Source organism: Aethalodelphis obliquidens, unplaced genomic scaffold, assembly GCF_003676395.1.
Source record: "Aethalodelphis obliquidens isolate GAN/ISIS:26980383/991018 unplaced genomic scaffold, ASM367639v1 scaffold47, whole genome shotgun sequence".
Classification (NCBI taxonomy): domain Eukaryota; kingdom Metazoa; phylum Chordata; class Mammalia; order Artiodactyla; family Delphinidae; genus Aethalodelphis; species Aethalodelphis obliquidens.
Window position 1 is genome coordinate 11,280,550 of NW_020837991.1, and position 209,082 is coordinate 11,489,631.

The 209,082-nt window shown below is 44.9% G+C and overlaps 3 protein-coding genes and 1 long non-coding RNA gene across 7 annotated transcripts; 1 reads left to right on the forward strand and 3 right to left on the reverse strand.

The window, feature by feature from the left end:
* Positions 1-8,810: 8,810 nt before the first annotated feature.
* On the reverse strand, positions 8,811-42,690 carry LOC113607320 (uncharacterized). The gene is made up of 3 exons (XR_003427876.1): positions 42,036-42,690; positions 11,604-11,820; positions 8,811-11,255 (listed from the first exon to the last, which is right to left on the reverse strand). It is a non-coding gene; the product is annotated as an uncharacterized LOC113607320 (long non-coding RNA).
* A 108-nt stretch (positions 42,691-42,798) lies between these two features.
* CCDC93 (CCC complex scaffolding subunit CCDC93) lies at positions 42,799-129,424 on the forward strand. Of its 3 annotated transcripts, XM_027082593.1 has the most exons (26): positions 42,867-43,018; positions 47,121-47,234; positions 48,715-48,809; positions 55,935-56,046; positions 60,041-60,139; positions 60,941-60,997; positions 69,686-69,786; positions 77,754-77,790; positions 80,394-80,486; positions 80,774-80,824; positions 81,685-81,771; positions 99,964-100,080; positions 103,999-104,061; positions 107,611-107,684; positions 108,785-108,866; positions 109,671-109,742; positions 110,991-111,044; positions 112,541-112,603; positions 115,852-115,960; positions 117,939-118,021; positions 120,005-120,042; positions 121,612-121,696; positions 123,148-123,239; positions 123,375-123,393; positions 124,441-124,554; positions 129,038-129,424. In XM_027082593.1, exons 1-26 carry the CDS (start codon positions 42,977-42,979, stop codon positions 129,089-129,091), a joined length of 2,007 nt encoding a protein of 668 aa, XP_026938394.1. In that variant the 5' UTR covers positions 42,867-42,976; the 3' UTR covers positions 129,092-129,424. The 3 variants fall into 3 exon arrangements, with proteins under 3 accessions (XP_026938396.1, XP_026938394.1, XP_026938395.1); XM_027082594.1 differs by lacking the exon at positions 123,375-123,393 and having other exon boundaries at positions 123,148-123,244; XM_027082595.1 differs by lacking the exons at positions 123,148-123,239; positions 123,375-123,393 and having other exon boundaries at positions 42,799-43,018.
* A 10,960-nt stretch (positions 129,425-140,384) lies between these two features.
* LOC113607242 (5-hydroxytryptamine receptor 5B-like) lies at positions 140,385-154,384 on the reverse strand. Its single transcript, XM_027082426.1, is given in 3 exon segments — positions 140,385-140,717; positions 153,604-154,065; positions 154,067-154,384. Coding segments are annotated over 3 exon segments (1,113 nt in total).
* An 18,863-nt stretch (positions 154,385-173,247) lies between these two features.
* Positions 173,248-189,767, reverse strand: DDX18 (DEAD-box helicase 18). 2 transcript variants are annotated; one of them, XM_027082596.1, is made up of 14 exons: positions 189,555-189,767; positions 187,623-188,063; positions 184,980-185,120; positions 183,396-183,531; positions 182,938-183,038; positions 182,618-182,817; positions 182,410-182,524; positions 180,125-180,264; positions 179,220-179,381; positions 178,736-178,888; positions 177,995-178,108; positions 176,512-176,568; positions 176,014-176,191; positions 173,248-174,957 (listed from the first exon to the last, which is right to left on the reverse strand). In XM_027082596.1, exons 1-14 carry the CDS (start codon positions 189,637-189,639, stop codon positions 174,815-174,817), a joined length of 2,166 nt encoding a protein of 721 aa, XP_026938397.1. In that variant the 5' UTR covers positions 189,640-189,767; the 3' UTR covers positions 173,248-174,814. The 2 variants fall into 2 exon arrangements, with proteins under 2 accessions (XP_026938397.1, XP_026938398.1); XM_027082597.1 differs by lacking the exon at positions 176,512-176,568.
* Between the last annotated feature and the right edge of the window lie 19,315 nt (positions 189,768-209,082).

The window sequence follows — 209,082 nt, forward strand, 5'->3', positions numbered from 1 at the left end:
AAAAAAAAAAAAAAAAAAAAAAAAAAAAAAAAAAAAAAAAAAAAAAAGCGGTATCTGGGAATCCTGTTAATGCCTTAAATTTTGATCACATCTCTCAGGCTGAGAGTCTGACCAACTGGGGGGAATTGCTAAAAAAGATAAAACAGGCCCCAAATGGAGTCACCTATGCTAAGTCCATCATCACCAAACCAAGATTTAATACCTAACGTACAGTTTCAGGCTCTCCTAGGAACGGAAGCTTAAACCAGTCAAACCCGAATTACCTGGTCCGCACTATGAGATAATCACCTGACTGACCCTGCTGTCCCCTCAAAGAAGGTGCCGTTGCCATAATCAATCTGCTCTTTTCTAGTATAACTTCCTTGTCCTATTCCCTTCTGCCTATAAAAGTCTTTCATTTTGTACAGTTCTTTGGAGCTCCTTTCTATCTGCTAGAAAGGATGCTGCCCAATGCATGGATCATTAAATAAAGCCAATAAGATCTTCCAAATTTACTCAATTTCATATATATATATATATATAAAAAATACAGTTCTCTGATGGCCATCACTCTGGACTTTCTAGTGGTGACTTGGTGGACTGAGTGGCCTGACTGAGACCTATGGTCACAGGCAGGATGGTCCTGCAATAGCCTGTCATTTTAATACTGGAGGTTGCCTACATAATAAGCCTCTGCTGGATTAGAATAGAGGAGACAAGAAGCTCTTTGCATGGTGATGTTATCGACTCTGAAGAGTTCACCAGCCAACATTTGTCAGGGCAAATGAAAATCCTAAGCTGAAAGTGGTGAAAGAAGCTCTTTTCAAAAGCCAGTAAGGAAATCCTCTTCATTATTAGCGACTTTTATACACTCAGATGGAGTAAATCAGCCATTCAAAAATGCTCATTTAGTTCATTCGGTGCCAAGAAGTGGGTCCCAATGGTGTGCGTGTGGTTGACACACACATAACTGCATTCTCATGGCTCCAAGTGGTTGAGTATGCTGGGCTGAGTTACCCATTTGTTAAATCCACCTACAATTTGTTCTCTACCCATGAATACAATTTCCTGAAGAAGAAAAGGAAACATTCTCAGAGTTCTCCAGCTTCACCACTTCCATTCAGTCTGACTCATCTTTGTTCCTGGATAACTGTGAGGACTGGCTTAGGGTTAGATGTAATGTGATCTTTCTCAGGTCTGGCCCTGGTTGGTGGCCCAAGCAGAAAGAGTCTGATTTTTCTATCATGAAATTGCAGCAGCAGATATGTTTGAATCTATAGAAAGTAGCCTTTTTATAATACTAACAATTTTCTGTAGTTTTCATTTTTATGATGTCTACTGGTTGAGAGGTGATAGGACTTTGTAGAATGTACACTCTAGTGGTTTGATAAATATATACATGTTGAAAAAGAGTTTCACAGGAAAGCAAACATGATTTATCAGGGCTTTAGTTGCTCTTATATTTGCCTTAAGCTGAGCAGTATTATAAGTTGTTTGTTTTATTTTTATTTATTTTTCTTTTATTTGGCTTTCTTTCTAGATCCTAATCAAATCCAAATAAAAGCAGCACTTAAGCACCCCTGAATATGGCATAGGGGGAAATGTGTATATCCTTGTCTTTATATTATCTTCTGTTCACATACTAAGGGCGTTGGAAGGCAAAATGTGGTGAGGTGCTATTTTATAGCATGTTTCATGCTTATCAGTAATTTTTTCTCTCTGACCTTCTGCCTCACCCAATTAATTTTGTTGAACTGCTCACATACGTAAGGAGAACATTGCAGGGGGGGAAATAATGTTAGTACTAGTGAATATAATCTTGGAAGAAAAGCTGCGCTATTATTCAAAGACCTAATCTTATCTCTGTTTCATTTTTATATCACTAGTCTACATTTAAAAGTATTAGATATACTGTTCTGCTGTCCCACACCTTCAAACTCCAGTAAATAAATGCTGCTAAGTGCCACCAGGAGTGAAAGAGCTTGTAATGAGAAGTGTGAGGAGATGTGCACTCCATTCATCATTCTGTTCAGTCCAATATTGAGGCTCTTGTTATCAGCAGGATTCGTGGTGGTGTCATCGTGGCTGGCATAAATCTTCTGTCAGTGTGGGTCAGACTGATGCCCTATTAAAAGTCTGCTTTCACCTAATCACAGAATGACCTTTCAATGTCTTTAATTAACCTCTGACCTGAACCATCCCAATGTCTGTTGGTAGGTAAATCCATGGCTTGACATTTGCTTATGACACTACATTTGTCTTGGTTTAATCATCGTACCTTTCATATGATGGCTTGAATGAAATACAGTTGGGATCCCTGCTAATAGATTAATTTTTAAAAGGTTAGAACATAATATTTTCTTCTGAGTTCCCAGTGATATCTTTGCAGACATTTCCCCCTGGGGATTTGGGGGTCTCCCATTAAAGTAAATTCAGGTGAGCCTTCAATTTCACCAACAATGTCATCTTTTCTGCTCAAAGTTATTCCTTTGGAATGGCATGGGGAGCCAGAAGTATTCTAGATCCTATGAATGACCAGAGGACAAATATTTTAAAATACGATCCATCCTTACTTGTTCAAGACAAGAGAATACAGCAGTGGCATGGGATTAAAAGAAAGCAAGAAAGAAGGGAGAGAGAGAAAGAGGGAGGAAGACACATCCCTCTTCCGGGAATGTGCTCTTCTACTCTGGAATGTGTGTGTGCCTCAGGTCCTGAGACTTCTTTGGATAACAAAATTTCATTCCTCCACTAAGAAGAACCCTGTTGGTGACCTCTTACTTGAATTAGTAACTATTACAAATATAAAATATTTATAAAGATACACACTTTTCTTACATACAAATGTAGTTATAAATTGATTGACATGGTTACTAATTCATTTAAATTGAGTAGGTCATTTAAAATGGCACATTGTGATAGGCCTATAAATCATAACATTATCTGAATAAAGAAAAAGTTTTCAGCTACCTAAGATTTATCTAATTTTATACTCAATCAGAAGCCCCATGAAGGGTTTAGACTAGATGATCTCTCAGATCTTTTTCAGTTATAAAAGTCTATGATTCAAAGTCTCAATATGACAAATTCTAGGTTTATTGTGCCTGAATTCAAAAGGTTTTCCTGCCTTTAAAATACAATTTAGAAGTTATATTAAAGACTGTAGAAGCTGGAAAGTTTTCAAATGTCCCACCTGCCTTTGCTCTCTTCCTTGCCTCTTCCTCCTACCTGGGCTTTTGTTGACTCACCTGTAAAGTGAAGATAATAATACCTACCAGTAGAATTGCTTTAAAGATTAGAGAAAATGTGCATATAGCACCCAAAACAGTGTCTGGCATGCAGTGATGTTCAATTCATTGTGAATGCTGGTGGATCTTTTAGTATCTGCAGAATTTGCTGATAGATATTACCTCTTAGGTTGATGCACTAGCCTGACTCCATCTCTTTTCTTCTAAAATTATACAATTTAATGGTTAACAACTTTGGAGTCACTCTTGGGTTCAAATACCTGCTCTATCAGCAATTTTCTGGCTGTATTATCATGAGCAACTTACTTAAGCTTCCACAATTTCTCATCTATAAAATGGGAAATCAGTTGTACCTATTTAATGGATCTACTGAATGAGATAATGCATGAAAGGCACCATGTCTGATTTTGCTCCATATTTTATCCTCATTACCTAGTAGAGTACCTGGCATACAGTAAGCACTCAATAAATGCTAAGATTTAACTATTAGGTATAATCATTCTAGTATTTAATTATATATCAATGTTACATATATATTATCAGTCATCATCATCATCATCAATGAACTTGTTCTATTTCTGTCTTACATCTTTGGTTTCAAAGTGGTGGTTACATATTTTAACAAAAGTTGGTTTTGGTTAGGTCCTAGGCTGAAGTGGGAAAGTGATGTTTACTAATGATAGCATCCATTTTGCTTAATTATTCATTTATTTAAGAAGTATTTACTGAGCAGATGTTATGTGTCAGGCTCTGGGGATACAATGGAAAACTGAAAGACACACAATCCCTGCTGTCTTGGAGCCAAGATTTTATGAGAAAGAGAGACTGATATTAATCAAAGAAGGACACTAATAAGTGAAAAATTATATAACTTTGCCAAAGACCATGAAGGAGATACACACAGCATTATGAGGGGGCTTTAACATAGTCAGAGAAGTAGAGGAATCTGAAAGAGGAATAGCAGAGGATAAAGAAGGCTAATCACATGAGGGTTTAAATGCCATGTTAAGAATTCTTTTTCTTATCCTAAATTTAATGGAAGTAGGGAATAGTGCATGTTGAGTTTTGTGTTTCCAAAAGCTTACTTATCTTGATGACCATATGGAAAGTGAATCAGAAGGAGACCAGGACATAAAGGGAGATGTTAAATGTCTATGATTTACATTGTATAAAATCCCAAAGGGTAGTCTCCATCATGATTCTTTCTTTGTATCTCAGAATAAAGTTAGATTGATGCCTTCTTCATAGACACCAAAAAAGTAGAGGGAGAAAGGACCCTGCCCCCCAAATACGCAAACCTTTCCTTTCAAAGTTAGTAGCAATACCAAGGACCAAGAGATACCATAGGCCTCTGAATTTATTCTTCTCCTTGGCTGATTTGCTGTGACCACAAGAGAATAAGGCTATCTATGTTTACTGCCTTATATTACGGGCAGTCACTTGCCCTCAAATTGGAGGGTTGAGTGTCAAGTCAATGACCTAGGCTCATAAAACCTCACTGGTTATTATACTGATAGGGCTAGGCTACAATGCAATTAGAGTTATGAAACTCACCTGTAACACTAGGTCCAACAAAACCACCTCTAGCTAGAGAGCGCTCATGGCAACAAAAGAGGCAAGGTGGCTAGTTTATTCATATTTCCTCCTGCAAATATTATTCAACTCTTATTATATAGTAGGTACCTCCTAAGTTTTAAATGGTGAACTAAGTCCAGCCTTGAGGGGGACATCTGCTACATCATGTGGTTTAAAGGGAAAGGCTAACACTTATGAACTTACTGGGTACTTGACATTTTATATAGATTATCTGTCATCAATACAACTCTACAAAATAGAAATTGTGATCTCCACTTTGGGAAAGTTAGGTTTGAACCTAGATCCATTTAACATGCAGCCCTTGCCCTTCCATCACACCACACGCTATTCACCAAGGAGACCCCTTTCAGAGATAGCTCCACCAAAAGGGGAAGGTGGCAAGATTCACCCTCTCTCCAGTGCCTTCTTTTTAAAACCACAGCAGAGCTTCTGAATCTCAGCACTATTGACATTTAAGACTGGAGAATTCTTTGTTGCATGGGGCTGTCCTGGGCATTGAGGATGTTTGGCAACATCACTGGCCTCTATCTACTACTTGCCAGTAGTATTCCACTTGTAGTGACCAAAACTGTCTCCAGACATTGCCACACGTTCCTGGGGAGCACAATTGTCCCTGGTAGGGAAGCACTAGTGCAGAATACAAGCAAGAGGTCAAAGGACAGAACACTGAGGTGCACCAATATTTAAAAGGAAAGAAGAGGAAAAGAAATTATTGTGAAAAACCAAGAGAGGAGAGTTTCAAGAAATAAATGGTTGACAAAACTGCAATGAGGTACCACCTCACACCGGTGAGAAAGGCCATCATTAAAGAGTCTACAAATGACAAATGCTAGAGAGGGTGTGGAGAAAAGGGAACCCACCTGCACTGTTGGTGGGAAGGTAAATTGGTGCAGCCACTGTGGAGAACAGTATGGAGGTTCTTTAAAAAACTAAAAATAGAATTACCGTATGATCCAGCAATCCCACTCCTGGGCATATACCCGGACAAAACTATAATTCAAAAAGATACATGCACCCCTATGTTCAAAGCAGCACTATTCACAATAGCTAAAACATGGAAATAACCTAAATGTACATTGACAGATGAATGGCTAAAGAAGATGTGGTACTTATATACAACGAAATACTACTCAGCCACGAAAAAGAATGAAATAATGCCATTTGCAGCAACATGGATGGACCTAGAGATTGCCATACTGAGTGAAGTAAGTCAGAAAGAGAAAGACAAATACCATATGACATCATTTATATGTGGAATCTAAATTATGGCACAAATGAACCTATCTACAAAAGAGAAACAGACTCACAGACGTAGAGAACAGACTTGTGATTGCCAAGGGGGAGGATGGTGGGGGAGGGTGGGATTAGCAGATGCAAACTAGTATATAGGGAATGGATACACAACAAGGTCCTACTGTAGAGCACAGGGAACTATATTCAATATCCTGTGATAAACCATAATGGAAAAGAATATGAAAAAAAGAATGTATGTGTATAAGTGAGTCACTTTGCTGTACAGCAGAAACTGGCACAACATTGTAACTCAACTATACTTTAATAAAAAAAAATTTAATTACATAAAAAGAAGAAAGAAATGGTTGACAATTCCAGAGAACTTACATAAAATATGGATAGAAAGGAAATATTCTTTGAAATTGGTAATAAGGAGGATCTTGGTGACCTCAGGGAGATAAATTTCAGGGAACTAAGTTTCAGGGGACAAGGAGGGGAGGAGGCAGAAGCCTAGCAGTGACATAAGTGGAATGCATGGGACAGAGCTAGTGAGAGCGGCCTCTTCTTTCAGTAAGCTGGAAAATACTGCACAAGTGATGCTGTGCAAACTCTGGGCGTAGAACTGAAGATATTAGAAGTTTCTATTTTCTGTATCTTGAAATACTCTCTCTGGGAGCCCCAAGCCACCCTATGAAAACCCACCACCACACTGTGGTCACAGTCTCAGCTGAACCCAGCCTGCCTCCCATCCCTGCCAAGTGGCAGACCTGCAATGGAAGGCATCTTGGGGCTCTAGACCAGCCCACCCACCAGCTGAACACCCTTAAGTCACCTGTGTCAAAGCTACTTGGAGCAGAAGTGCCCAGCAGAGTCCTGCCTAAATTCCTGAGCCACAAAGTCATGAGATACTATAAAATGGGAAGTTTTAAAATGTTCTTTTACCCAGCAATATATACCTGGACCAGAGTGCAGTGCTAATCCCAGTTGTCTTCTTCCAGTCATGAGATTTAAGGAAAAAGGATGTTAAACTAACTGTCATCCTGTTGCCACTGCTCTGAGAGTAACTTTGAAGGATATTTTGTGTCATTAGCAGGTGATGGGCAAGTACTCAGACTCTAGAGTCCCACATACCCACGTTTACATCTTAGTTTCTCTGCTTCCTAGCTGTGCAAAATTCAGTGAGATATATTTATATAAAGTTATATTTATTTAAACTTGCATAGCGCCTGGCACAATAAATACTTGGTAAAGGTTAGCTCTTATTTAAACAATGAGTTTTTCCATCAGAGGGTAGCAAATCATCACATTTTTTATCAAATGAGCCGGACTTGGACTCACTTCATCCCTCCCAACTAGCAGGACCAGTGAGAACCTTCTTCCCTCACTTTCTGCTTCTTCACAACCACAACCACAAGTCTGTTCTTATTGGTCTTCTGGTGCCTTCCTCTGCTGCTCACTGTTTGACCTACAAACCTTCACACACACACACACACACACACACACACACACACACACACATCACATGAGAAAAACCTCTAAACCACAAGTTCTTCTGCAGGAAATGTGAGTATTAAAGGATTGACTTCTGAATGTCTTTTTAGCAACCACGAAACTTTCAGTTCCAATTTGTGTGACATGTGAATCGCTCCTGTTGGAAATAACTGGAAAGAAAGAGAGAACTAGGTGCTGGGAAAAGCAAAGAAAGAACAAAGGCAAAGGAGGAGTAGAAGTTTTTATAGTGAAACATTAGGAATTCTGAAGGAAATTGAAAAAAAGACACCTATTTATGCCAGAAAGCAAAGGTCTAAGCTGTATATGAACAGGGCCAGGGGTAGAGTGGAGGCTGGAATCCTGGCTATTGAACAGATATTTCAAATACACAAAATTAGTCATGAAGGTCGCCCAAGGCTTTTTCCATCTCAGGGACCCAAACTATGCTGCATTTCTGAAACCATAGGGGACCCAAGATCTTGGAGATTGGAGTTAGTAGTGCTGAGTCGTAACATTAACAAATATTGAACAGGTAGAGGACAAGACACAGAGAGCAAATGCCTCCTAACCAGCATACCAGCATAGTACCTGAAAAAAATGTACAAACATCTCATTGATCTGCTCCATGAGGGAATTCCTACAAAGTCGCTAATAAGCAATGGGTGTTAAGATAAAATTAATTACACAGCACCCATCATAACGAATTTAAATGGGTGAAAGGTCACCAGAAACTTTCATGTGCTCTTTACTGTTTTACCTTCACAAATATAAGAATATGAGGTGAGTGACAACCTCTGGACTTTAACCGCAATTTTCATACTGTTAAATGTTCCTTATCTTCCATGGGCTTTTTGAGAAGAAAACTGAGGATCAGTGCATGTGGAGGGCAGCTGGGGGAAGGGACGATCCTAGGAAGGCATGGACTTAACAGAATGGTAGCCAGTAGCCAGGAAACCCGTCAGGATCCTTGCAGCACCATGGGTGGGAACATGCCGACTTTGTAGAAATAAATTGATTGGATGCCTTTTGAGTCAAAGTACTTAAGATGTGTCTGCCTTGCTGAGAACTATTCCTTGTGACCACAGGGCACACAGCCACAGACCAACCGTTTCATATTTCCAGTGGTTCCTGTGAGCACTAAAATGTCTCCACTCAGCCCCATTTAGACCTCCCTCCCACCAACCAGGGCTTTTCTTGGCAGGGGTCGAGGGTGAGTGGGGAGTAGGAGGGAGAAAAGCCGGATCGCACGTTCATAAAGGGACTGAAATTTATATTTTTGACATTTTCTTCAAATAAAGTTATAGAAACACTATACTTTTGGAAGGATAATATATTAATTTTTAAAATTTAAACAATTAAAATTTACCATGTATGTATACCCCTGTTTTGGCATCTCCTCTTTCGTATTTAAGGATCCTCAGAAATGGGAGCACTCTAGGTTCTTGTTCTTTCCATCTCTGGGAGGCCCTGCCCAACCCGACAATCACCTATAGCTCTTCTGAAACTTTTAAATGGAAGCCTAGATAGATGCTAAGCTGAAGATGGGAGTGATAAGGGAATATGTAATAGGTACAGGCAGATGCAGAGGAAGATACTAAAATCTATTCCACTGAGCCCCAGTAGAAGGAATATCCCTCAAGAGCTGGCACTCAATCTTTCATCTCTAAACCCCTAATTCATGGTATAGTGGCTAGAACAGAGTAGGAGCTGAATGCATGTGTGTCAAACGGGTGAATGAATGAATGAATGAACCACAGAAACCTGCACAGATTATTCTTTATGCAATATATGATACTGTCAAATCCAACTGCCTGCAAGGGAATCATTTGTCTATGGAGTAGGCAAATTTTCAGTCCGAAGCTGACTTCAAGCCATTGCTCAGACCAAGTGTCCAGCTAAAAGAACATAAATGATTTTTCATATCCTACCAAGGAAAGCATACGTGGGAGAAAGAAATCCGCAGCTGGAAAAATCAGAGCATATTCCAAGACCAAAGAGAAATTCCTTTTGGATTGTCAATTATTTGGGATTACCTGGGCCTGGGTCACAGACCATTGGTGTGGATAATCAAGAATTGACTACAGATGTGGATGTTAAGCCTGCCTGGCTCAGACATCCCCCAGTGGCCCGATCACAACTTCCTCCGCTGCCCATCACACAGAGCCCAGGGTAGAAACGGAGGTGTAAATCCACAGCAAGGCTGGAGGCAGGGACCTCCTACTAATACCCCCAAAATTTAGAGTTTCCCCTAGAGCTTCAGGGATAAACTAGGGTTTGTTATAAACTCTGCAGCAAAGGTACACAGGAGTGAGGGCATCATAGAGAAGAGAATCAGAAATTGTCCATTTGCTGCCTTTTCCTAAGTTACTACAACCTCCTAATATATCATGTGTATTAAAAGCAGGGACAACTATGAACGAAGTTGAAGAGCGGGTACTCTGCTCTGGGCACTGCTGCCGCTTGTCGTCTCTGCTTTGTCCCTGACACTTGGCCTCCCCTCGAGTCCACGAGTTGCTCAAGGTCTTTTCCTGACAGCTCCCCCTGTGGGTGATCTACATTCCCAGCCTCTTCTCCTGCCCCATAACCAATTTCCTGCTGCACGCTCTAATTCTGCCAGAGACCTGCCCTCAGCTCTCAAAGGTTAAAGCTAGGATAACTTGATAAATTAATCTGGGCTTTCAGAGTAAAGTGTTAATGGGCACTCCTTCTAACAAGAGTTTTCAGAAGAACTTTCCCTATATGTGTTGACTTATCTAATGGAGTGGCTCAGAAGGAGGGCAGCAGGTGTGGAAGGTTGAGTGGCATCAGCCAGAGAGAGAATATTTTGGGGTCTGTGGACTGGGGCTTTCAAGACTTCTGGTTTTCTATGACTGCATCTGCCTATAGAAGCAGGTGATGAGCAGTCTTTCCTGTACTGATAGGACAAATCTAGGGTGTCACTTGCTACTTTTCTACCCCAGGGAGCACCTGAGGGCATTTTAGAGGCATTCTGCTTCGTTATTCAAGTTTCGTGAGAATATTTAAGCAAACACAAAGGGAAACAACTTGAGAAAATATGCTTAGCATCATAATCAATAAGAGGAAGAGACCCACCATGAACTAAGAATTCTGTAGCCCATTCTAGTGAGGGAGAGCACGGGAAGCACATAAACAGAGAGTCTGCCCCTGGTTGAGCTTTATAAAGGAGTTCTTAGCCTCACCAGAAAGAGTGGGATAATTTATAGGCTAACATTTTCTTTTAATGTGGATAGCATTTTCCTCATTTATAGTTAATTAGGTTAAGCATGCATGGGGAGCGAGGGAGAAAGGCTTTTACTGATGCTCTCAATGAGTAGTAATTTGAATAAAGTAAGGAACCTCTAAAAGATGGAACACTGCCACACATTGGCCGGTCTCTCTTCTAAGTGCTAGAACCAGCCCCCTCTGGGGTTGAACCAGACCAGTTTCAAAGAAATTGTGGTCATTAAAGCATTAAGATAAAAAGATACAGACTGTGCTAAATATTTTAAACTGGTTTTAAGCCATATGTGTGTATGATGTAAGTGACATTGAAACAAATGACTGAAGACCGAACATATCGGATATTTGGTGTCCTGGGAGCCACCATGTTGCGCTTTGGCCCTTGGGTCACACCAACTTGCCAGGACCCAGAGATAAAGTGGAAGTGATGGGCAAAAAGCATCCTATCTTGAGCTTCAGTTTCCTTATCTGCAAAATGGAAATAATAATAGTCCCCCCTTAGCGTTGCCATTATGATTAAAGACAATATATGTATTTTACCTAATGAATAGTGGGCACCAATAAGTTAATATTATTATAAGATCAAAACCATTCCTTTTTGTTGGACTGTTTTCAACATTTTAGGCATTACTTGTCTTCTTCCTCTTAACCAATCCAGACCTTTTCAGCTTACAGAGGCTATTGCATGCAAACGAGATGAAACTCCTTATGCATACAGTTTACCCTAAAGGCTAATCCAGCTGGAAGCGTTCCAAGTACTGTTTCTTTACCAATAATTTTCAACAAACAAAAATATAAGCAACAGAAATTCTTTACCAAGGTTTGCAGGATATCGTCTGTTTCTATCACTCTGCATTTGCTTTAGGCGTTCCTGGCATATCAATAAACCTTCATCCTCTTCGCATAGACAAGGTGAGTGAAGAGAGCCCAAGGACCTTGGTCTGGCCCTGGCTTCATCACCCCTTCCCTGTGCAGCAGTCTTCAGACTCTCTGGACCTCCGATCCACTCTCCATAAAATGCAGACTGTCTTCACTAAGTAAATAAAATAAATGAAATGAATTAAAACTCTCAATTCATGGGTCAAAGAATTGTTTTTCTAGACACACAGTTTTAATGGCTTAACTGGACCACCCTCTCCCCACATGTCTCTGGCTGGCTTCTCACTGGACTCCTTCTCCTTCATCAGCCTCCTGGTGAGAGGAATGGTGAGATTTTGAGTGGCTTTGGAGCCAGGTAGGCTGAAATCTGAATCACAGTGCTTCTGTTTACTGGCCACATGAACATCAGCAAATTGCTTATCAGTCCAGGGCCTCAGTTTGTCCCCCTCTAAAACTGGCTGAAACAGCACAGAGCCCACTCCCGCTGTCAGCAGGAGAATAAAATAAGGATAAAAAGGGCCTAGCACATAGTTGGTACGGAGCAACTTTTAGTTCCTTTCCTTTCAACAATCAAACAGGAAAAGTGGCGGATTTTCAAGACCCCTTCCCCCCATGAACTCTCACACGGGCCCCTGAAAATAGTCAGTGAAAAAATTATTTTCAGTTGTCTCTAAACACACACACACACACACACACCCCGCCCCCTAAACTTTCTCCCATCTTCCCCCCTTTCCCTGGAAATGAAACCTGCATGAAACTGAGGCCCACGCAAGAGGAGACCTTTTAAAAGAGGCAGGTGAGGAGGGGTCATTGCTTTCCAGAATCTCAGCCACCTCAGCCCCTTAGGCCACTGGTCTGATGAGAAAGAAGGCGATTCTTTTTTTCCATTGTTTTAATTTAATTCTAATTGAATGTATGGCTGGAGATGCCTTAAAAGGACTCTTGTTTTACTGGTTAAATGTCCTCAGGGAGTGTACCCCAAGACCTCTCTCTTTGTGATAACTTATTCTGGTCAGCTGAGCTGGGGTCTCTTTATTACATCTCCCGACCACCCCCCTCCAAAGCCCCAGCAGGAGGGGCCCCCGCTGCAGTTGCTGATGACTAGAGAATTACTCAAGTGTGAACTGTTTCACTGTCTGTCACTTTGCTCATTAGGCAAGTGAGAAAATGTATCTATGGCTCTGTCTCACGGTCCTCATTAGCTTGGTGGTTCAGTCTCACTTCCCTTATTTATTTTAAAGACGAAGGCGTAAGAAACAGTCTTCCCTTGGTGTTCCTCAGTATAATTTTAAGAAGCAAAAGCCTGGATAATCTTATTATCTTCCCAATAATTGTGTTGTTCAGATGATAGGGAAAGGGTAATTGCCTCTACTGCATTTCCAGCCAGGGTATCCGGGTGCAACTGTTTTAGTTGTACTAAGGATTGAAGTCCTCAGCATTGAGGTAAGATCATGGTGTTTTTGGAAAGATAATAAACAGATACTCCAACGAGCCTGTACCCTGAAAATGTTGTCTTATTTCTTTCCAATACTCTAGTCCCTGTAGGTTAAATATATATGTATATAAAATTAACATGTACATTATATATATATATATATTATTAACATATACGTATATTATTATTACCACCACCTTTGTGTTAAATGTAATTCTGTTTCCACCTGGAGAATTAGCAAAAGGATCGTTTTTTTTTTTTTTTGGTGGAGGCAGTGATATGGGAGGGATATACAGGGTATATTTAAGATTTGATTTTTATGAACCATTCTGTACAGGCATTCATGGTTGTTTATCCTCCCTAGATTTATTTACTGAGATGGTGAAACAGAGCTGAGATCACCTAATATCGTTCAAGATTTTGACATTCTGGTTGCCTTCCTGATAGAAGTGTGTCAGCCTATTTCTTATGTGCTGCACTTGACTTAGGGTGTTTAGAATCCAGTTTTGTTCAGCCACATAAACGTTGTTCCAAATTCATTAGCATCTGTGTGGAGTCCCAGCCACAGATACCCTGTGGCTGATGATTTAAGTGGGGAACATCCATCCCACAGGGCTAAAAGACAAAAAAAAGAAAAGCTATGTTCTTTTCTTTATCTAAATGTAAAACTTCTCACATGCATGTAGCATGTTAGAGTTGGCATTAGCTGTTAGCATCAGTTCACACATACTTCTGCATGACCAAAAAAAAAAAAAAAAAAAGATGAAGTAGACCGGTAAATATGCAGATTATGTTTCTGTTTATTGCATTTTCAAATCTAGAGTTTAAAGTCTAAGAAGTGTGGAGAAAGAGGCATTCTCTTATTTTTTTTAAAGCTTGATTCTTTTAATAACAATGCCAGCTAAAATGCCTGATTTTCATCTCCCTCAACCATTTTCTTCATTCAGAGAAATGAGAATGCACGTAAACCATTCAAGGGAAATATAATGCATTATTATAATATGACTTGGCCTAAGTAGCTAATCACTTTTTATTAACACTTTTTGGCCCAGGGAGTTGGGATTTCTCCAAGCTGACTGTCAGGTTAGGGATTCTGGGAGTCTATATTAGTAATTAGCATTACAAGATCTTGACTCCTGGGGTGATTCAAATTAATACAAAATAAAAGTGCAAATTTCCAAATAGCTTTGAAAGCCATATCTATTATTAAATTTATGTTATTAAAGCCCTTTCCAGCCAGTATGACAGGGATCCAAAGCAGAGAGTTTCCTTAAATATCTGCACCACTCATCTTGGACTCTTTAAAATTAAATAAAAGAGCATACAATGAAAGATCAAAAGAATTTTCTGTACAATTGAGTTACGCCTTGGCAGTAAAGTTTTCCACCAAACCAAATCCCTACAAAGCGATATGAGTTTCATGGTCACAGTTGCTTTTGGACTTTCCTTGATACGTTTGGCAGCTATCTTGAGAGCATCCAAAGAACCGCTGGCAGCATCAATCACTCATTTCATAAGCAGGCGCTGAGGCGACAGGAGGGCGCTTGGCATATTACCATCTCTGCACTGCGCAACCCCTCCCGGCAGGAGCAAAGAGAAACGAGAAACAGTACAGCATAGAGACATTCTGTAGTCCCCGTCTTCGAATCAGGTCCTGCTAATGTGTAAATAACCCGATTTCTCTAACCATGTCTTTAGCAGACTAAGTGGTTAATTGTTATTGATCAGCTCTGCCCATTGTTCCAATATCAGTCATTATTGAAAATAATCTCAGTATCCTTCATTAAGCATGCATCTGTTTCCATGGGAATGCATTTTTAACACAGAGAGCTACTTGAGCGTTATTGGTTTCACTGGTTGTACGGCACTGAGGGCTGTGGTCGCCCAATCTGTCATAGTTAATCAACTCTCATCTCTTAACACTGGCTGCAGTTATCAATGAGCTAAGGATTAATATTCTGGGCGAAGCAGATGATAAATCATTTGTATATAATTAGTGTACAGCAAGGTTACAGCTGACATGAATTTTTATCTTAATTATGAGAGAAATTTGTTCCATTAATTTAATTTAGTTTGCATGAGTGGCTAGACACCTAACAAAGTTAATCTTACACCTGTCATTACAACATTAAGGAGAGAGCCGAGTGTGTGGAGGCTCCCGTCTCGGGTTCTTCCGCGATGAGGATAATGTTGTTCATCTTGATGTGAAAATAGATGATCGTAGACAGAAGATATAAAGTCGACTCTTTTTAAAGTTGTCCCAGGGGATTTATGGGAGCATATCGAAGCGACTCAACAGCCATTGCTGCACTTTGGATACCACTGTCCCCTTTCAAAATTACCTCTCTCCTGCCTTGTAGATCAGGTGGAAAACACCAGACACAAGAAGAGATGTGTTATGTTTTTAATGCATATGTGTTAACTTCAAACCTTTTGACCAAAGAAAGCTTTGTCCCATGACAAGCTATTACTGCATTTGTATCAAATGCAATGAATGAAGAAATGTCTGCTGTTGAGGTTGTCTATTCTAAGTGCTTAGTGTTTATGTTATAATTGAATAGAATAATTCACATCACTCGATCTACTGTACAAGTGGTAATTATGCAGGCATCACGAAGGCTTCAGAGTACTGAAGGAAACTTAACCCTGTACTACTTATCCAAGTTATTACTAAGTCTGATCAATCATATTTGATTGATAGATTAGGTGGGACTGTTTATGCTGCAGAATGTGATGTTCTTTATTTTCCTAATGATTAGCTACACATTTAAGGTTAAAAAAAAAAAAAAACTGGCTTATTTAACCTGGCTTATTTAAAATGGTTTCCTTATAGACTTACCTCTGTGATAAGTATTTGACCCTGGTTGTCTGATCTGGTGTAGGGAAAATCTTTAAAGGGGTGGGGTGGGAGGAGTCGCAAAGTCACAATACAAAATCCTTGTACACAGTATGACTGAGGAACAATTCCGGTGACGTTGAAACAGAACTAAAAATGGGCTCGTGAGAGAGCCCATTTCTGAAACGGCGTATTTGTAATATAAGTTCTGGCATCCAGAGGAGTGGGCCTTTGTATTTAAGAACCCCCAAATCAGCCTGAAACTGAAACGCTAATTGCACAGTAACTCAGATTAATGTATTGTAATGTTAGTCCACAATTATCACTTGGAGATAGGGTCAAGAAGTATATAGTTGGTTATTCACAAGAAATGACTGATTTAAAAACAAAAAGCTCTAATGGAATTCAATAGTGCTTTTCAGTCATTCTGCTTGGCATCTCTATTACCTGAGATGATTCACAGTCCATTATGGGAGCTTCCATGCTAATAGAATGTCTATCTTCTGTAATACAGACACATCAGAGCACTAACTAGGAATCTGTCACAATGAATTTCATCTAGATTTCACTTCATCTCTTCATGGACTGTAAAATTTGCTCTTGTACAATGCCTAAATTTACTGTGGGTAATTGAGAGAGATCTATAGATGCAGCAGCGCTCGGTAAAAAGCAGTTTTCCAAAGACCTATTGTAAATTGTGCAGCTTTGCCTCAGCTGGGGAAAGATTATGGTGATCTGAATCTTGCCTTTACTAATGAGATGTTTTGGTGAGTTCAAAAGAGAGGTGGGGGGCGGAGATGCTTTAGAGGATTCTGCCACATGGAAAAAGGAAAACAAGGAAGACTCCTGTCTTTCATTCCCAGGAAAGCTTTGCAAACGGGACAAAAAATAAGTTTGGACACAGGCTTCAGTACCTTCCATGGGAAGTATAAATCAGGGCTACAATAGACATAATATTTTCCAAATCTACCCACCTTTACTTGGCAGAAAAAGAATGTCTCATGCATGACCCAGCCTTCCAGGGGCTCACATTTGCCTCCCCTTACAGCTGCAGGTAGAACAAATTCCATCTCTCATTTGCTAAACCTTCCGTTTCACAGGTTGTTAATCCTAACTAAAATATTTGGTATTAAGCTATCTGCATGAATTGTTGATAAAGAATTAAGATAACACTTGAGCTATTAAATATAATGTGTGCTCATAGTTTTTCAATGGATACTTGGGTTACTGCTCGTAAAGTATACACGCTAACCTTTTTTTTTCTTCTTCAAGCCATTTCCCTTTCTTTATTTTACTTATCCCCATCAAAAGCTAAACAGAATCACCGGATGCCCTTAACAATCGTAGGATTTAATATTTGTTAGCCAATTAGAACTGTGATATATTCTATAGCTTTTTTCCTAAGCCAGGAACTGAATAATAGCATCATGCTTCACTGGCAGTGAAGTGAGCTGAGCCTTTACATTAGGAGAAAATCAGAATGGTATGACTGCAGTTCATTACTGAAATAGGTAACTGATGAACTGAAAAGACAAAGGGCATTGTTAAATGAAATGTCATTATTAGAAGTGCTCATGTTTAACAAATGTACTGTAAGTTAATTCAGTAGTGTTTTCTATAAAGTTCTTCCCTGAACGTTCACTGCTCATTTTTACTGTCTCTGCATACCTAACATCTCCTTATACATGTTTTAAAGGAAACGATGTCAACTCCCCATCACAGGGAGTAATTAAACCTAGGTCACGACCATCTTCTGAGCGCAGGTGTTTGTGGCACTGTCACTGAAGACCCCGACCAGAGGCAATTGCATTTCTGTTGCTAGATTTACATGCGATCTGCTAGGATGTAAATAATGCCAAAAAAAAAAAGCGCGCAATCATTTTGGAGAAGACGAGAGATGTTTTCAGCTTAAAGAGAAACAAAAGCAATGAAACCCCTTTGGCATCTGTGCAAAACTGTTTGCTTGGCTCTGGAGGTGATAAAAATAATTTATGAAGCTCTAGATTTTTAGCAAGAGGAAATGACCTCAGCTTTTGGCCATCTGATGCAGTTAGCGAAGCCTCTCTCTACTACTTTTATGGATTTCCTTGAGCTGCATATTCTGTGACCTGTATTTCAGATTTATTGGCAGATACATAAGCCACATTTAGTAATATAAAATGCGGTGAATGCATCAAACAACTCAGCAGGGACCGACTGACAGCCGGCGAGAGGCGGCCTCTTCGAAGAAGTCACTCCGAATCGGATACCTGTTTATGCATCTGTCCAACCAGGCTCTGAATTTTTGTTTGAAATAAAGACATTATTTCCAAACAAAAGAGTCTCCAGCCAAACACATAATATATTGGGTGACAGGAAGAGGGTGTATGGCCAACTTGAAAATCTCAGCAAACCCTCAGGATTCTGAGCGTGAACACTCTCGGCTTCCAGTTGGAGGGGCAGCATGACGTCTCAGCAGGAAGAAGGGGACCCTTGCATATTGTGTTTGGTTCTAAGCAAGACAATGGAGTGGCGTTTTGGTGAGGGAGATGCAGACTGACCAATAATGTCTTTTGGTAAATATCAGTACTTACTGCTCTGATTAAGAGAAGAAAAGGATCTGGGAGGAAATGGGTATCAGATAGGGCTGTACATCCAGCTCTTCCACAAGAGCTGGAAGAATTTTTGTAAAATCTATACTCCCATCTCTGATGCATTAAAAGGCAGGGCCCAAGGTGGCAAAGTGGAAAGAGAACCAGTGTGGCAGTCAGGAGGCCTGATTGCTGGCTGAACTTCCTGGGTATCATCTTGGGTAACTCACACCCTCTCTCTGGAGCTCACAGTGGGACTCCTGGCATCCTTTCTGGCACAACACCCCTTAATTCTGGAAACAGTGGGGTCCAAATGATTGATGTAAGAGAAGTAAGATCACAGGATGCAGGGGACACCTCGACCAGCAGTGAATTACTTGGGAAGATTCAGGCACTGGTATAAACCCAAACAGAAAAATGATGGACATGTGGTTTCATGGGCAACTTTTAATTCACCTTCTTGTGATTGTTACATTTTGCTATTAACTATTCCCTCGTAAAGACAGCCTTGTGGAACTCAGATAACTCTCCCCCAAAACACCTTCCAGGTGAATTCACCCTATGCTGGCCTCTCCATTCTCTGAAAATAGACCACTCTTAGTACCACTTAATACTGTCCATATGAACAAGTAAGCAGAATGATTGAAGGCTCAAGTCCTAGAGTTAGATGGCCCAAGTTTAAGATCTTGACCTTGGGCGAGTCTCCTAACCTCTCTGAGCCCCACTTTCCTCTTTTGTAAAACAGGGATGACAAATAATACTGTTTGTTTAATGAGTTATTGTGGTGATGAAATGAGATCCGATTTGTACAGCACTTAGCACAAAGCATGACAGCGTAAAATTCTCAATCAGTATTAGGTACTATTATTATTAACATTATTATTATTACTCTCTTTCATGCCTTTTCTTAACAAGCGAGCAATTCATTAAAGGCAGAATCACTGCAAACACATATTATTTGTGTTCCCTACAGTGTTGGGTTCCCATTATGTTTTCAGAAAGTAAGTATTGATGGATAAAGTCCTGTTTAAAGGTGGGGAAAGGAGATGAAGCCATACAGCAATAGAATAAAAGTACCTGGGCTCCTGTTGCTTGAACAGCAGTTCTAATGATGGCCGCCATTATTAAACACTCACCTCATGCCAGACGCTTTACATAAGTTATTTCCAATCACTACTCTGCGAGACCTGTATTATTTTCCCTGTTTCAAGTTGAAGTTCAGAGGAGGTAAGACATATTCAGAAGGGATACATCATGGAAGTGAAGGAATGGGCTTCAAGCCCAGGTCAGTCAGCTGCTGATGTCCATCTCTGTCATATAGCCCCTTCCACCACAAAATACTGTCCAATCAGACAGATACTCAACTTCCGAATGTGCCACACAGCTGCTGCATGGTGGGAAGGAATTAGAGATGAGGTCGCCATAGGAGCCCTCAATGCTGAGTCACAGAACAATATGTATGGCAGGCAGTGTGAAATAAGAAAGTTGAGTCAGCCTTCAAAAGTGCACAGTATGGGGCTTCCCTGGTGGTGCAGTGGTTGAGAGTCCACCTGCCGATGCAGGGGATGCGGGTTCGTGTCCCGGTCCGGGAAGATCCCACATGCCGCGGAGCGGCTGGGCCCGTGAGCCATGGCCGCTGAGCCTGCGCGTCCGGAGCCAACGGGAGAGGCCACAACAGTGAGAGGCCCGCGTACCGCAAAAAAAAAAAAAAAAAAAAAAAATTGTGAAAAAAAAAAAAGTGCACAGTATGGAAAAAAAAGTGCAGAGCATAGTCATGTGGGGCTCACACCATAGCAATTATCATCACCAGGGCTCTCTTTGAACCCTAACAATGGTGACTTAAAGTCAAGGTGATAAATAATTAAAACATTGAACATGAATATTAAATAACAATAATATGATAACTCATTACTTGGAAATAACAGTCATGCCTTATACTTACAAAGCTCCTCTAAAATGTTCATTGGCGGGCTTCCCTGGTGGCGCAGTGGTTGAGAGTCCGCCTGCCGATGCAGGGGACACGGGTTCGTGCCCCGGTCTAGGAAGATCCCACATGCCGCGGAGCGGCTGGGCCCGTGAGCCATGGCCGCTGAGCCTGCGCGTCCAGAGCCTGTGCTCCGCAACGGGAGAGGCCACGATAGTGAGAGGCCCGCGTACCGAAAAAAAAAAAATGTTCATTGGCAATAAGTTAAGGGTACTCAGATGAGGGAATTCACACGGGTAAAGTTGGGACATGACCTGAGGAGAAAAAGGAGATTCAGAGAGGCAGGCAAGACCATCCATAAAATCCCAACTGGAAGTGTCAGTGCAGGTTGTGGCTTGGACTGGGGCCAGTGGAGAAACATGTGGTCCATGCAGGACATGTTGAGGACCATATCTGCAGGAAGGACGTGGTATCAGGAATGTCTTTTGTCTGATTAAAAATATCTGGTCTCTCCAAGCAACCATTTCCAGATCTGAATGTTGTCTACCCTTCAGAAATGTTTCATCCTAGACCTGAGTTATCCCCATTGTTTACCCAAATGCCAGGTAGAAATGCTCAGGATGTTAAAACCGAGAGCACAGGAATCCATTTGCCTTGGGTAAACTTTCTTAAGGTGCTTCACGGCAAAGGAGTCCAGAGTTCTGCTCACAAATTTAGTAAGAGTTGAGGCAAGAACCACCTTTAATAATTCAAAGCTAAAATTAGACATTCACCTGAAAATTTCAGGTAACAGAAACAAAAATGGGGGGACTTTGTTTATTTAAGTTATGAGGATAATTGCCTCAATTCTCCAATTCCCCTCACTCGGGTAGGCTTGGCTTGACTGTACCAGTATCCATGGTGACTCATCTAATAAGTAAACTGCATTAGCTCTGCTACTAGCAGAGAGCAAAGGAAAAGGTCTTGAAATCTATCTTTTGTGGCTTCCTTCCAGAACAAGGGATTTCATTATATCCTGAAGACATGAGGCAGTTCAAAGAGATCTGAAATATGGAATGAGACATGGAGAAGGAGAAGTTCGGGCTTATACACTTGCTTTTTAGTTTTGTTTTTACATATGAAGAAACAGAGACTCTAGGGGGAGGCTTTATTCTTCAGGTCCAGGATTTTATTTTTAGTTTGTTCTGTGGTTGGTATCTTTCCAAAGAGTTCACCTACACGAGGAGGCTTTCACGTTTACCCTTATGTACATAATTTCAAATAAGGATGACAGGGGATCCTGTAAAAAAATACACATGCATGATTTTATATTCCATGGCTGGAATGAACCTTGATGGAACAAACGCATAATGGTACCTGCTTATTAAACCCAGACACTGTGGAATGATAATAGAAATCATTCCAAAAGAGGCGCCGCCATGTCTTTCCAACAGCAGAACAATAACTTGCTTTGCCTCCATCTACTTCTGAAAACCATTTTATGATTACAAGCATGTAAGCTATTCTAATTATTACTGTAAATAATTAATCATTTCCTCTACAATCACTTATTAATTAGCTGTCATAACACTGTTGTGAATTAGGAGGAAGACAAGAATTCAATATTCAGTTATTAACACCTAATTAAAATATGCATTGTTTTCCATATGTTGTTTGTAGCTGTGCTTCCTCACACTTGATCACCGAATTTCTCTAACAAGGAACATCCTCCATTTGCTTAGCGACATCGCCACCTGTTGTTGGGAAGTGGAAAATATCCTTTTCTGTTTTTTTCACAGAAACAATAGCTTAATCCTTCCCTCAGCTTTTATTTGGAATTGAAAAAGTTTGATCCACAGTGTTCTCTTCCTGAAATATTTTTCTAGACTTTACTTGCCCCACTACTGACTAAAGTATTCTACTGACTAATTTAAATAGCATCATCTAAGTGGTAAAGTAAGTGAACCCACTAACAAATTACAGTGAAATATTCAGACTACGGCAATGCAGGTAATGGAAAAAAAGAGCGGGAATTAGCTAGTTAACTAATTAGGTTACATAAAGTCATTACTGAGGGACATTTAAGTTGATCACCAAATCACCTACAGATTGACTCTATACTAACTCATCTTAATAATAAGAGCGCACATTCATTGATTGCTGAGTGCCCACCACTGTTCATTCTTGCAACAATCCAATGATGGAGACACTGTTTTTGTGCCCATTTTACAAATAAGGAAACTGAGACACTGGGGAAGTAAAGCAATTTGTTGATGCAGGGTGAGCTACATAACTCGCAGGGTCCAGTGCAAAATGAAAATAGGGGGTTTCTGGTTTCAAAAGCAGGAAAAAAGTGCCATTCAAGGTACTAAAATATAAAGCTTTACCCATTCTTCCCCATCTCTCTCTCTCAACTTATGATTTTTGTATTTGCTATTTAATGCCATTCTAAGCAAAGAAAAATTTAATTTTAAGTTATTAGTATGAACTTTACCATTCATTTTTATATGGTGCGATGCCGGGTTTAAATGCAAATATTTAACTCATATGAAAAAGAACCAAAATTACACAATTCGTTATTTTGCAGTTTATACCTGTAGTATGTATTTTGCTCTTACCAGAACAGTGGAAAGGTGGCACAGAACTAACTCAGCTGTTTTGATTCCACTTGATACGTGCATGTTCTGCCAGCACTCTCTACCTTTGGCTTGCTGATGAGTGAGGAAAGACTGAAGGGAAAAGGAATTATAATCCTTTTTCCTTCTATGACATTATTTGCAGTGTAAGTGTTTGGCTAATACAGAGGAATAATATAAGAAAGGATGCGGTAGGGCTCCCTGTCATTTGTGTTTCTTAGACCATCACTGCCTTCTTTCCACGTTCAAAGCAAGTTCTGGTTCAAAGGGAAAGTCAGTCACAGACAACACACTTACCTTGTCACACTGGGAGTCTCACTGAACTCCCACGTAGGCGGGTCCACCAGAGCTATGTGTTTATGAGGCACTGTGAACTCTGTAAGGGGATGAGCTGGCAGGGAACAGCGGACACCCACACGCTCTCATTTCTCTACCCACAGGCATGCTCCAATGTCTGGTGCAACTTCACTTACAAAACATAAGGTCAAAGATGAAACTATCAAGATTTCCAAGAGAATGACAGCAGGGTGTTAAACCAAGGCTGAGGCTCCCTGCACGTGGCATCCTGCGAGACTGCACAGGTCACACACCCACGAAGCAGTTGCCGAGATGATGGACACGTGAAGAACCCAGGCAATCCAAGTCCAGAGCTCGTGCCCTGAGCCGCCATGTTCTGCTGCCCCTCAGAGCAGAGCACTCAGAGATGGCACTCAGAGGCATCACCAAAAGGTTCTATTTTATGTCCATTATTCGTAGAATAAAAATAAAGATGATGGCAACTAGAAGGCCTTAGAAGTACAACCTCCTCACTCTAAATACAAGGGACCAAAACCCTGAAGATCCAGAATGACAGCCCTGATTCCTGAAGCCAGACCTCCTCATTCAAATCGTCGAAACAAATGCAGTATCCCATTTCCCCTCTCTACTCCTTCCCCAGCCCTCCCTTTCTTCAGGAACCCACTTCTTTCCTAGGCCGCAGCCATCCCATTCAGCCCCTGCACCAGGCCCAGAGAAGGACACATAGGCAGGTCTGGCAAAGCCCCATGATTCACAAGGGCCACGGTCCAGCTGTGGGGAAAGAGACACCCTCTTTCTCTGGGATCTTGAGACAAGTAAACCATGAAATGATGGAGCATCCAGTGGCCAAACTGTCACCATGTAGAGAGGACTGTGGGAGACCGAGGTCAACACAGAGGAAAGCAGAGCTAAGAGACGCAGAGAGAGACAAGTCCCCATGTGTGTACAGCTTTGAGCATCTTGGTTGAGTCTCCAGTTATATGAATGAGCTAATAAATTCCCCTTTTATTCTTAGGCAAGTTTGAATCAGGTTTCTGTCTCTTGCAACAAGGAGTCCTCACCTAAGACAAATGAAGATACAGATTTGAGAATCATCACATACACACGATCATTGAAACATGATGCGAGTGCAGGGAAGGAGGTCCAAAGATGAAGCTCTAAGGAAGCTCATGTAAGGAGAGAGCAAAGGAAAAGAAGCCAGCAAAGGAGACTGGGGGAGCGATAGGGGAGTTTTCAAGAGACTCATTACAGGAGAAAATGTCCACCAGGCAGGAATAAAAACAACAGGTATGCGCAAGGCCAAGTAAGACAATTTAATCAAGATGAAGATTGCAGAGTCTAGGGACCTAGCAATTAGGACAGTGGAGACTCCCACCAGGAGTTCCTTGGATGGTGGGAAACAAGGCCAGGGGGCTGGGGGTTAAAGAGTGAATGGAGGGCTTCCCTGGTGGCGCAGTGGTTGAGAGTCCGCCTGCAGGTGCAGGGGATGTGGGTTCGTGCCCCGGTCCAGGAAGATCCCACATGCCATGGAGCGGCTGGGCCCGTGAGCCATGGCCGCTGAGCCTGCGCGTCCGGAGCCTGTGCTCCGCAACGGGAGAGGCCACAGCAGTGAGAGGCCCGCGTACCGCAAAAAAAAAAAAAAGAAAAGAGTAAATGGAAAAACGTTGTGTCAAAATTGGTAGGTTGGATCCACATATTGATGACCACTTACTTTCTCCTGAGACCACTAAAATGGGAAGAAAAAAAACAGCTTAACCTGCAAAAACAATGAACACAAGAGAGACGACAGTGGATGAAATTTGATGACTACAGATGAGAAATGTGATGACATTTCGGGAAGTGGGAAAACAGACAGAGAGCTAGTATCTGGCTTCATAAAAGAGAGGAAGAGAGACCCTCTCCGAGCCCACTTGGGTTAATGGTGGGGAGTGATTTATCCCCGGGAGTCCTGAAAACCACAGGGCTGAGGCACCCGGCAGCTTGGAGAGCAGGAGTTAGGCTCCAGGCTGATACAGGAAGGTTGTTTGAAGCCTCTACCAGAGCAATTGTCCCTAATTTCTTCTGTCATTTATAGCTGGGTCACTGATTCCCTGATTCCCACAAGAAACCAGAGAATGAATCTCTGGAGACAATGAAACCCTGGAACCCCTAGCAGAGGGAGGTCATGGATGAGGCTCTGTGCCCCAAACGAAGGGATTAGTGTGGCTCACAGCTCAAGCCCCCTCCTATCTCCTGTCTTTTACCGGGACGCCAGTAGTCAGGTGTGTATGCCCCAACCAAGACACTGAAAGAGCTCTCCAGGCACAACGCAGAGTACGAACAGTGGTGGTTTGTACTGGGGCACTTTAGCTAGATAGGAACTACACTTAGCAGAATCCCCTTCCCTGTGTGCTTCTGGGGTAGGGTGACAAGAGGGGTCAGTGTGAAGTCTGGAAAGAAGAAAAGGGAAGCAGCCTCCGTTATGCTCTGAACGAGGCACCACTGCAGCCCCCACATGCTGCCACTGATCTGCTGGCTCACCCTGCTGCAGGGCAGCGCCTGCAACCCCACAGATCTTCAGCTCCACAGATCGCCTCCAGCTTCTCCGAATTCTTGGTCATGCACGTACACAGCTCTTTGGCGAAATGCTCCAGCTTCTTTGGTAGGTTACCTGCATCACTAAGGTTGAGGTGGCCAGAGGCCCCATCGCAGACACCCCACCCCCTTTCCCAGCTTACAGAGGAGGTTAGGGAGATGAAGGAAGACGTCCTCGAGCCAGAGCTGCCTAGAAGAGTCCCAAGTACCCCTCCTGGGCTCAGTTACTGGAGCAGGAAAGTGTGGCCCTGAGGTCAGCGCAATGATGGACCAGAGCCACTAGCAAACTGCACTCACTGCAGTGGGAGATCTGAGAGGTGCGTTCTCAAGGGCGCCACAAAGGTGTCATCAGCCAGTAGGGTAGGGGGGAGACCTGTGGTTTTCCTTCTTCCTACGCTCTGTATTGGTTTCCTAGGGCTGCCATAACAAAGTATGAAAAGTGAGGTGGCTTAAAGTAACAGAAGTTCATTGTCTCACAGCTCTGCAGGCTAGGAGTCCAAATCAAGGTGTCAGCGGGGCCATGCCCCCTTTGGAACCTGTAGGGGAATCTCTCCTTGCCTCTTCCTACTTCCGGTGGTTTGCTGGCCATCTGAGACATTTCCTGGTGGGCAGCTGCATAACTGTATATGGTTGGATTTGAGAATTTGTTTTAACTTTAGCTTCACTTCTTTATGTTTCAGGTTTTAAAGCTTCCATCCATAAAATGAGAGAATTGTGTTAGCTGTTTAAAAGGATTAACAAAACAGCGATAACAACAAAAACACTCCGTTTTTCGACAAAATGTCTGGGTTCCCTCTCTTCGCCAAGCACAGTCCTAAGCCTAAGGACATTCCAGTCACATCACAGGCACACACTCTGCAGCTTCATGAAGTTTACAGTAAAGAGGGGAAGAGGGTCAAAAATATGCAGAATAAATAAACGGTGGGACATACATACAGTGAAATGCTACAAAATGCTAGTAAAATAAAATACTATTACACATGCCCATCTGGGTGCCTCTTACAGCCACAATGGGGAGCATCTGTAAGAAGTTCAAGAATAGGAAAACTAGCCTACGGTGATAACAGCTAAAAAAGAGAATCATTTATGGGAGAGGAGAGCACAGCCTTCTGGGATGTTAGAAATGTTTTGTGCTTAATCTGGGTGGTGGCTCCTTGGATTTAGACATATGTAAAAATTCTTCAAGATTGGCCGGTTCGTTGGGTGTATGTTATACCCCAATACAATGTTAACAAATGTCCCTATATAGAGTTAATCATTTGCAATAAGTGCTACCAAGAAAAACTAGTGTCCTACAAGGGCACCTGATCTGATCTGGGGGGTGGGGTCCAGGATGGCTTTCCCAAGGAAGTCAGAAGTAGAAAAGAGGGGTTCACAGAGGTGAACCTGCGGGAGGTGCTGAGGGGAGAACAGCTTGACCTCTGGAAGATGGGAAAGGGCGCCAGGGAGGCTAGAGCCACAAGAGGGAGTGTGTGAGGCAAGCATGAGCAGACTGGCTTGGGCCAGAGCCGGCAGCTACTTGCAGCCCGTGTTAAGGTGTTGCACTCAGCTCTGGGACCTATCGAGGGGCTTGCAAGGAGAGGCACATCATAGATTACTTAGAAAACAGTGGATGTCCAATTCAGGTACTTTTTCTACTGGCTGAGTTGACAACTGAGGATCTCTTTATAGCAATACTTTATTGTTCAGTTTGCATTTAGGGGGAATCCCCTCATTTCATAGAGACCCCCTCATTTAATATAACTTCTCTTCCACTTTTCCTGCCCATTCTTTACAAGACAACAGTCCCGCTGCGTAAGTCTCTGACATACATACAGGATCGTGCATGCACGCCTCTCCCAGATAGAGCCTTTAGGGTGGATTCCACCTAAATGTACGGATCAAGACCCTCTTGCATCACCAGCCGGCACGGTCCTCAGAGTGCACCATTGCCCAGGCAGGCTTCCATGGGAACACCAGTGTTCCACGAGGCATCAATTGGTATCTGTAGTCAAATACATTTGTGAAATACACAAAGCACACAGTTCTTCTATGGCAAGATTCCTCCAGGTGTGACTTTCTAAGGCGGGGTGGGGTGGGACACAATACACCACATTTCTAAACTTATTTGACCCATGGAGCCCTTTCGTGGGGTGAACAAGTTGACAAGTCAAGGTATTACTCGATGAAACACACTGCGGGAAATGGTGATCTGAAGTCTGACAGCACAGTGCTTTGGCACTCCTTACTAATTAGTGATTGATTCATTACAACAAGCAAGAGCCTCCTTTATCTTAATTCATTTTTAGAATAAATATAAATAAATGACAGAAAACTGAAGTTGCTATTTTATTTTTGTCTTGCATCAAGGTCTAATTCTTTCTTCAACGTTATCTGCTCATCTTCTGCATTTGTTCTTTTTTTTTAGATGTTGGGGGTAGGAGTTTATTAATTAATTAATTTATTTTTGCTGTGTTGGGACTTCGTTTCTGTGCCAGGGCTTTCTCTAGTGTGGCAAGTGGGGGCCACTCTTCATGGCGGTGCGCGGGCCTCTCGCTATCGCGGCCTCTCTTGTTGCGGAGCACAGGCTCCAGATGCGCAGGCTCAGTAGTTGTGGCTCACGGGCCTAGTTGCTCCGTGGCATGTGGGATCCTCCCAGACCAGGGCTTGAACCCGTGTCCCCTACATTAGCAGGCAGATTCTCAACCACTGCGCCACCAGGGAAGCCACTGCATTTGTTCTTTGGATGCTCATTTATCTGCATCGGCTGTAGACTATTCTCTTCCCTGGTAATTTGAAGTACCTAAAAAACTTCCACCAACTCTTTGTATCATTTGAAAGAAAGTTGATTGCTCTTTAACCCTTTTCAGAAATTACCATAAAGCTAACTGGACTCAAATTCCCATCCTATCACTGATGACACATAAGATAATGTTTTTCATATCTCAAGTCCAAAATCATGTTATCTGTTGTAGACAATTTTAGTGGAACAGATTGCAAAAGTATATATATATATATATATATATATATATATATATACACATATATATATATATATATAAATGTTAATTCTGCTATAGCTGACATATTCAGAATTTTTGGTATTCAACCCAAGCTTTGCATTTTCTTTGCAATTTTCAAAATGCAGAGCCTCACATTCTCTTTCAAAGGCTCTGGTATCATCCAGAAGCAATTATGAAGAAAAACGAAATTACCTTTCGTCATTCTATCTTCTCCCGGCCTTGGAAAGGCAGACTGACAATGAGCTGACAATTATATGCAATCCACTTTCAGTTAATTTCACCATAAATTGAGGCTGAGGACTGCTGACAAATAAAATATACTATTCATCTGAAAACATTCTCTTTGGGGCTTCTGATCTCCAATCTAGTTCATTAGTGGTCACGATCAAACTAAGTTGAGAATTGATTTATGCAATAGTTATCCTTCTGCAATAATTAATTAGGAAAATAATACTTTGGTGGAGATTTGAAAAGGAGCAGTTTCTTAGGCTCTGATAAAATAGAAAACTTTTAAAATAATTATGAGGCAGTGTCCCTAAGGGAGGAGATATGCATTGCTCTTGCCCATTTCCACAAGTCACTAGACTTAAATCACAGTCAGAGATAGCTCCTTGAACCTCAATTCAGTTCATCTAACAACTTTTGGTATGTACTATGTGCTAGGCACATACAATGCATACAGCTACGTCTTGGAGTATCACAGAAATGGAGCATCCTCAATGAGTGTCCACGGGCAGGTAGCCATGTATACTATTAACTGTCCTAATAAATGTTGTAATAGACATAAGAGCAAAGTGTTTTGCAGTCATAGAGGCTTCAGGGATTAATTCTGCTTGAATCATTGGGGGATGCTTCATGGGAGACAGGGGCATTGGAACAGGTCCTAGGACAATGGGTACATTTTTAATTGGCTGAGATGAAGCACTGTGGGCTGGAGGGAATGCAAGTTCAGTTCCAGGCAGAGGGAACAGTATAAACAATTGCAAAGAACTAGGATGATTCCAGGTGGGTTCTGAGAAGAGGTGAGAAATCTAGGGTGGCTGTGTGAGGTTAGGAGAGGAGGACATGTTGGAACGAGATTGTGAAGGGAAAACAAACTCCTCAGACTATTTCTAATAAATGGGTTTTTATATCAGGGGGCTGCATTGTTCACATGATAAATCAGATGGCAGTGTCATGGGATGAAAGAGTGCTGGAAGGTATTGTAATTGTTCTGCCGAGAGGCAATAAAAAGTTTTGGGAGATGAAAATACAGATGCAAGGAACAGAATCGGGGAATAATCTAGTTCATCCCTTTAAAAGTCAAGGCACAGTGAGGTCTGAGGTTGGAAGGATATTGTGGGCATTGAAATCATGGAGGTTGTGAGCCAAAGATGGTGAGGAAAATAAACTATGAATTAAATGCTGACGTCTTAAAGGAGGGTGGGCAAATCTTGGAAGGTGATAGAGGAGGATGATATCTCTTCACTGTTTGGCTCATTTATTCATTTAAAAAACCTGTCATTGAAAACCTACTCCACTGGGCATTGGGAATACAGACACCAACAAAACACATTAAGTCACCAGCTTTGATCAAAGAGGAAACTTATTGTCTTCAGGCAGAGGAAGGTTTCAAGGTTAGTTAGAAATTTAACTGAGCATATTTTTTTTTTTTTTTTTTTTTTTTTATGGTACGCGGGCCTCTCACTGTTGTGGCCTCTCCCGTTGCGGAGCACAGGCTCCGGATGCACAGGCTCAGCGGCCATGGCTTACGGGCACAGCCGCTCCGGCATGTGGGATCTTCCCGGACCGGGGCACGAACCCGTGTCCCCTGCATCGGCAGGCGGACTCTCAACCACTGCGCCACCAGGGAGGCCCCAACTGAGCATATTTTTACACCAAACAGGTTCTGCTACAAAGGAAGCAAGGAAGAATGGACGTCACAGGTGACCAGCAAGTACATTTTGCATGTTTATGTTTATTCTATTCCCCTGGTTGATTAAAATCTTACTGGAGTACAGAATTCTAGGTTAAAAATAATTTTTCGTTAGAATTTTGAATGTGTCGCTCCATTTTGTTCTAGCTTCCAGTGCTACTGTTGCAAAATCATGCCATTCTAATTCTCATTTCTCTGTGACCTGGTCTTCTTCTCTGTAAAATCTTGGCATCTTTTCTTCATCACTAGTGTTGTGAAATGTCATTATACTGTGCTTTGGTGTGAATCACTTTTCCATTCGTTATGGCATTTGGAGGGTCTTTCTAATCTGGACACTCTTTTATTATATCTTTGAAAATCGCCTCCCCTACTGTCTTCTATTATGATGTCTGACCTCCTGGACATTTCCTTTGCTCTATCTTACAACTCTTCTATTGATTTTTAATCAGCTATCTTTTTTTAATTTCCAAGGGCTCCCTTTCATATGTGAATTATTATTAATTATAATTAGTAAATATCTATAATTGTAATTGTATAAGTACAGCATACAAGGCTGTGAAGTGAGGTTTCTTTAAAAAAAATTGGGGTTTTGGCTGAGGTTTAAAACCTAGAATGTAATGTACCCCCATATTCCAAAGAAAGATGCTAGACCATTCATATAAGACTCACTATGAGATCGTGAAACAGGTCCTGTGCCCTTAGCCTACCTTCCACCTCTATGCATATATGAAGAGAAAGCAAGAAAGAGGAAAGGAGGGAGGGAGGGAGAGAGACAGAGAGAGAGAGAGAGAGGAAGGAAGGAAGGAAGGAAGGAAGGAGGGAAGGAGGGAGGGAGGGAAAAAGAAAGGCTGGAGATTCTTCAAAGTGAGTCAAGATTTTTTTAAATAATTATACGTGGGAGTGGGAACATTTTAAGCTGATGCTTGTCTCTACCCCTCAGGCCCAGCAAAGGGAAGCTTCTCAACACACACTCAAGACCCTGGGATTCTCTGCCATGGGTAGAGACTAACATCTTGGGCCCCAGCCAGCTTCTGCTGAGCTGCAGACACCTGTAGGTCTGCTCTATGCTGCAACCTGGACAGTCGGGCAAAGTGTGGCAAGAGAGTGCTTTGGGGGTGAACTAGACCTATGTTCTCTGGACTTAGGGTGTCTGATGGGTGGGGGGTGGAGAGATTAGTGCCTTCTAATCACCTGAGGCTACCTGGTATTACCTGTGTAGAACAAAGAAGAGACTAGAGTGGGAATAGTCTATAAACTTTCATAGTTGGATTGGATGGAGATCCACGAGTTCCAGGAACTAAGTGGAAAACCAGGAAGGTGAGAGTGAGCTTGAGAGGACCCCCCACCTAACAGTTATGCACTAGCAGAATGAGCTTTCTTCAGGAGCACATGGAAGGAGAATAGAGGGAACTTCATGAGATGTCAGCAGCATGGTGTTTCCCCCAGTGAAGTGTGGGGAGAAGAGAGCAAGTTCACAAGTCCCACGAGACAGTTAGCAAAAAAATACTACAACAGCATGCTCACCAGAAGGGATCAGCTTGGGGCACCTGTCACACAGAGGCATCAGTGACAGGCATAACAGCCCAATCAAATACAATTTTCCTCTTCTAATTCTGGTTCCCCTTGGGCATGACACTGGGAGGGGCTGAAGCATCAGTTAGTGAATGTGGGAAGAAGTGGGGTGAGAGCAATAAAAGAATAGTCCATGGGGCTCCCCTGGTGGCACAGTGGTTGAGAGTCCGCCTGCCGATGCAGGGGACACGGGTTCGCGCCCCGGTCCGGGAGGATCCCACATGCCGAAGAGCGGCTGGGCCCGTGAGCCATGGCCGCTGAGCCTGCGCGTCCGGAGCCTGTGCTCTGCAGCGGAAGAGGCCACAACAGTGAGAGGCCCGCGTACCGCATAAAAAAAAAAAAAAAAAAAAAAAAAAAAGAATAGTCCATGAACCCCTGCTTCCATTTTGCAGAATTCCAGGTCAGATTCAAGCTAGGAAGGGGGAGAAGGTATGAAGTGGATGAAAGACTGAAGATTAGATTAGACTGGACTTTTTAATACCTGACAAGGAGACGATTTTAGCCTCCCAAAGTGCCCATAAGAGCCTTAGAATCTGCACAAGATCTGATCCAGATGGGGGGGAAAGGAACTCTAACAGAGCAACTTTAAAGAAGATGGGTGGGAGGAAAACCAGGTTTCTTCCTGTTTGCAGCTTATCGAGTATAACCCATTTACTGAACTGGTTATAATAGCTTTTTTTGGTTTCCTCTTCCATTCTTTTTGTCCTTGTGGAATCATACTTTCGCTCTCATACTATCTGGATACCAGGACAGAAAGAAGATGGACACATGTGTCTAGTCTAGTCCCTTTTTTAACCACAAATCAATGCAACTGCATTTTTTTACACCAAGAGCTCTTTTTCCAAGAATGACTAAGTTGACCTACTGATATTTGAAATGAGAAATCAATAGATGATAAGACAGTCCCAAATTCCCATGTAAATATTGGGTGTATTTCACTTACATAAGCTTACTCAAGAGTACAGTTATAACTGTGGTCCATCTGAACTCTTTTCTCTGAAAGGATGATCACTGTCACATCTGCCACCTGGTGGCCATTCTGATGCACATGTTATGCTAATATTGCACACCTGGCCTACATCTTTTCATCCATCCACCCATCCATCCATCATCCATCCACCCACCCATGGTGCACTTGTTCGAGGCAGGCTCTGGGCATTAAGATAAACAGAAAACACACAGCCCTTGTCCTTCCTTGAGGAGCTGACAATCTAACGGGGAGAAAAACATGCACTTTTTAGGGAGATTTGTAAGAGCTAAGGCACTAAGGTTCAAGTCTGTATTTTCAACTTTTTTTTTTCTCATCTGGCTTCTTCCCTGCAATTTAATAAAAGATATTCCAGTCTCTGCTGTCTCTTAAAAAAGCCAAAGAAACAAACTCTCCATCAATCACGTACCCCTGACCATCTTATTTCTTTCCTTCAATTCATAACCAAGCTTCTCCACAGAGGAGTCTACACCCTCTGTCCCCTTTCTTGCCGCTAATTCACTTTAAAGTTTTTCTTTATTTCATCTTTAATATATTTTACTACAAATAGTTAAAATATGCAGAAAATAAGAATAATAAAATTGCCCATGTATTTATTACCTACCTTTATCAAATATTGACATTATATCATATTTGCCTTAGATCTTCTTTCCCCAGGAAATAAAACATTACAGATAGAATAGATGATCTCTGACCCTCCTTCCCACTCCTTTCCCTGCTCCATCTCCCCCGACCCCGAGAGAATCACAGTCATGAGCATAATTCCCAGGCAGGCTTTCACACTTTTACTACATATTTATGTATCCAGAAGCATTGACTAATATTATTTTGAATGTGTGTAAACTTAGCAAATCCTTATGAATGTTGCTTTTCTTAAAAATTCAACTTTATATGTTTCACAATTATCCATCTTCAAACACATAACTCTAGTTCATTTTCACCCCTGGGTATTAAACCAGGGAGATATCCCAAATTTTATATATATATATATATATATATATATATATATATATATATTATATATATCCATCCTTCGTTTGATGAATATTTAGGTCATTGTATTTTTCTATCTCAAAAAATGCTTGCCATGGGCTTCCCTGGTGGCGCAGTGGTTGAGAGTACGCCTGCCAATGCAGGGGGCATGGGTTCGTGTCCCGGTCCTGGAAGATCCCACATGCCGCGGAGCGGCTGGGCCCGTGAGCCTTGGCCGCTGAGCCTGCATGTCTGAAGCCTGTGCTCTGCGACGGGAGGGGCCACAACAGTGAGAGGCCCGCGTACCGCAAAAAAAAAAAAAAGCTTGCCATGAACAATCTCCTGCACACCTCCTTGTCCACATGTGTAGTTCTTGAAAAGAGGATCCTCTGTCCTGCAGCTGGAAAGTGGGGAGGAAACTCCCCAGGCGTTTTCTCTGTTGAGGGTCTTTGCCGGTCCATCACATCCTCTACTCTCAACAAGAAATGTCACTACCCGCAGCACTGGATTCAGCCCTCTATCCACAGAGCCTGAGAACAGAAGTGACTTACCTTCCAAGTTGATCCCACCTTGTGATGAGTCCAATTTTGAGGATCCAGAACTGCAACAAGATGATTTTTTCTCTCTCTACTAATTTAATTCTGATTTCTTTTTCTCTTACTTTTATTGCTATTAAGTAAGGGTTTCAAAAAGAAGCCTGTTAGAATTAAAATTTTTAGGATGATGTTTTCTAATTTTAGATTATTTAAATGTCAATCTTATAAGCTGACGACTTCCATGTCATTGTTTGCAGGTAGAGTAAATAGAGCAGTTTTGTTGTTTTAACAAATCCAATCAAATAATCCAGAAACACTGCAGCAATCATTTGTCTTTGCCAAGAAACGGGAAGGGTCTTAGGAGAACATTTCAGAAATCTACAACATAATTGTAAATCTTACTAGTAAATTATTTCCATTTTATTTGATTTCAAGATAATGAAAGCATAATATGTCTTTATTTAAGACTATTTAAGAAGTCTCTCCTACTGATCCAGGAAAACATCATTTTTTGGTCTCTCTTCTAAAGTAATTTTGGACCTTTTTCATTTAGCTTCACAAAGAAACTTGATGGAACTGTGGTTCCTTGGATAACGTTACATAAATGCACTTTATTTAGAAATACATTTCCTGAGTCAATTGTTTCCTCCCCTACCGTTTCCAGACGGTGTAAGGGCTGGGTTTAGGCTGTTGCTGTTTACTGAGTCCCCATAACATGAACAGTAGTAGGAGTTTTACATGAGCAATCTTGTCACTGGGGGACATTTGAAACCCAAAGTCCATTTCTGTGAACCAAGGGCTGAACTGACTCCAGGGACAAGACGAACGTGTTTATGAAATACTTTTTCTTCAAGCTCTCTGATCGCTGTCCTTGTGCTTAGGTGAAATCCGAACACCTTGGGCGGGGGGGTGGGGCCCTCAAGGCCCTGCGTGGGCGGGGCCCCTCCACCTCCCGCTCTCTGAAGTCCAGTCCCTCAGGCTCACCCAGGTACCCTCTGCTCTGCCCGCGCACATCCCTCAGCCCCAAACGCTTTCCCCTGCGGTGTCTCTTACTCCACCCCAGCTCTTAAATGGATATCCCTGGAGAAAATCTCACTGACTTCCCACTCAAAGCCATTCGTCCTTCTCATCCCACCTTTCAACCTGCCATGAATGGCACGTATTTCACCTGCAGTCACGTATCTTTGATGTGATTACTTTTCGTCGTATTAGTCTGTATTATTTTTGTTGTATTATTTTGATGTATTATTTTTCTGTGCACGTTCATCTCACAGCTCCATTTTGTTCACTTACTGTACCCAGTGTTTTTCCGTCAGAGGTTTGGGGGTGCTTGTGGCATCTGGAGAGACAATTCTCCCTTGTGTGGTGCATTAGTCAGACTACGCTGTGATGATGATGTCAGCAAACAACCGCCAAATCTCAGTGCTCACACTGATACCCCACTCATGGGGCTGGCTGGGCTGGGTCTCAGGTCTTCTCCCTTCTCTGTTTCTCATGGAGGGACCCAGGCAGAGGGAGCCGTGGCTGCCTGGGTGTGTTCTCATAACGGTTGGAATGAACAGAAGGGCTCTTAGCCTCCCCACCCAGAACTGGCACAGTCTCGTATCTTCCCTCATTCCTCCAGCCAAAGCAATTCTTTTTTTTTTTTTTCAATTTTCAAAACATTACTTGATTTTTTTCTTTTTACATCTTTATTGGAGTATAATTGCTTTACAACAGTGTGTTAGTTTCTGCTTTATAACAAAGTGAATCAGTTATACATATACATATGTTCCCATATCTCTTCCCTCTTGCATCTCCCTCCCTCCCACCCTCCCTATCCCACCCATCTAGGTGGTCACAAAGCACCGAGCTGATCTCCCTGTGCTATGAGGCTGCTTCCCACTTGCTATCTATTTTACGTTTGGTAGTGTATACATGTCCATGTCACTCTCTCACTTTGTCCAGCCAAAGCAATTCTTATGACTCAAATTCAATACAGGAAACTTGACATCCACAATGGCTGGGTGCTAAATTGTTGGTAATGACTCTCAGTCACTGTGAAAACTGCACATGCCCCTTGGGTGCTGAATCACAACTTCCAACCCCACTGAGAACCCTTCTCCCTGCCTGGCACACAGTAGGCACTCAATGGATATTTGGTAACAAATTAACTTTGCCAAATTGCCCTCCAAAACCCTTGCAAAACCTTAATGATGAGGGAGTGTTATGGCATTAGTTCAATGTCCTCAAAACATTAATTATGACTTCCGTGCAAAGGTTATAACTCACGTGAGGCTGAGAATATTTTTCATATATACAGTGACAATTCCTTTGAGTAATTCCCTATTCAAGTCTTTGGCTCATTTTTCTATTAAACTTTTCTTCCTCATTTGCAAGAACTCTTGCCACTGGTAATGAATAGTTTTCCAGTTTGCCTTTTAAATGTTTTAATGAGTTTTTGACAGGCAGACATTGCTAATATTTATATAGCCTCATCTCTTACCCTTTTCTTTCCTGGCCTGCTGCAGTGAACGTTTTTTACAGGCAACATGATGTTGCACCAAAAGGACATACTCTGATGTATTTACCCATTCCCTTTTCATGGGCTATTTACATAGTTTCCAGGTTTTCCTCTCGTAAATAACATCATGATGAAGATCTTTGTGCGTAAGTCCTAAGAATGGAAGTATCACGTCCAAGGATATGTTGTAAGTTCTTGATACAGTTTGTCAAATTACTATTGATACCCTACTTTCCAGGTCCCACACCCCAGAACTTGCCACCCCAGGATCGACACTCCAGATCCTCACATCCTAGGCACCCGTACTCCAAGTCCTGCTGATGGACCCTTACTGGCCAGCTTTGTATAGCGGCAAGCAAGGCGAGAGGGGTAAGAGTGGGTCTGGAGGGGCAAAGAGAGGTTGTCCAGAACACCCTAGATGCTCCTTCTGCCTGGAAGGAGATCTTCCCATGGAACCTTCTTAAGATTTGGGTCTCCCTTCAAATGGCACCTGAAAGCCCTATACTACCCCCTTCATCTAAAAGATGTACATGATGACAGATCTAAAAAAGCCTCTGACTCCAAATATTCCCTATCACATTACACTGTTTCTTTTTCGTGAAGAACACATATTTGTATCCAATACTATCTTTTTCTTTTACATCTTTATTGGAGTATAATTGCTTTACAATGGTGTGTTAGTTTCTGCTTTATAACAAAGTGAATCAGTTACACATATACATATGTTCCCATATCTCTTCCCTCTTGCGTCTCCCTCCCTCCCACCCTCCCTATCCCACCCCCCTAGGTGGTCACAAAGCACCGAGCTGATCTCCCTGTGCTATGCGGCTGCTTCCCACTAGCTATCTATTTTACGTTTGGTAGTGTATATATGTCCATGCCACTCTCGCTTTGTCACAGCTTACCCTTCCCCCTCCCCATATCCTCAAGTCCATTCTCTAGTAGGTCTGTGTCTTTATTCCTGTCTTACCCCTAGGTTCTTCACGACATTTTTTTTTCTTAAACTCCAATACTATCTTATTAATTCACATGTTTAATTTCTGTCATCATCTTGTCTGGTTTGCTAACTGCAGTATCTCCAGCACCAGGAACGAGTCCTTGGCACAGAGAGAGTGGTTGTCAAATTGGCCGCTCATCAAAATCACCTGTGAAGCTTTAAAAATCCACCTGCCTCCCCAATCATTTTACCAAGAAAATGTTAGATATCATTTTCTGCAGGAGATACAGAATGTAAGAGATGTTCTCAAGCATTTATTCATTGCTGTGTAGCTGGATCCTCATCAAGTCCTTTGTAAGGCAGTGAATAGAGTGTGGTTGTGAAAATTATGGAAATTGTTGGAATTCTTTAATAAAACTACCACGTTTGGGAAAATGCACTAGAAGAACTCATCCAAGTGTGTGTGTTTCCGTGTGTGTGTGTGCTGGGTTGTGTCCAGAAGCAGAGGAGGGTTAGGTTTGCTTGTATCATCTGTGCCTCTATTTTTTACTATAGAAATGTGACATGCTAAATACAGGGTAGTGTGTTGTAAAACTTTACTGCATGAGAATAGATCAGCATACAACTAAGAATTTTCAGGAAGAACTCATTTAACTTAAAGACTCTTAGTTTGTTTAGGAATCTTAAATTTTGTATGCCACTGTAATTGATAAAGAAACAATAATAATGTAGTCACTGTAGTTACTACTGTGTTGCCCACGTACATATACCTGTATTGCTTTATAGATAAACAATATATTCCAAGGGAAAAAATTCAGTATTCATGCTTCTTTCCAGATCAATTAAACCAGAATCTCTGGGGCTAGAATTCAAGGCACTGGTACCTTTTAAAACCCCCTTGGTGATTCCAAGGTGCAGCCTAGTTTGAGAGCCACTGACGTAAAGGAACTCAGGAGTATTTGTTGGATGGATGGATGGATGATGGAAGGATAAAAGGATACTGTGAACCAGAAATTTGGGGCTCTAGTCCAAGCACTGCCAATAACATGCTATGTGCCCTAAATTGTATCGCTCTACTTTTCTAAACACCCACAGTTGCTGTCTAACTTCCTGCTTCAAGACTTCACAATTCCCCTTCTTGGTTACAGTAAGAGCCCTGGAGTGGAAGAGCTGGGAGAAACATGAGGACAGAATGACTGAGGCTTTGTAAAACTGTCACCCAGGATAAAGGTGATCCTAACAGGAAGCTCTTTACTATAGCAACTTTTTACCTGGAAAAGGAAAGTATCTGTGGAGTTCCCGAGAATCTTGCACTTAGAAGAACATCACACATCTCCGTACTGGATGTGCAGAGGAGGGACAGACTGATCCTTAATCCCCAAATACCCCACTAGGGAGATAAAATGTGTGTATGGGTACCCTGAGCCAGAAGAAGGGGAGAGATGCATTTATCTGAGCCCTCACAAACCTCCTCTTCTGATATTATCTGTTTGAGGTCTTCTCTAAGGCAAACCTTAGAGAAGGTTTGGGCTACTCAAACGTTCTTTCTTTTTTAATTGTTTTTCTTGTGATGAGATGCTCTTTCTTTTTTTTCATGTTTATTTAATTTATTAATTTATTTATTTTTGGCTGTATTGGGTCTTAGTTGTGGCACGTGGGATCTTTGTTGCGATGCACGGGCTCTTTGTTGCAGTGTGCAGGGTTCTCTCTAGTTGTGGTGCATGGGCTCCAGAGCACGTGGGCTCCGTAGTGGCGTGTGGGCTCAGTAGTTTTGGCACAGGGGCTTAGTTGCCCCATGGCATATGGGATCTTACCCCTGACCAGGGATCGAACCTGCGTCCCCTGCATTGGGAGGTGGATTCTTAACCACTGGACCACCAGGGAAGTCCCTACTCAAGCTTTCTTTTTATTTTTTCTTTTTTTATTATTTTTTATTGGGGTATAGTTGCTTTACAATGTTGTGTTAGTTTCTGCTGTACAGAAAAGTGAATCAGCCATACGTATACATATATCCGCTCTTTTTTGGATTTCCTTCCCATTTAGGTTACCACAGAGCACTGAGTAGAGTTCTGTGTGGTATACAGTAGGCTCTCATTAGTTATCTATTTTATACATAGTAGTGTATATATGTCACTTCCAATCTCCCAATTCATCCCACCTCCCCTGGTATCCATACATCTGTTCCTTACCTCTGTGTCTCTATTTCTGCTTCACAAATAAGTTCACCTGTATCATTTTTCTAGATTCCACATATAAGTGATATTATAGTATATTTTTCTCTTTCTGACTTACTTCACTCTGTATGACAGTCTCTAGGTCCATCCACATCTCTGCAAATTGCACAATTTCATTCCTTTTTATGGCTGAGTAATATTCCATTGTATATATGTACCACATCTTCTTTATCCATTCTTCTGTTGATGGACATTAAGGTTGCTTCCATGTCCTGGCTATTGTAAATAGTGCTGCAATGAACACTGGGGTCCTACTCAAGCTTTCTTGATTGTTGCCATGGCTATTTTGCTGGATTTTTTTTAATACAAATTTACTTATTTATTTTATTTTTGGCTGTGTTGGGTCTTCATTGCTGCGCACGGGATTTTTCTAGTTGTGGCGAGCAGGGGCTACTCTTCGTTGCAATGTGTAGGCTTTTCATTGCGGTGGCTTCTCTTGTTGTGGAGCACAGGCTCTAGGTGCATGGACTTTAGTAGTTGTGGGGCGCAGGCTGAGTAGTTGTGGCTTGCAGGCTCTAGAGCGTAGGCTCAGTAGTTGTGGTGCACAGGCTTAGTTGCTCTGAGGCATGTGGGATCTTCCCAGACCAGGGCTCAAACACATGTCCCCTACATTGGCAGGAGGATTCTTAAGCACTGCACCACCAGGGAAGACCCCCTGCTGGATCTTTAAAAAAAAAAAAAAAAAGGCATGCTGCCACCCTGACTCTGCTACTGTCACCCTACACAGACAGGATGGTTTCTTACTGGGAAAGATAGCTGCTCATGTTTATTTAAAACATTGCAAAGTCATTTACAACAGGGAAGTCCAGTGTGGCCTACCTGAGTCCTATTATTCTCCAGGCCCTATTCCCCAAGGTACTTTAAATACAGCTATTTAGGCTTGCTGCTATGTGAGATTGTGCTACCGGTTCCCTAGGCATCAACACCTGTCTGGTCATTCAACAATGGCTACAAATTATCCACCTTTAGTTCCCCTCATCCTATACCATCTCAAGGAAGGACAATTTTAAGATTACAAAGATAACACATCTGGGAAGTTACGAGTGTGGGCACCTTAGACACTGAGTTTCACTGGCTTCACAATGGGTGAGAGCAAAATATCACACAACACAGTCAAGAGAGTTCTCATAGCACCTTAATTTGCATATTCAAATTACTGCTAAATACTGTTAGCAATATTTACCAACTACATTTTAGAAGGAAATGGTCATTCTTAGGATGCTTCCAACAATTTGTATACTCTGGTTCCAGAGTAATCTCTGTTCTGTCAGGATAAACTCGAGGAGGAGTACAAAAGGCACAAAGAATTTCTTCAAGGACACACATTAACTGAGTACCTACTTTTTAAGATGCTGGGGATGCAGAGAGGAAAACACACACAACCTCTTTGATCTCAAGGGGCTCATAGCCTCACACTCCTCGCTCTGCCCCCTCCCCCCGCCCCACCCTACATACTCACAGAGGGAAGGATCTTCCCTACAGAAAAGTTTTCACATGTCACCTCTTTCTTCATCGCTTCAACAAAAAGGGCTGGAGAAGCCCATTATGGAGCGGGTGCGAGGGGCTTGTGGCTAGGGACTCCACTCCTTTACATAGTTGCCATCCTCTGGAACAGACAAGGGGTGCTTCAGGTAAATGATGTAGCTAAAATGACGTCAATACCGGAGTCGCGTTCTCAGAGATGACCTTCTCCTCAGGAAGAACCCGAAACTGGGGATGGTGGGGGTGAGTTCCCGGGGAACACGCTGCACTGGCTCGGACACTGGGGAGGCAGCGACCTGAAGAATCCTTCTTCGGGTACTCGGTTCCCTGGTCCGTATATCAAGAAGTTTGCCCAAGTGCGCGTTAATCATGGGACACCCCGATTCTGAGCCACAACGAGCCGGGTCTGAATCGCCAAGCTCATCAGTGCTCAAGGCTTGACCCGGAAGCAAGCGGGCTTCCGAAGTCCAGCTCGCGGAGAGGACCGAACCCACTTGGGGCATCTGATGCCCGTGAGAAGCAGAGACGGGACCCAGGATGCAAAATTTCCCCAAGATAGAAGAATAATTCCTTTTATAAAGCACCTCGAGGAAAATGCAGAGCCCCGGCGCGAAGCTCCGCAGAACCTGGAACTCGGCAGCCAGCCTGGACTGCAGCTCACGCTCCAGATCGAGTCCGGACCTCTCCCGGACCTGCCCTCGCGCAGGCGCAGTCGCGCAGCGCTCCCGCCCCAACGCGCATGCTCCGCCGGGCTAGGGAGCTCCCGGCCGGCGGCGGCGGCGGCGGCGGCGGCAGCGGCTGCGGCGGGAGGAAGTTACCGCTTTGCACTCCACCCCGGTAGCAGCTTCGGGGCTGGGGACAGCTTCCTCCGGACGCTCCGCGGGCTTTGCTGCCGCTGCACGGCAGTCCGACGAGATCATGGGGTTGCCCAAGGGGCCGGAAGGCCAGGGTCTCCCGGAGGTAAGGAACCCCGCTCCCGCCCTGACACGTCCGGGTTTCCGAAAGAGGGCCAAGCCCACGGGGCCGGCTGCGATTAGGGCGCCCCGCCCCCTCTCTCAGGTGTGTCCGCCGCCGGGAGCACCGGCCCTGTCCGCTGGGGGCCGAGCAAGTGTGGGCGTGGGCGGGGACAAACTTCAGCCGGTGCCGGGTCTCCCGGGACGGAGGGAGCCTTCCCAAACCGATACCTGCGCCGACGCAGAACCAGGCCCCGCGGGGCCTGGGGTCCCACCTCTCCGGCTTCCCCCGGCAGTGCCCCGCGATCCCCGGCGCCGCTCGGCTCGCCTCGAGGACAGGGGGTGCTGCGCCCAGTAGTCACGAGACGCGCGCTGGGACGGTCCGGGCTCGGGTTGTGCAAAGGGCGGTGACCTTGTGGCGCCGGCCGCCAACTCCCCGGGCCCACGGGGTCCTGGCGGCCGGCACCCGCCGCCTTGGTATCGGGAGGGAATGCCGCCCTGCATTTGTCCCCACGCCCCGCCGGGCCGGCGGGAGGAAGTTTGGGAGCCGTGCGGAGTGGCCGGGCGGAAACCGTCGCTGCTTCTCCAGAAGGGAGGTGTTTGTTATTAAGTACTCACTTGGTCCTGAGGGACAGGATGATCAACGGTTTCTGTATTTACATACACATTACCTGGAAGGAGAGGAAAAGTGCATTTCCTTTTGGCTGCAGATATCACTTAGCTAGGTGGTTTGCATAGGTGGTTTGCATCTGTCCTCTATTCCAATTGATTTGCTCAAAAGCTAGTCTAGTTTACTAGATTCCTGAAAGAAATGGAATCCACGCTGCACCTCTGTCCCCTTTCTAGGGTTCGGAAGCAGGCATTTGTCAGAGGGACTGATTCCTTGACATGGTGCGTGGTCCCTTCACACTTAGCTGCCTGTGGCCAATCTTGCTTCTTTTCCCCTCTCCCCGCATCCTTAGTTCTTAAATCCCACTAGTACCACTAATTGAGGGATCACTGTTCTGTGCATAAAAGCTGGAGGTGTACTAATGGAAGGACAGACTTAAGCTGTCAGTGTGTGTGCCCAGAATGCAAATGCATTTTGTTATCTCCAGAAAACCTAGCAAGTTTTCTGACGTTTTCATTGTCCCACTGTACTACCAGTAGAGTCTTTCTAAAATAAAAAACAACTTGCCCCTGTTTGTTCTTTGTTTAACCCTTCACTGTCAGGAAACTGGGTCTAATTTGTCACTTTTCCAAGTTCCTGGCAATTGGGAGGAAAACAGGGTGAATATAAAAATCCAATTATTATCACTTCGTTCAAAGACCAGTACATATGAATATGTCATTAAGCTGTCACTAGTCCGGTTAATTCATTAAATTCAATTTTGTAAGCCCTTTATTGTATGTATGTGAAGGATAGAGATATAGTTAGACGTGGCCCTGCCTTCCAGCTTATGTGAACTCCAGTATCAGACAACTGATAATTTAGTGTGCCTGGTTTAAGAGCTCACAGCATTCATCTTTATCAGAATTTTAGTTTTAACAATGGGGTGTATTACCCAGCCTGGTGACTTTTTATGGCTTAAAGAGAGGATGTTCTTTCATTCCCTGCACATTAGCCAGTGACCCTTTTGCATTTTGTTTTAGTGTTAATCTGTGAATTGAATTTGGAGTCCTTTTAACATTCTCCATTCATTGTCTCGTGCTAAAAGTTACTTCGCAGGGTGCATTGCAAAAGTACACTTCTCCATTCGTGGGATAAGTGGATGGGAAGCATGGGCCAGGCACCTGCCATGGTGTGGGCAGTGGGTGCTCATTAGGTGCAGGCTGAGGCAGGGATGCCCTTCCCCAGATGTCTTGTCCTCTTCTTGGAAGCGTTTTCATGATAAACGATTGAACGAATGAAGGGTTCCTGTTTTACATCCCGGGAGTTTTAAGAAAATACTTATATCATCCATTTTCCTTTTCTATACTATTTTTATGAACCATAACTATTCTTTATTTTCTCTTCTCTTTGTGTCTCTTGACTTGTAGATGGTTCTCAATCATCACAGATCTTTTGCCAAGGAAGAGAATGTGTGAATAATTAATATTTACTTTTGCATGTCTCCTAGGAATTAGTGAATGCTAACCTTCAGAATCTTTGATAGGCCAGACCAGGGTCCTTTGAGAGGGAAGTAAACTGAGCAGTGTTGCAAGGCTGTCTCTTCCATCACCACACACTGCAAGAGATTAAACAGTCACGTGAATAGTTCCATGTCCAGCTGTGTGCTCCTTCTTTTTTTTTTTTTTTTTTTTTTTTTGCGGTACACGGGCCTCTCACTGCTGTGGCCTCTCCCATTGCGGAGCGCAGGCTCCGGATGCGCAGGCTCAGCGGCCATGGCTCACGGGCCCAGCTGCTCCGCGGCATGTGGGATTTTCCCGGACTGGGGCAGGACGAAGTCGTGTCCCCTGCATCGGCAGGCGGACTCTCAACCACCGCGCCACCAGGGAAGCCCTACATGTGTGCCCCTTCTCCTGGCAGTTTGTCCTTTAAAATAAACTTGAATTTCCATTATCAGTGTCACGACTATGAAAACATTTTGTTAATACGGGACTGGCTTAGGCCATGCACTTTATGTAATGTTTGAGCATGTCATTCCATACTTAACAAGAGTGTTCTTGGGGCCTAATGCTGTTCAGAACAGAGGAGTAAACGTGGGTGGATAATATATGGAATATATGGGTCCTCCCCTGAACCAGCTAATAGTCTATTTGGAGAGACTGGTGTGTCCATTAACACCAGACATCTCACTCAGAAGAGGTTGATAATTGTATGAATGACGGACTATAAATAAAATAGAAATGCAGAGGAGTGACCACTTTAGGCTGTAGGGTTGACACTGAATAGGAGCTAGGGGTTGAAGGTGGTGTCTGGGTGGTTAGAGAATATCAGGAGAGCCGTGAAGGAATGAGAGTGAACAGGGCTTGTTTAGCTTGGCCACAGCCGTGTCTGTATTGTTTTGGCAGGAGGTAAAGGATGAAGCTGAAAAGATAGGTTGCAGCCCAAGATCTGAATGCCAAACCAAGACGTATGGAATTTATCTGCTAGACAGTGAATGATGCCTTAATGATGAGGGCTGGGGGCCGAGCTGAAGAGGGATGATGAGAAAGCTGTGATTTCGGAAGGAATGAGCAAGACAAATTAACGGGGAAGGAAGATTGAGAGGCAGTTGCCATAGTCCTGGCATAATGTGCAAAGAAAAGGGAAGGGAGGATCAATGTGAGCTGCGTAGTTAAGGAAGATTTAGCAGGCATTGTTGGGTAAGGGAGTAGTCAGAGTGGGTATGAGGATTTAAACCAGGGTACCTTGGCATTGTTTTCTGTAGAGAGGTAGTAGTTTTTTATTTTCTGCAATAATGGAAGTCAGGAAAGGTACAGTTCAGGAAAGTAAATGGAGGCAAAAGTACTGGAATATTTAGATATATTGAACTTGTAGATAAACAACCTGAGAGCAGAGGTAGGATATTAATTAAAATCATTTAAATAAAATCCTCATTTAAATGTATTAAGTGAATTTTTTATTTTTAAGGCAATCCTGTTATGTGGTAGTAATCTGCCCGTAATATATCTGGGTTGAAAGCCTTCCTTATATTTGCTGTAGAGATCAAAGTGCAGATGGAGACACATGTTTGAATTCTTTGTTCTTGCCCCTCTTGTCAGTAACTTCTAGGACCAAGGTGAGTATAAACTTAAACAAAACAGACTACCTGTTCCGTCTGAAAGGAGTTTATAATCCAGTCGAGAAGCCTGCCATACAAGTCACATGTTAGAGAACAGGGTGGTAATGGGCTGGAATCTTCCTTTCCCTGGATTCCTTCACACCTGATGAACAGTCCATACCACCTGTGCGCGTCTTCTCGCCCCCCCCCCCCACCACCACCACCTAAGACGATGAACAGCAGGTTAGGACCAGGGACCCTGTTCTGTGTGACTCTGGCAGCACTGTGTCCCCACGCTGTGGCATGAATGCCATGATACAGCCAATGTCACCTGCTCCTTGGCAATGAGATTGTGGCATCGGAAATATACCTGGTGTTCCTTTATCCAAGGTAGCTTTTACCAGCCTTTTGCTTTCGTTTTAGGTAGAAACAAGAGAAGATGAAGAACAAAACGTCAAGTTGACTGAGATTCTGGAGCTGTTGGTGGCAGCTGGGTATTTCAGGGCAAGAATTAAAGGCTTGTCACCTTTTGACAAGGTAAGACGAAGTCTTTCTAAGCGTTAGGCTAGTTTTTGTCAGGACGGCATGGTTTACCGTGGAAAGGAGGAAGAGGTTGTGTTTTTACTTTCTCTACGTCCTTGTTGCCATTTCTCCTGGATTCAGATTCATCATGGAAGTGTTCAAATTTCCTATTAAAAGAAAATAATCATGTATCCGTAACTACATCTTGAAGTCCTTTCTGTGCACGAAGCTTTGAGCTATACAGATAAGCAAAATAAATAGTTCCTTCTTTCAAGGAACTTAAAGCTTGGGTGGGGAGATAAAGTTTATGTAAGATAAAATAATTTGAGGTAATAGGGAGCTATCCCAAGTCGGGGCGCTCACAGACAATTGCCAGGTATTCTGTGGGTGGTAAACGCTGGGTTTAGAGGAGGAAGAAATCGCTATGGGATGAAGTCATTTAATTTAGCAGAACCTTGAACAGTTCTTATGCACAAGGCATGGTAGTAGGTGTTGAGGGCACAAGGATAAGAACAAAGGCCTTCTACCCAAAGAGCCTGACTTCTAAAGAGTAGGGGAGAGAGGCCAGTAAAACATCGTGCGTAGACTAAAGGGCACAATTCAGTAAATGCCACAGTGAACTATGCACAGAAATGAAGCATTCAGATCAGTTGGGGCAGGCCAGGAAAGCTTCCTGGTGGAAGAAAGCGTTGAGTCCTCCAGTGGGCCACGGCCCTGGCTGCACATCACAGATTCTTTTGTGATACAGATATCTAGGCCTCAGCCATTGAAATTCTGGTTTGTTAGGTCTGGGCTGGGCACTGTAATCTGTATTTTATTATGCATCTCACATGAGTCTACAGCATAGCCAGGGATAAGATTCACTGTTGTTCTTTTCTAACATCAGGCTGTGTCTAAAAACGTTTTGTTTCAGAATGGATTTGTAGCCTTAGTCTCATCTGCATCTCCAAGAAATCCCCTGACAAAACTAGAGCAAGGTTTCTCATCTCCTTTAGGTAGTAGAAAAAAATGAGATGCATGGAAATTAAGTAATGAGTCACAGAATGTCACCCTTGTTACCCACATATCTGGTCCATAAAATACATAATTCCTCTGCAGTCTGGCACTTGTCTATAATTGGATTAAGACTTCACCCAGCTGAGAGTGAATGTCTGTGCCATCAGTACAAAGAGGATCTATGCATCATAGGTCCGTTTAGTGATAGAAGTCAGCTTCTCAGTCCACCGGCCATGAGTCCAGTGCTCAGTAACTGCATGTGGCTAGCAGCAGTGTACTGAACAGTGCAGATACAGACCGTTCCCGTCTTTGCAGAAAGCTTTACAGTGTTCAGCAGTGCTGTGTAGGTGAATTGTCGTGGATGGAGTCAGGACATGTATTATCTCTCTGAGGGTACCCCATTTTGTATATAAAAACGATTTATATTTTATCTACCTTCCACTTCTTCCCCTCTTCCCAAACTAGGAAGAGAAAATAGGTATCTTTTTGTGTCTTTCAGGTGGTAGGAGGAATGACCTGGTGCATCACCACTTGCAACTTTGATGTGGATGTGGATTTGCTCTTTCAGGAGAACTCTACAATAGGTCAGAAAATGTAAGTTACCCGGCTTTCCATGGAAGAGGCTGAAGGGGGAGAAAAGAGCTAACTCTTGAGCGTGTGCTATGTGCCAGAAGTTGTGTTAGACGGTTTACCTATAGGCTGAAAGAAGCCAAGGTCACACAGCTAACATATGAGAGTCACCTAATGTTACTCTGATGTTATATAGGCTATTTCTGATGCTTTTCCTTGATCACAGTTTCTGTCGACTGCTCACGTATCTCTTGCCAAAGGCAGTGAATGTGGATGGAAGTTGAATAGGTGGGAGAAGGGGACTCTTTCCCTCCCCGTTGCCCCTGGGTAAGGCAGAGCCCCACTTTGCCTGCCATCGAGAAAAGGCAGCCTGGGCTCCTCGCTGGAGGTGTCACGGGAGGGTGCCCTGGCTGGTCGTCCGTAGCTCAGCAGGGGCTTGGTGATTTCATGAGACCATTGGGATCCCCAGTTCTGCTCAGCCCTGCCCTGGGCAGCCATGTGACCTTGGGCAAACCTTAGTTCTCTTTTCTGTAGGAAGGAGGGTTTGTGATCTCAGATCTGTATGATTCTGTGACTTACTTCCTCATTTTTCTGAAGCCTTATCCTCCCCTAAATGGATTAAAGATAGTTTACAAACACGCATGGGGAGCAGTAATACTGGAAAAGTGAAGCAAAGCAAAAGGAAAAAAAAAAGGAAACAAAAGGCAGAGTTGAGGATAAGGGACACACCTGTGAGGGGCCATAAAGGCCCTGTTTTTCCAAAGGTGGGACACAGATTTGACTGCGAAAAAAAGAAAAAAACATGCTAAATTACCCAATATACAGTTTCCATACAGTAGAAGAAAAATAAGTCCCTGTGAATCACCAAAATTCTTAACACTAAGACCAAAAGGCGTCTCTTGGCTCCTTGTTAAGGAGGACATGCTGTTTGACACAGAGATACTGTCATCGGTGCCCGGCCATGAGTAGTGGGCTCTCTGTCCTAACACCTGTGTGGGGCTGTGGCCTCATGTCCAGCGATCCGCAATGAAAAGTCCTCCACTGGGAGGGTACGATGGAGTACAGGCGTGTGGCTCTGCTCCCTGTTGGTCCAGCTCAATCCAGAGGTAGATGGTATTCTTGTTCTTTTGTTTGTTTTTATTTAGGTGTTACATACTTGAAGATTAAAAAAAAAAAATTCAAATACTACCAAAGGGAGCAAAACATACAGCTGATGTCTCTCGTCCTTCCTATTTTACACCCCAGTTTTATTCCCTGGAAACAGTCATCCTTGGCTGTCCAGGTTTTAGATTCTTCAGAGTGGTCACTAATACATCTCCAACAATGTATACAGTCTGTTTCATTCAAGTCTAATGAGAGGAGGCAGTTGGCTCACCTGTACCACTCACTACATCCCCTTTGTCTTCCATCTTCCACTCTTTTAATTGTTTTCTGGTTTTTCTGTGATCACCTGCATAATTTGAATCTACTTAAGCTTCTGTTTCTTGACCCACTAACATAAGGTGGTTTCTCCTAGGTCCTAACTGAGTAAACATTTTAGTATCTCTATCTTTCCTTCTATCCTTCAGCCTCCATGTACCATCATGACATCACTTTTATAATGTTTAGCATATAATATTTATAGTCTCTTCCATAGTAGCAGTTAAATTGTCCGTGCTTTATCTACAGGTAACTTCTAAAAGCAAATCTATAAACAGGATTTACAATAAGAACTGAGAATTGTGATGGGGTCAGAAAGAAGGAACTGTAATCTTTTGGACCATAATCGTGCTGTTTAAAGGAGAATATTCAATGTATCATAGCCAAAAGCGATCTGTTTTCATTTATTCATAGACTCAGTAAATATCAAACTCCTACATTTACTGAACAGTCAGGCATTGTTCTGGATACATTAATGAAAAATGTCCTGCCCTCATGGAGCTTATAGTCTATTGGGGGAGACAGACCAAAAACTAATTTAATCAATAACTAAATTATATATCGAAATAATATGTGCTGTGAAAAAAAATTAAAGCTGGGAAGAGGTATGAGGAGGGGCGTAGGGCAGGAGGCAGCTGTTTTCAGTTAGTGTAGGCCTCGTTGAGAGGGTGATATTAGAGCTAAGACTTGAGGGACGAGGGTTCCAGGCAAAGGGAACTGCCACCGTGAAGGCCCCAAGCAGAAGCTTGCCTGCAGTGGAGGGCGGAGTGGGGAGCAGAGGACGTCAGCGCAGAGAGGTCACGGGGGCAGATCAGGTGCGGTGCCTTGTGGGTCAGAGTAAGGACTTGGGGTTTACTCTGCGTGAGATGGGAAGTCCTTGGAGGGTTTTGAGCAGAGGAGGAACATAATCTGTTCTGTGTTTAAGAAGGAACCCTGGTCCGATTACCGAATTAAGGGGAATCAGGGAGATTCTTTAGTGTATTATAGTAATCCTCCCAGGAGATGATGGTGCGCTGAACGGTGGGCTAGCAGTGGTGGCATTCTGGATCTATTCTGAAGGTAGAACCAACAGGATTTCATGACATTGGATTTGGAGCGTGAGTAAGAGAGGAGCTGAGGGTGATTCGGAAGTATTTGGCCCGAGCAGGTGGAGATGGTCTGTGCAAGTCATTGAGAATCAAGCACACTGCAATTTGCTTCATGTTTATACGGCTTTTTTCCCTTGCATTTCTGATTGCCTTTTTTTTCCTTGATGACAGAGAAGCACGTAGTTTCACCTATAATGAAGACCAGGCAGCTTCTTAATCAGTCTGTCTACTAACATGAATTCACTGTCTTCTTGAGTACGCTCTTGGTTGAAGCCTCGTTCTGTTCCAATTTGAACTGATTGCTTCTTCCACCTGTGGCACCCCTAATGTTCTGGGATATCTTTCCATTGCATTCCTTCTGGGCTACGATTCTCAATCCCTTATCTGTGTTTCTGATATCTAAAGAACACTGAAAATGGGTTTTTCTTCTTTCAAGTGCCGATACAAAACTTATTTGGAAGCAACACATGACCTGAACTGACTTAAGGTTATTCATAGTCTTTATGGATCCCATTTATATGAATATTCATATGTTTTACTGCAGAAATATTCATTTCTTTGATTATAGGGTGCTGCTCTAGATTTCACTGGGTCGTACCTAATACACAGTATATGCCCCTTAGGTATACTAAGGTACAAACATCTAAAGAATTCTGACTTCTGAAACACATCTGCTCCTAAAGGGTTTGGATAAGGGATTGAGGGCGTATTGTGTTCCCTGGTAAGTATTTGATGTGTAGCTTTTAAGTGCACAGCCATGAACTACCACTGAAGGCAAAGCTGTTGACAAGGGTTAACTTGTAAAGACCCAGCAGACTCCTAGCAGTGCATCAGACAGTTGGGTCTTTTCTTATCTGCAGGAGAAATGGCATAGCCATAGGGCCCTGAATTATCCAAAAATCTTTTCTGTTTGGTTTTGGAATATGTTCTGTGTTTGGGGTCCCCCCCACAAAGTTTCTGGTTACTTGCAGATCAGATTAATACCGCCGTGTGTTTGCAGTGCCTCCGCACACCCCAGCTGCTGTGAGGGGGGGGCCAGCAGCACCCCTGAGGAGCACACTTGCCTGTGTACAGGGCACAGTTATCTTCCAGGCTCCGTTGGGACCTTGTCCTCCTTCTTGAGCCTTCTTTCTTGTGGGTTCCATAAGCTTCGACCCTCTATCCCCAGCCTGTCCTAAAACCCCATTACCACAGAGTGCTATGTTCTGAGGTCCATAAATGAGATTTTAGGCTTTTAACTGGGTTCATTTCGACAGCACATATTTACTAGCCACCTGTGTGCAGAGCACTTACACATGCATCTTATTATTTTACCTTCACAGCAACCCTTGAACAGGCAGGACAGGGGGATTACCCCTTGTTTTATGATGGGATCATTGGACCAGTGGGACCTGGTGGCTTGCCAGAAGTTCCATGATAGGTGATGGAACTTGGAGTTTAGACCCTGGTTTAATTCACTCTCTTTCACACTGTTTGCAGTGGAGGAGGAAACAGTGCACTGAACACTCAGAAAGCTAAGGAGTCAAGCCTGTCACCTGTAATGAAACGTGGGCTTGTTAGATGAGGAGTCTTAGATTAGGAAGCCCATCTGGTGACCTCTGAGACTGTCGTGTTCCCTGATTTTCAGCAAGTCAGAGGATCTCCTCTGAGCTCCAGGGAGAAGCCGAATGGGGGCTGGTAGGTTTCCGCAAGAAGACGTCCTGACTCCTGCCCCCTCAGCCGGCCTCTTTCCCTGCGGTCCCCACCCCCACTGCAGACTTGGCAGTCGTTTTTGGGAAGCGGGTTTAAGAGGGTTGTAAACCCTGAGATGACCCTGGGCGTCCTTCCCTCAGGGCCCTTATGAACTGGGAGAGTGGGCCGTCTCTGAGGAGTGGCCAGGGAGAACCTTGTCTGAAGGTAGAGGGTTGGCTGGATGGTGATTTGGAAGCTGCTGACCGGTTGCAGGCAATCAGTAACCCTACACAGACCCACAGATCTGTAGCCACTAGAGGGCGCTCTCCTCCTGCCGAGCCAAGATGTGAATGCCTAGTGAAGACCTGCCCTGAGCAAGGACGCAAAGCCGGAGCTGGGGACCATCTTCATTTGCTAAGCTTGGAGTCTGGGGAGCAGGGCCAATTAGGCATCCACCTCTTCCCCTCACAGGTTGAAAAGAAATTAAGGAACAAGGAATGGGCGTCTTATGGAAATCACATTAAAAAGTAAAGCTTATCAGAGAGAGAGCCTTAGCTATGTTGCCAAATGGGTTTGCCAATCCTTCCTATTAAACTGTCCCATTTGGGCCCCAGGAAGAGTTGGACGACCAGAGGCTTCTCAACTGGGGCAGGACATGTACCTCGTGGCAGAGAAGATGCATGTGTCCTAGGAACAGGCTGCTCAGAAAGGAGGGCCTGCAGGGGCTGCTGGGAGTCAGATGACACTTTCCTTCCCCGTCTCGGACGTTTTGGATAAATTACACACACACCCCTTCTGTTTGCAGTGAAAATGTCCTCCCGTGTACTTCTCTCCTGGGAGGTGGGTAGTCCTTCCTTCCGTGAATGTGTGCAGCAGGGATCAGTGTTCCCTCTCCAAATTTTTTCTCTTAACATATTGGACTTGATATCAGTGGAGCTGGGACTGGGACTGTTTCCACTCGGCAGTTTTAACCTTGGTCCCACCTTGTAAAGCTACTGTAGACATAAACATGGTTTTGTAGCATGTTCTCCAGGGATCATGGGATCATTCTCTGGGAGCTGTTTGGCTTCTGTCCCTAGATTGCTACCTTGGTTCCTACCAAGAGTGAGGGCATGAGACATACTAAAGGGACCATAGGTAAGGTAAGTACTCATCCAGGCCTGAGTTAGATGTCGGTCTTAAGGGTGTCTGTCCCCTGAGAAGGATTATGGAACTGCAAAAAGACAAAAGTATACAAGATTTCTTTGAACAAGAAATACTTTTGATAGATAGACCCCAAACTTACTGCATTTGAAGCATCTAATAAGAACCTGGTGACCTTGTTCAGCAGGGCCTTCATCTATTAGAGAAAAGTCTGACACTTGGAGATGAGGCCACAGTAGCTGCTGTAACTAGCTATGATTTTTTTTTTTTTTTTAGTGTCTTAGATGGGGTGTAACCTAAACTATCCATAGGCTGAGCCAGAGCTCCCATTTCTCCACATGGCCTCACAAGGCCACCGCTTGTGACTTGTTTTTCAGGCTTCCTGGGCTTTGTACCATGGCTTTGGGGGTTAGCGGACCCGTTAAATAACCTCTGTTCTCTCCTTTTGAATGTGATCCGATTAAGGTATAAGAAATAGGAACCAGACAGTTGGAGATCAAATAGCAGCTGGTTAGAGAAGATTTAAATCTGTGGTGAAGTGAACTTGCACACAAGTCCCTCTATCACTCCTGCCATTAAACTGCCCCACCCAGGCCAGGGCTGAGCTGTGCGTCCAGCGGGGCGGGTGCTCAGCTCCTGACTGAGGCAGGCGATGGTCTGGGCCTCAAGGAGCCTGACTCCTGCTCTCTTCCTCCAGCCACTTCAAGAGAAGGCTGAGCAAGGTGTAGGAGACAGATCAAGTGTCCCTCGTGAGAAGTGAAAAGCACCTTCTCTCTGGAAGGAAGAGTGAGGGCGTATGGGTCCTCCAAACCTAAGATTAATTTTAGAGTATCAAAAAAAATTAAAGGCTACTTTTTTTTTTTTTGCAGTACGCAGGTCTCACACTGCTGTGGCCTCTCCCGTCGCGGAGCACAGGCTCCGGACGCGCAGGCTCAGCGGCCATGGCTCATGGGCCCAGCCGCTCCACGGCATGTGGGATCTTCCCGGACCGGGGCACGAACCCGTGTCCCCTGCATCAGCAGGCAGACTCTCCACCACTGCGCCACCAGGGAAGCCCCCAAAGGCTATTTTTTATTTCAAAAATATTTTGTATTGGAGTAGAGAACTTCATTTTTTTGTTTGTTTGTTTGAGCATGAGGCCTCATGTTTTGTCTTAATATTCTTGGCACCTGGCACAGAGTCTGGTAATTATTTGTTGCTTAAATGATATTTAGAACAATTTTTTTAATGTTTAACCTAATGGTTTCCAGACTTGGAAAAAGTAGGGCAGTTAAGTGAAATGTAAAAGAATATGCAACACTAATAACTTTTTATTTTACCATGTAAGGATGTTAAAAACATCGCCATAACTTCAAGAAACAAAATATTTTAATATAAAAAGTAGGACGAGGTCTTCGCTGGTGGCGCAGTGGTTGAGAGTCCGCCTGCCGACGCAGGGGACACGGGTTCGTGCCCCGGTCCGGGAAGATCCCACATGCCGCGGGGCGGCTGGGCCCATGAGCCATGGCCGCTGAGCCTGCGCACCCGGAGCCTGTGCTCCGCAACGCGAGAGGCCACAACAGTGTGAGGCCCGCGTACCGCCAAAAAAAAAAAAAAAAAAAGTAGGACGAGCACGACCTTAGAATTAAGGATGAAGGTAGTTTTGTGTCCTTACACACACACAAGCCTCAGCTGTGCTTATTTTTCTCAATTTGCCATCAGGAGAAAAATGGTCATGGTCTGGTATTGCGAAACCTCAGATCCCTCTGGGTCGCAGCCAGACTTGAGAGATGTCTTAAGAGCCACTTGGTGTGTCCTCACTCTTGGCTTGTTGTTTTTCTCTGAGCAGAGCTCTGTCAGAAAAAATTGTCTCCGTCCTGCCAAGAATGAAATGTCCACACCAGCTGGAGCCCCACCAGATCCAGGGGATGGACTTTATTCACATATTTCCTGTTGTCCAGGTAAGAGCATCTGTGGGGTTTCTTGCCCTCCTGTAACGGGTCTGGCTCTTGGGCCGTCCGGCCTAGATCCTGGATCTGATGGGTGTGGTATGGATTTGGTGGCAGCAGAACACGATGACACTCCTCAGAACGTTGCCAGTACTCAGTCTACCCTAGTTTCACACCGTCACCTGTTCTGGTCTTTGAATGTTTCCATTAGTAGCTTTTCATTGCCCTTCTGGTAAAGATGGAAGCCCATAGCCCCCCCATCGCACCCCATGCGCTGGTCCCCTTTGACCTCTCCAGCCTCAATTTATTCTTTGCTTTTCTTTATTCTTTCTATTCTAGCCCCTCTGACTTTCTTTCAAATTTCCTCATACACACTGTGCTTCCTCCTGTCACGGGGCCTTTCAGGGTGGGAAGGTCTTCCCTTCTCTCCTTACCTTTATCTTCCAGATCTCAGTTCCATCAAGCCTTCTCAAGAAAGCTTCCCCTGACTGCCAGATCTAGAGCAGGTTCCTTTGCTATATCCTCTTATACGGCATATTCCCTACCCTCACAGGAAGCTTCCTCACTGCAGTTTGTGACCGTGTCCATTCAATGTTCGGTTATTTGTACCTCTCTCCCATCAGACTGTAAGCTTCCTGAGGGCAGGTACCATGGCTGTCCTGCTTGCTCTCGTGTCTCCGGCACCTCTTGGAATGTCTGGCACTTTGTAGGCATTCAGTCCTAACAAAGGACTAAATTTCTAACAGGAGACTTATCTCCACCCCGACTTTTTCCCCAAGGCCCTGTGATTAAGTGGCCATGCTGTACAAGTCCCTGTATTCTGTGCAGTTCTCGTGTCTCAGCCCCTCCTCCAGGCACCACAGAAAGAAGAGGAGCAAAGGGACTTAACTTAGTTGCCTGCTGGGTGGACAGTACTTTGCCTCGGATCCTAATAGAGTTCTTTGAAGCATCTATTGTAATGCCTGTCTTACATCTGAGGAAAGGGAGACTCGGAAACGATAATCAGTTTGCTTAAGGGCAGAGAACTAGTGAGCGGAGAGGCAGATTCCTCTCAACTCCTTGTCTTTAAGCCTGTACTTTCCCCTCCACCACCATGCAGCCACCCCGAGGAAAGCCGCACAGCCCCTGCAGGAGGGGTTTTGTGATTCTGTTCAGATTATGTAGCGTAGCAGTGAAGAGCCTGGACTCTGGAGACTTCCCGGGTTCACATCTTGGCTCTGCCACTTTCCAGCTGTGTGATCTTGGGCAGATGACTAAACTTCTTACCTGAGAAGTAGAAATAATAATAGTACCTACCTGGTGGGATGGAAGCTGAGTAAGTTATTATGTGTAAAGCACTTGATTGAAGGGCTGGCACTTTTCAGTGAGTGCTCTGTAAGTGTTATATAGTTGTCTCTGTTGTTGTTAACTGCTATTGGGACTCTTCCCCTGCACTAGACTGCAAATCAAATACGTTGACATTTATAACTGAAATTTGTAAACTTGAGGCTAGGACTTGAACTCAGGATTTGACTTGTTTGTCTGTTAGGGGATGGATGGTACCCAATCATTTTGTGAAAGTAAGAAGTAGGGAGTCTGTGTAGATGCTTACAGAAGCCTCCAACCCCATCATACTGTGAAGTTGTCGCCCTTTCCCCTGAAGCCTGGATCTCTAGTGACTAGACCTTACTCAAAACTCTGCTAGAACTTTGAGGACCCAAACTCTAGTCCATATATGAGAAGGGGATGAAAGGGAAGTGATTGTCTACAGTTGGTTTGGGCATTTTGAGTATCTAATGTTTGTGTTGTGAGCGGAATGTCGGAGGGCTTCCTGTCTGGATGTGAGAGCCTCTCTCAGTGGTTACCCCATATTCTTAATTTCGTGGATCTGTAAAATTTTGAAGTGCACATAGAGGTTGACCTGCGGTTGCAACCTGTATTTTGGCAAGAAGGGACGTTTTTAAAGGCAACAATTACTTTGCTTTCTTTACCATCCTAAAAGAAAGGCCATTTAACTCCCACTCTCAGAATAAAGGACAGTCCTTCAAATGGAATACATGTAGCCTTATGAAAAACTCGCCACATGCCTGTAGTTTTCTGTTTTGCCAGACACCAGTGAAAGAGCAGTCGTGGACCAGCCACTGGGAACCACTGGTTGTCTTGTGTGGGACTAGAGGCCCACCACCCTTGTTCGCGCTGTTTAGCACAGCTGTGGTGACACTCTGAATGCAACCAGGAGGAAAGAAGAGCTAACTTCCGGCTACTGGTAGTTCCAGGTCACGTCTTTTTCTCCCACGTGGGGCACATGAATCCTGTGAGGGTAGGTATTTTTCTCAAATGCTAGGGGCTTATGGCAGAGCTCAGCTGTCCTAGAGGTTCCCTCAGCAGCCCTTCATGCTGGGAACTCCAAAACACAGCGGTCGAGTCTCTAAGGAATCCTTTGAATCCTTTGAATCAATGGGCTTTGCCTTCCTCATCTGAGCATGTTCTCCAGGATCCAGCCAAGTTACAACTCAGTGTCGATCTAATTAACAGAGGTAGATCTGAAAAGGCAACAACAATGAAAGGCCAGAAACTGGATCTCCCGATGCAAAGCAAAGCAGAGAGAAATTGAGTTGAACAGTGACTCAGCCTCCTTAGATGTCCAGGGCCGGTGCTGGGGTACAGGTGAGGGGCTGGAGTAGCCCCGAATGCCCTCTGACTTTCTGCCCCTGCCCTTCTGGATTTTAGTCAGTGCCTGAGGTCATTGTTTGGAGGTGGGGTGGAGTGGAGTGATGGGAACAAATGGAAGATACTAGCAACAAAAGAATACTCCTCATAGAATTATTTGCAGCCACTGCTGTCCCGGGCAGCTGCCTCCTTAAGTGTGTCCTTTACTTGAGCTGGCCGCCCTCCCTGAGCGCGCGTTCCTGCCGTCCCCGCAGGAGCCCTGTGCCATGTGCATGTGTCTGAACCTTGCCACGTGTGGCCCTGCCCCGGGGAAGCACAGCTACTGTCCAGAAACTGCTTCTGAGATGTAGTAGCTCTCTCTGGAGAGAGAATGGCATCCCTCCCTAAAGTTCTTTAGTAATAACGGGAATGAATGAAGAGTCAGGAGGAGAAGCAAAGGCTCTTTTTGCACTTTGCATTCTCACCCGCAGAGCACCTGGGCCTCCCGCAGGCTGTGGGGCGTGGGTGTGTGCACGTGTGTGTTTCAGTTCCCTCGAGTTGTAAGTCAGCGGGCGTGAGGAGCGGCTCCTTGTGCGTATCGACCCGGTCGACCTAGGACACGTGGCGTGAAGCCCAGACGCACCGTGTCCCGATGTGGCCGGCAGCTGTGTGGCTGCTGGCTGTGGATCGGTGGGCGGATCATGTCGTCTCTCCGAGCTTCCGATTCTGTAAAACGCGGCCAGTGCCAGTTACCTTATAGTGTTGGGTGGATTCGAGAGCTCTGCTGTGAGTGCTGAGCTAACCTGAAGCCTAGGGCTTGTACTCAGTACCCCTGGTCTCAAGTCTGAATATCGGGGGGGTTTTTTCCCACCTGTCAAACGAGGGTTACACTAGGCATTCTCACTGGTTCCCTTCCCTCCCTCTGGTCTGTGGTGCAAGCAGCACGGGAAGGAGAGAGCTCCAGTAAGATCTGCCACTGGGCGTGGGGAGGTTTGGGGGACAGCTCTGTTTGTGTCGGGCTCCAGGTGTTTACAGAGCTGTCTAGTACTTGTGTTTCATTTGCTCCCACAGTTGCTCTGTGACGTGAAGGGAACTGATACTCTCACCTCCTCTTTAGCAGAGAGGGAAACTGAGGCCCGGGCACCTGAAGCGAGGCCCGAAGGCTCCTGCGCGGCTGTCAGCTGAGGTCCCCCTGGATCTCAGCATCCAGACACCCAGCGGCTGCTTTTCCTGCGGGCAGTACGTGTTGGTGGTTATTCGCCGCCTGGGCAGTTCACGTTCTGTGATTCGGGCGCAGGACCTGTGCCGTCTCTGAGCTGGCCTTTACCACAGTGTGTTTCATCCCCGTCGGCTCACAGTTCCTCACTTTCTTCCCCAGTGGCTGGTGAAGCGAGCTATAGAAACAAAAGAAGAGATGGGCGACTACATCCGTTCCTACTCCATTTCCCAGTTCCAGAAAACCTACAGTCTCCCTGAGGTCAGTGTTCTTTTCTAGCCCAGTTGTGAACCTGAGTGCACAGTGAGGGACCCCTGGGAAGGCGCAGAGTACGCTCAGGCTCCCCTGCACTCCCACCCACCTGCGTGGCCTCCCTGCCCCCACCTGATCACCCCTGAAACTGGGCCTCCTGGTTCATTAGAATTGCCTGTTTAAATGGGCATGAGTGTCAAGCCCTACAGTTTTGTCCTTGTCTCTCAATTTTCGTACTGGATCTGGACCTTTTGTTAAATTATAAGAGCATTACAAGAGTGTATTTTTGTATAGTCATATAAAGGTTTTTGAGAGCCCACCTGCTTGGGACACACCTATAGTAACAGCTGAATAGTAATCACAACAACAGTACTAGCTGGTCACTGTCAGATACTGTATTCCAGTCCCGGCACATCACATGCCTTCTATTTTTTGATCCTCATGACTGTTCCCTGAGATAGGCGGTATCATCCCCGTTTTGCAGGTGGAAAAGCTAAGGCTTAGCGGTTAGGTAACTTGCTGAGGTTTCAGAGCTCATACGGATTTGAAGTGAAAACGCTTGTCTTCACCACTACACTCTGTGGTCCCCCCTTTTTCTCACCGGCTATAGGGATCTGTTTTGCAGCCATCGGCAGAGGCCCTAGCTTTTTCCCATGCAGGATATATTCCAATTTGTTCAAAAATTGAGACTTCTTCAGGCAAAGTTGTGATGAGAAGTCAGTTTATAAGACAGACTGCTGAGCAGTCCAGTTGAGTTTCAGTCTTTATGCAGGAAGATTTGTTTCATCCCTGTGTCTTCTTGTCTGGCAGGATGATGACTTCGTCAGAAGAAAAGAAAAGGCCATCAAGACAGTTGTTGACCTCTCGGTGAGTTCCCTGCCCGAGTTCTTCAGTAAGGGAAGAACGTAGGGTCGTAGCCTCCAAGTAGCCCTTTGAGGTAAATCACAAAAGCCCCTGCCCCCCGAGGTTTCTATCTGCCGGGTTGCCCAGGAGCTGATCTCAGGTGCACATGTGAGGGAGGCCCTGCCTGCCGTGCGTGCCCGGTACCCGATGCCAGCGTTCAGGGTAGAACGTGCCACAACCACTGCCCTGTTTCCCTTACTTCCAGTTTTCCAGACCCGAAGCCCTTCCTCATTTGTGCCAGCGGCAGCTGTAAACTTCACATAACTCCAAAGAGCAGATGACGAACTAGAGCTGATGCATTGAGGTGACCACCACCATGACGCCTTCAGAGAGGCAGAGTAGCGTCTGAGCTTTGTGTGGGAAACTCTGGGATGGCCTTTGTCCCCAAGCACAGTGTATCTTAACCACAGGGTCTGCACTCATGTGCCCACTTCCCCAGTACAAGGGCCAGAGGAGAGCTTTGGGCCTTTTCAAAACACTTTGGGCCAGAGCCCAGCAGGACCTTGTCAGCCTTCACCCCTCAGCCTTCCTATTTGAGCTGATGGGAATGGAGCCGCAATGCCTGGGTGTAAATTCACTTTCTTTAGAAAATAATGTCTAGAGTTAGTCTGCAATTTTTTTTTTTTTTTTTTTTTTTTTACTTTTAAGAATAAATGTGTGGTCTCCCCAGGTGATTACTGTGAAAAGAATAACAGTAGTTTGATGATGAAAGACGTGAAATGCTCATTTAAAACAAAAAAGCCTTTGTCAGTTTATGGTTGTAATTTGTATCTTTTCCACAGTGCCATTTTGGAAATGGGAGAAATGGAAAACCTTTAACATAGTTATACTCTGAAGCCAGGTGCTGTTTTCAGATTTGGTGGCACTATTAAATGATAATACCAAGAGGACATGATAGAACAGCAAGTAATTTTTTTTCCTGGTTGTGAGGTAGATGTTCAGTTTAGAACATCTTTAAAGTTTTCTTTAAAAAGATTGATAGGTGAGAGGAAGAAAATCAACCTTAATCTAACAACACAGAAGCAGCCACTTTTGATGTTTGGACATATTTCTTCTGTGTTTTTAATGTGTATTTTTATAGTGAATTAGAATTATACGTTGAATGTAATTTTGTAGTTTTTTTTTTCCACTTACCAATATAGAGTCTTGTATGCTGTTAAAGGTTCCTCCTAATCGCATTTTCATGACAAATAATAACCAATTGGTTGGATGTGCTGTTGCTTTCCCTTGTTTTAAATGATGCTTCATTTAAAAGAAGTGAAAAGAAATGCTTTCATTTCTCCCTCTGATACAGGGAACTGGGGAGCCAGTGGCAGGAGAGGAAGGGAAATTCTCTTTTCCCTATAAACTCTGTACTATTTGGATTTTATACTAAGTCTGTGTATTACCTATGCAAAAACAATAACGTAAAAACTATTTAATTGTTTTTAATTAAGAAGCTGTAGGAAGTTTATTTTTCCAAAATTACAACTACAGGCATATATTACTGTATCAAATCTTATAAAATCCAATTCTTTTTTTTTTTTGATATTTTCAGCATGTTGTTTATTTTATTTTATTGGAGTATAGTTGCTTTACAACGTTGTGTTAGTTTCTGCTGTACAGCAGAGTGAATCAGCTATACGTATACATATATCCCCTCTCTTTTGGATTTCCTTCCCATTTAGGTCACTGCAGAGCACTGAGTAGAGTTCCCTGTGCTATACAATAGGTTCTCATTAGTTATCTATTTTATACATAGAATCAATAGTGTAAAAAATATTTAATGTTTAATTGAATATCTTCATGTGCAAATCTCACTTGGAGCCCTGGGTAGAGAGTGAGAAACATTGCATTTTTTGGCTGTATCACCAAGAATAAAAGGCCAGTGTAGCTGTTGATCAAACTGGGCCTGATGTCTCTTTACCTATTCAACATTTCAGGCTTCTAGAGACACGTTATTTCTTCTTCTCATTTGTAATGGAGTTTTTAAAGATAATCGTCTTCTGCTTGGCAATATGACTTAAATTCTTAATGGAATTTAGGGAGCTAATGACAGTGACAAATATATAGGGCCCAAACATTGTTCTAAGCATTTATATATAACTTATCTAGTGCTCACCACAACCCTATGAAGTAATAGTATTTTTTTTTTTTGACAGGTGAGGAAACTAAGGCACAGCTCGGTTATGTAGGTTGCCCTAGGTCACATTGGTGATGATGGAGCCAGGATGCAATAAAATGCTAGATAAAATGCTGTTTGCAGCTCATTAGAAAATAATAAAAAGATAAAGGAAAATGGAAAAAAGAATTGTAGGTCTCTGATAATAGTTCAAATTGCTTAGTTTATTTCCTTTTTTTATGTGCGAACTTACTCCTCCGTTGACTGTCAATACATTTGCAACAGGAATGATAAAAAAATTTTTATGGATGGCCAGAGCTGGCCTTTGGGTTTTGTTTGTTTGTTTTCTACTTTCTCTGTCTACTGAAAATACTCCCCCATCTCTAGATGCTGTCTTCTTAGGCTTCTGAGCTGAGCTCTGTTGCCATTAACTTCCGTCCTTCCCACCCACCACTGCTGCACACGCTTGCTTGCGGCCTTGGAGTGAGGGTCCCAGGAGCTTGTCAGGGACTCCAGGGCTCCATGTCTTCTTCTTGTGAGTCAGTGTGAGACATGAAACAGCTTGCTGGGTTTTGTTTGCTGTCACTCCCTCCAAGGGGAGTCCCTCCCCTCGTAAAGGGAATAAAGTCTTTCCTGGGTGACCAGGGCGGGGCTCTTGGCAAGTCTTAGTTTCTCAAGAATGTTTTCTTCTCCTTCCAGCCTCTCTCCAGTTCTGCCCTTCAGATGTCTCATCACTGTTTCTTACCTACCCCTTACTGACAAATGTAGAATCCCAAATTTAAACTCTGAATGGTAAATTAAGGATTAAAATTCGCTCTTACATACAGTGCCGGGTTTCTAGAGCCAGCCTTTTATAAAATATGCATGTAGCTGCCGGGTACTGACTGAGTGCCTTCTATGTGCTTGACATCTAATGAGGCGTTTTACAAGCATTATCTCATGTACTCATCAACACTCAAGGACTTATGCGTTACATTTCCATTTTATAAATCAGGAAGTTGAAACTCAGAAAGGTTAATAAATTCCGTACACAGTTGCAGAGCCGAGAAGAGGCAGCCAGGTTTTCACTTGACATCTGGCTCCTCAGACACAGCAGGTGTTGGTGCATCTCTAGTTTTCTCACTCTTCACCTGGTCTCTGATTTCCTGCATCTTCCTGACACTGATTTGGCCCTAATGTTTCTGACTGATTTCAGGACCCTGGGGTGTTATTTATCAGGGTCGCAGAGACTCAAATGCATGCAGAGCGGTTGGGTACTCTGCCCTTGTGAGGGCATCTACTCTGCCTTTGCCCGTTTGAAGACCATTTGTCCAGCTGGAGAATGGGTGCCAAGTGGAGACTGTCCTGTTGTCTTTTTCTTCCATCTGTTAACAAGTTATCACTCTGCCTCAACAAGCAGACTTTACTTACTCTTGCTTATGTGTCTTTTTAAAAATAAATATTAAACATTTTAATATTTTTCAAAAAGTTTTAGCTTATAAGAATATAAGCTTGTCTTGTCTTTAGCCATCTTTGTAGGACTGTTCCAGTTTTTTGCATTCATCCTTGGTTATGTAGCTCATCTATTTTTTTGATGCATGATTTTTTGTTTTACAAAAGGTTATTTTTCTTTCAAACTACTACTGTGGTAATAATGAAAAATTAGGCAATGGAGAGAAAGTACAAAGACTAAATCACCCACGATACCACCAGCCAGGGATAACCACTGTTATTCCAAGTAGGAAATATATAGTTATAGATATCAATATAGAAAATTAGAGATTACAAAAAATGACATGATACTATATATTCTGTTTTGTTGTGTGGTTATTTTCCTCAACAGTATAATCAAGGATATATTTCCATGCCAGTAAATATACCTCCATAGCATTTTCAGTGGCTGTACATTATGCATTGTGTGGTCCTAACTTAACTAGCTTAGTTTGTTTTTTGGGGTTTTTTTTTGGTTTTGTTTTGTTTTGTTTTGGCTATTATGTAGGACATCCCCATAGCTAAATTTTTTCTTTTATCTTTAATTATTTACTTGGGTTACATTCCATGAAGTGGAGTTGGTTCAGAGGTTATGCCTCAACCTGTTAGTACCTCTTGCCAAGATTGCCTGGCAGAAAGGCTGTTGTGTGAACTTTTAACTTCTGAGCTCATCACCTTCCAGTGTTCTCTCTTTTTGTCTTGGCCTCATTTTTCTTCATCCTGGGGATTATTCCCAGTACTTCTGCTTCTCCTTTGAAATGTGTTCTTTTCTCGACGTCTCCATATCTCCTTTTTACGGAATAGGCGGCCGCTTTGTAGAAGCCTGCTTGATGGGAGGTGGTATTTTCAAAGGACATAAGAAAATGAAACTATTGCCCAGGACAGGCCTCCCCTTACCCTTCCACTCTCGCATCATAATCGTAATCGCTCATTTGTCTCACCTAATGTGCTGTGGTACAGTCTACTTCCTCCCTTTCTGAACTGTCAGCCTTCCATATTCATGAAGTATCTGACCTGTGCAGTGAGGTCTTTTACTCCCTCTCAACCTTGAGTAAAGAGTAGCCGTGAAATTTTACCCAAAGCCCCCAAAGATACATTTGCTTACTATTTGTTGAGCATTTCTTGGTAATGTTTAGAATTTTGTATGAGAACAGAGGGGACAGAGGGAAAAAAAAAAAAAAGACTTCTTATTGGTCCCCTAAGAGACCAGGTCATTTAAAACTACGACTCCACTGTGTTCTTCCATAGGAAACGCTGTGAGGAGGACCTTTCTTTCCAGGACATGAAATGTAAACATGGCAACATAAGTAAAAAAAAATATATTAGTACATTTTATCAATAATAGCAAATATACGCATGTATGTATATCTTAGCCCTTAATGTGTATCAGATAACGTTAAACAGATTGACTAATCCTTACGACTCTCTCCATATACCTATTTTACAGGTGGAAAACCTCAGAGGTTAAAGTAATTTGCCCCAAATCAGAGAGGTAGTAATGGGGCACGGGTTAAAACCCTGTCTGTCTGACTCCATATATATTCATTCCATAATAGTAATTGAGCACTCACTGTGTGCCAGACCGCATTCTAGGGTATGAGGTGAGAGCAGGAGCATTGCAGCTGTAAGGGATTCAAGGGATTTTGGGACTCGTCAAGGGAAAAGATGTGACGGGGGTTAGCAGTAGCACACACAGGGTCTCTGGGCGATGCTTTGACAGGTTTGCCTGAAGGGTGGGGAGGCTGTCAGTGCGCAGGCCATCCCGAGGCCTAGGCTCCGGGGCCACCATTCAGAAGGGGAGGCAAGGAAACGAGGGAGCCTCGGCCGGGGCAGGTTAGAGAAATCTGAAGGGCAGCTGCAGCCTGGGGTCTTTATAGCCACGGGGCTTATCCTATCTGTGGTTTGCAAATGTCAGGTGCGGTTTTGCAGAGCATGCAACGTGGGCAGGCTGTAAACCGCTAAACTCTGCTTAGTGGGGCCATCTTTTAAACAACTGGGTCTGTGAAAAGTATGAGGTTGGCGCTGGAGGGTTTTGAGCTGTGGGTCTCAGCCTGCTGTGAAGAAGTAAAGCTAGGAGTCGATATACAGAAGCCATCTTGGCTCATGTATACAAAACAGTGACTTCATTCTTATCCACCAAGTTACACTGTTTGGTACAAACTCAAGGGGACCTGAGATGGGACTTGTGCCGGACCTCAAACAACAGAAGACAGGTGCTTCCCCGGGGGCGCAGTGGTTGAGAGTCCGCCTGCCGATGCAGGGGACGCGGGTTCGTGCCCCGGTCCGGGAGGATCCCACATGCCGCAGAGCGGCTGGGCCCGTGAGCCATGGCCGCTGAGCCTGCACGTCTGGAGCCTGTGCTCCGCAACGGGAGAGGCCGCAGCAGTGAGAGGCCCGCGTACCGAAAAAAAAAAAAGAACAGAAGACAGGCCTGCACAGCAGAGCTCACGTAAAAGAGAATAGAGGAAGAACAAAGTTTAGGGGCGTCTGGAGAAAACCCTACCTCCCCAGCTAACTTTCCTACCCATAGACATGATTGCCATCCATCTCTCATCATTCCCTCACTCAGTTCCCAGGACTTCATTTTTGTGGTTGTGGTTGTTGTTTTATTCATGTGAGAATGAAGAAAACAACCTGATTTGTCTCAGTTATAATGACTTTCTTCTGGGGTGTGTCAGGGCCCTGCACTTGCTGATGGGAACATCAGCGGAGCCTCTCTGGGTGGAAGGCAGCGTTTGTTCAGGGGCTGGTGGGCGGAGGTGTGTCCGTTAGAGTAGGGTTTGGGTTTGGGCTGCCAGGTGAGCCCTAGGAGACTGAGATGTGCTTCCTACTGAGTTGGGTGTGGTCCGGTCCCCTGGAGCTCTGGAGGGCAGTGGCTGCTCGTGGCTGTCTTGCCGCCCGCTGGGTATTTCCTGAAGGGGTTGCCCACCGTAACTGAGAGGCGAATTATTTAATCTCTGCTTCTTTAGTAGCAAGGTGGAGGTAATGGCATCTGCCCTGCTTCTACCTCATGGTGTAGTTATAAAATGTAAAAGGTGTGATGTATGTGGCATGCTTTAAAGTATAAGGATAATTACACAAAGGCCAACATTTGTCATTGTTTGGCAGAATAAAAGGTCCTTGTGGCTGTCGGTTTCAGTATGCTATTGTTTTGGAGTCAGTCCTTCTTTAGACTCCAGTTTCCTGTCTGGGGTCGTTGACTCTATGAATGGTAACTAAGGAAAGTAGCAGTTAAGCTCAATCATATAGTGCTGCTGTAATGGTAGAGCTCCGTGGAAATTAAATCGTACACAGTAACTGACATCCTATGAGTCTATTATGTTTTTCATTTCCCCATATTTTGTGTTACTTAGAGCTTCCTATTCCTGTAGGCACCAGCAGCAACCTAGGAATATTTGCGGCAGTGAGTTACAAGAACAACCGTCCAGGGCCATCCCAGCACCTGTTTCATTCCTTTTCCACAAAATTGTTGAGATTATATATGTTACAGAAAGGATGTTTTTCTGTATGTTTGAAACTTTCCTAACAAAAAGTGAGATAATAATAAAATTAACAAGAATTATCAAGAGGGGAACAATTCTAATTAGCATTAAAATACCACTGTCTAGAGAAACCTGATAGTGTGCTTGTCCTGGTGATGTCCAGGTAGAGATTAGGTGTGGTGAACTCCTTTAGTGGAGAAGGAAAGATCCAGGGACAAACTGGAATACCTTGCACAAACAGCTGCCTGTTTGCACCCAGAGTCCTGAGCAAATATTATTAAGGTATTGTTTGATGCCAGTTTGGCAGTCAAGAAGGACATTCATTTGGGGTAGAATGACAAACCAGGTCATCTGTGGGTGAAGACCTACATTAATTGAGCACCTACTACGTGCCGTGTACTTTGTGTTTAGGAAATTATATATATATATATATATATATATATATATATATATATATATATGCAGTTTCAGAATGTGTCCTACACAAAAGAGGTCTGTGTTTCTACATTTATAACTAAATAATACTCTAATAATTTTAAAAAGTCATTGAAAGTTTAAAGTGCATTTTGTGTTTTTATAAGTTTTTTAAGGATAAACCTCAAAACACTTTTGTAAAGAGATATATATCTGTGAAGGGTTTGTATTTACTTTCCTTTTCTGGTAATGGAGATTTCTATGCCATGAGAGAATTTTTTTTTTAAACATTCTAGGTTAACATGTATATCTATGATTGTTGCACAGTTTATGTCTCTGGGTGGTAGAAAGGTCTGGATATGTAGTGACTGGAAAATCTGTATTGTTTTCTGGAAAATTGTATTCAAGAATAAAAAGGATTTGAATAGAGAGATAAATCTTGCTTTTCAAGGCAAGATTCAGTATTATAGAGATGTCAGTTCGTCCCAAGTAATGTATAAATTTGGTGTGATTCTAGTCAAAGCTCAACAGTTTTTCATAATGAACTTGACAAGCTGATGCTAGAATTCATTTGGAAGAGAAAATGTGTAAGCATAGCCAGGAAATTTGAAAAAGAACAGTGGAGACAGGATAAAGACTCATAAAGCAAGAGGAATTGAAGAGGGTAATATTGGTACATGTTCTATATATATGTATATAGTTGTCATTTTAAATCAAGGAAAGGATAGACTATTAAACTGATGATGTTGGGATTCTTAATTTTCCATTCAGAGAAAAACATATATCTATAGATACCTACCTTTCACTATACCCCCCCAAAAAAATTCTGAATAGATTAAAAGGCTAAATATAATCTATAAAAATAACATACAAGAGCTTTTTTTTTTTTTACAGTCCCTGGGTTAGGAAGTAAGTTGATTGATAAGTTTGATTGCATGAAATATTAAATTGGACAAAAAAACCCAAGAAGATTAAACAAAGTTGACAAGCAATAGATTGGGTGGAAATATTTGCTCCAGTGTAAAAATCAAAGGGGCAGACCCCTTGAAGGCAGTCGCCATGTGCCAGCTGTCCTCCTGAAGGGGAGCTGTACACCCACTGCCATGGGAAAGGACTCCCGCCCCTGGCAGGCTGGACCAGCCTCCTCATGCTTAGTAACTCCCGGCCTCCCCATCCACTTTTCAGGATGCTTACAAGCCCCGTCGGAAGTACAGACGCCAGCGGGGAGCAGAGGAGCTGCTGGATGAAGAATCACGGGTCCACACGACGCTTTTGGAATATGGCAGGTAACGAAGGCGGCCCAGTCTGAAGTGTCTATTTGATAAAACCATTGAAAAGAAAAGCTAATTTAAATCGCTTCACTGGGGTGAACTTGGTTGGTTTTCACCTGACTGAGTCTACGGGTTTGAGCCCGTGATTGCCAGCACCGGGGACTTTTCTCCCTGGTGTGGAATTAGCTCAGTTTCTGTGGGTAGCTTCTCTGGTGGTAGTAGAGGCCTGATCTTTGAAGTTCCTCAGCAAGCCCCCATCCCCGGCTCTGCCCTCCTCGGGGAGCTGGGAAGCGTGGGGCGTTCACAGAGGCCCAGGTGGGCTGCCCTTCATGCCCCTGCCGTATGTTAACATCTTCAGGTAAACTAAGAATTGAAGGCAGTTACAGCAGTTTTACTTTGTGTCAGAGTCTAATCGTTTTGGTTCCCTGTGAAGAATTGTCCTGACCAGGAAAATGAAGAATTTAGAAGTAGTTTTGTCACTTCTTAAAAACGTCTCTAAGTTTTAAAAATACAGTTCTTACAGCCTCAGTTTTCAGTTACACACACACATACACACACACACACACACACACACACACACACACACACACACACACACACACACACACACACACGGAAATGCTTCTCCTCGTTGAATCTTTTGCTTGGCTCTGGGTATTAACCTTCCTTTGTGTCCTGAATTTTCTATTTAGGGTCACTGATTCCTTGATGTGAGTATGTCTCCTGTGCTTCCTCCCCCTCTGCTCGGAGTGATTGCTGTGTGCTGCCCTGCTCATAACCCAGCCCGCACTGGGGGGCTGGAAGTAACAGCACTGCCACTAGCATCTCCAAGTGAGCATCTGATGGCTTCTCCCTCTAGGGTACTGGAGACAGCCAGAAGGAAATTAAGGCTTAATTGCCTTACTTATGCCATCTCTCAAATGGAATTGCAGTTGCCGCTTTTTGTTTGTTTGTTCATTTGTTTGTTTTTGAGAGAGTAATGCAGGCTCAGATCCTTTCTTCCTGAGAATGAAAGCTAGTCCGTTTCATTCAAAGGAAGTTGTTAGTTCTGGCCCTGACCTGAGCGTGAGGGCTGCCCCACAGCTCACCAGCTGTTGCTGCGAATTGAGCTGCTTCTGAGTCAGGCACCTCCAGACCAGCGACATAATTTGCAGGGCCCAATCAGTGTAAAATGAAAATGCAGGGCACGTTAGGCCCCTGAGAATCATGAATAATGATTAATCATTAAGGATTTCATGACAGCGGCAACAGCCAAATGCGGGGCCCTTCGGGCGTGAGGTCCCGTGCCACTGGACGAGTTGCACGCCTTGGACACTGTGAGGGGGGCTCTCTAGCCACCCCTCAGCTGCAGGCGGGCACATGAGACTGCGCTGGTCCGGGCGAGCCAGAGCTGGAGAGGCAGCCTCTGGGAGTGTCACATGTTCCGGAGCCAGAGAAGACTTAGGGAAGTGTGGTTTTTGGTAGTTTGTATTGTTCATACCTCCATTTTTTCCAATATCCAGTATGTATCTCAGAACTAGCCTTAGTTCTTATTGGTTGGATCATGCTGACTCCTGATTTCTGAGCCTGGGATGGGTGTTTGATGAAGCCTTTTTTTGTTTGTTTTTTAGGAAATGGGGTTATTTTGCCTTTTTTTTTTTTTTTTTTAAGCTTTTCTGGTAAGGAGAGGGTGAGTTTGTGAAGGTGGAGAATTCTGATGGTTTATTCAGCTCATTCCCCATTTTGAGAATGATGAAGACGGCATTCAGAAAGGTTAAAAAATAACCTGCCCAAGGTCAACTGCTAACTATTAAGAACTAGTAAGAGCCTCAAAGTGGGACTTGAACTCAGGTTTGATGGACTCCAAAAACATGTCATCATCATTATCTACAAATGTTGTTTGAGCCTCTGGTGAGAGTTCGGTTCTTGATTTTAGGAAGACAGGCCCAGCGTTGGTTGTTTGATCTGAGACTGAACAACCAGAGAGTGGTTATTACAGCTGACAGAGCAAATGGGATAAAACTTATAGCCCCAAGAAGTGTCCTTTTATTCCCCTTCCTTGGGCAGGCTGCTCGCCTCCTTTCTGTCTCTCTTACTCCTCCCTTAGGGTTTTAAGTCAATACTCTCCACTGCTTGAGATCTTTCCCATTTGATGAGGATTATATAACAATGTCTTTATGAAGGACTTTGAACAGTTTGTCTCATGTAGAAAAAGGAAATGTCAACTGTTAGGTGCTATCACCACCACCACCACCACCATCATCATCACCATAATCATCATCACCATAATCACAATCATCATCATCACCACCATCATCATTCTCATCACCACCACCACCAACACCATCATCATCACCATCATCATCATCACCACCAACACCATCATCATCACCACCAACACCATCATCACCACCAACACCATCATCACCATCGCTATCATCACCATAATCATCATCACCACCAACACCATCATCATCACCACCAACACCATCATCATCACCACCAACACCATCATCATCATCACCAACACCATCACTATCATCACCACCAACACCATCATCATCACCACCATCATCATTATCATCACCATCATCTACCTCTTCATCACTATCACCATCACCACCATCATCTTCATCACCATCATCCTGAGCAGCAGCAGTTTTCAGTTCTCAGATGCCCTTAAATGTGACCTTTAGATTCAGATGAGGAGCCTCACCTGAGCCCCTCCTTTCAGTTCTCCTCGTCCCTATGTTCTCCTTACCCCCAGCTCTAGCCCTCCCTCCAGCTCCTTTATGAGAAGCCTTACCCTCTTCCCTTTCCTTCCTAATCCGGCAAGGCTGGGCGCCTGCTGCCTCAGGGACTCACTCCACCCCGCCCTGCCTCCCCCTCACTGTTGTGGCACCCCTTAATTGCTCATCCCCACCTAGGAATCCTAATCCCTCATCTGTTGTCAGTGCTTCTGTTTTCCTCTTCATCTCGCCTCTTGACAAGAGGGAAAATATTTTGACTCCTACAATAAGAAGGTCGGAAAACAGTGTTTATTCTTTGGGGTTAGAGGTCAGTCATCAGCCTAAGCCCACAGAGCATCTGGCTTTGAGGCCCGCATCCCAGTTTCTTCTCCCTTTTTTGACTTTCAGTTGCTCAAATAAGGCTAGACTTTGAGCCTGGCCAACTATGCTGAGGACCTTACGGACTGTGTGTCTTGTTAAAAACATGTTGGGTATATATGTTTAAATGTTATGTTGTTGGGAAAACAAGACTCATAGTTTCAATTTTAGACTTAAACACAATTGTATCTTTATAGTATTTCAATTATATTGTGGGTCCAATCAACTTTTAAGAGCTAAACTTAAACAACTAACCACACTATGAAACTGTCACTGTGGGGAAGTGCATTTTAAGTGCATATGACATGTCTCTCCCAACCTGTGTCCCCTCTGAAGGCCCATGACATGCTCATAGAGTATTTAGTAAATGCTCGTTGACTGAACAAAGAACAGAATCCACAGTCCTTAGTATTTAGGGCTTTTTTATGCCCTTGATTTGTTCTGGATTCCAGACAATGTGATATGTCTTACTTTGCCCTAGGGGAGAAAGTTAGTTTGTTTTCTAGAACTGTGATGTGCAGTATGGTAGCCAGTAGCCACGTGTGACTGTTGAGCACTTACAATGTGACTAGTATGGCTCAGGAACAGAATTTTAACAGTTAAGTTAAATTTAAATTTTTTTATTACATGCTTTAGTTATTGGAATATGTTTAAGTATGTCTGGAATAACTTGGGTATGTGAACACTGATTTAAAGTTCTAGAAGATGTACATCCTTGATGATAAAGACCGAGTCCTGGGTCTGGAGTGTGAGGAAGTGACTGGGTGGTGAGAGGGCTGGAGCTCTGTTGGTGTTGACGGTGTAGACGTCAGCCGGGTTGGTGGGTCAGAGCTAACAACGGGAAATCCAGGAGCACACTGAAGCACGTGGCACTGCATATCAGGCTGGTGCTCGAGAGGAAAGGACCCAGCTGACAGGGCAAGAGGAAAGGTAGGTTGTAGGATACAGCATGAAAGGATGCTCTAGGAAGGATGAAAGAGAAGTAAATGTGTTTGTAGTAGAAATAAGTTGAAGCATCTCCTTGCTCTTCGTGAGGATGATAGGCAAAAGGGTATCATGTTCTCCTGGTGAAACTCAAACAGCACGGAAAAGTCTCCCAGAGATGTGGGACCAGTGAGCAAATGAGGCAGGCGTTGATAGGCAGCTGAGGACAGCTCTTTTTTGTCATGGAAGAGTTGCCACTATGTCACATGGAGAAGGAAACCTTTACAAGAGTCAGCAGGACTCTTCATTCAGCAAACGTTAATCAAGTACTTACTATGTGCCAGGCACTGCACTAGACGCCGGGGATACAAAAGTAAATATTCATAGCAAAACTCTTCACAGTCACCAAAAAGTGGAAACAAACTAGATGTCCATCAGCTGCTGAATGGACAAAATGTGGTTTTTTCATACAATGGGATACTGTTGAGTCATGAAAAGGCCTTAAGTACTGATTCATGCTATAATATTGATGAACTTTGAAAGCACGCTAAGTGAAAGAATCCAGGCACAAAAGGCCACACGTTGTATGATTCCATTTATATGAAATGTTCAGAATAGGCAAATCCACAGAGACGGAAAGTAGATTAGTGGTTGCCAGGGGAAGGGGATAGGGGAAAATTGGACTAACTGCTATTTATGTATATTAGGTGTGGAGCTCTTTGGGTGATGGAACTATTCTAGAGTTAGACAGTAGTGGTGGTTGCACAAAATAGTGAATACACTAAAAACCACTGAAGTATATATTTTAAAATGGTGAATTTTATGTTATATGAATTACACCTCAATTTAAAAAATGTAAAGAAAAAAAAAGTGAGTGGGGCTTCCCTGGTGGCTCAGTGGTTGAGAGTCTGCCTGCCGATGCAGGGGACACGGGTTCGTGCCCTGGTCCGGGAAGATCCCACATGCCGCGGAGCGGCTGGGCCCCTGAGCCATGGCCGCTGAGCCTGCGCGTCCAGAGCCTGTGCTCTGCAACGGGAGAGAGGCCACAACAATGAGAAGGCCGTGTACCACCAAAAAAAAAAAAAAAAAAAGTGAATGAAGCAAATTTCCTCCCCTCCAGGGCTCAACAGACAGATTGCACATAACACATAATTATTGGACTCCGTGGGTGTCAACACAGAAGTGCATATCTGTGTGGGCCTAACCTAGTTTTGGGTGGTCAGAAAAGTCTTCCCAGAGCCTCTGTCTTTAAGGAGAAGTAGCTGGGACCTGGGAATTGAAATACTCAGATTTAGCTGTTTACTGCTTTATTTGGAAAATCTGTAAAGTTCCTGGGCCTTAGATAAGGCCCGTCTGCCTGAGGGTATGTCTTCTGCCCTGAAGGTCTCCACAGACTGAAGGCCTGGGAAACAAAAGAATACCCAGGGTGCAAGGACACTTCTAGGAGTGGGAAGCTTCAGAGAGACCCTCTGTTGGTCAGCGCTCCCCGGTTCAGGACACAAAACCTTCCCACTAGTTTCAGCAGAAAGGATTGATTGCAGGGGTGGATGGGAGGAGTTAAGAGATGTGACGTAGGCTGAGCAGGGTCACTTCCCAAGTGTCACATTAGATCTGGGCTGCCTGGGATGCAGCTTCTGCCTCCGTCTTCAGGAAGCTAGTGAACAGCCTGTGGAGTTGGGAAGCTGGTACTGCAGCTACTGACAGAGAAACCACCCACTTTGCCAAAATCAGAAAACCACCGTGACAGCTTCTGGCCCCAGAACCAGATTACTGCTACTGTGATCCTCACCAGTGCAGTGAATCCTTTGTGCTTTTGCTGTCTCCTTCTCTACCTGGTACACATTCAGAACTCCAGCAAATGCATCTCATTGATGGAACCTAAGTAGTATTCAGAGCCCCAGGTGCAAGAGAGTATGGAAAATAGTTGTTTGTTCTCCTGCCTCCACGGTATAGTAAGATGCTAGATGTTGACTAAGCCAGTTCACGGAATCTGCCATAAGGTCCTATACAGGATTTGGGTGGATACCCAACACATAACTTTAGTCTGCTGCATTTTGGGCCTGTAGATCTGTGCCTAGAGGATGGGCACAGTGTAACCGGCAGTGACTTTTGGTCTCTCCAGTTATAAGACAACCTGTTGCAAGGTCGGGTGATACTTTTGGCTTCTTGATTTCTCCATTTTCTTGGAGAAGGATGCAGACAGGCAAACAGGCAGTTGGGCATGATTTCTGTCCAGGAAGTAGGGGGAACACGTACAGGCAGAGGGATGGATCAGCCAGGGCAGAATGTTTGAGCAACTGAAAAGTTTCCAACCCAAACTACCCAGCCTGTAGTTTGTATCTCCTTCCGGCCCTCCCGTACCGTCAGTGATAATTTATAGAAATCCTATGGAAGCTGTTTCAACAGGGCTTGGGATCATGTTTGCCATCCCATATCAGTGGTACAAAGCTCAGAGAAGTGAAGCAATTTCCCCCATGTTACACAGTTTGCTGGTACCAGAGTGAAGACTCTAGCTAAACCCATTGTCCTGACTTTCTACCAGACTCAACTGTAAACTAAGCCTGTGATTTGTCACAGAGTTCTAAGAAATCCTGTGCCCAAGTGTGTGTTTCCCTTCACACTCATCACATGGCAGGCAAAGCACTGGTCCCAGATGGAGATTTTCAGATTGAAAGTGGAACTGACTTTTGGAAATGACTAAAACCATCCAAAGCAAAGTCTGGGAACACTTCAAAGAAGAGGTGGCTTTAGAGCTGAGGTGTGAGGAGTGATTAGGAAAGTAGGAGGAGCCAGGAGAATAACACAGTGTGCAGAGCTCTGCTCAGGGGCCGATGCACAGGAGTGGGGAAGGTGACCTGCTGGCGGTGAGTGAAGCTTAGCGGTTGTTAGGCGGGGCCGTGGAAGGGAGGCCCTAGTGACAGTGCCCACAAGGGCAGGTGATCCCTGCCAGTGACAGATGTGGGCCAGGCCAGCAGGAGGTTGAATAAGGGATGGGGAAGGAAGAGGGGGCGTGGAGGCCCGAGACCAGGTCAGAGGCCAGCACACGATGCAGCAAGCAGGGTGAGGGCAGAGCAGGAGCCCTTAATTTGTTTTTCTTAAATGGTTGCATGTGATTTTATTTCTTTAAAAACTATTTAAAGGTAAGTGAGTTTGGGTGTTTTGCATTACGGTTTTTGTTCTAGGTCGAATGGTTTTTGCATTGCTTTAATAAATAGATATTGGGCTTCCAATGGTGGCGCAGTGGTTGAGAGTCCGCCTGCCGATGCAGGGGACACGGGTTCGTGTCCCGGTCCGGGAAGATCCCACATGCCGCGGAGCGGCTGGGCCCGTGAGCCATGGCCGCTGAGCCTGCGCATCCGGAGCCTGTGCTCCGTGGCGGGAGAGGCCACAACAGTGAGAGGCCCGCGTACCGCAAAAAAATAAATAAATAAAATAAAAAATAGATATTAATTAGAACCTGAAAAGTTAATGTAAACTAAAGTGCATTTGTGAGCATCTTTGAATTTAAACTTGGCGTGAAGTGAGCACACAACATTATTGGCGTCATGCTTGGATTGTGTTTGAGAATAAAAAATGGGCTGGACATGAGATTATGAAAGTAGTCATTTAGAGAGCAGGTTTAGCTTGAGCCAACACATGCACATATCATACAGATATTTTTAAGGCTTTTAGCTTAAACCGTGGATCTGAGATACAGTTCCTGATTCAAAGAGTAATAATCGCCCTTAAAGAGAACGTTGCACTCTGCAGGAAGAGTTCCCATTTATAGTATTTATATGGCAAATAGAACGGCGGCCCTTTATTCAGAAACAGTGGGATATGTTTTTGGCTTAGGCACTTGAAACATGTTCTCCAGTCACCAAATAGCCTAAATTCTTTGTGGTGCTTTTCATATAAAAATCCAACTAAAATGCCTGTGATCAAATTTATTATTTTAATAGTAATTGAACTCCCCTCTTTTGTGGCTTGCAGGAGGTATGGATTTAGCCGCCAGAGCAAAGCAGAGAAGGTAAGAAAAGCTTGGCTAATGGGAGAGAATGTTTGAGAGACGCAAGTGCTACTTCCCTTTGCCTCTGTCCCACGCGGACAGGCTCCCAGCAGGGGTGGGACAGCAGGGCCCTGGTCCTTGGGCAACAACGGGGTTGTACCAGCAGCCTTTGGCCCCTGACTCTCCCTCGTGGCATCCCCAGTCTGTTGCCCGTACAGGCTGCGGAGCTGAGGCAACACCTCCTCATGGGACTGGAAGTGAAGGGCGATTGGAAGTCATGACACCAGGGTCAAACAGACGGCCTCTAATAACTCTAAAACTGTAGAGATGAAGTCCACTCCCAGAGCCCTTAGCACTCCTCATCTGATGAGAGAGGCCCTACACAGGTGTCAGCAGGCTGATGGCGGTGAGAGAGAGCTGGCCCTGTACTAAGACAACCTGGTGTGGAAAAAACGGAAAGTCAAGATGGGGTTTTATAAGTTCCTAAAAGAGTATCAAGGATTTCTCTTCATTCATGTATTTTTTTATATGTATCAGTATTCATTCATGGTTCTTAATTGTCAGCCGCAGGGCAGGCATATAAATCTTATAGTGCCAAACCTTTCCTGTGTTCAGGGCTCTACGTGTATTTTTTTCACTGATTCCTCTGAACAGCTCTGTGAGGAAGATACTTACTTCTGTTTTTCAGGGCAGAAAGCTGAGGTTCAGAGAGGCTCAGTGATTGGTCTAAGATCACACAGCTCCTAGAGTGCCCTAATGAGAATCTGAACCCACATCTGTGTGACATCAAAGCCTGTGCTCTTACCCACTGCCTTCTCAGTAATAACATGCTAACTAAAGTGGCCAGCGGCCTCTTAAAAACGAGAGTCCACAGCTTGAGATCTCGTAACACCTCTTCCCTCATTCCCCTCCTGACCCCCAGATTTTCCTGAATGAGACACCACTCTGCCTGCTGTTCTCCTGCCACCCCTCCTCTGCCCAGATCCCCCATTCCTCAGTCCTTCCAGGAAGCCTTCCCTGACCCCGGCCTCCCTCTGCTCTCTGTGGCCATTGTCTCAGTCCTCGGAGGGCACTGACCGTGACTTGGAGCATATGTTCCGAAGCCAGACTGGCTGGCTTCAAATCCTAGCTCCTCCCCTTCCCTGTGTGACTTTGGTCAGTATACTTTGTTGTGCCTTAGTTCACAGCATCTGTGAAATGGGGGCAGAAATTGTACTACCTCACAACGCTGTTGTGAAGATTAAAATATAAAGGATGTGGAATCATCCAACCCACAGTGCACATCTACTAAGCGTTAACGATCATCATTATTATGATTCTCATTAACAGTCATTTATGCATTCATTGTGACATCTTCTTTTTTGGTTTTCTTATTATTTCTTCCGCATTTGTGTTTTCACTCAACCAAACAGCCGTTTCCTCCAGAGCAAGGTTCTTTTTCTGGATTTGAGTGTCATGGGGCGTCTAGTGTATAAGAATTTGCTGTGTATGTGTAATATGTAATTTTAAGTCTGAAAAGAATGTCTGTGTATATGACTATATTCTGAAATAAGGCAGTTTGGTTATGATTGGAAAAATCGTGAGATGCCCATGAAATATTATTTGCATTGGCCTTGCCTTATCATTCTCATGTGAGACGGCACATTTGAACTGGAAGTCTTATCCCCTGTAGATATATGCAGGCGCTCAGGCCATGCCCCAGGGTCAGTCATAGGCTTGTTATAGAAATTCATCTCAGAACTGGGATGGTCTCAGAAGGGTATCTGAGGGCAGTCCTCTCATTCAACCCTAGAAGACCCCAGTATCCAGAGAAGGTAAGCCTGAGGTTGCCAGCTGGTGAATGGCAAAGATGGAGCTAAAACCAAGAACCCTAGACTTGCAGCCCAGGTTTGGGGAGCAGCCGTTACTCCAGGTGTCCTGAGTGTGGTGCGGTACATTTAGAGCTTGAGCTGGGTCCATAGCCTGGAGCTTGATCACCAGGGCAAGCAGTTTAGAGTCTTATTCTTCAGGCCAGTGGTTTTCCAACTTTGCCGACCACTCTTGGCAATAAGAACTCTGTTTTTCATCATGTTTCAGTACACACACACACACACACACACACCCTGCAGATACAACCCCAAAAACAAAAGTTTCACAAAGCGGTACATAACCCTTTACTACCTGTAGTGCACTTGGATGTATTGTGTTCTGTTATTTTTATTTAATTTATTTAGATGCCAATCATACCTGCTAAATTACTTTCATATCCCACTAATGGGTCTCTGTTGAAAAACAGGCAGTGATCTTAAGGCAGCGATCTGCTCTTAGCAGGAACTAAAGTAGGGGAAGACCCAAGCAAAGTGTAAGGGTAAGTCTGGCAAAGGTGTATGACCTGATGGGAATTGCGTCGGCGAACAGTTCAGAAATGGAGGCGGGCATTGGGTGAGACCCAAGGCTCCAGCTGCTTGGGCTGTGGTTGTAGTGGAAGCCCCGGTCTCTGAACCTCGCTCTCTTTCCCCGAGACTGGGTGACTTGTCCAGATCTGTGTGTTTTCTTTCACAGACTCACTGTCCTTTGCAGTGTTGTCCTTTCTCTACTGAATCTCCCACTGCAGCGCTCAGCTGTTTTCCCACCTTCCCTTCCAGGCCGAGGACAAGAAAATGGCACTTCCCACAGGGCTGTTAGCTGCAGAGAAGGCCGACGCCCGCGAGGAAGAGGAGCTTCAGGCTGCTGAAGAGGTGAGTGGTCCATGTAGCCCCTGAGGTTTCCGCCTGAGTCTTTGGGGGAAATCTCACTTTCATCCGCAGCTCTCCAGGATGGCCAGCTGCCTCTCACCACCAGCTGCTGTTGGCTGGCCTTTCGCGCCCTTTTCAGCTTCCTTTCATCACCTCTCGTGAGGCTCACCGTAAAACGAGACCGGCTGAAATAGCCCTTGGATTCCACTGCGAAGACCTATTGCAACACCCTGCTTAAGTCTCGTGTGGTCAGACCTGCTCACTGCTACCTCTCCCCGTTCTTCTTTTAGCAGCGTATTCAGTCCCTGATGACCAAGATGACTGCCATGGCACGTGAGGAGGTGAGGCAGGCATGGTCATGTGGGTGGGCGTGGTGTGGAGGTGGAGGCCCGGCACCACCCCGGCTCTGCTATGAGGGGCCTCTTCCAAGTGTCCACCTTCAGGGCCCTCTCATTTCAGCACCCTGCTTCCCGTTTTCTTGGGATCTTTCTTTTGGAAACCTTTTATACATGCACGGTGTTGCCGTCCATGGGAACCTCTAGGAGGGAGATTTGAAGGACCCATGTGAAGACAGGATGTCCCAGCTGGGATGGCATCACAGGGCCCCCGCAGGAGAGCTGTGGTTCAGCCCTGCCTCTCCATAACTGCGTGTGGCGTCCCATGCCAAAGGAGCCCTTGTTTCCCTCCTACACCATCTAGGTAGATGATAGGGTACTAAATTTATATTCATTCTTCCCAGAGCTCATGACCTGTGTTAAAAGGTTTAACCAAGTGCTTTGAAAGGAGAATTCCTTTTTAGGGCAGGAAGGGCCTGTGGCAGTCAAGAGGTAGTTCAGGAATTCTGAGATCCCTTTTCCTCTCCCATTTGTACTTTTTTCCTCTGAGTCCTATGCCTGCCAAGTTCCCTTCAGGCTCTTTTTAGTGATCCTCAGCAGTAAAATCCCTGGAATGATTTTCCAGGATACCCAGGGTTGGAGGAGAATCTAACACAGCCTGCTGAGTGACTCAGGAGGAGGGAGGTGACTTAACCTGTGCCCTGAAGCTCGTTTTCTCCCTTCCGTGTTTCCGAACCCATGAGCAAAAGCCAAATTATTTTTTCCCCCTGGGAATATTATCTATTTTACTTTAATAGTGTTCAGGGTTTCCAGTTGTGTGAAAGACAGTGCACGGCCTTGAGAACACACCCTCCCTGTGATTGCAGAGCCGTCTGACCGCTAGCTCCGTGGGCCAGATCGTGGGCCTCTGCTCTGCCGAGATCAAGCAGATTGTGTCTGAGTATGCAGAGAAGGTATGTGGGGACCCAGCTGGAGCCTTTGCCTCAGATAATGCCCCAAGGACTTCTCCTGCTTCCCTAACCCCTCCCAGCAGTGAGGGAGGCAAGTTGTAATTCATCAGCCACGTTTGTCAGAAACAGACACCATGCAGAGTCATCCGTGTTTGCCCATTAGCTGAATTCATTTTCTTCTGCAGTGCCTATTTTTCTATAAATATAAAGAGAAAACCTGTCTCTCCGAGCAATTATTGCATCTGATAAATGGATGGGTTAGGTGCAGCACCCGCATTTTTCCTTCTCTACCAGGCTCCTTATAACTTGGGCTCAGTTTGGTGATGGGGCTGAGGGATGAAACTTTGCCACTTAGCATATAAACCCCATAAGTCAGCCAAGCCCAAGGCAAAATTTTGTGTTCTGCTTTATTAAAAGGGTATAGAACGAACAAAAGCCTGAAAGTCGTATTTCAGCGTTAGATTTTTTTCCATCCTAAGAATAGGCAGCAGGACCTTGAATATTTCAGGGAGACAGTGATTAATCATTTTGCACATAACTGATTCTGGTCTGGCTGAAACGTAGTATCGGTAAAATCAGATTTACAGGACATTGTTTCACGTCCTTCCTTCCCCAGCCCTACTCAGGCTGCCCCACTAAAACGTTGATGTCTGTTGAAGCATCCAGCTTTGCTTTCCCTGTCTCAAAAGCCTTGACGACAAATTAGCTCTGCCCTGACCCTCTGAGCAATATTCTTCTGAAGCAGTTGCACAGATGATGTAGTTGGGGAACAGGTGTCACCTGTAACCTGGTAGCTATAATCTGCTGTGAACACAGCGGGTGGTCACCTCCCACCAAGTGAGGGGCCTTCTGAGGAAGACGGAGTAAAATGGTACAGAGTAGTGGTTACCAGAGGGGAGGAAGGCGGAGGGAGGGCGAAATGGGTAAAGGGAGTCAACAGTACGGTGACGGATGGAAACAACTTTTGTTGGTGAACACACTTTCAGAAGTCGAAATAAAGTGTTGTACACATAAATTCATGTAATGTTATAAACCAGCTTTTTAAAAATGGCATAGAATGTCTGGGGAATGGAGTTCTATTGTTTTCCCCGCCCTCCAAATCAATGCTTCTTAACATGGGTTTTCTAATCCAACTATCATAGAATCCAGAGTATCCTGTATTTTAATTTACCACCTAGAAAAGGTGACAGTTGTCAAAGTGTCATCTGAGATTTGACCGGAAAAAGATTTAGGTCATCCTAAAAGTACCAGTAAAATCAAAAGACTTGAAGACATAGTTGTGGAGAGAGTGGTTAATTCACTGCCCTAAGAAGAAGGTATCTTGGTTTCCAGTCAGCACACACACCTGGATGGCAAGAGGGTGAGTCTGTACCTGCCCTTAGGTCGCCCCATGGCATTGCTGAATCCAGTTTTTACCAAAAGACAAATGGATGGGGCACTCACTGCTGTTCCTACAGGGACTCTGATTTTTATCTTCATACTTGCCCACTGCAAGCAGATAGGAGCTCAGATGATAAGAGGGGAAGCAAGTAGGCAGACCCTCCTTAGTATACCTGTCCTTGCTTGCCAGTCTTGAAGCTTACCTGCCTTCCCCATCAGCTCAGCAATTCCTGCTGGACCTCTATCCCCTGAGCGTTCCCTACCTCACCCTTGTACAGTGATCCGATGGCTGCATTCTGTATTCTTGCTTCTCTGCATCTGTTCTGTTCTTCCAGAAAAGAGTGAGATAGTAGTTTTGGACAGGTCTTTTTCCAAGGACGTATATAATTAAAACTTCTCATGGAGAATTGGAGTTCACCAGTTCATTGCTTGATTGTCTGTGTTATTTGCATTAAATATATAGCATTAAAGACAAGTATTTTTAAAATTAAATTGCCTTTAATCCTGTTCCCGTATCACAGTTATCTCACATTTGCATATTTAATCCAGTGTTTGTCCCCAGATATCCATGGTAACACCTAGTTGCAATCATCATGTGTGTCTAGAAGAGGTAGAACAGTGTAGTTACAAACACAGCATTGGAGTCCTATCTTGGTTCACGCCTGTCTCCTCAACTTCCTAGCTCTGTGACCTTGGGCAGTCTATTTAACTTCTTTGCTCTAGTATCTTCATCTATAAAATGGGAATCACATAACTTTCCTGGCACGGCGTTGTGAAGATTAAATGAAATGTGAACAAAATGCCTAAAACAGTTCCTGGCACGTTCTAGCCATGCACCTACTGGTAGGCTTTATTTGCACTTGTACCATTTGCTTTTTTTTTTTTTTTTTGGTCACATCAAATTCTAAACATTTTCCATGTTTCCAGTCTTCAGAATAGTTTTCACATGGATCTGATAAAGTAATCCATTACATTTCAGCTCATTTTTTATTATGTTTAATCCTTTAACCTGTGTAGAGTTCATTTTTATTTAGTCTAAGTGTACATTCATCCTAGTTTTCCTGCTCCTATCCACTTGATATCATTTATCAAATAATTTCTTTAGACTCATTTGGAGATACTTTGTTATATTTTTGTATTTTAGATCTAATTTAAACTATGTATTTTCTTGCTTTATCGGTTTAAACTTCTATTTTTATTCAAGTTGCATGGTAAAATCATGTTTGCTTTTTTGTTTTTGTTATTTGCTTTATTTGTTTGCTATAGTCTTGTCAATATCCTCCAGCCAAAGACCACTAGGAACCTACCCATAGTTGAACAAGTTGGGTTTATTGCTGGTTGTAGTGAGGGAGACCACACACCAATGGGGAATGATGCAGCATCTCAGTAAGGAGGCATCAGAAAAGACTTACGGGATTCAGACTTGTTTTAGGGGATTTGGGGGAAGCTTCAAGAAAGTAGAGCTTTGCTCTGTGTCGTATGCCTTAAGGAGGGGCAATTCAGTGAATAGTATCTAAAGAAATCTATGAGACAAGGGCAGTGAATCAGGGTTGAAGCTGTATGCCCATGTTAGCTGGTATAGGGGGATGTTTGATCATTTAGGGGATTTGAACAATGTTCAGGTTTTTGTCCGTGTACAAACATGATTACAGAGTGGTCGATGCTTGTGCGTGTCTGATGTTGCTGTTCTCTGGGATACTTTATATTTAACACCAAAGTCTAGTATGAGTGCAGGCCAGCTCCCAGCAACATCAAGGCCTTGCTGAGAGTACCAGATTAGCTCTCAGATGTCAGGGGCTGCTTTTCTCTTTCTCTGAATTTAGTTATGTATTGCTACACAGGAATATTACATAAATGCGGTGGCCTAAAATAACATAGTTTATTATTGCACTTTCTGTGGGGGGTTGGCACAGTGTAGCAGGGTCCTTTGTTTCAGACTCTTACAAGATTACAGTGAAGGTGCTGACCTGCCCTGCGGTCTCATCTGAGGCTTGACTGGAGAAGGATCCACTTCCAAGTTCACATGGTTGTTGGCAGCATTCAGTTCCTTGACACCCGTTGGCTGAGGTCAGCAGTTCTGGCAGTCAGCTGGAGGCTGCCCTCCGTTCCTTGCCAGGTGGGCCTCACCAACATCACTTATTTCATCAAAGCCAGCAAAGGAAGCACCTCCCCACAAGACAGACATTACAGTTTTATGTGACATAATTATGTACATGCAGTTACATGCATCCCACCGCGTTTGCAGAGGCTGTGGGGCTCTGTTAGAGTTGCCCACCACAGCGTATTTGTTTTTCTCTTTAATCTTACTGCCATACATCGGGCTGAAACAGGGCACTGGCAATCCATCTAAAAATCCATGCCCCTGCCTTCCTGGCCTCAGTAACGAAACCCTTGAAAGTAGAGATGGGATTGAGGAATGCTCAGGAGGAAAACTTTTGGTGGCACTTGAAAGAAACCCAAATCAGGCTGAGATCAGGATGGATTTTTTGCTTAGTGAAGAAAAGGGACGCAATGATTTGGGGAGGATGAAAGTGTGAAAGTGATTTTGTGAGTAGGGAATGAATCAAACAGCCTGCCTGGTGCGAGTGGTTGGAAAGTCGACAGGCACTGAGAAATAAAAGTGAAGTAAAAAACATGTGCAGGCTTCTCTTTCATTTGTAAAGTTCACAGGTTCTTACAACAGTGTAACGTGGTACGTAATCCGTGTTTTTCAGAGCAAGTCCCTGAGATACATAACTCAGTTTAATATGGTTCCTGTAAAGCAGGGAAGAGGAATGTGAATAAGCTTCCAGATATATAATTCATGAGTGTCAGCAGGCTCTGGCCAGGGAGCACCATTTCCCTTTGTTTCCAGAGGATGACACTCTTCCCAGAATGTACTTGGTGAGGCACCACTGTGCTTCGTGGTGTTACTGTCCAACATGCTCACTGCATCGTAGCATTCATTTTTGCAGGGAAGAAGAATCTAGTACTGTGATTTGCAGAAAACTAAAAGCTTGACTGTCCCCAAAATACTTCCACTGTACTATCCCAGAAGGAAGGAAAGGAAGGTGAGCCAGGCAAGGCTGGGCCAGGGAAGGTGCAGGGTGCCTAGAAAGGCAGGAAGGGACTCTCCTCAATGCCACATGTTAACCAACTGTACACCATTTTGACTCATCTGCGGCTAAATCATTCTTGGTCAACATCTCCCTGAGACAGGATCTGAAAACATTTTGTACATCTAGAGGCACAGATCTGTCTTGGGGAATCAGAAGAATCTACCCTGAGTGCCTTCTCAGTGCCAGGTGCTTTAAAAAAATTTTTTTTTTATTAAAGTATAGTTGATTTACAACATTACATTACTTTTGGGTGTACGGCATAGTGATTCAGTATTTTATAGACTATACTCTGTTTAAAGTTATTACAAAATAATGGCTGTATTTCCCTGTGCTATACAATGTATCCTTGTTGCTTATTTATCTTATACATAGTATTTTGTATCTCTTAATCCCATACCCCTATCTTGTCCCTCCCCCAACCCCTCTCCCTACTGGTAACCACTAGTTTGTTTTCTATATCTGTGCATTTGTTTTTTTATAGATTCTGTATATAAGTGATAACATACAGTATTTGTCTTTCTGTCTTATTTCACTGAGCATAATACTCTCTAGGTCCATCCACGTTTTTGCAGATGGCAGAATTTCATTTTTTATGGCTGAGTAATATTCCATTGTGTGTGTGGGGTGTGTGTGTGTGTGTGTGTGTGTATATACACCACATCTTCATTCATCTGTTTATGGACACTCGGGTTGCTTCCACATCTTGGCTATTGTATAAATAATGCTGCTGTGAACATTGGGGTGCGTGTATCTTTTTGAATTAGCATTTTCGGGTTTTTTTGATATATACCTATGAGTGGAATTACTGGATTATATGGTAGTTCTATTTTTAGGCTTTTGAGGAACCTCCATGCTGTTTTCCATAGTGGCTGTATCAATTTACATTCCCATCAGTAGTGTACAAGGGTTCCCTTTTCTCCACATCCTAACTGAAATGTGTTATTTGTAGACTTTTTGATGATAGCCATTCTGACAGATGTGTGATAGCTCATTGTGGTTTTGATTTGCATTTCTCTAATAATTAGCGATGTTGAACATCTTTTCGTTTGCCTGTTAGCCATCTGTACGTCTTCTTTGGAAAATGTCTGTTCAGATCTTCTGCCCACTTTTTAATTGGGTTGTTTGTTTTTTTGATATTGAGTTGTATGAGCTGTTTATGTATTTTGAATACTAACCCCTTATCGGTAGTATCATTTGCAAATATTTTCTTCCACTCCAACAGTTGTCTTTTCATTTTGTCAGTGGTTTCCTTTGCTATGCAAAAGCTTTTAAGTGTAATTAGGTCCCATTTGTTTATTTTTGCTTTTATTTATTTTTTTGCCTTAGGAGACAGATCCAAAAAAATATGGCTACAATTTATGTCAAAGAGTGTCCTGCCTATTTTCTCTTCCAGGAGTTTCATGGTTTCAGGTCTTACATTTAGGTCTTTAATTCATTTCGAGTTTGTTTTTGCATATGGTGTTGGGAAATGTTCTAATCTCATTCTTTTACATGTAGCTGTCCAGTTTTCCCAGCATCACTTGTTGAAGAGACTGTCTTTTCTCCATTGTATATTCTTGCCTTCTTTGTCGTAGATCAATTGATCATGGGTGTGTGGATTTATTTCTGGGCTTTCTATTCTGTTGCATTGATCTACGTGTCTGTTTTTGTGCCAGAACCATGCTGTTTTTGATTTCTGTAGCTTTGTAGCATAGTCTGAAGTTAGGGAGCATGATACCTCCAGCTTTGTTCATTTTTCTCGAGTGTTTTGGCAATTTGGAGTCTTTTATGGTTCCATATAAATTTTAGGATTATTTGTTCTAGTTCTGTGGAAAGTGTCATGGGTATTTTGACAGGGATTTCATTAAATCTGTAGATTGCTTTGGGTAGTATGGCCATTTTAATAATATTAATTCTTCCAATCCAAGAGCACAGGATATCTTTCCATATCTTTGAATTATCTTCAGTTTCCTTTATCAGTGTTTTATAATTTTCAAAATATAGTTCTTTCACCTCCTTGGTTAAGTTTATTCCTAGGTATTTTTTTTTGACACAATTTTAAATGAGATTTTGTTTTTAACTTTCTCTTTTTGATAGTTCATTATAGGTATATAGAAATGCAACAGATGTCTGTGTATTAATCTTGTATCCTTCAACCTTACCGAATTCATTTATTACTTCTAATAGTTTTTTTGGTGGAGACTTTAGGATTTTCTTTATATAGTGCCATGTCATCTGCAAATAGTAACGGTTTTACATCTTCCCTTCCAATTGGATGTCTTTCTTTCTTTCTTTCTTTCTTCCTTTCTTCCTTCGTTTCTTGTCTGATTGCTGTGGTTAGGACTTCCAATACTATGTTAAATAGAAGTGGTAAGAGCGGTCATTCTTCTCTTGTTCCTGATTTTAGGGGAAGGGCTTTCAGCTTTTTCCCATTGAGTATGATGTTAGCTGTGGGTTTATCGTAAATGGCCTTTATTATGTTGAGATATATTCCCTTTATACCCACTTTGAGAGTTTTAATCATGAATGGATGTTGAATTTTGTCAAATGCTTTCTCTGCATCTATGATCATGTGATTGTTATCTTTCCTTTTGTTAATGTGGTCTATAACATTGACTGATTTGCAAATATTGGACCACCCTTGAAATCCTGGAATAAATCCCACTTGAGCATGGTGTATGATTCTTTGTATGTGTTGTTGGATTCAGTTTCCTAGTGTTTCACTGAGGATTTTTGCATCTATATTTATCAAAGATATTGGCTTGTAATTTTCTTCTTTTGTAGTGTCTTTGTCTGGTTTTGGTATCCAGGTAATGATGGCCTCATAGAATGAATTTGGGAGTTTTTCAGAATAGTTTGGGAAGAATAGGTATAAGTTCTTTGTATGTTTGGTAGAATTTCCCAGTGAAGCCATCTGGTCCTGGACTTTTCTTTGCAGGGAGTTTTTTTTTTTTTTATTCTGTTTCACATCTAGTAATCTGTCAAATTATCTGTTTATTCTTGACTCAGTTTTGGCAGGCTATATGTTTCTAGAAACTTGTCTGTTTCTTCTGAGTTTTCCAATTTGTTGGCATAGAACTGTTCATAGCATTCTCTTATGATTTTTGTATATCTGTGGCATCATTTGTTATTTCTTCTCTTTCATTTCTTGTTTTGTTTATTTGGGTCCTCTTTCTTTTTTCTTCTTGGTGAACCTGGCTAAGGCTTTATCAATTTTATTTATCTTTTCAAAAAAAAAAAGACAGCTGTTAGGTTCATGAATTTTTTTCCATTGTTCTTTTGGTCTCTATTTCCTCTCTTTACTATTTCCTTCCTTCTGCTGACTTTAGACTTTGTTCTTCTTTCTCTAATTCCTTTAGATGTTAGGTTAGGTTGTTTATTTGAGGTTTTTCTTGTTTCTTCTAGAAGACCTGTATCACTATAAACTTCCCTTTTAGAGCTGCTTTTGCTGCATCCCATAGATTTTTTAAAGTTGTGTTTCCATTTTCATTTGTCTTGAGGTATTTTCTCTTTGATTTTATTATTGGTTTTTTAGTAGCATGTTGTTTAGTCTCCACGTATTTGTGCTTTTCCTATTTTTCTAACTGTAATTGATTTCTAGTTTCATACTGTTATGGTTGGGGAAAAAATGCTTGATATAATTTCTGTCCTCTTAAAGTTGTTGTACTTGAAAAGAACATGTATTCTGCTGTTTTGAAATGGAGTGTCCTATAGATATCTATTAAATCCAACTGGTCGATTGTATCATTTAAGACCACTGTTGCCTTATGGGTGATCTGTCCATTGATGTAAGTGGGGAGCTAAAGTCCCCTACTATTATTGTATTATTGTCAATTTCTTCATTTATGTCTGTTAATGTTTGCTTCATACTTTTAGGTGCTCCTGTACTGGGTGCATGCATATTTGGTAACAAGTAAAATGTCCTCTCCTTGGATTGACCCCTTGATCATTATATAGTGCCCTTCTTTGTCTTTTGTTATAGACTTTGTTTTAAAGTGTATTTTGTCTGATACGAGTATTGTTACACCTACTTTCTTGTCATTTCCATTTGCATAAAATATCTTTTTCCATCCTGTCATTTTCAGTCTGTATATGTCTTTAGCTCTGAAGTGAGTCTCCTGTAAACAGTATATAAATGGGTCATTTTTTTTTTAATCCAGTCATCTACCCTATGTCTTTTGATTGGAACATTTAGTCCATGGATATTTAAATTAATTATTGATAGGTATGTACTTATTTCTGTTTTATTACTTGTTTTCCTGTTGTTTTTATAGTTCTTCTCTGTCCATTTCTTCTTCTTCTTGTTTCTTCCCTTGTGGTTCTTTAGTAGTATGTTTGTGTTTCCTTCTAGTTTTTGTGTATCTATTGCTGGTTTTTGATGTGTGGTTACCATGGGGTTCATGTATCTCGGCTTATAACTGTATCTGTTGATACTTGTGGTAGACTGGTAGTCGTTTAAGTCCAAACACATTCTAAAAGATCTGCATTTTTTACTCCCCTCCCCCATGTTTTGTGGTTTTGATGTCACATTTTACAGCTTCAGGTCTGTCCCTTCACCATTTATTGTAGTCAGAGTTGCTTTTCCAGTTTTTTGTCTTTAATCTTTGTACTAGCTTACTTAAGTGGTTGATCCTCAGCCCTCACTGAGGCCTTTCCTAGTTGGATTTTAACTTTTCTATAGATTCTTACTTCTTGTTATATAGCCTTTTCTTTTCCACTGAGAGAAGACCCTTTAACATTTCATTTAGGGTAGGTTTAGCATTGATGAACTCTCTTAGTTTTTGCTTATCTGAGAAGTTCTTTATTTCTCCTTCAATTCTAAATGATAAACTTGCTGGGTAGAGTATCCTGGGTTGCAGGTTTTTCCCTCTCAGCATTTTGAGTATATCCTGCCACTCCCTCTATCCTGCAAAGTTTCTGCAGAAAAATCAGCTGATAGCCTTGTATAGGACTCTGTTTTTCTCTTGCTGCCTTTAGAATTCTCTCTTTGTTTTTACCTTTTGCCATTTTAATTATGATATGTCTTGGCATGGGTCTGACTGAGTTCATCTTGGTTGGGACCCTCTGTGCTTCCTATACCTTAATATCTGTTTCCTTCTTCAAGTTTGGGAATTTTTCAACCATAATTTCATCAAATATATTTTTGGCTCCCTTCTCCTACTGGGACCCCTACAGTGTGAATGTTGGTAATGCCTGGTGTTATCTCAGAGATCTTTTAAACTGTTCTCATTTTTTCATATTTGTTTTTTTCTTTTTGCTCTTCCAAGTGGGTGACTTCCATAATTCTATCTTCCAGATCACTTATGCGTCCTTCTGTATCACTTAGTCTGCTATTAATTCCTTATAGTGTTTTTCATTTGTTACTGTATTTTTCACTTCTGACTGGTTCTTTTTTATATTTTCTATTTCCTTGTTAAAATTCTCACTGTGTTCATCTATTCTTTCCCCTAATTCAGTTAGCATTTTTATTACTAATGCTTTGAATTCTTTATCTGGTAATTTGTTTACTTCTCTTTCATTATTTATTTTTTCAGGGGTTTCTCTTGCTCTTTCAGTTGAGACCAGTTCCTCTGCCTTCTCATTTTGCTTAACTTTCTCTGCCTCTATGAACTTACGTGAAACAGTAGTTATCTGTTACAGTCCTGAAGGGTGTCCTTATGTGAGAGTGTCCCTGTACAGACTACATTTGCCTCCTGCCTTTGGTGGGAGAGCTGGATTTGACCTCAAAGCAAGTCACATCTTTCCTCAGGGTGTGCTGGCAGCTCTCACCTTGGTAGAAGGTGGGGCAGTAGATGGAGGGGCTAAAGCTGGAGCCAGCTGTGAGCTCAGGCTTCCCCTCTGCTCTGTGGCCATTACTGCCCTATCAGGGGCAGGGGCAGGGGCAGATCCCCAGCTGCTGTAGCAGAAGCCCTGAGGTTTGGCTCCAAGCTGGCTCTGTTCCCTCTAAGTGTATGCTCTCCCCTTTCTCAGCACTGGGCCCCTTTCCCCAGATGGGGGAGCAGTGCTGGAGCGAGATGGGACCCGTGTGGGCTCTCGGCTCATGATGGGGCGTGGGCTGTGGTGACCCAGCCACAGACAGAGGTCAGGGCTGCTTCCCTATGCCGCCTGTGCAAGCACCGCAGTGGCTGCTCCCATCCTGCTCAGACGCAACCTCGGGGCCACGTCTTCTTTGTCCCTCACAGCCAGCCCCTGCCCCCAGCCTCTGCCTTCCCCGCCCTGTTGTGGAGCCATGCCACAGGGCAGATGGGGCCCATGTGGGCTCTCAGTCTCTATCGGGGTGTGGACTGTGGAGTCCAGGTGCCGTCAGAGAGCGGGGCTGCTTCTGATGCACTGGCTGAGCGAGTGCCAGCCGTGGCCGAGCTCTCTCCCCAGTCCACCGTGGAGCTGCGATGTGAAGTAAGCCGGGCTAGGGTGTTCACTTGCCTCAGGCTGGGGCACCTGCCAGGGTGGGAAACGAGGCAGCCACTGGAGCAGGCCTCCGTCCGCCCTCCACCCTGCCCTGAGAGCAAGCCACCGCAGACATGCTTCTCTCGAGCGGAGTCCAGGCTTCCCACAGCCCTCCTGTTTGTCCGTCCCACTGGTGCTCCAGTCGGCTTGAGGGGCTTGTCTTCCTGGTGCTGGACCCCGGGAACGGGGAGCCCAACACGCGGCTTGAACTGCTCACTCCCCAGGGTGGATCTCCGCCCATGTGATCTCCCTTTTCCTCTGATCCCTTCCCAGGGGACCTGACCCGATTGCTTTTCTTCCCTTCCCGCCTGATTCCGTGTGGATCTTTCTTACAGCCTTGGTTGTACAGGAGTCTTTCTGCCATTTTCCGGTTAGTTTTCGGTGAGAACCGTTCCGCCTGTAGGTGTGTTTTGGATGTGTTCATGGGAGGGGTGAGTTCCACTTCTACTCCACCATTTTGATCGATCTCCTTTCCAGGTACTTTTTGTACCACTCTCTCATTTAATTTTCAAAAGAGCATGCTGCCTCCTTGCTTATAACCCTCTGCCTTCCTCCATCCGTATGTTGATACTTGCTTGTGTGCAATTGAAGCTACCTGTTTATGTGTGCGTGGACCACACTTTACTCTTCTCCTCTGTAATCTCAGAGCCTCACCAAGCGCCTGGCAGTGTTGCTGCTTAGTACATAAGCATGTGATATTATATCTGTTTTGTAGATGGGATGGTCATCAGAGGCGTTAAGTAGCTTGTGTACTACCATGTAGCTAATAAGTTCCAGGTTTGCATACAGGACTGTCTGACTTTGAAACCTGTCTCTGTGGCAGGGTGGAGTGTCCTCAGGGGGCAGCAGGGATGGCCTCCTTGGCCATCTTTAGTGTCTGCCTCCCAGGCTTTGCAGTGGCCAAGCCTCTTTAGACTCTCCCACTGTCTGACTGCCCAGTGGGGCTGCGTGGGGTGAAGAAGCCAGGTCACGTTGGGAACTAACCACAGAAATAAGTAAAAAACTGACGCAGCCCAAGCACTCACACACAGTCACGCCTAAGCTACTAAAAACTGTGGGATTTTCTGTTTGGGGTATGTGAGTGGCTTTTCATATCACTGGAAAATGCCACGTTAAAATATTCTCATCCAGCTCTCCAGAGTGGAATATCCTAGCCTTCTGTTGACAGAAGACTGTCAATATCTTGATCTTATTTTAAGGTGAGATACATTTGGGGTCATCAGGGGACTTATTTGTGGAGGAAATTCTTTTTCTCAATAGGTTTTGGAAACTTTCCTGTCCAGCACAGGGACCTTGCCTGCATCAGAAGGTCATGGGGTGCTTAGGAACTAGGAGACCCTGACTTTCGTTAGAGAATCTTTCCTGAGCTGAGCTGGAACCGGTGTGATTTCTAATAAGCTCCGGTATGAATGATTCTAATCTCATCACCTGACCCCACCCGAAAAACTCTTCTTCTAGCAGCATTAGCATGTAGGGGTGGGGAAGAAGGGCAGTACAGGGGAGGAGGTGCCCTCTCGCAGATAGAAAAACCCAGGTTGGGATTCGGGGGGCGGTGGGGTGGCGAGGTCGGGGAGGATTTTTAAGCCCCTTCCTTCTAGGCTCCACTTTTTCACTTAAGGTCACAGGTGTTAGACAGGTCATATTCCAGCTCTGTAAACTTCTGGAGGGCCAAGATTTCATCTTTCATCTCTGTTCCTGTTGCCTGGCACATAATAACGCTCGCCCGTAGTTGCGGGTGCCTCTCCTTCCTAAGGCTTTTCTCTGATGTGTGGGTCAGCTCCGTGTCGTCTCCTTCGTAGCACTGCTCACAAGGCACTATTTCATTTGTCTCTGCCTCCCAGGACTAGAATGTGTGCTGTCAGCCAGGGCTGGGAGCATTGTACGTAACACAGAAACTAACAGCGAAGAGAATGATACCAGCTAACGAGTTGTTGACCTGGTGGGATTGTCTGAAGTCACACAGCATAACCTATACCTTTCAGGGTCTTTATCAATTTGGATAAAGACATAGGAATTAGCTTCGTCAAATTTAAACATCATTTAAAGCTAGAGTAGAAAAGGTGGCTAATAGATTGGAGAATAGAATCCACATTCAAAAATATCTTAGACTGAAATGTTAAGCCCAAACAAATTCATTTTTTAAGGAAGGTACGAGTGAACTATTTTATTTTAGAAAAATCAGTCATACCAGTTCAGGATTTGATGAGGATGCTGTCCGACCTGACATTAGTTCATGGGTAAAAGTGGGAGGTTTTGGATTTTGTTCACACCTCCTAAATCTTAGCTGCATTCTGGGCAGATAGACTGTATTGGTCACCTTGGGACCCAGAACTGTGCATTAGACCCAGCAAGTTTACGTGAATATGGGTCTTTGAAATTCATGGGACTTCGTTAGTGAGAGTCAAGAATATTGAAAAGCACATTTACGTATCTGGTTTTGTTAATGGGAGCAGAGTGTAGATCAGGGAAAGTGAATGATCCCATCCTGTCTGCGGTGCTCAGATTCCATTGGGAATGCTCGAAAGGGGTTATGAGCTACGGTATGTCCAGGGGATAGATAGCCAAGATGGTGAAAGGAGCTGACATCTTATTATGAAAAGGAGAGAAGGCAGAGCTGTGGATGCTTCTTTGTTAGAAAAGTTGGACCGTTACACAAGAGTGATTACACTTTGTCTCTGTGGCTTCCGGGAGGAGCGGGTACGTGTGTGTGAGTTTGCAGGTCCATTTCTGCTGTTCGTTTCTGCCAGCTTTTTCTCATGATGCTTTGACTTCGTGTGTGCTTTTGATTTTTGACTGTCCGTTCATACTGCTTGGAAATTTATCTGTAGAAGTTCTTTGAGACCTAGAGTTGAAGCTCTGTTCTTCCAGAGGGGATTGTCTTTTGCTCTTACACGCGTTTGGGCACACCCCAGCTCGGGCCCATTGTACACATAGTCTTGGCTTGTAGGTTTTTTGGACCATCCAGGTAGTGTGTACATTTAGATTATAGAACTGCACAAGGGCAAATCTGTTGTCACAGAACCTCATGGCAGATTTTTTTTTTCCTCCTACATCTGTGTCAAGGATTATGCAAAGCAGTTGTTGAATTATAAAAATCAAAGCCTGAGATCAACTGGTTTTGGCAAACACTCTCAAGAAAAAAGCCAGCCTCCATGGGTACACCTACCTCTTGGATTCCCACTTTTACTAACTTTTTGGCCTTTTAGGATTTCTTACATTCTTGCTAGTGCATAGGGGTTTTTTTAAGATTAAAAAAATAAATATTTTATATTGTCTGTTTACTTGTTTTCAGTGGGAGGGTTTGTCAAGGTCCAGAAACTGAAGTTCATCTATTCAGTCTGGAGAACTTGTGGCACCCTCATGAGATAAGGGTCTTTTATTATTGACAGCTTAGTAGCCACATTTTAGTGGGGGAATGGGAGAGGGATGACATCGGAAAGATTCCTGTATTAGGAAGGTTGATATGTAGATAACCTTTTGGGTCTATTTCATTATGAAAGTATATAGTTTTAGCTAAAGTAATCATTTTTTTGTTTCTCTTAGGAATTTACTATTTTGAACTGGACTAATATTATCGAGTGACATTTATATCTGGTTCCCCTAAGAATAGAAATTGCACACATCTGTCAATTATTAGAAAACATTGAATCTGCACTAGAAGTCATCTTAATCCACCCTGTGGTTCTGAAAGCACGTTCTTAATCTGAAATTGTTGAACAAAATTAGATTGGCACTTTAGCCCCTGCTCTAATGTAAACACAATGCAATATTTATAGATGGTTGGCATTCTTTGAGAGATGTTGGGCTTTTCAAGTAAAAATCAGTTAATACACCCCAGGAACTTAATTTTTTTCTGTCAAGGATTTTCTGTAAAGCCCGTTCTCCTTTCTCCATCTGTCCAACTTTGTTTCATCCTTTAAGAGCCAACTTGGTGATCTTTAGTTTTCTTCCCACTGTGACTGTCAGTGGACACAATGTCAGATGAGCCGTACTGTTTCACAGACCTGTTTCTGCCTTCATTGGTCTAGTTCTTTTGGCTTTGAGGAGGGTATTTGAAAGAAATGAAAAATTTCAATGACTTAATAAAAAGTGTGTTTGAAATATAGAGCAATCAACTTCCCGTTGACTAGGTTAAGAACTCTCTTCAGTGCAGCTCTGGAATAAATGATTTTTTTCTGTTACAAAAATAACTTCCCGTTAAATAAAGCAGTTTGCGTAGCACCATCTCTGGACTCAGGCACATGGAGGGATTCACAAATTTATATGTACTGTGGGCCTGTTCATGTGCATATTATTCATTTTAATTGCACTGGAGAACTGTCAGATGTGGAAATGGCACTTAATAACCTGACGTGTACATTAATGCTTTGCAGATGCAAGTTTAAGGGACTGCACAGAGCAGTGAGAATTGCCACCTAGCAGCAAGAGAAGGGATTTTGAAAGCCCATGTTTGCTTGGGACATACACTGTCATAACAGAGATGTAATAGTAATTGTGTATGGAGACTTGAGCATCCTTTCGGTGCACTACAAGTATTTTCTCTCTGGTTGGTTGAAGCAGCTGTCTAGTGAGGGTGGAATCAGAAAGCGCTTCCCCTCTCAGTTTCGTGGGTGGGCCCACTGCATTGGCTGGAGTCAGGGTTAATGAGGCTGCCCCAGCCAGTGAGTAGATTCCCAAGAGAGCCAGCCCCTTAAAGTAATGGTTCTCAAAATTTTTAGTTTCAGAACCCTATAAGAACCCTTAAAAATCACTGAGGAGGTCCTAAAAACTTACATATTAATTCATTTACAAATAACAATGATAAATGCATTACATAGTAACATCAGAGCAGTGATACCATCACACGTCATATAACAGGTGGAAAATTTCACTGTACAATCATGAGAGAATGAGTGAAAAAAAATCATATCCTAGTATCATTATGAAAAGGATTTTGATCTCAAAAACCCCCTGAAAGGATCTTAAGGGACCACGTGGCTAAAAATTTAAATTGAGAGAGAGGCAGGGGGAGGGGGGAGGAATAGCCAGCTAGCCTGGAAGTCCTCTTTCCAGGTTGCAAGCTAGCTACTGGTTTTCCTGCAAGAAGGGTTCTTGGAAGTGAAGTCAAAGGTCATAGTCTTAAACAAAGCTGTGCGTGTTGACAGGCACTTACACTGATAAGAGGGTGTGGAAGCTGGGTGCGAAATGCAGTTTTCATTCTTTTGGGACCTTGGCCATAAAAGCAGTTTCTCAGCAGGAGGGCATGCTAAGAGTTGGAGACATCATCCAACTCCTGCCAAAGGTGCAGGACAGCACTGAATGAGTATGTGCCCACCCCTCACCCCCACAGACCGGAGGAAGTCTCCCTGGGAGGTGACCGAGACATGAATCCCCTGGAGCCTGCTTGCCCACAGCTTGACCTGATCCAAAGCCAGAGAGACAGCCAGAGGAGGTCAGGGCACTCAAGATAATCCTGACATCAAACATAGAGACATACCACATGGGGTAGTTCCTATGATTGGGGAATTAATTCCATTTCAGACATCAATGAATCATGAGATGGAGGGTTTATGTAATTCTGCTAGTAAAGCAGAATGCTCTGAGGATATGCCAGTGACATTTTGGAAATCAGTATCAAGGAATCTAAGCTGGATGTTAAAACCCAAATCTGAAATGAACTATAAGAAGAAAGCTACTAAATATATAACAGACAAAAGTGGCCAAATTGATAACATAGTTCAGGATGATGTAGTCAAAGTGGAGGAGATATAATTAGTCAATTATAATTATGTTTCTGACAAGTGATCTGAAAATCAAGAGGGAGTGCTCTTTCCTTTCCCCCCTTTTTTAATGCTCTCAAATAATCTTCGGGAACAGTTCTCCTTCCCTTGACTACAGGTTGTAAATATCTTGATGGCCCAAAGTTAATTGCATTTTAAAAGTTAACTCCGACTTGAAGAAATTCAGATAAGCTGGAATGTGTTAGTCGACACTTTCCGCAGATCCCAGGTTTCAAAGCTAGCTGTTTCGTAATGTCTAGTTCTCCTTTATGGCCTAGCAGCTCACAAGATAGAAAGTGATGTTTCCTGCCATTTTATGCAGCCATATCCTGCTGGTTGACTCCCACCTCCAGAGTCATTAAGCAGCAAAAAACTTATCCTCTATTAATAGTGCCTCTGACTTATTCAGGGAAATCCTTAACCAAGATAAGGGGTGACTGTACCATCCAGTTTCTTCTCCTTCTCGCTTTTCTGTCTCTTTCCACCAGAGGTAAATCTTCCAAAACTTTGAAGCTCGTGATCACTGTTCAAACATGCAGGGGAAATCAGATATTCATACAGTTTCGTTGTGCTTGGGCTTAAAAATCAGAGATTAGCTTGGAACTGGGGTACTTCCAGTAAAGAAGGCAATGTGGTTATAATGGGTGTTCATTGGCTGGTCAGTGAAGCTGTCTATTCTGTGATCACCCAAGAAGTGTTTTAAAGATGCCTATTGGAATAGGGTCAAACTTCTCGTTTCTTGTTCCTGGGACTTCCCTCTCTGGGGTCTTGAGGCAAGGGCTTGTTTTCAGTATCTGCACCAAGCTGCCCCCTTCTTTGCACGGTTTCTTGGTAACGTTGAGACGTTCACCTTATCACCCCAACCAGAGATCTCTGCCTTGCTCACTTACCGTCCTGACAATCTCTACGTCCTGTCCAGCCCTTCTTCTCCATCCCCTCACCATTTACACAATTTCAGGACCTTCCTCCTGGCCTCTCTCAGCAACTCTCACCTCTCTCAAATCTATCCTCCGTGAACACCAGAGGAATAGAAATGAGAAATGGGCCCATGGATGGGGAGAAGAAGGTGAGAGAGAGACTGTTTCTTTTCATTGTAAGTGCTTCCGAATGGTTAAACTTTTTAACCATATATTTATAATACTTTGATGAAAGTGAACCAATTCATCATTCTTAATAACTGCAGAATGGTCTTAATGAAGATACTAAGATGACCATGTTATTCCTCTATTTGAGACCCTTTGATGAGAACCTATTGCTTATGTGATATCAACCTAACCACAGTTATATATCCCTGTGCTTCTGCACATGCTGTTCACTCTGCCAGGAACGTAGACGCTCTTGATCGGGCTTTTGGTCATTGGGTCAAAATCTTCTTCTCTGAATTGGGTTTGCACTGGACCCCGGGGCCCCACTGGCTTGGTTGTGACCGGCTGCCCAGTGGTGTTCTGCCCAGACTGAGCAGGGACAGGGCTGTCTTAATGCACTGGGGCGGGCTAATTAAATCCTTTGGGTCTTCCATCTGTTTCCCACAGCAGTCTGAGCTATCAGCTGAAGAAAGTCCAGAAAAATTAGGAACCTCCCAACTACATCATCATAAAGTCATTTCCTTGAACAAGCAGATTCTGCAGAAGACCAAACAACTGGAAGAGGTTAGTGTTTTCTTTTCATAATTTTATTCAAGTAAAATAAAACCATTCTTCAAGAAGAGAGACACTGGGGAAGGCATTAAGATCTCCATGTCAGAATGGTCAAAGGAGATTCTAGAACAGGGGTCGACACTCGCAGGCCCTAGGGCAGTCCAGCCGCCACCTGTTTCTGTAAATAGTTTTATTGGAATACATGCACACTCATTTGTTTACATATGTTTTGTGGCTGTTTTCAAGCTCCAGTGGCAGAATTGAGACCTACAGAGCCTGAAGTATTTACTGTCTGGCACTTTATAGAGAATATTTGCCAACCTCTGTTCTAGAAGATCACAGGGCAAGAAGAGCATTTATTAATTGACAAAGGTTAGCTGAGCACCGCTGTGCTGGGCGCTGAACTAAACCATGGTGGTGAAAGAAGAACAAGTTACGATCTCTGCTCTCAGGGGTCTGAAGGTAGTGATGAGGGGACATACTCTAGACAAATACATCATTTTTTTCTGTCTTTATAAATTTAAATGCTTCAGCTCATTAAATTTAAATTATAGGGATAATACAAGCTCACTGTAAATAAACAAAATAGTATAGAACTGTATGAAGTTAAAAATGGGAATCCCCTTGTACTCTCAACCAGTCCCATTCCCTAGAGCAACCCGCTGTTTCCTAGGCTTTGCAAGCTCTTACATATGCTCATTCACCTGGGGAGAGGGGGTTGTCTGGTTATAAAAATTGAGTTTGTTTTTCACTTATTTTATCACAGATATCTCTGTCAGTAATAGTAATGTCTAATAAGGACTTTCTTTTAGAGTAATTACAAAGTGCTTTTCAAAATTAACTCATTCAGGGACTTCCCTGGTGGCACAGTGGTTAATGATCCGCCTGCCAATGCAGGGGACACAGGTTGGAGCCCTGGTCCGGGAAGATCCCACATGCCGCGGAGCAACTAAGCCCGTGCGCCACAACTGCTGAGCCTGTGCTCTAGAGCCCTAAGGCCACAACTGCTGAGCCCGCGCACCGCAGCTACTGAAGGCTGCATGCCTAGAGCCCGTGCTCCGCAGCAAGAGAAACCACCGCAATGAGAAGCCCGTGCACAGGAACAAAGAGTAGCCCCCTCTCACCGCAACTAGAGAAAGCCCATGCACAGAAACAAAGGTCCACCGTAGCCAAAAATTAATTAATTAATTAATTAATTAAAAAATTAACTCATTCAGTTCACACAACATCCTTGTGAAGGGGGTACTATTATTACCCTCATTTTACAAATGAAGAACCTGAGACACAGAAGTGAAGCAGTTTTGCCTGTGGTCACACAGCTTATTAGCAGTGGAACCAAGACTGGAACCTATAGATCTACCTCATTCTTTCTGATGAAAGAACGTAGTATATGTACACAGTATATATGTGCTGTAGTTTATTTCACCTGTCCTCTATTTATGAGGTTTCTTCCCCAGGGATTTTTTCCCAGTTGTAAACTTATGCTACCATGCACGTCTTTGTACAGTCATCTTTGTGCAAATATGTAAATATTTCTGTAAAACGGATTTTAAGAAGTGGAATTGCTGGATCAAAAAAATATGCATTTTCAGTTTTTCTAGAAACTGTCAAATTATTCACCAATTGTTTTACTAATTGATACTTCTACCAATAGTATATGAGAAAATCCAAACTCTTTAAATCCAAGAACCTCTCCTACAAGGCCATGAGGGTAGAAAGTGACCAGGATTCTCCTGCGGCCTTGGTGTTGAGAACCACAGAGAGAGCCTTAGCCCAACAGAGAGATGGGAGGAGGAGTAAAAGAAGGAGGAGGAATAAAGAACATGGTCCAGTAGGGGAATATGCTGCCAGAGGCAGAGAGCAGGAAGGCAGCTAGTAGATAGCGGACAAGAAACCTGAGGTTGAAGAAAGAGGAATCCAGAAAGAAGTGTTAACCAGCAGCTGAAGTTTGGGGGGTAAGTCTCGGGGTTAATGATGAAGAAGAAGGTGGAGATGGGAGAATCACGGAGGACTCCAGCAAGACAAAAACTTAGCTAAGCTATTGGGACAGCCCCTGTTAGAGAAAAGCTGGGCAGATCTGTGATTAGTTAAAGAGAAGAGGTGTCTTCCCTGTCAGGATCCAGCGCCCGTGTGTCTTTGTCGGTGACTCCTTCCTTCATGAGCAAGCGGACTCTTTCCTTGGCCTCCCCGGGGCCCATCTCTGGCCCAGCTCTTCTTATACTTTAATCCCCAGTTTACTGGTTCGGCTCCTTGAGGGAAAGGACTGTGCCGTGCTCTTTGCCTTCCACTGCACACCTCATCTGAGCAGAGCCTTGGGTAAATGTCAGATGGGTGGGTGGGTGCAGGGGAGAGAGGGGGGCAGGAAGGTGGGTGAAGCAGGTACGAAAATAGCAGGAACTCTTCCTGGTGCTTCAAGAGTTAAGTCATTAGAATTTCAAGAGAAAAACAAACTTTCTCCAGAAATGCCCTCATCTACTAGTGACACAGACAGGTTAATAACAGTCCTCATTGCACAGCTGGCACACTTTGAAAAGCAAGAAGCCAGAGCCCCCTGCTTCCCTCCTCTCTCTCTCCTGCCCTCTGCTTGAGGTGACTTCCTGAGTGGCCTGGCTGGAAATTCATCAGTTGTGGAGACTGGTAACTAGAAGCACAGTTTAAGAGTAATGATTTTTTTTTTTTTTTTTTTTGCGGTACGCGGGCCTCTCACTGTTGTGGCCTCTCCTGTTGTGCAGCCCAGGCTCCGGACGCGCAGGCTTAGCGGCCATGGCTCACGGGCCCAGCCGCTCCGCGGCATGTGGGATCTTCCCGGACCGGGGCACGAACCCGTGTCCCCTGCATCGGCAGGTGGACTCTCAACCACCGCGCCACCAGGGAAGCCCAAGAGCAATGATTTTTGAAGGTGACATAATTCTTAATAGGTTGCTTACAGGTTCAAAGATGGACTGAGTTGGGAATTCCCTGGTGGTCCAATGGTTAGGACTCCATGCTCTCACTGCTGGGGCCCGGGTTCAATTCCTGGTTCGGGGAACTAAGATCTCCCAAGCCACACGGCACAGCCAATAAATAAATAAATAAATATTTTTTTTTAATGGGCTGAGTTATTTTGAAATAATCGTTGAGATACAAAATACAATTTCTCATTGTTAATTTGTACACCGGTAACAACCAAAGTGTCTGATGAGTCTAACTGTGGTTTTCTACCACATCCCCTTTTCAAAAGTAGAAATGTACAAACGCTTTGAGCTTTGAATGGAATGTTTTCAGATATCTAAGTTCATAGACAGCACGAGATATACCTTTTTTGTAAGGAAAAGGGAAATGACATTTTTGAGATGTAAGTTTACGATTGTATAACTTGGAGCAGTAAAGGTAGTTCGTTTTCTTTCTCCTCATGTTGAAGTCCTGAATCCTTTCTTCTATCTGGCATTGTTTGCCATCCAGTCAAATTCTATGGTAGATTCCTGAGTGTAGCAATGCAGTTTGTATCCTGTGAACGGGATACGTGGACCATGTTCTTTATTCCTTCTCCTCCTTTTACTCCTCCTTCCATCTCTCTGTTCGTTAACTGAAGTGATTGTAGCCATACAAAGAAGTCAGACCTGAATTTGAACCCAGTCCTTATCAGTTATCAGCTACGAAACTTTAGTAAAGTAACTTAACCCCTCTGAGTCTTTATTTCCTCCTATGTTAAATAAGGGTAATGTCTTCGTCCATTGAATGTAGTAAGGATTCACTGTTAGGATTTACGCAGAAAACCTAGTATATCACCTGACATGTAGTTGGTGCTAATTGAGTCAAAAACGTCCATATTTGTTTAGTTTAAATCTTTCTGAGCTTCCATTTTCTCATCTGTGAAATGTGGATACCTCCCAAATCTGTGCCATTGTGAGGCTCAAATGAGAACAGATGTCTTTTATCTTTCGTTTACAGCTGCAGGCAAGTCGTACCAACCTACAAGCCAGATATGAGGAAAAAAAGAAAACACTGACAGAGGTGAGCAGGTTTCCTTCCTCCATGGGTCTTGTTGGTAATCGTTTGACCTGCAGCACTGATGGGATGCCTGCATCATCAGTCCGTGTGGAGGGGTCACCATCCCCTTCTCAGGGCTCAGGTCCATCTGGGGACAAAGGACAATCACATGGTAGCGCATGACTCGAGCCATAAGTTTATCCACACTGCCATGTTCTAAACGATCAGAGTCTGGGTGGGAGAGGTCGCCGTGGGCTGCAAGGGTCCGGGAAGCTTCCTGAGGACAGTGGGCCTGACAGACAGGCAGGGCGGCCACGTTGAAGAACACGGTGGGTCATTCACGGCAAAGGGCCTCTGCTCCAGAACACTGGATTCCATGAGAGAGAGGAGGTTTCTTTTTGTGAGATGACACGACTACAGAGGGTATAATTCGTTGTTCACAATTGCCGGTGATCTCCTAGGCGGAATGGAAGAGGGGCTGTGGGTCTGTTTGACCCTGTGGTCCGTGTCCTGACCCAGATGGCGACCGTGCGGTCCTCCATCAGCATCACAGCATACTTACCTCCCACTGGCGACTGCCTCAGAAGCCAGGCGAGGAAAACAAACATTTGTGGTACTAGCTCTGTCATGCGAGGAATTTAGTTCTTTTTACTTCTGTCCCTCTTTCCACGGAAAGCGAATCCTCACCTAGGTCTGAAGAGCTCTCCCCATTGTGATTTTCGTGCTCGGGCTACAGCTGTACTTTACAAGGGCCTCGCTGCGAGGGCCCCACCTAGTGCTTTCTGGACCATGTGGAAGCGGGACTGGCCTTCAAAGGCATCTCTGAAGCCAAGGCAGTCCCTTTTTTTTTTTTTTTTAATTTCGCATGAAATTTGCCCATTTAAAATTGTCACTTATCCAGCAGTATGCAGCACTTAGTTCACTGCTTTGCTATAAACCTGACAAAGCTTTGTAATTCTGACCTGGACTGGTGGCTTCAGTTATTGTCAGAATGTTTGAAAAGGGCAGACGCAAGATGACAATTAGAGGAATTTTTTAAAAATTCTTTCTAAAGGTGCCTGTGTTGCATTTGGACACATCAGCTTTCTTTACACTGTTCTGTGACTCCATTCCTTCTGGATTAGATGGCAAACTCCTGGGGTGGAATCCCTGCAGCTGTCCTACTTTTCATGCTACACAGTCCCTGGCTTGAAGTTTGCCAAGTCATGGATCCATCTTTCTATAACAATCTGGAAGAGATTAAAGGCAAAACATCTTGATATCAATTTCCCTAAACACTTAACTGTCTTAGGATATAAATCCAGAATGGTTATCAAGTCACTTTTGGTATTAAACACTAAGTCAAATATTTTTTGAACCCTGTACATGTGCTAGAAAGGTGGAAGGTATGAGTTAAGTCAATAGTAGGAGATAGTCTTCCTGTCCTCACGTAATAGTAACAGCTAACATTACAGTGTGCTGGGTGTGCTCTGGGCACATCATTTGTATTAGTCATTGAATCTTCATAACAACCCTGGCAACACACTGTTGATATCCCTGTTCTGCAGCTGGAGAAACTAAAGCAGAGGGGCCGTTCAGATTCCACTGCTAACAGTCCGGCACCACTGACCTCTTAGCGAGCTTGCTGTCCAGGAGGGCAGTCAAACTAATTCCCATCTAGAAAAACGGGAGGCTCTCCAAAACCTAGTGCTGAACAGCTTATAGAGAAGACAGATTTGGTCAGAATCCTGAACACTGTGAACCTGAATCAGTAATGAGCTTTGCCTTTGGGCCTCAGTCTTCTCATCTGTTCAAGGCAAGGACTGGGCAGAATGAGCACTCTGAGCCCTTTCATGCCAGTGTGCCCAGGTTTTACCTTTTCAGCAAAACCTGCCTTGCAGGATAACCTAGTAGCACTGGAAAACAGGGAAGATCTGCCTTCCCAGTAAACTTAGGCAAAGTGAAGCAGAGCACGGAAGGCAGAGGACAGATGGGAGCCCTGACGTGTGGCCGGGGGATGGGGGCTGCCGCAGGCCCCTGCGTTAGCGGAGGCCCCCAGGTTCTAGCCTGTGCGCTTTCAATTTCAGCAATCACAGCTTTGATTTTGTACGTGAGAGGTTAATTCTGTTTTTAATGTGCAGGATCCTCTCCTGCCTCTCTGAGGGCATTGACTGTGTCTGAAGTTTTTCTTGATCTATAAACTATTCCTTCAGATCAGAATTCATTTGTTGAATTGAAACATTTTTTATGGTTATATCTTTCTTCAAACGTTTGATAATTCTTCATGGCGTGCTTACTGTTGATTCTGAAACTTTCTGTGACCAACTGTATGGGTTCTGTGTCCATTTGGTGCAGTGACTATTCTGGAAGGTTGGGTCCCACTATTTGGTGGGATCAGCCGGTGGTACCTGATGTTTGGGGCTGGGGCACTGTCTCTGCTGCCGAGTGTTGCCAGCTCTCTGGGGGCTGCCCTGCCTCTGGGACCCTTGCGCCAGCCCTTGGGTTAAGGGAGCCAGGCTTCACTGCGTAGCCCGCTGGCTCGTCCTGATACAGACCCCAGCCCTGCACCCCAGGCCTTCCTGCGTCCTCTGGGTCCACACGGCAGTCCTCCACAGGCCCTTCCTGTCTGCTGCCATCTTCCTTGTCCCCGAGGTACCCACCTCCTGTGATCCAGCAGAATCGCCTGGACTTGAGGCAAGAGGAGCTTTGCTGCGGCTTGTGTTTGGTCTTCCATTTTCAGCTGGAACTCGTAGAACTTCTTTAACTTGTTTTTTTTTAATGGGTAACCCATTCACATGGTTCAAAATTCAAGAAGTATGAAGGGTGTCCCCCTGTAACCCAAGCAAACAGCTACTCTCTCCAGAGGGTAACCAGTTTCTTGTGAATCTTTTCAGAAAATGTTCATGCATGTACAAATAACATGTAGGTTCTTTTATACCTGTGTACATCCGACATGTACATTCCTTTACACACATTGGAAGCACATTGGAATCATGGTTTTATATGTTGTTTTCTTCAACCAACAATAGATGTTAGAGATCATCATAAAAGAGCTGTTTATTCTTTCTTTTTTTAATAGCAGCTTAGTATTCTATTGTGGGATAGATCTGCACACCTTAAAAATTAAAATCTGAATTTCTTTAAAATTTCTTTTTTAAAATCCCCCAACTGTCTGACTCAGAAAGAGAAAGTGGAATTTTTCAAGATGGGAGATTTAACCCTGCCCCTGTCAAGCAGCCATGATAGTGGTATCCTGAAATTGAAACCCAGGTCTGTCTCTCACAGCCACTGTTGTTACTTACCTCTTCCTACTGAAAGACACCTGCTGTCAGCGTTACTTTTGGCTTTCCACCCATTTGCTGCTGTGATTTAAAGGTATTGCCTTTAAGGTCTCATTTACCAACAGAATGTGTCAAGAAGGGTCTGGTTTTGACCTTTCCATGCTGTCCCTCCACCCCCATCGTCTTCCTCTCGTCCACCTATTTTCTCAACATACAGCCAAATCCAGTGGGCTGTCAGGAAAGGGGTGCAGGTGTGAGCCGGGAAGGAGAGGACATCTCCTGTCCCCACAACGTGCCTCCTTGTCTCCCGCAGCTCAAGAATTATGGTGAGAAACTGGACAAGGAACAGGCCGCCCTTGAGAAGGTAGAAGCCAAAGCTGATCCAAGGTAAGAGGTTTCAGCATGTGCTTGTTTTCTCCGTGAAGCTCTCTGGTGGTTTGAGCACCGGGCTGAGGAGCTGGGGGTCATTGCTGCTGGCCCCATGCCGCTCAGTTACTTCACCGCTGATCTGGGCCGTGCCTGTTGCCCAGGGGGTTCTGAGTTAGCCTCCTCTTCCCCGCCCCCCAGTTCCCCCTGGGGTCAGGAACAGCTCAGTTTGTGTTTTGTTTTTCTGTTTTTAAAAACTAAGTAATACATTCAAGGTTCAAAAGGACGTGAGCCGAAACGTCTCCTCCCGCCCTTGCCCCCCTCCCTTAGCGTCAACCATGGTTACCAGCACACATTTTAGCCCTGTCCTTTGGGAGTGAAGGTACAGTCTTTTTTGACCAAGACACAGCTGCTGGGTTTTTGTGTTTTGTTTTATTTTTCAATCAATTGTATTTAGACCATTTAAATTAAATATAATCACTCACATTTGACCGTTTCAGCACCAAACTGTGTGGGTGGTGAAATCTCCCAAGTGTCACTCACTTGAGTGAAATCATGACGTAATACATGCTTCAGGCACAGATGGAGCAGTTCTGGGTTTGGTGGACATTTTTAGCCAAGAAGTACCTACAGATTACTTGGCTTTATGATTAGAAACCCTCTTTTCATGAAGTGGAGCAAAGTACTATTAGACACTTGACATTTTAAATTTCAAATTAGTGCTTTTAATGACCTTAAAACTCGTTTCCTTTCAGAAGGGAAATGAAAAATAGGAATTAAAATTACGATACTGTCTGTGCTCTGAGTCTGTTAAGTAATCAGTATCATTAAAAATATACAGTAATCTTGAAACTCCTTGTTGTTTCTGCAGCTGACATTTTAATGCTGAATTCTGTAGTGTTTGTTTGGATGTGGCCTGATGGACTCAGCTTATAAATGAATAATAATGTCATTTAAAGGGTAGTCATAACCATTTGTGGGAAGCCCATTAGACACTCTTGGGAGAGACAAGGAAATTAAGAAAGAAATCCCTTTTTATCTGGGGTCTCGGTTTTCCCCGTGATTCATAAAATCATAATAGTTTGTTTCAAGTCAGTCATTTTTTGGTCTTTTCTTTTCAGCATCCTGCAGAACTTGAGAGCCCTCGTAGCCATGAATGAAAATCTGAAAAGTCAGGAACAGGAGTTTAAAGCACATTGTCGAGTAAGTGTGGCTTGGTGTCGGCAGACGTTAAACAAGATTCTTGTAAAACCTCCTGCTCTCCCTCTCTTGCGTTGCCGAGAGTCCTGTCCAGGTGCGGTCGGAAAAACAGGCTCACCAGGCGGGTACGTGGCAGTGTGTGAGAGGAGTAGAGGACTATGGTAGGTGCCCTCTGAGGACCCCGCAAGTGACTTGGGTGTGCCAGACCCCCAGACCGAGAGCACAGTCTAACAAACGATATTTTCTAATTTCCAAATGTACTGAAAAGAAAAGTCTTACAAAGTGCGAAAGGCATAGCATCTTAGGAGACCAGGGCCGCCCTGAAAACCTGGCGTGTCTGTGTGTTGCGTGATCTGCCACGTGAGACCTCGTGGTCCAGTAGCGCCAGAGCCATCCGGAAGCTGGTCTGACTTGCGCAGGGCCGTGTGGCAGGGGAGGAGTGCCTTGGTGAGGCAGGGCTCCGGGCCGCAAGGTCCCAGGAAAGGTGGAGAAGGGTCGGCACCAAGAAGGCGGCTTGGACTGGGCTCTAAGCCACTCATTCATTCTGTGTCCCAGGGGTTACTGCGAGCCTCGCCTGCCCTTTAGGAAGAAAGGCCCCTTCTGACTGAGGTACAGCTGCCTGTATCCTCCTGAGTTAACCTTCCCAGGCTGAAAATCAGGGAGGGGTCTGGGGAGCTACTGCCTAATGGACTTTCTGACTCCACGTGAACTCACGAAAAGTGAAAAAAAGACTCTAGATCAAGGTAAATAATTACCTCCAATTACTAGCCTGTCCAAATCTTACAAATGTTCATGTTACTTTTAAAGGAGGAGATGGCCCGGCTGCAGCAGGAAATTGAAAACCTGAAGGCTGAGAGGGCTCCAGGCAGAGATGAAAAGGTACGGGCTGTGGAGAACTGCTCCAGTCTGCTGGGGCTGTGTGACTTCCACCGTGAAAGGATTTCTAGAGGACTCAACAGCGCAGAGTCTGGTGCCGAAAAAGACCAGACTTCCCTCAGCCTGGTCCTCTGAACACACATTTCTCAAATAGTTTTCTTCGATATTTGTCCCTGTCCTTTGTCTTCCTTCTGTGGGTTAAAGCACCCATAGGTGTGGCCAGCAGCAACTCCAGATAAGAATTAACGGGTCACAAGCCCGGCTGCCCCCTCTGTTAGGGACAGGGTGTTTGCAGGAGCCCCCTGAGCTCTGTTCCCACTCGTCCCATTTGCCTGTAAATTCTGTGCCAGTTTGCTCATTTCACCCTGCACTCCTGCCCGGGGACACAGGAAGGCAGCAGAGAGCAGCACGGGATGTGAGGTCAGAGCTCTGGCAGCCCGGGAGCATCCCGGGCTCAGGAACACGGCCCACTGGCTCTCGGAACAGACGCCTTGACCTTCCAAGGAGCTAGTGTGGACAAGGACAGAAAAATAAGTCTGTTTCTCTCACCAAATTAGATTGTAGGGATCGCTGTGGTTCGTCCCTTCTCACACTCTATTCAAGGCTTATTTGCTGAGGCTCCCTGTGCTTAAGATGTGAGAGCTGGTTGTGGCTTTGGACCTCATCGACTGCACCCTCTCTCTTGGGGAAATGGGGAACTTGGGGCTCAGAGAAGGGAGGGGACTTGTCCAAGCAGCCAGCATGAGTCCAGATGCTTTCCACCGGGGCTGCGGGGAGATGGGCCTCAGAGGTGCCACCTCCCTGTCATGATGGGTTGTGCCACTCCAGCCACAGCCGTGAAGACTGGCACGGGGATAGCAGAGTGTGGCCGTGCAGTGGGTGGTGTCCTGGGACCACCCACCCACATCCAGCCTTTCCAGTTGTTTCTGAGACTTTGAGCTCGGAGGCTCACATGAGCTCCGCAGCCTCTGGGTTTGCACAAATCACAGACTTTCAGGATGGCATTTCTCTTCTTAGCAGTCACACCTTGTTAGAGGGATTGACTCACATTCAAAGACAGAGTTTAGCTTGTTAGTGTGTGGCTGACAGGTATGTAAGAACAATTTAAAATCTGGGGCTCGTGTGCAGGCTGCGCCCTGTTCAGACGTGGTCTGCCCATCCCCCCCCACATCTGGACCCTCAGCTTCTCTGTCCCATCCCTTTCCTCAGAAGCATTGTTTTTCTTTTTTTTTTTCTTTTTCCTTATTGCAGACCCTCTCTGGGGGAGAGCAGCACGGTGCCCTAACCCCTGCCATGACGCACAACGTAAGTACCTGCTCATTCTCAGGACCGCCGCTGTCCTCTGCGGGTGTGGCAGCTTCTCACGGTGTGGCAGCTTCTCACGCGTCTTTTCGTCCTGTCTGCGGCCACCTCCTTGTCTTCAGGCTCTCAGGGCGTGGCTCCATCTCGTGCATCCGCCCCGTGGATGGAGCAGGACCTCACGGGAACGGCCCTGACGGCCGGCACCTGGCACAAGGCATGCTGTCCCCACCCTGGCATCTGAGCCGGGAAGGGGACAGGCCTGCGTGGTCCACACATGCCCGTCACAGCCCAGGCTCCGAGGGGCGAGCAGTGCACAGGGAGAGAGCTCTCTCTTGGGGGACTGCGTTCCAGGGTCAGCAGCCTGTAAAGGGCTGGGTAGTAAATATTGTCACCTTTGTGAGCCAGCTCCACCGTGGTCGTGGTAGTCTATAGATAAGTGAAAGGACATGGCTACATTCCAGTAAAACTTTATTTACAAAACTAGGCATAGAGGCGAAATTGACCCAAGGGCTGTGGGATTTAGCTGCTGGGCCGTAGTTTGCGGACCCCTGTTCTGAGTTAAACAGGTGCTTCTAGGAGAAAGGAATAGAAAAGGAAGAAGAGAAGGAAGAGAGAAACAGGAAAGCCTCTAACATTCTCCTCCTTTAGGGTTTCTCTTCCCTTCGTGCCCTCAGAGGCTCCTAGAGAGTGAGCCTCTGGCCTCCCATGGTGAAGGCTGTTGAGGTTTGCCTGCAGCTGAGCCCCACGGAGGAGCTGGTTGTGTGTGTGTGTGTGTGTGTGTGTGTACACACACAGTGGGGAAGGGGCACCTCTGACACTACTGTAGCTTTCCCCAGTTCAGCAAACCATCCAGCCATGTCTTTTACCCCATTGGGTTCAGCGAGGGGCTAGTTTCTCTCTTTTAATTCAACTCTGTCCAAAGGGCCTTTCTGCAGTGGTGGAAATGTTCTCTGTCTCTGCTGTCCAGTGTGGTAGCCACTAGCTGCATGTGGCTACTGAACACTTGAAACGTGGCTAGGGAAGTTGAGAAACTGAATATTTTTAAGTTTTAGTTAACGTAAATTTAAATAGCCGCTTGTGGCTGGTGGCTATCGTATTGGATAGTGCAGGTCTAAATAGAAACGTAGGAAGCAAGCCACCATCACCTCCAAACACAGAGACACAGAACCGACAGGCTCTTTAAGTCACGGTTGTCTTCTCCTCCTCGTGGATCTTTTTTGGTGCGGGAGGAAAGGGCACATGGACTTGAGGGATACTTCACTTAAGAACCCTGGATGCAGCCTGGGTCCCGGAAGAAGGAAGAGTTGTCATAAAGTGATGTGAAAGAGTGTCAAGGGTCTCCCGGGACTTAGGACCCGACCCTGAACTCGGCCATTTGAAAAAAGGAATTTGGAGCCTCAGGATGAGGGAGATATATAAAAACTGTCCAACTTCAAAAGATTTCATCAAAACATGAAAATTTCCTCTTCCCAGATAATTGTGTTTCTTTCCAATTTCAGGAAGACCTAGACAGACGGTACAATATGGAGAAGGAGAAGCTTTACAAGATCCGTTTACTACAGGTGAGTGAAAACAAGAGCCAGTAAATGCCTCTAACTAGGCTTGCGTGCCTATAGCAGAGGTAGAAAGCCTCAGCATCTAAGAGCTGGAGAGGCTCGGGAAAGCTGCTGTTCGCTCTCCTATCTGGAGTGTAACTCAGCGGATTATGTTGGTTATAACACCTCACATTGGTATGTTGTTTCACCATCGTCTCGTTTGATTTGAGGTGGGTGGAAAGTAGCTATTAGCCTCATCTTCTATGTGAACAAATTGACTCACATCTGTGAAGTACAAGCAGCTGGTAAGTGCCAGAGCGAAGGTTAGAGGTCTAATGTTCTTGTCCAGTACTTTTTTTTTTTTTTTTTTGCGGTACGCGGGCCTCTCACTGTTGTGGCCTCTCCCGTTGCGGAGCACAAGCTCCGGACGCTCAGGCTCAGCGGCCATGACTCACGGGCCCAGCCGCTCCGCAGCATGTGGTATCTTCCCGGACCGGGGCACGAACCCGTGTCCCCTGCATCGGCAGGCGGACTCTCAACCACTGCGCCACCAGGGAAGCCCTTTTTTGTTTTTTTAATTAAGAAAATTTTATTTACAGTAGAAAAGAATACTTAGGAATATATTTAACAAAAGAATTGTAAAACTTGTACTCTGCAAACTACAAAAAATTGTTAAAATGTCCAGAAGAGGCAAATCTGTAGAGACAGAAAGTGCATTAATGCTGCCTAATGGTGGGGGTAAGGGGTCGGGAGACATGGGAGTGACTGCTGATTGGTACGGGTTTCTTTTGGGGTGATGAAAAAGTTCTGCAATTTTAGGTAGTGGTGATGGTCGTACGACTCTGTGAGTATACTAAAAACCATTGAATTGTATACTTTGGGTGAAATGTATGGCCTGTGAATTATATCTCATAGCTGTTTAAAAAAAAGTGGGGGGGGGGGAGGATAAGGTAGATTTAAAAATATGTGTTCTTGTCTAGTACCTTTCCCCTAAAATTAAGTGCCCACTTTAGCTGTCTTAGTTGATAACCTTAGGGGTTTGTGAGAAGGCCATCAAATATGGGGAGTTTTAAAGTTGGCTCTAAATTCACATAGATCAAAATTACGTTATAGAATCTTTTACGTTGCCGGATTCTGGCTCATGCACGTTCAAAAGCCAAGAGTTAACTTGTGTTGCACTTTGGCCCGGGCCTTCTCTCTGTTCTCTGGGAAAGGAAGGCCAGGTTCTGGGGGGGAGCGGCCAAGGGGCCGCAGGGGCCAATGGGACCCTCTTTCTCCTTTCTCTGGCCCGTGCTTATTTTGCTGAGTTGTTGGGCTAAATTCCGGAGTCAAATTTGTCCTGATACAAGGACACTGTACCAATCTTAAAGAGACACAGAATTAAATAAAATCGGGACAGGACATCTGCATACTTGGAAACTTTTTGACTGTGTGCTTACTATGTATTCAGTGTTGCATTAGATCCCAGGAATAGTAAACGGGATGCTCTATCTTCTGGGAGCCGGCTGGCTGTTTGAGAACCAAGATATGTCCATATACATCAAAGTACAAGGGGGCTTATATGCGAATTGCATACTACAGGCTGGAGACCTGGGGGTCAGTCACACATACTGGCTAGAGGGAAGGTGCAGTAGAACCCTAAGCCTGCTGAAGCCTGAGCCAGGGCTGGGTCAGTGAAAATGGACAGAAATAAACTGGCAGGTGAGAGGCTGAGCAGCTTTATCCATGGAACTGGGGATGGGTTAGAGGAAAAGTGGAGTCGAGGATGGTGGGGGAATCTCTGACTTGGGCAATAGTGTGGATCCTTGTGTTATTCATTGAGCAAAAGCCTAAAGGAGAAAGGATAGGGCTGAAGGGGATGGGAGTGTGAATAGAAGTGTTAATGAGACCTGTTTAGGGCTTTTAAAGGTCAGGGTACTCACCCCAGTAGGAATAGTCTGGGCTGGAGATCTGGGGGTCAGCGCTGTATAGGTGGTAACCTAGGATGTGAAAATACAGGCTGAGAAGAGGGAAAGAAGGATTCTACCAATGAGGGTTGAGACCAAGCAGGCAGCCAGAGGCCCAAGGAAGACAGGAGCCCAAGGTCTCGTGGCAGCTGAACAGAGAGCTCAGGGGAGAAAAGGGTCAGTGTTGCCAGAAGTCAGGAAAGCTGGAAGCTGAGAATCTCCATAGGTGCAGAGAGAAGGTCTGTGGTGACCTTGGCGAGAGCGGTGCCAGTGGGTGTTGGGAGCAGCCCGCGGCAGTGGGTTGAAGGGTGACCGAGGGGAGCGGAGGGGTCAGAGGCACTGGGGTACGTTGCTTTCGGGAAGTTGTGCTATTAAAGGGAGGAGAAAGATGAAAGCTGAAAGATGATCAGGGTTTAAGGAAGGGCCTTTCTAAGGATGAGGGACTTGAACATATTTAAATGCCGATGAGAAGAAGCCAGTAGAAAAGGAGAGGTTAAAGATACAGTGAAAAGAGTGAATGATTTTATCTTTAGATTCCTGAGAAAGTATAGGAGCCAGAGCCAGAGCAGCAGGCACTATTTTGGTTTGATCACGACAGTTGATAGTGGATTTTGCGCCTGGAGGGGTTTTTGCGTCCTAATGAATTAGAGGTCCCCGTCTGCCACTGTGATAAAGTGGGCCAGAGAAGGGGAGGACAGAGAGGCACAGCAGAAGGGCAGCGCTGAGACCGTGAACCTGTGGTGGGAGCTGGGTGGCCCTCTTCAGCGCTGCCCCTTGGGGAAGCCGCCCACCTCGGAGCCCGAGGTCTCCCCTGCGCCACGCACAGCCCTGCCTCCCCAGATGCACCTGGAGCAGTTCAGCTAGAAGAGCCCAGTTCGTTTCACAGGAGGGGGAAAGTGCCAGAAAGCTGCTTTAGGAGGAAACTGTAGGAGCTTTTCAAACACGCTAAGGGATTTGGGATGTGCATGGAGGCAGCAGGGCAGCATCCCTTGTCATCTGGGAAGCACTTCTGTTTCCTGGTCCCTGCCTGACGCTGGGAATCAGCTGCTCTGGAGTCCTTGGGGGCCTGGTGGGCTGGCCGGGGGCACCATCCACACATGCCCTCCTGTTCAGAATCCTCCCTCCGATCCATTATTTTGACGCCTTCGCCCTGTGTTGCCGGGGGAGTCAGGGTCTGAGACGCGTACCTCAGGCCGCAGCCGCGTCGGGTGCCTGCCTTCCAGGGTGGGTGTGGGCACAGGGTGGGTGGCGGCAGTGTTTTGCCTCCCCAGAGGACACGTAAGGCCTTTCACCAAACAGTGTTGTCTCCCCCTCCCCTTTTGCATCTAGGCTCGAAGAAACCGAGAAATAGCAATTTTGCATCGCAGGATTGACGAAGTGCCCAGCAGAGCCGAGCTAATACAGTATCAGAAGAGATTTATCGAACTCTACCGCCAGAGTAGGTGCATCGACCACACACAAGCTCCCGAGGCTGACTCTGCGGCGGTGGGGGGTGGGAGGGCAGGAGGCGCGGAGTTCTGTCCCACTTCAGCGTGGTGGCACCGTCCATGAAAGCCACCCCTGGGGAGGCCCCCAGCTCATCGTCAGGCCCACTCACTTCACATAGCCCAGAAGCCCAAGAGAAACACCATGGAGCTCTGACTGCCCTCTCCCTGGACAGATAGCTTAAGCTGATTGAGCTCTTAGAGTGATGCCTCTAGCCCACCCTCATCCCTGTCAGTCATCGCGCTCCACTTTCCAGCGTCACACGGAACCTCGCGACCCCGGCATCTCTAGATCAGCCTTCGCTCATTGTTCTTCTCCTCTGCAGACCTTCTTGCTCGTGTGGTCCTTGCCTTTAACAGCATCACGTTCACCCAGGGATGCAGGACTGGGTCTCCCTCAGCCTAAATCAGTGAGCACATCTCGTCAGGCTCAGAGTGACACTCAGAGCTGTCATTGCCTTTCTCTTCCCAGCACTGCTGCCATATCTGTTCTCCCTGGCATCATAGCTCAGCCCAGTGAGCCTTAGCTGGTCTGCAGCCCCTTCTGAGTCTGTCATCCACCCATCCAGTCATATCACTTCTCTCCAGTGACAAATCCTCAGGCGCTTCCTAGACCCACTGAAGAAAGCCTCTCTCCTTATTCTGCCCAGGACCCTCCCCAGTCTAGGTGGCCTGCCTGAAGGTCCCGATTCCTGCCTGCAGTCCCCACTCTGCCCTCCTCAGTGCACACGCTGCCTCTGACTACATCATGCACTTTGACATCCTAGGCCTTGACTCCTGTTAACCTGTGCCTGGGACCCCTTCTTCACTCTTGCTAGACAAAATCCTTCAAGGCCCAGCTCACATCCTCTGTAAACAGATCCTGGACCATCACCCCTTCCTTAGGCTCCCACTCTTGCTTGTGTCCTGGGTACCTCAAACTCAACACATATAAGACTGAATTTGCCTCCCCCTCCATCTTTCCCCTCGGCCACTGGGATCGCTGTCAAGCCAAGTTAGACCCCTGTCTTCTCTGCTGTAGCCACCTTCTCATCACTGCCCAGAGTCTAACCCCTTGTCTGCACTCCTGCCTGAGGGATCTTTCTCACACAAAATTTGATCATTTTACACTCTTACTTTAAAAGCCTTGATATTTAGTAGCTCCCCCTAACTGGATGGACAGTCTTCAGAATCCTAACTCCTGCCTCGTCTGGGCCACCTGGCCCCCCTGCAGTCCCTGTGCCCCTCACCCCTGTGAGCTGGTCCCAGGCCCAGGAGGCCAGTGCCCTACAGTTCCCACTTGGAAAACTCCAAGTCTTCTTTCAGAATATACCCCAGATTTTCCCTTGAGACGTTGGCGTCTCAACCATCCTTCCTGGTTCAAGCCGGAGCACTGTCCCTGCTCAGAACATGCGTCCAGACGCACGCTTCCTTTCACGTCTTACCCCACCACCCTGACGTTTTATGCGGTCCTCACGTTTGACTCATGATCAGGGGCAGGTGTCAACGCAGTTTCTCAGCAGAAAATAGTTTCTGCCTTAAGTTAAATCTTTCTCCCTAAGCACGGGGTTTACAAAAGCGAGCCGGCTGTGGCTCCTGCCCCTGAGGAGCGTGGGAAGGGAGGGAGCCACACAGACAGGAAGAGCTGGCATGGGGCCGCTTCATCCCTCTGCCTTCCTCCCGGGACCCCTCACCTGGAGGACTTCGGAGAAACCCGCGTCCCGCACGCCGACAGGGAGCTTCCGCTGGCTCCTCGTGTCGGCGGGCCCGTCTCGGCTGCCACGCACATGCCGTCGGCCTGCGGCAGCCCTACACCGGCCTTTGTGCCCCGTGGGGCTTCCGCACAGACGGCACTGGCAGGTCCGAGTCCTGCAGCACCTCCGCGGGGAGAGGGTACCCGGGATTGTTTTGATACGTTTCCTCACTCACCTGCTGGTTGCTTTGCATTTGCAGTCTCAGCAGTGCACAAAGAAACCAAGCAGTTTTTCACTTTGTATAACACCCTGGATGACAAGAAGGTTTATTTGGAAAAAGAGGTAAGAGCCTTTATAGAAAGAAGAAACATAATCAGGTGAGCAGCTACCTGTGCTGTCCGCCCGGGAAGTTTGCACGAACCTGCTGTCGGGATGCCTTCGGCTGAAGTGGGAAGAGCACCTGTCGTGTGCCCAGCGCCGACTACAGGGTCAGAAAGTGCCCACGGTGCAGGGTGGGCAGCAGTTGTATGGCGCCTCGCGAGCGACGACGTCATAAAAAGAAACATCCTGGAAGCTCGAGAGGTGCAAACGGAGGAGGGCCTGCAGCTGCTGAGACTTTAGTGTGAGTTTTAGGGGAAGGAAAGAGCCAGCTAAAGGAAATGGGGAGGGGGGGCTGTCAGGGTTGTCAGGGGGAAAGGGCGGTTTAATCATCCGCGGCAGACAGAGGCGTGAACTAAAAGAACTGTGAGAACGAAAGCGGGAGTGGAAGGGGTGACCAGGGCAGCCCCTCCAGGGCAGATCCGCTGGTGGTCAGGGCCCTCGATGGAAGGCAGACGATTGGGGCAGGTATGCAGCTGTGTTTAGGAAAAAGCAGCGCTGTCTTCCCAGCGGCAGCACGGTGTGGTGGCGGCAGCAGGCACCCTGGACTCACAGGGGTTTGGGTTTTAGTGCGGCTTTATCTTCCTCACCTGTAAAACGGGGAGAACTGCAGTGACGGAGACAGACCGAGGCAGTGCCTGTGAAGTCCCTCGTATGTGGTGATACGTATTAGCTCCTGCCTCCCCCTCCCCTTGAGGGTGACAGAACCTATTTTTATTTTATCATCATCCTGCAACCTGCACTAATTACCAGTCTACTAGGAACAGTATTACAGACGTGTCTTTTACCTGGACGCAAATGGAGGCATCAGTGAGTACTGTCCTTGACCGCCTATTGTCAGTCAAACCAGATCGATGTCTCTCCTCCGAGATGCACTCCTCGAGGAGGGGTTGGGTTCTGTTTTCTCGGTATCCAGGGCCGTACACAGTAATGGGCACAGAACAGGCATCTGATAAACGCGTTTGGGGGATTTACGTCAGCCCTGGGGGTAGCTCTGCTGCACACCCTGGCCTTGGGTTCTTCCTGCCTGGTGAGGGAAGACGGGCAGCCCCTCCTGAGGAAGCCTCGAAGCCCACTGACCTTCCTTCATCAGCAGTGTTTAAAGTTGTTGCATTCTTTTAAGAACGAGGAGTATGCAGGGGGGTGGGGCTATTTAAATTCCAAGCCATACTAATGCGGTTAGAAGTTTGCATTTGGATAAACTGTACATTTTATCTCAGGTCTATTTATACCTGTGATATTTTAGCTTTCAACATGCCTGTGGAGTCATAAGGACAAGAATATCACCTCCCTTTTACAGAATGTGACCCTGAGCCCAAGTATAGTAAATGCTCAGTCCTGAGCTCACAAGCCAAGTCAGTGACAGAACCAGAAAGAGGACCTAGGTTTCTAGACTCCAGACTCACAGGCCTGCCCTGGATGATCGCCAGGACAGGTAGAGAGTCCTAGGTGCGGGCTATGGCGTTTCTAGGGGACAGGGGCCTTGAAGGGCGCACCCCCGTGGAGGCTCTTAGGGCCGCCCGGCAGCTGGCCGCATTGGCAGAGACTTTGTGGGAAGGAGTAGAACGGCCACGGTGTTCTCACCCTCCACGCCCACTGACCCTCTGCTGAGCTGATGGCCCTGAAAATAAAGGGCAGTGTTTGGTGAGATCGAAAGGGCTGTGGTACAGCCCTAAGAGCCCTAATGTTGGCTTAGGCTTCCCAGCTGGGTGTTGGGTTCCGTCATTCCTGTGGTCATGGCTGTGGGAAGGTAGACAGACGCTCTGGGGGAACTCTGGAGGTGAGAACACGTTGCTCTTTCTTTTCATGTTACTTGCATCTGTGCGAACAAGGTGTGTTCATCTCAGAAGCAGCCTCCAGAGACACGTGGCAAGCTTGCGGTGGCTGGGGTCAGCACAGGCGTCTGTCAGCCTTTGCTTTGTGTTTTTGTTCTTCTTTCCTCCCCAGATTAGCCTGCTGAACTCAGTTCATGAGAACTTCTCACAGTAAGTGCTCTCAGCCCTCCTCCCATCGGTGGCTTGTGTGCCCTGCGCTTTTGTTGGCTCGCCTCTGCCCGATCGAGCAAGGCCCAGCGCTCAGGATGGGATTCTTACTTACGCTTTCACCCCTGCTGCTACGTGCGGACGTGCCTTGGTTTACGCAGAGCTTGAGTTCTTGCAAAAACTTAACGATACAGTGAATTTTAAAACACACCAAGGAGTAGCTTAGGGAAAAGGTGAACTTTCAAATAATTTGACTGTGCCTAACTACTATGATTTCTTCATAGATTACTTTTGTCCTGCTAGGATGAGATTAATAACATTTGTTTTTGAGCACATAGAGATGCTTTAAAATTTAGATAACGAGGCAATTCCCTGGCGGTCCAGTGGTTAGGACCCTGTGCTTTCACTGCTGAGGGCCCATCTTCAGTCCCTGGTCGGGGAACTAAGATCCCACAAGCCGTGTGGCGTGGCCAAAAAATAAAATAAGATAAAATTTAAATAATGAAATAATCTATATGATTTTTTAAAATACTTTTCAAATCTGTGGTAGATTTTGGCTTTTAAGTCATGTGCATACTCTAAACTACTTTGTTCAGGTATAAATAATGTTCTCCAAAAGTTGGATGGCAAGGCCCATCTGTAGCCAAATCATTACCAGCCCTCAAGCATGGCCATTGGCCTGCCCGCCATCCGGGCAGCCCCAGGCTGGCTCTCCGTCCATCAGGCTTCCTCTCCTTCCAGCACAGGTCTCTGCTGTCCCCTGGCAGGTGACCAGCAACTAAGATCTTAATGGATAACAAGTTGTAGACTTTAAGTTTCATTTCTAACTAAAAACAAACAAAAATCCTCACAGCCCCATTTAATATTCAGATTCAGTTAGTGACTTAACAACCTTGTGACATTTCTGAAAATGGTTCCTTCATCTTTATCCCCTGATCATTGAGAGAAGCTGAGGTTTGAGTGTTTTTGTGGCCAATTCTGCTTTCTCTCAGCCTGTCCTTTGGAAGAATTCTCATTCTTGTATCCGTGTGCTCTGATCCTTCTGGTGTCATTTCCTCTGCAGAACTGGAGGTGAAGGGGCAAGTTTTAGGGCATCGCTTCTTTAGCTGCTATTCCTGGAAACAGGACCAGGTTTCCCAGCCTGGTTTTAGGAAAATCTCAGAAAATGTCTCTCAGTCTCGAACAGTGCCTCTAAATCTGCAGATTTTTAAAAACTAAATGAAATTCATTTCTTAAGCAGAACCTGCCATCGTTCAGAATTTAAAAAAAAAAATTGTTAATTTTAGTCACGTTTTATTTTATTTAAGAAAATATGTATTAGTAAGAAAACTATAGGGAGAGTGGGAAAAAAAGATTACTATTCAGTTACAAGACCAAGCTAATGTTCATGCCTTCCTCAGAGTTTAGAATCTTTGGCTGCCTGGAATCTCGGGGGCCCCACGGGTCCATCCTGCCTTGCAAATGCCTGCTTGCCTCTTGGGGCATTATCCGGGTACAGGGCTGACCCCTCGGTGCCTCCCCTTTTCTGAGAGTCCTGTTTGCTGGTCATACCTCTGCTGGTCTTTCTTTCAGAGCCATGGCCTCCCCTGCTTCCCGGGACCAGTTTTTACGTCAGATGGAACAGATCGTAGAAGGAATTAAGCAAAGTCGAATGAAGGTCAGATGGTTTCCTTTCTGTAATGCGGCCAGGGTTTCACACTGATGATGGAGAAGGCCCTGGGGAAAGCAGGCCTCTTCTGTTTGTCCTGGGAACGTGCTCTCGATTCTGAAGACACATCTTCAGTGTCTCTGCAAGGGGTCCCACCAGGCCTCTGACCCTGCAGTGGGCAGGCTAGCTCCACGGGCTGCCCGCACTGGTCGTTCAGAGGCTGCTCTTAGCAACAGCTCTGTGGACGGAACACCTGCCATGTGGCAAGCACTGTGCTAATCCTCCTAAAGCCCTCTTAAGTGAGTGGGGTTCCCCCCACTTCACAGATGAGGTAACTTTCACCAGCAGGCCTTCTCTCTTGCCCAGAAACACATCCTCACTGGCTCTTTGGTTCCTGACATTCTACCGTTAGGGATTCATTCCTTAGCAGCTTAAGAGCATTTTAGTTTCCAGGAACCCCCTGTAAAAAGTGCAAGTAATTGCTGAACTCTGCTAAAGTGAGAGGATATTGAGCCTCAGAAGTCAGAAGAGAAAAGAGAGGAACTGAAGAGGGGTGTGGGTGCTCCAGAGATAGCTTTGCAGAGAATCATCCAGACGGGGCGCAGCGTGGGGATTTCCACGCTCTGTGGCTCTGCACGGGCACACTTTGTCGATAGGAAAGAAGACTTGCTGATGGTCTGAAAGCCGGGCACGCAGCCACAGCCTCCCACTACCATAGCCAGACAAATCCTAACTAGTGCTTCCAATGTCTCTTGCTTTTGGTCGTGTTTTTAAAACGTATCACACACCTGGTCCTCGGGCACGGCAGTGAAACCTTCTGGGGACTTAGGGCATCTCCTCTCACAATCCTGGGGCAAAGTGGTCTGATGAGGGCAACCAGAGTGTAAACACATGAAAGGAAGGATTGCCTGTAGGACCTGTCCTAAAAATCCACTCATTCAAGCTGCCTGTAATCCCATCTCACCAGAGATGAACTGCGGGCAAAAGCTCACCATACCCCCTTTCCCTGTAGCAAAATATTCATCTTCCTATTAAGCACGTCAGTAAAATCATGTCAAAAGAGCAAAAAAAAGAAAAAAATGTGTCACTGGTGACAAGACTATTCAACCTCAAAAATGAGGGCAAAGATGAGGCAGCACCTGTCCACGTGCGTGGATCCTTACCCAGGGCGGACAGGCTCTCTTGCAGGAGGGAGTGGAGTCCCTTCTTGATGATCTGGGGCGCGAGGGAAGTGGGGGGCAGAGAGCCTGGCCAACCACAGGCCTATAACAACCCAACCTCAGTGCGGGGACCTTTCCAGCTGCCATACTTGTCCTCAGGGAGATGCTTTTGCTCATAGTAAAGAACAACAGGAAGTTACTGGGGTTTTTTCCCCTTTGGCTTCCCCTTTGATGACTATCGGATGCATTCTTGGGGAGAGAAATGGGCCCGACCCCTTCATTCTCTCCATCCTCCCCCAGGCTTCATGGCGAAGGCACCTCAGTGCTGGCCAGCGAAGGAGGCAGCCCTTGTGCCCGTCCCGCCCGCGAGGTGGCCGGGCACCAGAAGCATGGTCAGGTGCCAGGGCAGGGTGGGCTCTCTCCTCTCGTGTCTGTCCTGCTGGTGGCTGACAACAGCACCTGATCTGTAGCAGGCACCCAAGAACTGTTTGTTTTAAGTGAATTCATTCTGTTGACTCCAAAAGCAGTTCTCAACAAGGGTTCCAGGTAGGGTTTGAATAATGACTGGCACTTGAATGGAGTAAGTCTGCTCTGCAGAACAATGCTCATTTGGATGGATGTCTTTTGTTGTGTTTATTTAAAGGAAACAAAATCACAGCCCTCCGTATCTAGGTGTCATGATGGGTCCCGCTCAGATAGAGGTGGCAGGGGAGCGTGTGTACCCCAGAGCTCAGGTTTCCCCGGAACTGGCAGGTGAAGGGTGTGCATGGAACAGACGAGCAGTGAGTGCAAGTAATAGACTGGGTGTCCATGGAAGAGTTGCTGAATAAAGAGGGTACTGCCTACCTGTTTCTTGTGAAATCGTTTATATTCACACGCACAAAGACTCATGACAGGAAGTCCCCTACGAACGAATTCCGTTCCGAGAGCACATTCGTAAGTCCAATTTGTTCTGAAGTCCAACAGAGTCGGCCTAGGTACCCAACTAACACAATCAGTTATACAGTACTGTACTGTGATAGGTTTATAATACTTTTCACACAAATAATACGTAAAAAACAAACACAAAAAAATAAAGAAAACATTTTTAATCTTATAGTACAGTACCTTGAAAAGTACAGTACAGTACCAGCTACATCACTGCTGCTTTTACAATTGCTTCCGGACATCCTGGGCTTGAAATAAAGATACTGTATTCTATACAGTACTGTACAGTAAAGTACACAAAAGCACAACCACTTGTAGAGGATGCACACACATGACAGTGTACGCCGGACGCGTGAACTAACTTACGTGATTGGACACGCAAACGCACGTTCTCATCTTTGAAAGTTCACAACTTGAAGGTTCGTATATAGGGGGCTTACTGTAAAGGAAACAGTTAATGCCCAGTGATAGGAGAATTGCTGAAAAATGATAGAGTCTCTGTGCAATATTATGCAAATAAATAAACCAACCTCAAAAATGATGCATAGAAGGAAACTACTGGAAGGAAATCCATGAAAATGTTAGTAATAGTTGCCTTTTGGACGTTGCCAGCCGCCCTCGGTCAGAACATGCCTTTTATCACCATTTCCCAAAATGTTTCAACAGATGGAGAAGAAGAAGCAAGAGAACAAAATGAGAAGAGACCAGTTGAACGACCAGTACTTGGAGCTGTTAGAAAAACAGAGGCTGTACTTTAAGACTGTGAAAGAGTTCAAGGAGGTAAGAGGAGGGCTGGGCTGGCATGTAAGGCTGGGCGAGATTTGTGTTCGCCCCCAGATGAGCCTTTGCAAACCAGAGCATTGCTTTGTTTTTCCACTGGTCTGAAATGGGAAATAGCAAGTTGGCAGTGGATGTGACAATGAAGCGTGCGTCACGACTGCGTTGTTCTGTGGCCCATCTTGAGGCTCTAACTGGACATTCTAAGAAATGTCACTTCAATTTCCTAACACTCAGTAACCACATTAAACTCATAAGTAAAATGGCCTCATCAGCCCACTTGGAAACAGTGTTTGGTGTGGGTTCAGGTCTAGCATTTCCCCTCCTCCCAGTCTTAGACTGGGGAGGGACCTTGAGAAGCCACATGGGAGGAGAGTGAATTTGAGTGTGGCAGGCTTGGGTTCAAATCCTGCCGCTCGCCAGCTGTGCAGGTGGGGAGGGACTTCATCCCTGCTGGGTCAGACGAGAGAGGAGAGCATCTAGTCTGTGTCTGGCACCTGTCACACCCACACACGCAGGCGAACTTTGTTTGCCCCTGTCTTTTCTCCCTGAATTTGGGCAGGATTATTCTCCATCATTCCAGAAGGAAACGTGCCCTTTTAAGAAAATTTCCAGAAAGGAGACTTTATCCTTTTGCTTGCCAAGATCTGTCTCATCAGCTTTATTTTCCGGAATTTTTCCCCCTTTCTAATGTAAATCCATGTGGTTTTAGTGAATTTAGAGATTGCTGAAAATACAGGGGGCGGCTAAAGGTAGTTGTATCCTGGGGTGTGGTCAGTGGAATAAAAAATACAATCTGTCCATACCAGTAATTTGGTCCTTACCTGTTTTGAGGCTCTTCTCTCTCCCTTCCTTGTCTTTTTCTTCTCTACTTCTCCTTCCCTTTTTTGTAACTTAACTTTTGAGAACCACAACCGTAAGCATTTCAGATTCTCTCGTCCTTTCAATAAATGTTCTTTCTTCCAGCTCCTGCCACGGCCCTGGGATAGATACATCAGGTCGTAAAACAGACTGGGTCCCTGTGTCCGGGAGCTTGCATTGTGTTGGGGGAGACAGATAGCAAGCTAGGAAACAGACCCTCATAAACAAGTAGTAACAAATAAGAAGTACTTCCAGCCATTGCCTTGGCGGGGACTAATGTAGAGGGTGTGGTCGGGGAAGGCCTCTCTCCAACGAGAAGGACCTGGCCTTGGGCAGAGTGGCCCGGCGAGGTGCTCCGGGTCCGGGGGCCCCTGTGGCCGGCAGCAGTTGGAGCTGAAGGGCCAGTGAGTGAGCTGACAGGGAACAAGTAGGGACCCGCTGCGCCCCATCTGAGCTCCTTGTTCCCAAATAACGCACAAGGAGAAAAGGCCCAGAGGAGGACTACATTTCACACGTTGCGTGAACGCCAGCACCGCCCTTTTGACAGCAGGAACAGAAAGCAAATGAGCTGAGGAGGATAAGTATAAGCTGTCAGAATCAAAGCAAATAAAAGTGACATAGAAAAGCTCACTGTTGCACTGCAGGCTCTCAGGCTGAAGGCTTGGGGTGATCTCTGCTCCGAAGGGAAGGTTCCCTCGGATGCGTTAAGCTGGAGGTTTCCACGTTCCCGCCTCTTCGGCACAGTTACTCTCAGTCAGAGACTGAGGGTGGGTCCCTCAGAGCCCGAGAAGACCCCAGACTGGACCAGGTGCTGGCCTCAGTTTTCTTCAGTCCAAAACAAGTTGGAAGAAAGGGGGCAGGGGGAATGTGATATATGTTCCTCAGATAGCTAAGTGTATTTCACTTAAAGGACTCACCTTTTTAAAAAATTGCATGTCCCCTTGTTTTTTGATGTTAAAATTGCTCTCTCTTATAAAATGATAGTGACAGTATGCATTCCTTTTTTTTATCATTTTACTTGGCAAAAATTTAAAATTAACCACAGGTTAGCATTCCCAAATCTTAATTTTTTTTTCAAGATCCTCTGAGGTAACTTGGGGCCATCACAGGTGTTGAGGCTTGCCTGCTGCTCCCCAGTTTCCACCCCATTCCTCCAGGTAGAGGAATTCTGTTCTTTTACGTATTGCAGTGTCAGGTAAGATCTCATCTGTGGAAGAAACACAGTTCGAAAAGTCAGACTGTCATCCCAGGATGGACTCTCCTCCCAGAACCCTCTGTCTGCCTCCTTTATTTGCCTCTCCTCGACCTGCTTGGGTTACTGCTCACCAGGGCTGAGTTCTCACTGCATCCTGGTCCCCAGCACCGTCCTGGGCAGTAATGGCTCTTCATGCAGAGCAGGGCGTTAGCCAGAACGTGGCCTTTGACCACCGCCGTCGTCCCTTTATGGTTTAGTTGACTCCATATTAACTGAGCCCCTTGATGCCTATGGGCTCCGTGCCTGACCCAGCCTCCTCTGAGATCAAGGCCTTTTTTGACTGGCAACGTCGGGTTGTCTCTAAAATCCCATTGGCTTGCTTGTTCTTGGACTTGTTATTAATAACAAGTCCGCCAGGAAAAAACACATACTCTGGAATCACCTTAATTGCATCATTACACCAACTGATTGTGTTTCCCAAAGCACAGTCTGTCACAAGGTCACCAAACCAAGATTCCGATTCTAGCCTGGCTCTGACGAATGCCAGCCATACATCTTTATGACGCTGGCTCTGGGCACGTAATCTCCGGTGACCGGAGCTCAGGGTGTCTGGCACCTAGCGAGCCCCATACCGTCTTCAGCAGGAAAGAAGCAGGAGGGAGGAGACATTTTCCCTTTTCTTATAGATAGAAACACCTAAAGGGCCCTTCCTGTATTTGCTTTGAACAGACCGACAGTATCATTCTGTAGTCCCGAAAGGCTCCGAGGAGATTCCATGAAAGGTAGTCAGTGCTCACACACCAGGTGACAGCCAAGGATGTTTTTACTGAGAACTTCCAGCATCATCTCAGTGTGGTGTGATGACCAGAATCACCCCGGGTGGAACTCTGCCACAGCAGTGTTTTGATGCTTACGAGTTGTTTGTTTTGGTTTTTAGGGTTTTTTTTTTTTTTCCTCTATTCAGAAGGTGAGGTGGGTAACAAAAGTTATTTATTCACTGTTTTATTGTTTTATCTTTTTATTATGGAAATTTTGAAAAACACACAGAAGTAGAGAAAGTAGTGTCACAATATGATAGCCTGACTCTGCCCGTCTTGGTCTGTCTTTACCCCTCCCTCTCCGCCCCCCTTTTTTTTTTGGCTGGAGGTTTTTCGCCCAAGCAAATCTCAGTAACTCTTTTTAAATAAGAAAACTTTCTTCTCAACTTTTCTAACACAACACATGTTACTTATTTCACCTTCTTTTTTTCCCCATCCCCAGGAAAAATTAACTCGCTACCCCTCCAAAAACACGTGCTTAAAACATGTCAGAGTATCTTGCTTCTGGCAGAACAATTCAGCTTCACCCCCACCCAGCCCAGAGCCTCCCCAGCTCTGAGTGGAAGATACGCAGAAACCCTACAGGTGAACCAGGGTCCTTGCAGCCAGAAAGACCAAAGGGCCTCCAGAGAAGTGGGAGCACCTGGCCGGGCCCAGGGAGATGGAAACATTGACTTTAGGGGGCTTGGATGCAGAGGGGCCATGGGTGACAGAAAATTTTTCTTCCACACTAAGTGGATCTCCAGCCAAGCATGGCAACTGGAGGCCTAGCCACACGCCGGGCCTGCACCCTCGGGCTCGACCCCTCCAGGCCCTTCCCCTTGCCGCATTCACCTCTCACTCTAAACAGGGCTCCTCGTGACGTGGCCCGGTGAAGGTGTGGAGATGGTGTGCTAGCAGATGGAGGTACCCTGAGATGTCAAGGCCACTACGAACAAGGGGGAAGGAGGACACACAGTGATAAGCTTTGGAAGAAGGGGATAGGAAACGATGCAGCAGTGGCCTTGCATCCTGGACGCCAGACTCCCCACGCGGGGGAGGCCCCAGTGACCCCTCAGCACACACAGTGATGGGTTTCCTTCAGCTCACTTTGAGCGGGAGGTGTCCCGTGACACGTCTCTTTCCCTCTGTCTTCTGTGAGTTTCTCTCGTAAAGCCAAGGGTGTTCTTAACCTTCACTCTTGCCGGGGTAAGACCTTTTCTATGTGCCCTGCCTGCTGTGTGGACTGGGGCTGCCTCTTATAACTCCTTAGGCCGTGGTCTCCGAGGACTTTCCCCCTTCCTCACTGGAGGGGTCACATAAGTATCTGCTTTCTGCTTCTGTCCCTTGGGATTTTAGAGGCTTCTTGAAGTCTTTTGGAATGACAGTGCCTAATCCTCTCCTATCCTCATTCTCACAGTCCAGAAACCAGTCCTCTTTGTAGCCGTTGGGGCCTTGAAGGTCAGCGTGTGGCCAGGAAGCTCCGCCATGATGGTGGCAGCATGCAAGGAGGCTGGTCCATGGTCCACAGGGCTCCCTGCGGGATGGGAAAGGATTCAGAGGCCGTCCGAGCCTCATGCGGGTGCCGACGCGGTCCCCACCTCTCTGCTCTCTCTCTCTGCTTCCCCTCCAGGAGGGCCGCAAGAACGAGGTGCTGCTGTCCAAGGTGAAAGCCAAGGCCTCCTGAAAATTCCCAGGCGACATCGTACGTCATTGATGTCTTTTTCTAAATGCCGTGTATCAACTACAAGATGGTGAAATGGTTCTGAACGCTGCAGCAAAGATGCAGGTGTGATGATCTCGACACCCTGGATATTCCCTTTCTCCTGTCTGCTTCCACTGTTGTCGATGGAATCCGATGGGGCAACCACTGTGGCTTGGATGACACCCGTCCTCCGCTGAAGAAATGTGGGCAGCATTTGTTCTCTGTGTCGATTCAGCCCTTATTTCTCCAGTGACATTGTGCATATGAAGGTACCATGTTTGTCTGGACTCTGAATAAAGTGATGTTAATTGAGCAGCCGCTGAGAAGGAGGCACTGAGGGCGAGAGCAGGGTGGCAGAGACCCAGCAGCCAGGCTCCCAGCGAGTGGCCCCAGAGCTGGACCACTGGGGTTTTTTTTTTTTTCTTAGCAAACAAGGCTTTTAGCTGAATGACCAGCCCAGGTGAGTGTTGCTCACTCGGGCCTTTCACTTGCCCGTGGTGCCTTTTGTTCCCATCCCCTCGGGTGCCAGCCAGCAGGCTTGATGGTGTAGCAACTAGAAAGAAAGCTCAGCACCTGCCCTGGCTCCACCCTCACGCTCCGCTCAAGTTCATCTCACCAGAAATCGAAAGCAGGGGCCTCAGCTTGAGGACATGTAAGTAAGGATGACACCTCACCTCGCCCTGTTCTCCTGTGAGTCCCAGCCACCCTGTGGGTGGTCCCGTGCATCCCCCTCGCCAAGAGCACATCACATGCCCTCCGCTCTGCACGGGTCAGGGCTGGGCCTGGAGATGGGCTCTCCCGCCACTGCCATCCAGGCCAACGTGTAAGTGGCGGAGGGACCGGCCGTGAGCAGGTGCCAGAGGGCGTCCCAGCAGGAAGAGCGGCGAGGTGTGCGGAGATCCAGAGGGCTTCGTGGAGCAGGCTGGGTCTGGGCTGGATCTGAAGGGGGAATAGCAATTTAATAGCAGAGATTGGTGGGAAGGCCATTTTGGATAAAGTATAAGAGGGTGTGGGGAGAGTACAAGGCGTGCTCGTGGGGAGAGGAGTGAGCGGCCAGTCTCTGCAGGAGGCTTTAGAGACCAGTCTGGAAAGGTGGGCTGGGACCTGTCTTTGTAGGGGCTTGAAGGGAAGGTGGAGGGCTCAGGTTTCTCCTCTGGAAGGAGCAGTCCATCCAGACAGAACTTCTCCTGCCCCAGCCCTGGGGAACCTGGCAGCTTGGGGTCAGTGAACCCAGCACGAGGCTTGCACGTCATTCCACACGAGCCTTGCACACGTACCAGTCAGCAGGTTTGGGCCATAAAACATAAAAGCTCAAACATGCAAAGAGGGCACTCAGTGCAGCCACAGGGACACCGTGCTCATTTTTAGTTCCCTAATGTATACGTTAAGCGGGGCTGATGGCGTACAGACTTTAACAGTCTCTTGCTGGACTAACAGCCCTTGGCTTCTGTGTCCTCCCAGCGAGGCCCACCCCGTGAGAAGGCTACTCCCGGTGCCCGAGTGATAAGGGCACCGTTCCTGGGCCATGCGCTTCTCCACTTGCCCTGAGCCCTGGTCCTTTGTGGGTTTTGAAAGGACTCAATGAAGTTGAAGCAAGTGACTGCCAAGGAGCAGGTGGCGCTCCGAGGGCAGGGGAAGGAGACGACAGTTTGACTGGAAACTATTTCGGGTTCAGAGAAACATCTTGGTTATCGTGTTGAGAAGCTCGTGGACCCATTCCCTAACTAACAACTTTTGAGCAATTAGATTATTCATGTATTATCCACAGGTGGTAAGGAAGAGGGACAGGTAATATCGGAGGCTGTGGTGGTCCTTCTTCTAGATGACTGGGGAAGGTAGGGCACGACTTATCCGAAGCAGCCATAATTCTTCTAAAAGTAGGGGCGTTTACTTCGGGCTGTTTCTAAGGAGTTTCGTTCGGTTTGGTTTTGGTGTAGGGAGGTATCAGTAGATATCTTTTCCCATGTTTTAATCTACAAGGCCTAAGACAGGTAATAAATCAATTTCTGCTCCTTGAGCACATTTTGAATTAAACTACAGAAGTCCATCTTGAGAATTCTGTTTGCCACAGATAAGCCACAGGGCGGATGCTGCCCTTGTGAGTAATGAGGACAGAAAATGTGCTTTACGGTTAGGCCTCAGAGGCTGAGGAGGTGCCCCGAGGCCCTTTTCATTTCAGAAGCCCCTCGGGGGGCCCTCCCAGGGCTGTGTCCTTCTGTGTGCCCACAGAGTACGGCTGGCTGTTCTGCTAAGCCCACAGGCTTTTCCGGAGCTAAAAATAAGTTACTTTTAGGAAACCTGTGCTTCGGGAGGAACAGGGTTTCCCCAGGGAGCGGTCCGTTGTCCCTGCTCAGTCAGAGCAGTGAGCTTGCTGACGGCAGGTGCCCTGGGATTCTCGGGGAGCCTGTGGGCTGGGGCTCCCCCTCCATCCCACTTGCCCCTCAGGGAGTACACGGGGCTGCTTCGGTTTAAACGGAAATCAGAGCTGCTGCGAGCGGGACGTGCTAGACGATCACGAGGCGTCTGGGGACATATTTGTTGCTGTCCTTGGCATGGATTCAGGCTCCTGGGTCACTGGGCTCAGCCAATCACCCCCGAGGGAGGCGCTGAGGTTACAAGCCAGGGGCCCGTCTCCCTTTTTAACAGGGAGGGCACAGCCCAAATTCGTCAGGCCTGAGCTCTCTTAGAGTCCGCAGGGTATGGTTTTAATTAGGGGTGGGTTCATTGCCCATGTTCTGTGGAGAGCCGGGTCCTACCGGTGTCCACTGGGCCGGCAGCAGGGCCAGAAGACAGGAGGCCTTTCCCAGGCTGAGGATCCGCTCGCTGACGAACCCCACAGCTCCGGGCCTCCTGAAACCGGGCGCAGGGGACGGGGAAGGCCTCAGGCTGTCAGGTTGACAGCCCCGATCGCGTCTGGAGTGACCAAAGCAGCCCTGCCCGAGGGCACCGTGGGCCGTCAGCTGTGGCCTGCGCACCTGTGCCACCCTGATCTCTGTCGCCTCGGCGTGGCCTTGTGTTGCCCTCTCTGCAGGTGACGGGTGATCAGTGTGAGGGGGCAGTGGGCCTTTTAGCAACGCGTGCTGACGGTTACAAGGCGGAGCCTGAGCTGCAGTTAGTGGGCAGTCCCCAGCCTTTTTGGCACCAGGGCCCGGTTTCGTGGAAGACAGTTTTTCCACAGAAGGCGGCGGGAGGGTGGTTCAAGCAGTGATGCGAGCGACAGGGGGGCAGCAGATGAAGCTCTGCCCGCCGCTGCTCGCCTCCTGTGTGCGGCCCGGTTCCTGACGGGCCTCGGACCGGTGCCACCCCGGGGGTCGGGGATCCCTGGCTTAGAACACACTCTGAGGAAGGCGGTGCTTTATGAGTCGCTCATGGCCAGTGTTGGCCTCAAGGAAAGCACGACTTGCCGCAGAGCCGGACGGTGAAGAGCCCCCGTAGGGTGAGGGCCCGCTGTCTGTCCGGGTGGCTGAGCGCTGGCCGGGAGAGGGGCCTTGTGTGATGCGTCTTCAGAGTCCCCAGGCCTTCTCTTGGTCCTTTTCCGCCAGCCCACAGCATTCCCTCTCACAGCACATGGTGATAGGCTGACAATGCTACTAAAAAATAATGTTATGGTCTCCCCTGTTCTCACAATAAATATGTAAAAACATTAGGGGAGATTCAGTGTCTGGTCTGCCGCCTCTTTGACAGCGTGGGGACCACGACGGGTTCTCCGCGTCAGCCTTACGTCAGTTCCTCAAAAGTGCCGGGCTCACACCTGCTCTGCCTCTGCCTGGACCGCCCTCCCTCCCAGATCGTGGGCAAGGGCTTTCCCGGACCCCCCCGCGGCTCACACAGACCCCTCAGTGTCAGCCTGCAGCCCTGACCACACACTGCCCTCTCCCCTGCGCTGTCTCAATGGCACACGTCCCTGTTGGACTCTCACGTAGTCTTTTGCGACGTGTGTTGCCTGCCCTCCCCTCTGGTGTGTAAGAGCAGCAAACGCAGGCACCTCGCCTGTATCGTTCCCCGCCGTCTCCTCACCATCTGGCTGGAGTGGATGAGCAGGAAATTCTGGCTGGATAAAACAGCTTCTCCAAACTGCAGCTGTGCGTCCCCGCATTAGCAAAGTTTAGATTGGACCTTTCATCTATTTTATGCTTAGCTTGAGAACAAGGAGGCAATTTCATTCAGCAGCTTTGGAGGATCCCAGAGTCTTTGTTACACTCTAACCTCGATGGTTGGGATGAGAAAGGTGTCAGAGGTTTCAGGCCTTTCAAAGGAATTATGTTTTACAGAAGTATTTTCTCCCCATGTAGATGGGGGGAAGGGGGAAGAAAGGAAGCACATTACTGTCAGTGATCAGCTCATGAGTCTGTTTTGGCTCAAAGTAAACCCTGCGTGATGGTAACTTGTCTGGTTGAAATGACTGAACCACATGCAACCAAGAAGTGGGAAGCAGCCCCGGGATACAGCATTCTGGATACAGAAGTATGAACAGTACAACCCCGTGGAGGGTAGTCAGACAATTTCTATCAAAAGTGCAAACGCACAAATCTTTCGGGCCAGCCACGCTACTTCTAAGGATTTTTCCTATAGACAGGGATTTCCATTGCAGCATTATTTGCAATAGTAAAAAGTTGGAAACTACACCAACACAGGGCAATGGTTAAATAAATTGTGGCAAATCCATACAATGGAATATTAAGCCACTCTGTATGTACTGCCGTGGAATGATCCCTAAGATGCATGGTTAAGTGGGGAAAAAGAGGCTCTTCGCTTAGTAGTGTTTGTTTCTAAAAAAAAATGGAAGGGGATGGAGAAAAATGCCTGTGGCTGTGCATGTCCGTACGTGCGTGTGTACAGATAGAGCGCCTCTGAAGGGATCCACGGGAACCTGACAGCCTTGGGTGCCTCCGGGAAGAGGGCTGGGGGGGACTTTTCACTCTGTACCTTTTGTACCTTTTGAATTTTGTACCATCTACATGTATTATCTATTCAAAAAATAAAGTTTTTAAATTTTAACTGTGTTTACTATTCTAAAAAATAGAAACAGGACATCAGATTCTTGTTCAGTAAATCTGCTTTCTTTAGGAATTGAAAGTCCTTGAGCCCAAAGTAGTTCATCTCCTTTTCTTGGGTCTTGGGGAAACAGCGAAGCGAAGAGGGCACCCTCCTCTTCTGGAGGAACAGCTCCAGGGAGACGAAGCCGTGAGAGTGGCTCTGCTCTGATTACGTGAGTGGGTTTGGGTGGCAGTGAGGGGGACGCGGTCGGGGCTCGACCTGGGGACAGACCAGGGCTGCTGTATGGTTGCCTCCGTCTCACGAGGATCACAGCACAACCCGTGTTCCTCTGGCTTTTGGGCTTTAAAAGATGGAGATGGGACCTCTGAGTCATGGTCCAAGGGGAGCTGTGCCTGTCCTATGTGGAAACCTGATGTGGGTGATCCCTTTCCTGACCAGCAGAACCAATTTTGTCCAGCTCTGGGTGGCAGTGTGTCCAGCCCCAGGAGAGGAATCGTGACAGCTGTCCTAAAACAGTCACGAGAAGTCTGTTTCTGTTTGCCAAGAATTGGTTTACAGACATGCACGTAATTGGGTGTCTAACCCAGTTATGGCCAGTACGGAGGAGACCTTCCTGCTGCTGATCGGCACGAGACGCAGAGAAGAGCTTCTGTTCCGGCAGCTGGCTGGGGAAGAGCAGGGCGTTGGAGCAGCCTTCGCCATTTCCAGACCATCACAAAGGACATCCGGCACCCTGAGCGAAAGGCTGGGAAGAGCCTGGCTCCCCGAAGGCACGACGAGCTTCCGAACCAATGTGGGGACCGCTTGCCTCCTTATTTCTTATTCCATGAGAAAAATAAATCCCTGTTCACTCATTCATTCAACCAACAAATATTTGCGCTTCTGCTCTGGGTCAGGCCCTGGGAATAGACCCAAGCGGGCAAAGGAACCGGTTTTCCTAGAGGTACACGTCTGAGGGGAAAGTGCACCAACAGGTAACACGTACACTATCGCGTTTTGCCTCAGTGTGCTGACTAAGCAGTGTCTGGTGTCTTATAATGTGTAGGCAGGGGATACGACTTTTCATTCTTTACTGAAAACCACCTCAGTTTATATTCTGGAAATTTTACCAGACAGCCAGGTAATTTGCTGCCTGTCATAGATGCCACATTTTATCCGTCTGATCAGTGATTCTCGGCGTTCAGAGCCTCCTGGTTTCATCCAAGCTTACAGTAGACCTCATGGGAGCATCCTGCTTTACAGAGTATCTCCTGTGCCTTATTGCCTTTCTTTCACTTTTTAGTCACCCTGATTTTCTTTGAATTCTATAAACTGCAGACTGTTTTACATGCTTTCATTTGATTACAAGCCAGGTACTGGTTTCATGGTTTAAAAGCTACGGGTACTGTCTCTTTGCACAATTTTAATCTTGCTCTCTCTTAAAGATAATATTTAGGTGTTGTCACATTAATTCCAGTAAGAGAGAAAATATGTTGTGCATTTTTCTAGATTTTTGTGCTTTTGTGCTTTAGGGGTTTGAATCACTAGTGGTTTTATTACGAAAATCCTATTTAGAAAAAAAAACCAGACTGTTCTTTAATTGTCGGCCCCTTCTTTAGGATATCTGTGTTCTTAGCATTAAATAAATATTAATAAACAAAACCTCACTACTAGTGGAGGAATGAATCACATAGATAGATACCGTGTGAAGAGAATTCCAGGCAGAGGGAGTAGCAACTGTCAAGCTGTAGGTACGAGCATATGCCCAGCAGGTGAGTGAGGGGCAGGAAGGCGTCCTGTGTGGGAAACCACTGGAGGGTTTTGAGAAGATTTCAGCAGAGACCCCTCTGGCGGCTGTGCTGACTACAGACGGCGGGGGGGGGTGGGGGGCAAGGACAGAAGTGGGGAGTCCGGCTAAGCAGTGACTGATACTCCAGCTGAAACATGCCTGGAAGGGGTTTTATGAGAGAGTGCTTACCCTTTCCACACTACACTCATGTTTTTCCTGTCTTACGTAACTTTTGAAAAACACTAAACATTGACTGATTGGTTTCCATTCTTCACTCCCCAGAGCGGACGCGTTTGTCATGGCGCCCTGGCAGCTGGAATGTGCTTCCCCACCCTTGACTTTGGGCTCGGTCTGGTCTGTGGGTTATTAGCCTTGATAGGAGCAAAGGTTTGAGAATGTGCTGTGTGCTGGGCTTGTCCCCTTGCACGTCTCTCTGGAAAAGAACTTGCCCTGCTGGCCCGAGAAGGTTCAGAGACACGTGGAGCAGACGGAGACCAACCCACAGCTTGAAGCTGAGCCCAGAAGAGCCCAGCCTGGATCAGTGAAATCCCAGCAACTCACAGAGACACCTTAGCAGGGAGTGAAGGCCTGTTGCTCTGCGCCACCCAGATTCTGTAGTGATGGTGTACAGACACTGAGAACACAGCTGTCTGAGACGATCACCCACTGATTTCATGACAAGTTGTGACCTGGAGTTTAAAAGACACTTCTCTATATCATCCAGCTTCAGCGTGGAGGGAGAAGGTCAGGCACCAGAAGAGAGGGCTTCTGGGGCTGGTACCCACACGTGGAAGAGATGCTCACCGAGGACAGCAGTCGTGAGCAGAATCCAGATTCCCTTCAGGCTCGCCTGAAGAAACATGGATAAAGGGGAGAAAAGTGATAAAGGGGAGAAAAGTAGCACGCTTTATTCAGGACTAAATTTACAAAATAAAACTATCAGGTTAGCCACACCCACCCTGCAGGCCTGGAACTTTATGGAATTGGATTTGGACATGAAGACCCTTTAGTGATAACTTAATCAGCAAATACATTCTAGCAAGGAAGAGATTAATTCCTCTTACAGCCTCCCAACCCTCTCTCCCTCATGTCCTACAGGCAGAGAGATCTGAGGCAGAACAGAGACATTAGGCTTAAGGGAGTTCCTGCAATGTTTATTGTAAGTCCATCAGTTTGTCTGTAGATTTCTATTTCTGATACTCTGTATTGAAAAGAATTACAAGTACATCCTTACGTAAGGTTAGTCACCAACGGATGTGTCTCAGAAACTGAGCATTTTGTAATTATAGTGAGTAGTCAGGGAAGGCCTCACTAACTGAAGAAAAAGTTCAACTCTGAAAGGTCCGACAGAAATTACCACCAAGTTAGCCGGCACACAACTTCCCTTCAAGAAGAACTCGACAGAAATGATTCCTTCTGCCTGGGACGCTTCCATCGTGATCCTGCATTAAGTCAAAGCCCGGGCCAAGTGAACGCAGTGCTGAAGCATCCTATGCAATAGTGAGAGTGAACCAGAAACTTGCATTCCCCTCCCCACCCCCAACCATACCTAGACTCTTCCTCTAAGACTCCTGCCCGGAATCCAACCAGAACGAGGCAAGTGGAGCCACTACACCAGGTGTGGGTCCCATGCTGCGAAATGCAAGCCAACGTTGAAACACGGAGTCCAGTCAGATTTCTGTTGTGTTCCCTTCACCTTCCCATGTTTGGATTCAGGCAGACTTGAGTCCAGGTACTGTTCTACCATGTGCTGTGTGACCACAGGCAAGCTTCTCACCCCCTCTTGGAACATGATTAAATGAGGACAGTGCCTACCTTGTAGGAGAGATGTAGGATTCAACGAGTATTTGTATATGAAACCGAGTATAGCAGCTACACACGGTGGGTGCTCAATAAAGAGTACTGTTAAATGTATTCCTGATTGTGCGTTTTATGAGGGGAGGGATGATGGGGAGAAGACCATTAACACCACCTAGTGTCTTTCAACCAAGAGGGGAAAATCCTCACTAGCCCCAAGCTTGAGCTATATATAGCCCTTAAAACCCACCAGTGATGATGTTTGAGGACGCCATTTGATCAGTAATGATGTGCCCACCTGTTCCACTGTATCCAGGTTGTCAGTCATCTCCTGGTTCTTTCTTCCCCGTCTCAGTTCACAGAAGATTTGAGGTAGCTTGTAGGAAATACACAGAATATGATGGTAAAGTATAAAGAAGATATAAAACGCTAGAATAGGGAGAACCTAAATAAGAATTGGGATTATAGACTGGCTAGGAACGTCAAACACAAGTAGGTTACCCCTTCCTATATAAATTCCAAAGTTAAGCCATAAGTTTGGTTCTGCCTCCTGAACAGAATAAAAACAGAAACGTGGTCAATTAAAAGCTCCCATTATCATAAGAAAACATGCCTTCACAAAGAGTGTAATCAGATGACTTCAACTACAGCTTTATGTGAAAGGCATTGATTAAGTTTCATAAGACTATTTCTTGAAGCACCTTCAATGAAAGAGAAGAACATATTTCCAAAATGCGACTCCAAGAAGGCTGTCCTAGGGGCCATGCCAAGCACCGTGTGATGTCCCGTCCTCTAGCAACAAAGGAATGGTTGGACCACGTACTCTTCCCAGACTGCCTGCAGAATCCCTCCTCTCAGCAGGGCTGAGCAAGTTTGGGACTTCAGATGGCTTGAGGTTATACGGGTCCTCAATAGCAAAGCACAGAAAGCTCAGGAAACAAAGGTTGTTTCTAACTCATGTGATGATAAAATCTGATCTGACCCAGTGTGAGGTTATTTTTAGTTCTTTTCTCACAGTGTAAATATTCATGCATTTTACTGCAGAAGTACCCATGTGTTTGATTAGAGGCTGCTGGCTTAGATCAGCTGGGGGTATTAATTAATCTATGGATTACACACCATATTGCATTTCTAAAACTTAGAAAAAGATTCTATCTGTCCCAAAGATTTTGGAAAAGGCCCAGTGGACCTATATTCTGATAAGCTCCAAAGTACAGATAACTCTATAGTGTAAGTTGAAAGATGGTCTGCATACCTCAGACATCAAGTGAGTCAATGGTGGGGTGAACTGTTTCGTGTAAATTAAAACACCTAATCAATAGGCAGCCAGCCACCTCCAAAGTCAGGTAGACTCTGGCCAAGATGACTTATTCCAGGCACCCCCCTCATCAAGGCCCTTGGATTCCTCCATATGTGGCCACATTTAATCTTTTCAGGAAGGCCAAGATTCACTATGGCAGTTTTGGGGGGAGAGGGTGGTGGTGGTGTTTGTGTTTTAGTTTCACAACAGACATTTTCCCCATCTCAGTGACATACACGTGAGTGTATGTACATATGAACATGTATCCGTGTGTGTGACCAATCACATGTGAATGATTCTGAACCCAGAAATGAATGCTTCAAAAGTACTTTATTACGTATACAAGTCAGAATGGTGAAGTAATGGAAACATTTCTCACAGCTGCTCTCCCTTGTACAGAGCAGAGGAGAGGCCTCACCAGGGGTTCCCAAAGCTGGCCGCACAGTGGAATCACCCAGGGAGCTTTAAAAAGCACTACTGCCGGGCTTCCCTGGTGGCGCAGTGGTTGGGAGTCCGCCTGCCGATGCAGGGGACACGGGTTCGTGCCCCGGTCCAGGAAGATCCCACATGCCGCGGAGCGGCTGGGCCTGTGAGCCATGGCAGCTGAGCCTGCGCGTCCGGAGCCTGTGCTCTGCAGCGGGAGAGTTCACAACAGTGAGAGGCCCGCGTACCAAAAAAAAAAAAAAAAAAGCACTACTGCCTGGATCTTAACCCCCAGAAATGCCAATTTAATTGCTCTAAAGAGCAGCCTAAGCATCCAGCAGTGTCTCTCACTGATTAAAAAAAGATCATCTAGAGAATTTAATAAAATATAAATTACCAGACCTCTTTACAAGTCTGATTCAGTAGATATGGGTTGAACTGGACAATTTTTTTAGAAAACAAAAGTTCAGATGATCCTTATCACCCAAACTGGGATACACTGCCTTGGAATTTGGGAAAGATACGTTGAATTGGGTGGATAAGGGTGAGGGGAGGGCTGTTTCACAAAGAAGACAGGCTCCTGAGTGGGCCACAAAACAGGCCACTGGGGCCCTGTGCTGAGGAATATGGTAATTAGATAAAGGAAGGGCAAATCAACTTTGACTCTTGTATGAATTCTAGGCAATTTGCAGTAACTGCCTGATGTGCTGTCTGCAAAGGATTCTGAGGCCAAGTTCCTCCTCAGTGGGGAGATGTGCCGAGATCAATTAGCAATGTCTGCCACATACACGGCAAGAGGACATTGCTGCACGCTTGCCACCCATTTGCTTTGGCACTGCTGCTCCTATAGTCCAGGCCCAAGTGGTATGGTTCCCAAACGTCATTAATACTCAGCTGTGGGGAAGGCTTCCACCCAGGTCTCCAGTGAAGGGGAGAAATCCCAGTTCCCTCCTCACAACCCTACCTGCACGTCTCTCCAAGCCCTGGGTTTATCTCTGCTTGGTGAAAAGTTTCCTGAAGGCATTGTTGTAGTTCTTGTTCAATGCCGTGTAAATCAGGGGATTGAAGAAAGAGTTGGAGTAGCCAAGCCACAGGAATATGCTTTTCCAGATGGGGGGCAGGCTGCAGGCACAGAGGGGGCTGATGAGCTCCGTCAGGAAGAAGGGTATCCAGCACAGCACAAACACGCTGATGAGAACGCCCACCATCACAGCCGCCCACTTCACGTTATGCTCCAGCCACGAGGCTCTGTTATTCTGAAAGGCCACCGCAGGGCAACGTGCCGTGAACACCATCTCAGCCTCGTGAGGGGCCTCCTTCACCTGGGAACAAAGGAAAAGTGGAATTCAAAAATAAAACATATCATTGGATGGTACAGAGACATGAGGCCACTCCAACCTTGGCCGAGCCCTCCCCTCCAGCCTCATTCAAGATGCATTGATCCCATACTCCATCAGTAAATATTAGGCAAAAAAGTCCTTGAAACCATAGATTAAAATAAATTCTGAAGGCTCTTCAGAGAGTGAGAGTGGTGGTCCCTACAATGTCAAATAATATGATCTAAAAAGCGGGGGACGGGGAGACAGTGAAGAGCAGGCGCCTTGGTGTCACATCCAGGCTTGAGCCCCCGCCCCGCTGGCCGAGGCATTCCACGACCTGTTAAGCTGGGCGACCAAGTCCCCATGGTCGAGAACTGGGAGCACGTTGGGTGCACAGCACTCACCATTCAATACTCACGGAACCTCCATACTGTTCTCCATAGTGGCTGTATCAATTTACATTCCCACCAACAGTGCAGGAGGCTTCCCTCTTCTCCACACCCTCTCCAGGATTTACTGTTTGTAGATTTTTTGATGATGGCCATTCTGGCTGGTGTGAGATGACATCTCATTGTAGTTTTGATTTGCATTTCTCTAATGATTAATGATGTTGAGCATCCTTTCATGTGTTTGTTGGGAATCTGTATATCTTCTTTGGAGAAATGTCTATTTAGGTCTTCTGCCCATTTTTGGATTGTGTTGTTTGTTTTTTTGATATTGAGCTGCATGAGCTGCTTGTAAATTTTGGAGATTAATCCTTTGTCAGTTGCTCCATTTGCAAATATTTTCTCCCATTCTGAGGGTTGTCTTTTGGTCTTGTTTATGCTTTCCTTTGCTGTGCAAAAGCTTTGAAGTTTCATTAGGTCCCATTTGTTTATGTTTGTTTTTATTTCCATTTCTCTAGGAGGTGGATCAAAAAGGATCTTGCTGTGATTTATGTCATAGAGTGTTCTGCCTATGTTTTCCTCTAAGAGTTTGATAGTGTCTGGCCTTACATGTAGGTCTTTAATCCATTTTGAGTTTATTTTTGTGTATGGTGTTAGGGAGTGTTCTAATTTCATACTTTTACATGTAGCTGTCCCAGTTTCCCAGCACCACTTATTGAAGAGGCTGTCTTTTCTCCACTGTATATTCTTGCCTCCTTTATCAAAGATAAGGTGACCGTAAATTGATACAGCCACTATGGAGAACACTATGGAGGTTCCTTAAAAAACTAAAAATAGAACTACCATACAACCCAGCCATCCCACTACTGGGCATATACCCTGAGAAAACCATAATTCAAAAAGTGTCGGGCTTCCCTGGTGGTGCAGTGGTTGAGAGTCCACCTGCCAATGCAGGGGACGCAGGTTCGTGCCCCGGTCCGGGAAGATCCCACATGCCGCGGAGTGGCTGGGCCTGTGAGCCCTGGCTGCTGAGCCTGCGCGTCCGGAGCCTGTGCTCCGCAACGGGAGAGGCCACAACAGTGAGAGGCCCGCGTACCACAAATAAAAAAAAAAGGGGGGGGCATGTACCAAAATATTCATTGCAGCTCTATTTACAGTAGCCAGGACATGGAAGCAACCTAAGTTTCCATCAACAGATGAATGGATAAAGACGATGTGGCACATATATACAATGGAATATTACTCAGCCATAAAAAGAAACGAAATTGAGTTATTTGTAGTGAGGTGGATGGACCTAGAGCCTGTCATACAGAGTGAAGTAAGTCAGAAAGAGAAAAACAAATACCATATACTAACACATATATATGGAATCTAAGGAAAAAAATAAAAAAGGTCATGAAGAACCTAGGGGCAAGACAGGAATAAAGACACAGACCAACTAGAGAATAGACTTGTGGATATGGGGAGGGGGAAGGGTAAGCTGGGACGAAGTGAGAGAGTGGCATGGACATATATACACTACCAAATGTAAAATCGATAGCTAGTGGGAAGCAGCCGCATAGCACAGGGAGATCAGCTCGGTGCTTTGTGACCTCCTAGAGGGGTGGGATAGGGAGGGAGGGAGACGCAGAGGGAAGATATATGGGAACATATGTATATGTATAGCTGATTCACTTTGTTATAAATCAGAAACTAACACACCATTGTAAAGCAGTTATACTCCAATAAAGATGTTAAAAAAAAAATACTCATGGAGGCAGGCAGGGCTGGGACTAGGGCCCAAAAGAGAACAAACCCAGGCCTGCCCCTCACAACGTTCCCAGGAGAGGCAGCCTGTAAACATCAGTACTGCAAGAAATTATACACTCCTGTGCTAAAGGGATTCACTTTAAATTGGGAGCTGATTTTGTGCTCAATTGCATGTACTCCACCTTCACCAGAATCACATATATACTGACCTTCCCCCCTGCCTCTTTGGAGCGATTTCTCAGAGCTATCTGAAATGCTGTCTCCCGGGCTATAGTCCTCATTTTGCCCCAAATAAAACTTAAGTCACAACTCCTACGTTGTGCTTTTTTTTTTCAGTCAGCACCCCTCTAAACTCAATCACGTCTCCCCGTGATTTGGTACCATGTTCCCCTCCTTTGTAGCAATGTGTGTGATCATGGGTGTTATATGTGGCACCCCTCTAGTCCAAGCTGAACAACGGCAGGCCTGGGTCTTCCTTTACAGCACCTGCCTGGCAACACCACCTGGCACCTGACAAGTGCCCAGGAAACAGCTGCTAAGTTGACATTTCCACAGCATGGTCTGCACCTGCAGTTCTCTTCCTTCCCGGAATGCTGCCAGTCATGATGCTGGAGAAAACTCAGAGGCAAGGGGCTCCCAGGCAAGGATTGCATCTAGTTTCCCCCCCAGACACAACTGGAAGCAGGCATCAGGAGAGCCACCCAACCACGGGGCACTTCAGTGTCCACAGAAGGAAGAGCCCTGTCTCCTCTCGCCTGGGGCAGGACGGTGGGAGCCAAGAAGGCGACCACGTGGTCTGACCTGGCAAACCTCACCCTCAGCTCTACCTTCAAATTCTTGGTCTCTGCTACTTCCCCCCACCCTTATCTCTATTTATTCAGAAAACCACTAGGTCAGCCTGAAACAGATCATGGCAATATGGACAAAGTTGAGTCCTTTCTTTTGTTAGTGTACACCCAGCATCCTCCCGCTGCCACTTGGAGAGAGAGGAGGAAAAGGTCTCTCGTGGTGACCAACCAGCACTTCCCTCCTCTCCATCCCTCTGCCCCTTACAAAGGCCTGTCTTGGCAAACACACACCCTCTGGGGGCCAGCCGGCACCCCCTCTTTAATGAGCCGTCCCAAGGTTTCCGGTCCCCGGGTGCAGGTCACCTCTCCCCTTTAGAAGAGATAACACTGACCAATTCCCTCATAGTAGACCACCATCAACCACCAAAGGAAGCCTGGGGGATAAAATGTGTCACCCTGAAATCACCCCGTGAACCATAGCAGTCCATTTTCCGGAGGGAAAAATAGTATCAGAGCACAAGAGGAAGTGGCAGGTGATGTTTGTCTTTTTCCCCGCTCAGCTCATTAATGGGCACGTTCCCAGCCATTTCTCCGGGGACCTCAATGACCTCCCAGGCACTTAAGTTCCTCCCTGGGTTAATGCAATTCCAAATCCTTGTTATGCTACAGAAGTAAAGACATGGGGTCAGTTCAGTTCAAAGGGATCCTGGGGGAAGAGAAACAGAAAAGGCAGTAGAAAGAAAAGGCAGTCCCCCTGGTTTGCTAGGAGACTGACAAGGTTGGCTTTTTTCACTTGAAATGTAATATCCAATAGTAAACCAAAAGACACTAAGAACAACTCCAGAAAAGCTGCTGTAAAACAGAGACTATGCTAAACACTTGTAACGAATGACTTTAATTCATCCTCACACCAATCCTTCGAGGAATTATCTCCATTTCACAGTTGAGAAAACACAGAACCTATCTTAGGATCACATTTGTGCTTGGGATGCTTTCAGAATGGACATCTACGGCTTCCTAGGAAAGGTCTAGGGGCTCTGGCACCCAGCTCTGGGGCCAGTCCTGAGCGTCTCTGTCTTTCCTCTTTGGTTGGGTGTCTCCTCAGCCTCTTGGCCCTGACTTTCCTCTGCACAGCTGTGGGAAAACTGACCATTCAGGTTTAAGAAGCCTCTGACGCTGGCTTAGAATCCACTAATCTGAAGGCAAAAATACGGACTGTTGAAGGCACACAACCAGTAGCACCTGCCACTTTTTGGTCCTGCTGTAAAAGGACAGGTGCTCTGAACACACAGAAGTTTGGAGACATCAGATGTCATGGCCAAGGCCACACAAGCAGGGCAAAGCAGAACCAAGGTGCCTGCCCAATCTGTTTGGTTCCAGGCCTGTATGGTGTCTTTCTGCCAGGGAAGGGAAGGGAAGGGGAAGGGAACATGACCTAAAAGATGCGTTCACCTAAACATCTCCATAGAGTCTGAGGCTTTTCCACCTAAAATGAATTAAGGACCAAATCAGCCAGACAATATATTCTCAGAGATTTATTAATCACCTACTGTGGATATAGGGACTACATACTGGAATTCCCCATCAAGTCCCAATTTCAAATATTCTGTCCCACTATTCCCATAAGCACTCTGATATCAGGGCATGGATTCTGAATCGGCATTCTGAATATTGTGTCACGATCAACACTCCAGGAGGGCAGGGACCACGTGTGTCCTGTCCACTGAAAAGTCCCCAGCACCTTGTAATATATGGCCTATATTAAAATCTCAATAAACACTTCCTGAATAAATAGATATTTGGGGGAGAAAACTCTAAGTCTCTTGCATTTCTGCACATTTCGCTAGCAAAGACACTGACAGCCCTTGTTTTGGACTAGCTTGTCAAGGATGTTTGAAGAGCAAACAGCCTTGGAAGATAGAGATAGTGTCTCCCAGTAGAAAAGAAGGCAGGTTTACTTGCAACCCATCATAAAAGATTCATGTTTCCTAAGAGCAAAGGGCAAGTTTACTTATTGGCCAACCCTGGCCAATACAGACTTGAGTTCCCTAATCTGGGAGTTTCTCTACTATTTGTGATGCCAATACAGTGGGCCACTCCATGTGACTCCCATGGAACTTTGAAGGAACGGGGAACGGATGCACACATGAAGCTTGTGCTGCCTGTGTACCATGAGTAATAAAGGCCTTTGACTCTGATCCGGGAGTCTCCTGCCTTCTGCCAGCGTCCAGTAAACTAGGGTAGGCCGACTTGTTTGCTTGCAAACAGGCTAAAATTTCAGACCTTCACAGTTCCTGAGAGTCATTTAGTATTTGTCTTGTGGTCCCACACACCATCTTACTCAGTTATAACAGCAGCCAATAAAGAAGGAATGAGGAAACCAAGGCTCAGAGCAAGTTAGTGATTAGACAGGATTCCAATCGGAGCCCCCATTTCCACATCTCCAACCATGAAGAACCTTATCTCTATGGTGGGCTTCCTGGAGGATGACAGTGAGCCAGTAGTACATGGCAGGACCTCAGAAATGCCAGCTTCATGTCCCCTTGTCCCTTCCCCCCCAATTAAGAAAAGAAAAATTCCAGCTGCCACAGAAAGTACCCACAAACATATGTAAACCTCTAATGTTGTCAGATGAACAACCTAATAAGAACTAGAAAAGGAAAGCAGAAAGAAGGAAGGTTACTAATCACTTCTGGGACCAACCTGTTTGCATTGTGACGCACGGTCAGGCACCCCGTACAGTGAGGCTCTTCACAAGGCTGGTGTGAGGAGACACACTAACCCTAGTGACTAATCAAGCCCTGCAACATCTGAGAGAGGACAGAGGGCAGAGGGCACTGAGACGTTTCCGATTTTGGTTGAAGGCAATCCGGACTGTAACTGGAATCCCCCATTTCTAACCAGAGCTCGCAGGGTCAGGAGTTGGGATATCCAGAGCTCCATTCTCTCTGCCCAAGGTGTACTGAGATAACCAAACTCCAAGCTGCATTTGTAAAGGCATCTTGAAGAGATAACTAACCAAAATAGCCCCTCAAAGTAAACAGGAGCTGTCTAGCTTGTCTGACAAACTAGACCAGGAAATCTTCTCAGCTGCTTCTCTTGTGCAAAAGAAGCCAGAAAATAAATTAAGGACATTTTCTTGTAAAAAAATAAAAGCAGAGCACTGCTGGGCTTGAAAAATATTAATTTTCCCTTGAGGGTAATTATATACACCACAGAGTACAGTTTTGCTAAACTTTTGGGTATGATGATAACATAAAGTACAATTACTATTATTCTTATATTTGGAAAACATGGATTTGGCGGGGCTGTTAGTCACCCTGGAATGGCTAAGGCACCACTGGAGTTAATGATGAGAAGGGGAAATTGTAATCAAGTGTGTTAATTAAAGTTACACGACATTTGTTTTTGCTCTTATATCATCTGATCTAGTGACCCCCCTTTATGGGTGGAGGCCAATGGAAGGTCATCTGTTGAGGCAAGAGCTCTTAACCCTGAGGTGCCTAGACTCCCAGGCCAGAGAGTCTCTGCACAGAAGGAGTACAGTGTAATGGAGAGAGGGGAGATTTTGCCTTTTGCACACGCATTGTCCAGCCTCTGTTCTGACCTGCCCTCTTAGGGGGCCATGGCTCCCCTGACCACCACGGCCCTGCCTCAGAGAGTTCCAGTTCCTGCTGCACTGTGGGTTCCATCCCTTGGGAGAGCCAGTAGGAGGAAAGGCTGAGTATCACTCTCCAGAGATGGGCTTCAGGGAGTGCCCTAGGCACGCTGGGCAAGCAAGTGTCTACATGCCTTTCTGGACAGCAAGTCCAAAGGTTTGTTCGATCTTCAGCGAATTCTGTGACTTACCAAAAGGTTAATGACCAAGGAGTTTTGATGTCATTCTTCCACTGAGAAGCTCAATCTTCTCCAAGAACTACATGGATTTAAAGGTCATTGGTGAAAACACATGATCCCTGCACCACGCTCATCTACATCCCCCTTCGTTTCCCCTGCCCTTTCCACTCTTCCCCAGCAGTCCAATCAGAGAAAAGAGAAACGGAAGCAGATGTAAAGAGCCAGAATGAGCATAATGATGTAAGAGAACAAGGGAGAAGTTAATAGAGAGGGGAAAGCCAGGGATATTTCTAAAAGTATAGAGAAAACGCTCCTTCATCCACCTAAGTAGTTCTGGAAACTCTCAGTGCCAATCTTAAAAGAATCAAACCATAAGCCAGATGTATTGTTACCACTGATACAACTTGATTAATGCAATTTACTTTTCTAAAGTTAAAATAACCTTGCAGTCTGGCACGGGAATGTGTTTCAGTCATATTTCTTTTAGTAGTCGGAATCAGAACAAGGGTGATGATTTTCCACCATCCTCTTCCCATATCTGAGCTCTGACTGAACCCAGGTCCCACACGTGGTTCTGTACACAAGCCCACCAGCCACTGGTCTTTGGAGAGGAACAGATGACAACTAAACATTGGAAAAGTGGCAAAAACGTCGAGGGCTCTGTACAGATTTCAGGTCACTTAGGGCTTATATACTGTATGCTTGCAACAGAAATCTACTAATGTGGAGAACTGGGTTGGAGAGCCAAATATTTTGCAATATAACATTATCTAAAATTCAGATCCGAGTCATCGTAAATGCCGTAGTTCAATACTGCAAATTTATTTTGACCTTTACAGGTTCCAAAGTGCTTTCACGCACACTATCAGTCTTTTGGGATCACTGACCCCTGGACAGACTTCTAGGAAAGCACCTATAAGAATTTATTATTAATTCTGTAATTGTGGCTTACTAAAATTAATCCCCTGAGATCAGAGACCACTTCTATGAAACCTCAAAGGCTACTACGTTGTCTGATGCATAGGTCACTACAAGTCAGTCAAGTAACCTTGAACCATCTGCGTGTCCTTTTGAAGGGGTTTTAAAATATATCCACGGGTTCATTGACACGTTTCCCAAAGGTGGAGCCTAATTCCCCCTCCCTTGAGTATGGACGGGAGTTAGTGACTCACTTCTAAGGAATAGAATATAAGGGAAGTGATGGAATATAACTTCTGAGACCAGATCATAAAAGGCACTGACTGCAGTTGCCTCCTTGCTTCACTGTCTCAGACTAGGGGAAGCCAGCGGCCGTGTTGTGATGACACTCAAGCAGCCTTGTAGAGACGTCCTGCTAACAGACATGCAAACAAGCCACAGTTACAACCACAAGAGACCTTGTGCCAGAACCGCCCAGCTAAGCCATTCCCAATGCCTGCCCCATGGAAACTGTGAGTTCATACGTTTTTGTTGTCTTAAGACACTAAGTTTTGTACTAATTGTTAAGAAATAAATAACAAACCCACCTATAATGGTAAGAGGTATAAAATAATAGTTTATTACTTATAATTTATAAGAAGAATTTCAAAAAATAATAATGAAGACAGTACAGCGGCTATCATTTAGGGTTTACTATTTTAGTTACTCCATATACACTATTATCTCATCTATTCTTCACAAGAATTTTAAGAGGCAGATGGCAATATTTCCAGTTTACCTACAGATGGAAATGCAGATGGAGATGAACTCACTTGGCTGAAGTGCTAATAAGTGGCACAAAAAGAATTGAAATCCAGGCCTCCCTGCTTCTAAACCCCATGCTCTTAACCACTGTGCACACTGTCTCCCAACACATGTTTATTGATTGAGTGAATGAGTGAAGGGTATCAACCAGGGCCACATTATAACCTTCAGGAGCCCGAGGCATCCTTGCCCCTGTGGGTCCTTCCTCCATTAAAAAAATATTAAAAATTATATTTTATGACCATATTATTATAAAGACTAATATAATCGAGGCTGGGCTCATGATTACATATTCCTTAACAACTATATTCATTTTTTCCTCTAAAAGAAATTAAAATTAAACTATTTCCACGGGCCCCTATAAGTATGGTGGCTCTCGGTGGTGTCCTCACTGTGCCTAATGAAAAAAATGGCCCCAGTATCAACTTGTGCACAGATATCAGATAATGAAAAAGAACAAAATGTTTGATGTCGCATTTTAAAAGCCAACCAAATCATCTCTATTGGCTTTGCTTCTTTCTTCCTCTAAGCAGTAAAAGGCACAGGGCAGAAGGAAACAGTCATAACCCATGCGAGGTGCGTGGTGAGGGCAGAATATACGCTATGTGTCGCGCTCAGTCTATGAGGCTGAAAAAAAGGATGCAGGTGGGAATGAATCCCGTCTCCCAAGAGAAGCTAGCAGTACCTCTGTGCTCAACTGTGTTCAGCTCTCCTGGAAAGGTGTTCACGGGCATAGTTTAGAGATCCTGCTCACTGTGCATGAAAAATGTCGCCTGCCATATCAGTAAACAGAGGACCTTGTGGCCCTCAAGCCATCAGCCACTGAACTATGAACCCTGAGGGGATTCAGGACAAAGAAAAGCAGGATACAGGCCCCAGATAGCTAAGGTGCAAATCAAAGGGCTGATTTCAATGAGCCCAGACTCTTGCATCTTCCCATACATAGACAAGCGCTAAATGCATTAACTTAAGATATCTGGGGCTTCCCTGGTGGCCCAGTGGTTAGGAATCGCCTGCCAAGGCAGGGGACACGGGTTCGAGCCCTGGTCCGGGAAGATCCCACATGTCGCGGAGCAGCTAGGCCCGTGCGCCACAGCTGCTGGACCTGTGCTCTAGAGCCCGCGAGCCACAACTACTGAGCCCGTGTGCCACAAATGCTGAAGCCCACACGCCTAGAGCCTGTACTCCACAACGAGAGAAGCCACCGCGATGAGAAGCCCGTGCACCGCGGCAAAGGGTGGCCCCCACTTGCCGCAACTGGAGAAGGCCTGTGTGCAGCAACGAGGACCCAACATGGCCAAAGATGGATAAATAAATGAATAAATTTATAAAAAAACGAACTTAAGATATCAGGTTTTCTTTAATTAACAGTAATCTTTTGAAGTTCCCACTACCCGGTTTTTCTATATATCCTGGCTGCTTCCTTACCTCTTCGGAGCCGTCCCTCAGAGCCACCTGAGAGGTTGTCTTCGGGCTTAAGTCCTCAGAAAGTCCACTGAATAAAACATAATTCTCATCTTTTAGGTTGTGCTTTTGTTTTCAGTTGACATCCCCATGACCCACCTTGACTGGGATATGACTGCCTGTCTCCCATGAAGGTCTAGATGCTTGTGAGATGTTTGTGACAATGCCCAGAAGTTAAGTTCCTGGAGAGAGCATGGCATACTGGAAAAGGGGTGAAAAAGAACAGTGACTTTTAGATCTGGGACAAACTTCAGCTTTTCCACCCCATAACTGTGTGGTCGTGGATGAACTCACTCTATGGCACTTGAGTTTGACCATCTGTAAAATGAGAGCTGTGTGGCGAAGACGGTTAGTGTTCACCAAATAGCCATAGGCTCCCCAAGTTTTCATAGTGTCTGGCCAATGGACTGTGACCTGAAGGGGCACTTCAGCCCAAGGCAGGTAAAAGTTGCTGTATCTCCAGGTCTTGCTTCCCCTTCCACAGAAACCTTGGAAGCCACATGTTCAGGACAGCATAGCTCAAGGATGACAAGGGGCCTGGATCCATGAGTTACCGGCTGGAGGAGAGCTGAGCAGGAAGAGGGCCGCCAGACCCACACTGAACTTTGAGTGAGAGTGAGATAAACCGTTAGTCTGGGGCTTCTATGTTACGCAGCGTATCTTAGCTTATCCTGACGAACAGAGACTGTAATGCCAATTTGTCTGGACGCTGAGGATTAAATAAGAGGATGTAGGTAAAGTGGCACAGTGCCTGAAAGAGGGAACTCAGTCAGCATTTCTTTCCTTCTCTACTTTAAAAAATTGAGGCACTGTTGCAGATCCCTTTCTGATACTATTTTAGTGTTGGGACCTAGTCACAGAATCCTGAAAAAAGATGACGGGTGTGCACAGCCTCATGACCAGAGGTCTTCTGCCTTCCTAAGTACTTCCATCACCCACAGAAAGCAGTAAAGACACTTTGCAGGACCTAAATGCAACTTGACTCATTTCCCCGGAGGTCAGACAAAAGCAGGTGGGGGAACGCATGGAGAGAGTACTCCCGGCACATTATTTTAAATTTCTGTCTGGGTGTCCTGTGGTCAGCAAGCTTGCAAATGCTGACTCAGCAACATTACCCAGGAGTTTGAGTGACAGCTTGCCGGAGCCTAAAGAAGCAAGGTGTTCTCGAACCCCATCTCATCTGTAGATGTATCTCAGCATCACATGAGTCAGGACTCTTAGCCTGACTTAGACCAATGCTGTGTCCTAGAGCAGAGACTTGCAGCACAAGGTGCAGAAGTGACTCGCCCCAGCAGGTGGCGCCAGCAGGTGGCTAAATCAGTGCACCACGCTGCCCCGCCTCCTAGAGCTCTTTCTCCCTGCCAGTGGCCTCCCCATTGGCCAGGCTCCCGACCAGGCACATCTGCTTTGTATCACCTGCCTGAATGGGTTCTGTCAAAAATGAACACTCAACTCAGGCTTGGCAAGCCTTTCTAGCATCCGTTTCACCATGATTTCTCTGGGTGCGCACTGGATTGATATAGCCAGTAAAAGTCAGCCCTACCTCGGCCAGCAGAGAGAAAAGGGTTGATCACCCCAGGATTTCTGAGGCACCTTTCAAAGGACATCATTAATTCTGAATAAAGCTCTCCCCTACCAACACTTTCCAGTTGACATTCCTATTTTATCCTACAAAACTCCTCTGCCATTTAATGAAGGGCGTGCGGGTTGGCGAGACGCCTGCTTTTAAAAGTACACACGTTTGAATAACCTAAGTATCGGAGTTAACTTTCAAAAGTAAAACAAAACTAACAACAGAAGAACTTACCCCGTCTCTTTCCTTCCCCCCTCATGCCCCCTTTCCCTGGTCCATATATTGTATTAGGAAAGGGGCAATAAGTCCTGTTACTCTCTAGGACTGAGAGCCTGAAACCCCCATTCACTCAAAAGGAGAGTTTGGGGCTTCCAGGGTGAGGCGGGAACTGTCATCTGTTAGGGTCTGGCCAAAAGGCAGAAAGCCCCGACTGTAAATACAATGGAGAGAAGTTCTGCCAAATGCAGGTTCCTCCATCTCATTCATTTCCAGGCTTATGTGCGGGCCCATTGTAGATTGCCAGGCAACGCGCTGTGGATCTCCTTGCTCCGGCCAGCTCTGCCCCCCATTCCCCGTTTGCCAGGCACTGTGCTAGGTGCCTCGCATGCTTCATCTCACGTAAACCAACAGCCCTATGAAGTAGGAATTCACTTATTTAAAGTTGAGGAAACAAAACCCACAGAGATTAAGCAACTGCCCCAACGTCCCCAGCTGGGATTTCAACCCACGGTTCTACCTCGTTCCAAAGTCACTAAAAGATAGCACTGGGGTTGGGACAGTGAAAGCAAAGTGACACTTGGATTCATTTTTATCCTCACTTCCCCCTTGGCAGGGAGCTGGCCGATTGGGTTGGGGAATCGTCTCTGGACAGCAGGGTGTGGACGAGGGCGCAGTGGAGACATTAAATAAGGGGCGCATGGTCACAGGAATTCGCTCATCTGCAGGACGTATTCCCAGCCCCCTGCAGTCGCGCTTGGTCTAGCCGGGACTAGGAAGTTGGCGGCTAAAGACTCACACGGACACAATAGCTCCTGGGGAAAAGCAACAGAGGGCGCAGCGAAATCAGACGTGTCCTCACCGCTACCGAGCAACGCTGCCCATGTCGCCCCCTTCCCCTTCTCCCGCGCGCACCAGCCACGCAGGTGGCGAACCCTTCGCGTGCGCGCCAGGCGCAGGTGATGAGCCCCTCGGTGTGCGCTGCAGGAGAGCAAATGGCAAACTCCCCGGCAGCTCGGGCTGCGCTGGTGGCCAACCTTTTCGCGCGTGCGCCAAGTGTGCAAACTTCCACCGCCAGCTCTCCCTTTCGCCACGCTTCCTTCTCCCGCAGCGACCCGCTTCCCCAAATCCCCATTGCTCAACCCGTGCCTCACCTGCACGGTGGCGGGCTATGGCAGCACAGCCCTGCGGCGGCGACCGAAGCGAAGCTTGGCCGCCTTGTATATCTTCCAGTAGACAGACAGCACCACGCCAAGAGGCAGGTATAAGGCGCCACAGGTGGAGAAGACGGCGTAGGAGGGTTCCTGGCTCGCTTAGCAGCCCTGGAGCCGAGCGTCGTTCGCCACACCCCAGCCGAAGAGCAGCGGCGCGAGGACGATGAGCGCGGAGAGGGCCCAGGTGAGCGCGATCATGAGCACCGAGGCTCGGCGGCGGGTGCGCGGCGTGTACGGCAGGTGGCGCGTGATGGTCCAGTATCGGGCCAGGGTGATGGCCGCCACGTTCCAGATGCTGGCGGTGCAGCGCAGCACTTCGAAGGAGGTCCACACGTGGCACAAGCTCCGGCCCAGCCGCCACCGTCGCCCGGTCGACAGCTCGCTCGCCAGGCTCAGGGGCGTGATGCACCAGCGCTGCCACGAGCACGTCCGACACGGCCGTCGAGGCCACCAAGTTATGCGGCACACGGTGGAGGGCGCGGACGCGCAGGATGGTGACCAAGACCAGGAGGTTCCACAGGAAAGTGGCCGCGAACGGCAGCACCAGCTGCGTCACCACCAGCCCCGTGAAGACAGAGAAGGGCGGCTCTCGACCAGGCAGGGCGGCGCCACCTGGGGTCAACTGGACGACCCCGCCGGGGCTTGGGCTGCTGCTCTAGGCTTCGGGTCCCAGGCGAAGGGCGACCCCGGTGGAGGTCACCGAGAGGTTAGCTGCTTCCATGGCGCGGGGCGCGCGGGATCCCGGCTCCTCGGCGGGGACGCACGCGCCCCTGGCGCTCAGCGTGGACAGGGAGGGTGCGAGCGTCGGAGGGGGGCCCTGTGTGCCCGGGGACGGCAGAGAGGGGTCCAGGTCGTCCTACCATGGTCCCTCATTGTGCCGCAGCCCTCCTTTGGCGCCTCTGCTTGGAGCCCTCGTGGACCTCTTTTCCAGTGAAGGAAAAAAAAAAAAAAAAGAGTGGGACCCCTCAGGAGTCCAGCTCCGCCGGGCGCGCCAGTCCTTCCCGCCTCTCCTCGCCTTCCCGGGGGCAACGGCTGTCGTAGGGCTGGGAATCTGAGAGCACGCGGTGTCCGTGCGCAGGGCGGCCTTGGAGAGTGGACCCCACCACGAGCCGGCGGCCCCTAGAGCAGAGCTGCACCCGGGGTGCGCGGGGGCGGGTGGTCCGGAGAGCCCGCCGACTGGAGCCGGGCCTTCAGGCTGTCCCGCCGAGTCTCCCCGCCCCCGCCGCGCGGAGAGAACCCCAACGCGGGAGTCCGCGGAGAAGGTTCACAATCGCCTAGGAATCCCGTGGCCGCCACCTTCGCGGATCCCTGGGACCAGCCTGGGGCACAGTTTGACATCCGGAAACAGAGGCACCGGACAGAGAGATTCTGGTTTCCTGGATCCCCATCCTAGGTGAACTAGGAGACTCAGGTGTTGGGTATGTCAAACAGGAAGCTCTTCAACCCGGCACCATCCTGCCTGCCGCTTCACTCGCCACACCTCTGCCGGGCGAGGCTTCCTGCTGCCTTGAGAAGTTCCCTCTCTGGCTCTGTGCAGAAAGAACGCAGCTTCTAGGCAGTTTGGCAGGGGCTCTGACACGGGAGGGTTCGCCACCTCCTCGCCATGCCATCCCTAACCCGTCCCATCACATCCCTACCCGCATTCCCACCCCGCCCTCCCTTTGCGGCTGCGGAAGTTCCTGACCCTAGTGTATGTCTTCCAGTCTTCACATCCAGGGTGGAGATCGGGTTATATTTTGTTGACCCCTGGGCAAAGGTAGAAACCAGTGAGAAGTGAAATTCCCCTAACCTGCCGCCCAGCCCCCATTTTCAGTCTCTTACACTTTAAAAAATAGTTCAATCAAAATGAAATCAGCCTAAAGCCGCAATACTTCTGTTCCTGGGAGTAGACTAGAACCTAAAGAACACAGAGCCCAGACTGCCCCTTCTCTTGTCAGGGCAGCTCGACTGACGGTCATTCACTGGCTTCTTACCAACACCCTGGGAACAGCCTCAGGCTGAGCAGGTCGCCCAGAAGAGGCTCTTTCTGGAAAGGTTCCCTAGGCTGCAGTGGAGGGAAGTGTTTCTTCCCTGGTCCTCTGAGCATCCCACCCCTGGCATCTGGGGCAATCTTTGGGGATCTGGACCCTGCAGGAGGGACACAAAGAATGTCCTCCTTACTCTCCCTTCATCATCCACTCACAGAGTGAGGACTTTTGCCTTCTGCATCCTGTGTGGGACTGGTCTTGCTTACACACACAGACTCACTCCTGGGGCATAAAGAGCAACAGGCAGAGGAGTCAAGATAAAAATACTTGGACTTGCAGGCGTAAGTGTCAAGTGGTTGACAAAAAATCTCAGAAGTGATGGGCTGCTCACGGATCACAGAGATGCGGGGAGCTGTGGTCGGAGAAGCCCTTAGGCTTACTGAACTGTCAGGAAGGCATTTAGATGTTGGGTGAGATGAATGGAGGGTGGGACCTCGCCAGAGTGTGGGTAGCTGGGGCAAAGCCACCAGGAGATGGACATGCAGAGTGCAAATGCCAAGCAGCAGGGTTTGCACTTGATCGTGGAAAAAGCTGGATTTGGGATGAAAATTGACATGACAAAGACCATCCTTTAGAAGGAAATGGTGACTAGCAACTGAAATAGTTTCACAAGAATTTTCTCCCTATTTTATTGGGCAAATGAGAGCAAAGAATATCAAAAATGTAAAAGCATTCATCTTGCCCCAGTCGGATGCAGGACATGCTTTTATTTTCCCATCTTTGCTTCTATCCACATACACTTTTCATGCCTAAAGTCAATTTTTTGTTTTCCAGATTTCTCTTAACATTTTTCGTGTTGCTATATACTCTCTTCATAGTTACTTTTTTTTATATTGTTCCATATATTAGGTGAGAGACGTTGAGCAATTTAAGCTTTCGGAGACTCAGTTTTCTCATTTTAGAAATAAGGATAATTAACACCTGTCAGGAGATTATTGTAAAAGTATGGTTTAATAGTTGACTAAGTGTTCAATAAATGATGACAATTGCCACTATTTTTTTTTTTTGCTGTACGCGGGCCTCTCACTGTTGTGGCCTCTCCCGTTGTGGAGCACTGGCTCCGGATGCGCAGGCTCAGCGGCCATGGCTCACGGGCCCAGCCGCTCCGCAGCATGTGGGATCCTCCCGGACCGGGGCGCGAACCCATGTCCCCTGCATTGGCAGGTGGACTCTCAACCACTGCGCCACCAGGGAAGCCCCCAACCTTTGTTTTAAAACCAACATTATAGTACCTTTGAGACAGAGCTTTCAGTATATTTGCATATGAACATCTAAGTGCATTTACTGCATCCATCTAGGTCAGAGTTCCTCAGCCTAAGCACTGTTGACATTTTGGGCTAGACAGTCTTTGCTGTGGGAGGAGGAGTGTGTTGCTGTAGGATGTTTAGCCGCATCTTTGCCCTCCACCCACTAGGTGCCAGCAGCACCTCTCCAGGCGTGACAACGAAAAATGTCTCCAGAAACTGCCGGATGTTTCCTGGGGGTCAAAGCCCCTGAAGTTGAGAACCACTGACTTCGGTATTTCAGACATGTCTCTCTGGCTGGCATGTCCCCTCTCAAATGTCCTGCTTGACCACAGAAGTCTTAGTCCTACTTGTTTCCCTTCCTACGGCTTCCCAGAGAAAGTTCCTCCCCATTGGCATGGCCCCTGCCTTAGCTCCTCAGGAATCAGAGAACAGCACTGGGGGCTGGATATGGCTGTTCCAAATCACCATATTGTAGGTGATAAGGTCCCTCCAAGGGTGGGTCCCTGAGGAGTTCTCACCCGTCTGGAGTGCCAGCCTCCACCCCTCAGTCCTCACAGCCAGCCCATTTCTGGGGTGTCTGGCCCTTAGAAAGTCCCATCAGAAACAAATGTTCCTCCTAAGGCCTTTCCGTAGTCGCTCCCCTCACCTAGACCATACCAAAACCCAAAGAGGTACCTTCCCTGAAAGCAGAGTTATTTAATCTGCATTGACGCCTGGTATGAAGCTTTACAAAGCAAGTGTGAAATGAAGACATATCACTGCATCCTTCCGGCTACCACCCCAGCTCCTTTTTGCTCCTAATACAGACGGTTAAATTCCTGAACAAGAATGCTTCTGCATGAACTTGCACACACACACACACACACACACTCACACACACAAGAACAAAGAAGTTTTAAGGACAGTATGGTCTAAATCCACATTTGGAGGAATTTTTCTCCCCTAAAGGAAGTGTGACCCGTATTTCACACCCAGTGAACATGCTCTTTTATGGAGCCCGTGCGGACCAGTTTCCCTCCGTGTGGTTCCTGAAATCTCTATTCCAGAAGGGACTGCACCCCTGCCTTGGCATAACCAAAATGCTCAAAGGAACTGCCTGCCGGCCAGGGTGAAATTCAGGTGTCCACCTCCAGAGAAAGCAATAGATGCCTGTGACTTTAAAATAGCCACCTCTCCTCCTCAAACCCACTGCTTGTCTTCATCAAGGTTTTAAAAAGCACAAGGACTAGTCTCAGGCAGGTACCCCAGTGTATCTATCGTTAGAAATAAATCTAGAAACGCATCCTCTATACATTAACCTATGTCATAGTGTCATCTGCCTTTATAAAACTATTTTTAGCCACATTTCCTCAATTATGATTTACATTGAAATTTAACAATTAAAGCATATTCCTTTCCTACGCTATGAATGACTATAACTAGTCCTCAGCCACCCAGAAATTTGTGTTCTATCTGGAGTTGAAGAAGGTGGTCTTTTTCTCACCTCACACACAGGAAGGAATTGATCTGGGTTTGGTGTTGGTCCCAGCCTCCCCACTCCTGTGACTTTGCTTTAGAATAAAAGTGGGCAAAAATAATTTTTCCAGATAAGCAACGAGCTTATCGGCAACTCACCATCAAAGTAACGTTAATGATCAGGTGGTGATGGGGAAGAGAAAACATGTTCAAGGAAACATCCAGGCGTGATTGGTGTTTGTTTTTCCACGTGTGGGTGTTGAGGCCAATCTGTTTGCAGGAATGTGGGAGAGATAGTGCCTTAGAGTAATTGTTCATCCTACAACGCCTAGAATTTTAATTAGCAGATGGGTTCCATTTTTTTCCCCAGCTACTTTCTTTTCCATGACCAAAGGTAATTGCTTTTCTGTGCATTCAAACCTCAACCCTTGAAAATCCCTCCATTCTTACTAAAGCAAAGACCTCTAGCAAAGACTCTTGGTCCAAAGCTGAAAGTTCTCCAATGTCAGTGATGATAGTAAAGCCTATCCAAGAGCCTTCAGGACCCTGCATCAATAGGTTACATCCCAGGGTGGTCCACTGAACCGAGGGCTCTGCCTAATTCAGTGTTTTCCACGCTCAGTGGTCTCTTCCCACCAGTCGGAGAATTAGCCAGTCTAATTACCTCTGGCTCATCTTCCCACATGTTGCTTCCCAGCATCAGAAGGGGTTAGAAGCAGAATAAGGGAGACGAGGGGGTGCATGGAAGAGAAGGGGTGTCTCAGTGGACTTTTTCTGCATTTTAAGCAGTTCACAGGAAGGCAAAATTGGAAAGCACGGCTGTAATGAGATCTGGAATTATCCACATTCCCCCTGCAGGCTAATTTGCACCCTGAACCCTATCTGAGCTGTTGATTTAGCCCCAGATCCTGTAACTGAAACATCAGCCTTAGAATGACCAAGAGTTGCAATTTCTAACTCCAGAGGAGCAAAAGAGGGAAGCGCTTAGAAAACAAAATAAATCCAAGATCTCTAAGTCTCTTAATTTGGAGAGGTCAATTAGGAAACACCTCACTGAGAGGAGTACAGATTAGAAAAATCGATCAAGATCAGATGATACTCGGTAAATGTAATGTATAGATTTATAGGATGAATACAGAGAGCCATAAAGAAATACGCTACCAATCTGTTGCTTGGTGGTGAATTTTAACTATAAGGTGTTAGAGAAAAGCATTAAATATTTTGAAAAAGGCATGGATTTAAGGACGGATTCTAGGAAAAATTCCTCACTCACTGTCCTGCCTCACACTCTTGGATGAAAACCCCAGTTTGGCCCAAGATCCTTGGGGGCAGAAGGTATTATGATTTCTAGAAGCCTTGGGCTTTCGTTCCTCCTGGGGGCAGGGAGGGTGTTCTGAGATGAATTCAGATTCTTGAACTGCAGGAAAGGCCTCCGTGGTTCCTATTTCCCTGATGTGACAACTGGCCGCTAAATGAGCTTCAGAAGTTGGAAGCGGGAATAATACTTTCAAGTCGCCCAGGTCATGCCAGTTGGGCTCACCTCTGCCTCCGCTTCTCCTCCCTGCCTCTATCGTTTTGACCTTTCTCTTTCCTGGAATTTGATTTTCTGCGGGTTGTAAGAGGGAGTCATTATCATGCCTGCGCCGTGGGCTTTCTTTGAGGTTTATAATTTCAGATTCCAACACATTCCAGGCACACTCTTTTATCTCCAAAATTTGAATTCCTTTTTGGGCTTTACAGAAAGTCTGGTCTCTGGATACTCTTTTTAGGCAAAATTAACTTTTACCTTAAAAAAAATACCCTTATTGTGCACGGAATTATTTTCCTTCTATGAAAGTTTTCTTTTAGTCTCTAAGGATTACAGAGAAAGCAGAGGACTTTCAAAATTCTCTTTCTGGTTTTGAGCCCACTTTTCCTTCAACATCTCCAGATACTTTCCAAACGATGACGTGACCAGAGGCTCAGTTTGCCAACTGAGGGGACAATGAAGGGGGACCCTGGAGCCTGCCATACGTGGGTGCAAATCCCAGCTCAACCAGCGGCCAGCAGAGCCCCTTGGGTTAGGGCACCACTGCTCTGCATGGCCGTCCTCTTGTCTCCTTGCAGCTCGTCGCCCTAATAAGGGAGTGACTACCCTGTCACATACTGCTCCAAACAAGACCCAGGGTAACACGATGGACCCCTCCCCTTCTTCCCTCTTTTCCATCTCCCCCTTTCTTTCCTCACTTCCTTTTAAGCCCTCAGAGTTGACAACCAGCTCCCCCTTTAGGATCAAGGGACTTGGTCCCCTGGCAGCTGGGGGATCTGCCACAGAGAGTCCTCCAACCCCGGCTTATTCTGGAATTGACTCTGCTGAAGGGAGTCCCTGGCCCAGCTCGCAGCCCCTCCCAGGACCGCTCAGCCATGACCAACACAGAGTATAAAGTCTCAGCCCCTCTTTCCAACTTGACACTCAGAAGGATCATCTCAGCTTCAGAGCCCCCAGTGGGCTTAGCTGTGAATTTTTGGTGACTGTGTCCCAGCTCAGCTTCTCCCTTAGCCCCTGAAGGTGATGTTTTCCTCTGAGCCACACCCCAATAAACTTCCTGCACACTAATCTCCATCCCAGCAACTCCCTGTGTCCTAGGGAATTCCACCTGCAACAGCTGTGATGAGGTAGGATACTGAAGGCACAATTTGATGGATGAGGAAATGCACATTAAGTAGTTTGAGAGCAATACAAGATGAAGGCTAATGAAGGGTCATTAAGTTACCATTCAAAAAAAACATTCACAGGAAAACTTCAATAGGGTGAAAATAGTGAGGGGGGCTTCCTGGAGGAGGTGTTGTAAGTGTTGGGACTTCTTGATGGGTAGGATCTGTAAAGAAGAAAGAACAACACAGGGTGCTTTTGACAGAGGGAATCACTCAAGCAATTTGAGACTGAACATCCCTAGTCTGTGAAACAGGACTTTTAGGAAGGCAAAGCAGACACCATTTGCTGGGGGGTGGGAGGGAGCTAGATATAGGGTTTGGATACGCTAGATTGTGGTTAAATATTAGATTTGGAAGAACTTTGACAGCCAGGCTGTAACATCCAATACCCACAGGAGCAACTAGGCATATTGGAGCAGATGAGGACACGAGGAAGCTTATCTAGGTATTGGTGACACTGAATCATTGTTGGGGCCACAGGTGGGCAGAGATTTCATAGTAATGCTTGATGCCAGTCATTGAAAATCACTCTAATTTTACTTATTTTAACAAAAATCCACTACTTTTTACTTGGTTGTAAATGACAACCTGGCTCCAAATTTCACTACATGTGTAGCTGTTTCATCAGCCTTTGACTGTTCCATTGCAATTACACTTTCCCCCTCCTGGGATGTTGGCACATAATGTAGGGAGTTTGAGGGAGGTACCAGGGCATGTACTGCCATGATTTCCCCCTCCTGGGTTTGTGTGTTTAGGAGCATTATTGATATTTTGCCAGCAGTTTTTATGACGGGTTAGCGTTGGGACTAAATTGGAGGAAGGAAAGCAGGTGGGTGAAAATTCCACTGATGCAAGTGGCGTGTGAAGGGAGCTTGGCATCTGGGCAGGAACAATGTGTAGCGCGTATCAACATCTCATTCCTTTTTATGGCTGAATAATATTGGAGTGACATGTATAAACCCCATTTTGTTTAACCATGTATCTACTGATGGGCACTTAGGTTGTTTCTACCTTTTGGCTATTGTGAATAATGCTGTGATGAACATAGGCATGCAAGTAACTGAGTCCATGTTTTTGATTCCTTTGGGTATGTACCTAGGAGTGGAATGGCTGGGTCATATGGTAACTCTATAGTTAACTTACTGGGGAGCCACCCCACTGTTTTCCACAGCAGCTGCACCATTTTACATTCCACCAGCAATGTGTGAGAGTTACCATTTCTCTACAGCCTCACCAACACTTGTTATTTTCCATTTTTTAAAACTATAGACATCCTAGTAGATGTGAAGTGGTATATCATTGTGGTTCGTATTTCATTCTTAATTGTAGAAATTATTTTTGCATACTTCTTTTTTCTTACTTTGCAACGATTTTAATAACCTAGCTCTATATTGATTTTTATTGTAAGCCTTTTAGAAATAGATACACTGGACTTAAGCTGCCTTAAAAGAGCTCACATTTTGTGTTACGAAGCTCTTCAGATTGCTTTTCACTTCCTAGATGATCTTGTCATGGAGGATTTTCTTTCTCTGTTTTTCTTTGTCAAGTCTCTAGTGTTATGCCTCTACGGTCCAGTGGAGATTCTTCTGTTTCCTGAGCAATCTGACAGTTGAACTTATCTAGTCAAAAGAGCAGTCCTTGCTGTCTCTTTTGAGTAACATTTATATTCTGTTGGCAAGATATGAAACTCCCAGTATCAGAGTGTTCTTTATTGAGGGTGAAATGATACAGGACTATGGAAGTAGCTACAACCAGACCCACCCCTTACCCTGCCATGATTGACTTCATGACAAATTCATGAAATCCTCAGACTGTCTTTCTTTAAAAACTTCCCCAGCCAAATACTAGCCATTATTTTCATTAATGACTTTAAGAAGGGCTAATGGCAGTCAATCACAAAGGAAAATAAAACTCTCTTTTCTTTCTTTTCCTTATATGTTTTGAACATGAAATAGAGGAAAAGTATAAGGTAATCTTTGGGTATTGTTTCCAAATCTTTAAAAATTATGCCTGTGTGCAAAAAAGCATTTGAGGAATCTATCACCCTTTGAAGATAAAGCACTAGATAAACTCAGAATAGAAGGGAACGTTCTCAACATTATAAAGGATATAAATGAAAAACCTATAGCTAATATCATGTTCAGTAGTGAAAGTCTGAAAGCTAAGATTAAGAACAAGACAAGGATACCCACTTTCATCACTTCTGTTCACCATGTTTATAGCCACAGCAATTAGGCAAGAAAATAAATAAAAGGCATCCAAATTGGAAAGAAGGTACTAAGACATGTCACAGATGACATGATGTTATATGAAGAAAACCCTAAAGATTCCACAAAAAACTGTTAGAGCTAATAAACAAATTCATCAAAGTTGCAGGCTATAAGATCAACATGCGAAAACGAATATTCCCATACACAAGCAGTGAGTAACCCAAAAAGGCAATTAAAAACAATTTAATGTGCAATATCATTAAAAAGAATAAAATACTTAGGAATAAAATCAACCAAAGAGGTTCAGGACTTGTAAATTAAAACTACAAAATATTGCTGAAAGAAATTTTAAAAGACTTCAAGAAACAGAAAGACATCCTATGTTCACGCATTGGAAGACAATATTGTTAAGACTGAAATACTCCCCAGTGTGATCTATAGATTCAATGTACTCCCTATCAAAATCACAACGGTCTTCTTCCAGAATAAAAAACCTGATCCTAAAATTTATACAGAATCTCAAAATAGCCAAAACAATTGTGTAAAAGAAGAGCAAAGTTGTAGGAATCGTAATTCCCAAATTCAAAAGTGACTAAAAGTCACAGTCATCAAAATAGTGTGGAGCTGGCATAAAGACAGACACAATAGACCTCTGGAATAGAGAGTCCAAAAATGACCCCATATATTCATGGCCAGTTGATTTTGCCATTGATGCCAAGACCATTCAATGGGGGAAAGAACATCCTCTTCAAAAAATGGTGCTGGGACAACTGGATATCCACACATAAAGAAATTATGTTAGACCCTTACCTCACACCATATAGAGAGATTAACTAAAATAGAGCAACGACCAAAATGTAAGGGCTGCAACTGTAAAATTCTTAGAAGACAACATGGAGGAAAATCTTCATGACATCATTAGTTATCAGAGAAATGAAAATCAAAATCACAAGGAGATATCACTTCACACTTACTAGGATGGCTACAAGCCACAGTCAGACAATAACCAGTGTCACTGAGGATGTGAGAAATTAGAAACTTCATACACTGCTGTTAAAAATGCAAATGGTGCAGACACTTTGGAAAACAGCCTGGCAGTTCCTCAAAAAAGTTAAACATGAGTTACTATTTGGCCCAACAATTCCACTCCTAGGTATGTTCCCAAGCGAAATGAAAATATGTGTCCACACAAAAACTTGTACACAAATGTTCATCGTAGCATTGTTTATAACACCCCCAAACAGCAACAATCCAAATGCCCGTCAATGGACAAATGTTTAAATAAAATGCGGTATATTCATACAATGGATTATTATTGGGCCATAAAAAGGGATGAAGTACTAGTTCACGTGACAACATGGAAAAATCTTGAAAACATGCTAAGTGAAAGAAGCCAGGCACAAAAGCCTTCATATTGTATGATTCCATTTATGTGAAAGATAGAGAATAAGCATATTTATAAAAACAGAGAGTAGATGAGTGACTGCCAGTGGCTGGAGGCAGGGGGTAGGGGGCTGCTAATGGGCACAGGCTTTCTTTTTGAGGCGGTGAAAATGTTCTAAAATTGGTTGTGGTGATGGTTGCACAACTCCCTGAATATGTGAAAAAGACTTTCAGCGGGTGAATTGTATGGTACATGAATGGTATAATAATATATATTATATCTCATTAGAGCTACCCAAAAAAGGGTTCATAGGGATTGGACTCCTCTGGCCCTTCCAACCTTGCCCTCACTCACAATAGAGTGGGAAAACCTCCAGTTTCATCTGCTGGTCTCAAATTGGCCCCCTGTTTGTTCTTTTTGGGTTTCTCCTGTTCTTAGATCCATCAGCTGCTGCATTATTTCCCACTGTTTCCTCCTGCACTTTGCCAATAACCAGCAGGTCTGTGGCTGTTTGCTGCTTTGTCCCACCCACCTGTGCTTTGGGATTCAATGGGACACTCTGTAACCTACTTTTTGTTGTAATTATTGTCTGTGGCTTTTTTGTTTTGCTCTCTGGCTGCTCTGTTTTTATGTAACTATTGTCTGTGGTTTTTCGTTTTGCTCTCTAGCTGCTCTGTTTTTATGTGGGGATTCAGGAAAATCAAAAAATTATTCTGTCAGGGTGACCACCGTCTTCCTAGGATCCCTGTAGGAGAGCTTTGTCAAGTACCCCTTTTTGATATGAATTTCAAAGATTCCTCCCCCCAACCTGTTTAATTTGTCTTTTGTCATTTGAGCTTCGTGGATGGGTCACTTGGAGATGAGGAAGTGGGCGTTCTGAGGGTGATCCATGGCTGCCCACACTGCACTTTATATGACCTGGGGGTCGCACCTTTCTGATCGATCACTAGGGAATCCATTGAGCCCCTTGTTTTAACAGCCTCGAGGCTCTGTAGCATGCTGGACTTTCCCAGGTTGTTATTCATATTTTCTCTTGAGCTTCTTCAATAGTGCAATTCAGCCCATCTATTGCTTAGAAAATATTGCTATGGTAACCTGTTCTGGCATGTAAAGCTGTTACTTAGAGTTGAGGGAAATAAAGGTGGACTAAAAACCTGAGTATTCCAACCATTCCACCACCGCTTATTCCCCAAAGGCACCTGAAAGAATTGAGGGAAACAAACATGTAGGTATTGAATACATTGTTGCACTCTGTCCATCACAGATGCGGAAGGGTTCAATCCAGCTGGCGTTTGCAGAGGACACTTCTCTGAAGCAGAGAATGCTGGTGAATTTAATTCCTTGTCACACTGGCGTCTGCAGAAGAGTCTGTAATGAGACTTCCAGATGTCTAATTTGTGGCCAAAAGATAGCTTGTTTTAAAGCGTCTTCAATTCCTGTGGAGTTCTATTAAGATTTAAACTCCAGTTTCCACAGCTGTGAACATTGTTCCAAGGCTGAATGCAGAAGTCCAGGGTTTTACAGCTTGTGTCTTCCAAGTGGTTGCCAAGGATCCCGGGAAATGTGCACAGGTACAAAGAAGTCTTTCAACTCGAAATGGGGGAAAGGTGCTCTATTAGTTTCCTATGGCTGCTGCAATGAATTACCACACACTTCGTGGTGTAAAACAACACAAATTTATTATCTTACAATAATCGGAAGTCCAAAGTGGGCTTCCCTGAACTAAAGTCAAAGTGTCAGCAGAGCCTTCTGGAGGCTCCAGGGAGAATGTTTCCTTGCTTTTCCAGCTTCTAGAGTCTGCCTGCATTCCTTGACTCACAGCCCTTCCTGTCTTCAAAGCTGGCTGGGTAGTATCTTCAAATCTCTCCCTGACTCTCTGATCTCTGTTCCTGTTGTCACATCACCTTCTTTGAGTCTGACCCTCTTGTCTTTCTCTTATAAGGACCCCTGTGATCACAGTTAGCCCATTTGGGTAATCCAGGATAACTTTCCATCTCAAGATTATCACTTAATCACATCCACAAAGTCCCTTTTGTCACGTAAGGTAGTGTTTTCATGGTTTCTGGGGATTAGGACATGGGCATTATTGGCGGGGGTGGGGGGCATTATTTTGGCTGCCACAGATCCCAACATATCCGAGGTACGCCTGCTCTAACCAGAACCTGGTCTTTTCACCTGGGTCCCTATGGAGCTGAAAACCTCCAGGCTCTGGTGCCAGGGGAGCTAGAATGCCACCTTACACCTCAAAGCCAAGGATGCCCGGGGATGCTGTTAGGAAACAGACACTTCTTAAGTTTCACATAGAGTGGGGAAAACATCAAACAGGAAAGTGTCCTGTTTAAATCAATTACTCACCTGCCAGCCTTCTCTGAGGTTTTGCTTCTTCGACTACCCTCACTTTCTCTCTTCCATCTTCAATTTCTCGCTCCTTTGCCCAAGGATATGTTTAAGCCTCTTCTATCCTAAGAAAGCAAACAGCATTACCTTCCCAGGACACTAGAGCGGCTCTTGACCTAGGCAAGGTGGCAGTTCAAGAACCTTTATTTAACAGGAAATCAGTGCTCATTACACAGGACACCGTGTAGCTGCTGTACAGGACTCTTGACCGCCCTCTGTCTTTGTGTCCACCTACAAATGCTTCCTACCCTTCTCCAAATACAGAGCCCTGGCTCACCTGCTATTCCCCACCACACATCACTCCGCACCGTCCTCTCATGCAGCCCTGCCCGGCGTTTCCACCGTTTTCGCTTGGCACGAGCAGTTCCCACCACCTGGAATGTCTTCCAGTCCTTGCTATTCTTCTTTACCCAAGAGATCTCTCCCGGCCCCTCCTGCCTCTGGTCACTGCTCGCGTCATCCATGAATCCCCAGGCAGCATTAGCGGCCCATCCTCAGGGCTCACACGAGGCTCTGCTCATGATGGATTTACTTCCGAGTGTCTCCACCTCCAGTGGACCACGAGCTCCTCATGCGTAGGCATGGAATTGCTCCCCTCTGCTGCTGCCGCGTCTAGCACAGCACCTCATACAAAGTAGTTACTCAGTACAGTTCTCATGGGTGACGGAATGACTCCCAACGTCCTGCTGCAGGTTCTCTTATGACTTCTGGTCCTCCTTGCCTCTCAGAATCCCGCTGAATTCGCAACATTGACTTGCTCCGAAGTCCCTCTTCTTCCCCAGAAATCAGCACCTCTTCCTGATTTCTTTTCTGTTCAATCCCTGTTCATTAAACTCTTAACTCTGTGTGCTAGACACAAGGGGTACAAAGATAAATAAGACCCAGAGCCATGCCCTCAAGGAGGGTCTAGGTCAGGGTTTCCCATTCTTGATGGCACTGACATTTGGGGCTGGATAATTCTCTGCTGTGAGGGCCTGTCCTGTGCACTGTAGGGTGTTCAGCAGCATCTCTGGCCTCTGCCTGATAAGCACTGGCAGCATCCTTCTCCCAATCATGATGGCCAAAAATGTCTGCAGACACTGTCAAATGTCCCCTGTGAGACAGAACTGACCTCCGTTGAGAACCGCTGGTGTACATGCAGAGACATCAAGAAACAGAAAAATTTCCAAATGAGGTAGACGTAAGCACAAAGTACAAAAATGATCTGTAAGAAAATTAAATTGGAGACTTGGAAAATACTTGTATGTACACTGATGAACTGGCCAAGGATCTAAAGCTTCGTCACATGAAATAATTAAAAGGCAACACAAGACAGCATTTTCATAATGGGAGCCGAGGGGGTTAAAACTTGTTCAGTCCTTGCTATGCAGAAGCTGCTTTGCATCTGTTGATTCATTTCATTCTCACGACAAGCCTGCGAGGCAGGGATGGTTTTCCATTAGTTAGAGGAGGAAAGTGAGCTAATGAGTTAAGGTTACCTGCTCAAGGCGACACCTCGGCTCCTTTGTATTCGCTAACCACATTCCTCTCCGCGCCCCGTCTTTGTGGTCAGCACACCGCCTTCTTCGAGCCACTCCAGTGTCACCCCCGAATCCATCAGTGTCATGTCTGGAGGACTGCAGCATCACAGTGTCTCATCTCTGTTCTCGTTTCCTTCTCTAATTCCCAGCTTGCCCCACCTCCAGTTTCACCCTGGTCCTCTCCACCCTAAACATTAGCCGGCATGAATCCTAATGAACAATCTGACATTGCACCCGCTTTCTTTCCGCTGCGAACCAAATTAAAGTCCAAGCTTCACGGCTTGGCTTTCTAGCCTCCTTTCTCTGAGTTCCACCCAGGTTCCTAGTCTCGTCTCTCACTGCCTCCTAAAGTACACGTCCTGCTCTGCTAATAGCCGCTAGTATATCTGAAGTGCTTACATTGGTTCATAGAATCCTTACAGCAGCCCAGTGAGATGGACAGTGCTGTTCTTGTTTTACCCAAGCTGCTTCATTTTTGCCTTTGCTCAGGCTGTTCACATCGTTGCCTGGACACCTGGCTCCTCCCTTGTGTCACCCGCTTTGCTCCAGGTGAAGCCTCCTGCAAGACTCCACTCTGACGTCACACCTTCCCAAAGCTGCCATCATTTAACACTTGGAGATGGTTATTTTCTCTGTATAGTACATTGTCCCTGTATTTATGTCATATCCCTCTCACAGTAAGCTCCTAGAATGGCATCAGAACCGCCCTACACTCCTGGGGTTCTACCCTTAGTAGATGCTCAAATACACGTTATCTGAACAAAGTTGAGGCCCATTGCTCATGTGGTTTCTGACCTTTAAAATTTTTCATCTATCACAGCCGCCCTGGTAGCCCTATTGACCGGAGCATCAGGGCTACGAGGCACGCCTCCTGAGCCCTCGTCCAGCATCGCCTGCTCTGTCAGGACTCAGGGGCTCTGTGTCCCGTCTGCATCTGGGGACACCCGCGCCAGCCCTGAGCAGGGTGGAGCCTGGCGAGCGGGCACCCCTGCTCTCCCCCTACTCGCCCCGCCCCCTTTCCTGGAGCCTGGGGCCGGGGGGAAGGAGCCCCCTATGGCCCTCCTCTGCCAACAAAAGGAAGACCAATCAATCCCCGGATTCTGCGCAGAGGGGCCGCGGGAGCGCAGACGCAGCCGCAGACGCCGGTCGCTCCCGCTCGGCTGCCACGGCCCCTGCTGGCGAGATGCGGAATCACAGAAAGCGTACGACACTTCCCGGGCTTTATTGGCCTACGTCTGAAACCGTGACGTTTTGATGGTGGGGAGAGGGTGTGAGGAAGCAGGGGAGTCCGAGAAAACATTGTTTTGTTTCTGACCCACCCTATCCCCTTTCTGATGTTCGCGGTAGTAGCTTCAATAGCTGTCATTTCCAAGAGCTGCCTCGGCTCCATTCGGTGCTAAAGTTTTCCCTTGCTCTACTGCGTTTAATCCTGCGGATGCCGTCACTTCCTCCCTTTCTGTGGATGAGGAAACTGAGGCACAGAGAGGGAAGTCGCTGTTCAAAGCCTCGCGGTCAGTGGTGGAGTCGGGTTTCACACAGGTTGTGACTCCAGAAGCTGCGGCCTTGGAAGGTTCGATGAGGGCAGCCCGGTCCGTTACCAGGGCCGGTGCTCCACACGAGGCTCTGAGAAATGCGAAGGCCCCGCGTCCTCCCGCCCCGCAGGCCCCCAGATCCAGAGCAGTACTCCATGATCTTTCCCTGGAGGTGGCGAACTTGCCGCTTGTTCCTCTTTTGATGCATCCTTGCCTCAAGGATGTTTGCACGTTTCAACGCCTGGCTTTGCTCCACATCAGCCATTTTCCCTGTGTAGGAGGCAGGAGTCTGCGCGGGGAGAGCCTGGATGGTGGGAAGCAACCTGGACTTTCTACCCTCTCCCAACAGAGGGAGAGAGACGAACCAAATCTGAGAGTCACTGAGTGTTGCAGGGGCCTTAAGAGGTTATTTCGTTAGGTTCTTTCTTATAAGCAACAAAGAACCACTCAATGATCTAAACTGAAAGGAATTAATTGAAATGACAGTGGGTGGCTGGACACCCCGTCTTGGAGAAGAGGCAGAAATAGGGGCAGGTCGATAATGGGCAGGGCCACAGCCAAAGTCACGTCCCACAGTCAATCTGGCGTTAAGCCCTGCTGCTGCCTGGACGCCGCAGCTGGAGCCACCTCTGCTCCTGACGCAGCTGTCTCTGGAAGATGCATGAGGAATCCGCCACTTTGCTTCTGCTCCCTTTTTAGTACCTGATTCAGCATTCTGATGCCTTCAGGTTACACCTAGGTCACAGCCCTTCTGACTGCAGGGGAGACTTTCTGCTTTCCAATGGGAAGCGATCCTGCCCACACACCAGGACTTACATGGCTCGGTCTCTGAACCCAGGAAGGAGATTAGATGCCGGGCAGCCCCACAAACCAAAAATGTCCACTACAGCGGTCATCTAGTTAAAATTTGTTTGCATCCCCTCCCCTCCCCCTGCCTTAAATTACAGATGAGATGCTGAGTCCTAGAGGGGAGAATGGCTTTCTTAATGACATCTCCTGTGCTAACACCAACCAACTGGATCCCAATTGAATGGAGCACTGTTGGGGGATCTCGAGGCTTTGGCTGGCTGGGGGAGGAACGGGGGCCAAGGTGGTTGTGCTGTCCTGCACTGTGCTTTCCCACGTCAGGCATTTCAAACAAAGGCACAGCTGTTTCTTGCTGGAAAGCCTGAGTCTTAGGTGTGTCTTCTGGCCACCCTGCCTTGTGGATGGCTAAACACACTAACGCCATTTCCTGCGTCTGGCAATTTTACTTTACAGGATGAGATCATTACAAGGTTTAGCAAGAGACTGTGTTTGTACTCTAGACTGGATGTTCCCACACCTAGCTGTGCTGAGAACCGTCCAGATTCCTCTGCCCTGCTAAAGGCCTATATGGGCAATCTCCTGGGCATGGGCAAGAAAATTCTTAAAAAATAAAAAAAATCTCGGGGTTTCTTGTGTGGCACATTTCTTGTGTGGCATTTGGGAACTCACTTCCCAGAACAGAAGCCTGTCTTCCATAGGCAGAGAAGGTTCCGACGGCTCTTTATCAGCTGAAGTCCACCTGAACCCAAGGATGCAGAATTTCCAGGCTTAGAAATAGCTGGGACATTTCTCTAGATATCTGCATGTCACATGACTTGGAAAACAATGTCACAATTGCTTAGGACACCTATCTTCTCTAGACCTACCAGGCTCCTAAGAGGAGCTCAGCCACATGCATCCGTGTCCTCTGCAATTCCTGGCACCTAGCAGGCTCTCGATTCATGAACATTTACCGTTACCCAAAGTCATTGTTCCCTCCACCAAACACCCAGTACAAATCAGCCTTGAAAACTGCATGAATCAGCTTGACAGTTGCCTTAGGAAGGTACTGCAGGATTGGAGCACTTCCCCAAACTTGGATCTGATCAGAATTCCAGGGGACCTGGACTGTCAGAAATCCTTGGCCTGTTCTCCAAAAGGCCCAAGATAGCTCAGGCTTTTCAGTGAGTCCTTGTACCTGATTCCGTTGGGCAGCAGGCCTTTTGTGTAGGATTTAGGTATTAATAAAGACAGCTAACAGGTACTTCGTGCTGTCCTAGCACCTTACATGGTAGTGCATTCAATTCTTACCACCTTACAAAGTAGGTTTTATTACTTTCTTTGTTTTACTCATTTAACAGGCCCAGAAAACAGGCAGAGCTGGAATTTGAACCCAGGCATTCTGGTTCCAGAGCACTCATTTGTAACCACCGTGATTTTTTTTTTTTCTTAATATAAATTTATTTTTGGCTGCATTGGGTCTTCGTTGCTGCACGCTGACTTTCTCTAGTTGCGGCAGGCGGGGTCTACTCTTCTTTGCGGTGCGCGGGCTTCCCATTGCGGTGGCCTCTCTTGTTGTGGAGCACAGGCTTAGTTGCTCCGCGGCATGTGGGATCTTCCCAGACCAGGGCTCGAACCCATGTTCCCTGCATTGGCAGGCCGATTCTTAACCGCTGCGCCACCAGGGAAGTCCCACCACTACGTATTTTTGAATAAACAAGATCCTTTTTTGGATATCCCAAATTCAGCTTTAACCTGGGCAGCTAAGACCAAAATAAACTTAGAAATAGCAATGACACACCTGCAGCCCAGAGGACCCAAAGGTCTCTACTTGCTGACAGTGACCTGCTTGGCTTCCAGTCCACGCTGCCTGGCCTTCCTGACTGAAGCCACTTAATCCCATTTGTCAAGTTAGTGGCTGCACACATGCCACCAGCAGCTGCTGTGTTCTTAGCACAGGAACCTAAGGAGGCCTTCTCTTTGTGCAAACGAGCCTTGCAGATGGTGCTGCACTGACCTCGTTATCTGACTCTAGTGACCGCTCCGTCACATTTGAATCCTGGCCAGGTCGGTCAAGTCTGGTTGTCTGGATGTCCCTAGGCTGGACCAGCCTGCCAGCAGAATTTCACACAGGACTCCCAGCAAGTCCTGAAGTAAGCCGTTATCACAGTAAGAACAATCTTTCCACCTTCTGTTTATATACTCTTCTCACAAATGACAAAACAGGCACTAGACACATTGAGACAAGGAGAGCCAGTGTGGGGCACGCAGGTATTCAGAACTCAAATCCACGCAGACCAGGCAAGGTTAACGCATAGTAATAAATGAGATACAAAGTTGGTGTAATTATTTAACGACAGGAAAATAATGTTATGAAACAAGATGGTTACAAATAGTGGGTAAGGATGACTTACTTCACCTTTGATTAAAAAAAAAGTATGTATACAAAACACTGGAGGGTTATGTATCAAAATATTGGCAGTATTTACTTCTGTTCAGGGATTAAATATTCTTCTCTTTGCTTTTGTGTACTTTCTGAAACATGATTATTTCTGAAACAAAAAAGAATAGTTACTGGAAAGAGAAACAGTTATTAAATGCCAGAAGTCCAGCAATCAAGGTCTGAAACCCAGGACATGTCTAGCTAGGGGGACAGTGGTCGGGCCCAGGTGTGGAACAGTAAGTATATCATTCTTTCCTTTTCCTACTGCAGTGCTGTTTACCACTGTTTCTTCTACATTTGATACTTATATTTAATAGGAATCTATGAATAAGAACTGGTACAACAGCAAAATGATGCTAGCAACTTTGGTTTTAAATAGCTACAAAATGTAATAACCATTCTGTAGTTACAAAACACACTAAAAATAAAACATAAAACACACCAGAAATCAAAAGTTCCTACAACAAGTAAATAACCCCATCTGACTAAACCACTGACTTCATTGCTCATTCTGATGTATGTTCATTTTCAATTTTCACCATAAATCTGTTTTTCTTTCATGGATCTGAAAGAGGCAATTTTTCTCAAAAAGATGCTCTGCCTTCTAAGTCCTTATGAAGAGTTGGAAGGGCTCACCAAACTCCAAACCACTTCAAACAAACAAGTTTGACTGAGGAGTGTCACCATTCTCTGTGCCTTTAAAAAAAAAAAGTCTGCTAAGTTACCAAATGGAGAACAGCAGAGTATTATTACACCTGTAAATGAGGCTCAAAACTCTCAGACCCCATCCCCGCCCTACCCTCCATGTCAGGACTGCTGGGGCACTTTACTCAAGTAACAATGACAACCCGTACTTCTTCCTCTTAAAAAAGTGAAATGGAGAAAGGATCACTGTTTTAAAATCCCACATATAAAAAAAACAGTGTCACCTTTAACCGGAGGTGCTTCTTAGGTATTTCCCAAAGCCCTCTGCCCTTTTACGTGGCAGCATTTTCCGCAGGGGGTCAGAAAACTACTAAAGTAAGGTCCAAGAAACAACTAAAGGTCCAAGAAACAACCAAAACTAAAAAAATAAACTGAGATAATTGCAGCTGTCCAGTGTCACCTGACCTGTCTGGCAGGCTGACACAGCACCCTAAGCCATACAAGTCTTCAGACACCAGGAAGGAAAGGTACCAAAAAAATTACACTAGAACAGTCACCAGGTTTGGAAAAAAAAAAGATTTAAACTTAAAAACATTCTATCATCACAAAGACTAAGAAGATCCCTTGCTCTGTCCTTGGCCAATCAAGAAATACTGAACTGTTTGATATCCCCAAAGAGACCCACTGGAAATATCAGTGCCAGCGCCCCAAGTCAATTCACACTCTTGTTAGATGAGTCCCAAATCCTACAGCAACAATTCCTTTGTTAGAGCAAGAAAAAAAAAATCCATTTCAGGACAAAGGCGTGTCTTCAGTGAGAGAACTGCCTGCCGTCAGATGGTTTCTTGCTTATGTGCTTGAAGATCTTGGACTTCTCGACTTTTCTGGCTTTCTGGTAGCCGAAGCCACCGCCGCCACCCCTTTTTTTAAGTTTGCCGTCATTGCTGTTCACATCTAAAGGGGGACGTTAAGGAAATCAAGCAACACAAAGACAAGGACTCCAGTCTACCGTCTGCAGAAGAACCAGCCAGCTGTACCCCAGGGGCCCCACCACCCCTCCCCAGGCCACAAACACACGCGAACATTCCAGACAACCAGGAGTGGCCACGTGACTGTGGACTAAAACTAGCAGGGCAGATGTTTAGCCCAGTGCAATACTTGTATTTTTCCACGCACTGAAGCCGAAGAGGTAAATCGCTAAGTGTATAGGAACACATTAAGAAATCCTCCCAGTGTCAAAACAAAATGACTTTCACCTCTGTTGGGAGCTGATTCAGAGGTGCCTGACCGAGTGGAGTTGCTCTTCCTGTCACAAGGGGACTCAACATGTGTTCACAACAGCAGACATTCACTCGATGCTCACGATGCGGAAGGCCACCCAAACTGTGGTCCTCCAAGTCCCCTTGGGAGTTTCTACCACAGTGTTAACGAGCAGGCCTCACTCTAGCTGGCTGTTTCTTCTGTTGAAAATGTGTAATAAAACACATATTACATATCGTTACAGAAGCAACTGGACGTGTTCCCTTTGCCTTTTATCTTGAGTAGCACTTGGGTTATTTTCTTTCACTGGTCTTGCAATTTCCTTGCATGAAATGCTTCAATGCCTGAGAGGATAAGAGCCCTCTGAGAGGTTCCATCTTGTCTTCAGCTTCTTCAAGGTATCCCGCTCCTCTGTGTACCCTGTATAGTGAAGCCACACAACCGCCAAGCCCTGCCCCTCTGAGCTTCTCCCCAGAACATACAACTCCCCCTGCTCCGTCTGCCACTCAAATTCTCATGTCTTTTTGAAAGCCATGAACTGTCTCGCTTCTGTAGTCTCCACCCTGACAATTAACCCCTGCCCACCCCATGTGAGCACTGACAAGAGGTCAGTGACCAGCTTGAAGGCCTGGGCCCTGTAGGCCTCGGCCAGAGCAGACACACCAACCCAAGTGCTAAGCCCCAAGGCCCCCAGTCAAGCTTCTGTCCCTTAATGCCTGGACGAATTCATAACCACAAAGAAAAGGATACTCAAATCAACAAAAGGAGGCACCTTGAAACCAAATGACAGAGCAACCTGAGGCAAGTTTAAGTTATTAACATTAAAGATCTGTTTCAGCGAATGGGAATCATACGCTCGAATGTATGACTTATACGCTTCCTGGGCTGACTTATGAAGGAAGTAGTTCTTTTCAATCAGTTTTTCAAGCTGAAACAGAAAGAAATATTGCTTTTAATGAAATAAAAAAGCACGTCATATAAAACATTTGTTCCAATACACTTGCTCCAAGCTCTGTAATACCTGCAAAATCAGGCTGCAGTTAAGAATAATGACAAAATTATTGTAAGATACGGACTGAAACAACGTAGAGAGCTCTGGAATCTGGTCACCAGCACAAGACACCGAAACAATCACTCAGTCCAAACTTCTCACTTTATGAAAAGGGAGACTCAGAGTACAACGACTGTCAATGAGACACTACAAAGGTGGTGCTGGGAAGACCCTTCCTCCCCCTCTGCCCTGCATACCTGAGACTGAATGTCAGAAATTTTGGACCAGGAAAACTCAAATTCACTTAATGGAACCTAGAAAACAAAAGCACACAGATGAGTAAAGCAGGATGGCTCTGCTGCAGCTCGTCAGGCACTGAAGAGATGAAAGGGGACAGGCCTGTGGGATCCCATGGGCCAGACATCTGCTTGTCCCCCAATGCCAATGGGAAAGGCTTACCTTCCCTCTGTTCACTGCACAGGAATCATGCTATGGAACCCTCTTGAAAGAAAAGGCGAGAAACTGGCAGGGGCAATAAATCACTGAAGCCCTTTTCTCTAAACAAAGATCTCTGTGGATGCAACGTGATGAAGCAGCTTGAAGCTTCTAGCTGAAGGAACCACCAGCCCTTCTCTCCAACACCACACTGCCCTGTGACTAGGTCACAATGATCACAAACTCCTACAGGAAGGATATTTCTTAGCAGTTCTAACTTATTAGATGACTGGGAAAGTGCAAGACCGGTGCTAGATGCTGGGGGAAAAGAACAGCTGCCCAAATCATGGGCCCTGCCATCAGGGAGCCTGCAGCCTTGGGCGGAGACAGGTTAAGTGATGAGACAGCTTGTCGAGCACCCGTGCTGGGGGGACATGAAGGAGGGCAGGGCCTCCCAGAGGACACGGCAGCTAGCGGAAGCAGAGGCTATCTGAGAGCCAGGAAACAGGCATCTGGAGAAAAAGTGCAAGGGCTGATGGCAATCCCTAGGAACTGCTCCACGATGGGGGCAGTGAGGGAAGGAAAATCCACCAGGCGACACGGTGCCAGTGAAGAGGCCCGACAAGCATTCTCACGACCTGGCAAGAGAGAGGCCAAAGCCCGATTAGGGCGGACTGGAGACCAAAATCAGAGGAGTTGAAATATAACCCACTTTTCAAAACGGCAGACTGTGGAAAGGCGACAGGCAGTAGCCATGCTGGACCTAGTGATAGGAGAGTGGGTTTAGGGTTGAAGTTATTTTTTTGGTCAGTCACTTGAGATGGTAAAGAGCTAACTGCCAGGGAGGGACTGAGTCAACGAATAAGGGCCTGAGGGAGGAAGAGGTAGGAAGGAATGGGTTCCCTTGGCCTCGGGCGAGGTGCAGACACCAGGGTGAAGACACGTGGAGAAAGGCTGCAGCAGGGGAGCAGAGATGACCGGTGTGGGGGAGTTCACTCACAAGGAGGGAAGAGGTTTCAAACACGGCTGGGGGGATGAGTGGAGACTGGGGACTGGATGCACCCTGCGCGACACGGAGCTCAAGAACGGGGCCTCGAGGATAGTTTTCTGCTCACACTTCCTGGGGGCGACCCACATAAATCTCATCTGCTAAACTGCTGTAACAACCGTCCGAACAGCATGGCGACGACGCAGGACTCCTCGGACACACCTAGAAATGGTGCTTAAGGCCACGTGCACCGGTAACGAATTCCTCTCGAGAGGACTCTGTCCCCAGCTTAAGGTTTTCCAAGTGAAGGTCTTTACCTTGGATTGCTTCAAGTAGCGAAGGAAACCCAGTTCTTCAGGGCGCAAAATGAGCAAGGCATGCCCTCTGCCGTTCAGGCCTCTGGCTGTTCTGCCCACACGATGAATGTATTCCTTTGGTGGAGAGAGAAAACCCGAGGTAATACACTGGTTTCCATGGCAACCCGTGGCGATCTGCACGTCCAGAACTCGCACGGTAGTGGACGGCAGTGTGCCAGCACATCAGTGTGAGACGGTGCCCACCTCCACCTAGTGGCGTCACACAGCCCGTGACCATGCTCCCCAAAGCTAGTCCCCCATTCCTTCTGCAGGGAGCATCCCCACAGAGGTAACAGAGCCATGCCCGGGGCCAAGGAAAGCTAGACAGAACATTCCCAATAATTCTATGATCTAATCAAATGACTATTAAGTGTGCTTCAACTTCAAAAGGGCTTTGGGAAACATATTTAAATGCTGGCTGATAATTTATATAATCTATTGTTTGTTGAAATACCCAATAAAACTTATTTTACTACATATACTAAAGAATGGTATCTATCTCTGTAAGCAAATTTTATTTCCTTCTGACATCTACTGCTCTTAACAGATCCTAACTTAAGTCCCACGGACACCTCTCAAATCTCCTTGCACACACCCTCTTTGGGTCCTGCAAAAGCCCTAAACACTATCAGCATCAGAGAAATACTGCAGTCACTGCACATTAAAGGGATATTCTGTGGAATGTGGAATTTCTCAGGGAACCTTGGGGTCATCCGGAGGGTCATACTGAACAATCCAGTCCACTTCAGGAATATCCAGCCCTCTAGCTGCCACGTCTGTACACAACAAGATCCCCGAATCTGCATTGCAGAACTGGAAGAACGTGGTCGTACGCTTATTTTGTTTCTGCCTTCCCTAGAATCAAAACAAAACATCCATTGGAACAGAAAAGTTGAAGTTGTTTGCGGGAGGTCTCGATGTAGAATCCCCGAACTGTGGAACTATTACCCTGCTTTATTTCAAGTTCATAACCTGCGCTATTTCCTCAAGGGATGGCGTCCTCTCCTCCTTTCTGGTCCCCGCCCCTCCACCCCCAGCAAAGCTCCCTCCACACAGGATCAGCCACCCACTATCGCCCAAACTACTTAGAACTATGTTTGGAGGAGAGAGCAATACCTCAATCCCCACAATCTATATAACTCGATAAGTGTAAACTGTTTTTAATAAATTCATCATAATCACTTACATGAATGGCCAAGACCGGCAAATCGATGTAGTTCAGCAACTCATAGTGGTATTTCACGGACTTACAGGATGAAAAGAAGACCATTAGTTTCTTCTTCCGGTTCTTCTTAAGGAATGTAAAGAGTAGGAGGAATCTCTTTTCGGAAGGACAGACAACATATCCCTAGGAGAGGTTCAAGTGAACAGACACAAAATAATCAAAAGGACATTTTCAGCTTCATGAACTAATATAATTTGATGGAGAGCACAGATTAATACAGCATATACACTGTTATGCCTCACCTACAGCAAAATTACTGCCTTCATTATAACAACGCATTCCTAAAATAAGACTAATTTTAACTACTGACTCCTTTTATTGGCCACAATCACTGGATACTAAATACTTTCCATATTTCTGAGACTACTGGTTATTAAGTTCTTGTAATCATAATATACCAATACCTCTATTAACTAGAACCCTCAAAGTGTATCAATGATTCATTTTTAGAAGGTCCTTAACAGCAAGATCGCAAATAACCACACTGTCCTAAACACGATAACAAAGCTGGGTGAATATATTTTTAAAAACTAAACAACCAACGAAAGGTTTTTAAGCTAAAGTGTTACAGGAAACATATCATTCATCAAGACTCAACCTTACAGCTCTATTTTTAATCAACCCAGTCTGGATCTCTGCCACCTCATTTCCACAGCGAGGCGCCTGAATCCAGCCTCTCTGCCTTCTAACTAACTCACCTCACATCTTAGCGCAAGAGATGATTAAACAGCGAAATGTTTTTTACTCATCTAAAATTGGCAGTGATATATTTAGTTCATTAACCCATTTGCTTCCTAGACGATCCTCCAAACACTTGCAAGGAAACACCAACAATCCTTAAAATTGAAGGTATTGACAAGAAGTACCTGCTCAAGACCATCCACGGTTGCATGAGCTTTATCGTCATCAACACCAACATACAAGGGCTCCTTTTTCAGAGAAATCCTTGCCAGGTCTTCAACTTTCCGAGTTTGTGTGGCAGAAAAGAGCATGGTCTGTCTGCGGGCTGAAACACACCCACATAAACATAACCCAGATCCTTCAGGGAACCTTTAGAATTGCTTCACAACTAAAAACGCTCTCAGTGGAACTATCAGAAATGAGAGACATGGTATCACTATAAATTGTAAGAAAGGAACACCATGGACAACTTTATGTCTAGACATTTGACAACTAAGATGAAATGGATAGCCTCCTTGAAAAAGAAACTGCTAAAGCTTGCTCAAGAAGAAATAGAAAACCTGAATAGCCTTGTATCTATTAAGGAAATTATAGTTAAAATCTTCATGTAAAGAAGACTCCAGCCCCAATGGCCTCTGCTGTTGAAGTCTATCAAACACTTAAGAAATATTATCAATATTTCATAAACTCTCCAGGACATTGAAGAGAGCTTACTTCCCAACTCATACCTTTTAGAAAGTTTTAGCAAAGTGAATCCAGAAATATATATAAAGGATAATGCACCATGACCAAGTGGGGTTTATTCTAGGAACGCAGGGTTGGTTAACAGTTGAAAATTAACCAATATAATTTACCATATTAACAGACTAAAGAAAAAACATCTGATCATTTCAACAGACACAGAAAAAACATCTGTCAGAATTTAACATTTATTTCTGATTTAAGAAAAACCTCAGCAAACTAGGAACAAAAGGGATCACCCTCAGTCTGATATAGGGCATACAGATCTAGAGCATCTACAGCTAACATCATACTTAATGGTGAAAGACTACCTAAGATCAGGAGTAAGACAAAGATGTCTTCTCTTGCCAGTTCTATTCAGGATTATACTGGAGGTTCTGGCCAGCTCAATCAGGCAAGAAAACAATTAAGTGAAAAACTTTATCTCACCAAGATATGAAAAAACCTGTACACTGAACTCTGAAACACTGCTGAGAGAAATTAGGGAGCTAATAAACGAAGATCTACCTCATTCACGTGTTGAATGACTCAACACTGTCTTCCATCAATGATCAATATTCAGTACAATCCCAAGATCCCCAGAGATTAACCAACTGATTCTAACATTCATATAGAAATGCCAAGGACAAGACCAGCCAAAACAATTTTGAAAATGAACAAAGTTGGACGGTTAACACTACCTAATTTCAAGATTTAACAGGAGGAACTGGAAATTCCATACACTGCTGATGGGGATGTAAATTGGTACAAGTTAAACATACACCAGCCACTCCATTCCTAGGTAATCACCCAACAGAAAAGGAGATATATGCCCACAAAAAGAGTTGTAGATGGATGTTCATAGCAACTTTATTTGTAGTAGACTGAAACCGTTAACAACACAGCCGTCCATCAACAGTTAAATGGATAAACAGGTTGTGGCATATTTATACACTAGAACGCCACTGAGGAATAAGGCAAAGAACTACTGATATGTGTAACGGCACAGACGAATCACAGAAGGATTTGCTGAGCACAAGAAACCAGACAAAAAGAGTTACACTGCATATGAATTCATATGAATCCCTGGAAAATGCAAACTGATCTACAGTGACAGGAAGCAGATCAATAGTCACCTGTGAGAGAGATGTGCATGGCAGCTGTTGGAAGCAGGGGACGGTGAGAGGGAGGGATTACAAAGGCACAAAGAAAGTTTTGAGGGTTATGGAAATGTTCACTGTATTGACTGTGGTGATGGTTTCGAGGTGCAAACAGGCCAAAAACGTATCAAATCATACATTTAAAATATGTACAGATTATTATGTTAATTATACCTCAATGAAGTATTAAAAAAATTGTATAATGTACTGAACTATGGTGTTTTTATAGATATAAGCAGTTTACAATGTTTCAAGTACTATAACCAAGGTATGTACCACTCAAACATAACACAGAAAGCAGCAAGTCAATGGCTACCCAGGAGATGTGAGGTGGGGTGGCGGGGACGGACGGGAACAAGACGTACGTTAGGACTGTTCAACTTGCATGGCAGCCTCTCAAATGGCAAAACCACTGCATTAAGTCACTAGTGAGAGTGATGCTTATGTTGCAAACTACATCTGAGGGTGACTGGCACAACCTCTTCACTTGCTAAGTTAAAATTCTGACATTAGTAGTTTTCATACAGGAAAAACTCTCATCTACTTCCAACAGCTACTCGGCAAACCACATGCAGATGCTACCTACTTACTTGGCAGAAGTTTAATAATTTGCTTTAATTCTTCTTCAAACCCAACATCCAAGATACGATCAGCCTCATCAATAACCAGACACTGTAGGTTTTTATACATAAACCCTGGTGTATTCTGACAAGACAAAGGACAAAGAAAAACTGTTAGCTGTCAAGTTTATGTTTCACACAGACAAAAGATGGGGACCACAAAATAGTGTTCTCTTACCTGCATATGGTCCAGGAGACGGCCTGGTGTGGCCACAATGACGTTGATCCCATTGGCAAGCTTCTGTGCTTCAGCAGATCTGTTACTGCCACCCATTATTAACCCATACGTGTGAACATGGTGTGTCATCAGTTCCTTAAGGACACCAAAAGTCTGCATGGCCAGTTCCCTAGTAGGTGAGAGAATAAGGACTCCTGTTCCTAAAAAGCAAAACAGGATATACAGTGAAAGTCAAACTGTAGTTATCACCAGGAGTCCACCAATAGCTACAATAGACTTCCAATGGGATACTGGCAGAACCAATGGGACCACAGACTTACCATTCCTGGGCATGAACCTTAACTTAACAATGAGTTCGACTGCAGGAATGAGAAATGCCAGGGTTTTGCCACTGCCTGTTTTTGCAGCTGCCAGAAGATCCCTAAAAAATAAAAAGGAAAAGGAGAGAGACATTTAGTCTACTCATTCAACAAGTACCATGTACTATCACACATGTTTTAGGCACTGAGGCTGGATCATAACAAGAAAAAAGTCCCCACCTTCTCTATCACTGAAATCAATCATGTGGGTTATAAATACTTAACTCAAAAATAAGAATTGTGCTAAAAACAGAAGTGAACAATTTTCTCCAAACATCAGTAAAGAAGCTAAAGCCTTTAACGAAGGTTGGGTATGTTACCCAACACGGTGCAAGATCAACAGAACATACTGGTATTTTCTTTCCAAACTACTAGCACTAAAAATAGCACTGATGCCCAAACCTCAGTGTTAATCATACCTGCCTTCCAGAAGTGGTCTGATACTTTTATGCTGAATTTCAGTCATGTTTGTAAAGCCCATTTCTTTTATTGCCTTCAGAGTGTTCTCATTGACAAGATTAGTCAGAGAATCAAACGAAGTATCCTCAAAAGCTCCTAAAGAGAAGACAGTTTATCATTAGCAAATTTATCTTTTCTTAATACTTAATATTGCTAGCTTCCTAAATTAGTTTTGCTGATTGAAAACATTACTGGGTTGGTGTCAAGCTTAGAAGAGCTTCTTCCAATAAGAAGAGAATAAACCCCAACCATTCCTATAAAAAAACCTTATACCTTTGAAGTTTCTCCACTGCTAATGGCCGTGTGATGTAAAGTCCAGAGCCTATACTGTAACAAAATAACAGACGGAGAGGTGGTACAGTCAAGGGACTTGTATGAAATGAAAATGCCAAGGTGGCGGGAAGGGGAGAGGGGAGAGGAGGGGGTGGTTTGCAGGGGGAGAGTTCAGAGAGAAATGAAATGTTTAAGAAATGTGAAAAAGTGAAAGCATTCAGTGTAATAAAAACTGAATACGAAATCAATAGTCACTCTCACTCCAGAAAGACAACTGAGAAGAGTCAGATGTAGCCACAGATGGTTAGACTGTACCCATATATCAGGTGTGCTGTGGTTCTCCAGCAGGGGGAGGCATCAGGATCACCGGGGAGCTCCCCGCCCCACACGTGCCCTGGCTATAACCCAAGTTTTGGCAACCCTGACACCACTGACATTTTGGGATGGATAATTTTTTGTTGTGAGAGGCTGTCCTATGCATTATAGGATGTCCTGCAGCATCACTGACCTCTACCTACTGGATGCCTGTAGCCTGCCCCCAGTTCTGACAACCAAACATATTGGTGGCCAACCCTCATGGTTTGCCTGGGACAGAGGTTTAAGGGATGCAGGACTTTGAATGGGAAAACTGGGATGAGCCGGTCACCCTACCTGGGAGGTAAAATTACCCTGTTTGAGAACCACTGCCAAAACCTTTGCAATTTTGATTATGGAGATTGGGTGCTGGGCCTCAAATTATTTTAATAAACAAAAAACCCATACCAAACAACCCAAGCAACTGTTAGACATTTCTGGTTAGGAGCAACTGATTCTAGCCTAAACGCTTGACTTTACAGGTAAAGAAATAGAGGCTACAGGAGGTGACTCTGGCACAAGCCCCTCAATAAGGTTAATTTCACCCTTCTCTTTTAGTAATGGAGCCAGTATTGAACCTCTGGGCTCCAGACTTCCGGGCCAATGATTTTCCTACAACATGGAGTGAGCTTTAGAAAGTGACAAACCAAAGGAACAGAGGACCCCAAGAACTATTCGTGTGCATGTCAAAATATTTAGTGTTAGAAATAAAGAAAAGGGAAAAATAGAGAAAGAAACAACAAGAACTAAGGCACACAACGTGGATGATAAAAAGCAACAGTTAGATATAAAACCATTTCTTGTCAATACTTATTTTTTCCAGGTAAATTAAATGCCACAACTGAACCTTTAAATACTATAATCCAAGCAGGCATGCCATTTTAGAGAAGATCTATCTGGAAAATGTTGATAGCTACCTGTCAGTCCCAGGGGCAGGCTGGGTACCATGCTGTCATCGTCCTCATTGTCTGGCTTCTCCACACTGTTCTCTGTTTCTTCAGAAGCCTGGGCACCATCTTCAGAGTCTCCTTTGTCTTCAGTTTTTGCTTTTTTGGAATCTTTGGATTAAAGGACAAACCGCCCCCCCAAATTTTTTTCTTAAAATAAGAATACCAGATAAGACCATAAAATAAAAGACGTGTGATGCAAAAAGGCATATTTTCAAAAGCTTAACATATTTTCAGTTTTAATTTGCTAAGAATCTCTTTTTCCTGATTAAAAAATCTGGCTATATTAAAAAACCCAGTGGGACACACAGATTTGCCAACACACTTTATTTTTTAGGCTTCTTAATACATATTCTTTTACTGAAGTATAGTTGATTTACAATATTGTGTTGGTTTCAGGTATATAGCAAAGTGATTCAGTTCTACATACATATATGTATATATTGACATTCTTTTTTAAAAATTCTTTTTCATTATATTGAATACAGTTCCCTGTGCTATACAGGAAATCCTTGTTCTTTGTTTTATATATGGTAGCATGCATCTGTTAACCCCATATTCCCAATTTATCCACCCCCCGTCACCTTTGGTAACCATAAGCTTGTTTTCTGTCCGTAAGTCTGTTTCTGTTTTGTAAGTTCATTTGTACTATTTTTCAGATTCCACATATATGTGATATCATATAATATTTCTTCCTCTGTCTTACTACTTATGTATTATACCATCTTAAGTGAGCAAGAAATTTTTTATAAGCTGAACTAAACAATTTAAGTATGTTAATCACACCCAGTTCTATAAACTTTACTGAGAAAAAAAACAAGGGAAAGTCATTAACGTTTTTTAAAATAACTTGTAACAAGCACCGGTTTTTCCTCCTATGCCATTAAACACAAATTTTCTATAAAAGCTAATTTTGTTTTAAAGGGGAACAGAAACACAAAAGGCTCTTCATGTTACTAGAGGCAGACTACAAAGCAAGAGCAACAATCTACTTAGCTGGGCGATAGAAACTGGCCTGTTCCTTGAATGTAAGTGGTGAGGGGAGGAGAGGGAAGGCCTCCTGGCTTTTCATTTCTACATCCACAACTTTCGTAACATAGTCCCTTAAACTACCTTTGCAGTCTTACCTCCCATCATGATCTTAAATGTTCCACTCTGGGCCAAATGGGTTAACTACCATGCTGGGCTTTTACAAGTTTATGGCAGTTAGTGATGCTAGTTAGAACAGAATTGACCTAAACCAGAACTCAGACTCTTTGTAGCCCAGGACTGGCCTCTTCCTTGGACCTTACTACCACCCTTCTGGGAAATGGTCAACACTGCAGGACCCACACGTTCAAAGGCCATGGATATTATCAGCTGGTCTTCAAGGCTTATTACTTCTGTTTTCCTTAAAACAGTTCTTAACGGTTACCAATAGGATTTAAACTCCCAGCCCTGTGATTCAATGCTTGAGAGAAGAAATAATATCACTTTCTTAGGCATACTCAGAACAAGAATCCTAAGGGCACTAATCATTTTAGAACAGGATTACAATCACTTTAAATCAAAACTGTAATATCTAATCCTCATGCTTTTCTCTATCTTATTTCACTTTTTGTTTAAACGATTTCTCATAACTTACGAATGTATTATAGCCTGTAGGTAGTAAAAAGACAGCCATGCATGTTCGGAAAATTCAAAGTGTCTTTCTAAATGAAACCTTTATTTCAGACAAAAGATGAATAGGATATGCTAACACAAGTGCCTGCAAACTTCTATAAAGGGCCAGACTGTAAATATTTTAGGCTTTGCAGGCCATATGGTCTCTATCACCACAAAGGCCAAGTGAAAAAATGGGCATCTCAGTGTTCCAATTAAGCTTTATTTGCAAAAACAGGCAGAAGGCTGAATAGTCTGCTGACACCTGTTCTATCTTGTCTTGAAATCTCTGCTTGCTCACATTTCAATGAAAATGCCTATTCTTTCACCTAAGCTTATTCAATCCAAGAATCTTGCAAAAGAAAACAGCCCTGCCTCCCCAGTCCTGGCCATTCTACTCACTTGGAAATTAACGTTCCATTTATTCAGAAGTTTCCTAACTGCTATTTTATACACTTTGCATATCCAAATTATCACTAAGTTCCCTTTCAAAGGCAGGAATTTATTGTAGGAAAAAGGAATGGGGCAAAAAAGACGTAAATGAAAAGAATCGCTAATGCAAAGTCCTTGACACATAAAGACCCAAGACAGATTCTACTACCAGCCCAGATTTCTTTAGTGTCAGTAATTCCACAATTCTCTTTGGAAACAGGTAAACCTAAAATATTTCCCATAAGATCTTATGGAAAAGCCCGAATGAACTTTCTGGCCAGCCCAATACTATGTCATAGTACGTTCTGTTTATCATAAAAAGCTCAGATAGTTACCTGCCCAAGAAGAGCAGTATTTTGAGAAACGTTAAACTGCAGCCCCTCCGGCCCCCTCAATGTCTGCTTTAGCTACCAGGCTAGTTTCTCCTATGCCAGTAAGTACAGAGGAGTCTTGCATGTCATGTGGACATATGAAGAAGCGAGGAAAAGCAGAATGATAACTTGAAAACCTGAATAGCTTAAGTTCAACGACAATACATACCAGGCCCAGCATCATCCACTATTTTTCTCTTTTTCTTCTTCTTCTTCTTCTTCTTTGATTCTGAATTGGGAGACTGTATTGCTGCTTCCCCACTGGTCAGCGTGGTAGATTTCTTGGAGGATTTTTTAACTTTTACATTTTCCACTGTTTCTTTAGGTAAGTCTCCATTTTTCTTGGAGGATTTTTTAACTTTTACATTTTCCACTGTTTCTTTAGGTAAGTCTCCATTTTGGGCTTCTGACCAGCCTGCATTCATAGACTGTTTTAGGAATTTTTTAACTTTTCCACCTACTACTGCTTCTTCAGAGATGTCTCCATTTTGGGTTTCTGACAAGCCCACATTCACAGACTGTTTTAGGGACTTTTTAATTTTTCCACCTCCCACTGTTCTTTCTGACACATCTCCATTTTGAGTTTCTGACAAGTTCACAGCTGAGGCCCCTGTTTAAAAACAGAACACACATATTGACAAAGAAGGAAAGGTTTACTTAGAAACACTGGTATCCCAAATGAGAAATGTCATGGCTTCCAGGACTGAAATGATTTAGTTTTCACTTTCCTGTCATGTATATTAAGACAACTTCCAATTTTACAGTGTTCTACTGCAGGACAAATAAATTAAAAAAAAAAAAAAAGGGAAAGCCACACTGATTTTTTAACTTAAAAAACCACATCTCTGTCCATCAGGAGTTAAAAGTCTGGACCAGGAAAACTTCAGTGAGGTTAAATAAACAGATGGGGCCAATGTTACTTACAAAATATACATTCTAATATTAGGTATCTGACAAATATACTTTCCTAGACATCAGTGAGTTGAAAATTCTGTTGATGTAACCACTTATTTGTCTTGATATTTATCATATATAAACGCCTAAGACTGTCTTTACAAAAGTTCCTGTTTATATACAGAAAAAGCACCATCATCTGTTACCTTTAACTAAGAAGTAGTTAGCAACGCTTTGTTATTCTATAGGAAATGGAAATATAAGGGAACTTCAAAAACATTATTCCTAAAACCCACACACCTCTTCTCTCCTCCAGGATTTCTTTCAATCAACTGATCTCTGCAGAAAACCAGCTAGTGTAAGGCATTATGCCTCCAACACTGCCCTAGGGGGCTTCTGTATTACACAGGACCAAAAAAGGTTAACATAACTTCAGGATGTCTGACCCACTGTCAGGAAGTTAGGACTGCAAATGAGGTAGGTAAAGAAAAGTGACATTCAGGTAAAATGCCTTTCATGGAAGTCTTTAAGGATGCAAATACGTAGAAGCTCTTAAGAAATTTATAACCTAAAGTTAGTGGTGACAGGAAGACAGAGCACGAGATTACGCACATGCGTATGATATATGCAAAAAGTCACTTTGGGAGCTGAAAATGATGAAGTTCTTCAAGAGTCGAAACAGAGGGCAGGTGGGTAGGGGAAGGCAAGGGTATCAGGAATGTTCTGTGAAGTGCGACACCCAGCTTGTTCTGAAGCGACAGAAACACGAGACAAATGATGTGAAAGGAAGATGCGGGGAGGTGAGAAAGTTCCACGTGACTGACTGGAAATGGGGGTTGGGGATGACCCTAGAGGTGGTGCGGAAGTCAGAAAGGGAGGGTGGAAGTGGGGCAGGCTGGAAACGAACTCTTAGAAGCCTCCTGCCAGAACTCTGTAAGGACAAACTGCCGCTCAGAAACGGCAGATCTGGGGCCACGCGGAGAGTCGGCATCTGCGCGGGGCCCGACGGGAGGACGCCCCGGCCTGCCTTTCCACGCTCCGCAAGCACGCGCGCTCTGCGGGGACGCTGCCAGCGCTACATCGGGGCCGCAGGGCCTCCCCACCAGCGCCGCTCGGCCGCTCGGCCCCGCGGCCGCCGCAGAGCGCCACGGCCCACGTGCTGGCTCCCTCCGCAACCCAGGCCGCCGCGAAGCTCAGCGCATCTCACCCTGGAGCTTTAGGTTTCGCTGCCGCAATTTGAGGTTTCGCTTCTCGATCTTCTTGCGTAAAAGTTTCATCGGTAAATGAGACATGTTGCCAGTAAAGTGCCTTCTCGGCGGCGCTACACCCGGCTTCTCTGCGGCGCTACACCCGGCTTCTCTGCTCTCCCCGGTGACGTTACCTCCTTTCCGGCCACCCGAGCTCAGTTCAGCCAGCCGGAAATACGTCACAGGAGCGCTCGCGGTCGGCGGAGCGGAAGTGGGTCCGGAGCGGAAATGCTTCCGGGCGCGTGCGCCGTCTTACCCTTGGAGAACGGATTCTCTGCAGCGCCCTCTAGGGGAACGTAGGACTGGCCCTGCGCTGTGTTCCTTCGCATTGTGCCCGAGCCAGCAGAGCACTGGGACATGTGGTAGTTTGAGCTTCTCCCGGGGAAGTGGGAAAAATCAAGGCCGAGCAGAGGGCCTTAGGGAGTCTCCATTCTTATGTTCCTACCCTCTTTGGATCCTGGACGATTTAAGTTGAGTAGTACCTAAATTACGTAGATGTGTGTTTTCAAACTTGTTTGACCGCTCTCCTTAGTGAGAAATACACTTTCCATGTCACTTGCTACCCAGTAATCCACACATAAATATAACATTTCTCAAAGCAATACCCTAACTCTTGTTTCACTTTGACGTTTTCTTCGATACCATTCATCCCATCCTAAATTCTGAGTCCGTTAAATATTCTACTTAGAATGCATTTAAATTGACTTTACTACTCTATTAAAGGATTGGCTGCAGTTTGAAAAATGAAGGTTTATAATCCCCAAAGCTCATACCCACAGACCCTTCAGAAGTCAGGACAGAAATTACAATCTGGCTGGCCAGTAGACATTTTTGTGTATGTGGAAGAGGGTACATTAAAAAAAAATGTTGCCAACATTAAAAATTTGGGATAGTTCTTGTAGAAATTCACATTTTTCTTTAAAAATTGGTCCTAATGGGTTCAAATTCCCCTTGGCAATAATCAATTTGAGCTGAACGATATTGGAAGGGTTAATGAAAGCTAGAATAATTTGTTCACTTGGAGTGGCAGAGCATGAGCTCATAGGGATTAGACATAATCATAGGGAAAAAGAGAGAGGGCGAAAACTTGGGAGGGAGTTTAAACAGAATGTAAATAAACTGACTGAGAAATCACATTGAGTTGGACTAGAAATTGAGACAAACCATGATGTGCTTAAGTTGTTACTAATTCGGTGGGTTAACAGATGAGTCAGAAATTTAAACTGGCACACAATCACAGACACACACACTCACAGACACACACACAGACACCCCCACAGACACACAGACAGACACACACACAGACAGACACACACACACAGGCACACAGACACACAGATATACATACATACATACACACATATCTCAGTTTAAATATATATTTAAATTGATATATATCAGTTTATATATTTGCCTATATACACTGTATTTTTTATATTTAAATTTTTTTTGTATATTGTGAAGTTTAGACATCTTAAAAAACTCTTTCTGGCTGGAGAGAGATTGCTCCTCCAGGGGCTAGCCAATTTTTAGAGATAGCAAAAGACTCAGCCAGGAGCATGCCTTTAATATGCAAACTAAGTAATGCAGAGCCATACCTCCTCCATCTGGCCCGTGTACCCCAAGAGGCAATATTCCTCTGCCTTAACCATCCCAGGGCCAGGTACCAAGCAACTATGGACCACTCCTATAGTATAGAGCCCACCTAAATTATTTAAACCAGTCAACTGCAAACTGTTTGTTTTGCCTTGCCTTGCTTTTCCTGAGGAACCTCCAATAAAGGCTGTGGCCTAGGCGCCTCCTTTGGTTCTGCCCCTTCTGCCTGTATGGGAGGCTGGTGCTTTCCCATGTGGTCCTGCATGGTGTGGCATGCCTCCTCTTTCTAGTACCTGTGAGTATAATAAACTTTGTTTTCTTGAGCTTCTCCTCTGTCTCCTCTTGTGGTCATACCTGACTATCAACATGAAAGAGCACAGAATATACATACATATCTAATTCTTTCTATATACACATAAACATATATTCACATGATTACACACCTGAATATTGGGTCTGTGACTTTGAAATTCACATCCATCACTCTTAGGTGCAACAACTAATATCTTCCATATTTTCTTAAGGTACATGGAAGTGCTTAATTTTAGGGATTGGCAACCTTTCAGTAGCCATATATAAGGCTATTGATGCCATTTTTTCTAGACTTTTAGGAAAGGGATGAGAGATGATAACCTTGCATCAACTCTCAAATCTGGGGGTAGGAGTTTTAACAGAGTGAATTTCCAAGACCAGGTCTGGTAAACAAATGAGTATCACTGGATTGGACATCAGAAAATATCTGTGAGGTTTGGAGAGGTGGCAATTAAAAACATGTGCCTCTGAAAATCTTTTTGTCTCTCACTGAGACAAAATATCTTAATATTTTGAGCCTATCTTTTTTTTTTTTGAAAGTTTTTTTCTTTTAAATTTTATTTATTTATTTATTTTTGGCTGTGTTGGGTCCTCGTTTCTGTGCAAGGGCTTTCTCCAGTTGCGGTGAGCAAGGGCCACTCTTCATCACGGTGCGCGGGCCTCTCACTGTCGCGGCCTCTCTTGTTGTGGAGCACAGGCTCCAGACGCGCAGGCTCAGTAGTTGTGGCTCACGGGCCCAGTTGCTCCGCGGCTTGTGGGATCTTCCCAGACCAGGGCTCGAACCCGTGTCCCCTGCATTGGCAGGCAGATTTTCAACCACTGCGCCACGAGGGAAGCCCTTGAGCCTATCTTAATATCTATTTAGTATATGTTTGCAAAAGTCTTTAGAACTTTTTGCCTTGGCTCCCCATCCCAGATGTCCCTCTCCCCAGAATATATTCATTTCTCAATTATCAACTCATTTAGCAATTATTTTCCGAGCATATCTGTGCTATGAGTATGTGATTGGTGTGTGCTAAGTTCTGAGAATAGAACTGTGGGTAAGATCGATGTGGCTCGCCTTTGTGGAGCTTACAGAACTTACATGGAAAACAATCATGGTAAACTGTGCAGTGAGAAGGGAAGCACATGACAGGACCAACACTCTAGTCTGGGAGTGGAGTCCTTCATTCAGTACCCACTGTGCATGTGCACTGGGCTAGAGGCAGGCAGAACAGGGAGCGGAGATGATGTCTTTTACCTGCCTACTAGAAATATTTAAATTTAGTATGGACCATATTCCTTACCCATACCATTATTTCAATTACATTTGAGATCCTTAAGGCTTAGACAAGTGTCTGTATAATAAAAAGCAGATTTGTCCGTACAAAATTTCTTCTCATTCAAAAAAAAAAAAGCCGCACTTCACTGGGAAAAGAAATCAGTCTATTTCACAAATCCCTTAGAATTTGTCAGAAATAACTGACTCACTCTCTAATCACTGCATTTGGATGCTTGAAACGTTTTCCTAGGGACTTTCAAATGCTATTTTCTACAAGATTAACCACCCTTTCATGTGTAGGAAAGTGCTGCATTACTGTAAGTAAGTGGGGTGTTGCACCCTTCATATGGCTTGACCCTAGTTCTCGGTATTGTCTTAAGCAGATGGCAGGTGCTTGAGAAATGTCTTCTTCAATGAACTGACAGATATGAAAATGAGAGAGAATTTTAGGGAGCATTGCCACAATTCTCCAAGTCATGATTATTGCAGTGGTTCTAGGGACTAGAGTGCATAACCTTTCTCTAAGTGTATTCATTTGTTATTTAAAAAAATCTACTCTGTTCCAGGTACTGCTTCGGGCCCTGGGAATCAGCAGTGAACAAGACAGGCAAGGTCTTTGTTTCCAGGGAGCTTAGTGCCTAGAGAGGGGAGACAGATATCAATCAGTTAAACAAGTGAGAGAACAAGGTAACTTTACATGGAGCTAAATTCTGGAAAGACATTAAAACAAGATGATGTCATATAATAGAGACATGGATAGGAGGCCAGGGCAGCATGCTACTCAAGGTGGGAGGTATTTTTGTGGAGCCAAAGTCAGCCATGCAAAGATCTGAGTTCAGAGAAAAGGCTGGCAAGACAAGCCTTAGTATTTCATTAAATGACAGTACAGGACCACAAGAGCAGCTATGCAGGGGAGAGTCCAGGGCTTGGGCCAGGCTTGGGGAGGGAGGCTTGAAAATGTATAGGAATTGGTTTGGGAAAGTGAGAACTTCAAAAAGACACCTTCCTTTGACTACCTGCCCCCTGAGTCCTCCAGTCTGACCACTGATGACAGAATCGTAGACTGACCTTTGCTCATCCAGTACCTTGTGGAAATAAGAGTTCAGAATTGGGATTTACTTTAATACACTTTTTATTTGGCATGACTTTATTTATTTTTAAATTTTATTTATTTATTTATTTATTTATGGCTGCATTGGGTCTTCGTTGCTGCGTGGGGGCTACTCTTCATTGCAGTGCACAAGCTTCTCATTGCAGTGGCTTCTCTTGTCGTGGAGCATGGGCTCTAGGTGCACGGGCTTCAGCAGTTGTGGCTTGCAGGCTCTAGAGCGCAGGCTCAGTAGTTGTTGTGATGCATGGGCTTAGTTGCTCCACGGCATGTGGGATCTTCCCAGACCAGGGCTCGAACCCATGTCCCCTACATTGGCAGGCAGATTTGTAACCAGTGCACCACCAGGGAAGTCCTGGCATGACTTTAGATTTACAAAAATGTTGCAATGATAGTACCTACCACTCAGCTTCCCCTTATGTTAACAGCTCATGTAGCTGTAAGACATTTGTCAAAATTAAGACATTAACACTGACAAATTACTATTAACTAAATTACAGATTTATTCAGATTTCACCAGTCTTTCCACTAATGTCTGTTTTCTGTCCCAGGATTTTTGCCATTTTATAAATAATCCATGTGAATAAATGAAGGTGGTGGCTACCAGTCAGAACCTGGTAAGTTCTACATCTTATTTCCTAGCGTGTCATTTTTACTGGTTCTTTATTTTACAACCAAAGATCTCTCCTCCTCCCATGCTTACTTACCCTATATTTCCCAGGGTAGTGTTGTCATAGTAATTTTAACAAGCACCAGGTCAACTTATTTCCCTAAAAAATTTTGAAAATGGGCCACTTTCAGAGAATGAGTTTAGGGAAGCAACCGCTACCCCCCAACCCTCTACGTAGCTGCTTTACTACAGTGAAAACTATGAGAAGTCTGACTCTTCACCAACTGATTTCATGCAATTTATCAAACTACTTTCCTATATTATTGTCTGGGTCTTTACTTCACTGTTAATTTTCCTTTTTTGAAGACAGGAGTGCTGTTTCATTCATCTTTAGACATCACCTACATTTAGAACTTTCCATTCATTCACTGATTCTTTCAAACTAGTATCTATGAATCCATGATGATGTGACAGGTAATTGGCTATATGCTGGCAATATAAAGTTAAATTAGCCAAAGCTCCCTCTGTCAACATGCTCACACGTTTGGAGGAAGTCAAAGATGTCTCCCTTCCCATTTAGACTCCCCATGCCAGCACAGTGCCTGGAGTTATGTAGGCCCTCAATAAATGTTTGACACCCTATTTTGAGAAGACTTCTCTGACAGCAGTGGAGAGAATAGAGGTGAGATGATCAATCAAGTGGTGTTGCAATGGTTCAGTAGGGACATTATGAAGATCATGGGGCTGGAACAGAGTGAGTTTCAATATATTTTCTGAGAAAGAATTAATGTAACTGGGTGACCAGTTGGATGAGGAAGTTAAGAGAGAGGGAGGAGTAGAGGATGCTTCTGAAGTTTCCAGCTTGAGATGTGCTGTATAGAATACAGGAAGAGAAGAAAGCTTGGAGGGCAGTGGTGGAGAAGAGGAAGGGGAAAGGGAAAATGAGCTTAGTGGGAACATTTAGTTTGAGAAGAAGTACATATAATAGATGGCCCACAAATACCTCTTGAGTGAGTGAAGGTAGGGATGGATTGCTGCTTGAATGTCAACAGAAAGATGGGGAAGATGGACTAAATGGGGCGAATGTTTTTTCTGTATAAAATTCTGAGTCTGTGATGCCAATTGCCCAGTATTTTTGGCATCCGGAGCAGGTAAAGGAGAAACAAGAACATGTGGCACAGGGCCTGGGTCCTAAGCATGGATAGAATTTGGTTGTGGAATGGCATAACAGAGGTGTAAGGTGAGGTTTAACCTCCTGTCGGCAAAGGAGTAGAGTCATTAGAAGTTTTTGAGGGCAGTTGGGTAAGTAATAGGGAAGATAAGGAAATGTGGAAACAGGTCATAAGGTCCTTAAGTAAGAGCCTGAAGTTTAGGCATAATATATGACAATATAGGCTCTTGAGAAGGGCAATGGGGATGACCAAAGTTATGCTGTTGGAGGACTTTTTTGTCAACAATGTTCAGGAGGAATTGGATACGGGAGAGAATTTAGACTGGCTGGTGGCTGTTTTGCTAGTCCAGAAATAAAGTGATGGGATTTCATGGTGCTTGTTTCATGCCCCCATGTGGTCTCCATTGCTTGGCACACCTTCCCCTCCTTCCCTGCCTCCACTTAGTTTGGCCCCCCAGTCAGCTACCTTCTCATCATCCTTCAAGACTCTGCTTCAGTGCAGCCCCCCTCTGGGGAGCTCCCCCAAACCCCTGTGGGCTGAGCTGCTCACTCCCTCCTCGGGACTGCCTGTGTATTGTGTTTTTACTGATGCTTCTGGATGGTAATGTGTTCTCTGGAACATCTTCCTTTCTAGTACCCTGTGAGCTACTTAAAGACAGAGATACTATCCTTCGGTTCCAGAACTCTGCCTAGCACATAGTAGGCACTCAGTGAATTGAATTAAATTGTGTTGGACAAATTAATGACAGGGAAAATGGAAAGAAAAGTATGGATCAATGGTAAATTTGGAGGATAAAACTGAAGTGATTTACTGATTAATTTAGTCAAAAGAAGAACTGTCACCTATAGAGTTGATGTATTCATTGAGGGTAGAGCAGGGTTGGCGATCTATAATGGGAGTAATAAATTCAGTCTGGAGCATACTTACTGACATATACAGTAAGTCCCCTGCATACTGACCTCCAAGTTGCGAACTTTCAAAGATACGGACGTGAATTCGCATGTCCAGTCACGCAAGTTAGTTCACATGTCTGGCGTACATTGTCATGTGCGTGCATCTGCTACAAGTGGTTGTGCTTTTGTGTACTTTACTGTACAGTACTGTATAGAGTACAGTAGTACAGTATCTTTATTTCAAGCCCAGGATGTCCAGAAGCAAGCGTAAAAGCAGTGGTGATGTAGCTGATACTGCTAAGAAGCGCCAAGCAATAAGGATGGAAACAAAAGTGAAAATAGAGAGTGGAGTGAGGCAAAAAGATGGTAGACATCGCTCGTTCTTATAACATGAATTGTTCAACCATTGGCACGGTTCTAAAGAACAAGGACAGGATCGTGGAACATGTGAAGTCTGCTGTGCCGATGATGTCAACAATAATATCGAAGAAGCGTGGAAAAGTGAGGGAGGGGGTGAAGAAACTTCTCAGTGTGCGGATGCAGGATCAACATCAGCATCGAGTCCCACTCAGCTTAATGCTGATTTAGCTAAAAAGCTAAAAGCCTTTATGAAGACGTGATAAAGAAACATGGCAAAGAATCAGAAGGTGCATCTTTTAATGCCAACCATGGCTGGTTTCATTAGTTCAAGGCTAGAGCCAACCTTCACAAGGTAAAAGTAAGTGGGAGGGAGTGAGTGTAGGTACAGTAGCTGCCCGGGAATTTCCTGAAACACTTGGAGAAATTATTGATGAAGGCATGTACTTACCTGAGCAGGTTTTAATGTGGATGAAACAGGACCGTACTGGATGAGGATGTCAGACCAAAGTTACATCCGTAAGGAGGAAAAGTTGATGATAGGCCAACTCTGTTGTTTGGTGGCAATGCTTCGGCGATATGAAGCTGAAACCTCTCTTAGTTTATCATTCAGAGAACCCAAGAGCCCTTAAAAACATAGCCAAGGGCTCTCTTCCTGTTGTGTGGAAGAGTAATCCCAAAGCCTGGTTTACAAAGACCATTTTCCAGAACTGGTTTTTCCACCACTTTATCCTGGAGGTAGAGAAATATTGCTTGGAGAAGGACATCCCATTCAACAGTCTTTTGCTGTTCAACAATATTCAGGGCCACCTCCCGTTCATGGATGACTTGCATCCCAACATCAAAGTAGTGCATCTGCTATCGAATACTATGTTGCTCATCCAACTTATGGACCAGGGGGTTATAGCAACTTTCAAGAAATATTATTTGTCATACTTTTTGTCAGGCAGTAAAGGCAAGTGACAAAACAGGAACAACCTTGCAACAATTTTGGAAGGAGTATTGTTGCTCATCCAGAAGGTCATAAAAAACATTGACTTTGCTTGGAGTGAGGTTATGGCCATCAACATGAATAGGGTTTGGAAGAACCTTTGCCTGCAGTTTATTCATGATTTTTGTGGATTTGAGAAGGTGGATGAGGAGTCCAAAGAGGTCTTCAGCAGCTTTAGTGACCCTTAGCCAGAAGCCGGAGCTAGATCTGCAAGAGGACGACTTCATTGAACTCCTTGCTGTGCAACATGAGGAGCTTACTGATGGAATTGGAGGCCCAGAGAAAGGACGAAGAGGGACAAGAGGAAGAAGAAGTAACTGAAGAACCAAAGAGAGTAATGATGCAGGAAATGGCAGGGGTTTTTCTTTATTTGAGGAGACCCTGTTAGTTTCTGAGGCACAGGACCCAAACATAAAATGGTACCTGAAGGTTGCAGCAGCTGTTCAGAATGCAACCCAGCGCTACCGTGTCACCTGTGATGAGAAAAAAAAGCTACCACCCAGACATCACTGGATTGTTTTTTCAAGAGCGTAGATAGAAGTGAATCCAGCAAGGAACCAGATCCTGTGTCAACAGCGTCAGGCATGAGTGACATTGCAGCTTGTCCTCCGTCTCCTATTGCTGACGATCGTTCAGCTCTACCATCTCCCACCTCCTCTCCCTCCTCCTGTCAGCAACTCTTCTTGCCTGTTCACGTGATGCCAGCCCCTGGATGCCAGCTGTTGTACTGTACTACTGCACTTTTCAAGGTACTGTACTGTAAGATTAACAATGTTTTCTTTATTCTTTGTGTTTGTTTTCTATGTATTATTTGTGTGAAAAGTGTTATAAACCTATTACAGTACAGTACTATAGAGCCAATTCTGTTAGTTGGGTACCTAGGCGAACTTTGTGGGACTTAAGAACAAATTAGACTTACACATGTGCTCTTGGAATGGAACTCATTTGTATGTAAGGGACTTACTGTATATATAAGTATGTAACAATATATAATATATAAATATATTAAAATAACAATATAATACAGTACACATAAATATGAATAACTAATATATAACATATAAATTATATATATAATGCTGTCTATGTATATATTACATATATTTAGCATATATAATATTTTATAGTTTCCAAACTAAATGTTTTGATTTTAAGAGAAAAATTAAGTTTAGTTGTTAAAGGCTCAGGTTTGGAGTAAAACAGATATAAGCTTGAATTCCAGCTCAGCCATTTATTAGCTATGTTACTTTCGGCAAATATTTATTTGGTTTTAGCCTCAATTTCTTTATCTGTAGAAGGGATATAGCAAGAATTATCCCATGGAGTTGTGTGAGAATTCAATGAGTTTATAGATGTTAGGCACATTTAGGTTGATGCTTAGCATTTATTAAATGACAACTGTCATTATTATTCATGCACATGGAGCAGAATTAAAAGAGAGTTCAGAAAGAACAGGGAAAGCCAGTTAAAACCAATAACTGTGGGGAAGCCTTGGAGCTGAGGACTGGAATTTCTACTAAAGTGAGAAAATAAGGGACAAGGGAAATGGATCTCCCACACATTCATGTAATCATTTTTGAGTAAGTTTAACTAAACTGCACCTATCAAAGCATCTGGTGGAAGAATTTCTGCATTTTATACTGGAAATATGGGTTGAAATCCTAACTACATTCATGTGACTAATTGGGAACAATATATCCAAGCCAGGGTCACCTTTTTCCATCAAAGGAAAGAGAATGCGTTAGCCCTGGGTAGAGAGTTATGATTATTGACATGAGATGTTCTTGAAGTCCCACATGGAAAACTGATGCTGCTTATCCATTTTTAGAGTATAGGGAAAAATACGGTTATTGAAAGCCCAAAGGAGTGTAACTTCATATACCTTAATTGAATATTATACTGAAAATATGAAATGTATGAATAGCTGGCTTGATTCTCCAGCCTATGACAGAGAACAGTCTGCTGCAAACTTCCAAAGGTTTCCTTGCTTGGGTTTATGTAAAGATGTGCAGAGACTCACTCATCCTATTTGCCAGAATGTCTGACTTGTTTTCCAGATGGGGATCCTGGGGGCCCAGTCTGGGTTGGACAAAGCAGAGGTATTGTGTCCAGAAGGATTCATGGAATGCCAGGGCTGGAAGGAATGTTGGGGTACCAGCTTCTCGGAGTAGAGGCTCAGAGGGGAACTGTGAAGGCCTTCCTCTTAGGAGAAGATGCAGCTGTGTCCCCTTTGACACAAACATCAGGCTTGTTTATTGCAGAAAAATTTGATTATATATTCTTATGTAACCCACATACACTGGAAGGAGGCAGTGAAACAGGGATCACATACCTGGTTTTAGACAAGGAAAACAATTCTACTGAAACAAAGGGACCCAGTGCTCTTGGTATCACAAAGGAAGAATTAAGCCCAGTATTGGTGTGATCCCCACATCCTGTCCTGTGAGGCCTCAGCATGACCTTAGCCTGTAATTCAGGTTAAAATATTTTTTTTAAGGCATAAAGAAACAAGAAGGTACGTTTTCTTTAGATAATTTAATAAAGCAATCTATTTGTCCTTTAAGTTATCTCTTAATCACTATCTATGAAAAATATGAACTGGGAAATACAAAAATACTGATGATGGCTCAGTGGCCAGTCTGGCTCAGGATTCAGGCACAAATCCAAATAGAAATCATTTTCTTCCTTTGAATTATGATATTTATTGTTAATCGCATCTGTCACGTAGGTCTTAATTGCTCATCTCTGTCCAGTACACACTGGATATATTTTGTATCAGATATTTATTAATGGTATTAATACATTGCATGTTTTATATCAAGTATTCATTAATGGTATTAGGACATTTATAATTAGCCACTGAGTGAGCCTCAAACTTGAATTATTCAGCCTATGATTTTACCAAAATGTCTCATGTTTTGGACTGGTATAGTTTAAGATACATCTTGAGATTATTTTCATGTTACTTGAATAATTTTCTCAGCCTGTAACTGGTTTGATTGAGGATCTCAGGCTCATTGGGGTGCAAAGATTGCAGTTTGACTTTTTAAACTCTTACCCTGTCCTGTCAGATCCCTGTATCTGCTGTGTTGTGAGGTCCCTTAAAAAAGTTTGATTCTATGACTTTTAATCTTTAGTTATTTAAAAATCTAGCTATTGAATATGTCAACCTCTTATTCAATTCAAATCTCTCACCTCCCTCTAGAGCAGTCTAGGTGTTCCTCTCCAGAGATTTGAAGAGGGGGAATGAGGCCTTTGTCTGCTACATTCTTCTTCCCTCCTCTTTCTTGTGCTTGTTCCTTGGGTATTACAGTGAGGAGAAGGGAGAAGAAAAAAATGTAGATTCATTTACTTTCTTGATTTTCCATGGTGAGTTGGTTCTGCTTTTGTTGCTGTTGTTGTTACTTGGAAGTGCTTTCTTCTTAGCCAAACAGTCACATATTGGCAATGGGGAGGTTACTCTACCTATTTTTCTAGTCACCATCCCTTATCTAGCTCCTTACCACAACGCCGGCACAGGGGGAGGCAAACTGCCCCAGCAGTTTCCATGGACAAGGAACTCCCTAAGGAGTTCCCATAGGCATTGGTGGTCCTTCTGTGATGCACCCGCATCTTCCAGTTGACCCCTAGGTGGCAGCCTCTGAGTATCTTCCTGTCATGCGCGTGCCCCGTTCATTGTCCCATGCAGTAAACCTCTCCAGAACATCTACAGCATCATTCTCATCTACATTTTGTGGACCCTTTAGTTCCTGCGTTGGTTTATCTTCCATCAATTTTCTTAGATAAGGCATTGCAATGGAGCTAAGGGTGCTAGAAAAGGATACATGGTTAGTTATTTTCCCTTGCCTTGCCCTACACCCCTGCCCCCACCCCTCTTTCTTTAAATCTTCTCTGCTCAACTTAATATGAACAGGTCTTATATTTAGTGTTGCATTACCATGGGCTTATTTTTGTAAGTAGCTGCCTATGAATTCACAAGCGTGAGACTTCCTGAGGCAACAGGACAGGTATAGATAAAGGAAGGCCTGAGCTATGAGCCTATTGTTTTAGCTCAGTGACGATCTAGGTGGCTGTATTGACATTGTTTTGCCCCTTTGTTTGGGGAAATTCAATGTGACTATGCAATAAGAATGCCTCTTTATTCTCCTCCACCTTTTCACTTGGTTTGCCTTATGTCTATGTGAGAAGGAAAATCAACTGGCGTTCTCAATACTTACAAATTCTTAGAGTCAGGCTGTGTAAACTTGGGGCAAGCTACTTAAATTTCTGTGTTTTGTTTCCTTATCTGTAAAATGAAGATGAGGTTAGTAGCTACCTTGTAGTGTTGTTGAGAGAATGAAATGAGTAAATACAGGTGAAGCGCTTGGAACGGTCCTATCAATAAATGCTGTGTGATGTCAATAAGTTGTTCCTTTGGCTTGTTATTTTGTGTCTGTAAAGGAAGCCTTATGCAGGCTGGAAGTAGCCTGAGAGCTCATCAAAAATATGCTTCTGAGCTCTTGATGCCAAGGGCACATGCTCTATTTGTCTTCCAGCACGCAGTGTGGTGTTTGGCCCATGGTCAGTACTCAGTAGGAAATGCTTGAATGAATGAACATGCTCTCAGTCCCGCTTTAATCCTTGGCACGCCCTCTTCACAGTACAGCTCAGACACCTTGAGCAGGGAAAAGAATGAAGCCTCCTAGAGGTACAGGATTTAAACCATAAAGCACCAAGGACCTGTTTTATTAGATCATCTCTCCACAGGCCTCCCATTTACTTAGAAAGCTTCAAAGAATTTTGTTGTTGAGAACCTACTCCCGTGTGTTTCTACTCGAAGCAAGGTTAGCACTGCAGATCTTTTTACTTGCTGTCAAGGCTACAATAGGGTCATTGAATAATGAGCAGATTAATAACAACTTCAGATGCTGCTTCTAACTCATAACTTATAGATTGACAGGTTCATCATCCTGAAGTCATAATTTTCGCTAGGGTATGGGGCTTTTCTATAATAAACTATTCTTTTTTCTTTAAACATGAAGGTTCTCAATACAAGAAATACAATCTCTTTTTTTTTTCCAGTAGAGTGTACTGCAGTTCTTTATACCTATTCAGCTAATATATATATATATATATATATATATATTTTTTTTTTTTTTTTTTTGCGGTACGCGGGCCTCTCACTGTTGTGGCTTCTCCCGTTGCGGAGCACAGGCTCCGGATGCGCAGGCTCAGCGGCCATGGCTCACGGGCCCAGCCGCTCCGTGGCATGTGGGATCTTCTCTGACTGGGGCACGAACCCGTGTCCCCTGCATTGGCAGGTGGATTCTCAACCACTGAGCCACCAGGGAAGCCCAATATATATATGTTTAAGAAGTCACAATGAGGGATTGATTCATGCACATACACACACAAAGAGAAATATGGGCTAAATCTGTAGACTTAACTCACTGCTTTCAGTTCATAAAATAACTTATGACCACGAAGTAACCCAGAAACGTGCAGTTTACCCTTCAGTCATTATGGTTGTGAGTTTAAAGTTTTTAGTCCACAGTCTGCTCCTAAACCAATGTCTGAGAAAATACAGCCATAATTGCTCAAGTTCTGCACTTGTATTTGAGGTCTTGAGAATTTGGATTTTTGTGACTGAAACAGTGTACTAACTCATCCTATTTTTAATAAGGGTCAGAATGGGATAAATATATCCTTTTAAAAGTTCATGTGGCTCATACTCTTTGATTAAGGACCTGTCTGCTCTTCAGACCTGTTACCTAATGCCTAAATTTTCAATAAATTGGGACAGATTTATATGGCTTGATGATATCTCCTTCTAAATCATAAGAAATATGTTGAGAGGAGAGACTCGATTGCACATCACTTATAATGAGGAAACTCTTAAGCTCTGATATCAAAAATATTTATCTTTTTTCCTATCTGTGACTTCTGCCAGAAGAAGCCCTCTCTCTTAGCCCACCATGAATAGTTCTGGCTAGTCATCAATGGGTTTTGTACTTGGAGTAATCAATCTAGTCACTCGTTCCGGTCCTTCTCATCACATATGAACTATAACAATAGTGATCATTTGAATATCTGAATAATTTCCAGGGGCCTAATTACCATGGCCGCTCATATTACTTGTGCATAACCTGAAGGCAGTAAATTGAACTGGTAGCTCTCCCTTGCTGCCTCTTCTGGATCAGCTTTTATGACAAACTTGTATTCTAGTACTTTCAACCATATTTGAGGACTTATGACAAACTTTGTGGTTTGGCTCTTACTTTGGCATTGCTGTAAACGAGAGTACAAGCTTAATTTCATAATTCTTAAGGAAAAATGTATGAAATTTAACAGATGTTATAGACTGAATGTTTGTGTCACCCCCCAATTCTTATGTTGAAGCTCTACCACCTCAATGTGATGGTTTTAGGAGGTGGGGTCTTTGGGAGGCCGCTGGGAATAGATGAGGTCATGAGGGTGGAGCCCTCGTGAATGGGATTAGTGCCCTCGTAAGAGTCACTGGAGAGCTTTCTTTCCTTTTTGCTCTCTGCCATGTGAGGTTACAATGAGACATCCTCTATCTGCAAAAAGAAGAGGGTCCTCACAATGCTGGCAACCTGACTTAGACTTTCAGCCCCTAGAACTGTAAAAACTAAATTTGTATTGTTTATAAGCCACCTAGTCTATGGAATTTTGTTATGGCAGCCTGATCTAAGACAACAGGAAACATACACATGAACTCTAATAATCAAGGCAATAGTCCTATTGGCTGTCCTGGACCCCTATTAGTGCCTTTTCTGACTCTAGTACACAGCCATGCATGGAGCTGTCTGCTCTGTCAGCACTCAGCACCAGAGGAATCATGTTCAATCATTCATTCAGCAAAATTGAGTGCCCACTGTGTACTGGCACCATGCAAAGCGCTAGGAATGCAATGGTGAGCAAAATGCAGACACAGTCGCTGTTCTTTTGGTGCCCTTAGTATGAAGGTGTTAGACATTAAGCAAATATTTACATGTGGCTGTATCATTACAAAGGAAAAACAGGGTTCTATGAGTGCACACGGCGTGTGTAAGCACTAAAGCCAAAGGCTGTGTTACCTGCCTCTTGTGGGGGCAATGCTGCCACCTAGGAGGCTCTTTGGAAATCTGTGGGAGCATTTTTGTTTGTACCCCAAAATAGTTGGAGGCGTTTAGTGGGAGAGGAACAGAGTGTTTGCCTACAGCTCACAGGACAGTCTTCTATACAAGGTATTGTCTCATTTCACACATGACTTTCATATATACTTATGTGTTTAATTATCTGAGCTTGGTACTGAACTCCATTTCACATAGAAATACAAAGTATTTTTGCATGATTTTAACATATGTAGACTTTTCCAACAATGTAACTTCAATGTAAATTGCGGTAAGATTATGCTTTATTTTGTCAGCAACTTGAATGAGAGAAGTGACCCTTTGTAGTCTGGACTCAGCCACAGATAGACATGGATGCAGCCTGACTGACTGCCTAGCTTAGAGCCCCTAGGAATAGTGCAGGGGTTCTCAGTTCTGACTGTCCTTAAGAGTGACCTGGGGAGCTTTTATAAAGTACTCACATCCAGACCTCACTCCAAACCAATTAAATCAGAATCTCTGGGAGTAGGCTGGCTTCCTCATTATAAAAGACTCCTCAGTTGATTATAATATTTGGCCAAGTGCTGAACACCTTGTGCAGGTTCTTTGGTGAATTCTGGTGCTACCAATAGGGCCATCTATCTCTCTGGTAGATTTAGAGGACTGGTTTATTGGATCAACCTCACCTGGCCAGGTAGAGCATTACAGACTTAATAGGCCATTGATTAGCTTCTTTCTTTAGGTTGTAGTTCCTGATGAAAACCAGTTATATACTCTTTTATAACCTGTTAAATCCACCACTCTTAACATATTGACACTTAAAAGATTTAAGCAGACAGTAATTCATTTGCCAGTGCTGAGAATAGGTAGATTCCATGCAGATTTATGAGTTTGTACCCTTAAGCACAGTGTTGTACAATATGCTTTTTGTTAAAATTATCTAAAGAGGGAGACAGGGAGGGTTATTTGTGTCAAGGTACTAAAAATGTTCTTTTTTTTTAAGTTGTAGCAAATTGAGAGGAATGAAAAAACATTTTTCTTGTGGTAGGCTACATGTAGAGAGATTGAATCAACTCTGGCTGAGATAGACAAACTATACACACAAAAACGCTGAGCATCATGTAGAGGAGATACCAGTTTGTAGAACCTGGTCTTGGGCCCTGGCTGCTTTGGTTTATTTGATTCATGGTCATTTGTATCTGATGCCAGAGGTCTACAAATCACCACCAGGGGGCCCTGAAAGCGTTTCTATCTGATTTCTGGGACTGTAGTCTCTTTCAATGAGCAGAGCTGATAAAATATCCCTGGTGCAAATTGGAGGGGTGCCTTGGACCATATTTAAAGTTTGGCTTTCTCCCATGGATATTTTCGCCCAGAATGTACCAGCAGCTGCTGAAATAGCTTTGACATACTCTGGGTTTTATCAATTTTTTACTGTAATGTTGAATAATCTTTTATGCCTTGGCTTCTATTTGATGAGCCAAGGTTTTGTGTAAATTTGATATTCGCTGTGGTAAGAAAAAAGGTTTATTTCTTTTTAAATTAAAAGCAAAAAAGAAAACAGTTAACTTTTTTCTCTATCTTTTTACTGAGCTAAAATAACTGGGGATTTGCAAAGTCTGTTCTGAGTGTATGGTGAGTTTTCGTAACACCCCATCCTTTGCATCAGATCTACCCTGAATTTTCCTTTAGATCTATTTCAAGAACCTTGAATTATTTTCAAATGAGTACTTAATTATGTTACCTGAAAGATAACTGTTGATTGCTCAAAAGGGATATGATTTGTAGCCTTAAAATAATTTTATTAATCTGGGTAATCCATTTAAATTTTTAGAGAAATATTTCTCACATTCAGATAGTTATCAGTAGATTTTGCATCATTTCAAAATATTGCTATTTTTATTTAAATGATCTCTTTTGGGGAGCAGGGATTCATACCACTTAAAATGAGATACAAGAAGTAAGACTTTATTATTGTGAAGAAATGAAAGATTATCTGTTTATTCTGCTAATGTTTTGAATTGACGTTTGCAAGTTTAGCATTACGTATCTGAAGTATGAGTATTCTCAAGTATTAGAAAGAATTTTATAGTTTTAATGAAACCCACATCGAACTCAAAATTAAAGTTGTACCAAATACAAATATTTAATAATACACGAATATATTCTAGTAAGGCTTGAATAAATATAGAACTAATCCAGAAAGTTCTCTGGCCCTGTATCCAACGATAAACAGATAACCACTTGCCAAGAATCAGAAGGCGAGATTCAAGCATCACAAATCTGGTGAGTAGAGATGTCCTTTAAGACATTATTCACATTTTAGATTTTATACATATGTGAAATCAGATACTACATTCAGTTCTATTAAAACTGTTGTTTCCACAAACTCCACCGTTTCCACATAGACAAAATGTTTTGGTGATATGAAATAAAGTTGTAGGTGACTTTGCAGGATGCTTAAGGCCTGTAGAGAAACATATATTCAGGGTTAAGTTATTGAACTGAATTTGTTTCTGTAACTGGTCATTGGATATAACTGAATCTGTGTGCCTTTATGGTGTGCTTGCTCTTTGTCTACTTGTATGTTTTAGATTTTCACCTTATAAATCCATTTGATGCATTCTTTTACCCAGTGCTCTCATAATACCAAGAAATTACGTCAATTTGCTAAGACAGCTGCTGTTAGTAGGGCTCCAAAATACCAGGGGTGAGCATATCATCTTAGAATGAATTTAACAGTTTATTTCTGGCAACAACTTCTTTCACTCAGTGAACTCCAAGACTGTTGGGTTAAATGAAGGGCACAGATTTTGTTTATGTACGTGTGTGGTGCGGAGAATAATTTCTTCCCCAGTTCTTATAGATAAGTATTTTATATAAGTAAATTTAAATGTACAGGAGTCAATCCAAATATTTGCATTTGAAAGTTACTAGTAGATATGGTTCTTAGAGATTCTAGAAACATTCCTCAATTGAGAAAATGGAATCACTATCTACAATGCTAATTCAGTTTCATTGAATTGATGGTAGAGAATTTCCTTACTTAACTAAAGGTCACATCTTCTTTTTTTATTGAGGCATGGTTGAAGTACAATATTATATAAGTTTCAGGTTTACAACAATTTTTAAAGATTATATTTCATTTATAGTTCTTATAAAATATTGGCTATATTCCCTGTTTTGTACAACATATCCTTGTAGCTTATTTATTTTATACCTAGGAGTTTGTACCTCATAATCCCCTGCCGCATATTACCCCTCTCCTCTTCTCTCTCCCCACTGGTAACCACTAGTTTGTTCTCTATATCTGTGAGTCTGTTTCTTTTTTGTTATATTCACTAGTTTGTTTTACTTTTTAGATTCCACATATAAGTAATATCTATTTTTAAAAATATTTATTTTATTTATTTATTTTCTTTCTTTTCTTTTTGGCTGCATTGGGTCTTAGTTGTGGCATGCGGGGTCTTCATTGAGGCATATGGGATCTTTCATTGAGGCGCGGGTTCTTCGTTGTGGCGCTCGGGCTTCTCTCTAGTTGTGGTGCGAGGGCTCCAGGGTGTGTGGGCTCTGTAGTTGTGGTGCATGGGACCCAGAGTTCATGGGCTCTGTAGTTTGTGGCACGCAGGCTCTCTAGTTGAGGAGTATGAGCTCAGTAGTTGTGGAGCATAGGCTTAGTTGCCCCACAGCATGTGGGATCTTAGTTCCCCAACCAGGGATTGAACCCGCGTCCCCTGCATTGGAAGGCGGATTCTTTACCACTGGACCACCAGGGAAGTCCCATAAGTGATATAATACAGCAGTGGTCCCCAACCTTTTTGGCACCAGGGACCGGTTTCATGGAAGACAATTTTTCCATGGACGGGGGTGGTGGGATGGTTCAGGTGCTAATGCGAGTGATGGGGTGCGACAGGGAGCGGCAGATGAAGCTTTGCTCGTTTGCCCACCGCTCACCTCCTGCTGTGTGGCCCGGTTCCTACCAGGCTGCGGACCACTACCGGTCTGCAGCCCAGGGGTTGGGGACCCCTGTCATACAGTATTTGTCTTTCTGTGTCTCACTTATTTCATTTAGCATAATACCCTCCAAGTCTATCCAT

Excerpts from the sequence above, each read along its gene's own strand:
- CCDC93 (XM_027082593.1), top strand. The coding sequence starts at position 42,977 with ATGGGGTTGCCCAAGGGGCCGGAAGGCCAGGGTCTCCCGGAG. Across the intron at positions 47,235-48,714 it reads GCTTGTCACCTTTTGACAAG|GTGGTAGGAGGAATGACCTG; the intron begins GTAAGACGAAGT and ends TGTGTCTTTCAG. Across the intron at positions 104,062-107,610 it reads AAAAGAAAACACTGACAGAG|CTCAAGAATTATGGTGAGAA; the intron begins GTGAGCAGGTTT and ends TGTCTCCCGCAG.
- DDX18 (XM_027082596.1), bottom strand. The coding sequence starts at position 189,639 with ATGTCTCATTTACCGATGAAACTTTTACGCAAGAAGATCGAGAAGCGA. Across the intron at positions 185,121-187,622 it reads AGTGGATGATGCTGGGCCTG|ATTCCAAAAAAGCAAAAACT; the intron begins GTATGTATTGTC and ends TTTAATCCAAAG. Across the intron at positions 174,958-176,013 it reads GCCTCCTTTTGTTGATTTGA|ATGTGAACAGCAATGACGGC; the intron begins GTATCCTTTTCT and ends GTCCCCCTTTAG.